The 253,114-nt window shown below is 45.3% G+C and overlaps 1 protein-coding gene across 1 annotated transcript; it reads right to left on the bottom strand.

Annotated features, from left to right (window-relative positions):
• Positions 1-532: 532 nt before the first annotated feature.
• INSR (insulin receptor) lies at positions 533-156,117 on the bottom strand. Its single transcript, XM_040417483.1, has 21 exons — positions 155,303-156,117; positions 105,042-105,593; positions 76,826-77,147; positions 75,466-75,614; positions 74,130-74,274; positions 71,306-71,520; positions 59,633-59,759; positions 39,966-40,219; positions 39,349-39,516; positions 37,088-37,289; positions 35,957-36,234; positions 27,152-27,291; positions 26,908-27,067; positions 23,778-23,874; positions 14,292-14,359; positions 10,333-10,562; positions 9,803-9,913; positions 3,847-4,006; positions 2,868-2,997; positions 2,472-2,606; positions 533-2,024 (listed from the first exon to the last, which is right to left on the bottom strand). The coding sequence occupies exons 1-21, from the start codon at positions 155,427-155,429 to the stop codon at positions 1,697-1,699; spliced, it is 4,098 nt and encodes a 1,365-aa protein (XP_040273417.1). The 5' UTR covers positions 155,430-156,117; the 3' UTR covers positions 533-1,696.
• Between the last annotated feature and the right edge of the window lie 96,997 nt (positions 156,118-253,114).

Genomic DNA, 253,114 nt, shown 5'->3' on the forward strand with positions numbered 1-253,114 from the left:
GCTAGACAGGCACAATGTGAACTATATTGTTAATACTGGTTATTTTACAGTCCCATTATTTCATGTAGAGTGGAATCGGGATAGTTATAAAAATTTGATGGAAAGTTATTTAAAACAATTGTCCTTTTGTCTCGCAGTAGTACATTGAGCGTAATGAAAAATGTGTCTTATTGTAATTATGCGCAATTTTGTATGGTAAATAACAGATTCCCAAAATGCCTAAAAAAACAACCAGCAACTGTGTATGAAAAAAAACGTAAAAAAAAAAAAAAAAAAAAAAAAAAATATTATATATATATATATATATATATATATATATATATATATATATATATATATATATATACATACACACATACACACACACACACTGTGTTCTGTTCAGAATTTTAGATTCTGAAATAATTCCAACCAATAATTCCAACTAATGAGGAATTTTTACCTTCAGGGATATTATTTATATATATATATATATATATATATATATATATATATATATATATATATTACATGAAAAGAAGCAACTGCTGTACATTATTTGTAGTTCACACCAGGCAAAATCAGATTTTAGAGGCCTTTACACAAACCAAAGAAGCTGACAGCAACCAGTTACCTTTCTTACTGGTATAGATAAAACCATTGCAAGTTTATGGCTACAGAATAAAACAGATTCTACTGTAATTTGCAGGATAACTCAATTGGTTGTATACAGTTTTTAAGCAATTATGGTTTTGATGTAGAGGAAAAGGGATGTTAAGTGATTCCTCCCTTTTTGGTCTGATTAAGAACACATCCGACATACAAATATCAACCATCCTGAAGGTTTCTTTAAGGTATACGAGGGGGGGGGGGATAAAAAAAATTATCACCCCATCAGCACCTTCCAGATTCCTAACTACAAGGTGAACAACATTAAACTATACACATTTGTAGCAGAAGGAACATGGGTACAGGTGCACAGCTTATGCACCACAAGTACAAGCTCAACAAGTGATATGTTTTCTGTTGTAAAATTTCAGCAGGTCAGGAAAAAGAAGCTGGGGTAACATGTAAGGTACGTGAACTTCACCATGTCAGATGTTCCATGTGAGGTAAAACTGGCTGGACTTTAGCCACAATTATCTTCACTTCTTTCTGTAAGTTATTTCCCATTGAAGCTATGGGAAAGCTAAATCAGAAACTCCCAATTTGCTGGACCTGGTTTCAGATGGCTCCACTGAGGTGAAAATATTCTTAATTCATAACAAGTAAAGAGAGAGCTTTAAATGTTGCCTTCCTTTAGAGCTTCAGTTTTATTATGTCTGGTGTGTGCTTTAAAGTCATCCAAGTGCATTTATTTCTCTTCCACTTGTAAGCATAGCACACATTTACTTTTCTAGTATGAGAAGCCACTGGAAATAAATAGGCAATAAAGTGTAGCTGAAAAGAATGGAGTTTCCTCCTGTTATGTCTGTTCACAGTTTCGATTTCGCCCAATAGTCAGCCTGTCAAGTGAATAGAATAAAAAAAAAAAGCAAAAAAAAAAAAAAAAAAAAAAAAAAAGCACACAAGACCATTCAGTCAAGAACCCTATGGGACGATGAAACATTCAAAACCTGAAGAGGGCGTTGGTGTTTTGATGTTCTAGCCATGGGTAGAGTTCTGTCCTGAGATTTGACGGAGGGTAGTTAACTTTCAGAGGGCAGAGCTCTGTGTGTTAGGATGGGCTGGAACGAGGGAGGGAGAGAATGCGTCCATTTTTCCTACTCCCGTTCATGTGAGTGTAGGGTATGTGCTCCTCATAGAGGTTTCCTCGCTGTCCCTCATCTCGTAGTGAACAAGAAGATGGGTCCAGAGGGGTGCTTTCCATGTTTTCAAAATCAATCTCAAGGTCATCGGTCTCAGGTGGTTTGTTTTCTTCACTGTAGTAGAAGGACAGCTCTCGGTAACTATCATGGAGGTCATCCTTTAGCATATCAATGATCTCCAAGAACGTGGGCCGCATCTTGGGATTATACTGCCAGCACATCTGCATTAGACTGTGACTGAAAGACAGGAGTGAAATGTAAAATGAAAAACTAGCACATCATAATCTTGTCCAAAGAGATACACTGATTATTTAAAAAAAAAAAGACATAGCTGAGAAATTGATAAATAATTCTTCTGTTTGTCCGAGAAGATCAGCCTCCTCCTCCTCCTCCTCCTCGCTGTCCTGTATCTGGCTGTAAGACAACTAGCAGTAGGAGACTCCCCCCCCACCCCCACCCTCCTCCTCATTGACTGCAGGGCAAAATGCAGGCCAAGCACCAGACTCCCCTGGTTAAGACCCCCCCCCCCCCAAACACACACAGTCTACCATATTTGGAACAGATCAGAATATTGTGTTCTCTGTGAGATTTCTATGACATTGTTTTGTGTGGGGAAATATCAGCTTTTTAATTTTATCACTGCTAGTTTTAGTTTCCCTTTAACAGCTCGTCTTCATAACTTACAGTCTAGGGTGACAGTTTTCTGGCTGTTCTAGAGAACCTCCATCCATGACAAACTTGAGCACTTGCTCATTGGATAACCCCTGGTATGGCTGTTCAGCCAAACTTGTTATTTCCCAGAGCACTACACCAAAGGACCTAAAAGAAAGGAAAACAGTCATGATTCACCATCATGTCTATATGCAGTTAAGTATTAAGAAAACAAGAAATTAATGGATGATGGAGAATGCCATCTTCTTCTCATACTAAAGGAGCTTGATAATCACAAGATATTCTGCCACTATCCTCAAAAATTAGGTTTTGTTTTAAAATAAATAAATAAATATTGTAATGTTATGGCTATTTTTTCTACAAAAACACGTTATTTTGTCATGCTTTTACAACACTAGAAGTTCATACCAGACGTCTGAAAATGTAGTGAATACTCCATCTTTGAGAGATTCAGGGGACATCCACCTTACAGGTAGCAGCCCCTTTCCTCCTTTACGGTAATAATCAGTTTCATAGATATCACGAGTCATCCCAAAATCTGAGAAGAAAAATCAATGATTGGATACAGCGAGTCAGAAAAATTAGAGAACAAAATTACAATACCAACATGCAGGCAGGGGAAAAAGATGCAATTGATTCAATGAGTAGGCTACCTTGATAAGTTGGTGTCAAATGTATAACAGTCAAAGGACTGACATTTTTATAGTTTGGGCATAAAGGAATGCGGAAATACCAATTAGGTTTATTTTTTTTATTTATAAGAAATGGGAAAGTTTTTTAATTTTTTTTTTCATTTTATTATTTTTTTAAAACCTTAATTTTTGTTTTGTTTGATAACTTTTACTATTTACTGTAATATTTCTGCCAACAGCAGGAAGATGGCAGGCCTGGGGGCTTTCAGAAGGCCCCTAGATGCCATGACAACCACTCAGCACCCTGCGATTGCATTTCTGGGGTGTCGATAGGTGGACAGAGGTAACCTCCTCCCTTTGTCCAACTGCTCGGATGCCATGGTTACTACTGCCAATGGCATCTGAGGGGTAGAGATGAGCAAAGTGAGTTTCGGATGTTACATTTGAAGAAGTCGCTTTGTTCAAAACTTTGGATTAATACTGTACGGAGATCTCTCTCTGTACAGTATTAAAATGAATGGGCTCCGATGAGCCAAAGTCAGTTACTCGCGAAGTCACGTTTGACTTTGTTGAATAACTTCAGTAATAGATATAAAACTTGAAACCGAACTCGGCTTCGGGGTACCATTTACTTGGCATATATTAATTAAATCAACAAGTGGCATAAATCCTGTGATCATAATAATGCATCCTTCTTTTCTCAATTCACTCACAGACAGGAAACAATATAGAACAGAATGTGACAGATAATATACCTCCAATTTTGACTGTAAAATCTTCAGCAACCATGCAATTGCGAGCAGCTAAATCACGGTGTACAAATTTCTTGGCATTGAGGTAAGCCATTCCATCAGAGATCTCAGCTGACATCTGAATCATTTCCTGAAGTGTAGGGGCTGGTCGACCAGGATTATTCTAGAAAGAATAAAAACGTGGAACATTCGGTCATATAGTACAGACGTCTATAAGAATCGGTAAAGCTTGTGGATTTAAAAAAAATAATAATTTTATATATATATAGTTCAATGGAGTAGAAGGTAGTTGTCTGTTTTGGAGTTTCAGTAGAAGGCTACTGTTTTTTTAAACTTGTTTTATTGAAGTATAACAATTTAGGTATGGCACACAGACATTCATCCAAAAGCATATAATGATCAAGTGACTTGTTAAATATCAAAGTAAAAGTACAGTTGTTGTACATATTGGCTTATATATTTATGTCTGACATTTATATACATATACTGTTAGCAAGAAAGACATGGCTTCGGGTTGTGAGTGTATCTCGATGAGTATATTGTATCATATTACACGATCGTCCTAATGGAATGCATATGGTTATCTGACAACGTCAATGAAGATGAACACCATTCTCCCCACACCTTCTTAAATTCTGAACACCATTCTCAGCACACCTTCTGAAATTTTTGTGGGCACCCCGTATTTTTAAAAACTATAGTTTCCAAACGAGTAATTTGATTCACTAGGGACTTCCATTGTCCCATAGTAGGTGGTCTGTCCGCCATCCATCTGATTGCTATCGCTTTCCTAGCGACAGAGACTCTCCCAGAAATATTCTATTGTGATGTGACCATAGCTCCTCGTCCATTATCCCAAAAATACATACAGTATCTTAGGACACATTGGTACAGGAGTTGGGACCATAGTTGAAAGGACCGTTGGGACCTGCCTCCAAAAGTGGTTAACCTGCAGTTACCTGTGAGCTCCTGTGAAATCTGTTATGTGGAATTCTACCCATTTTATATAATCTGGTAGGAGTGAGGTAGCTTCTATGTAGTATAAAGAGTTGTATTAACCTATTATTTATTGAGGGTGAGACTCTCGTGGGAGTCTCCAATGCCTCTTCCCATTCTTCTGCTGTCATTTGTGGTATAGAATTCCTCCACTTACTTTCAATGATCAGCGGGTTAAGAGTCATTCTATTACAATAGAGATGCGTGTATAGAGCCGAGATAATGCCCTTGAAGCCCTGAGTGTTCATTAATAGGTATGTCGAAATAGCACCTTTAGTGTTCTAAAACTCTGCACGGAGGGCATGTCTCACTTACAGGTACCTGAAAAAGAGGGTACGTGGGATTCCGAAATTCTCTTGCAGTTAAGTGAATGAGCACAAAACACCTCCAACATACAAATCCCTCAAAGTAATTATTCTGTGTTCCCTCCATGTGTCTGCCCCTTCATGTGACATTAGATGTGAGAACATGGGGTTATCCCATAATGGCATACTATCCGGTACATCTTTATAATTTTGAAGCTTTGTTGCTGTCCACACCTGGTGTGCCAGCTTGTGTAATTGGAGGGTGCGTCTGGCAAATAAATGTATACTTTCCAACCCTGGCCACAGAGTAGTTAAGTGCAAGTAATCCTTTAAATAGTATTCTGCATTGGGTAGTTCTGACTGTGAAACCCAGGTTTCTAAATAGATCTCAATTGACCTGCTAAAAAATACAAAAAGAAGTCAGGCAAAGCCGTGCCTCCCTGCTGTCTCGTTCTCTGTAGTGTGCTCATAGCAAGTTTACGTCTTGCCTTTCCCCACACAAAGGACGTCATCATGGCGTGAAGGCGGTCAAAAAAACTATGCGGAACAAGTGTACTGGCATGTTCGAATACGTATAAGCCCTTAGGTGGTAGAATCATTTTAATGAGATTCAGTCACCTCATGATTGACAGAGGAAGGGTTTTCCACGTTTTAAATTTGTCAACAAAAAATGGACTCCAGAGGAGAAATATTTTTAGTGAATGACAGCAGTGGGTCTCTGGTGAGGACTATGCCCAAATCTTTGAAGTGATCTACTACAGGAAGGTTATGGTATGTCAAAGGCCAATCATTTTCCCAGAGAGGAAGGAGTGCAGATTTAGTCCAATTTATATGTAGCCCTGAAAAATAGTCGAAATGTTCTATGAGCTCTATTGCTCTTGGGAGTGTGGTATCTGCATTATCTATGAATAGGATCAAGTCATCAGCATATAGACCTATTCTGTCCTCTTTTCCTCCCAATGCTATTCCCCTAAACACAGAATCCTGGCGTACTCTGAGGACAAGATGTTCTATGGCCACTGCGAATAAGAGAGGTGAGAGGGGACACCCCTGCCTCGTGCCTCTACCCAAATGAAATGGTTCTGACTGGGCTCCATTTACTAATATATTTGCTTTAGGATTCCTATATATTATCTGAATCCAATTAATGAACTTCGGGCCGAATTCAAAGCTTTTTAGTGCCCCTAATACATATGGCCATTCCACTGAATCGAAGGCTTTGGCTGTGTCCAGCGATGCCTGAGCCCATTGTTTATTCTCAGTTACCCCTATCTGCGCTAAAACTTCTGCTCTTCTAATGTTATTAGACGTCGACCTTCCCGGAATGAAACCGGTCTGATCTTCATGCACTATAGTTGTAATGACTTTATTTAATCTGTTAGCCAAGATCTTGGTAAGTAATTTATAATCTATATTTAATAAAGATATCGGCCTGTATGAGCCGCACTCCAATGGGTTTTTGTCAGGTTTCAACATTACCACTATGGTGGCATCATACAATGACTCTGGCAGATGGTCTTGTCGATGGGAAGCTTTGTACATTTTGTGTAGTTGTGGGCCTAACATATCTATGTATTTATAATATATCTCCATCGGAATGCCATCTGGGCCAGGTGCCTTCCCAGGGGTCAGTCCCTTTATGGCCAGTTGGATTTCCTCTAATCTTCCTCCATTAGCTCTCTATTCTGAATACTTAACTGTGGGCATATCACTTCCTGAAGGTATTGCTCTAGGTCATTATCGGTATAATGTGCCTCAGAGTTATATAGGTCTTGGTAAAAGCCTCTAAATCTTGAGACTATTTCTTCTAGCGACTCCACTACTGTTCCTTCCCTGTTTTTTATACGTAGGAAGAGTGAAGCCGTGGTATTACCACGTACCACATGGGCCAGTAATTTGTCTGCCTGGTTACACATTTCAAATGTTTGTTGTTTGAGGAAAAACAGTTTGCGCTCGCTTTTTTCCCTAAGGTGTACCATGTACTGTCTCCCTCTTTGCATCAACTCTTTCCTATTATCCTCAGTAGGGTTAGATATATATTTACTCTCTGCCTCTTAACATCTGCTACTCAACTCTTCCTCCTTGCGCTGTGTATCCTTCTTAATATATGATATGGAAGACCTAAGGCTACCTGGCAAATATGCTTTCAAAGTTTCCCATATTAGTAGCTCATCCATCATCCCATCATGTATCTCAAAAAACATTTTTAGTTGATCCGTAATGATAAAATAGCAGAACATGAGAGTTAGTTAGAATGGATGTATGCGCATCTTATTTCCATGTTTTTTAGTAGTATCAGGCAATAGGAATCTAGCTATCACAGTTGCACGATCTGAGGTTCCCTGCGGGCCATACCATATATCCTTGCATCTCAATATATACATTGGCATTACTCAATATATAATCTATTCTTGATAATGCACCTCTAGATGGGGTAAAACATGAGTATGTCTCTTGTAGAGGATGTCTTTCCCGCCACAAATCCACCCATCCCATCTCGGCAGTCAATGTGGAAAGTACTGTAGTAGTGGATTGAGGGTTTGCTCTATGTGTTTCAGTTTGAAACCTTCCCAGGCTGTTATTCATCACCATATTGAAGTCTCCCATGCATATCATTCTGACATTGGGATATTGCGCCACAAATCCAGTCATTGCATGCAGTACAGAAGTAGTAGCAGGAGGAGGATTATATACAGTTATCACTATATAAGGAATACAATTAATGTATGCATAAATAAAAATGTATTTCCCATCCGGATCTATCACTGTTTTCTGCTCTTCCCATCTAATGCATCGGTATACCATCAGAGCTACCTCTCTAGAATATCAGTTTCCATATGCATTCTCAGACCATTGGACCCAGGGTTTCCTAATTCGTCCTCCGGTATCTGCCGTTAGGTGTGTCTCCTGCAATCCTATAATATGTAGGCTAGGTTTACGGATATGGGCGAACACCACTATCCTCTTTCTGGGGCCGCCCAAACCTCTTCTATTCCAGGACATCACATTTAAGGTGGCCATGTTTGTAGCTGTGCATCTTCCTCAGAATTGCCCTTCTTTGTTAAGACTAAATAGATCCCCCCTCAGCTCTCTCCATAAAACCATCTGCGTCTTCCACCGCTTTAGTCTAGAAGTGTAGTACCATACCTTTTCAAAAGAAAACAACATAACATAACATAGGTAAACAAACCCAAATGTGCTGAATACAAGGTACGCCATCTTGCTTCGTGGTCGAGGACCTGCATGGTGTAACAAATTGCAGTACTCATGAAGGTAGCCGCCCGGTCTCCCATTGCTTTCATATGTGGCAATCAACAATTACAATAGACATAATAATAGGTATTAATAACCTACTGAAGGGGTTATGATACCAGACTGACATAATCGGAAACAAGATACGATATCAGAGGTCCTGAATGTGGACCTTAAGGATTAGCCGACTAGTCCCGTTTCAAATGTATTCCCCGTGGAGATGTCATAAACAGAAGAAACATCAGAGTCCCAAAGATCTTCATTTAGGCGGTGCATGACCCGGTCTCCTGGACACCCACTCTTCTGCTTCTTTTGGGTCTGTGAAAAAGATTGATTTCCCGCCATCAACCACCCGCAGGCACGCAGTGTATGCCACTGAGTATTGCAAAGTCATTTCTCTTAAGCGCCTATTTACAGATGTGAAGGTAGCACGTTTCTTTTAAATCTCTGCTGAGAAATCAGGAAACAGACATATATTCGCAATTTCATATGTGATAACTTGTTTGTTTCTTGCCTGGCTAAGTATAAGATATCTGTCCCTCCAGTTCAGCATTCACGCCAATGGAGGTCTGGGTGGAGCACCCAGTGGTGCAGGCCGGGCAGGTACTCTGTGTGCTCTCTCCACAGCATAAGCCGCCGAAAAAGCCGCATCAGGGAATGTGGATTTAATCCAGTGCTCAATAAATGAAGCTGGGTCCAAGCCTTCTGCCCTCTCAGGCATGCCCAGAATTCTGACGTTATTCCTTCTGGTTTTGTTCTCCAAATCATCACACTTCTGTTTCCATAGATTAAGAGAGCTCTCCATATCTTGTACCCTTACTGTCAGGGGCCGTGTGAGGTCTTCCAGGGCAGAGACTCTGTCCTCAGTATGGCGTACACGCTCCCTCAATTGCTGCACATCGTGCCTCAGCAAGCCCAGGTCCACTTTCACCTTGTCTATCTTGCTGGTAAGAGAGGTTTGACATGATGAAATAGCGGACATTAGCTGATCATGGGCACCCTTTAAAGTGAATTCAGGCTCTTCTGAGCTCTCAGCCTCAGTAAGTTGTGTTGTATGGCCGGGAGTAGCCGGAGCTCGTGTCGATGCCGTGGCGCCACGTTGGGCCTCCTGCTTTGCATACTCTTTGAGCCGCTCTGCGGTCGCCTGTGCTTTACTTGAGCTTATGTCGTGCCTCCTCGGCTTCCTCCGTCTCTTGTACACCGTCCACTCTATGATGTCAGCTGATTATGTGCCAGGATGATAAAGGATTCTAATCTGGAGCCGAAGCAGCTCTCAAACGCGTGCGTTCAAGTGGTTAGTCACCCCCCCAGAAGGCTACTGTTTACTTTTTCTAGAAGAGATTTAACCTTTTTTTTTTCTTTACAGTAATTTCACAAGCAAAGTAGAGAAATAAAACAAATCTAACCTCTGCATCAGGTCGCAGGGAGCGTAAGTAGCTCTTAAGGTCGCCATGTCCCATCAGCTCCATAACAACCAATGTAGGCTGCCCCTTGGAGACAACACCAATCAAACGAACCTGCAACAGTCAACAATAGATTTTTAATAAAAAATTTAAAAAAAAACAGGGTAAATAAAAAAAATTAATACATTTGATCCAAAAACTGCACACAAATGCTTAAAAGGAAATATTTTTGCAAAATAAATATATGAAGTGGGGGATAATTAGGAAATGATCAATGTCTGCACAGTAAAACACCATGTAAAATGTATGCCATGTGAGTGTCAATTGTGACAGCTTTACCTCACGAGAGGCTTCACCAGGAATGATTGTATATTGGCAAGTTACAGTTTTTCTAATTACTAGCTTATATCTCTAACATAAATCTTGTGACATCCCTTCAAAATTTGTCTTTGTTGTTCTTTAAAATTGTAATCCTGTTGAATATTAAAATCTAGCAATCGGGAACATTTTGGTGTCTGAATTGAAATTCCTACCACATGGTGGCAGCTGAATCCCTTCATGACAGAAGCCTCGTTCAGGAACTCTATCCTTTCTCGCAGACTTGCTGACTCGTTGACAGTTTTCACAGCCACTCGGACCTCTGCCTCTCCTTTTATGATGTCCTTGGCAATTCCTTCATAAACCATTCCAAAGGAACCCTGCCCCAGCTCTCGGAGTAAGTTGATCTTATCTCTTGGTACTTCCCACTCATCTGGAATGTACACTATATCATGAAAAACAAAGAAACCATGAGTATCAAGTCCTTAGAGTAACTGTACTTTCACACAAGTTCATTTAATAGACAATGATGTAATTAGCAAATTTCTAAATCCGTTAATTTCAAAAATAATGCCTTCATCCACCTGAAAAAAGTTGATAAGTCTTAACCCCCTAGTGGTCTCACTTCCACCTAACTTGCAGTCCACTGCTTGTTATCAGGCAAGATCTGTCCCTGGTAACAGAGACTCAGAAGAAGGCTGAAAGGACAAGGGGGTGTGTCTGAGCTAGCTTCGATCCTGAGCCTGATAAAAGAACTGCTTCTACACAGCTTCTGAACATCACAGGAGCATCCTGCATTTCTCTAAGTGTGATCTCTCGCTCCATATCTGTTCTGTGAGCTCCGGACCTGCAAACAAACATAGTGGGAAGTAAAGGAAAGGATGTCACAGCAATACTGTGCTGGCAGATTCCACCAAAGGGAGACACCCCTTGCTTCCGAGAGAAATGCATCTAGCTGTGCAGCTGAAACTGGGAATAATATGGCTGAAAGACACTTTAGGGAAGCCCAAAAAAACACCGGCTCCTTCACAGTTAGGACTCTACAAATTAGTACAGCCATTATGCAAACTTTTGTTTTTGTTATTTTTCAGGACCACTTAAGGTTTGTATAGGCCTTGATGTGCCAGAACATAAACACTCCCCAAAAGACGCCACTTTGGAAACCTCTCAACAAATTCATCTAGATGGTAAGTGAAGATTTTCACCCCACAAGAGTTTTAAAGAATTTATTAGAACTGGGGTGTGAAACGTTTCCAATAAAATGTAGTTTTAGACCGAAATTTTTCATTTTCACACATGTAACAGGAGAAAAGGCACCCTACGAATTGTTACATAATTTCTTGTGAGCATGGCAATACCCCACATGTGTTTCCAAACTGCTGTTCGGGAATGTAGCAGAGCTCAGAGAGGAAGGAACACCATTTCACCTTTAAAGCAAAGATTTTGGTGGAGTGGGTTTGGGCACCATGCCACATTTGTAACAACTTTGAGGTACCAGTACAGTGAAAACACCCCAAGAAATTCAGCTAGGGGAGTAGTGATGGTTTTCACCCTACAGCTGTTTAAATACTGGCCTGTGAAAATGAAAAACTCAATATTTTTAAATATTATGTTGCTTTAGATCCAAACAGCAGGGCTCAGAAGGAGGAGGGGGGGGGGGGAGCACCATTTGGAACACCGATTTAGCTAAAAAGAGCAATAAAAGAGCTATTTTTTTTTAGCTGTGTGGGGGCTCATTTATTGAGAAACAAGTTTGAAATTATATTGGTAGCATATCATTTTTTGGGAATTATATGGGGTTCACGGAGTTACAAATGACATGATAACTTTCTTCTGTGGGTTAAAATAATTATGGTGACTCCAAATTTATATAGTACAACATTTTTTTCCATTACCAGCTATGTGAAGTTTTTTTTGGACTTTTTAATGGTAAAATTATGTAGTACATATGACTTTTTGCTTCATGTTTTGAGATGCAAGGTGACTAAATAATGGCAATTCTGTCAGTTTTTTATTGGGCGCACCATGTGGGTAAATAAAAACTTTTTTTCTGCTAATTTAGGAGTATGACAATACCAACTTTATACACTGTGTATGTTTTAATACTTTTACACCATTAAAAAATAGAGTAAAGTAAATTTTTTAATTTTTTTTAACAACTGTATGGTTCTTGTTTCTATCAGGATGATTTGCAGTTTCCATTGATACCATTTTGGGGTACAAATGTCAGCAAGCTGACCAAATAATAGCAATTTTATTTACCATATGGGTAAACTACATGATAGCTTTATTCTGTGGTTGATACGATTACAATACCAAATTTATATTGCTTTTTTTTATGTTTTATTACTTTTGCATAATGTCAATTAATTCGCATCGCCATATTCTAAGTGTTATATTTTTTTTCTCCATTGAGGCAGCTGTGAGAGGGCTTGTTTTTGTATGTCAAGCTGTAGTGTTGGTTTTATCGGTACCATTTTGGGTTACATATGAGTTTTATGATTTATTTTTTTTTACATCATTTTTGAGAGGTGAAGTGACCAAGACAACAATTCCATCATTTCATCTATTAGATCATGCCTCTGACAAGGTCTAATCTACTTCTGTACATGACAACCCATGACCTCCAATTCGCATGGCTACCACTGGGACCTTGCAATCGTGTTGCAGAAGGCCTGATGATGTTAATTAAATGCTGTTATTGTTGAGTTGGGAAGTGCTTGCTTACAATATGGTTCACAAACAGTTAAAGGGGTGGTCCCACTAAAAACCTTCTATGTTTTTCAAACCAGCACCTGCATCTTAATACTTTTGTAATTGCATGTCATTAAAAAATTTTCTGTATAGCGCCACCTGCTGTTTGGTCTTTTTCTAATTTCTCTGTCCTGCTCACCGATATGGAAGCACATGCTCAGTTCCATCCTTCAACTGCCACCAGCTGCAGGACACACTCCTGAGAAGGTTCACACCCCTAAGGCTAGGTCTACACGACGACATGTGTCGCACGACATTTTGTCGCACCAATGTCGTGCGACAATATTTATAATGGTAGTCTGTGGTGTTGCATGGCGACATGCCACATGCTACGACTGTGAGGCGACAGTCACAGAAAAATCCATCTTGAATGGGTTTTTTGCGACTGTTGTGTGGCAATCGCAGCATGTCACAGTGTGACACGATAGACTACCATTGTAAAAATTGTCGCACAACATTTGTGCGACGAATGTCCTTCTGTAGACCTAGCCTTAAGCTGCAAGCTTGAAATAAATCTAGCAGAGCAATTGAAGCAATGAATGCAGAGATTTCTGCACCCATGTGAGGTACAGGGCTTGTTTTAAGTTTGTTAGAAAAAGATTGTAATGTTCTATAGGATATCGGATCATCATTTTTTACATTAAAGGGAATCTGTCACCAATTTTCTGCTGCCCTCAATTTTAAAACCTAGCAGCTCCAGTACATGCCAATGAGTCCCCCATATTCATGAGCTCCCGGCTCTCTCCGCCCACCTGCCTCTGACTGACAGTTTTTTTTCCAACTGAATCAGCAGCAGGTGGGCGGAGAAAGCCAGGAGCTCAAGAATATTCGGGACTCGTCATTATGCACCGGAGCTGTTCAATACAAGATTTTGGCAAAACGGTTGGGTCAATTAAAGAAAGTGACCCAGGGGTTCTGTCACTAGTTTATGTTTCCCTTAGTTAGTACACCATAAAACAGCTGACAGATTCCCTTTAATCATACAATAATGCCTTTAAACGGAACCTGTCACTTGGATTTTGTGTATAGAGCTGAGAACATGGGTTGCTAGATTGCCACTAGCACATCCGAAATATCCAATCCCCATAGCTCTGTGTGCTTTTATTGTGTAAAAAAAACCGATTTGATACATATGCAAATGAACCTGAGATGAGTCCTGTTCCTGGCTCATCTTACGTACAGGACTCATCTCAGGTTAATTTGCATATGTATCAAATCGTTTTTTTTTACACAATAAAAGCACACAGAGCTATGGGGACTGGGTATTGCGGATGTGCTAGTGGCCATCTAGCAACCCATGTCCTCAGTTCTATACACAAAATCCCAGTGACAGGTTCCCTTGAATGAAAATTTCTGCAACTTTTCTTACCATGCAAACTGTGCTCCTTATAGGCAAAAGAATGTAATTAGCACAACTCACCTTCACTAGCACTTAGATATTCAGGATTTGAGGAGGCATACAATGGTCCTGTTGGGCCTTCTGCGGCTCTGTGTAACAATAACAATTCATTAATTATATAGTATTTTAGACCGTTATTGCTAGTAATTTTACTATACCTTGCCAGGATATATGATAGGTAAAGGGAATATAAGAGGAATTATATCATAACAATAGTCTGCCTGATATCACAGCTCACTCATATCTATTCCATTTTGAAAGGTAACAAATGTTCTGCCCACAGCTCTTCAAGGTGTATGGGCACTATTTCCTAGCTATGTAATGGACACTCCTCCAGCTGACAGCTGTTCCTCCCAAACCCCCTATAAATATGTACGCCTAGCAATAGGCGTGGTGTAGATCATACACTTTGTAAGGACGGCTGGTGCAATCAAACTCTGCATATTGGGGTCATGGCTAGTCTACTAGCAGTATCACCTGGTATGGTCGCACATCATCTCCATACTGTTAGCATCTTTCAGTGAACGAAATAGCTAAGCATTTTGGAGACAATCATTACTACCCACAGCTTTAAACCACTTGCCATCTGGGCCATTTGCACACTTCCTGACCAGGCCTAATTTTGCAAATCTGACATATCTCACTTTATGTGGTAATAACTTTGGAACACTTTTACTTATCCAAGCCCTTTAATTGTTTTCTCGTGACACATTTTACTTCATGATAGTCATAAATTTGAGTCAATATGATTCACCTTTATTTATGAAAAAATCCCAAATTTACCAAAAATTTAGAAAAATTCGCAATTTTCTAAATTTCTATTTCTCTGCTTTTAAAACAAAAAGTGATATCTCATAAAATATTTATTACTTAACATTCCCCATATGTCTACTTTATGGTGGCATCATTTTGGAAATGTCATTTTATTTTTTTAGGACATTAGAAGGCTTAGAAGTTTAGAAGCAATTCTTCAAATTTTTAAGAAAATTGCCAAAACCCACTTTTTAAGGACCAGTTCAGGTCTGAAGTCACTTTGTGGGGCCTGCATAGTGGATACCCCCATAAATGACCCCATTGTAGAAACTACACCCCTCAAGTTACTTAAAACCGATTTTACAAACTTTGTTAACCCTTTAGGCGTTCCAAATGAATTAAAGGAAAATGGAGATCAAATTTTTAAATTTCACTTTTTGGCAGATTTTCCATTTTAATCCAATTTTTTCTTTAACACATCGATGGTTAACAGCCAAACAAAACTCAATATTTATTACCCAGATTCTGCGGTTTACAAAAACACCCCACATGTGGTCATAAACTGCTGTATGGGCACACGGCAATGCGCAGAAGAAAAGGAGCGCCACATGGTTTTTAGATGCCATGTCCCATTTGAAGCCCCCCTGATGCACCCTTACATTAGAAACTCCCAAGAAGTAACCCCATTTTGGAAACTAGGGGATAAGGTGCCAGTTTTATTGGTACTATTTTTGGGCACATATGATTTTTTGATCATTCATTATAACACTTTATGGGCCAAGGTGAATTGGTTGTTTTAGCACAGTTTTTATTTATTTTTACAGTGTTCACCTTAGGGGTTTGGTCAAGTGACATTTTTATAGAGCAGATCGTTACGGATGTGGCGATATCTAATACACTCACCTAAAGAATTATTAGGAACACCATACTAATACGGTGTTGGACCCCCTTTTGCCTTCAGAACTGCCTTAATTCTACGTGGCATTGATTCAACAAGGTGCTGATAGCATTCTTTAGAAATGTTGGCCCATATTGATAGGATAGCATCTTGCAGTTGATGGAGATTTGAGGGATGCACATCCAGGGCACGAAGCTCCCGTTCCACCACATAAGATGCTCTATTGGGTTGAGATCTGGTGACTGTGGGGTCCATCTTAGTACAGTGAACTCATTGTCATGTTCAAGAAACCAATTTGAAATGATTTGAGCTTTGTGACATGGTGCATTATCCTGCTGGAAGTAGCCATCAGAGGATGGCTACATGTTCTCATTCTGTTTACGCCAAATTCGGACTCTACCATTTGAATGTCTCAACAGAAATCGAGACTCATCAGACCAGGCAACATTTTTCCAGTCTTCAACAGTCCAATTTTGGTGAGCTTGTGCAAATTGTAGCCTCTTTTTCCTATTTGTAGTGGAGATGAGTGGTACCCGGTGGGGTCTTCTGCTGTTGTAGCCCATCCGCCTCAAGGTTGTGCGTGTTGTGGCTTCACAAATTCTTTGCTGCATACCTCGGTTGTAACGAGTGGTTATTTCAGTCAACATTGCTCTTCTATCAGCTTGAATCAGTCGGCCCATTCTCCTCTGACCTCTTGCATCCACAAGGCATTTTCGCCCAGAGGTCTGCCGCATACTGGATGTTTTTCCCTTTTCACACCATTCTTTGTAAACCCCAGAAATGGTTGTGCGTGAAAATCCCATTAACTGAGCAGATTGTGAAATACTCAGACCGGCCCGTCTGGCACCAACAACCATGCCACGCTCAAAATTGCTTAAATCACCTTTCTTTCCCATTCTGACATTCAGTTTGGGATTCAGGAGATTGTCTTGACCAGGACAACACCCCTAAATGCATTGAAGCAACTGCCATGTGATTGGTTGACTAGATAATTGCATTAATGAGAAATAGAACAGGTGTTCCTAATAATTCTTTAGGTGAATGTATGCAACTCTTATTGTGGAATCTAAATCCATGAGTCTGTGTGAATACTGAAAGCAATTGGTCTTATTCTAACTGCAGACGACTGCTCCATACACCTAGGGGCGTCTGTGTATTATATTCCATTTTGGATTTTATTTTAAAGATGAGGCAGCCAGCCTACATTTTTATTCATTCTATTTATTTTATTGCTTACATATTTTATGTATTTTGGAAGCCACATGCCTTGATAGGGATATTTTATTATCATGTGTTTTTGCCTTTAAATAAAATTCTAGTGACATACTTTAGCTTTACTTGACTCCATTTATCAGAGTGCCCACTCACTGCAAATTTCAAGGTGACAAAAATGCCTTTTTTGACACAGTTCTTTTATTTAAATTTTTTTTATGGTGTTTATCGGACTGGGTCGATCATGTGATATATATAGAGCCGGCCGTCATGGGCGCGGCAATACCAAATAGGTCTATTTTATTCATTTTTTTTCAATTTAAAAAAAATTATTATTTATTCCTTACTTGGGGATTTTTTAACACTTTATTTTTTATTTTACACTTTTCGTCCCCCATAAGGTCATATAAGACCTCTGGGGGACATTTTTTTTTTCCACTGTTGATTTCTCCTGTAACTGGGGCTGACATAGTAGCAAGAGAAATACACCTCCCAGAGAGGCTGTACAGCCTCAGAGCAGGGCTGATCGAGGTCTCTGAAAGACCTCACAGTTCCTGCACTTACCCGACACCGGCGGTCACATGACCGCCGGGCCGGAACAGGAAGCGCATAGTGCTTCCTGCTCTGTATACACAGCGCTGTGTATACAGCGATCTAGAAGGCAGGGACACCTGGGCACTGTCCCTGCGTGCTCTAAGGGTTGCCTCGATCTGCAGCTGCACGATTAGCGTGCAGCTGCAGTGTCTGAATGGACATTCAGGAACGTCCATTCAGAAATATAGAACCACCTCTCGGACATTTATAGTCTATGGGCGGAAGGGAGGTGGTTAAAGGAGAACACTCTACCGCTAAATACATACACATGTAGAATGTATAAGAATATTGTTTTATACAGATTATATATATAATAACCTATACAGGATGGAGTCCTCCTATTGACATGTTATCGTGCTTTAAAGAAGCACTCCCACCAGGGCTCCAGATGGCGACCAAAATGGTCGCCAATTCGACTTAGAATTTACAAATGGCGACAAGACTTTAGTCTTGTCGCCATTTGCGACTAGACCCGCCGCCGCAGCTCTGCAGCTGAATACAGCGGCGGGCACAGGAGATGATAGTTCTCTGCCCCGCCGCTGATGTTCTCAGCAGCGCAGTGGATAAGGAGTCTCTCCCTCCCCCTGTGCTGCTGCCGCAAATAAGAAGAGAGACAGGAGGAGGAGGGGAGGGGCTGTGGCCACTGCGCCACCAATGAAAGATAACTAACCTGTTAATACAAATACCGGAGGCGGCAAATAGCCGGCACCCGACCTCTATGACAGGGAGCTGCGGTACCTGAGGGGTTAGCTGCAGCGGATCGCCCCCCCCCCCAACACCCCAGTATAATAAACATTGGTGGTGCAGTGCGCCCCCCCCAGTATAATAAACATTGGTGGCGCCGTGCGCTCCCCCCCAACGCCCCAGTATAATAAACATTGGTGGCGCAGTGCCAATGAGGGTTAAAAAAAATAAATACAATTAACTCACCACCTCCAATTGATCGCGTAGCTGCCGGTCTCCTGTTCTTTCTTCAGGACCTGTCAAAGGACCTGTGGTGACGTTACTGAGCTCATCACATGGTCCATTAATATGGTGATGGATCATGTGATGTACCATATGACGAGCACAGTGATGTCACCACAGGTCCTTTGACAGGTCCTGAAGAAAGAACAGGAGACCGGCAGGTACGCGATCAATTGGAGGAGGCGAGTTAATTTTTTACTTTATTTTTAACCCTCAATTGACCTTCTACTAAGCATTCTGTATTAGGCCCCTTTCACACGAGCGAGTTTTCCACGCGGATGCGTTGCGGGAGGTGAACGCACAGCATCCGCACGGAATCCTGATCCATTCATTTCTATGGGGCTGTTCACATGAGCGGTGAGTTTCACGCATCACTTGTGCGTTGCGTGAAAATCACAGCATGCTCCTCTTTGTGCGTTTTTCACGTAACGCAAGCCCCATAGAAATGAATGGGGTTGCGTGAAAATCGCAAGCATCTGCAAGCAAGTGCGAATGCGGCGCGATTTTCACGCATGGTTGCTAGGAGACGATCGGGATGGAGACCCGATCATTATTATTTTCCCTTATAACATGGTTATAAGGGAAAATAATAGCATTCTGAATACAGTAAAAGTAAAACAGCGCTGGAGGGGTTAAAAAAAAAAAAAAAATCATATAACTTACCTTAGTCCACTTGTTCGCGATGCCGGCATCTCCTTCTGTCCCCTTTACTGAATAGGACCTGTGGTGAGCATTAAGTACAGTTACAGGACCTTTGATGACATCACTCCGGTCATCACATGGTACGTCACATGATCTTTTACCATGGTGATCATGTGATGACCGGAGTGACGTCATCAAAGGTCCTGGAATGAATGCTCACCACAGGTCCTGTTCAGCACAGAAGGAGACAGACGAGATGCCGGCAGCGCCAGCAAGTGGATTAAGGTGAGTTAAAAAAAATTTAACCCCTCCAGCGCTAGTTTACTATGCATTCTGTATTCAGAATGCTATTATTTTCCCTTATAACCATGTTATAAGGGAAAATAATTCAATCTACAGAACACCGATCCCAAGCCCGAACTTCTGTGAAGAAGTTCGGGTTTGGGTACCAAACACACGCGATTTTTCTCACGCGAGTGCAAAACGCATTACAATGTTTTGCACTCGTACGGAAAAATCGCGGGTGTTCCCGCAACGCACCCGCACATTTACCCGCAATGCCCGTCTGAAAGAGGCCTTACAGAATGCTATTATTTTCCCTTATAACCATGTTATAAGGGAAAAGAACACAGTGAATAGACTTTCATCCTACCAACCATGTGTGAAAATCGCACCGCATCCGCACTTGCTTGCGGATGCTTTCGATTTTCACACAGCCCCATTAACTTCTATGGGGCCTGCGTTGCGTGAAAAACGCACAACATAGAGCATGCTGCGATTTTCACGCAACGCACAAGTGATGCGTGAAAATCACTGCTCATGTGCACAGCCCCATAGAAGTGAATGGGTCCGGATTCAGTGCGGGTGCAATGCGTTCACCTCACGCATTGCACCCGTGCAGAAATCTCGCCCATGTGAAAGGGGCCTAAGGGTGAATAGGACATGGGTTCCAGCCCCTAAGGGGGCTAATAGTAAGTAAAAAAAAACAAAAACAAAAACACTAAGGCTACTTTCACACTTGTCGGAACTGCCTGCCGGATCTGCCGATCTGGATGTGACTGACAGCATTTGTGAGACGCATCCGGATGCGGATCCATCTCACAAATGCATTGCAAGAACGAATCCATCTCTCCGCTTGTCATGCGGACAGACGGATCCGTCTTGTATCTTTTTACACATTTTTACCGGAAGGACGGATCTGGCATTCCGGTATTTTGAATCCCGGATCTGCCACTAATACATTCCTATGGGGAAAAATGCCGGATCCGGCATTCAGGCAAGTCTTCCGTTTTTTTTTTCCGCCAGAGATAAAACCGTAGCATGCTACGGTTTTATCTTTTGCCTGATCAGTCAAAATGACTGAACTGAAGACATCCTGATGCAAACTGAACGGATTACTCTCCATTCAGAATGCATGGGGATATGCCTGATCCGGTATAGAGCCCCTGTGACGGAACTCTATGCCGGAAATGAAAAACGCTAGTGTGAAAGTACCCTAAAATATTAAGTTTAAATGCCCCCTTTCCCAATTTTACATATAAAATATATAAACAATAAATAAATAAACATATTACATAGCGCTGCGTCCGAAAAGTTCAAACTATTAAAATATATCTCCTATGCGGTGAGCACCGTAACAGAAATAAATAAATAAAAACCATGCGATTCTGCATTTTTTAGTCACCTTGTCACCCCACAAAATAGGATAGGACTGTTCTATTATAAAATGCGAAATGCACGTGGCTTTTTTTGGTGTTTTTTTTTTTTTGTGTGGTATTGAGTATCGCAATACTTTTTTATGGTGACGAAAGAGAATCAAAATTTTGGTATCGAAACAACCTTATGCCGATCTGATCGGCGTAGCGTTGTCACGATACCAAAATTTTGATTTGCTTTTGATTTGGCGACTAAAAATTTTATTTGGTTCCTAAATTTTTCCAGTTCAGGAGCCAATGGCTACTAGGTATTTTTTTTTAGTCTGGAGCACTGACTCACACAAAAAATGTATTTAATTTATTTATTCTCTGACCTGTTAGAAAGGTACATGACGTAATCTGTAGTCTTACCAGAGACTGCATGTTGTGAGTTATCTCCTCCCTTCTGGTCCTGAGCTGTGTCATGTGACCAGCACTCAGACTTTCCAAAATAACACAGTATCTTATGTGTGGACAGGAAATCAGTTTCTCTATGTATTCCTATGGGAGCCTCAATGTCAGTCTGATAGGAATGAAAAGAGAAGTAACTGACTTTCTGTCCTGTGTCAGTTGGAGATCAGAGTGCTGGTCCCATGACACAGCAGAGGATCAGAAGCGAGGGGATAATTCTGAAATACAGTCACTGGTGAGAAGATTACATTCACTACAGATTACATCATGCACCTTTCTAACAGGTCAGAGAATAACAGCATGACAGCACTTTTTCCAGATGGTTCTGAGTGGTCAGTAATGCACATACAAGGTGGTCCTTCTGTATTTAGAATGTGGATAGTAACAGGGAAGTATTAGGCAAACTAAAATTTTGTACTAATTGCCATACAAAGATTGTGAGATATACCGTAAATAAAAAACATGTTTTTTTTGTGAGAGCGTTAATAATTCCTAAGTGAGAGCCCTTCTTTAGGAAGTGCGCATCATAAAGGTGATGGCTTTCCACAGGAAAGTAGCTGCGGCAGCTTCGGATCCTTCAGGGGAACCCTGGCTGCCGCAGGGAATGAAGTCTCCCCCGATCGCCACTGGAGGGAGCTGTTCCAGGTTTTGAACTCTCACATGCCATGATCACATTTGATGCTGCACATCAAATGCCGCACATCAGATTTTTGGCTCTCAGATGCTACACCCACAAAGCGTACACATAAAGCATTAAAAGGTTGTTCAGAGGAGGAGGTTGGTCAAAATAATAGGACATCTGTCACCTTTGGTTTCCCCACTGAAGGTTAATGATAATGCTGCCCTGTGCGGCACAGCACAGAAAACACCAAGGAAGATACTATCTCTCTTATCAGCCTAACATTTATTAAATCATTCCCCACAAGCTGACAAAACATTTATGTGGTCATTTATCCAACTGGTGTAAAGTAGAACTGGCTTAGTTACCCATGGCAACTAATCAGATTCCGATGAAGGGTATGGTGTCTCACTCCGTTTATAGCTGTGGATGGGTGCTGCCAAGCTTTATGACTCACCCAGTCATAAGAAAATTGAAAGTATAGGAAATGGAAAGGCTGAGCACTCTCCACCTGGACCAGACAGAGATACAGGCACAATAGATAGTGGTGACAATATTTATTACACCAAATGCAGATTCAACAATAAAATACTAAAACAATGACGACTAACAGATAATAGAACAATAAATAGCACTCTAATTGGGAACAATTTGGAATAAGAACAGCAAACTAAGTATATAAACATGCAATAAAATTACATAAGGTAATGTGAAGAATAAGATCTCTATTCGAATAAATACTGAACACTTGATTGGCGAATATCCATCGAACCTTCAGAATATCGAATTTTAATCGATTTTATCTATTTTAAAGGTTGCATATGCCACAGCACCTTCATTCATATTTTTTTATTCTTCACATTAATAATAAATATTGTCACCACTATCCATTGTGCCTGTATCTCTGTCTGGTCCAGGTGGAGAGTGCTCAGCCTTTCCATTTCCTAACTAATCAGATTCCACCTTTAATTTTCTAAAGCAGCTGTCAAAAATGAAAGGTGGAATCTGATTGGTTGCTATGGGCAACTAAGCCAGTTCTTCTTTACATCAGTCGGATAAATGACCCCATTAGTGGCACACTATATGAGCACTGCTTGAAGGGGCTGTCTCTTCAGCAAATAGCATTTATCATGTAGAGAAAATTAATACAAGCCACTTACTAATGTATTGTTATTATCCAAATTGCTTCCTCCCCTGGATGGATTCATTTTTCCATCACATTATACACTGTTCATTTCCATGGTTACGACCACCCTGCAATCCATCAGCGGTGGTCATGCTGGAACACTAGAAAAAAAGCACCAGCCTAAGTGAGCTCCTACGGTCCCAGCCACCAGAGAGGCCATCACTTTTTCCTATAGTGTACAATCATGACCACCACTGACGGATTGCAGTGGAAACCAGAATTGCATAATGTGATGGAAAACTGAATCCAGCCAGAAAAGTAAGCAATATGGATAATAACAACACATTAGTAAGTGGCTTGTATTACCTTCCTCTACACAATAAATTCTATTTTCTGAAGTGAGAAAACCCCTTTAATAACAGTACAGAACCCATTTCGTCAGCGTAAAGTGAAAATCAGTTGCTGTTATTCCACTTGTGCCTATCATGAGACTTGCTCTTTTTACATTGCAAACTTTTAAATTGTTTGTATAACTTTCAGCTGCTTTAACTATTAGCTGTACTTAGACATACAAAGTGCAAGAATCACTCACTTCTTTTTCTGGACCATGCAGACTATCAAAGTGATAAGGGAAAGAAACAGTAAGAGGACTGGACCGATCACAATCTTCAAGACGTGATTTGGGTACTCTGAGAAAACAGATGAAAATAAATGCACATGTGGTTAAAAAGCAGAAAAGTGTAAAGTGCAACATGAAATGTAAACTATATGGGCAAAAATATATGGACATCTTAACACAGTCAGGGCTCATGCACACAAACATATTTTGTGCTGACCGCATCTGTATGTCAGTTCTGCGGCCCGGCAAAAAAGATAGAACATATAAAACGGACAAGAATAGGACAGATCTATAGAGGGCAGGACATTTTGTTCCGCAAAATGCGGAACACACATGGCCGGTATCCGTATTCCTCAGGGCTCATGCACATGGCTGTTGCTCATCTGCAAAACGCACACGCGGATACCGGCTGCGTGTTCCGCATTTTGCAGAATAGAACGCACTACCCTATCCTTGTCCATAAAACAGACAAGAATAGGACATGTTGTATTCTTTTGTGGGGCCGCGGAATGGACATACTGATGCAGACAGCACACTGTGTGCTGTCTGCATCCTTTGCAGCCCCACTAAAGTGAACGGGACCCGTAAAAAATGCAGAGCGGATGCGGACCAAAAATACATTTGTGTGCATGAGCCCTCAGTATGTGGTCAGTATTGTTCATCAGTGTTTGTAAGCCAAAACCCAGAAAGGGTCCCAAACTCCAAGGGGGAAAATCGTTCCATTATACTCTTCTCTGTAGGTTCCACTTCTGGTTTTGGCTCATCCATTGTAACAATGCCTATTCCTGTCTGCAAAACAGACAAACGGATGAGGACAGCACATGGTCTGCTGTCCTCATTTTTTGCTGCTCCATTCATATAAACACAGTCGTGTGAATGTTAGGGTCAGTCTGTAACTGCAAACATAATGTGTGAACTACACAATGTATACAGTATGTCATACAGCAGTGTGTGGAAGGCATTTCCAAGTTTACACTTAGAGCCATTTAAAACACATATTTGAGCTTTACAAGATCCATGTACCATGTTGTGCAATACCTATTCTTCTAGAAGTCTTTCCTCTCATATTCTGCTTTTAAATTACCTCTAGTTTAGAGACCTGAGATGCTAAAGGACAGCATTTGGGCAGCCAAGCTCGATATCATCAAGGTGCCTCCTAGTTAGGCCAGCAGGGTTGACATCAATACATGAAATTATATATTGCATTAAAAAAACACAAATAGCTGACAGAATTACACAGAATTAACCCCCTCCAGACATTCTCTTTGCAGTGTTAGTGATTGGAGACAACTCAGATTACGGACACTTAACCCCTCAGATGTAGTGGTCAATTGCAACCACAGCATCTAAGGGGTCATTTGCCGGAAGCGTACTGATTCTCATCCTCAAAAGGCTCACCTGCTATACGTGGGGGCCTTTTAGTTGGTATGGCAGCCGTGAGCCTCAAGGATTTGCCATAGTAATGTTCCTACTGATCCCTGGCTCAGAAAGTGCTCAATAAGGAAGGACCTAGCAATTTTCCCATAAACTGCGATGGTTTATCATCTGATGATCGCATGTTCAAATTCCAAAGGGTGATTTAAAGTTAAAAAAATATAAAAATATATACATTTAAAAAAGTAAAGCGCTCGGCTATCTCTGGAACTCCCACAGAAATTAACGGAGTGTCCGCGCGCATGTACAACAGACCACTCCGGTCATTTCAGGGGAGCAGCAAGGGGCCTGCATTGTATACGGGGCCCCCATTCTCGTGATCAGTGGGGGTCCCAGTGGTAGGACCCCCATCAATCTGATAGTTATCCCCTATCCTGTGAATAGGGAAAAACTTGTACCTACCATAATACCCCTTTAAAAAAATCAGATCACCCCCTTTCACCATTGTGTAAATAAAAAGAAACTAAAGAAGAAATAAAATATCATTGGTATTGCCATGTCTGAAAACTATTAAAATATTAAAGCATTTGTCCCATATGATGAACACTTAGGCTACTTTCACACTAGCGTTGTTTGAATCCGGCGTTCAATTCCGTCACCGGAACTGCCCGCCGGATTCGGAAAAACGTGTGAAAACTGATTACATTTGAATCCTGATCAGGATTTTAATCACAATGAAAAAATGCATTGGAAAAAACGGATCCGCCATTTATGGACTTTAACATTTTTTTCAAATTTTTGGGGTTTAACATGCAAAAGCTGGATCCGGTTTGACGGAACACACGGCGCTGGATCCTGCGTTAATGCAAGTCAATGGGAAAAAGGCCGGATCCGGCATTCAGTCAAAGTGTTCCAGATTTTTGGCCGGAGGTAAAAATACAACATGCTACGGTTTTCTGAAAAGCCTGATCAGTCAAAAAGACTGAACTGAAGACATCCTGATGCATCCTGAACGGATTGCTCATCATTCAGAATGCATGGGGATAAAACTGATCAGTTATTTTCTGGATTTAAGCCCCTAGGACAGAACTCAGCGCCGGAAAAGAAACGCTAGTGTGAAAGTAGCCCAATAAAAAAAATTGAATTTTTTAGCCTAAGCCTCCCAAATTTTTTTTATAAAAAGCAATCAATAAGCTGTACATACTCCCAAAATATCAAGTTCTAATAAAAACTACGGCTCGACCAATAAAAAAAAGAACTTACACAGCTCCATAAATGGAAATATAAAAAGTTATGGGTGTCAAAAGATGGTGATAAAAATAAATAATTTTTTTAACTTCTTATTTTTTAGACGTATTATAACATAATTATTTAAATTTGGAATCACTGAAATTGTAGTGACACAGAATAAAATTAAATGTGTCATGTTTTTTATCACCCATTTAACACCATAAATATGAAATCGATAAAACAATACCACAAATGCCTTTTTTTTGCAATTCCATCCCATTTATAATTTTTTCCAGCTTTCCAATGCATTTCCTGGAACAAATTATTAGGGGGGAAAAAAACAAAAAAATAACTTTGGAGTTTTGGGTTTTCGATGGCAGGGAGTAGAAAATGAAAAAACAAACAAAAAAAAACATTATTTGCGATGGGAAGGTGTTAAACATGCTGTTGTGCAACTACTGCAGAGTCTCTTTTTACCTAAACATAAAAAAGCACCCACCATTATCTGGTACATAAAAATAAGTAGTCTGAGTCCAAGAGCCATTTCCAGCCAAAGACGTGGCCCGAACTCTCACACTGTAGTTTCCTGGATGAAGTGAACGCAGCCTAACTCCCTTATCCTGGAGATACTGTTTCTGGGAAACACAGAGATTTTCTTCCTGCAAAGTGATGATAATAATATAATCCATACAAGATATAATATGACATCAGGAAATGAATATAAACATGCAGCAAACAATTACCCGAGTGTCTCCAAGCCGGGAGTATTGTACCTCGTACAGAACGGTCAAGCCATTGGGTGCTTTTGGCTGCTTCCAAAAGAGGTGGAGGTACGGGACGTTATATTCGTAAGTCACTGGTTCTTCAATGTTATCTGCTTTAGCTGTGAATAGTCAATTATTGTAAATTTAGCAGTTGGGTCTACAGATACGGATTAAAGACTTTTTGTGTTAGAACGTGGAAAAAGAGGCCAGTTAATATTAAGACATGTGACCACACAGCATAGAAGAAAGCAATGTGCAGATATCCTAAATAGCTTTTCCGACACTATCCATCTGCTAGATGTCCAATAAAAGGAGATTTTTGTATAACTTACCAGTAAAATCTTTCTCACTCTTCATTGGGGGACACAGGAACCGTGGGTATAGCTATGTCCTCTAGGAAGTGTTAACACAAGTAAAAGCTGATAGCTCCTCCCCTGGCAGCTATACCCCCTCCAGCCTGGAGAGAGAGCTTCAGTTTCTGTACAAGCAGTAGGAGAAGCAAGCCAACCAAGAAAAAATATGGAACACCAACCATGCCAAAAAGCCAACGGGGTTCTAACCAGAACAGCCACAATCGTGGTTGAACAACAATACTGGGTGGGTGCTGTGTCCCCCAATGAAGAGCGAGAAAGAGATTTTACTGGTAAGTTATACAAAAATCTCCTTTTCTCGCCCATATTCATTGGGGGACACAGGAACCGCGGGACGTCCACAAGCAGTCCACTGGAGGGAAAAACCACAACCCCATGGAAACATCGTCCCTGCAGGCATATAGGAAACTGACGCCTACAAGACCAAGCGGCCCAAGACAGCGTCCGCCGATGCATAAGTATGCACCTGGTAAAATTTTGTGAAGGTATGTAAGGAGGACCAAGTAGCCGCCTTACACAACTGCGCAGCCGAAGCGCGATTCCTCCCAGCCCAAGATGCGCCCACCGCTCTGGTGGAGTGAGCCGTGACACCTAAGGGCAGAACCCTGTCTCGGGCGCGGTAAGCTTCCGCAATTGCAGCCCGAATCCAGCATGCGATTGTCACCTAGGACCCTCCGGAATGACAAAGAATCCGTACGGCGGAAGGGAGCGGAGGATGCTAAATAGATCCGTAGAGCTCTGACAACATCCAAGTGGTTTAAATCCCTTTCTTTAGGGTGCGAGGGAGAGGGAAACAGAGAGGGAAGGACATTTTCCTCGTTGATATGGAAGTCGGAGACCACCTTCGGAAGAAAGGAAGGAACAGGCCGGAGAACCGCCTTATCCTTATGAAGAATCGGGAAGGGTTCCCTACAAGAAAGGGCCACCAACTCAGACACCCGTCTGATGGAAGTGATAGACACAAGGAAAACCACCTTCCAGGACAGGAGTCGGAGAGAGATCTCCCGTAGGGGATCAAAGGGGGGAGCCTGGAGCGCTAGGAGGACCAAATTTAGATCCCAAGGCGGCAACGGAGGACGGTATGTGCCACTCCCTGAAGAAAGGTCCTTACAGGCCCGAGGGGGGCCAGAAGGCGCTGGAAAAAAAATAGAAAGCGCCGAGACCTGACCCTTCAAAGAGCTAAGGCTCAAACCAAGGTCCACCCCTGATTGAAGAAAGGACAGGATCGTCGGGAGAGAAAAACGAAGAGGAGGAATACTTTGGTTGTCACAGAAACCCAGGAAGGAAGTCCAGGTCCTGCAATAGATCCTGGAAGAAGCTTTCTAGCCTGAGTCATAGTGCGGATAACATCCACCGAAAAACCTCTCCACTTTAGAATGGCAGTTTCAATGGCCACGCTGTCAAACGAAGAGACCTTAAATGCTGATGGAAGACAGGTCCCTGCGAAAGCAGGTCGTCTTTGAGTGACAGTGACCAAGGGACGTCTCCTAGAAGGAGAACGAGGTCGGCGTACCATGCGCGACGGGGCCAATCTAGGGCAATGAGGATCGTCGAAACGCCCTCCATCCTGATTTTCCGTAGAACCCTGGGCAGGAGGGGAAAGGGGGGAAACACAGAGGAGAGAGAACCCCTGCCAAGAGGAGATCAGAGCGTCCGCGCCGTAAGCTTCCGGATCCCGTGCTCTAGAAAAGTTGGAAGTTTCCGATTGAGTCTTGAGGCCATCAAGTCCACGTCGGGGCGACCCCAAAGGAGACAGATCGCCTCGAATACTTCCGGGTGGAGGGACCACTCGCCTGGATCTATGGTAGTCCTGCTGAGGAAATCCGCCGTCCAGTTCTCTACCCCCGGAATGAAGATCGCTGAGATTGCCGATACATGGGCCTCCGCCCATCGTAAGATTTCCCCCTGGTGGTTGATGTACGCCACAGCCGCGGCGTTGTCCGACTGGACTCTTACTGGGCGACCCTTCAAGAGGTAGGTCCAGTGCCGGAGGGACAGAAGAATCGCCCTGAGCTCCAGGACATTGATCGGGAGCTTGGACTCCGACCGTGCCAATGTGCCTTGGACTGTCCAGGGAGGGAACACTCCTCCCCAACCCAGAAGACTGGCATCGGTGGTAACAACTGTCCAGGAGATCGGAAGGAAGGACCTTCCCAGGACTGGAACAGACAGCCACCAAGAAAGGGACGACCTCACCCGAGGAGAGAGGCGGATGGGGTAGTCCAGGCTCTCGGAAGACTTGTCCCAGGAAGACAGGATCGCTCTCTGGAACGTGCGAGAGTGGAACTGGGCAAAGGGAATCGCCTCGAAACAGGCGACCATCTTCCCTAACGTCCTCATGCAGAGTCGAATGGACGGAAGTTTGGAGTCGAGGAGTCTCCTCACGGAACTGTGCAAGGCCAGTCGCTTGTCTGGGGGAAGGCAAACCCGTGCAGTGTCCGTGTCCAGAAGCATACCCAGGAAGACCAATTGTCTGGAGGGCGTCAGAGATAACTTCTGTAGGTTGACCAACCACCCGAAACGCGCCAGTGCCTCCAGCGTGATCTGTACGCTGTTGGATGCCTGAGCAAAGGAAGGGGCTTTGATAAGAATGTCGTCCAGATAAGGCATAAGGAAGATGCCTCTGGAACGGAGCAGGGCGAGAAGAGTGGCCAGAATCTTTGTGAATACCCGAGGCGCAGTTGCCAGCCCGAACGGGAGGGCGACGAACTGGTAATGACAGTCTCCTATCGCGAACCTCAGGAAGCGCTGGTGACTCCATGCGATGGGAATGTGGAGGTATGCATCTTGAATATCTATGGCCGAAAGGAATTCCCCCTGCTCCGGAGAAGCAATCACGGAACGAAGGGATTCCATCCGAAACCGCTGAAGATGAAGGAACTTGTTTAGTAGTTTGAGGTCCAGGATGGGGCGCACCGAGCCCTCCTTTTTGGGGACCACAAAAAGGTTAGAATAGAACCCCTTGAACCTTTCTGCTGGGGAAACGGGAGAGATGACTCCCCGGTCCAGGAGGGACTGAATGGCCTGGGAGAAGGCGGCTGCCCGCTCGGGATCCCATGGAAGACGGGATTGAAAAAAACCTGTCTGGGGGAAGGGACAGGAACTCGATCAGGTATCCCGAGGAAACAATCTCGAGGGCCCAAGCGTCGGACACATGGGCCCGCGAGACGTCCTGGAAGAGGAGGAGGCGGCCCCCCACTCTGTTGGGCGGGGGCGCACCTTCAGGCTGAGGCTTGCTTAGGGCCTAAGGTCTGGGACGCCAGGAGGGCTGTGCCCGAAAGGACGGCTTCTTGCGTCGATCCTGGGAAGGAAAAACGCCTCCGCCAGAGGAGGAACTCGCTGCGGGGCCGGAACTAGCAAATCTACGAAAGGGTCTGCCACGTGAGGAACCTGACCTAACGTGAGAGGTCCGTTTGGCCCTAGGCTGTGGAAGATGGGTGCTCTTGCCACCCGTGGCCTCATAAATAATTTCATCCAGCCGAGAACCAAAGAGACGGGTACCAGCAAAAGGGAGACCGATCAAAGAACGCTTGGAAGTCGCGTCCGCTGCCCACACCTTTAGCCAAAGTTCACGCCGCAAGTTGAATGCAAGCGCCGAAGAGCGCGTGATGAGGGGGCTAGCGTCCAGGGACGCCTCGCAGAGGAATTTCCCTGCCTGAATGATTAGCTGCGCCAAGGATCGGAGGTCCTGAGCAGGGACCTCGGATACTAAGTCCTGGTCCAACTGGCTGCCCCACTCGGAAATGGACTTTGCTACCCATGCAGAGGCGAACACAGGCCTGAGGGCTGACCCCGTGGCCGCAAAGAGGGACTTAGTCAAGGATTCCATCCGACGATCTTCAGCGGACTGAAGGGAGGATCCATCGGCTATCGGAATAGCCGTATTTTTGGCTAGCTGTGCTACAGGTGGGTCCACCTTAGGAGGGGATGTCCACATGGAAATGCAGTCCGCTGGAAAAGGATATAGGACGTTCAGTTTTTTGGGGGTTAAAAAACGCATGTCTGGGTGATCCCAGGCCTGGGAAACCACTGCCGAAAAATCTTTATGGCGAGGAAATACCTTCAAGGCCTGTTTTGGGCGGAAGAAGGACACCCCCTGCTGGTCAGTGGGGATCGTCAAGCACCCGGAAGGTGTCGCGGATGGCAGCAATGAGGCTATCCACGGTGGAGGCCAACTTAGAAGACTGCTCTGCATCAAAATCCATATCCGAATACTCGACCTCACCGTCGGTCGGCACGTCTCCAGGAGAAGAAAGACCTGAGTGAGAACGTACACGTGGTGAAGAGGGGGATGCGTCAGAGGAAGAAACATGGTGTACTCTAGGACGCTTTTGTGAATGGCGTGCGCTGACGGAATCACTGGGAAGAGACCTGGGGGGGGTCGCCCGAGCCCGTTGGCGGATTCTCAACCAAGCGACCCACTATAGATAGGGTGGATTGGGAGATTTGAGCAAGGTTTTCCACCGCCTGAGAGAGCGTTTGGGCCCAGTCAGGTAACTCAGATGCCAGAGGGGGAGCAGCAGTATGGGCTGAAGGGGGGGGCCCCTGCCTGAGCATCTGACAAGCAGTGCAGACAGATTCCTGTTGCCCGCAAGAGAATTTAACCTGACAAAGAGCAGGCATAGTGAATAGCCACAGACCCCGGAAGAACCACAGGTGGATCAGACATGGCGAAACCGCGAGATATCAGATATCTGAGGCAGGAGGGATACAGTGACCTGAGAAGAGGAGTAACAGCTCTTACCAGGACCAGGAGATGCTGACAAAGAGACCGGAAGAACTGGCCGAGCGCTGAGGAGGGAAGAATAGGCCCCGCCCCCTCAGGTCCTGCATCCCTCCAGAGAACTGCTGCTATGTGCGCGTGTCCATTAACCCCAGCATTGCTGAATCGCTCCCTGTAGCGATCCCCTTGTCCCCTCCCCCTGCTTTGATAAGGCAGCGCCATTAACAGGCGTCCGCCCGATCCATTATAAACGGCATCGCTGCCAGCCTTAGCTGTTCAGCTTGTAAGCGCTCCTGCGCTTGGCTCCGCCCACCGATTGCCTGCACCCGGAGATGCGGCCCATGTCTGTGCCCCAGCGCTACTCCACTTAGGCGGCTGCCCGTTCAGGGAGGCACATGAGGAGTAAAAAACAAATTGTCAGAGGCCCAGTGTGTGGCCCAGAGTGGAACACATGCAGCAGCTGTCCCTTGCAAGAGGCTGGCTGGCTGGCGGGTGGGGGACGACGACGAAGGCCTGAAGCAGGCTCTATTTATCTGTCCAGCCGCCATCTTCACCCTTCCTCTGGTCCAGCAGAGTCACCCCTTCAGCCACTGGCACCGTAGTGGAAGGAAGCTGGAATTAAGGGACTTGGACGGGTGACCCCTTGGCTGGCAGGATGCAGGGAGCGAGGCTGCCCTGGTCCACCTTGTCTTCTTGTGGGGGGGAGGAGGCAGCGTGGTGAACCAACGCTGGCGTGCTCCCCCCGGGGGAACAGGGAAGCGAGGCGTCCACCGTTTCCCACCTGAAAGAAGAGAAAAAAATAAACTAAAATAAAAAATCTTCAGGAGATCCCTGCAAAGAAGGAAGGTCTTGCCTCCTATTGACACTAGAAAAAACTGAAGCTCTCTCTCCAGGCTGGAGGGGGTATAGCTGCCAGGGGAGGAGCTAACAGCTTTTACTAGTGTCAACACCTCCTAGAGGACATAGCTATACCCACGGTTCCTGTGTCCCCCAATGAATATGGGCGAGAAAAGTTGGATTTGTGCAGGTGGGATACATATCGATCCCAAGAAGGGCAGTCGCTCAGTTGTTTACACCCCTGCCACAGAGTCGGAGAGAAACCACGTATGTGTGCCCAGTTCTCTTCCTTTCTTTTCACATGCTAACACCAGCACTATTTATCTATATTTATATGGCCCCTCTCTTTGCACACATCAGTCCCAACAGTGCTCCCTAATACTCTTTTAGGCCTCATGCGCACGACCGTGCCGTTTTTTGCGGTCCGCAAAAAACGGAATCCGACCGCGTGCCTTTCCGCAAGTGCTGTCGGCATGTTTTGCGGCCCCATTGAAGTGAATGAGTCCGCATCCGAGCCGCAAAAACTGCGGCTCGGATGCGGACCATAACTACGGTCGTGTGCATGAGGCCTTACTCCCCTTTTCTTCTTGTTTTTCTCCCTCTTCTCCTCCCATTTCTAATTTCTGTTGATCCTCACACGCCTTTAGTATCTGCTTTAGTTTTCAATAGCAGGCCGTTTATTATTTCCTTTCCTTTATTTGTATTTATATATTTTTTTTCTTATTTGATCCTAGTACTTTCACACATAGCCCCAGGCTTACATGACATATCGGGACAACACAACATTTCGCCCTCAAGTGTGCCACCATCTTCTCAGTGGCTAGCTCTCTGCACCCACTCCCATTCCACCTTAACCACCTAACTGTTTCGCCGGAGTCCAGCTCCAGCCTTGGGAAAAGTAGCTAACTGGAGAGGGGAGGGCTGCTTTAGATGCTGCTATCTCCTGAATGGTAGAAACATGCAAATGGTCTTGTTTGAAAGCGGACATTCCACGCTTTAAGACAATACCAGAATGACAGCAATATGTTCAGGACAGGGGAAGATATCACGGATAGAAATCTGGATGCTGTGAATGCAGCTGAAAGTGAAAGTAAAAGCAGGTTTTTACCTGCAATTATTCCCATCTCGATTTCTAACAGTGATTTCTCCTATGTTACTTGGACTTTAGCTGACATTCTAGTCTGGGTGGAATGTCAGCTTTCAAACAAGACCAGTTGCATGTTTCTAGCTGCTACCAATTAGGAGATAGCAGCATCTAAAACATCCCTCCCCCTCCAGTTAGCTACTTTGCCTACTGCCCGAGCTGGACTTGGACAAATCAGTTCGGTGGTTAAAGGGCATGGCCACTTTTTGGCTACTGTTGACCAATCTGTCTGTAAGATGATTATATGACACTTACTAATTATAGCTTACTTTATTTCATAAGTTGTGTCCCCTTGTTGGGCAACTCTTCTGTGCTGTCCACACAGGAGATCTGTCCATAAGATGGTGGCTGATGGAGGGTCATGTGACTGGGCAAAAATAACTTCAGACACATCCCTCAGCCTTTTCCACTTCAATACACCACATCTGCCCTCTGCACTTGAGAATTGGATAGTTTAGTGCAGGTGTAGTGTATTTTAATGGAGGAGACTGAGTGATTTGCCTGGTCATATAACCCTCCATCAGTGGTCATTTTATGGACAGGACTACTGTGTGGACAGCACAAAGGACTTGGCCAAGAAGAGAGAATAATGGTGCAGAATATAAACAAAGGCTATATTAGTAAGTGCCATATAGTCATCTTACAAACACATTCATCAACAGTAGCCAGAAAGTGGCCAACTTCTTTAATACATCAGGGCGCACATACTATGTCAGTCATGCACTGACACCATGGCCCGATGCCGCCAGGCTTAGTGGAACTTCCAGTACTTTGTTCTACACTGGATGTGGATAATTTCCCCCTACTAAGCAACTCCCTATAACACTCTTGAATGCAGCCCTTTTCCACTACAATTCTTTTTCTAGAACAGAGACCAGGCAACACATTCTCCAAACCAAACCGCCCCAAAATCAGACTGTTATGACAAGTCAAGTAGCTATTCCATAAACATAATTCCTCAGAAAACCCATTTAAAAGGAAATGTGTCACCAGAAATGTTATCTGCCAGTTAAAATCAGATAAAAGCAAACATCCATTTTTCTAATCTGTTTTTATTTTTTTAATGTAAATTTTTTTTATTCTATTTCCTGAACATGATTATGGTGACGGCCATCTTGCCTGAGCTATTCTTAACAGCATTTAGAAAGCATTAACAAAATTGCTTTATGGCAGCTCCATGGGCTATAGACACAATAGAGAGGAGGGGACCTCATTGACTTCTATAGGAGAGTTTTCTAGGCATGCTCTGTGACCTTTGCATAGGTCATTGTACAAGAAAAGAATAGATAAGCTGTAATATCGCCTATAGTGAATGGTGGATCCTGTCTTATCTACACACAGAGGTGATATCATTACAGGCAGGATCAGAATGACAGATAAGCAGATAACTGCAGTAAAGTGATCTGTACAGACCAAGAAGTGGTGCCGATTATTAGTGGCCAGTGCAAAAACTGCAGCATTTTTGGTTCTAGTTTAAATATAAAAAGTGACATGGGAAATTAAAAATAACATCATCAAAAATATTTAAAAATCTGTTATTAAACAGCAGTTAATTTTCTGATGACACATTCCCTTTAACACGGTTGAAAGACTGGTACATAGTACAATGCAGATGGCCTACGTAATCTATGATATAAAAATAGTAATAGTAAAATTTCAGATTTATTACAGTCTGACAAACAGCAACTTAATCCTGCATGGGTGCTCACCTTCTGGCATGGTTCTGGCACTGACATAAGCAGCTACACTACAGCCAAAAAGTGAAACGTCATGGTTGCAGGCGTGGATTTCAATTCGATATGCAGTAAAATGCTTCAGGCCAGAAATGGCAAAAGACTCCTTGAACCAGACCTTCTGAGAATACTTCTTGGGCTCGAGGTCATCAGGTGCTCCAGTTGAGGTCGCATTAAATAAAGGGTTGGGTGTCACTTGATCTGACACTGTACCATTGGCAACACCAAACGTGTCTCTGCGTTTTCTAGAAGGTCTGTAGAATGAAGTAAAACAGAGGTTCTTAAAATTAATTTTACTCCTCAATCTTGCAGCCTCCAGACCTTTTTATTTGTCTTTCCCACAAAACTGCATTTACCATGTATCCACAGGGTACCTGATGAATATATAATCGTTAGGGCTCCACTGATCACTTTAACTGGGTTCCTGGTTCCCCCAATTCCTCCTCAATGGACAACTACAGTGAGGAGGAGTTTAGCTGAAATACCTGAAAAAATGCTGTCAGGCTCCCAAAAGTTGCTGTGCGTTAGCTCAATTTTTTTGAGAGTGTATTCACGTGGTCAGCTAGTGTGCCAGGTGGGCAAAAACATGCAGCAAAAATAGCATGTGGTTTACCACAGAGCCAAAAAACTGCAACGTAAAATGTGCTGATTTGCAGCATGGTTTATGACCACATAGCACACTACCTGCCCATGTGAATAAACCCTTAAAAACCCTGCGAGCGCTCGTTCCCGATAATCTGGCCATCTAAATGTGCCGCTGATCACTCGATGAATGAGTGAAAGGCTCGTTCATTGGGTGATCCGGTCTTTCATGCAGGCACCACCAATCACTGATTCTGGGCGACAGATCGTGCTGTCTAAACCGCGATCTGCTGTCCAGAAACAATGATTCTGTATGGGCACGAGGGATCGCAATAGTGTACTGTGAAGATGATCACTGCATGTAAATGCAGCAGTCTCCTTCACTGAGCGAGCAGCCAAGCTTCCTTCCCGACAATCGGCTGTTCCATGGCCTGAGTAAACCCGCCTTAAGATTTGTCCATGTCTGGTCATTCACTGTTCTGTAAGGACAATAAACTGGTCCAGAGTTCTTACCGTCAACCTTACCTTGGAATAAAGACCACATTGTGCAAATAATTCTCAAAGGTATTCCGGAAAGCCTGCTCAATCTGCTCATTCATAATCTGAGCTTCACTTTTTGGGCAGGAACAGCAAGCCTCATTTGAATCCTCAGTGTTTGTTCCATTGGGTTTAGCAACATCTTCTGTGTCTTGAGGAGGTGACCATGTTCTGGAGGGCAACTTTATCCCTGTGAATGTATGTACTAGTTTAGGAGCAGTCACGTAACAATGAATGGCAGGCCGAACATAAACGGACACTCAATTTATTCTCTACGAGACTGCCAGATAGCAGCGTGCTTCATACAGCTATCTCTGGCAGTCAAGGAAAAAACGGAGTGACAGTGTGCATGCTTGACCTGGCATTCCATTCAGATGTGGGAATAGGACCTCTGGTCTCCTGACTGGTGAGCCAGAAGTCAAATCCCCAGCAGTCAGTCACCTGAATGGGAGGTGAGCTACAGTAAGCCGGCAAGGCAGTGGACAGATCATACGGCTTCCGGAAGCTTAGACACCCACTGATCTGATATTGATTCAGTATGTAAAAACCATATAAAGTATGCCTAACATTATATATTTGCATGGAATAGTTCCCTGCACAGTGCCACCCTAGCCAACTGGTTGAGTAGACCACTGCAGTCACCTCCATTCACTTGCACGTGTTGTGTTGCAGCTCTGAATCAGCATTGTGGCCCCATCATTCTCAGGATCATGGAGGTCTCAGTTTTTGAGCCACCGCCATATAATGAGATACAGTGGCATAATGTTGGTGACCTATCCTCAAGACAGGTCATCAGTATCAGATCGAAGGGGTTCAGATTTCTGGCATCTCTGCCAATCAGCAGTTTGAAGGGGTTGAAAGCACTGCTTCCTCTTCAAAGTTTACCTGCACGCCATGTCCTTCTTAGCGGTGGTTCACTTGAATGGGACAAGCAGTTGCAATTACACTGCACTGCCACTACAAGGAAGAGTCCTGCCTAGTAAATAGTGAAGAGGAAGCAGGGCTTGCAAAAGCGCCACAACCCCTTCAAACAGCTCATTGGCAGGGTTTTATTCAGACTATATAACAGAGATGTGACTTGACATTTAGATTACAGTGGTCCCTCAAGATACAATGGCCTCAGGTTACAATATTATAAACATACAGTGGTCTTTTCTGACCCATCGTAAATTGTAACTAGACTCATCATACAATGTCTCAGACTGAGATCCAACCAATCAAGGCCATTTCTCTGGTAAAATAGCTGGCTTAGGCTACTTTCACACTGGCGTTTGGTGCGGATCAGTCATAGATCTGCACAGACGGATCCATTCAGATAAGACAACCGCATGCATCCGTTGGAGGACGGATCCGTTTTCTATTGTGCCAGATTGTGTCATATAAAACAGATCCGTCCCCATTGACTTACATTGTGTGTCAGGACGGATGCGTTTTCTATTGTGCCACATTGTGTCAGTGAAAACGGATCAGTCCCCATTGGCTTACATTGTGTGTCAGGACGGATCCGTTTGGCTTAGTTTCGTCAAGTACCTGTGCATGGGTCCTCCCCTGCATAACGGAAACAGGACGGATCCGTTTTGCAGCCCATATACTTCAATTATGACGGAGTGAACAGAATGCCTCTAAAGGCATTTAGTCATAGAATTGTGTTATGGTCCGTGGTTACGGAATCCATAACGCAATTCACCTTTTACCACTAAACGAAGTGTGAACGAATTTCATAAGCGGAAATTCGCTCATATCTAATTGCGTTGGTATTTTTGCTCATTGATGTCTGCAGTATGGGGTCTGTAAATAATATTTTAGTTCTGGTGGTCAAAAATCATTGTGGGGACTCAATCAATTTTGGAGTCTGGACTCCAGCATCAAGTTTGGGAAATTAAGGAGTGCATAGTCTAGAAAAAGGTTAAAGGAGAACGTTCATAAAATGTTTGGGTCTTCATGGTTTTTGGGTCAATGCTGATGTGCCATCCAAAATGATTTCACATTATCATGACACAGTGGCTAAATGTGGTCTGTAGAAGTGATGTCAACATGGATGACAAGACTGACATGGTCTGGTGACAAGCTGTATGAATAATGGGTTGGGGTTTCAGACTGGAGATTTTTCTAGCTGGTATGGGGTTCCCTGTCCTGAAGACATTTGGTGAACATCTCATCTTGAGAATAATAACCACTGCAATGACTAACTGAAATAGGACCCAAACAAAATGATGATGAATCATTGTAAGCATAAAGAAAACACTTACCCTTCATACAGTAATCTAGTTCAAGTAGCTCACTATCCTCAGGTTGTTCCTGCCAGTACACCAAGTAGTGAGTGACATTCCCATTCCGTTCAGATGGTGGTTTCCATTTCAGTATTATCTGAGATGATGTGTTGGATATTGAAAATGGGTCGAGTGGAACAGAGGGTGCTGAAATTAAACAAAGCACATGATATGCTTATATCCACACAGAGGGGGTGCTCTCACACACGGGTTTTTGTTGGTGTTTTTCTGCACTTTTGCGTTTTTTGTGTTAATGCCAGCTCCAGATATTCTCTGAAGGCCTTTGGGTCATATGAAACATAGAATAAACAAGTGGTTTCTTTTAGTTTTTTTTGCTACTGGCGTTTTTTGTAATTAGGTGGCGTGATTTGTCTTTCTAGCTTCTTTTAAAAACACATGAATAAAACACAGGTGTGCAAAGATGTTGTTTGCAAAAACGCCTTAAATATTCTGCAAAAAACTGCAAAAAAAAAAACAGCCCAAAAAACACCAACGGAAATCTGTCTGTATAAGGACCCATAAACTGATAACGGCTATGTTTGAAAACATCTCCAAGACAATGTAAGAGAATCCACATCCCATGCACAGGTACTTACTAGTTTCGTTTGTCCTTACGTAGATGATCTCACTCTTTGCTCCATAGGGTTTTTCTTTATCATCTGAAGACGACACTAGAGTCTTGACAAACACTGCATACTGTGTCCAAGGCTTTAGATTAAGTAAAAGATGTCCTGGAGGGTTAGGTGTCTTGCCATCTGAAGTACGTTGTGGAGGATCTACATCAACCACTGTCCAACTATTGGATCCACATGCATCCTGGCCATCAAACTCTGTAACATTCTGATAGGGTCTGGAAAATGGAAGAAGCAAAAAGTACAGATTGATATGCAAGCAATTAATGCTGGTGCTGATTAACATATACAATAGTGGATGATCTGGTGGTACCAATTTAGACTGGGTTTACATGCTCTGGCCACAGAATGTGGACGAAACTCTGACCTCCAACAGCACCCAATGGCCAGATGATTTTGTAGGCAAGACTTCAGCTTTACCAGAACATTTCTGCAGTTAAAAGCCGCCGTGGGCAGGCGGATTTTTGTCTGTATGCGGCAGCCACAGCATGTAAACCCAGCCTAAGTCACAAGAGTGTGCCGGCTGTTCCGTGTATTGCGGAACGCAATTTGCAATCCCCAATGCATGGGCACCAGCAGATGGATCCAGACCCATTGAACTTGAATGGGTCCGTGTTCCGTCCACATTGCAAAAAAATAGAACATGTTCTATTTTTTTTGCAGTGTGGAGGCACAGACAGAAACACCACGTGCCGCCATTACGCAATGCTCGTTCTAGATTGCGGATCCATTCAAGTGCGGGCCGCAATACGGGCACAGCCAGGCAGTGTATGAGGCCACAAGAAAACTAACCTAAATAAAATTCACACATTTACAAGGAATTCTTTATTTCTGCTGCCGGTAAAAGGCATTAGGGAGTATAAAAACCTATTCTTTTGGCTATGAAACTTACCGTATATCTAATAGTATACAAATGGCAATTTACCAAAAGCAAACATAAAGCAAGCAAAACCTGGGACACCATTAGAAAAATATACTATACCGATACCCCAGACAAGTACACCTCTCTCTCGTATAACTAATTACATCCAGGAAACTTTACTGGAAATGCACAACGGCAGATCTGCTGCAGACATTGATGATTGTCTCATTCAATGAGGGCTTGCAGAAATCCACTCTGCTTGCTAAAGAAACAACCCCAAGGCATTTTAAGTTGTTCACCAGAAAAAATAAAAATAAACTTTTGTACAAAAATTTTCAGGGAAAACAACGGCTTAGTCCCAACAAAACATCAATGCACGGCTAAAGTGAACATGACACTCCCCTTTTAAAGCTTTATATAGCTACATTGACCTTGATAAATGCCTCAAGTTATGGACTATATGGTTGAAGCACCATCCTAGATCCTAAATATACAGTACTTCAATCCTCAGACCACTCCAGATGCAAATGTGAGATCTACCCAATGCAAATCTTTTAACCATCAAAGGAGGTTTACAAACGGATCCCCCCCAAACAGGTGGCAGATAGAAAAAGGCCAGTGTGTGCAATGCTGGCTCATCATTACTGACATTTACTTAAAGGAAACCTGTCACCTGCACCCCTCAAGAACGCAACCTAGCTTGGTACTTGAAGGGGCTTTCCAGGATTATTATGGTTTTAAACACATATGCTCATGTAGTTGCTTACGTCATATACTGCTTTCCTATGCTTTTTCTTTACAATTTGGACTCCTGACCCTTTTTCACTCTGGTTTGTTTCTATCCTGTATGTAGTACTTCCTGTTGCTGTATCCAACCAAACCCATGATGCATTTTTCCTTTCTCTGCCACTGATCCTGCCAAGCCCCTACCACCACCCAGATAGTTACATAGACACTCCCTATCACTGCCCCTAACACTCAGCTGGTTTATAGCTCCTTCCACCCATCTAGTTACATAGACACTCCCTATCACTCAGCTAGTTTATAGCTCTTCCCACCAGCTAGTTACATAGACACTCCCCTATCACTGCCCCTAACACTCAGCTAGTTTATAGCTCCTCCCACCAGCTAGTTACATAGACACTCCCCTATCACTGCCCCTAACACTCAGCTAGTTTATAGCTCCTCCCACCAGCTAGTTACATAGACACTCCCCTATCACTCAGCTAGTTTATAGCTCCTCCCACCAGCTAGTTACATAGACACTCCCCTATCACTGCCCCTAACACCCAGCTAGTTTTATAGCTCCTCCCACCCAGCTAGTTACATAGACACTCCCCTATCACTGCCCCTAACACCCAGCTAGTTTTATAGCTCCTCCCACCCAGCTAGTTACATAGACACTCCCCTATCACTGCCCCTAACACCCAGCTAGTTTATAGCTCTTCCCACCAGCTAGTTACATAGACACTCCCCTATCACTGCCCCTAACACTCAGCTAGTTTATAGCTCCTCCCACCAGCTAGTTACATAGACACTCCCCTATCACTGCCCCTAACACTCAGCTAGTTTATAGCTCCTCCCACCAGCTAGTTACATAGACACTCCCCTATCACTCAGCTAGTTTATAGCTCCTCCCACCAGCTAGTTACATAGACACTCCCCTATCACTGCCCCTAACACCCAGCTAGTTTTATAGCTCCTCCCACCCAGCTAGTTACATAGACACTCCCCTATCACTGCCCCTAACACCCAGCTAGTTTTATAGCTCCTCCCACCCAGCTAGTTACATAGACACTCCCCTATCACTGCCCCTAACACCCAGCTAGTTTATAGCTCCTCCCATCCAGCTAGTTACATAGACACTCCCCTATCACTGCCCCTAACACCCAGCTAGTTTATAGCTCCTCCCACCCAGCTAGTTACATAGACACTCCCCTATCACTGCCCCTAACACTCAGCTAGTTTATAGCTCCTCCCACCAGCTAGTTACATAGACACTCCCCTATCACTGCCCCTAACACCCAGCTAGTTTATAGCTCCTCCCATCCAGCTAGTTACATAGACACTCCCCTATCACTGCCCCTAACACCCAGCTAGTTTTATAGCTCCTCCCATCCAGCTAGTTACATAGACACTCCCCTATCACTGCCCCTAACACCCAGCTAGTTTTATAGCTCCTCCCACCCAGCTAGTTACATAGACACTCCCCTATCACTGCCCCTGTTCCTTCTTTGACAGGACCATGAAGATAACATCACAGGAAATAAGAAAGACGCATGGACAGGGTCAGGACCACAACCAGCAATAAAAGGTAAAATAAATATATTACTAAATTACAGCTACCTCCCTAAATGATTATTTTAAAGCATGTTGTTACAAACACTTTAGATACATTAGATACCAAATTTATATAGTTTATATAATTTTTACAACTTTTACATAATGAAAAAGCTTTTTTTTTTTTTTTTTTTTTAAATAGCTTTGAGTCATATTCTGACTTTTTTTTACATTTTGCAGCCAACAAAGCTGTGTGAAGGCTCATTTTTGTGAGCTCTACAGGTGTAGACTTTATTGATTCTGGGATACATGCAAACTTTCAATAATTTTTCACTCAATTTTTTTAGACATATGGTTTTACAGCGTTCACCAAGCGATTAATAACGTAATATTTACGAATGCATGATACAAATTATGTTTAGTTTTCAAAATTATTTTTTAAACAGTATGTGAGAAATAGTCTTTTTATTTTTAGATATTTTATTATTTTTTAAAACTTTGTTCAACTTTTTTTTTTACACCTGCGATTGTGCGAAAATTATTTTTTAAACAGTATGTGAGAAATAGTCTTTTTTTATTTTTAGATATTTAATTATTTTTTAAAACTTTGTTCAACTTTTTTTTTTACACCTGCGATCGTTTGATCAGTGTATATGGATTTTTTACCAGCACTCTATTACATGCTGTCAGAGCTAAGGTGTAATGGGGGCAGTAGCATAACAACTGCTCATGGGGTGCCAATAGGAGGACAGAGGGCGACCATCACTGTCAAACTGCTCAGTTGCCGCAGTCGCTATTAACCTCAGCAACCGCGGGCTTAAACAGTTTTTTGTTTTTTTTTTAAAGATGGCAGCGCATGTGTGTAATAAGGTAGTAATGTTTTTAGGGCCGGATGCCAATTAGCAGGTCCACCTCACCATCCATGGAATCCCATTCTCATGTAGTTCTGGCCTCTCAGGGCTTCCGTCAAATTGCCTCACAGCACTGAAGCATTGATGAAAGCCTGGGGCATGTGCAGTAATACTTGGAGGCCAAGGCAGAGTGAAGGAAATTATATTGTGCCTGCGCTACATAATGTCAATGTTCATGTGCAGGATTTCATTTGGCCTTGGGGAATGAGGAAGCCTGTCAATTTAATTTGAGGGCATTGGACTGGCAGGCTGGATATGAATAGGCTGCACTCATCTCCGCTGAAGTGCGTGCATCAGACTCCTCTCCCCTCATTAGCACATGGCTCCCGAAACCTTTGCAGAATTATTCTCCAAGGTAAGAGGGGTCGCTGGCAAAACTTACAGGCATTGGATGAACACGATTTGGAAGGCAGTGTTGGATGATATATTTGGTTAGGGGGTGAATTTATGGAGGGCAGGTTCCCTTTTAAGCTATGTAAAGAGCAAGCACATAGCAATGTCTTTCAGATTTCTTTCCTTTTGTCTTTATTAGAATTTCTAGTAGGAAACCATCAGGATAAGGCACATCATAATGTGCCTTAGGGTCCACTTACACGTCCGCAACTTGGGTCCAGATCCGTTCCGCAATTTTGCGGAACGGGTGCGGACCCATTCATTTTCAATGGGGCCGGAACGGATGCGGAGAGTACATTATGTGCTGTCTGGATCCGCAATTCCGTTCCCGAAAAAAATAGAACATGTCCTATTCTTAATGATAAAAAGTATACTGGGCACACTCACTTATGCTGAATCATACACTTTATTTATACATATATAAAATACAATCAATTGGTCTAAGAACGCATATAAGGAGCCAAGCGGAGCATGTGAGCGGCAGCACATCGGCCGAGCTCCTCTGCACCGAGTGTAAAAACATCCTGAAAACCCCCAAAAAAGCTTTAAAAACAGTGTGGGAAGGCTCCGGATCGGCTCCTGAGCACTGTGCTGACTTCAGAATCGTGACAGCGGCTGAGGTTCGGGCGCAATGAAACTTAAAAAGGACGGGAAAGTGGAGGTGAGAGAGGCACAAGATGGCGCCGGCGCGGCAACTCCAGGCCGACAGGGCCGGGTGACGGAGACACAGCGAGACGCTGCGGCCAGGCTGGAAAGATTTGCTAGGTCCTCGGCAGGAGCGGTGAACAAAGGGCCCCAAAGGAGGCAAGCTGCTGGAAGGGGGGATGCGCAAATGGACTCCGATCCTGAACTAGAGGAGTCATCTGCAGACTGCATGGACCGGAATAACAGGTTCTCTCCCCTATGCCCTGACAAAGAAGCAAGTACTATGGGGGCTACAGAATCTGAAGTGGATGAACCCACTCTGAAAGATGTGATGGCGGCCATAACTAGCTGCAGCAAGTCGCTGGCTACTCTTACTGAAAAGGTGGGAGCCATAAAAGAGGACGTTACCATAGTTCGCCATGACATGAGAAAGCTGGCAGAGCGCACCACGGCCCTGGAAGATAGAATGGGCGCAGTGGAGGACATTTTGCCCCCCTTGAGAAGGGATCTGAGAGAGCACGCTAGAAGAGTGGATATAATTGCTGCCAAACAAGATGACCTGGAAAACCGGGCTCGCCGGAATAACGTTAGATTGGTTGGCGTCCCTGAGAAAGCTGAGGGGAATCATCCGGCAGATTTTTTTGAAACATGGTTCAAGAACCAGTTTGGTGAGGAGGTGCTGACAAAAATTTTTGCTATAGAAAGAGCCCATAGAGTTCCCACCAGACCACTGCCACCGGGGGCGCCCCCGAGACCCATGCTGGTGAAGTTGTTACATTACAGGGACCGGGACATTATCCTGAGGAAGGCCAGAGAGATGGAAAACCTTATGATCGACGGAAACAAGGTGTCCTTTAGGGGTGCACCGAAATTCCGGCAGCCGAAAATATCGGCCGAAAATGCACCTAATCCACTTCGGCCGATATTGTTACATATCGGCCGAAAATATGGGGTGTGGGATTTGTCACCCAACATCTGCGGGCGGGCGGTTTACTTTGTCACTGCATCTTAATTTTACCTTACAATCGTGAGGCTCCAGTAACTAACAACTCTGCAGGCAGAGCGGAGGGCGGCGTAACGTCACTTACTCACGTGACGCGCCTGCTCCGCCTCCTTCATTCATAAAGTGGGCGGAGCAGGTGCGTCACGTGAGTAAGTGACGTTACGCCGCCCTCCGCTCTGCCTGCAGAGTTGTTAGTTACTGGGGCCTCACGATTGTAAGGTAAAATTAAGATGCTGTGAGTGATTAGTCTGCTGTGAGCAGCAGGGCCGGGGCTGTTATGGGTAGGGGGATCGGTCTATGGCACTGCTATGGGGAGGGGGGATCTGTGCACTGTTATGGGGAAAGGGATCTGTGCACTGTTATGGGGAAAGGGATCTGTGCACTGTTATGCCCATAACAGTGCACATATCCCCTTTCCATAACAGCGCCACCCACAGATCCCCCTCTCCATAACAGCGCCACCCACAGATCCCCCTCTCCATAACAGCGCCACCCACAGATCCCCCTCTCCATAACAGCGCCACCCACAGATCCCCCTCTCCATTACAGCGCCACCCACAGATCCCCCTCTCCATAACAGCGCCACCCACAGATCCCCCTCTCCATAACAGCGCCACCCACAGATCCCCCTCTCCATAACAGCGCCACCCACAGATCCCCCTCTCCATAACAGCGCCACCCACAGATCCCCCTCTCCATAACAGCGCCACCCACAGATCCCCCTCTCCATAACAGCGCCACCCACAGATCCCCCTCTCCATAACAGCGCCACCCACAGATCCCCCTCTCCATAACAGCGCCACCCACAGATCCCCCTCTCCATAACAGCGCCACCCACAGATCCCCCTCTCCATAACAGCGCCACCCACAGATCCCCCTCTCCATAACAGCGCCACCCACAGATCCCCCTCTCCATAGCGCCACCCACAGATCCCCCTCTCCATAACAGCGCCACCCACAGATCCCCCTCTCCATAACAGCGCCACCCACAGATCCCCCTCTCCATAACAGCGCCACCCACAGATGAATTTCATTCATGAAAAAGAATTATTAATAAAATCATTAAAAAAAAAAGTATTTTAAAAGTATTTGGGCAAAAAGGCCGTTTCGGTTTCGGTTTTCGGTCAAGGGCATCCTGAATTTTCGGTTTCGGACCAGAATTTTCATTTCGGTGCACCCCTAGTGTCCTTATATCCGGACTTTTCCCAAGAGGTGCAAAGACGGAGAGCAAAGTTCCTGGAGATCAAGAAGCGACTGCGATCCTTGAAGATTGCGCACTCCATGATGTACCCGGCCAAACTGCGAATTGTGGCACTGGGGTCTACAATTTTCCACGACAATCCGGAAGAGGCGAGGAAGTGGCTGGACCGGCATGAGGGGCAACTTGCGGCAGAAGGGAATTGAGGATCAGAAGAGGCGGTGATAAATGACATAGTCATTGATAAGAATGTGTGATGTGATAGATGGTATGGGTGATAGTGTGGATGGTAAAACTGTCATTATAGCTAGGGGGTCAAATGTGTAAAATGCAATGCCTCTTGTCTAGAAATTGGGTAATGAGGAAGAAAATATATTATATGGGGTTTAATACCTACTGTTGTGTGAGGTGCGGAGGATAAAGGTATATGTCATACATTTGCTAAGTTTAACGTGTACTTTAAAGAAAGGAGGGGGGAGGGAGTTTTTTATTTAATTGATGCTGCTGTTTTTTTTTTTGTTTTCCTATAGAGATAGGTGTTGCTAACTCTAACCTATTACTGGGGGTGTAAGCCTACTAGAGGTTGGAGGCTACGACGACGAGTGCTTTCTGTATCCCACGTGCCTGGTAATACAGGTGTTTTTAGTGGGGCTCCGTTGTGGTGGCTAAGTGCTCTTTCCGATTTATAGGGAAGGATATAGTTTAATTCTTTGTTTAGGAAGGGAAGGGAAGGGGGGGGGATACTATTGCTGATAGTTAGAGTCTGGAAGGGATGACCATGTTTTTTCAAAGTATTGCAGATAGAGTCCTAAAATATGAGGAGGAAAATTTATTGGGTCCTTTTATAATAGATTCCTCAGGCTGCATCCGTTATACTGATCTGATGATTATAAATAGTATTATGGCAGGAATAGTCCGTTTTCTTAGCTGGAATACTAGAGGAGTGAAGGAGAGTATTAAACGAAGGGCTATTTTAGATAATGTTAAGCAACATGGCTCTGTGATATGCTGCATCCAGGAAACACACTTATTAGAGGACCAAACGAAACTGCTCAGTCCACATTGGGCTGGACATTGTTACCACGCTACATACTCTACATATGCGAGGGGTGTAAGTATCCTAGTACACAAATCCATAGCATTTAAATGCATTTCAAGCAAGATAGACAAAGAAGGTAGGTTTATATGCTTGCACTGCACGCTGTATAATGTCTCGTGTGTGGTGGTGGGAGTCTACATCCCTCCGCCTTACTCACCGCAAGTGCTTAAGGCTATTTTGTGCTATTTGGCGGAAGTACCGGATGTCCCGGTCATAGTTATGGGAGACTTTAATAATATTGTCAATCCTGCGTTAGATAAAATGGGAGGGGGATCACATCCTTCTGGGTGTGGCCTCTCGCCGTTTGGAAGGCTTCTACAGGAATCCCTCTTGTTAGATTTCTGTCGATTGAAGAATCCCTTGATAAAACAATATTCATGTGTCTCCTCTACCTATGATTCCCTATCAAGAATAGACCTTATATTGGGAAATGAAAACATGGGGCATTACATACGGGAGGTCAAATACCTACCTCGTAACTTATCGGACCACTCTCCGGTCCTGGCGGTCGCTGACTTTCGGCCCAGTAGGGTACGGGAAAATATGATATGGAAACTGAACCCGCACTGGCTATCTGTGTTACCAGATATGGGAGGAATAGGGGATAAACTTAAGGAATACTTTGTCATTAATCTTCCATCGGCATCAAAATTAGTAGTATGGGACGCCATGAAGGCTTATCTCAGAGGACTACTAATAGGGGATATTAATGCTAAAAAGACCGAAACTAAACTAACAGTACAAAAACTGACTACCGCGGTAGGGCTCTTGGAGGCAGCACATGTTGCTGCTCCAACAGCGGACACTGAGGCGCAGTGGAAAGAGGCTCAGGAAAAACTGAATGAGAAACTAATGCAAAACGCAAAAAATAAGAGATTCTTTCAGAAGCAGTCCTACTATGAAGAGGGCGAAAAGGCGGGAAGATTGCTGGCCTTAATCTCTAAAGCCCAACAGCAGACATCCTATATAGCGACACTTAGGGATTCAGAGGGAATACTAAGGGACGACCCTGATATGATAATTCATATTATGAAATCCTTTTATTCCTCATTATATGAATCTAAAATAACTGCCTCGGATACAGAAATTTGTGAATTTCTACAACAGTTGCCTCTACGTACTTTGTCGGGAGATCATAGAAATATGTTAGATGCCCCAATAACCGTTAGGGAATTAGAGGAGGCTTTGGGGTCCATGTCTAATAATAAAGCGCCAGGGAGAGATGGGTTACCACCTGAACTATATAAACGGTTCTCGGACATACTTTTGCCGCAGTTGTTGGAGGTCTGTAAGGAGGCGAAGGAAATAGGGCGCCTACCTGCCTCAATGAATGAGGCTGTCATTGTGCTCATTCCAAAACCCGGTAAAGATGATAAAGAAGCGGACTCCTACAGACCTATCTCGCTCCTGCAGACTGACGTGAAACTGTTGGCAAAAGTGATGGCGAATAGATTAAATAAGGTTATCACAATGCTTATTCATTCAGATCAAGCGGGCTTCATGCCAAATGCCTCCACTGCTGTTAATGTCAGAAGACTTTTCATGAATATCCAGGCGAGCCAGGTCCACACCTCGTGTGCGGCGGTCGCATCACTTGATGCGGCCAAGGCATTCGACAGTGTGGAATGGCGATACCTATGGCTAGTACTAGAGAGGATGGGCTTTGGGCGCCAATACATTGAATGGGTACAACTCTTGTATGCCACCCCAAAGGCTGTGCTACGAATCAATGGGGCCTTGTCAGATCCCTTTGAATTATATAGAGGAACGAGACAGGGGTGTCCCCTGTCCCCGCTATTGTTTGCGGTGGCAGTGGAACCCTTGGCGGAGGCTTTAAGGCAGGAGAGTTTGGTAAGGGGCTTTCAGTATGGGGAATTGACTGAAAAAGTCGCTCTTTATGCTGATGACCTATTACTATTCTTGGAGGATTGGAGAAATTCCCTTAAGGAAGCCATGAAGGTTATTAATGATTATGGAGCGTTGTCTGGTCTTCGTATTAATTGGACGAAGTCTGTGATAATGCCATTAACTAAAGGAGATGTCCCAAACCCGGAGGATACCATGGGCTTAACGATCGTAACTTCATTTAAGTATTTAGGTATCCAAATAACCCCTGATACTAGGAACTACGAAAGCCTAAACCTGACGCCGTTACTAAACAGATTTAAAGATAAAGTGAACACGTGGATCAAGCTGCCACTTTCCATGGTAGGAAGAACCAACCTTATAAAAATGATCTTGATGCCCCAGTTGTTGTACCTCCTACATAATGCTCCCTGCTGGGTTCCGATTCGTTTTTTCTATAAAGTAAATGCCCTGTTTAGGGAATTAATTTGGAAAAAAGGGATTCCCCGTATTAAACTAGACACTTTACGGCGACCAAAGACAAATGGGGGCCTAGCCCTACCTGACCCGTGGTTATATTATTTGGCGAGTGAGTTACAACATGTTAGGGGATGGGGAGATATAGAGAAAGTAAATACGGTAGGGAAGGTGGTGAGATTTCTTGTAGGGCGTACATGTCTGATGTCTGCACTAGAGGATGGTACCTTTCGTATTAAAGGGGAACGATTTGGAGTACTGAGCACCATTCATAAAGTGTGGTGGAAAGCCAGGGAGGTTACAAAGGTCGCTGGGTATACGGCATATACCCCAATCTGGCCTAACTATATGTATAAAGAGCTAGACAAACTTGCGGAACTACGGGGGTGGAATCCATATAATCTGAATAGAATGACCCAGTTGTATTCGGAAGGTATTTTGAAAGAATTCACACAGTTACAACAGGAATTTAATATCCCTAAGAAGTTCTTTTATTTATACCTACAGCTCCGACATGCCATTAAAACGCAAGATAAGTCTGAAAAGGTTGCCCCTGCTCAAAGGCACAGTATTATAGACCTCACAGCGACTAGTGGTACCACTAATGGTGTTATCTCACTTCACTACAGTGCATTTATTGATATGCAAATTAAAAATACACCTTTACAATTATTTGCCAAATGGAAGTCGGACATATCGGACCTCACTGAGGAACAGTGGGAAAAAGTGTTAGAGGATTGCCCATTGCTAGCTGTTAGTGAAGCACAAAGAGTCTCCCAATTGTACTTACTACATAGGGTTTATAGAACGCCAGTGGTCTTGAAAAAGATGGGATATAGGGACAATGACCGTTGCCCAAGATGTGACATATCCAATGCAGATTTAATCCACCTTATGTGGAATTGTCCAAGACTGAGGCGGTATTGGACAGGGGTCATTGAAACAATAAACACTGTGTTTGAGGTACACCTTGACGTTACACCCTTGATATGTGTATTGGGGTACTTTGAGATATTACCAGGTATGGCAAAAAAGAAGCTGGCTATTGGACGGGTTCTATATCAAGCTAGAAAAAGCATAGCTTTTCACTGGATAGATATACTGCCACCAACTGTGAGGGAACTGGCTGATTATTCAGTTGTGTCCCTGGTTCTGGATCTGAAGCTATCTGATGTCATTTGTTTCAAAGATAAAGTTATCAACCTACCACTGAGGAAGGGGCAAGTACCCCGAAACGCGTTTGGTGAAGAGACCCCCAGAGTAATCTCAAAGAAGGATATGCTGGAGTTATAAAAAGCTGTGCGGTAATTCAAACCCACTGAGGATTCCGTGTCTTACCAAACCCTGACACGCCGGCGGCTACAAGCGCAACACACGAGGATACACAGGAGTGTGTCGCAGATCAGCCGACGTGGGGAAAGCAACTTTGAGTCCCAGTGCTGGCCGGCTCTTTGCTACTACGGAGCGGTAGCCAGAGGACTGTAAAGACACGGGAAGAAAGTCACAGCACTATCCAGCCACTACAGGAGCACCTGAGAGCGTTCCTGGTCTCCAAGTTTACCAGCATAAAGAACCGCACTGCACAGTGAGTATAAGCGGGACGCCGCGAATACACTCACCTAAGTGAATTGCTCTAACCACAGTATTTTTACTCTCCTCCAACGAGTCAGGACTGTAAATCTTATATGACATTGCGAGGCTAGTTACCAAACTAGCATAAGCCACCAGTCGGGATCTCCCGATTTTTCGCTTTGCATGGACTGATCACCCTCCATCTTCAGTCTCATTACGGCTAGTTATATTTATTGTATTTATTGTCGAAAATCTAGTGACTCTAGGGTGTTATATACTATAATATATATTTTATTCCATTTTATCCATTTATGGTTTTATTGTGTTAATGCGTTCATAGACCAATTAATTGTATTTTATATGCGTTCTTAGACCAATTGATTGTATTTTATATATGTATAAATAAAGTGTATGATTCTGCATAAGTGAGTGTGCCCAGTATACTTTTTATCATTATTTATACACTTTTAGAGGAAGGGCGGATCCTCTTTACTGGCAGCACCTCCTCCTGACTTTTCCTCAGTCCTGTGCGTCTCACAAATCTTCTTTCATGTCCTATTCTTGTCCGCAACTGCGGACAAGAAAAGTCCATTTTATTATAGTGCCGGCGATATGCGGAACGCACATTGCTGGTATCCGTGTTTTGCGGATCCGCAATTTGTGGACCGCAAAACACCTACGGACGTCTGAATGGACCCTTCCAGATGTGTGCATGGATAAAAATTATTCTGGTTTTAAAAACATACAGAGAGGTGTTGGAGGCAGTTTTAATCTCATGCAGATTATGCATTAAACTCCTTAATGACCAAATTTAGTTTTCTTTTCTCGCCCATATTCCTTGGGGGACACAGGAAACCATGGGTATAGCTCTGCTCCCTAGGAGGCGTGACACTAAGTGAAAGCTGTAAGCCCCTCCTCCATCAGCTATACCCTTCAGCCTGGAGAAGAGACTGCCAGTTTTTGCTTAGTGTCCAAGGAGGCAAGACACCCCCTGCTTATGCAGGGTTGTTTTCCTATGATTTTTTATTTTTGCGTTATTTGTTGTTTTTAATTCGGTTTTTTTCTACTTACAGGGACAACAGAGGCGCATTAGACCCCTCTGTTTCTCCCGGGGTTGAGTTGCGACAGTGCCGGTAATTCCGCACTGCCGCCTCCCCCACAGAAGACAAGGTGGACCAGGGCAGCCTCGCTCCCCTGCGTCCCGCCAGCTCAGGGTCGCCCGCACGCCAAGTCCCTCCCCCGGCTTCCTGCCACTGCGGTGCCAGGAGCTGAAGGGGCGACCCCGCTGGATGGATTGAGGGTGAAGACAGCGTATGGTGAGACAGGCTGCTCCAGCCTCCCCTTCCTCCCTCCCACCGCTGCTACAGGCCTCCTGGGCTCCCATGGCCACTGCTACTACATGGCCACTGCTACATCGTGCGCCACCCCCCCCCCCCCCCCCCCCCCCGGGCATATATCGGGACCGTTACCGGGCAGGGGAGTTTATCTGGGCAGGTCCTTGGCAGGGACGCTACCTTCAGGGGACGGCTGCAGAAAAAAAAAAAGCAAGCCGTCTGCCACATCCAGGCGCGGAGGGGGCCGCTTTCTTGGCGTGAACGGCGCCATTTCAGGCCGGCACTTCATGATCCTTGGGGGTTAAAATCATTTTGCCGCGCGCGCGCGGCTCTGCTTCAGAGCGGCAGAGAGGGGGCGGAGCTTCCTACATGCGCTCCGCTACTTCCGGGTTCATCGCACAGTGCTGCGTGGAATCCTCTCTGCAGTGCGATCCGAAGCCGGTGCTGCTGCCTCTCCTCCACAGCCTCCTCGGTCTGTTCCCCTTACCGCTGCCGCTTGCATCATCCGGGTCTGGTAGGACTTTTTAACCCCCTCCGTGCCACAGTACTGTCGCTTGGGTGTTATCCCCGTTTCTTTCCTTGGGGTCTCCCACTTTAAGTGCAACATCTTTGTTCCACCATGTCAGACCCTTCTGCAGCCGCCAAGCCTTGGTACCATGCCTGTACTGCTTGTAGGGAGCCCTTTCCCCGGGGGCAGTCTGATCCGCACTGTACTGCATGCCGGGCTCCACCGCAGCCTCAGTCGCCCGCTGTGTCGCTCCCTGCTGCCTCTGACCCGCCTGACTGGGCTAGATCCCTGTCCCAGGCCGTGGAAAGCCTCACTCATGTCGTGGGCCGCCTAATAGACAGGCCGCCTACCCCGCAGGACGCCACTCTTACTGTCGCGCCCTCCGGGTCCACCGCTTCTGCCGCTGCAGCGGGTTCACTCTCTTTTAGTGACCCCTCCCGAGCTAGGCACTCTCAGAAGCGTATTAGAGTAGAGCGAGCCTCCTCCTCGGATGCCTCCCTCTCCCCGCCACGCGTGCGCACCCAGACGAGCCTCTCCTCTCCAAAGGATTCGCTCTCTGAAGGTGAATTGGCGGTTTCAGATTTGGAAATGGACTCGGCCCTGCCGTCCAAGCTAGCCTCAGCGATGGGTCAACTCATCTCTGATATTCGTGACACCTTTAAGGTGCAGGATGATCCCCCTAGCTCGGACGCAGCTAGCGTCTCATTTATCAGACCCAGGCAGGTTTCAAAAGTCTTTCCAATCCACTCTGATTTCTCCTCTGTGGTTTCTAAGGCTTGGGCTCGCCCGGACGCCCGTTTTGTCAACCCCAAGAAGCTGGACATTTGCTATCCTTTTCCAGCAGATGTCGTGGCCACATGGTCTTCCCCACCCAAGGTGGACCCCCCTGTGGCCCGGCTGTCAAAGAACACGGCCATCCCTGTTCCCGACGGGTCCTCTCTTCAGTCAGCGGAGGACCGTCGCATGGAGACCCTTTCTAAGGGCATTTTTGCTGCCTCCGGTTCTGCTCTCAGACCGGTTTTTGCCTCTGCTTGGGCAGGGAAAGCAATTTCTGCTTGGGGTGCGCAGCTGGAACAGGAGTTGGACTCGGACGTCCCTATCCAGGACCTGCGTTCCTTGGCCCAGCTTATTGTTCGGGCCGGGAATTTTGTTTGTGAGGCCTCCCTTGATGCGGGAGCCCTTATTGCACGCTCCTCCGCCCTGGCAGTTTCCGTCAGGAGGGAGCTCTGGCTGAAGGTTTGGAAAGCGGACGCTGCCTCCAAACGTTCCTTGGCGGGGCTACCGTTTGCGGGTTCCCGCCTTTTCGGGGTCCGCCTAGACGAACTTATTTCGGAGGCCACGGGTGGTAAAAGCACCCATCTTCCTCAACCCCAAGCCAGGGGCGCCCCCCGCGGACGCCCTGGTGCGTCTCGTTTTCGGTCCTCCCGCAGGGCCTCTGGGGCTCCCACCACAGCTGCCGCTTCGGCTCCTCCCCAGGACAAACATAGGAAGCCGTTTTTTCGGGCGCAGCCCTCCTGGCGCAAGCCGCAGGCTGCCCGCACACCCGCAGCAAAGCAATCCTCTGCCTGAAGGCGCGCCCCCACCCACCCGGGTGGGGGGCCGGCTCCTCCTTTTCAGGGACGTCTGGTTGGCTCACGTCTCCGACGCCTGGGCCCTCGAAATTGTGTGCTCCGGATACAAAATCGAATTTGCATCCTTCCCTCCAGATCGGTTCTTTCGCTCCCGCCCGCCACGGGACCCGAAGCGCGCGGTTGCGTTCTCCGCGGCCGTTCAAGCCTTACTGGACAGGGGGGTGATTCCCTCGGAAAAACGTCTGATCCTCCGTGGGGCGGTTCGGGGTCTCCTTCTCCACCGTCGACCGTCCTTCCGCTTCTGCATGCGGGTCTTGGGGCAGATGGTTGCCTGCTTCGAGGCGATCCCGTTTGCGCAGTTTCACTCCCGCCCTCTCCAACGGGCGATCCTCTCCTCCTGGGACAAATCGCCGCAGTCTCTGGATCATCCCTTCCATCTATCGCCTCCGGTGAGGTCATCTCTCCGCTGGTGGTTACAGTCCCCTCTTCTGGGCAGGTCTTTTCTGCCACTCAACTGGTTGGTGGTTACAACCGATGCCAGTCTCTTGGGCTGGGGAGGCGTGTTTCCTCCCCGATCCGTCCAGGGCATTTGGTCTCCATTGGAGTCCAAACTCTCGATCAATGTCCTGGAGCTGAGAGCGGCCCTTTTGTCTCTTCGACACTGGACTCATCTGTTGAAGGGTCATCCAGTTCGTGTACAATCGGACAACGCCACGGCTGTGGCGTACATAAACCACCAGGGGGGCACTCGCAGCGCTGCTGCAATGAGGGAGGTCTCCAGCATTCTCCGTTGGGCGGAAGCCCACGTCCCGGCCCTATCGGCAATTTTTATTCCAGGGGTGGACAATTGGGCGGCGGACTTCCTCAGTCGCACCACTGTCGACCCCGGCGAGTGGTCTCTTCACCCGGAGGTATTCGAGGCCATTTGCCTTCGTTGGGGCATACCGGACGTGGACCTCATGGCCTCCAAGTTCAATCACAAGGTCCCCGCCTATCTGTCCAGGGCCAGGGATCCGGGAGCTTGCGGAGCCGACGCCCTCGTTCTTCCTTGGCGAGGCTTCGCGCGTCCATACATATTCCCTCCCATCCCACTCCTGCCCAAGGTCCTTCGGAAGATCGCGGCGGAAGGCGTCTCGGTAATTCTGGTCGCTCCGGACTGGCCCCGCCGGTCTTGGTATGCCGACCTCATGCTGCTCCTGGCAGACGCGCCCTGGCCGCTGCCCGCCAGGGAAGATCTTCTCTCTCAGGGACCGATCTTCCACCCGCGTTTAAGGTCCCTACGTTTGACGGCGTGGTTGTTGAGACCACCGTCCTGACACGTAGGGGTTTTTCTGCGGACGTCGTCCGCACCATGATCCGCGCCCGTAAGCCGTCCTCTTCTAGGACCTGGAGGACCTATTTGGGGTTCTGTGCCGATCTGGGGATTCCTCCGCTCCGCTTTTCTCTCCCCACCGTTTTGTCCTTCCTGCAGAGCGGACTTGCCCAAGGTCTGGGTCTTAGTTCGTTGAAGGGTCAGGTGTCTGCGCTGTCCATTTTGTTTCAGCGCCCACTGGCCCCCCTTGGTCCTGTCAAGACTTTCCTTCAGGGCGTGGCTCACGCGGTTCCCCCGTACCGGCCTCCGGTACCGCCCTGGGACCTGAACCTGGTTCTCTCAGCGCTCCAGGCTTCTCCTTTCGAGCCTCTGCGGACGGTTTCCTTGCGACTTCTGTCCTGCAAGGTTATTTTCCTTGTAGCCGTCACCTCTCTTCGGAGGGTGTCCGAATTGGCTGCACTCTCCTGTCTGGAACCTTTCCTAGTGTTCCACCAGGACAAGGTGGTTCTTCGTCCGGTCCCTTCCTTCCTTCCTAAGGTGGTCTCCGCCTTTCATCTGAACGAGGACATCGTTCTCCCCTCTTTGTGTCCTTCCCCTTCCCACCCTAGGGAGAGGGAACTTCATCGCCTGGACGTTGTCAGGGCGCTCAAGGTTTACCTGGAGGTAACCAGCTCTTTCAGGCGTACTGACTCGCTCTTTGTGGTTCCGGAGGGGTCGCGCAGAGGGTTGGCGGCATCCAAAGTTGCTATCGCCCGTTTTGTCAAGATGGCTGTTACTGAGGCTTATCTCGCCAAGGGCAAGGTTCCGCCCCTCGGTGTTACCGCTCATTCCACTAGAGCGGTCGGGGCTTCCTGGGCTCAGAGAAATCGGGCTTCTACGGAGCAGATTTGCAGGGCGGCCACTTGGTCCTCCTTGCACACCTTCACCAAGTTCTACAGGGTGCATACTCATGCGTCGGCTGACGCTGCTTTAGGCCGTCTGGTGTTGCAGGCGGCAGTTGATTGATGCCTCCGGTGTTGGTCTAGTTTGTTCTGGTCCCTCCCTTCTGGGACTGCTCTGGAACGTCCCATGGTTTCCTGTGTCCCCCAAGGAATATGGGCGAGAAAAGGAGACTTTTGTATTACTTACCAGTAAAGTCTCTTTCTCGCTCTTCCTTGGGGGACACAGCACCCGCCCTTCATTTGGGTTTACAGTTGTGGTTCCGGCTTGGTTGCCCCCGTTGGGGCTTGACGGTTCCTTTTTCCGGTTGGTGGTTATCTTTCACTACTTGGACACGCAACTGGCAGTCTCTTCTCCAGGCTGAAGGGTATAGCTGATGGAGGAGGGGCTTACAGCTTTCACTTAGTGTCACGCCTCCTAGGGAGCAGAGCTATACCCATGGTTTCCTGTGTCCCCCAAGGAAGAGCGAGAAAGAGACTTTACTGGTAAGTAATACAAAAGTCTCCTTTTTCCGTTTTTGCCTCTCCATGTTTAAGCATTTGGAACTTTTTATTTTTTCATTGACATGGCTGTATAACGGCAAGCTTTATGTCGGATAAATTGCATTTTTGTATTCCTGTCAGAGTACATAAAAATGTTTTATATAAATTTTTAAACTTTTTTTTTAGCGTTTTAAATCTAGAAAGAGCATTTTTGACATTGCCTTTTTTACTTCGATTACACCGCATAACCGGTTAAATGAGTTGCTCAGGTTATTCTGTATACTACTAGCGTGGATACCTTAGTGTAGTTTTTTTTTTTGCCTTTACGTAATATATGCACAATAATATTTTATGCAAAATAATCACCTATTTTTTTTATTAAAATTAGTACATTATTTAAAAATTACATTAAAGGGAATGTGTCACCTCTACTATGCTGCTCTCACTGAGAGCAGCATATTATAGTGACAGACCCATAATTTTAGTGGGCTGTCATTTCTGGGCTAGTATGCAGTACTTTTACAGTATTGACCGGTCAAACCTGCTGAGGGAGACGAGTCTGCTGAGACTCATGGGCTCTGACCTCCCCATGACTGTCAGGTTTCTTCCCTGTTACGCATAAGAACTGCCATTAATGGTTAAGAGATGGGTCAAAAGTCTCATTTCACTCAGAGCGTCTGTCACTATATTATGCTGCCCTCGGTGATGGCAGCATAGTAGGGGTGACAGGTTACCTTTAAGGAATTACTGTCTAACAAAATTATTTTACACTTATAATGCATTAGAATACTTATGTATACTAATACAGGCTGTAGTTAGGGCAACACTAGAGTACCCTTACAGCAGAATTACTGAGCTTACAGTCCTGGGGTCCTTTCTAGGTCCCCAGTGCTGACTGCAGATGGCTTACCCAGCCTTTATCAGATCACTGGGACCCAATCAGAGGGGGAAATATCCTTCGATCATGCTGTGGTCACAGACTGCAGCCATCAAAGGGTTAACAGCTGGGATCGGAGAGGAAAAGACTGTTCTAAGAACCAGTTTGTCTGCAGTGCAAGAGTGCTCACAGAAGCCCTCTGCTCCCTCTACAACAGTGATGATAAAAGACAGTGGGTGGCCTTTAAGGGGTTAAGATTTTAGAAATATAACAATGTACTCCTGTAATATCAGAAGAGCCAAGGACTAGTAGTTAAGACTTACGCTTCCTTATAATGAAAAATGAATCCCAACAAATCTCTGTAGTCTGGCGGCCAGTAGGGGTCCCATCTTAACAGCACCTTATTGTAGGTTGATTTTATGTAGTTGAAGCGCAGAACATCAGTCTCACCTGTAAAGCATAAGCAATGATGAACCATTATTAGTGGTATCTGACAAATTTAGGATGGGTTTACACTACGACACTTGTATGTAAAATGGAGATCAAAAATGGAATGTGAACATAGGCTTACACATACACGCTCAAGACAATGGGGAAGATTTATCAAACTGGTGTAAAGTAGAACTGGCTTAGTTGCCCATAGCAACCAATCAGATTCCACCTTTCATTTTGAGCAGCTCCTTTGGTAAATGAAAGGTGGAATCTGATTGGTTGCTATGGGCCACTAAGCCAGTTCTACTTTACACCAGTTTGATAAATGATCCCCAAGGTGTGATTGGCCTGCAAAATCGCTCAACACCTCACGGGGGATACCAAGCCACTGATGCTAATCTTGTCTGCTGGTCTCACACCCACTCAAAATGCACACGGCCTTAAAAAGGGTTGCCCAGGATATTTATTTTTTTAAATGTGCACTGGTATATATAAACTGAATATGGACTGACACAACCTCTATTTTACCTGACTCCAAAATATCTGACATTCACCATGGTGGTGCCATGAACATATTTTACAGCCACGTGTAATGAACTATGTTGTGATGTAGGTAGGGTTGTTGCAGATTTTTCGATACAGGGCTGCGCTTCTGTGCTCATGTTCAGAAATACTAGACTGCGCAAAAGCGCAGCCCAGTAGCTCTGAACATGAGCACGCTGGTTCCCTCAGCAGCACAGGGAGAAGGAAGCAGTCTCTCCCTCCCCCTGAGCTGCTGCTGCCACCAATGAACGGACAGAGGGGCGGAGGGCGCACTGCGCCACCAATGATAGGACTTTTCCTACACAGAGCGGCGCCCAGGGATGTCCCAGCACTTACTATTATTCCTGGGCGCCGCTCCATTCGCCTGCTGTGCGCCTGTGCCCTATTACAGTCTCCTGCAGTCCTGCTCCATATGCTAATTACTATCGGAGCAATGGGGAGGAGACAGCAGCGTTCCTTCTCCCTGGCTGTAGTGCTGTCCAATCGCAGCGCAGGGAAAAGAAACGCCCACTAGAGAAGCTGATGTTTCCTCCCCATTGTTCCGATAGTAATTAGCATATGGAGCAGGACTGCAGGAGACTGTAATGGGGCACAGGCGCACAGCGGGCAAACGGAGTGGCGCCCAGGAATAATAGTAAGTGCTGGGACATCCCTGGGCGCCGCTCTATGTAGCCTGCTGCTTAAAGGGCTTCTGTCACCCCACTAAACTCTTTTTTTTTTTTTGTGTACTTATAAACCCTATCCTGCGATATTGCTATACATTATGTTATTAATAATTTTCGTTCAGTAGATTTGGCAAAAAAATTACTTTTATGATATGCTAATTACCTGTCTACCAGCAAGTAGGGCGTCTACTTGCTGGTAGCAGCCGCAGAAAACCGCCCCCTCCTCTTGTTGATTGACAGGGCCAGCAGCGATCTCCTCCTCCGGCCGGCCCAGTCAGCATCTCAAAAATTGCGCGCCTGTGTTGATTCGGCGCAGGCGCTCTGAGATAAGGAGGCTCGCCTCCTCAGCACTCCCTCGGTGCGCCTGCGCCGATGACATCTTCTCCTTCTGTGACGTCATCGGCGCAGGCGCGCGATTTTTGAAATGCTGACTGGGCCGGCCGGAGGAGGAGATCGCTGCTGGCCCTGTCAATCAACAAGAGGAGGGGGCGGTTTTCTGCGGCTGCTACCAGCAAGTAGACACCCTACTTGCTGGTAGACAGGTAATTAGCATATCATAAAAGTAAGTTTTTTGCCAAATCTACTGTACGAAAATTATTAATAACATAATGTATAGCAATATCGCAGGATAGGGATTATAAGTACACAAAAAAAAAAAAAAAATTTGTTTAGTGGGGTGACAGAAGCCCTTTAACAAAGTCCGAAACCATATAAGGTCGTCTTTAACTTTTAATACAGGAGGCAGGTGCCAGCAGCAGAATCGCATAGCAGACATCCTGCCTCTGACAGGGAGCTGTGATCAGCGGCAGTTAACCCCTCAGGTGCGGCACCTGAGGAGTTAACTGCCGCTGATCTGCTGCTAGTACCCGCCTCCTGTATTAAGGGTTAATTATCATTGGTGGCGCAGTGCGCCGCCCCCCCTCAACCCCCCCAGTATTATAATCATTGGTGGCAGTGGCCACAGGGTCCCCTCCCTCCTCCTCATTGGTGGCAGTGGCAGCTTCTGATCGGAGCCCCAGCTGTGTAATCCTGGGGCTCTGATCGGTTACCATGGCAGCCAGGACGCTACTGAAGCCCTGGCTGCAATAGTCAGCTCCCTGTTGCCCTGTGCACAGAGCACAGAGCAGCAGGGACAGTGTGAAGTCCTATTCACCCTAATAGAGATCTATCAGGGTGAATAGGACAAGGGATGAAAAGATCCTAGGATAGTTATTAAATAAACAGTAAAAAAAATAAAAAAGTTTAAAAAAACACACCAAAATATAAAGTAGAAATCACCCCCTTTTCCAATTTTACATATAAAATATATAAAACAATAAATAAATAAACATTGCCATGTCTGAAAAGTCCAAACTATTAAAATATAAAAAAATCTGTGCGATTCGCCATTTTTTGTTGCGTGGTATCGAATGGTATTGAGTATCTCAATACTTTTTTATCGTGTCGAAACCGAATCAAAATTTTGTTATCGCAACAACTCTAGATGTAGGCTTTAAATTTTAGCTTTTGGAGAGGCTAGGTCTATATTTTACAAACCAGTTACAAGCTGTCAAATAGATGGAAAATTAACACTGACAAATCTGTGGGGCACATTTATCAAGAAGCGTGACATAACGTGCACTAGGAAATGTGCGCCATATTTATGAGAGACTTTTCCAATCTTGTTCTGCAAAGTTCATTGCTGACCAGCTCTGTTTTAGTGCAAAATACATGTACACATATGACAGGAGGTGAAGCAAATATTTGGAATGTTTCCACTATGATAAATTACTTCAAATGTCTCCATTGTAATCTGCCTTTCTGATGCTGGGTTCACATCACGTTTTTTTTCATATGTTTAACGTACACAAAAAAAAACTGTATACGTTAATAGATGCCTCAGACCGATGCCATACTGTGGCATCTGTCACCATAGAGTTCCATTGTAAAAATAAATATATACATTAACATTAGGGAAGAGTGGTACCTTGGAAAATTGGGGAAATTGTATTTTACTGTATAAATCAATTTCTGAAGTTATTATGTGAAGTCTTGTGAGACTCCGCGAAGTAATAACTTCGGCTCATCGGAGCCAATACATTCTAGTACTGTATGGAGCTCCTGCTCCGTACAGTATTGAAACAAAGTATTATGCAAATCAACTTCGGATGTTTCATCCGAAGTCGATTCGCTCATCCCTAGTTAACATATACAGGACAGAAAAGCATGGTGTACCACACTTTTTCATGCTGCAAAGTCCAGCAAGAGACGTGTACGTTTATGTACTGTATAATTTTTTTTTTTACAATTGAACTCTATAGTGACGGATGCCATAGTATGGCATCTGTCTGAGGCATCCATTTAACATATGCTCATTTTTTTATTTATTTTTTGCATACGTTAAAAGTATGACAAAAACATGTGAACCCAGCCTTGCAACGGTAATGAAAAATAATCCTCCCGACCATGCAGATTTACATACAGTGATGGTAAGAGCAAGAACTGTGGAACACATTTTGGCTTTTGCGCTGGAGGCAGGTATTCTTTCCCATCAGTTACTTGCCACTTCCTGACTTTGACCCCGTTTGATACAACCATAAGCTTGCACCTGGAGTAGTATGTGCGCTTGGCATTCAGGTGCTGGTTACTACTATAAAGACCTTGAATATTGTATGTATTTAAAGTTATTTTGCATTTTTGTTGCTTTCCCAGTTTTGACATACTGTATCTGAAATCAAAACTATACAGTAAATAGACAAAAAATTATATTATAACAATTATTAACACATACATATACACACACACACTGTACAGTAATCAATAGAGCAGTTATTCATATTCCTCCTCATTGTGGTTATGCAGTGAGGAGGAATGGAGAGCTTGTGACACAGTTCTAGTGATCAGTGAGGGTCTGAGCGATTTGACCCCCAGTGATTATACTTTTTTTACTCATTGTGTGGATACGTGATAAATAAAAACCCCACTTTAAAGGGATTGTCCACTTTACTTATTATGATGACCTATCCTCAGGGGGTCCGACAGCTGATCAGAGGCTCATACAAGCGATGTCTTCTCTTCATTGTTTACCTGCTCGCCACAGCAACTGCAGCGGTGAGCCGGTGTAATTACCACGACGTCATCCCCATTTACCTCAATGGGATGGCTCCTTGGTAGTCAAGTGAATACTACAAAGCCGTACCAAATAAGTGAATGGGACGGCCTAGTTCTAATTACACCGGATGATGGCTGCGGTAGTGACGGTGTGCAGGTAAACCGTGAGGAAAAGGCAGAGCTTGTACAAGCACTGTTTTCTCTTCAAAGAGCAGATCGGCGGGAGTGTCAGGAGTTGGCCCCCCGCCAATCTGATATTGATGAGCTATACTCATATAAGCATAGGTCATCAATATAAATAAACCAGACAACACTTAAGGGTCTGTCCACATTAAGTTTTTGCTGTCTGTTAGGCTACATGCACACGAACGTATTTTCTTTCTGTGTCCGTTCCGTTTTGTTTGTGGATAGGATGCGGACCCAATTTATTTCAATGGGTCTGCAAAAAATGCGGACAGCACACCGTGTGCTATCCACATCAGTATGTCTGTTCCGTAGCCCCGCCAAAAAAATAGTGCATGTCCTATTTTTTTTCTAGTTTGTGGACAAGGATAGGCATTATTACAATGGATTCGCAAAAACAACGGATGCCATACGGAACGTCATCTGCTTTTTTTGCGGATCCGCAATTTGCAGACCGCAAAACACATACGGTCGTGTGCATGTAGCCTTAAGTGTATATGTTTAAATACAGTAAAATCGTATTGAAAAGTGCTTATTTTTCTACCTATAAGATGCAAAGTGGGGAGAAAATGTCAAGGCGTCTTATGGAGCGAATACCAAATCAGCGCTTCCGTTATGGCTTAGTGACCGTGCTACAGACCACAAATAGCAGTCTATGCACAGGCACCAACCATGTGCACTCCGTATTGCGGTGCTGACCCACTGACTTGAATGGGTCGCGATCCACAAGATAGAACATGTTCTATCTTTGGCCCTATCTTTTGCGGTGCGGAGGCACGGACCCGAAAGCCCACGGAAGCGCTTCGTAGTGCTTCCGATCCGTGCCTTTGCTCCGCAAAAGATAGGCAAAGTCCTATCTTTGGTCGTATCTTGCAGATTGCGCACTTATTCAAGTCAATGGGTCCGCATCCGCACCACAGAGTGCACACAGCCAATGCCCGTAAATTACGGACCGGCCGGTTATGGTCCGCAATACAGCCACTGAGCCCTTACATTCGTGTGCATGAGCCCTTATCCTGAGGACAGGTCATCCATATCAGGAGCCTGAAAGAAAATGAAATTTTTGTAAAACTTACCAGTAAAATCTCTTTCTCGCTCTTCATTGGGGGACACAGGAACCGTGGGTATAGCTATGTCCTCTAGGAGGCGTTGACACTAGGTAGAAGCTGTTAGCCCCTCCCCTGGCAGCTATACCCCCTCCAGCCTGGAGAGAGAGCTTCAGTTTGTGCACAAGCAGTAGGAGAAGCAAGCCAACCAACGAAAAAAACATGGAACACCAACCATGCCAAGGCCCCAACAGGGTTCTAACCAGCAAAAGCCCCAACTGTGGCCGAACTACAATACTGGGTGGGTGCTGTGTCCCCCAATGAAGAGCGAGAAAGAGATTTTACTGGTAAGTTTTACAAAAATCTCATTTTCTCACCCATATTCATTGGTGGACAAAGGAACCGTCGGACGCCCAAAAGCAGTCCACAGGGAGGGAAAAAACCACAGACCCATGGAAGCAAGCGTCCCTGCAGGCATCTAAGAAACTGCCGCCTGCAAGACCATGTGGCCCAAGGCAGCGTCCGCCGATGCATAATTGTGCACCTGGTAACATTTTATGAATGTGTGTAAGGAGGACCAAGTAGCCGCCTTACACAACTGTGCAGCCGAAGCGCGATTCCTCCGAGCCCAAGATGCGCCCACCACTCTGGTGGAGTGAGCAGTGACACCTAAGGGCGGAACCCTGCCCCGGGAGCGGTATGCCTCCGCAATTGCAGCCCAAACCCAATGTGCGATTGCCACCTTGGAGGCCGCCAATCCCTTGCGAGGACCCTCCGGAATGACAAAAAGGGAGTCCGTACGCCGGAAGGGACCGGAGGCTGCTAAATAAATCCTCAGAGCCCTGACAACATCCAAATGGTGTAACTCCCTTTCCTTGGGGTGTGCAGGAGAGGGACACAGTGAGAGAAGGACAATTTCCTCATTGAGATGGAAGTCAGTGACCACCTTCAGGAGAAAGGAAGGAACGGGCCGGAGAACCACTTTATCCTTATGAAGAACCAGGAAGGGTTCTCTGCAAGAGAGCGCCGCCAACTCAGACACCCGTTTGATGGATGTGATGGCTACAAGGAAAACTTCCTTCCAGGACAGGAGTCTGAGTGAAATCTCCCGCAAGGGTTCAAAGGGGAAAGCCTGGAGTGCTGAGAGGAATAAATTCAGATCCCAAGGCGGTAAAGGAGGACGGTACGGAGGGACTGTATGTGCCACTCCCTGAAGGAAGGTTCTCTCAGGCCGACCCCTGACCCTTCAAAGAACTAAAGGCCAGACCAAGGTCCAATCCCGATTGTAGAAAGGACAGGACCATGGGGAGAGAAAAACGAGGTGGGGGAATGTTCTGGCTTTCACAGAAACCCAGGAAGGACCTCCACAACCTGTAATAGATCCTGGACGATGCAGGCTTCCTGGCCCGAATCATTGTGCGGATGACATCCGCCGAAAACCCTCTTCGTGTCAGAATGGCGGTTTCAATAGCCACGCCGTCAAACGAAGAGACCTTAAATGCTGATGGAAGACCGGTCCCTGCGAAAGAATTACGTCCCTGAGTGACAGTGACCAAGGGACGTCTCCTAGAAGGAGAAAGAGGTCGGCGTACCACGCTAGACGGGGCCAATCTGGGCAACTAGGATCGTCGGAATGCTCTCCATCCTGATTTTTTCCGTAGAACCCTGGGTAGGAGGGGGAAGGGGGAAAACACGTAAAGGAGGGAGAACCCCTGCCAAAGGAGAGATCAGGGCGTCCACGCCGCAAGCTTCCGGATCTCTTGCTCGGGAGAGGAAGGTGGGAAGTTTCCGATTGAGTCTTGGGGCCATCAAGTCCACGTCCGGGCGACCCCAACGTAGACAGATCGCCTCGAACACCTCCGGGTGGAGGGACCACTCGCCCGGATCTATTGTCGTCCTGCTGAGGAAGTCCGCAGTCCAGTTCTCCACACCCAGGATGTAGATTGCTGAAATTGCCGGTACGTGGGCCTCCGCCCACCGCATCACCGCAAAGTTGCGTGTTCCCCCCTGGTGGTTGATGTAAAACCACCGTCGTGGCGTTGTCCGACTGGACTCTGCCGGGCGACCCCTCAGGAGGTGGGTCCAGTGCCGGAGGGATAAAAGAATCGCCCTGAGCTCCAGGACATTGATCTGAAGCTTGGATTCCGACCAAAACCATGTGCCTTGGACTTGCGTTGGTGGTAACAACTGTCCAGGATATTGGAAGGAAGGACCTTTCCAGAACTGGAACCGACAGCCACCAACAGAGGAACGACCTTACTTGAGGAGAGAGGCGGATGGGATAGTCCAGACTCTCGGATGATTTGTCCCAGGAGGACCAGTTGTCTGGAGGGAATCAGAGATGACTTCTAAAGATTGACCAGCCACCCGAAACGTGCAAGGCTTCCAGCGTGATCTTTACGCTGCTTGACGCCTGAGCGAAAGAGGGAGCCTTGATGAGGGGAGATCAGGGCGTCCACGCATGAGCCAGATAAGGTATAAGAAAGATGCCTCTGGAACAGAGCAGGGCGAGAAGAGGGGCCAGAATTTTTGTGAAGACCCGAGGAGCAGTCGCCAGCCCGAACGGGAGGGCGACAAACTGGTAATGATAGTCTCCAATTGCAAACCTCAGGAAGCGCTGATGACTCCGCGGGATGGGGACGTGAATGTATACGTCCTGGATATCTACGGCCGAAAGGAATTCCCCCCGTTCTAGAGAAGCAATTACGGAACGAAGGGATTCCATCCGAAACCGCTGGAGACAGAGGAACCTGTTCAGCAGTTTGAGGTCCAGGATTGGGCGCACAGAACCCTCCTTTTTGGGGACCACAAAAAGGTTAGAGTCGAACCCCTTGAACCTCTCTGCTGTGGGAACAGGAGAGATGACTCCTCAGTCCAGGAGGGACTGAATGGCCTGGGAGAAGGCGGCCGCCCGCTCGGGGTCCCGTGGAGGCCGAGATTGAAAAAACCTGTCTGGGGGAGGGACGAGAACTCGATCGCGTATCCTGAGGTTACAATCTCGGGTCTGCCAGACGTCCTGGAAGAGGAGGAGGCGGCCCCCCACCCTGTTGGGTAGGGGCGCAACTTCAGGCTGCGGATTGCTTAGCCGCAGAAGGTCGAGCGGCCTGAGTCCTGGGACTCCAGGATGGCTGTGCTGGAAAGGAAGTTTTTTTGCGTCGATCCTAGGAAGTAAACTTGCCCCCCTCCTGCGGAAGAGCTCGCCGCGGGACGGGAACTAGCAAATCGATGAAAGTGCCTACCACGTGAGGAACCTGACATAGCGCGAGAGGCACGCTTCGCTCTATGTTGTGGGAGATAGGTGCTCTTGCCTCCCGTGGCCTCGGAAATAATTTCATCCAGCCGGGTACCAAAGAGCGTCCGTTGCCCACACCTTCAGCCAGAGCTTGCGGCGTAAGGTGACTGCAAGCGGTGAAGAGCACGCAATGAGGGCGCCTGCGTCCAAGGACGCTTCGCAGAGGAACTTCCCCGCCTGGGTGGTCAGCTGTGCCAAGGATCGGAGATCCTGAGCAGGGACCTCAGATACCAAATCCTGGTCCAGCTGGCTGCCCCACTCAGAGATTGCCTTTGCCACCCACGTGGAGGCGAACACAGGCCAAATGGCTGACCCTGTAGCTGCAAAGAGGGACTTCGTCAAGGATTCCATCAGACGGTCTTCAGGGGTCTGAAGGGAGGATTTATCGGCTACAGGAATAGCCGTATTTTTGGCTAGTCGTGCCACTGGTGGGTCGACCTTAGGAGGGGATGCCCACATGGACACACAATCCGCTGGGAATGGATATAGAACATCCAGCTTTTTGGGGGTGGAAAACCGCTGAAAAATCATTATGGCGATGAAACACCTTCGAGGCCTGTTTTGGACGGAAAAAGGATACCCCCTGTTGGTCAGTGGGGGGGGTCAACCTGCACCTGGAAGGTGTCACAGATGGCAGCAATGAGGCTATCTACAGTGGTCTGGAGGGAGTCAGAGATGACTTCTGAAGATTGACCAGCCACCCGAAACGTGCAAGGGCTTCCAGCGTGATCTTTACGCTGCTCGACGTCTGAGCGAAAGAGGGAGCCTTGATGAGGGGAGATCAGGGCGTCCACGCAGATAAGGCATGAGAAAGATGCCTCTGGAACGGAGCAGGGCGAGAAGAGGGGCTAGAATTTTTGTGAGGACCTGAGCCGCAGTCGCCAGCCCGAACAGGAGGGCGACAAACTGGTAATGATAGTCTCCAATTGCAAACCTCAGGAAGCGCTGATCCTCCGTGCGATGGGGACGCACGCCGAAAAATCATTATGGCGATGAAACACCTTTGAGGCCTGTTTTGTACGGAAAAAGGATACCCCCTGTTGGCCAGTGGGGGGGGGGGGGGGGGCATCCTGCACCTGGAAGGTGTCACGGATGGCAGCAATGAGGCTATCTAAAGTGAAGGCCAACTTGGAAGGCTGCTCCGTATCCATGTCCAAATCAGAATTCTCTACCTCTCCTTCAGACGGCACATCCCCAGGATAAGAAAAACCTGAGTGAGATCTTACACGGGGTGGAGAGGGAGATGCGTCTGAGGAAGAAACGTGTTCTAATCTGGTAGGCTTTTGTGATTGCCGTGTGCTGACGGATTCACCAGAGGGAAGTGACCTAGGGGGGTCACCCGAGCAAGAAGCTCTGGAGGGTGCATCCGAGGGAGGTGCAGCCTGCGCTGGTGGCGGATTCTCAACCAAGCGACCCACTATAGATAGGGTGGATTGGAAGATTTTAGAGAGGTTTTCTACAGAGGGTTCTGGCCCAATCCGGCAACTCAAATGCCAGAGTTGAAGGCAGCAGTACGGGCTGATGGGGGGGCCCCTGACAAGCAGTGCAGACCGAATCTGGTTAACCGCAAAAGAATTTTGCCTGACACATGGAGCAGGCATAATGGACAGCTATGGGTAGCTTAGGATGAGCACCCGTGGTATCAGACATGATGGTTACCCAGGAAAGGAGGGTAAAGTGACCTGAGGAGAGGAGACAACAGTTCCCACCAGAGCCAGGAGCGAGCGCCGCCGTAGGAGGAGGAGTCCCCTGAGAAGAGCTTCCTGAGCGCTGTGGCAGGAAGAGAAGGTCCCGCCCCCTGAGGTCCTGCGATCTCCCGCTCCACCTCTGCCGCGACAGTGCGCGCACGCCGATCATTAACCCCCGCAGCGCCGTCCGTACTGTAACCCCCGCTGCGCCTGGACAGCCGATGCGGAGAAGTCCGCAGTCCAGTACACCTCCGGGTGGAGCCCGCCTGTCCAGGAAGCGGGAGAGGTATGAGTCTTGTGGCGGATCCTCACCAAGACCGGAGCGCCCGAGACAGGGTAGACCCCCCCCCCCCCCCCCACCAGAATCACTCCGCCTATTCACTGTAGTGAAAGGCTCAAGGATCTCTAATATAAATCACCCCCCACCGGCCGAGTCACGCAGGAGACCGTAAAGTGCCGCTTCTGGTGGGGAAGGGAGGAGGGGTGGAGGTGGCGAAGGCCGGGAGCAGGCATTACTTATCTGTCCTGCCGCCATCTTCACCCTTCCTCTTCTCCAGCAGGGTCACCCCTTCAGTTACTGGCACCGTAGTGGCAGGACACTGCAAGAGGGACTTGGATGGGTGACCCTTCTGCTGGCGGGATGCATGGGAGCGAGGCTGCCCTGGTCCACCTAGTCTTCTTGTGGGGGAGGAGGCAGTGTGGCGGGCTAACGCTGGCATGCTCCCCCGGGAGAGCAGGGAGGCTAGGCGACCACTGTTTCCCACCTGAAAAAGAAGGGAAAAAAAAATAAAATAAAAAATCTTCAAGGAGCTAACCTGCAGAGCAGGGAGGTCTTGCCTCCTATTGACATTAGAAGAAAATGAAGCTCTCGCTCCAGGCTGTAGGGGGTATAGTTGCCAGGGGAGGGGCTAACAGCTTCTACCTAGTGTCAACGCCTCCTAGAGGACATCGCTATACCCACGGTTCCTGTGTCCCCCAATGAATATGGGCGAGAAAAACAAAACAAAAAACCTTTAAAAGACCTGACAACATAAAAATTATATATAAAAACACTTACAAGATGCCTGGTCCCCATTAGTCTTGGTTGCAACATCATTTTTGTCCTGGCGCTTCTTTGCTCCCACTATCTTCACCATGTCATCAATTTCTTTCAAGCAGAGCCGGGGGTTGTAATGAAAAAAAAGCCTTCCTTTCGGGATTGTTAAGTTGTGCTTTTGCCAGTCCCACAGTTGACGCAAATTGGCATTATCCAAAGCATAGAAGGCATAGTCACTGTAAATAAAAATATTATTTAGCCAACATTCCCAAATTCCAATTGACTAAGTGAAGAAGAAGAATATCAAAAAGGCAATAAAACAAAGATGTGAGAGTCCATCGTAGACGTCTTAGGAGAGAAATGAAGGCAACAAAACCAGAATCACTGACATGGACACAGTAGTTGTAATAGAATAATTCACACTGGGAATACACAGTCCCAACACCACCAGTAATCAAAAGGTAGGGTCTGTTCACATCACGGTTTTGTCCCACATTTAACCCCTTGCTGATGGAATGATTATACACTGCTCAAAAAAATAAAGGGAACACTTAAACAACACAATGTAACTCCAAGTCAATCACATTTCTGTGAAATCAAACTGTCCACTTAGGAAGCAACACTGAGTGACAATCAATTTCACATGCTGTTGTGCAAATGGGATAGACAACAGGTGGAAATTATAGGCAATTAGCAAGACACCCCAATAAAGGAGTGGTTCTGCAGGTGGTGATCACAGACCACTTCTCAGTTCCTATGCTTCCTGGCTGATGTTTTGGTCACTTTTGAATGCTGGCGGTGCTTTCACTCTAGTGGTAGCATGAGACAGAGTCTACAACCCACACAAGTGGCTCAGGTAGTGCAGCTTATCCAGGATGGCACATCAATGCGAGCTGGGGCAAGAAGGTTTGCTGTGTCTGTCAGCGTAGTGTCCAGAGCATGGAGGCGCTACCAGGAGACAGGCCAGTACATCAGGAGACGTGGAGGAGGCCGTAGGAGGGCAACAACCCAGCAGCAGGACCGCTACCTCCGCCTTTGTGCAAGGAGGAACAGGAGGAGCACTGCCAGAGCCCTGCAAAATGACCTCCAGCAGGCCACAAATGTGCATGTGTCTGCTCAAACGGTCAGAAACAGACTCCATGAGGGTGATATGAGGGCCCGACGTCCACAGGTGGGGGTTGTGCTTACAGCCCAACACCGTGCAGGACGTTTGGCATTTGCCAGAGAACACCAAGATTGGCAAATTCGCCACTGGCGCACTGTGCTCTTCACAGATGAAAGCAGGTTCACACTGAGCACATGTGACAGACGTGACAGAGTCTGGAGACGCCGTGGAGAACGTTCTGCTGCCTGCAACATCCTCCAGAATGACCGGTTTGGCATTGGGTCAGTAATGGTGTGGGGTGGCATTTCTTTGGAGGGCCGCACAGCCCTCCATGTGCTCGCCAGAGGTAGCCTGACTGCCATTAGGTACCGAGATGAGATCCTCAGACCCCTTGTGAGACCATATGCTGGTGCAGTTGGCCCTGGGTTCCTCCTAATGCAAGACAATGCTAGACCTCATGTGGCTGGAGTGTGTCAGCAGTTCCTGCAAGACGAAGACATTGATGCTATGGACTGGCACGCCTGTTCCCCAGACCTGAATCCAATTGAGCACATCTGGGACATCATGTCTCGCTCTATCCACCAACGTCATACCACAGACTGTCCAGGAGTTGGCAGATGCTTTAGTCCAGGTCTGGGAGGAGATCCCTCAGGAGACCGTCCGCCACCTCATCAGGAGCATGCACAGGCGTTGTAGGGAAGTCATACAGACTTGTACTCCTTGAGCCATAATTTTTTTTTTCCATGCGCCGTATGAGGGGTTGTTTTTTGTGCGCGCGGGGGGGGGTTGAGAAGGTTATTCCACCAGAGTTTTATAGGTTTTGTTTTTTCCAGTGTTCCCTATGTGGTAAAAGCGACATGTTACCTGTATTTTTTCTTTGCATCAACATATTCTGAGTCCCCTAAACTTTTTCATAAGGAGCTGTGTGGCGGCTTATTTTTCGCAGGGTGAACTGTGATTTTTTTTTTTATTGGTACCTTTTTGGAGTGCGTATGAATTTTTGATCGGTTTTTATTCAATTTTTTGGGGAGGTGAAGTGACAAAAAAACTGAAATTTTTTTTTCCCCGTTAAAGCGTTCAGAGGACTTGAACATGATATCCTCTAAGCACTTCTTCTACAGACTGCAATAATTTAACATTGCAGCGAGAATAGCTCTCAGATGCTGTGGTTGCAATTGACCACAGCATCTGAGGGGTAAAAGTCTGCAATCTGCGTTATCGCCAATCACAGGTGTCCGCTATATAAAACAGCATGCACTCGGCGACTGTGGCCCTTGGTAAGTTTCTGAGTAGGCACCATCTTTAAAGTCCTGACATCCACTGTATAGCAGCACGTATGGCGAATGTTGGGAAGGGGTTAAATACTTCGGAGGAAAAAGGAAGCAAAACGTGTAGTGCACTATAATTATCCATCCATAATTATCCATCCTACAACAACAAAAAAAAAAAAAAAAAATGGAAAAAAAGGATCCGTTAACGGATATTTTCATTTTTTTATTACACTGGAACCCTATGACGACAGATGCCCCTGTATGGCACCTGTCGAAGGCATTCATTTAAAGCTATATGTCTACGGTATGTTAAACGTGGGACAAAATCATGATCTGAACACTTAAAGTCATCATTAGCACAAGGAGAAGTATAGTGCAATTGACATGTGGCAATGAAAATGACCACTAGCGCTTGGCACAAGAGTCAATTTACATTACCCATTACTGACACTGCTGAGGGCATTCTCACCTTGCTTCGAGGGCCTCTCCACGAATTAAACGTAGCTTCCGGAAAAATGACAGGGACACTAAAGCATAAGATCGCCTGATCTTAAGATATCCGGTAATCTCTTCTATGAGACCAAGGTTTGCTTCTAGCTCAGCAGCAATATTATCTGTAAGAAGAAAACAAACAATAGGTGGTACCCACTACTAGAGGGCATGTGTAGAAAGTAAATGCCTCCACAAACATAAAGTAGCTCAGAAGAACCTTGTAGAACCTGACATGTTTAGGGTATGGGGCAGCTGCCCAGAAACAGTACAGCGGTATACTGTGGAGGAGATCACTACATGTAAATGCAGCCGTCTCCTTCACTGAACGAGCAGCCGACTGTCGGGAAGGAATGCTTCCTTCCTGACAATCGGCAGTTAGATCGGAGCGTGTAAACCCGCCTTGGGCTACTTTTACATTTGTGCTTTGGTTTCCGGTTTTAACATCTGGCAGAGGATCTCAAAAACCGGGCAAAAACGGTTCAGCTTGATTTAACACATCAGGATGCATCCATTCTGTTAGGATGCGGTTGTGTTAAATTGAGATGGAACAAACCGGATCTGTCAGAAAAAACAATGTAAGTCAATAGGTGACAGATCAGTTTTTTTTTTAGGATCCCCCAAAAAATCTGGATCCGCCACCATTGACTTACATTGTTTTAGTGACTGGTCGGGTTTGTTCTGTTTACCGGACACAAAACCACAGCTTGCAGCGGTTTTGTGTCCAGTCACAAAACGGAATGCTACCGGAACAGAGCATACCCCATTCACAAAACATTTGCCCGGTTTTGAGATCCTCTGCCGGGTCTTAAAACCGGAAGGCCGAAACGCTGATGGGAAAGTAGCCTTAAGAGTGAGCTTGTATTTCTTTTTGTCTCTGGATACCATTGTTTCCCCTCCTGCAGATAAAGATTCAGAACCACACGTGGTGTTGCCCAGTAGAAGCTATGGTGTACTAACTAGCAGAGCAGGCACACCAGGCTTGCTGGGTGTGCAGATTTTCTGGAAGTCACTATCATATAAAATACTGTAGAGATGGGATTGCTAATGGGAACATGGTCTTCAAATTTTTCAACTGTAATGAATTTTTCCAACTTTTCGAAACAAGAATCTATGATAGTGGATAAAACAGGTGGTAAATTATAAGCATGGCTTAAAAAGCCATTCCACAATATTTCATCGGCTACAAAGATGGTGTGAAAAAAATAAAAATAAATAAAGTTTATAGACAACCACCGCCAGTAGTCCGCCGATTCCTATAACTCATGCGGCTATCTTCAGCCATATCTGATATAACATAATACATAAATACTCACTGCCTCCCCGGATATTGATGGCTAAACTCCCACTGATCACTGTGCATCCTCGCAGATCTTGAGCAGAAGTGACAGAATCTATAACTTTCTCTTTTTCTTTCACTACACAAACCTTTGGACAAAGGCCTTCACATGGTTCACAAGTCAGCCTGCAAGAAGAACAAGAAAGAAAAACGGATTCAGACTGACTAAGGCTACATGCACACGATCGTATGTGTTTTGCCATCTGCAAATTGCGGATCCGCAAAAAAAAAAAAAGGATGACATCCTTATGCCATCCGTTTTTTTTGCAGATCTATTGTAACAATGCCTAAAACGGACAAGAATAGGACATGTTTTTTTTTTGCGGGGCTACGGAACAAACATACTGATGCGAACAGCACACGGTTGCTGTCCACATTGTTTGCGGACCCATTGAAATGAATCGGTCCGCATCCTATCCGCAAAAGAAAAAATGGACACGGAAACAAACAACGTTCCTGTGCATGTAGTCTAAGGCTACTTTCACACTAGCATTTTAGTTTTCCGGTATTGAAATCAGTCATAGGGGCTCAATACTGGAAAAAAACGCTTCAGTTTTGTCCCCATTCATGGTCAATGACGACAAAACTGAACTGAACTGAGTGCTCCAAAATGCATTCCGTTCCGTTTAGTTGCGTTCCCAGACCGGAGAGCAAACCGCAACATGTTGTAGTTTGCTTTCCATCCTGGGATGCTGAGCATGACAGATCCAGCATGACCCCCAATGCAAGTCAATGGGGACGGATCAGTTTTCTCTGCCACAATAGAAAACTGATTTGTCCTCTATTGACTTTCAGTGGAGTTCTTGACGGATCCGTCATTGCTATGTTAAAGATAATACAACCGGATCCGTTCATAACGGATGCAGATGGTTGTATTATCAGTAACAGATGCGTTTTTTGCTGAACCCTGCCGGTTAAGGTAAATACGCTAGTGTGACAGTAGCCTTAAAGGGGTATTCCGGTTATTTCGACAGGATAGGGGATAATTATTACATCAGTGGACATCCACCAATAATGAGAATGGGGGCCCGAAACCCCACCGGTCGGACCCCCAATGATCTAATAGTTATCCCCTTTCCTGTTGATTGGGGATAAGTTGATATAACCAGACTACCCCTGTAAGTGTAATCGTAAGAAAAGGCTTGTAGAAGTGTCACTCATATGGTTTCAAATGTAATAACAGCCATATGGACTAGAATTTGAACTCAAGTTCTGCTACACTTTGATCGGCAGGGGCAGTTTAGTGCGTTTACCATTACTTGTGCCCTTCAGGTGGCATTCTGGTCTCATGCACTAAGCATTTATACATGCAGATATACAGATAAGTAGATACTTACATGGTGCTGTTGGTGGTATATCCAGACGGGCACTCCCGTATGCACTCACCCTTGTGAATGACATATCGTGGACATGAGTTGTCCGTGGAGTTCTGACACTTATTGTGAAGCGTCCGACATTCATCGAAGCTGATGCAACGCCATCCTAGCAGGCTGTACGAGCCCGGTGGGCAAGACTCAACACATCTGTCCTCGTAAAGGAAATTGCGACATGCCACACACTTTGTTGGGTCGTTGGGCTCCAGGCAGTTCCCCAGGCACTCACTGTGACAACATCGGTCATCGGATGTGCAGCCATGGTACTTACATGAAGATGGACAAACTGTGAATAAGAAACAAACAGGATTAGTTCATTAGTCCTGTCTACACACACAGCAGCACACAAAACACCTTACACCGGCACTACAACTCCAAGCATGCTCCTTTCACTTCTATGGGAGAGTCAATCCAGCGTGCATGCTGGCAGCTGTAGTTTCACAAGGCTGCTGGCCCCTGCCCAAGATGCCCGCGAGAAGTACCTTCATTAACTTTTCATAAGGCAGAGGTACGACAAATTCTGCGCCATAAAAATGTTACTGTCTGCAGGTCAATTATAGGTCGTTATATAATTATTGCTTGTTCACCCGATTTAGGACTCATCTGCATATTTTCGGCCCTCCGGTCTCTTTTATAGGGCTCACGCGCACTAATGGATTTTTTGTCCACATCAGATCTGCATTTCTTGCAGGTCGGATGAGGACCCATTCACTTCAATCGAGCCTCAAAAGATACGGACAGAACACGGTGTGCTCTCCGCATCCGTTTGTGATTTCCATGGCATCCACAAAAAATAGAACATGTCTGCACTACAAACAAAGACAGGACTGTTCTTTTATGGGCAGGACGATCCGTAAAATGCAGAATGCACACGGCTGGGATCTGTGTTTTGCGAATCCGCAATTCGCACACTGAAGCCCTTAGTTTACCTTGCATATAGCTTTCCTCCTGGTTAGTTATGAACGCATATTAGCCGCTGCTTACAGTATGTGTTTTTTCCCCTATTGCAAACTTCTGTACTGTCCCTAATAACCGTCCTAACATGTGAGTCACAATCAGGACTGTTTGCCAACCAGATGCAAAGAGGTGCCCTGTGCCCTCGCCATGCTGACTGCCGCAAGGCTGCTTTCATCATCAGCCCAACAGTGAAATAACCTACAAACGTATAGAGGATATCAGACTGACTGAAGCAAAGCAAGCCTACAGACGCAGGCATGGAGAAGGTATAGATCTTTACTACACGACCCTGGAGAACGCCTCCTCACACAGGACAGTGCTGACACCGCACATCTGAACAAGAACATAAGCAGATAAGGTCACACTGAGCACAGCACTAAGTCCATCAGCTCCGGCTCCAGCCTCGCTCCACTCCAGGACTCCACAGCTACCAAAGTGCCGCCCTTACACTTCACCAATCACGAGCCTGCTGGAAACAGCCTAGCCTGGGATCTGCCCTCCTAGTTTTTGGAAACACCCCCCTCGCTTCCAAAGCTTTCCCCCTACCCACTAAACCCTTGATGTGCTTGGGTGAAAAGGAACTGCACTACGTGAATAACCCTTTCAATGCTAGGTGTGGCTAATAAGTGAATGGGGAAGTACACAGCACAAATGTTTGTGCACGTAGCTGCGGGGCGATTAAGCAGCAAAGCCACAGCGTGGATTAGGAAGGGCGGCGGAGAAGAAAAGGAGCTGCAGCTCAGTGTAATGTTTATCACAGCTAAACCAACATGGCACGGGCAGCCAGGCTACCCAATGACCTGCCGTCCACAGGGTCACATTAGTGTAGTACAGAGGAGGAAAAACTGGGGCACATTCATCATGAGTGGTCGGATCATACGTAAAGCAACGTACGCCTCGGCTTACACAACAGGGGAGATCTGTGCCATTACACAACACACAGATTTATACAGGTGTCCTACCAAGCCTGCACGCTGGAGGCAGGGGGACGACACCAACCAATCCATGGCACGCTTCACTCTACAGTGCTACAATCTATACAGAAACACATATATATACATATACACACATACATACACATACACACACGTCAACATTGAAATTCCATCCCCAAGAAGGAAAAGTCATGGAATTATGAAAATAACAGGGTAAATAGACAAGTTAATGATATGCAAATTATAAAAAAAACGGGAAAAAAAACACACACACACACACACATCTTGATTTATTCAGTATCAAGTATGAGCTCCACATGTAGAAATACATGCACATGTTATCAATGAAGTTATTAAAGGGGTTCTCCAAGAAAGATTTTCTAATGGTGCCAGCAATCTGTCCTACTGTAGAATGTGAGCAGGACTGGTTGAATCCACTTGTGGAGTTGCCTAGGGGGTGACACTGGCACTTGCATATACTACATATTGCTGAGTTTTGCCATCAGGCTCCTCAGCCATGATGGCATATCATAGGCAGGATGGCATCATTAGTAGAGACGAGGAAAGAAACATGGGGATAACTAGCTGCACTCGGAGTGGGGGCAATCTGGAAGGATCGTAGAAGGTATACTATTGAAGAGATGGTGGACACTGCGCTGGGGTTGGCTGCTTTTGTATATTATGTACAGTCTGCATGAGAGATGAGGAAAGAGCTTCAGACCCTAGATCTGAAGTCGTTCACTCCAAACTTCGTTTTAATGCTGTATGTTGATTATTAAACTTGAAACCCGTTTTAAAACAGGCATCCGAAGTCGGCTTTTGTACCGACTGGTACCTCGTTTACCAGATTTAAAATGGTTTCCAAGTATAAAAAAACTAATCTCCAGGTTATTCACCGTAGTCCTGCGATTTACCAATGTTACATTCCCTTGTGAAGGCCTCTTCATGGCGTTCCCCACATGGTCTCCAAACCAATCTCTGGGTATCATTGCAAAGAGTTGTAAACTGCATGTTTGTGACTTTTGAAATGGCAATGACAATATTTTGCGCAAGTGTTGTTGCTCTGCTCATTTTGCCACTTTCCCCAAGAGAGGTCGAGACGAGGATTATATTTTATGTCAGTTTTCGGCCGTGAAATAACACTGAAATCTAAGCCAGCCAATATCAGTACAGGAGCACAGAACGGACACATTTATACATTTGGTGAAATTAGGGTTTATTCACACACTGCAGTCATATCACCAAAGTGCTGTAACACAGTGACATTATATTGCACAAGTGAGTACATAGCTGAAGCCTGCCTGACGACAAAGATAAGGTGTTATGCACACGACTATGTTTGGTCCATGTCCGATCCGCTCAATTAACGGGTCCGAAAAAAACCAAAAAAACAACTGATATCATCCTATCATCCGTGTGCTGTCCACAAATTATGCAAATGGTCCACATCGGTATTTTGAGAATCCGGGATTTTCAGACTGCAAGATGGAAACAGTCATGTGTAGGAGGCCTAAATGTAACCGCACCCACTTACAGCTGTAGGGTACACTGACACGACAGTGGGCATTATTGGACATTATTATGGCAACTACGAGGACATATATACAGGGGCACTATGGGGATGGATATACACACACACAGGGGGCACTATGGAGCTGTTATAGATACTGGGGGCACTAAGGGGGCCATTATATGTCTAGGGGACACTACAGAGGTGCATTACGTATACAAAGCCTATGAAATCCAGCTGATTTTAATGGCTGTTTAAAAAAAACATGGATGCACACGCTGATGCAAAATGACAATGAAAAACCGTCAGTGTAATCCGGTTTCACCGTCATGTGAATGTAGCCTTAATCTGCTCTGCCTTGGTACAAAAGGAAAAAGAAGAGAGAAACCCTCTTTTCTCCAGTAATCTGATCCGGGGCCTCTGACAAGGCCGGTAATTCCAGCCATACTGCATACCAAAGACATGGGTGTCTGACAGTCAACTACAAAATGGAATCCACGCTGAAAAACAAAGACGACAAGCCCGAATAAATACAAATGCCGTTTTAGCGGCTTTAGGCGTTTCCCAAGTCACATTTCCGTTTTCTACTCTTGTCCTACAGCAGAATACAGGCCGACATTATACAATATATACTTCAGGTAGAAATGATCTCTTAGGCTACTAGCACACAATGCGGTTTACGTGCTGTTTTTTTCAGCGCCGATTCCCATGTGGAAAAACCGCAGCATAATACAGTACAAGCAAAGTGTATGAGATCCGACAAATCTCATGTGCACTTTGCTTTGCAGATGCTAAAATCCGTACTATTTCACCCTTTTCAATGCATAGGCGAGATCTGCAGCAAAAACACGCCAAAAAAAAAAAAAAGGGGGGAAAGAGTGGAAAAGCACAGACCTGAAATGACTGCATTATACTGATTGCAGATCTATTGTCCTGTACTGACATGATGCAGTTAGTTCAGGTCAGGGAAGCCGCAGTCGGCCTGGAAGATGTAGGCGACACGGACCGTGTTTCCCTGGCCGACTACTGGCACATGAATTACTTCGGCTCCATCCATGTCTTGTGTTTCACAAGTCGGCATTATTCACTGAGGGTATTCCCAAATACATGCATCGATACCAGGCACCCATCACACACCCAAAAAACTGTAGGCTACTGGTATACCACCCCCAACCTATGTACCTCCCTTCCACCAGGTCCCCAGCCTCATACATGCCACCATCAGCTGATCATATGGTGCATCTGAATGCCGACGTTCACCAGCAGCCAGCAGGTATAGTAACACAGTGCCGTAAAAAAAATAAAAATGTCCTACAATTTTGCAAAAATAAAAGAAAATCTTATGCACTGCCATAAGATTTGTCTATTTATGATAAGGTGTGCGCATAGTCATAAATTAGGTGCATCGATGGCAGTCCTTGTGCCTGGCGAAAAAACTATTAGAAACCCCAAAATTTGCCAGGGTCAGATTCCCGGTCCCGCTACACACAACATGGTGTGAAACCAGCCATGTGACTAAGTACTGTTGCATTGATGGTTATAAAAGGGACTTGTGACGACTTTTTTTTTTTTTACTAAAATAGTCGCAAGTCCTTTAATAAATGACCCCCACAGAGCAACACCGGACTCACTGCAGTTCTCAGGCTGCACTGCCCTGTGACCATGGTAGAGGCCACGGACAGTGTCCGGATAAAACCACATGAGGCAGAAAGGCTGAGCTATTTTGGATGGCTCCCTGACCTTGTCAGAGGTAATGGGCTCCTTCATATCCATCAGTCAACAGATTTTACGCTCGTTATTTTTGTTGTTCTGATACTACAACGGAGCAGAACAATGGAAATATTAGCAAAGGTGTGAACGGGGCCTTATACAGTAGCGGTAGCATAGTGTAAAGCAGAAGTGATAACACCCACCTAATCTCCATTTGCTGTACATTTGAATGCATTCCATTATTTGCTTTTATTAGCCGGCTTACTGTAGTAGACGTAGAGGATCTGTCACCATCTATTCTTATGACCCAATTTGGCGCCATCCCTCTATTATTCCTACTAGAAGTTCTGGATGAATTGCCAGCAGTCTGCAATAAAGGTCCATTTGTGTGTTACCAGTTTGGGGGGTGACACCAGCAGCACTGAGACTGGGCATGAACTCACCCTATGTGGATCTTTATTACAGACTGCTGGCAATTCATTCATAGATTTCCAGTAGGAATTCTAGCAAAGTCACACAACAATGATAAAGAATACATGCTCCAGAATTATTACTACAAACAGGCATTGTAAGGAGAGGAGACAGGTACTCTTTAAAATGGAAGTAGCGTCAGAAGTCTTTAACCTCCACGATTGTCACTACTTTTTCTGCAGTCCAGAGAAACTCCATAAACTCTGGAATCATTTGCTCAATGGAGCAAGGAAATTCCTTTTAGTCAATGACCATTCCCTGCCCGCTCTCTACATGGTTCCTCATGAATCACCGTAAGACATCACGCACAAGGCCACTGGTGTTTTTGCGGATCTGCAAAACAAAGATACCAGTCATCTGCGTTCCGCATTTTGCGGAATGGTACGTCCTGCCTGCCCTCTGTAAGAGCTGCCTGACATGTTCCATTTTAGTGCGGTGCTGCGGAATGGACGTGCGGATGCGGACAGCACACGGTGTGCTGCACGCATTTTTTGCAACCCCATTGAAGTAAATGCAGATCGGATGTGGACTAAAACTACGGTCATGTGCATGAGCCACCTTTAAGGCCTCATGCACACGACCGCTGTGTGCATCCGCGGCCGTTGTTCAGTTTTTTTTTTTGCGGACCCATTGACTTTCAATGGGTCCGTGGAGAAATCGGAAAATGCACTGTTTTGCAGCCGCATCCGTGTTTCCTGTCCGTGAAAAAAATATGACCTGTCCTATTTTTTGGACGGACAACGGTTCACGGACCCATTCAAGTCAATGGGTCCGTGAAAAAACACGGATGCACACAAGATTGCCATCCGCGTCCGTCATCCTTGTCCGTAGGCTACTTTCACACAGACGGATCCGCTGATCGGTCTGCATAAAAGCTTTTTAGATCTGATTTTTCACTTCGTGAAAACTCAGATCCGACAGTATATTCTAACACAGAGGCGTTCCCATGGTGATGGGGACGCTTCAGGTTAGAATATACTAAAAGAACTGTGTACATGACTGCCCCCTGCTGCCTGGCAGGTGCTGCCAGGCAGCAGGGGGCAGTCATGTACACAGTTGTTAGTATATTCTAACTTGAAGCGTCCCCATCACTATGGGAACGCCTCTGTGTTAGAATATACTGTCGGATCTGAGTTTTGACGATCTAACTCAAATCCGATGGTATATTCTAACATAGAGGCATTCCCATGGTGACGCTTCAAGTTAAAATATACCATCGGATTGGAGAAAACTCTGATCCTATGGTATATTAACTCCTGACTTTACATTGGAAGTCAATGGGGGACGGATCCGTTTGCAATTGCACCATATTGTGTCAACGTCAAACGGATGCATCCCCATTGACTTGCATTTTAAGTCAGGACAGATCCGTTTGGTTCCACACGGCCAGGCGGACACCAAAACGACTTTCTTCATGTCCGTGGATCCTCCAAAAATCAAGGAAGATCCACGGAAGAAAAAACGGACACGGATCACAGACCTACGGACCCCGTTTTTGCGGACCTTAAAAAAACCGGTCGTGTGCATGAGGCCTAAGGCGGATTTACACTGTCCAATTGTCGGGCAGATTATCCGGAACGAACGTTCCTACGAATGCTTACTCCAGACAAGCTGCCCCTCTAAATGTGCCGATTAGCAGATAAACAAGCGAAACGCTCATTCATCGAGTGATCCTGTCGTTCGTGCAGGCACCACCAATCATTGTTTCTGGGTAGCAGACCGCATGAAACAATGATTCTGTATGGAGACGAGCAATCGCAATAGCGATCCCTCGTCCTCATACTGCGGAGGAGATTGCTGCATGTAAATACAACAATCTATTTACGGGAAGGAACGCTTCCTTCCTGACAATCGGCTGTACGTCGCAGTGTGTAAACCCGCCTTAAGAGGCAGGCAGCAGGTGAGCTGTGGGAAAATGTTGAACAAGACAGAGTGTACCTTACAAGTATGAGTCATGTTTGCGTTCCTGCTCCCTTAACCCCTTCAAGTACCAGCACAACGGAGAAACTATATATGGGAATATCACAAGATTCGCCATTTGCATTGAAATAAAACCTGCCAGTGTGACTATGCCTTGAAGCCATTCAATCTGATGATTTTATTGCAATCTGTGTACACAAAGGTTTATCACATATGTATGCTAGTCAATGCACACAAGCCTTAGGGCTCGTACACACAAACGTGTGATGCCCGTTGCCGTATTGCGGACCGCATTTGCAGATCCGCAATACACGGGCACCGTTCCGTGGCCATTCCCCATCACGGATGCGGACCCATTCATTTTATTGGGTCCGCAAATCCGGAGATGTGGAACGGAAGAACAGAACGGAACATTACGGAAGCACTCCGTAGTGTTCCGTTTCGTGCGTCCGCACCGCAAAAAGATAAAACTTGCTCTATCTTTTTGCGGACCGGAAGAATCGCGGACTCAATCAAGTGAATGGGTCTGCGATCCCCATGCGCCTGCCCTACGGACAGTGCCCTTGCATTGCAGACCGCAATTTGCAGTCCACAGCACGGGCTTCACACGTTCATCTGAACGAGCGCTTAGAGAAAAGCGGAGAAAACCATTTTGTAGACTTCTGTAGTCAGACACTATTGTTCCTAAAAGTTTTCTGCGAACAGAAATGACATCTTTTTTAAAATCACACTACAAAAGAAAATCAATGTGAAATTACTGTCCACAGGGAATGCACCGAGTAGATTCCAAATCGCGAGATTAGCTGCAGCAAATTCATTAGGCAGCGATTTCACAGAGATTTTTACGTAAAGGTCCTTTTACACGGACCGATAATCTGTGGCGAGTGCTTGTTGAAATGCTCGGCCTGAGTAAAAGATTCCAGCACTTAAAGGGGTTCTATACCTTTTTGTTAATGATCATCTATGGACAGGTCATCAGCATCTGATTGGCAGGGGTGCGCCTTACCATAAATTAAGCGAATCCTCTGGCAGGGCAGGGGATATAAAGACTGCCAGAAATCTATGCCCCCATGGTTTCTGTGCAGCAGATCGTGCTGTATAAACAGGGGTCTGCTGCCCAGGAACAATGGTTCTATATGGGGACAATCAATTGCTGTATTAATCCCGCTTGTCCCCATACAGCGGAGGTGATTGGCGCATGTAAATGCAGTCCTCATCTCCACTGATGATCAGCAATTATTGTGAACATTTGGTTCACTCCTTATAAGGCTATCAGTGTTAGGTCCGTGACAAAAAGGGTACCTGTTTCATCCGTGAAGATATCCATGAAGGAGCCGTTGTTGGCCCGTGTCTCTGATTTTACCATCCGTGTGTAGGGTTGGGCGATATCAAAAATATTCAGACGATAACTATATTAAGAAATTTATCGCGATAACGATATATAATCGCGATAAATACCCGTTTAAAAGAAAACACAAGGAGACGTTCTACTGTATGGGGCCAGCCACAAGGAGACGTTCTACTGTATGGGGCCAGCCACAAGGAGACGTTCTACTGTATGGGGCCAGCCACAAGGAGACGTTCTACTGTATGGGGCCAGCCACAAGGAGACGTTATACTGTATGGGGGCAGCCACAAGGAGACGTTATACTGTATGGGGACAGCGAGGCAGCCACAAGGAGACGTTATACTGTATGGGGCCAGCCACAAGGAGACGTTCTACTGTATGGGGCCAGCCACAAGGAGACGTTATACTGTATGGGGCCAGCCACAAGGAGACGTTATACTGTATGGGGCCAGCCACAAGGAGACGTTCTACTGTATGGGGCCAGCCACAAGGAGACGTTCTACTGTATGGGGCCAGCCACAAGGAGACGTTATACTGTATGGGGCCAGCCACAAGGAGACGTTATACTGTATGGGGCCAGCCACAAGGAGACGTTATACTGTATGGGGCAGCCAGCAGGAGACATTATATTGTATGGGTGGCCACAAGGAGAAGTTATACTGTATGGGGGCCACAAGGAGACATATGAGGGCAGCCACAAGGAGACATTATACTTTATGGGGCAGCCAGCAGGAGACATTATATTGTATGGGTGGCCACAAGGAGAAGTTATACTGTATGGGGGCCACAAGGAGACATATGAGGGCAGCCACAAGGAGACATTATACTTTATGGGGATAATGGGGGCCACAAGGAGACATTGGCTTGGGGCAGCGGCCAGGCAGCCACAACTTGGGAGACATTAATTGTCACACTGTATGGCAGTGTTCGCCGGGGCAGCAGCCACAAGGAGACATTACAGTGGGGGCAGCAGCCACAAAAGGAGACATTACAGTATCAGGGGCAGCAGCCACAAGGAGACATTACAGTATGGGGGCAGCAGCCACAAAAGGAGACATTACAGTGGGGGCAGCAGCCACAAGGTGCTGCCCCCCCTTCCCCATGTCTTATGGCCACCTGTGTGACCTGCCTGCCACCACCATACAGTAATTCCTTCTTGTTGTTCATGGGGGAGGGAGGGACTCGTGATGGCTCATTCCCTGCCTGCCTGCTGGCTGCTATTTCAATGTGCAATGCGGAGCATGCAGGCAGTTGCATTGCAGGCAGGCAGGCATGAAGGCCTGACGACTGAGTAGGCCAAGGTCGGACAGAAGACATATAATTGGGGCAGAGACATTACACCTTTAATAGCTGCCCGTTCGGCAGCTGTGATAAAGTTCAACTTCTGACTGACTTTCCCGCCACTCGCTCACCGCTACTGCGCTGCTCAGCCTGGGAGTCATCTGATTCCGACGTTAGACGTCGGTGGGCGGAGACTGCACAATGGGAGCCAGCGAGGAGGATCCTGGTCGGCCGCTGCGGGAAGCAATTGGTGTGTAATGATACAGGGGCGGGCGGCCGCGGACGCAGTTTTTGAAGCAATGACGTCACCAAATACCGCAGTAATTATAAAACAGCGATATCGCCATATCGCCGTTTTTTTTTATATCGCGGTATATCACCCAACCCTATCCGTGTGTCATCCGTAATTCACCAACGTTGCTCAGCTGAAAACTAATTTCCAAAGAATCTCCTATCAGTCTTCAGTGAAAAACGGATGCACTACAGATGCCATCCATGGTGTATCTGGGATTTTCACAGACCCATAGACTTCAATAGGCGTGCTTGGTCCGCATCACGGATCAAAGTAGTGCATGTCTCCGTGATTTTTTTACTGACCCACTGTCAGTAAAAAAAAAAATACTGAAATGTGAACCGGCACATTTAAATCAATAGGTACGTGTGCGTGGACATTGCGGACAGCACAAGTCAGTGAAAAACGAAAATGTGAATGAGGCCCAATTGTCCGAAACTGTTGAGGAAAAAGGAAAATCACTGAAAACCTGAAACCCCAAAATGTAGAAATTAAAAAAGTTAGCTACTCAAGTCTTCAATGATTTCACAGCGACTAAATTGATCCTGCAATACTCACTTAGACGCAGCAACTCTGCAGAGGTTTTCAAATTCCTCTATACATTCCCTATGGACAGCGATTGTTTTGTCGTGTGACCAAAAAGTTAAGGTGCAGTCTCAGCCTAAGGGCTCATTCATGCATCCACGTCATAGAAACATAGAATGTGTCGGCAGATAAGAACCATTTGGCCCATCTAGTCTGCCCAATATACTAAATAGTGTTGAAGAAGAAGAAAAAATAAGGAGAAAAAAAAAGGAGAAGGGGGATTAACCGCAGTAGAAGGGGAAGGAGGGAAAGTATTCTCTGGAGCGCCAAGAGGACTATTTAGAAGTGACAAAATATTAGGAATGGGATGTAGGTGGTTAGGTGGGTATTCACCGAGGCAGCACCCTAAAGCAGTGTACGTCAGTGCACTGCGAGATAATATGATATGAAGATAAAATATAAAAAAGTGTGCTGTGGGGCTTGCCCAAGGATAGTGGGCAGTTGCACAGGGGCGCCAAGGTGAAGTGAAGAAAAAAATAAAAATAAAAAATAAAAATAAAAAAAAATAAAAAAAGTCAGGGCGGTGTAGTCTATGGAGGGTTGATACTTTGCTAGTTGGATTAGTGCTTCTACTACACAGTATCGATATATTGCGGGGGCATATATATCACTGTGTCTGTATAGTTAGCGGTTCTATTACGCAGTCTCAGTGTATGGTAGGCCTATATATCACTGTGTCTCTTTATATTTTGTTATAATGGTTCTATTTCACAGTATCGATATATGGCGACACATGTATCACTGTACGGGTATTTAAAAGATAATAAATAATATGAATAGTAATAAATAATGTTAAAAGATTTATATGAGAAAGAAACGGAAGGCGACTTACTTCACCAGGGAGGGAGATATAGGATAAGCAAAATACACCTATACCTGCTCCTCCCCCGCCGAGATCGCTTGTCAGGTAGTATAAACTTTCCTCCACGTCCCAAATGATGGTAGTCAGGGTTCCAAATGGAGAGTTTTTTATTGCATAAATAGATAGAAGCTCAACGCGTTTCGGGGTGTCTTCCCCTTTCTCAAGAGCAGTGTTGGTTAAAAACACATAACATAAAGTGCATGTAGCCAGGAATATATATAGGTCTCTAAATTAAACAATCAAAAAACAATTTACCAAGAGTTTTGGCGGGGACCGGAGGTAGGCGGAGCGTCACCTCCGGTCCTCTCATCCCCCCCAGTCATCCAAAATACATCGTCCGATTAAGTATAGTGCTTTAATGCATTTCAGAGTATCTTAAGAAGGAAGTTATGAAGTGCCTAGCAGGGTTCTCGTAGCCTGAGAACCTCTAACATGCTTAGATCGCTCCTGGTGCGTTCCACTGTGGAACGCAAACACCCTGGTGAGGAGGCTAAATACTATGGATAGCCCCATGCCCTATCTTATATGAAGGATGGCCTTATGCCTATCCCATGCATGCTTAAACTCCTCCACTGTATTTGCAGCTACCACTTCTGCAGGAAGGCTATTCCATGCATCCACTACTCTCTCAGTAAAGTAATACTTCCTGATATTACTTTTAAACCTTTGTCCCTCTAATCTAAAACGATGTCCTCTTGTAGCAGTTTTTCTTCTTTTAAATATTCTCTCCTCTTTTACCTTGTTGATTCCCTTTATGTATTTAAAAGTTTCTACCATATCCCCTCTGTCTCTTCTTTCTTCCAAGCTATACATGTTAAGGTCCTTTAATATTTCCTGGTAAGTTTTATCCTGCAATCCATGTACTAGTTTAGTAGCTCTTCTCTGAACTCTCTCCAAAGTATCAATATCCTTCTGGAGATATGGTCTCCAGTACTGAGCACAATACTCCAAATGAGGTCTCACTAGTGCTCTGTAGAGCGGCATGAGCACCTCCCTCTTTCTACTGGTAATTCCTCTCCCTATACATCCAAGCATTCTGCTAGCATTTCCTGCTGCTCTATGACATTGTCTGCCTACCTTTAAGTCTTCTGAAATAATGACCCCTAAATCCCTTTCCTCAGATACTGAGGTTAGGACTGTATCACTGATTTTATATTCTGCTCTTGGGTTTTTACGCCCCAGGTGCATTATCTTGCACTTATCAACATTAAATTTTACTTGCCAGATTTTTGACCATTCCTCTAGTTTTCCTAAATCCTTTTCCATTTGGTGTATCCCTCCAGGAACATCAACCCTGTTACAAATCTTTGTGTCATCAGCAAAAAGACACACCCTACCATCGAGGCATTCTGCAATTTCGCTGATAAAGATATTAAACAATATGGGTCCCAGAACAGATCCCTGAGGTACCCCACTGGTAACAAGACCATGGTCTAAATATACTCCGTTGACTACAACCCTCTGTTGCCTGTCCCTCAGCCACTGCCTAATCCATTCAACAATATGGGAGTCCAAGCACAAAGACTGCAATTTATTGATAAGCCTTCTATGTGGGACAGTATCAAAAGCCTTACTAAAGTCTAGATAAGCGATGTCTACTGCACCTCCGCCATCTATTATTTTAGTCACCCAATCAAAAAAATCAATAAGATTAGTTTGACATGATCTCCCTGAAGTAAACCCATGCTGTTTTTCATCTTTCAATCCATGGGATTTTAGATGTTCACAATCCTCTCCTTAGGTATGGTTTCCATTAATTTCCCCACTATTGATGTCAGGCTTACTGGCCTATAGTTGCCCGATTCCTCCCTACTACCTTTCTTGTGAATGGGCACAACATTTGCTAATTTCCAATCTTCTGGGACGACTCCTGTTGCCAGTGATTGGTTAAATAAATCTGTTAATGGTTTTGCTAGTTCACCGCTGAGCTCTTTTAATAGCTTTGGGTGTATCCTATCAGGCCCCTGTGACTTATTTGTATTAATTTTAGACAGCTGACTTAGAACCTCTTCCTCTGTAAAGAGACATGCATTAAAAGATTCATTAGTCTTGCTTCCTAACTGAGGTCCTTTTCCTTCATTTTCCTTTGTAAAAACTGAACAGAAGTATTCATTGAGGCATGTTGTTTTGCCTGATAAAAGTGTTGCTAACACTACTATGGAGCACTCACTACCATACAGACTAGGACCTTAAGCGAGTTACAGCAAAACAATTACTTTATTTACGATTAATGATAATAGAATTATGGTTGACAATAAGAGTTATCATAAAATGATAAAACTACAGTTATCTTGACTATCATGAGTAAGTAAGAGTAAAGCATAAATACATCACCAGACATTGTAGCATCACACGTTGCCTACAGATTGGGGGATTCCAACAATCAGCACGGGGAAGAATCAGGGAACAGCGCAAGGCACGTCTGCTGCGTCTTCAACGGATCCCAAATTCCCTGTGGAAACCCCCCTAATTTTATAAGCAAATATGATTTCATAATCTTGTGATTGGGCATGTAAGCGTGTGATCATATTTACGTGATCATGCGCAGTGAGTAAAACATTATTATGAACACTTCATGTGTTCATGCACAATAACTTGTTTTCCTGACTTGTGACAATGCCCGAGAATCTTCTTTGTTTTCCTGAACTCCAGTACCCTCAGTACTTTTCCACTTATATATGGCTATGCTAACTAAGGTTTCATGACTACTCGAGTGTCAATCACCATTATTCCACTCAGTCTTATACATTAGTATCACATTTGTATCACACGTCTATTCAGGGACAAAAATAGGGCAAGTCTCTTTGGTACATATACCAAAGATGACGGTAAAAAGCTGCTCCACATTGGGTCGGCTTTCATACAGAAGATGCTACTACGCCCCCTGTCTGCAGGGTTCATCCAGTTGCTCCTCTACTGAACCCATTCTCTGCTATCAGCCATGTTAAACTATGGAGAGGGTACAGGTGGTGTTCTTTAAAGGCGTTAGACGCGGAGGAAAAATGTTATCCTGAACGATCGCAAATTCATCCACAGCTCTGAGAGCCCCAGCAACCTTCATATGGGGTATGTGCAAATGTTTGTCGTCTATGGCATATCCGGCATGTATTTACAAGAGGATCCGCAGCAAAAATCAGAGCCCGACATTTGGATTTCTGCCATTGATGTGCAGCAAATCAGTGGATTCGTCGCATTAACAGTACATTCTTCTTGCAGATTGTAGGATTTCTTTAAGGGTAGCTTCGCACAGAGGAGGATCTGAGGCAGGTTTTTGTGGATCCAGCAAGAACAAGTAGAAGTTCTCTTCTTTATATCTCCGATTCCTTTTGAATCCACTTCTGACTCTGGCAGGAAAATCTGCCTCTTCCAAACAACTCAGTGTGCGCCTACCCTTACAGCAGACAAAGATTTCCAGAGAATGTGAATAGGGTACAAAATCCTTCATTCACTTAACACTGGATGAGGATTGTTAGTGGATGGGATGCAGATGTCCGAATCTGTGCCGACAATCCGCATCAAATCCGAAATGTCAGCAAGGGCCCTAAAAGTGCCCCACTCACGTGCACGTGTGTTACATGAATTTTTCTACTCCGCAGATACAGATGAGAGGCTGACATATATGTTGCCGCAGATTTTTCTGGGGAGGTAAAAATTGATTGTATTTCTAGTGGGATTAATGGTGATTTTCAGTGCAGATTCATATATGGGGGGGGGGGGGGGGCAATTTTTGAGATTACCTGGAAAATCTGACTAGACCTAGGGCTTATGCCCACGAACGTAAGGGCTCCATGCCCGTACTGCAGACCACAAATGGTGGGTCTGCAAGATACGGCCAAAGATAGGACATGTATTTTTTGCGGAGCAAAGGCAGGGATCAGAAGCCTACGGAAACACTCGGAAGGGCTTTCAGGTCTGTTCTATCTTTGGCCGTATCTTGTGGACCCCTTCAGGTCAATGGGTCCGCATCTACAGCATGGAGTAGATTTGCGGTCTGGCGCATGGAGCCCTTACACTCACCTCCTCCAATTGATCGCGTAGCTGCCAGTCTCCTGTTCTTTCTTCAGGACCTGTCAAAGGACCTGTGGTGACGTCACTGAGCTCATCACATGGTCCATCACCACGGTGATGGACCATGTGATGTGACACCACCACAGGTCCTTTAGCAGGCAGCTCATGATTAAAGAAGTAAGAAGAGATCGGCAACTACGCGATCAAGAGGAGGAGGAGAGTTAATTTTTTTATTTTTTTTTAACCCTCAATTGACCTTCTACTAAGCATTCTGTATTAAAGAATGCTACTATTTTCCCTTATAACCATGTTACAAGGGAAAATAATACAGTGAATAGACTGTCATCTTAGCAATCATGCGTGAAAATCGCACCGCATCCGCACTTGCTTGCGGATGCTTGCGATTTTCACGCAGCCCCATTCACTTATATGGGGCCTGCGTTGCGTGATAAACGCACAATAAAGAGCATGCTGCGATTTTCACGCAACGCACAAGTGATGCATGAAAATCACCGCTCATGTGCACATACCCATAGAAATGAATGGGTCCGGATTCAGTGCGGGTGCAATGCGTTCTCCTCACGCATTGCACCCGCGCATCTCGCCTGTGTGAAAGGGGCTTAATTCTCTGCCTGCAAAAAAAAAAACACAAAAAAAAAACAACCACTCTCTTTTTTTGGTATTTCAGAAGTGTAGAGCCGCTGTATATTATTTTTTATCATTTATCATATTAGTGGTGTGAAAAAGGCCTTCAGGTACAGCCAAACGTAGCGTAAATGCTGTGGATTTTCCCCAGAACTGCATGAGGAAAAACTGCAGCATTTACAGCAGGAGCGAAGTCTATGAGAATTTTCCAAATCTCATCCACATGCGGCAGATTTGGTCACCAGCATTTAGAGAGCAGCCACATGGGCCATAGACACAATGGACAGGAGCGGACCCCACTGACTTCTATGGGAGAGTTATCAAGGTGACCTGTGCAGGAGGTCAGGAGGGAGGATATAGGCTGTCACCTGTCACCTATTGTGAATGGTGGATCCTGTGTTATCTGTCATTCTAATCCTGCCTGTAATGAGGAGATGATTCTTGAATATATGGGAAAATAAAAATAAAAAATTAAAATATGTTTAAACATAGAACGTGGATCATGCACGCTGCTGCAGACTTTCACTTACTGCCCCAAATGGCACATCACATCAATTTTTTAGTTTTTCTGTTAAGTCACAGAAGCAGAAAAAATAAAAAAAAAACAGGGGGTTTGCAAGTGGTACTGGATGCCTTATGTCCTGAATATCGGCGGTGTCTGGCAGACCCCAATGACTTACAATGCAGTCTGTTTAAATCCGCAGCATGTCCTCAAATTAGACTGGATTTTTTCAGCAGTGTGTAATTTTTTTTATTATTTTTTTTACAACCCTATTCACTGGCAATTATACTTTACTGCAGATTGTCAGTGCAGTTCCTGTTGAACTTTGATTATGGCTTTTTTGTGTAATATCTCCCCCCAACCCCTAACAAAAAAAAAAAAAAAAAGGTAAAATATGAAAGCATTAAGACATTTTGTTCCCAAAGGTGTAGTGCTTAAATAGGAAGTCATTAATAGGATATCACAAAACCCAAACAGGAAGCGGAGACGACACCCACTACACAGCTGAACTTTACTATATTTAAAGGCTCCGGTTTCCTGCAGAGTGGCGTAGATATGAAGAAGTTCATCTGTCCTAAAGGAACAATATCCGCCACAGGGCTATCATTCCTGTGGGATACAAACTAAATCCCACACCCCATTCATTCACACGTCCGTGGAATGGGTCCACATCTGTTCCGCAATATCTGGAACGGGTGCGGACCCATTCATTCTCAATGGGGCAGGAATTGATGCGGGGAGCACACTATGTGCTCTCGCATTTCCGGTGCGCAGCTTCGGAAAAAAACAGAACATGTTCTATTCTTGTCCGCGGACAAGAATAGGCAGTTCTATGGGGGTGCCGGCCGGGTGTATTGCAGATCCACAATACACTACCGACGTGTGAATAGACCCTAACCTAGGGGCTAGTTCGCACGCCACGGTGGCATCCAGGTTTAAACGGGGTTTTCAGGGAGTTTTAGGTCTCTGACACGACCGTGTGCTGGCTGGGCCCGAGCTGCGGACTACAAATTGCAGTTCGCAATGCACGGACATCGACCGCGGGGCAGCCACATGTGGATTGCGGACCCATTCACTTGAATGGAGTCCGCGATCCATCCATTCTGCAAAAAGATAGAACAAGTTCTATTATTTTTATATATTTTGCAATCCGTCCATTCCGCAAAAAGATAGAACACGTTCTATATTTTTGCAGAACGGAACACCACGGAAGCTTCCGTTCCGCACCGCATCTCCGGATTTGCGGACCCATTCAAGTGAATAAATCCGAATCCATGATGCGGAATGCATACAGCTGGGGATCAGTGTATTGCGGACCCGCCGTATGCGGCCCGCAATACGGCCACGGAACAAATACGTTAGTGTGAAAGAGGCCTTATACTGATGACCTATCCTCTGGATAGTTCATCAGTATCTGATTGGTGGGGGTCCGACACCCAGGACCCCCGCCGATCAGCTGTTTGAGAAGGCAGTGGCGCTTGTGGGAGCGATGCGCCCTACCTGCAGCTTTACTTAGGCCAGGGAAGACACATTCATCAGTCACGAGACCCAGACGCAGCTCAGCCCCATAGAAGCAAAAGGGGCTGACTAGCGATACCAAGCACAGCCGCTATACAATGTACAGCGCTGTGCTTGGTAAGCAGAGAGAAGACCGCGACGCTCACAGAAGCACTGGTGTCTTCTCAAACAGCTGATCAGCAGGGGGTCCCTGGTGTCAGACCCCACTGATCAGATACTGATGACATATCCTGAAGATAGTTCATCAGTATTAAAATACTTGGAAGGACAGCAGACAGATCCACATCTGCGTGTCCATTCCACATATTACAGAACAGGTCTCCTGCGGACAAAAATAGGCATTTCTAGTAATGGGAGTGAGAAAAATGCGGATGGTCTATTTTTTTCAAATCCATGGTTTATGGACCGTAATATGGACATGGGCATGTGAAAGAGACCTTGAACACACATTAGAGGACCTGTCACCTCTCCTGACATGTAAACCCCATTTAATAACAATTCTGGAGCTTCTGTTCCTACAAATCTATGCAGTGCCATTCCTTTACTATTCCTGCGAGAAGTTAGTAGCAGTTTGTAATGAAGGTCCAGATGGGCGTTACCATCTGGGGGGGGGGTGGTGTCCCTGCACAGTCTGACACCAGCAGCACTGATTGGACACAGTGAGACACACCCGCTACTGGTAACACCCAGCAATACCTTTACACCGGGTTCACACCTGAGCGTTCTGAAAGGAGCGCTCTGTATGCGCGATTGTACGGGCGTTTACAAGCGCGCATACAGAGACAAGCGAACACACAGTGCCGCGCGTTCCCGAAAGTCTATGTACGGGAACGCGCGACAAACGCCCCAAAAAACCGCTCAAGTACTTGTTTGAGCGTCAGGCTTTTTACAGCGCGATCGTACGCACTGTAAAACGCCCAGGTGAGAACCATTCCCATAGGGAAGCATTGGTTTCTCCTTGTTGTGCGTTTTACAGCGCCCAGGAACACGCTGTAAAACGCTCAGGTCTGAACTGAGTGTTACTGCAGACTGCTGGCAATTAATTGGTAAACTTCTAGCAGGAATAATACAGAAATGGAACAAGATAGCGTGGTAACAATTCTTATTATATAGGGGAATGCAAGTAGTTTGTCAGGAGAGATGACAGGTCCTCTTTAAGTCCTGATTCACACAATAGACTATCATATAGAAACTGAATGTATCATAATTCACTACGATGAGGTCATTTCTGGCCAGGGGATGCAACCAACACACAGGCCGTGTTTATCGGAATCAGGCCTGATTGGGGTCATTTATCAAACTGGTGTAAAGTAGAACTGGCTTAGTTGCCCATAGCAACCTATCAGATTCCACCTTTCATTTTTGACAGCTCCTTTGGAAAATGAAAGGTGGAATCTGATTGGTTGCTATGGGCAACTAAACCAGTTCTACTTTACAACAGTTTGATAAATCTCCCCCTAAGTGTTTATGTCGGTGTAAGGCCTCTTGCACACAACCGTATGGCTTTTTCAGTATTTTATTGCGGTCCCTTTTTAAACGGATCCGTTGTTTGTTTCGTTTCAATTCCACAAAAAAAACTCCATATGGTTTCCATATGCGATCCGTTGTTTGTGGATCGCAAACAGACACAAAGTATACACATGGGCAAAGTGGGCATGAATCCGCAAAAAAACGGATGACATACGGATGTGTTCCGTATGCATTCTGTATTTTTTGCGGACCCATTGACTTAAATTGAGCCACTGAGGTTATTTGCAGGCAATAATAGGACAAGTTCTATCTTTCAGCGGAACGGACATACGGAAGCGGAATGCATACGGAGTACATTCCTTTTTTTTTTTTTGCGAAACCATTGAAATGAATGGTTCCGCATACGGATCGCACCTTTGTGTGCAAGAGGCCTAAGACATGGACCTGCTGACCATCAGAGACAATTGTCTCCAGTGGTGTCCAGGTCTGCCTTCCAGGAGACACAGGCCACTACTGGGCATACCCTAAATTTCTGTGGTGTGAATAGTACCACTTACTTCTATTGGTCTATAGTGTAAATTATATTCTTCTAAACAAGCCCTTAGGGGTTTTAGAAGCAGAACAGTTAGATTGCTTAGACAGGGTTCAGATCTGCGGCAAGCTGGTCCGGCAAAAATACTGTCTGTCAGCCGGACCAAAAATCATACCGTGTTTTTTATCTGGGCGAAAACCTGGCACGGTTGTAGTCTTATTCCGGCCGACTCTCTGCATGTTTGGGTACTGCCGCCGGAACTCCGGCCCGCCCCCATTATAGTCAATGGGGCAAGAGCACACCTCCGGCGGCACGCGTGCACTAGCGGCAGCACAGATCCGGCAGGCTGTTCACCCACCAGAACAGCCTGCCTGAGCAGGTTGGTGCTAGTGTGAAACTAGCCTTAGTGATAAATCTGGGTCAACATGATTTATAAAATAAAACAAAAATTGAATTTCTCTGCTTTTAAGACAAATAGTGATACCTCACAAAATGGTTATTAACACGTCTAATTTATGATGGCATAATTTTGTAAATTTAATTACATTTTTTTAAGACGTTAGAACTTTAAAAAAAAATTCAGTTCTAAAATGACTTTGTGGGGCTTGCATAATAACAACCACCCAAAAAATGACCCCATTTTAGAAACTACACCCATCTAACTCTACAGGTTTTCCAGAAACCCCTCAAATTTGGTTGTAAACTGCTGTATGGGCACACCGCAAGGTTCAGAAGGTTTAGCAGGAATGTTTTTTCCGGCGCCATGTCTCATTTGAAGAGACCCTGAAGTACCCCTACAGTGGAAACCCCCAAAAAGTGACAGCATTTTGGAAACTATAACCACCAAGGAATTCTTTAAAGGCAGGGATCAGCAACCTTCGGCACTCCAGCTGCACTCCCAGCATGCACACTTACTTAGCTATTCTTGTAAATCCCCTAGACGTCAAAGGAGGATTCTGGGTGTTGTAGTTTCAGAACATCTGGAGTGCCGGAGGTTGCTGATCCCTACTTTAAGGGGTGTAGTAAGCATTTTGACGCAGCAGGTGTTTCATAGAATTTAGAAACACCTGGCACTGAAAATGAAAATTGACATTTTTTTCAGTAAAATGTTGCTGTAGGCTATTTTCACACTAGCGTCGGGGCTCCGCTTGTGAGCTCCGTTTGAAGGGGCTCACAAGCGGCCCCGAACGCATCCGTCCAGCCCTAATGCATTCTGAGTGGACACGGATCCGCTCAGAATGCATCAGTCTGGCAGCGTTCAGCCTCCGCTCAGCAAGCTGCTTGCAGCGTTCGGGTGTCCGCCTGGCCGTGCGGAGGCAAACGGATCCGTCCAGACTTACAATGTAAGTCAATGGGGACGGATCCGTTTGAAGTTGACACAATATGGCTCAATTTTCAAATGGATCCGTCCCCCATTGACTTTCAATGTAAAGTCTGGACGGATCCGTCTGAAGCTACTTTCACACTTAGAATTTTTTCTACAATATAATGCCGACGGATCCGTTCTGAACGGATCCCAAGTCTGCATTATATGAGCGGATCCGTCTGGGCAGACATCAGACGGACCCGCTCTGAACGGTAGAGTGAAAGTAGCCTTAGCCCCAGCTTTTTCATTTTCACAAGGGGTAACAGGAGAAAAAGAGCACCTCAATTTGTTACACATTTTCTTCTGAATACGTCAACACCCCATATGTGGTCATAAACTGTTCTATGGGCACACCGCAGAAGGTAAGGAGCGCCCATATGGCTTTTGGAGAGCAGATTTTTCTGGAATGGTTTTAGAGTGCCGTGTCGCATTTGAAGACACCCTGAGTTTTCACTAGATTTTAAACCCCCCAAAAGTGACCCCATTTCAGAAACTAAACTTCTCAAAGAATTTATTGAGGGGTGTAGCAAGTGCTTTGATCCCCAAAGGCATTTTATAGAATTGAAAAACACTTAGCTGTGAAAATGAAGAATTACATTTATTCTAATAAAATGTTGCTCTAGATTTTGCATTTTCACAAGAGGTAACAGAAGACAAATGTGCCCCACAATTTGTTACTCATTTTATCCTGAATACAGCAACACCCCATATGTGCTTGTATACTGCTGTGTGGGCACACTGCAAGGTTCAGAAGAGAAAGAGCAGGATATGCATTTGAGGCAGGGTGGATAAAAATCAATGATTTTTTTTAAAAAATCGAAAAAAATCTGATTTTTTTCATATAAAATGCTTTTTGAGGAAAATATATTACCATCCAAAGGTTATTTCATTATGAAATAAAGATTACTTTTTTTAATTATGTAGAATAAGGCTGTATATGTTTAATTTTTTGTTAAATTCCATTAACCCATTCACAATGTCATGCTCTTCCAGAGGTTTTTGTAAGATTACTGGACAGTTTCTCTGCCTACAAGATATTATCACAGATGCTTGGTTTAATTTTGGAGTTCTCAAAACTGAATTTATAACATGAAAAGAGTTGAGAATATTATATATATAATATTGTCAATATCCAGTATCAGGGTCAAAACTTAAGTGCTGAGGAAGAGGAGTTAGCTATGACATGGGTATCCAGCAATCATCCATCTGTAATGCCAACTATAATGAATTTCAAAGCCAAGGGGGAACCATTCAAGAAATATATGTTTGCTGAAGATATTTTAAAGAAAGTCACACCAGTGAACTGGTGGAAGTCACTTAAGCACTTGGATTTAGAGACTGTTCAAGTAATGATTTCACTTTTAACAGCAGTAGCTTCTTCTGCGGGCGTTGAAAGAATATTCTCTTCCTTTGGACTCGTTCATTCTAAATTGAGAAATCGTTTGGGTCCTGATAAAGCAGGAAAGCTTGTTTTTCTTTTCCAGATTATGAACAAAGAAGAAGATGAAGATGACGAGTGAGCTACAGAGGACATTATTAAGGCTACTTTCACACTTGCGTTCAGAGCGGATCCATCTGCTGTCTGCACAGACGGATCCGCTCCTATAATGCAGACGTTTGGATCCGTTCAGAACGGACCCGTCTGCATTACAGTTTAGAAAAAATTCTAAGTCTGAAAGTTGTTCAGACGGATCGTCCAGACTTTACATTGAAAGTCAATGGGGGACGGATCCATTTGAAAATTGAGCCATATTGTGTCAACTTCAAACGGATCCGTCCCCATTGACTTACATTGTAAGTCTGGACGGATCCGTTTGCCTCCGCACGGCCAGGCGGACACCCGAACGCTGCAAGCAGGAGGCTGAACGCTGCCAGACTGATGCATTCTGAGCGGATCCGCATCCACTCAGAATGCATTAGGGCTGGACGGATCCGTTCGGGGCCGCTTGTGAGCCCTTTCAAACGGAGCTCACAAGCAGAGCCCTGACGCTAGTGTGAAAGTAGCCTAAGCTTTTCTTGTGTAGGCTGGGCTGACAGTCTAAGTTTCTTAAAATATATATATTTTCTTTAGCCAAATTAGTTAACAAACATGGATTTTTAAGCAAATAACATGATGTAATGATATTGTTTTCCTATTTAAATTGTTATTATTAAGGTAATGATTATTTTTCTCCTTCCTAAGTACAACAGAAAAATTGTCCAAATATGAATCTTTAAAAAACTATGATTTAAATCAAGACTTACTGACTAGTGATTTAAATCGTGATTTAAAATCGGTTTGATTTAAATCAAATCCACCCTGATTTGAGGCCTCATTTGGTGATTTACACAGCAGTGGCTAGCAACTGTACAGACCCCAAGAAGTGAACCATTTTAGAAATCACACCCCTCAAAGAATTTATCAATGGGTGTAGGTAGCATTTTGACCCCACAGATGTTTTGCAAATATTCACAGCAGACTGTGCAAAGTGAATATTGCAATTTTTCTACAGATATGGCATTTCAGTCCTCAATATATTGTGCCCAGCTTGTGCAATCTGAGACACACCATGCCTTTAGAAAATGTTAGGCGGGTTCTACTGGGCACTGAAATGTCAGAAATGTGGACATAAACTGCTGCTTGGTGTACTGCAGAGTTCAGAAGGGAAAGATCACCCTTTGGCTCTTGCAGTGCATATTTTGATGGATTGGTTTACAGGCGTCATGATGCTATTGAACAGTCCCTGGCACCAGTGCTTTTTTTTTTTTTTTAACACTTTTTTAAAACTTATTTTATTTTTTAACACTTTACTTTTGTCCCGCTTGGAGACTTCAAATTTTGGGTATTTGCTCCCTTTTATAATGCATTACAATACATGGGGGAGATGTAAAGAAAAACTGGCTTAGTTGCCCAAAGCATTCAGATTCCACCTTTCATTTTCAAATGGAGCTGTGAGAAATGAAAGGCGGAATCTGATTGGTTGCTATGGGCAACTAAGCCAGTTCAACTTTACACCAGTTTAAATGTCCTCCATAGAGTATTATAATGCATTGTGACTGTTACCATTACATCTGGGGGCTGGGCCTCATAGGCCGTAGTCGCTGGCGGGAGTGGAGTAGATTTTTACTCCAGGTGCACTTACTGACATAGGATGCGCCTAATTTATGACAAGACTCAAAAGGGCTAATGAGCCCAAAATATTCTCTCTATTGAGCCCAAATAGATAAGTTTGAAACTTTGACGTCAAGGAGATGGTCCCATCAGTGATTGACAGCTATCTCTGTATGCACAGTCATGGGGGCTGTCAATGACTAACAGGACCACCTACATGGCTTCAAAGCCCAGAATGAAAAGGAATTTAAAGAGGACCTTTCACCAGAATAAAACATCTAAACTAACTATACAGACATGTAAAGCGGCGCCCAGGGATCTCCCTGCACTTACTGTTATCCCTGGGCACTGCTCCGTTCGCCCGGTATCTTTATAGTTAGGCTCCACCCAGGGGAACCTGACGGCGTCTCATTCTCCCATGCTGTAGCGCTGGCCAATCACAGCGCTCAGCTCATAGCCTGAGAGAAAAAAAAAACTCTCAGGCTATGAGCTGAGCGCTGTGATTGGCCAGCACTTCAGCATAGGAGAAAGAGACGCCGTCAGGTTCCCCTGGGTGGAGCCTAACTATGAAGATACCGGAGGCTATAACGGGAGAACGGAGCGGCGCCCAGGTATAACAGTAAGTGCAGGGGGATCCCTGGGCGCCGCTCTACATGTCTGTATAGTTAGTTTAGAGGTTTTATTCTGGTGAAAGGTCCTCTTTAAAGGGAACCTGTCATCAACTATATGTTGACCTGACTTGGGGCTCTTTCACACTTGCGTTATTGTCTTCCGGCATAGAGTTCCGTCGTCGGGACTCTATGCCGGAAGAATACTGATCAGGATTATCCTAATGCATTCTGAATGGAGAGTAATCCGTTCAGGATGCATCAGGATGTCTTCAGTTCCGGTACGGAACGTTTTTTGGCCGGAGAAAATACCGCAGCATGCTGCGCTTTTTGCTCCGGCCAAAAATCCTGAAGACTTGCCGCAAGGCCGGATCCGGGATCAATGCCCATTGAAAGGCATTGATCCGGATCCGGCCTTAAGCTAAACGTCGTTTCGGCGCATTGCCGGACCCGACGTTTAGCTTTTTCTGAATAGTTACCATGGCTGCCGGGACGCTAAAGTCCTGACAGCCATGGTAAGTGTAGCGGGGAGCAGGGGAGCAGCATACTTACCGTCCGTGCGGCTCCCCGGGCGCTCCAGAGTGACGTCAGGGCGCCCCAAGCGCATGGATCACGTGATCACATGGATCACGTCATCCATGCGCATGGGGCGCTCTGACGTCATTCTGGAGCGCCCGGGGAGCCGCACGGACTATAAGTATACCGCTCCCCCGCTCCCCGCTCCTACTATGGCAACCAGGACTTTAATAGCGTCCTGGGTGCCATAGTAACACTGAAAGCATTTGGAAGACGGTTCCGTCTTCAAATGCTTTCAGTACACTTGCGTTGTTACGGATCCGGCAGGCACCTCCGGCAACGGAAGTGCATGCCGGATCCCAACAACGCAAGTGTGAAAGAGGCCTAAGGGCAGTATAAAGTAGTCACAGAAATGCTGATTTCAGCGGTGTGTCACTCATGAGCTAAAGGTAAGTAGTTGCTGAGGACCAGCATCATAATTACTGCAGCCCAGGCCTTGAAAAGAGTCAAATCTACCTGAGAAGAGTCATGGTTATACATAATCTCCTGCTCTCTCACCCATCTGCTGATGATTGGCAGTTCTCTCCTAGAGAGAAAGGGAGAAAACTAGGTAGAAAACGGTCAGTCATCAGTAGGTGGGCGGGAAGAGCAGGAGATTATGAATAACCATGACTCTTCTCAGGTAGATTTGACTCTTTTCAAGGCCTGGGCTGCAATGATTACGATGCTGGTTCTCAGTAACTACTTACCTTTAGCTCATGAGTGACACACTGCTGAAATCAGCATTTCTGTCACTACTTTATACTGCCCTCAGTGAGGTCAGCAGAAAGTTGATGACAGGTTCCCTTTAAATGTACAAAAAAGTTTTACTGAATATTTCCTCATAAAACTATATATCAGCCTGCTCAGCTCCTCCTGCTCTATAACATGCTGCCTGCAGCTCAGACACTATGTTCAACGTGGCAGGCTCCCTTTAAACAAGACACTGGTTACAAAAATTTTTATGATTTTCAGCTGATGCAAATCTGCTCTACTGGTCGGAATACTTATGGCTCATGTTAGGGGTGTTATGATATATTTTACTACTGTCCAAAGGGGGAATGCAAATGTACACTCAAATCATACAATTTTCTAATATACATGTATTTCTACATACATACATACATACCTTTCTTATATCAGGTAGATGACCCCTACATGCAGAAGAATGGTACAGCCTATGTATAAGTACTATGTAATGCATCCATTGTCAAACTGAAATGACATTAGTCATGTGACACTTTACACCCTGACATACATGTGCTAGGTCAACACACAGAACACACTCATGTGATAAGTAAATAGGACTAGTGGTGGAATCATTACTTTTATTGTAGTTATTGCACTAACTACATTATTGTGTGCCTATCTGTAGCAATTTTTAAACTGGCTGCCTGTCTCTAAGTGATGTTATCATGTTGTTAATAAAGTCTGGTATACAAAACAGCACACACAGAGATCTGCCTCTACACTGACAGACATGAGGTGCTGCTTCAGGTAGTAGTACTGTATATAGTGTATATGTTCTGCTCCTCAATACACTACTAATCACCTGTTAGATACCTGGGCAGTTAACTGTAAGCCAGGTCAAATGATACTTGTGAGGGCACAGGATGACTCACATGACTGACACCATGTTTTGTCCTATCTAGCTCTCCTACAGATGCATTTTACAGGACTAAATGGATATAATAAAAGGTCTGCAAGCAACATTTTAAATAGATGCAAGTTAGAAAATTGTTCGACAACCTATTGTCTAAAGAAAAAAAATGCACCGTAATCCTTAAAACCGAAATACCCCCTTTAACGATAACTGGTAAAATTCTTTATGCATTGAGAAATATATCTGTAGGTATCCGTTTCTCGATTAGCATTTCTATTACTAAGCAAACTGGAATGCTCACCATGCTGTGGGCCAACTAGCCATAAGGACCGGCCTACACAGCTAAACAAGGAGCAGAAAAGCAACATCAGCGCACCTACAGTCCTGCTAAGAAAGGAAGTAAGATCTTACTTTTCTGACAGTGATCCTGCGTCCAGCACCGCGCACCAAAGACTGAATTTATGACTGTAGACGGGCAGCTGTTTTTTCCCTTTAAAACACCTGGACAGGAATCCCCACATTCCTCCTTGTTATCTTTATTAAGATGGATGTAGTTGTCCTCAACAGAGTCCAGAATCTTCGACCAGTCAATGGTGGAGAGGTAACAGAGTTCATTGTTCTTTTCAATCCTGACAGAGCCCCTGCTTATATGCATGAGGCTGGGCAGCCCAATTTCCTTCAGATGAACCATCTCAAAAATAACAAGGGCATAGTTGAAAAAGAGTCGCGTACCACGGATGACAGTGAGATTTGGAAAAAGGTCTTTGAGGCTTTCCAGGCCGTAAACACGAAAAAGAAGGAGGTAGTCCGTTATCATGGTAAGTTTGGGAAAACTCAACCCTTTAAAGTTTTCGCGTTGGCTGGTGAACATGAGCAAAATTTGCAGATGACCTTCAATTACAGTGCAGTCCTCCAGCTCATCAAATCTCGTCAGGTTATTCCGGATATCCATACTGGGACAAACTGGGGAGCAGGAGACAAGGGAACAAGTTAAAAAACGTACACATGCAAATGACGCAAAATACAAAAATCAGAGAAATACCTAAAAATACAACACATTTTTTGGGGGCATTTAAGCATCTGCATACACCTCCTGCCAATCAGCTGTCGGCAGAGCTGGGGCTGCTCGGGCGGCTGCGGCTTTCGCTTCAAAATTACCTCCTTTGCAGCGGCGGTGCAGTGTATGGTAATTACAACTGCTCGCCCCATTCACTTGAATGAGATGATCAGTTGGAATTACACTGCGCCGACTTGAGGACAAAGCGCATGTAATCTTGAAGAAATACCCGGCAGAAATGTTACTGGGGAAAAAAATAAATAAAAGAAATCACCTAAACAAGCTATGTCAAGTGACCTACTAATACTTCCTTATCACATTTACGGCCTCCATTTAACATATATGCCAGGACGTATTAATTAAACCTGCGGCAGATACCATAGAGTGGCACCCGTCACCCATAGGGTCCCACTGTATGATGAAAACATACACTTTTTCCCCCATATCCCAGTGTATGAAATAGCATAGCCTACACTTTTCCATACAGTTTTTCTTTTTCTTTTAAGCTATAATGCTGTAGAAAGGCCAGATGGTTATTAAAGGGACACACTTTTGGCCTCCGTCAGGCTAATGGAAATCTATGGACACGTTCTGCGTGTACATTGGGAGCTTTCCCAGCATATAAATATACATCACCGACGTGCTGTGAACATTGCCCATTGCCGGTCATGCTCGCACAGGACACTTAGTGCGAGAAGCCTTATTCAGATTACTCAGGCAGCAAGCATTGAGGCCTTTTGCACTTTTCTCCTATAATGCATGCAATTAATGTGAAGCATATGAAAACTGGGAGTGTCGGGGTTAACCTAAGAAGTTCAGGAACAAGAGTCTCGTTCCAAGAATAAAGGAACAAACCAAACAGAGTCTTGGGTTTCGTTCCCACAAATGAGGGGGGCAGAGGGTGTCTGTTATTCATAGATTTGCCACGTATTCTCATCAGCCTTTTGTTTTCTTACCACATTGTCCACAAACCTGTGTCACACTAGGAGAAACACCGCCCTCCATGTTAACGTTTATCGCAGTCGTCACTCTTGTCATGGAATTTCCCTTGCTAGATGCAGATCTATACAGATTCTGCTGCATGTGTCCTATCTGTAGGAAAGCCCAACCTCCTTCAGGGATGCACATAGGGTCCCATTCCTTTCTGGAGGGACAAATACAATGGGGACACTAGAGTAGTCATATGGGATTCGTTTGAAAGTAAAAGGGAGCAGAAAGTAAACGATGTAAAAGTTGGAGAGACTGATTTTTCAAGTTGAATTATTTATTTTATGCACTTATATTGCGCAGCGCTTTACAGACATTAGCATCACTCTGTCCCCAATGGGGCTCACTATCTAAGGCCTCATGCACACGGCCGTGGTCGTATTGCGTCTCGCATACAGTGGGTCCGCAATACACGGGGACCGGCCACATGCACCCCGCACCACAAATGTGGACCCATTCACTTGAATAGGTCCATAATCCGGAGCTGCGGTGTGGAACGGAGGCAAGGAACCCTACGGAAGCACTACAGTGTGCTTCCGTGGTGTTTCTGTCTGTGCCTCCACACCGCAAAAAAATAAAATAAATCTAGAACAATTTTTTTTTACTGTAAGGACAGATCACAGACCCATTCAAGTTTAATGGGTGTGGACCCGTCGCGGCTGCCGCACAAATTGCGGTCCCAAATGCACGGAATGGCCGCACAACGGCAGTGTGCATGAGGCCCAAGTCGTTATCCCCTATCCCAGCAATGACCCCACTGAGAACAGGGGTCCTGTACCCCCTGCAGCCCCCCTGAAATAAACGGCGCAGCCCGTTGGACATGCGTGTGGCTGCTCTGTCCATTTCTATGGGATCTCCAGAGGTAGCGGAGCGCTATACTCCGCTATCTCCAGGACTCCCATAGAAATTAATGGAGCAGCCACTCGCATGTGCAAACAGCCTCTCTGTTCTTTTCAGGAGGCTGCAGGGGGTATGGGAAAAATCGGCCATCATTTATTATACATATGTCTCCCCAACTTTGACAATGTTCAGAAGACTTTGTTACTACATTTTGCACATAGTGGATGGAGAAGGACAAGAAAGGGCTTCCACATCCATGCAGCCGCTCCACAGAAAATAGGACATGTCTTCTACGTCGAAGCAACATGGGTTAACCTACGTAGTCAACGGAGCAGCACCATTCTGAGCTGTGCACGCAGCTGGTATCTGCGGTTTGCAGACTGCAAAACACTTATGGTCGTGTGAATGTCCCCTGTCTGCTTCCACATAATGGTTGCCATTTCTGACGGATTAGAGATCATTTGGATATGTTTTCAATGCCTCTATTGGTACCATTGTGATTTTCCTTCAGGGTTACTGGGCGATACAGGCGCACGGTTTTCAGACTGGTCTTTTCTGTATGGAATGGGGTCCCAGTGACTGACCACCACTGATCAAACCTTCATTACACAGTCAATGTCTTGGATTTTTGTACTAGTAAAACCCTCTGAGCTGGCTGTATAATGTGCCCATCTTCCACACTGCAGTGAGAAGAAGTTGAGACCTGCTGACATTACAGAGGACCTGTCCCATCTCTTTAATAACTACTTGCACCCCCATGTAATAACAGTTCTGGAGCATCTCTTCTTATGCCTCTATGTTGTGCGACTCCTCTATGCTTCCTAGTAAAAGTTTATAAATAAAGGTCCAGCTGGGCGTTACCAGTTGGGGTGTGTCCCTGGCCACAATGACTGGACAGTATCACGCAGTGCAGGGACACACGCCCTTTCCCCCTGTAACACCCAGCTGGACCTTTAGGCCTCTTTCACACTAGCGTGACGGATTAGGTACGGACGCGTCCAGGGTGCGTTCAGTGAAACTCGCACCATTTTGCAAGCAAGTTCAGTCAGTTTTGTCTGTGATTGCATTCAGTTGTTCCGTTTTTTCCGCGCGGGTGCAATGCGTTTTGATGCGTTTTTCACGCGCATGATAAAAAACTGAAGGTTTACAAACAACATCTCTTAGCAACCATCAGTGAAAAACGCATCGCACCCGCACTTGCTTGCGGATGCAATGCGTTTTTCACGCAGCCCCATTCACTTCTATGGGGCCAGGGTTGCGTGAAAAACGCAGAATATAGAACATGCTGCAATTTTCACGCAACGCAGAACTGATGCGTGAAAAACAACGCTCATGTACACAGACCTATTGAAATGAATGGGTCAGGATTCAGTGCGGGTGCTATGCGTTCACGTCACGCATTGCACCCGCTCGTGTGAAAGGGACCTTACTCAAACTTCTAGTAGGAATAATTGAGAAATGACACAGCATCTAAGAATAAACGCTTGTCCTTTCATGTGGCATATGTGAAAGGAGTGGCGACAGGTCCTCTTTGACAAAAATAAGCCTACAAAAAGCAAATATCTAGGTTCCCAGCACATACATGATCATAGAAGTTAAACTGAAGGAACAAAACCACATCTCCCCCAACGGTTTTGTATTTCCATCACACCTGCAGAGCACGGTTACACAGCTACCGCAACAAGTACACGAGCGGCCTTAACCTTCCACTGGAAGAAACCTCTTACCGTACAGTAACATTACTGGAGGACAATACCATAGACTGTATTTGTGGAAAATGCCATCCAATGAATTGTACTGGTTTGTGGTGTGCAGAATCCCATCCACAAATCCAAGCCAATTCCTCCACATATCACCATGCCCATGTATACACTAATAAAACATAACAATAGTAATAAATGAAATTATCAATAAACAAAAAGGTGTCCAAAAAAACTATTCCTTTCATCTCCATCTGTGTACAATTGGGGTAGGGGGGGCGCCGACTATGTGCAGACTATGGGTTCTCCGGGACTGAAGTAATGATGGCCTATCCATGCTAATCCTAGCCAAAACAGTGCCCGTTTCTGGTGCGAACAGCTGATCGGAATTGGTGCCAGACGTCACACTCTCACCAATGTGATATTGATGACCTATAGATAAGTCATCAGTACTTTAGTCCTGCAGAACCCTTGTAAAATAAGGGAGGCCTCTTACAACGCCTCTGTGTCTCTCTAGTATTATACAGGGGCGCAGCGCCCCCCCTCAAGAGTTCCAGGAGGAGTAAATATTAATAATAAAAAGTTGTGGCACACCCCACTGTATGCCTTTTTGAGGAACAGCTTTTATCCCACCATATACTGGCCCATGGCACCCTACAGGTCTGTAATACATGAGCCCTATAAACATGAACCCAGCAATCACTGTAAAGGGAAAAGTGAAGTCGTTTCAGAAGCCGAGACGAGCGTCCTTTAGATGTGGCTGGCACTACATGCGGAGCTTCTGTGTACATTACTACTGGTTTGTTTATTCTAAGAAGGGAAAAATGCACAAGTACACAGCGTTCCACCAAAACCAGACACCGCAGCACAGAAGCACAATGCCAGTACCAATGGTGAAAATGTAATAAACCGTGCTTTATCGTCTTGATATGGACGTTGTGGAATAATACATGAATGAAAGAACTGGAATAGACACAGATGGAGTGTTTAGGGTTGATTCACAGCGGCCTTCTTCTCGTAAAAAGAAAGGAGCGCTAATGTGTCCGTATGTCGGACCGCAAAATGGCACAGCCTGCCGTAGACAGGGTACCGTTCTAACCATTTGCCTTACAGCCAGAACTAAGGAGGAGGACGGATGTTGCCGAGACTCCAGAATAGGGCCAAGGTAAAGTAGGAGATGAAGGGAGGAAATTAGAATTTTTTTTGTGCATTTTCTGTCTTTACGTGCTGATATCAGAATGCCTAAAAATCTAAATGGACCACTTTTTTTAGGAGGTCTTCTGTAAGTCATGTGCAGGAACTAAACGGAAACAGAAGAAAAATATTTTCATGTGCATGAGCCCTAATACCTCATTTACACAGTCAGTATTTGGTCAGTTAAGCCTTAGGCCTCATTCACACGATCGTATGTGTTTTGTGGTCCGCAAATTGCAGATCCGTTTTTTTTGTGGATGACGTCCGTATGGCATTCATTTTTTTCTTTTTTGCGGATCCATTGTAACCATGCCTATCCTCGTCCACAAAAAATGGACAAGAACAGGACACATTCTATTTTTTTGCAGGACTACGGAACGGACATACGGATTCGGCTAGCACACGGTGGGCTGTCCGCATGTTTTGCAGACCCTTTAAAATGAATGGGTCTGCATCCTATCCGCAAAAAAAACAAAAAACGGAACAGACATGGAAACAAAATACGTTTTTGTGAATGTAGCCTCAGGCCTCATGCACATGGGCGTTGTTTGGGTCTGCATTGAGCCGCCGTTTTGGCGGCTCGGATGCGGACCTATTCACTTCAATGGGGCCGCAAAAGATACGGACAGCACTCTGTGTGCTGTCCGCATCGGTTGCTCTGTTCCGCGGCCCCGCAAAAAAAATATAACATGTCCTATTCTTGTCCGTTTTGCAGTTATATCAATGGCCGCCCATTCCGTTCATTGCGGAAGGCACACGGACGGCTTCCGTTTTTTTGCGGATCCACGGTTTGCAGACAGCAAAAAACGGCACGGTCGTGTGCATGTAGCCTTATTCAGAGGGCAGTGTTTTGGGCAGTGATTTCCATCAGTGACTGTGAGCCAAAACCAGGATTGGAGCCTCCACAGAGATGAGGTAGAAGGGAAAGATCTGCTCCTGTTCTGTGTTTAGAGCCGCCCCTGGTTTTGGCTCAAAATCACTGATCAGTCACAAGAACCAAAAAATTGAAGAAGAAAAAACCAGCTCCGTTATTTTGAGCATCAGTTTTTGGGTCACTTCCGTCATAGATCAGTTATTTTTGACGGGACAAAAAGTATTGCATGCAGGACTTTCTGCCGTCAAAAATAGCTTATCCCTGACAGAGCTGACACAAATTGATGCTCAAAATAATAGATCAGTTTTTTTTTTTTCCTGTTCTTCTGACCGATTAGAAGAATGTAAAGCTTAAGGCCACTTTCACACTCGCGTTTGGTGCGGTCCGATCCGCACCGATAATGCAAACGCTTGTATCCGTTAACGGATCCATTTGCATTATTCTTTAAAAAAAAAGTCTAAGTCAAAACGGATCAGTCGTGACTTACATTGAAAGTCAATGGGGACGGATCAGTTTTTAATTGCACCATATTGTGTCAGCTGCGTTTTAGTGACCGTCTAAAAAACGCAACGGAGACCAAACGCAGCCAAATTGATGCATTCTGAACGGATCCTTATCTATTTAGAATGCATTGGGGCTGAACTGATCCGTTTTGGGCCGTTTGTGAGAGCCCTGAAACGGATCTCACAAGCGGACCCAGAAACGCCAGTGTGAAAGTAGCCTGACTGTGATATGAACTCTGCCTCAGTCCACATTTCCATGTCATTTTCAAGTCCGTATAAAAAAAGCATCCTTGTTTCATCCGTGAAGATATCCGTGAAGGACAGTGTTTAGTCCGTGTGTCCGTTTTTAGTCTGTGTGTCATCCAGAATTCACTGATGTTGCTGAAAAATAATCTCAGTCTACAGTGAAAAATGGACACAGCATGGATGCCATCCACGTTGTGTCTGTGATTTTAAGGGACCCATAGACTTCAATGGGTGTGTTTGGTCGTCATCATGGACCAAAGTAGTGCAAGTCTCCGTGATTTTTTTTTTTGGTCTGCTTTACGGTCAGTAAAAAAAATACTGATGTGTGAACACACATTCAAATGAATGGGTACGTGTGCGGTCTGTAGAAAAATGGAAGAAGTGGACAAGGCCTAACACCCCTTTTCATCCTCTATGTAAGAGAACGTCAAGTGGTCAGTAATTCCACATCCACAGACGGCCACTTTTAATGTCAAGCAATCTGTTGTGTTCCTAACTGTAGAAAACCTACAACTCTCATATCAGCTAAATCCAGACAAAGCCCCGCATTTCCAAATCGTGTGACTGCATCCTTATTTCAACCTAGCAAATGGGGCCAGAGGCGGACTAGGATAGTCTATTCTGGAAAAATACTAATCCAGGAACTTTAATATCAATCAGATCATCTTGGCATGTTGGTTTCTCCTACTGCAGGTGGCGGCATCTGCAGCACCAGAACTGTGCTGTCTCACTGCATCCTCAACAGCCTGGGTGCCAAACTGGAAATCTGTCAGAGTTCTCCCCTGCAGATTGTCTCCATATGACATGAGGCTAATGGCAAGAAACAGTAACCATTAGAATGCTGCCGATGTATTATGTGTTGGGCCCGCTGATAGAAATTCTGTAAAGCGTCCCAACCAGTTGACCAAAACGGAATTCTCTATGTGGATAACCACCGGTAGATGTTCACCATTAGACTACCTGCACATGGGTGCGTGTGGACGTCTGGGTGTTTCTGCACCAAAAACGCATGTTTCACTTGCATTTCTTGGTGCAGATTTGATGCAGTTTTGCTGCAGGTCTTAAGCTTCCATTGAAAAGGGTGAAATCCGCACAAAAGAACAGCACAAACAATTGACATGCTGGGGATTTCAAAATGCACACACGGCAGGCCAATTCCCTCTCATACAGAAAACACAAAAAGTGGACATGAGATTTGTCTAACCACTTGCCCAATTTAAACTAGTATTTTATTTGTACATTGTGCTATTGAAAAAAAAAAAAAAGTGTTTTGTTTTTTTTATATATATCTCCCCCAGCCCCGGAGTATAAAATAAAAACAAAAAAAATGCTAAAGTAGAAATGACGTAAAAACAAAGTTATGGCTTCCCAAATACAAATTTAAAAAAAACATATCTGCATGTAAACATGTCAAATAATGTATATATATTTATATACATGTGGTATAAATGTGATGGGAGCAAAAGGATGCAACTAGATAAAAGGAACATGAACTGTACGTAAATAGGGAGGGAGTGGATGTGTGGGTGGATGGCAGGAGTTGTTGGGGGGATGGGACTGGAGAAGCACACAACAACATGTTTGCTACACAGAATGATAAAGCAAAATTTAACCCCATTTCCTTCTGGAAGAGGTGGGTGAAGTTCTGCAAGGCTAACCGTTGACCTAGCTAGGCAGTCATTTATTTGGAAAAGAAGCCTGAAAATTAGAAAAATATATCCATACGTCATTTCTATTCATCTATTTTATTTTCACATTCCAGAAGCAGGAGAAAATTGTTCCATGCTTCACTCACTAGCAGGAGCCAATGGGCTACAACAATACTTTCAGACGCAGTTTTCGGTATCATATGATCACCATGTTCCCATCAGATCAGCTCCCACGGCTGTTTATAATATAAATGGGACTACAATACATAGCCCTAGTCTTAACCCAAATCCTACGTTGTATCAAAATAACAGTAATCCTGGAGTGTATGCTTAAACCCATCTCCATGCAGCAGAGCATATGAACATTGTGAATGAATGGATGAGAACATACATACCATGTATCTGTACGCTACTAAGTGAATGTGTGTAGATAGACAGAACTAACGTATCCCATGTCTAAGATGCAGGAGGCAGGGAGAGCAGTGTGAAGCTACACGTTCTAGAAATACACTGGAGAGTCAGCACACACAGATAGTACAGGCAGGAAGTGCGAGTCAGGAGGTTTATATAACTGCAGCTAATAAATCACTATATACATTGACCTATTATATACCTACACTCCTGGCCCTTTAGATAGGGGAAACATTAAATCTTCAGCAGAATTCTATGCCCACAGGCATATACTGACGAAAAAGGAGGAGGAGCCCAAGAGCTGCCAGGAGGCATTTGACAGGTGATGATGTCATCTTTTAGTTCACACAGAGAGGCTACTGGGAGAGTAATCTCTATCGTCTACACTGGAAAATAAGCTCTGGGCTTGTAGTAAAACTTAAAACCACACTCCCACACTGAAAAGATTCAAAATGTATGGATGCAACCGAGCTGGGATAAAAAAGTGCTCTGCTAGAATATTGGTGGCGAGTTAACATTACATGCAACAAAAAAGTCTATTACTAGCTACCCAAGTGCTGGGAACAGAAGCTAGTAATTAAATCCTCTTCAGGTGCCTAACTGATCAGTTAAATGATAAAAAAAAAAAAAAAAACATAAATATAAAATTAATTGCAGATCTTTTAGACTTTTTTTTAAGGGGTTGTCATCCGGGTTCAGAGCTGAACCTGGACATATCCTCGTTTTCACGCAGGCAGCCCCTCTGAGTGTAGCATTTCATGCTCCGATGCTCTCCCTTGCCCTGCTCTGTATTGCGCAGGGCAAGGGCTGTTTGTTTATATTTTTAAGTAATCAAAAGGTCTCCGCCTAGCAGTGTTCCCGTTTACGTCACCGGCACTAACGGGCAGGCATTAGCACTGTCCCATTATTGCCGGTGACATCACCTGGCTCACTGCTAGGCAGAACCCATGGAGAGCCCGGTATGTCACCGGATCTCCAGAAAAAGCCCTTAACATGCTCTGATGTTCATATCAGAGGGCCTGACTGGGTGAAAACGGGGATATGTCCAGGTTCAGAGCCCTTTAAAGTGTTCGCAAGGTTAGTTACCATTTACATCCTTCTCTCTGTAATTGGCCATGTATCAGAAGTCAAACATCTAAAGGGACATTTACATTGGAAAGTAACATATCCTCAACATCAGGGCTGTGGAGTCGGTAGATAAATGGTCCGACTCCTCAGTTTTTGGTAACTCCGACTCCTCTGTATTTAATATGCAAATGTATTTTAGTCCGACTCCTCAGTTTTTGGTAACTCCGACTCCTCTGTATTTAATATGCAAATGTATTTTATAGTATAAAATACATTTGCATATTAAATACAGAGGAGTCGGAGTTACCAAAAACTGAGGAGTCGGACCATTTATCTACCGACTCCTCAGCCCTGCTCAACATTTATAAAAATTACACTTTTTTTTTACTTTTTTTTTTTTTTTCATTTTGGCAATACTATGCCACTAAAAATTAAATACATAATACTGCTACAAAGAGATGTTATCTCAAGGGTAATCCTCATTATATTAGTAGGTGTAGATTTCAGGTACGTACGTATATGAGCTCTACTCTTGAAAGGCCGTAATAAAAATTACCACAAAAGAGCACTGGTTTGATTTGTGAAATGTGGGATGCTCCAATTGTCACCACACTCTCTGGTCAGAGTGATGGTCCGATAAGGTTCTCCCCTGCATACAAATATTTTTTTTTACAGAATTCTAAGACAGAATAATCACTTATAGGTTGTTAATACACGCTTAAATTTTTTTTTTGATGGAAGTATCCCTTTAACTGTAATATCCCACAAGTGTTCCAGATTAGTTCAGTAACTGCAGTTGCATATTAAAAATCTGTCTGGCTCCTGAGTGCGACATATTTTATGCAATAATAACACTTCAGTGCCAGTTAGGAAAGCTTCAGTCCAGGTTACCCTGTCTGCTGGCAAGTATGAAGTTTGAGGGAAAAGAGCTATTCCAAAAATACAGCTTTTGCAGAACGGTACGCTATGAATACAGAGAAGCTCTGTACCTCAGTATATATCCTATGTAACGCTGACTATATGCAGTGTGCGTGGAACTTTCCAGCAGGATGAGCGCAAGCCTCAGAGGCCTCACTAGTGAGAAGCCATCCTGATATCAAGGCTATACAGAAAAAGACATTGTAGGAATCTGTACATTTCTAATTAATTTGGTATAAGTAGGGTCAATTAATATTTACATAGACATAGCCATGAATGAAATATATATATATATATATATATATATATATATATATATAAAGAAAAAAGGGCAGCACTCCGCTGGATTAAAATAAAATAAACTTTATTTACCCAAAGGCTGCTTGAGGAAGGCTCCTGTGTAAGAGCCGAAACGTCGCTACAGCCTTTGGGTAAATAAAGTTTATTTTATTTTAATCCTGTGGAGTGCTGCCCTTTTTTCTTTTTTTATATTTGTTGGATTGGCTTATATCCACATTTGGGCCTGTGCACCCTTCTCTTCCAAGTTCTATTGTGACGGTGCTGCCATTCCCCTTTTTTCATATCTATCTGTCTATCTATCTATCTATCTATCTATTCCCAGAATGACATATGCTAGCTGTGATAGCAGGAAGGGTCCTTAATTGTTTTCTATGACACTGTTTTCACTCCGAATTGAGGATCCGCAAAACACAGATGCCGCCAGTGTGCATTCCGCAATTAACGGAACGAACAGTATAGAAATGCCTATTCTTGTCCGCAAAATGGACAAGGATAGGACATGTTCTATTTTTTTTGTGGGGCTTACCTCAATTGTTTTTTAGAATTTACACTAGGGTTGTTGCGATACCAAAATTTAGATTCGGTTTCGATACCATAAACAAGTATTGCAATACTCAATACCATGCGAAAATAATAAAATACCAAAAAAAGCCATGTGCATCCCGCATTTTATGGAACGTCTGGCCCATAATCGAACAGTCCTATCCTATTTTGGGGGAGGGGGGGGCGACGACAAGGTGACTAAAAAAAATAATGGGGAATCACGCAGTTTTTATTTATTTATTTTCTGTTACGCTTTTCACTGCATAGCAGATTTTTATTTTTTATTTTAGTAGTTTGGACTATTCGGACATGGCGATATGTGATATGTTTATACATATGTAAAATTGGGAGTGATTTATACTTAATATTTATTTTTATCTTTTTTATTATTATTTTTTTCACTTTTTATTTAATAACTATTTCCCCCCTTAGAGGCTAAAACCTGGGATCTTTTAATCCCTTGTGCTATTCACCCTGATAGATCTCTATTAGGGTGAATAGGACTTTACACTCTCTCTGCGGCCCTGTGCATAGGACACACAGCAGCAAGGAGATTACCATGGCAGCCAGGGCTTCAGTAGCATCCTGGCTGCCATGGTAACTGATCGGAGCCCCGCAATTACACTGTTGGGGCTCTGATCACAACTGCCACTAATGAGGAGGAGGGGACCCTATGGCCACTGCCACCAATTACTCTAATATTGGGGGGGGGGGGGGGGGGGGTTGAGCGCGCACTGCACCACCAATGATAATTAACATCTAATACAGATACAGGAGGCAGAATCACATAGCCTGCACCCGACCTCTATGACAGGGTGCTGCGATCCGCGGCAGTTAACACCTCAGGTGCGGCACCCAGCTCCCTGTCACAGAGGTCAGGGGCAGGCTATGTGATTCTGCTGCCGCACCCGCCTCCTATATCTGTATTAGGCTGCGTTCACACGGGCGAGATTTCCGCGCGGGTGCAATGCGGTAGGTGAACGCATTGCACCCGCACTGAATCTGGACCCATTCATTTCAATGGGGCTGTTCAGATGAGCGATGATTTTCACGCATCACTTATGCGTTGCGTGAAAATCGCAGCATGCTCTATATTCTGCGTTTTTCACGCAACGCAGGCCCCATAGAAGTGAATGGGGTTGCGTGAAAATCGCATGCATCCGCAAGCAAGTGCGGATGCGGTGCGATTTTCACGCACGGTTGCTAGGTGACTGTCTATACACTGTATTATTTTCCCTTATAACATGGTTATAAGGGAAAATAATAGCATTCTGAATACAGAATGCTTAGTAGGTGATCAATTGAGGGTTAAAACAAAATAAAAAAATTAACTCACCTTCTCCTATGGTTCGCGTAGTTCTCCCGGTCTTTAGTTCTTTAAAAAGATGAACTATGGGCTAAAGGACCTTTGGTGACGTCAGATCACATGCTCCAATCACAGGGTCCATCACCGCGGTGATGTACCATGTGATTGGAGCATGTGATCTGACGTCACCAAAGGTCCTTTAGCCCATAGTTCATCTTTTTAAAGAACTAAAGACCGGGAGAACTACGCGAACAAGAGGACAAGGTGAGTTAATTTTTTTTTTTTTTAAACCCTCAATTGATCACCTACTAAGCATTCTGTATTCAGAATGCTATTATTTTCCCTTATAACCATGTTATAAGGGAAAATAATAACATCTACACAACACCGAACTCAAACCTGAACTTCTGTGAAGAAGTTCGGGTCTGGGTACCACAGTCGTTTTTTTATCACGCGCGTGCAAAACACATTGCACCCGCGCGATAAAAACTGAACATCGGAACGCAATCGCAGTCAAAACTGACTGCAATTGCATTCCTACTCGCGCAGGTTTGCCGCAACACACCGGGACACATCCGGAACTAATCCGGACACGCTCGTGTGAACGCAGCCTTAGACGTTCATTTTCATTGGTGGCGCAGTAGCGCAGCCTTGTATCAATAAAAGGCAAATCCTGGTACCAAACTGATACCGGGAGAAAAGTATAGATTGGGTATCGATATTTCGATACCCGCAACAACCCTAATTTACAATATTTGCAGTTTTCCCTTATCCCTTCATGCTTGAATCCTACTTCCTGGTTTGTCAAGCCACTGAAATTAATAGGCCTGCATCCAATCCGCTAAAAATGTAGATCGGTCGTGTGAATGGGGTCTTATATAGAATTCAACAAAGTTTGTACTGATGTCCTGTTCTCAGGCTAGGTCATCAATATCAGATCAGTGCAGATCCGACTCCTGACACCCTTGCTAATCAGCTGTTTGAAGGGGCCAGCCTATAGCATTAATGGACATCCATGCTGCACTTCTTGCGGTTTGAAGCTGTGACCGCGTCAAGAAGAAAGGACATGTTCTACCTTTGTGTGGTGTCCACTTACAATTTAGCTCCATTCAATCAGACTAAACTGTGAGCAGATCTGCAACATTTATATATTAAAAAAAAAGGGGGGGGGTCAGAAACTGCCCTGATGGGGGGGGGGGGGGGGGTGTTTTTTGCCAGTTGAGTCCTTGTTACCAGGTGTTTTCATCCGCGCATAGGGAGAAGTAGCGGAGCAGCGAGCCAGGTAAGTAGAATCAGTGTGGTATGGGGGGGGGCCATTTCCAGCCTTGGATAATCCCTTTAATGCCTTTTTCTGAGGGGATGAACAAAACAGCAATTCTGGCTTTTTTTTTTTATGGTGTAATGCACTATTTATATATTTTTGGGATTTATTTTTTTATAAAAACTTTTAATTAAACGAGAAAATTTTTTTTTTTAATTTTGCATATATTTTCTATTTTTCTGTACACTATTTTTTCTCATGTGGCCTCTGAGATCCTTGGATTGCTTCTATAATCCAGTGCATGTTGCTCACCTGCCCCAGATCCAGTGCGGAGCGCTGCATCGCTCCTCTCCTCCAGTCAGTCCAATCTCTTCTACAAGTTGCAAACTGGCATGTACCTATGAGGTCACTCTGCAGAGCTAAGTAAATCTTGCTCAGGAAACTTGGGGCCACCCAAGTATACATGTCAGTGTCTGACGTGCCCACTACAGCATCCAGTTACCCTGTTATGTCATTTAGCTATTCTGGTCACCAGTCCACAGCCACAACTGTACTACATCACTCAGCGATTCCAGTCATCAGGACACTGCTGCATTATTCTGCTCTTCACCGAACAATGCAATATCAACTCTTCCACATTAGGGTACAACCACAAGGCACGGTCATATCGTGGTTGCAATGCGGCCACAGCGTAATTAAAAACAGTTTAATCGGTCTGTATTTTTAATGATCACATGGTATTGCAGGTACCGATTGGCCATTGATAGTGCAGACTGACTAAGGCTTCATTCACACGTCTATATGAGGGTATTACTGTACTGCAGCGGCGGCGCAAAGCGCACGGCGACATAGCAACCAATGACGCCGTCCGCTCCTGCACTAAGCAGGATGCTAGTCCGGTATCTCATGGACAGTGTTCCACGGACGTGTGAATGAAGCCTGAACAATGTGGTCTTAATTAGTGTAATTAGAAGCAGCTACAACTGTGTGTTAATGCTCCGTGTCTCTGCTGTCCGGAACAGGGCTTGGCTGTCTTTCACGCAGCAGATGACCCGCACGGCATCTGCTCGTGTGAAACAGCCCTCAGGGAGAGATTTATTAAGACTGGTGTAAGAAAAACTGGCTTAGTTCCCCAAATTAGCTCTGAAAAATGAAAGGGGGAACCTGACTGGTTGCCATGGGCAAATAAGTTAGTTCTCCTTTACACCAGTTTTATTAAATCTCTCCCTTAGGCTACATGCACACGACCGTTGTGTGTTTTGCGATCTGCAAAACACGGAGGGCGTCCGTGTGCGTTCCGCAATTTGCAGAACGGCATGACAGCCTTTGATATAACTGCCTAATCTTGTTCGCCAAACAGACAATAGGACAGGTTATATTTTTTTTGCGGACCACGGAGCGGAGTAACGGATGCGGACAGCACACGGAGTGCTGTCCGCATCTTTTGTGGCCCCATTGAAGTGAATAGGTCTGCATCCGAGCCACAAAAACTGCGGCTTGGATGCGGACCAAAACAACAGCCGAGTGCATGAGGCCTTAGTCTTTTAATAAACTGTGCTTCATCTGCTCTCCAACTCTGCTGCCCAAGTCTACAGCTGCTCTACACTAGCTCTTCCTCACAAGTCTTCCTGCTGTACCGCTCCAGCATCGACTATCCATGTGGCTCAAGATCTGATCTTCCAGATAGTCGGGAGGGAAGCAGAGGAGAGCACTGCATATACATGCAGTGGTCTCCTCCACAGTATGGGGAGGAACAATCCTTAGGCCATCGCTCATCTTCATACTGAATCATTGTTTGCCGGCAGCAGATTGTGTTTACTGCTGCTTGCTGCCAGCAAACGATAAATTGTGTGCACACAAACGATCGAGCATTTCGTTCATTGGATAATCGGCGTTCCAACTTTTGAACAGGCCTGAACACAGAAGTGAAGCACTATAGGATGAACAATTGCGGTAGCGATCATTCATCCCCATTGAGATGTATGATTTCTGCACTTGAATGCAGCTGAACTCCATCACGTTAATGGGGGCCTAAGCATATGTTCTCCATAAATGCTGGACGCTTTTGCTGCCATATATGATACACGTGGTGCTCAGGGGAATGTGCACTGTCATTCCTTTATATAATAACCCTAAAACACTGTGCATTTTAAGACTGTGTTGACTGTAATCTCTTCTCATTAGCGACTTTCAGCTCTAGTGTGATCGCTAGACCTGACTTAAAAAAATAATCTGAGGTTATTAAATAGCTGGATAAACTCTGCAGCCCCTGTTCATGGGAGTTCTAGTTGCTGGCTACTGAAAAAGCTAAATCAATGCAGTGCACTCTGTTAACCACACCACACTATGCACGCAAGTGCTCCGCATGTAGTCACTTTTCTACTTTTCACATATACACTGTAGCCTTATACGGCTCTCAGGAAAGGTCCTCATATTAATCTGGCCACTGAATACTGGATTCCACGTCGCAGTAAGTCATGACCTCATTGCACAAGTCCCACAAGCATCAAACACGAGATGCCTGCACACGTAACTGCACATGTATCGTCTTACTGGTCCCCATGCTTGAGAGGGGGAAGCAGAAGGAAAGTTCAGCTATCCTATTCCCACTTGTCCCTGGAGAAAGAAAAGTGTGTGATCAATAAAGGGGTTTTCTGAGATGACCATTTATTACATAGTAAAAGTTAGTGTGATATGCTCTTCTGAAAGCGGCTAGTACTGCCCGCAGGTCCTTCGACACCACCAGCAAAGTTCCTGTCCTCTTCTGCCGAGTCCTATCCGTTGTCACATCATCCCTTCTCGGAGAATCGGTGTCTGGATGTTCAGAACATCATCATTGAAGTTGTGTATGCTGGGCCACGGATTTCCGTGCAGACTCTCCTCACAAATTCTGAGCATGAGCATTTACCCAATCGCTTCTCCCCACAAATAATCATTATTTCCTAGGCAGCAGATCTGCTGTACAGAAACAATTTTAGGTGTCGACTGAATTCACCCACTGAGCCAGCCCATTGTCCTGTGTAATTAAGTACCTGCCAACAATGAAACTCTTGGGGAAGAACAATTGCAGTAGTCAGTGGGTTGCCAGCGCCTGGGGCAAGCAAAGTATTGCGTCCCCCTAACCTGTGACATGTCATTGCCGAGGTATGATTTAAATCTTGTACCTCGCATATCAGTACACTGCTGTATACGCTGCATCTATTATACCTCACATATCAGTACACTGCTATATATATACACTATATCTGTACACACTGCATCTATTATACCTCACATATCAGTACACTGCTGTATATATTATATATCTGTACACACTGCATCTATTATACCTCGCATATCAGTACACTGCTGTATACACTGCATCTATTATACCTCACATATCAGTACACTGCTATATATACACACTATATCTGTACACACTGCATCTATTATACCTCACATATCAGTACACTGCTGTATATACTATATATCTGTACACACTGCATCTATTATACCTTTACATATCAGTACACTGCATCTATTATACCTCACATATCAGTACACTGCTGTACACACTGCATCTATTATACCTCACATATCAGTACACTGCTGTATATACTATATATCTGTACACACTGCATCTATTATACATTTACATATCAGTACACTGCTGTATACACTGCATCTATTATACCTCACATATCAGTACACTGCTATATATACACTATATCTGTACACACTGCATCTATTATACCTCACATATCAGTACACTGCTGTATATACTATATATCTGTACACACTGCATCTATTATACCTTTACATATCAGTACACTGCTGTATACACTGCATCTATTATACCTCACATATCAGTACACTGCTGTATATATTATATATCTGTACACACTGCATCTATTATACCTCACATATCAGTACACTGCTGTATATACTATATATCTGTACACACTGCATCTATTATACATTTACATATCAGTACACTGCTGTATACACTGCATCTATTATACCTCACATATCAGTACACTGCTATATATACACTATATCTGTACACACTCATCTATTATAACTCACATATCAGTACACTGCTGTATATACTATATATCTGTACACACTGCATCTATTATACCTTTACATATCAGTACACTGCTGTATACACTGCATCTATTATACCTCACATATCAGTACACTGCTGTATATACTATATATCTGTACACACTGCATCTATTATACATTTACATATCAGTACACTGCTGTATACACTGCATCTATTATACCTCACATATCAGTACACTGCTATATATACACTATATCTGTACACACTCATCTATTATACCTCACATATCAGTACACTGCTGTATATACTATATATCTGTACACACTGCATCTATTATACCTTTACATATCAGTACACTGCTGTATACACTGCATCTATTATACCTCACATATCAGTACACTGCTGTATATACTATATATCTGTACACACTGCATCTATTATACATTTACATATCAGTACACTGCTGTATACACTGCATCTATTATACCTCACATATCAGTACACTGCTATATATACACTATATCTGTACACACTGCATCTATTATACCTCACATATCAGTACACTGCTGTATATACTATATATCTGTACACACTGCATCTATTATACCTCACATATCAGTACACTGCTGTATATACACTATATCTGTACACACTGCATCTATTATACCTCACATATCAGTACACTGCTGTATATATTATATATCTGTACACACTGCATCTATTATACCTCACATATCAGTACACTGCTGTATACACTGCATCTATTATACCTCACATATCAGTACACTGCTATATATATACACTATATCTGTACACACTGCATCTATTATACCTCACATATCAGTACACTGCTGTATATATTATATATCTGTACACACTGCATCTATTATACCTCACATATCAGTACACTGCTGTATACACTGCATCTATTATACCTCACATATCAGTACACTGCTATATATATACACTATATCTGTACACACTGCATCTATTATACCTCACATATCAGTACACTGCTGTATATATTATATATCTGTACACACTGCATCTATTATACCTCACATATCAGTACACTGCTGTATATACACTATATCTGTACACACTGCATCTATTATACCTCACATATCAGTACACTGCTGTATATACTGCATCTATACCTCACATATCTGTACACTGCTGTATACACTGCATCTATTATACCTCACATATCAGTACACTGCTGTATATACTGCATCTATACCTCACATATCTGTACACTGCATCTATTATACCTCACATATCAGTACACTACTGTATATATTATATATCTGTACACACTGCATCTATTATACCTCACATATCTGTACACTGCATCTATTATACCTCACATTGTATGCATATTTTGCTGGGGTTAGTCGATTACTGCGGTCCACATGCGGTTGGGCTGCTCCCCCAATGAATGACACACCACAGTGTCAGGGGCTGAGCAGCTCCTCCAGAATTGCCACTTCATTTCTGTGTTTCTGTCTTGTTAGATTTGAGTGTGTTCAAACACTCTGTTGCACCTGGTAACCTCCATCACATGGTCTGGTGTAGGTGTGGCTCACAGCCTGGCCTCATTCACATTGTACTACCACAGTATTCATGCTGGGCTTTTGTGTGGAAGCTTTGGCTGTGAGCTGAATTATATCACCCCCAGACCGTGTTCACACCATAGTTAGAGCAGCGGCTAGGACCCTCTGCCATGCTGAGTGACCGTGACGTGGTGCATGATGGGCTCCGATATTTTCCTGACTGGAATATATTGGCGAAAGTCTCAGCTTTTAATACCTGCATTTATGACTTCCCAGTATAGTCAGTAGCATTTTTGGTTGGTGCATTTTCTCTCTGTGTTTCATATGATTATTTGCTACATTCTGTGTAGTTTGCTTCTTGTGGTGCATGTGGACCGCGTCGACATCCTCCATTGTATGCATATTTTGCTGGGGTTAGTCGATTACTGCGGTCCACATGCGGTTGGGCTGCGCCCCCAATGAATGACACGCCACAGTGTCAGGGGCTGAGCAGCTCCTCCAGAATTGCTACTTCATTTCTGTGTATATGCCTCACATAAGTAAACTGCTGTATACACTGCATCTATTATACCTCACATCAGTACACTGCTGTATATACTATATATCTGTGCACACTGCATCTATTATACCTTGTACCTCACATATCAGTACACCGCTGTATATACTGTATACTTGTACCCACTGCATGTATTATATCTCATACCTCACATATCAGTACACTGCTTAATATACTATATATCTTTACACACTGCATCTATTATACAATATAGTTGATGCAGTGTGTAAAGATATCAGTACACTGCTGTATATACTATATATCTTTACACACTGCATCAACTATATTGTATAATAGATGCAGTGTGTAAAGATTATATATAGTATATTCAGCAGTGTACTGATATGTGAGGTACGAGATATAATACATGCAGTGGGTACAGGTATACAGTATATACACAGCAGTGCACTGATATGTCAGGTACAAGGTGTAATAGACGCAGTGTGCACAGATATATAGTATATACAGCAGTGTACTGATATGTGAGGTACAAGGTGTAATAGACGCAGTGTGCACAGATATATAGTATATACAGCAGTGTACTGATATGTGAGGTACAAGGTATAATAGATACAGTGTGTACAGGTATACAGTATATACAGCAGTGCACTGATATGTCAGGTACGAGGTGTAATAGATGCACTGTGCACAGATATATGTGGCCAGTTATACATTAAGGTCAGTTTATGAGGTATGTGAGGTACTGGGGGTTGTACTTAGAGTTAGGTGTTATTCACACATCAGTGTTTGATCAGCGATTGGATCCGAGTTTTAGACCGTCTCCTGGTTTTAACTTACAATCACTGATCTAAGACGGAGTGTGTGAATAAGGACTTAGGGTTAGGATTACTATTAGCGTTTAGGCACATTTAGAGGGGGGAGACGGGGACGTCCTATTAACCACTCTATTTACTGATTCCACAGGGAGAATCTCCTTTTACCCACTCCATTCTAGTCTTCGCCCAGTAGTTCTTCCATACTCAGGGGGTGAAGGACCTTTGATGATGTCAAAGGTCCTGCAGTTGCACCCTCTGAACCTTAGAGCTACACTACTCAGGGTATTTCCTTTACTTGTATATAGGGTAGCTTTCTAGGGCTCCAAACTGCATTAATGATGCAGGGTTTGCATAATCAGTGCAATTAATGTAAAGTGACATCAGGCAGCTGAGTGCCCACTGGCAGTTTGGCGCCTGGGGCAACACCCCCCTGAAGAAAGGGTGTGCAAGATGCACCTTGATCGTCCACCTGAGCTCTATTTCTGGAAGTCCCGTAGCAGTAAATGGAGAGCACAGTGCCCTGTTCTGGAGATAGGTGTGTGTCCCACAACTATGACATTTATCACCTATCCTAGCAATATGCCATACATTTCACAGATGGGACAACTCCTTAAAAATAAATTATGGCATCCTCATAAAGTCCATGTCACCTAACATTATATTTGGATACCTGCAGATTTCATGCCGCTGTGATCTGTGAGGATCTATTACAAAAGGAATCTGTCATGGTTTCCATTTCTGCAACCTGCAAAAACAGACCCTAACCCACTTATGTTCCAGCAAATGTCAGTGCACCAGCAGGAAATATTTATTAAAGGCACACAATTCACAAAAGATTAAAAAAAAGCGAAAGGCTTCTGGGCTAATGCCCGTTTTCATGTCTTTAATCTTCTGTGAATTGTATGTGACTTTAATAAGGATTATCTATATTTTTGATACATCCCCCTGGGGTGCTGACTTTTTGTAGAATACTCGTTTGTTCAGCTGTTGCATAAGCGACCTTTTGTTATATACCCATTACAAAGAGGTTAAAGGGAACCTGTTATGTCTGCTATGCTGCCCTTGCTGACGGCAGTATAGTGACAGACCTGCTGATTTCAGTGGGCTGTCATATCATAACTAGAACTCAGTAGACATGGCGAAGCTAGCATCGCAGGCCAGCGCTCTGAGAGGAGTCCAATGAGACTCGTGACCCCAACCCTCCTGCCCATGACTGGCAAGTTTCTTTCCTATGTACATTGATCAGAGGGGTGTGGGGTATTGGTGGTGCACTGTTTTCGATACCTCCTGGCGTAATAACACGACCTCAAGTGGTTAGAGATGATTCTTTTTATTTGCATAATCAGTACCTCCTTTTAAACTACCCACCAAGAAACTATTACTCTATGAGCGCCTCTCTCGCCACATATGCTATGTACATTCATGGTCAGGAGGCGGGGAGGGCATAGTCACAAGTCTCATCTCTCTCTCTGTGCTGGTACGTGCTGTGAGGCTCGCCATGTCTGTACTGTAAACATACTGCATACTAGCCCAGAAATGACAGCCCACTGAAACCCACTATACTATGCTGGTGACAGTTTCCTTCAAAGTGCATTTTTTTTACATACCTCTGCATTTTATCCGATTTGCCATTTATACTAAAAGTAGCAATAAGTAAAAGTAGAAAACTCTGCCCCTTTAATATGTTGTCACTAGGCCACCTGGATGCCACCACTCTGTCCCATACCTGTCCCTTGTGCAAAATAATAATAATAATCATACATGACCTCTAGAAAGCTGTGCCCCTTGATAGTCATTCTGCCACCTGGATGCCACCAATCTCTCTTATATGCCATTACTGCCCTTTGTGTAAAAAAAAACCTGGCTGCCATCTGTATGACCATTGTGCAACAAAATACAATAGGCATCAGAAAACTCGATAATCTTCTCAGGGCAGGAGACATTTTGCCCCTTCTGTGTGTTGCTTTATACGTAGCCTTTACTTTTTTTTATGGTTTTATATATTTTATTTTTTTTGCTGCCCCATATCTATTATATATTAATGCATTATTTACAAATCAGTGTTATATTAGTGCAACGGCTCAATCGCTGTGTATGCACTTGTATTATACTGCTCTCTCTAGGTAATGTTGTCATGCCCATAGCAACCAGAGCTCAGCATTCCTTTTATTAAGCTACACTAGTAAAATGAGAGACTCGTAGTGATTGGTTGTTATGGTCAACAAAGACAGTTTTTATTCCAGACAGTTTTCAGGCATGCTCAACCTGCGGTCCTCCAGCTGTTGTAAAACTACAACTCCCACCATAACCTTCTGTAGGCTGATGTCATGGTCTCTCCTGTGACAGTGGTCAGAAGATCTAAGAGACTGGCTGCACATGTTATGATCCGACAGCCTCTCTGGTTTCACTCTTCTGTGTTGTTGCTGGGTATGACCACACCTCTGGTCTCAGGTGTAGCTTAAAGAGGACCTTTCATCGGACCAAACATTGTGAACTAAGTATCATGATCTGTACAGTGGCACCCAGGCATCTCACTGCACTTATTATCCCTGGGCGCCGCTCCGTTCTCCCGTGATGTCCTCCGGTATCTTCGGTCACTTGGTTATAGTAGGCGGAGACTGCCCTTGTTCTCCTGGGCGTCTCCTTCTCCCAGGCTGTGAGCTCTGCGCTGCGATTGGCAAGCGCTACAGCCTAGTAGAAGGAGACGCCCATGAGAACAAGGGCAGTCTCCGCCTACTATAACCAAGTGACCGAAGATACCGGAGGGCATAGCAGAAGAACGGAGCCGCGCCCAGGGATAATAGTAAGTGCAGTGAGATCCCTGGGCGCCGCTGTACAGATCATGATACTTAGTTCACAATGTTTGGACCGATGAAAGGTCCTCTTTAAGTGGTCATTCCTACTCCTCTATTTAGTCTGGCCTTACCCATCATGCTATGCTGTTGATAATGCCACGGCACGGTGTGGGTAGAACTTCCACACCGACCACAAGGAGGAAGGGAAAAGGTACTAGGCCTGGAAACTAGGAAAAGGTCACCACCTAATGATCCCTAACTACTATAAGTATGAACAGACCTTGATGGTAGGAATTTTCATATGCTGGAACCTAGGACCCTATCTGACCCTAAAAGGGCCCTGGAAATAGTGTCAGGACAAGAGATGACCTGTTCCTTCCCAGTGTGAAGGAACAGGAGACTCCCTCAGGTCTAATACCAAAAGGTAGGGGAAAACCAAGAACAAGAAATAGGGAAAAGACACTTAACTCCGAAGTATGCAGACGAGCAGGAACTCATAGGAGAACCAAACACCAGATCTTCACAACCAAAAGGAGCTATCAACCGCATAGCATGATGGGTGAGGCCAGACTAAACAGAGGAGTAGGAATGACCACTTAAGCTACACCTGAGACCAGAGGTTGCTGGGTATGACCACACAACACAGAAGAGTGAAACCAGAGAGGCTGTCAGATCACATCACGTGCAGCAGTCTCTTAGATCTTCTGACCCCTGTCACAGGAGAGACCGTGAAAGCTGATAGCTGTAGGCTGGACAGGAATGAAGGAAGTTGTAGTTTTGCAACAGCTGGAGGGCCGCAGGTTGAGCATGCCTGGTTTAGATTAATCTGCTCCAATAAATACAGTTTACAGAGCAGATACTTGAGCGGTATAATGTACCCACTGTTATCCTAGACCTGGGATGGCCAACCTGCGGCTCTCCAGTTATTGCAAAACTACAACTCCCAGGAGGCCCAGACTGACTACAGCTAACAGCAGGGTATGGTGGGAACTGTAGTTTCACAACAGCTGGAGATTCGCAGGTTGGCCATCCCTGTTCCAGACTATACATAAATATACCTATCCCGAGTACAAATGAGCAAATTTGCAGATTTGTACAAACCGATTCATTCAAACAAACTAACTTCTTGAGCAGAGATGGGGCTGGCTCTGCTGCTCAAGTGGCTTCCCATTGATGGACAGGGTTGGACATCTCGTGCCTGTGTCGTTACTCGGAGTAGGGGTACAAGCGCACAGGCTCTGCGCTTCTGGGTTACGGGTAGTGTAGGAGCACATGCACAGACGGCATCTGTACTGCTCTAGCAGCAGCAGAGCTTCTGCAGTTGTACCGCACCCCCAGAGCAACAGCACCGACACGACAGATGTCCGACCTAGTCAATCAAGGGGGAGGGGTGAGCCTCTTTAGCAGCGGGACCAGTCTCTTGCTGCTTAAGAAGTCTGTTTGATGAATAAATTGATTTGCTGAGCTCTACACTTGAGGATAGGTCATCAATACCAAAAAACTGGAATACTAATTTAAAAAGAGCCATTACAAAAATGAGAATGGATTCAAAACTTTAAAAAAACATGGATAGTTTTCTACCAAACCCCCCAGAAAATGACATCTAGGTTGGTAATATGTGATCTGTCGTGTGAACTTAAGACTTAAAGGGGTTGAGCACCTGGCAGACCTGCGGTCTTCCAGGTGCCTGCTCTAGGCCCCTCCACTTCCCGGCTTCAGCTTCTCTGCGTGGCCTGTAGGATGTAAACCTGCGTCTTGACGTGGCTGCAGCCAATCGCTGGCAGCAGCATCAAAATGGAAGTTTACATCCTTGGAGCCGAGAAGCCAAGGCTGGGAAGAAAAGGAGCTAGCGCCAGGAAGCAAGTAAATATGCTCCCCTTCTCAGTTTTGCCAAAGGGAAGGGGGGGTACACAACCCCTTTAAGTGTGCGGCCACATGTTCTGGTGTTATGATGCAGTTTTGGATGCCAAAACCAGAAGTGAATAAAAATAAAAAAATAAAATAAATAAAAAAAAAACTTGTATCTCTCCTTTATACTTTTTCTCTTTTTACGATTCACTCCTGATTTTGGCTTCCAGCAGGACTGTGTGGCCATATTTGTAGAGCTTTTTTTAAATCCTCTACATAAACATTGATATCACTGAAGGATTATACAAATCTCCAATTCATGAAGTTGGGAGGTCATGAAGGCAGCACGTGAGCCATTACAGAGCAATTCCAGGCTCATCTGGGATGTTATTGTAGTCATCCAGTGGGTTACAAAAATCATATGATTCTCATCAAGTTCAAGTCAGCTGTCTCGAAATAGACTGCTCGAGGCATTGTTCACATTTCCGGGTCCATTTGACAACCTGTTTGTTTTTCATCTGTGATGTCCATGAAGAATCTGTGTTTGGTCCATGCTGCAGAAATCTCTGCGATTGAAAATCAGCTCCATTCATTTGAATGAGGTTTTGGCAGCAAGCACATGGATTTCTGTGCAAATTATTTTCGGTTGCAGAAATTTCTACAACAAAATCTACTGCATAAGAAAGCGTCGTAATGCAGTCATTCATCTTCTCATTAGTTTAGTCACTGGACAACATGGCTGGGAAAATCCCAGAAGCCAATATTGCTACTCTAGTCTATGGGACATAATATTATTGCTTTTCGCATTCTAGAAAAATGCTTCTGAAAACCTGAATACGGGTCACCTAATTTTTTGTAATAAAAATGCCACCAAATTTCGACTGTGGAAAAAAAAAAATAATAATAAATCACCAGAGGAGCCAAGCGCACAAAAAGGGGCCACAAACTCCAATGAAGGATGCTTACAGGGGTATTCCCATCACAGACAATAGGGGCATATGCGCAGCCACCCTCGATTCATTTCTATGGGGCTGCCAAAAATAGCTGAGCACTATTTCCATCGGCCCCATAGTAGATGAATTGGAGCTGTGGCTGCACAAGCGTGTTCTGCTCCTATTTACTTGTATGGGGAAAGCATTTGGCGGTGGCTGGACCCCGAAAAACCCTGCGTCGTCCAGCCACCACTCTCTCCGCTCTGTTCTCGGTGTAGGTGCGGGTCCTAGCGATATTCCCCCATTATCTGTGATGGGAATATCCCCTTAATGAACTAACGGCAGTGATTGGCTGGAGAAACAGGTTTCATTTATCAGCCACATCTCCCGGGCCGACCGCAGCTGCCCTGACCTGTATCATAGTAACTTATGATAGTCAGTTTGTAACTGATCATAGGGCTATTGCAGTGTACTCACATGATGATGTGAGCACAGTACAGTGGAGCTGCCATCAGATAGACTGGCTATATCATAAATTACTATGATACAGTCAGTTAAGGTCAGGTGAGCCATGGTCGGCTTGGGAGATGTGGCCGATATAGACAACGCGTTTCCCGGGCCAATCACTTGTGCATGAATCCAAAGGGCTGTTTCACATGAGCGAGTCCATTGCAGGAATCGCGCTCAGTGTGTGAGTGTGATCCTCCGCTCTTGACTTTCAGGAGCGCACGGCATTATCATGATTTTATTACACGACACGGAGGCTCCTATTGCTATCTCTTTCTTTACTCAAAACTTATAGCAGCAAAGAAAAAAGCATCAATCAAACTGATAACCATGGCAACCAACTCCTCCCCACTGTGCCAGTATAATAGTCTCTGACTCTGCTAATTCCTCCTCTTTCTTTGCTGCTCCCTCACAGATAAGTACTTCAACCTTATGTCTGTGGGTAGTCGTATATGATTTTATGCCTTAGTATATATTTAGGGTATTAATCACTGTTTATTGGGGTATTTTCTCTTAGTTTTTCTAAGATTTGTCCTCTGGTTTGTTTTATTCAGTGTTTTATTTGAGCATTGCCCTCCTTTATCCATTTCTTCCATTCCGGTTTTCCCTCCTTCTATTACTTATACCCCTAATAGTTTATTTTACCCTGTACCTTCCCTCAGTTCTCTGTCCGGTCATTCGATTCGGTCTGCGGCATTTTTCCTGGCTGGCCGTTTCCTCACTGCGCTTCATCTTGCGGCCGAGATCTCGCGAGATCTCGGCCGCCGTCTTCTTCCCCTCTGCAGCTGGTTTTCGCGCTCCCCGCTGTGTTATCGCGGGAGCGCGCGAGACTTCCGCGTTTGTCTCTGCCGGCTACGTCCAGATTACTGCATTGCAGCTCCGGTCAGGTCACCTCGTTTTAGTACAGATTTGTCCCATTTATCCCCATATTTTTCTGCCTCCAGGGGGATTGCCTTCTACCCAGAGTTGTTGCCTCTTAGGTCTGCCACCTTGGCATTTACTGCTATTTTAAAGTCAGTTTATAGCACTATCTGGCATTATACAGGCACATCATGTCCAGGGTGCCTTTACATGTATCTAGCCCTGTCCCTGAGGGCATGGATTCTATGCCTCTCATACAGGATTTAAACACTGTTTCTCCGGACACACAGTCCTTAGCATTGCAGCGCTCTGTGACTGCTGCTATACAGGCAGCCATGGGCTCCATGTCTTCGGCCATTTCGACTTCTATTGCTGAGGCCCTTATGGCCGGCCCTTCCTCCTCTGCACCGGTGGGGCCCTCACCACCTGCAATACCGTTACTTGCCTCCAGAAACAATTTGACTGGTGGAAATGTAGCCACCCTTGATGGCGCGCATCGTTCGCGCAAAAGAGCCTACGCCCGCCAGGCAGAAAAGGCGAGGCAATGGAAATGCGCCAGAGCGCAGCATGATACCGAATCGGTTTCTGATCCCGATTCAGATGAGGAGGCTCAGTACCAGTCTTTAGACTTAGTGGAAATAGAGGAGGAAGATCCCTTGGATTCGGACCTGCCAGGTCCGTCATCGGGGTCAGTAGCGCCCAATGAGGTTCCTTTTGACGCCTCAGCAATTTTGGATCCCGCTGGGGAACCACTGTTTGACCCGGATGCTCTCCACCATCCGAGGTCGGCGGAATGGCTTCCGTCCTCACATATTGCCAAATATTTGGAGGCCCGTATACGCCAACCTCTTTCTAAAGAGGCGCGTAATAAACTAAAGGCTGAATGTCCCAGACCTATTGTACCTAACAAAGTCTGCGAAACGCCCGTAGTTGACCCAAAAATGTGTCAATTTTTGGCTAAATCGGGCTGGAACCCCAGGAAGGGTCTTGAATCAGCCCTAAAGTCCTGTCAGGACAAATTGTTGGACCTTTTAGGCCCATTAACAAAAATCTTTGAATTGGCTGAGTCAGCCAGAACCCAGAACACTCTGGTAGACCCGGAAGAACTCCGGGGATGGGTACAACGTGCCGTGTGCCTCACGGGCAATGTTAATGCTTCGCTCTCGATTGAGCGTCGTAAAGCAATCCTATTTAAAATAGAACCTAAATTATCCAATTTAGCCCTGACGGAGACAGGCAAAGAGGCTCAAGGATTGCTCTTTGGGGATTCCTTCATTAAGGATCTCTCCCGATTTGTGGGAGCCTTCACGGCCCTCGATAAGGCTCAAACGTCCATGAAGAGAGTATTCCATGGACGGGTCTCTAACAGGGCCGGCAGCTCCAGGGGCCGCCTGTCCGGCCGTTCATCATACCAGACCCGCGGGTCCGGCAGAGGCTCCTTCTCTTATCGACCCTCCAACCAGGAGTTCCGTCAACCGCCTGCTTTCTTCCCCTCCCGAGGTTCGTCTTGGCGTTCACGTGGAGCCAGAGGTCCATCTTCCAGACGTCCTTTCGGTAAGTCTAATGTCACCGTCTTCTTTGACTCCTTGTGTAGGGGGCAGGCTCCGTCTTTTTTCCCATGTGTGGGAATCCATCACAACAGACCCTTGGGTCCTTTCGACCGTCCGGGGGTTTCACATAGAGTTAGTTTACCCCCACATCCAGATTCCACACCCGTATCCTACGGTTCTCCCAACCTCATCACAACTGCTTTTACATCAGGAACTGTCAGCCCTGTGTCAGAAGGGCGCCATAGAGCGGGCCCCTCCTTCCTCGGAAGGCGTTATCAGCAGTGTGTTTCTGGTGGCCAAAAAAGGAGGCCAGATGAGACCCGTGATCAATCTCAGGGCACTAAACGATTTTGTAAAATATCGGCACTTCAAAATGGAGGGTATCCATCTTCTCAAGGATTTGCTCCTCCAAGGGGATTGGATGGTCAAGTTAGACTTGAAGGACGCCTACCTAACGGTTCCGGTGGCCGAAACATCCAGGGATCTCCTTCGTTTTCTCTGGGATTCGGAGATTTGGAGATTCACCTGTCTTCCCTTCGGTCTCTCGTCCGCCCCTTGGTGTTTCACCAAGCTCCTTCGCCCGGTAATTTCCTGCCTCCGCAGTCAAGGAATTCGTCTGATTATTTATCTGGACGATATCCTTATATTGGCTCAGGATCCTTCTGTTCTTCTGACCCATCTCCAGTGGTCCATGGACCTGTTATCCCGGCTAGGATTCCTCCTGAATTTGGAGAAGTCGTCACTTACCCCGTCCCAGTCCATAGAATTCTTGGGATTCACCATCGATTCTTCCACAATGTCTCTCAGCCTTCCGTCTGCCAAGGTTCGTTCCATTCGCAAGGAACTTCTTCATACTTTGTCTCTCCAACAGGTTCCCTTACGTCATCTTGCCCGAGTCATAGGTCTCCTCTCCTCGTCCATTCAGGCTGTGTTTCCGGCCCCCTTACACTACCGCGGCATGCAGCGTCTCAAGATTGCTCACCTCCATGCGGGAGCATCTTACGCGGATTTAGTCACCCTGGACGAGGACACCAGAGAAGAAATGATGTGGTGGATCCACAACTTGGAGACCTGGAATGGGAAGGCCATAATTGGTCCACTCCCGGATTTTACGATAGACTCAGATGCCAGCCTTCTCGGCTGGGGTGCTTACTGCGACGGTGTGATGACAGGAGGTCCCTGGTCTCCGGTGGAATCCAGGCTCCACATCAACGCCTTGGAACTTCTGGCGGGTTCCTTTGCAGTTCGCAGTTTTGCGAGTGGCTTGTCCAAAATTTGCATCAGACTACGGATGGACAACATTTCCGCAGTTCGGTATGTCAATGCCATGGGAGGCACACATTCAGCGATTTTAACCAGTTTGGCTCGGGATTTCTGGACTTTCTGCCTGGACAGGGAAATCACCGTTTCGGCGGAATACTTGCCGGGACTCCACAATACTCACGCAGACTGGAGCTCACGTTTCCTTTCAGACTCGGGAGATTGGAAATTAGATCGCACAGTGTTCTCCTCCATATCGTCCCTTTGGGGTCCGTTCTCTTTAGACCTCTTTGCGTCCCGTTTGAACGCCCAACTTCCACGTTTTTACAGCTGGCGTCCGGATCCGGACGCGGAAGCAGTCGATGCGTTCCTTCAGGATTGGTCCGACCACCTCGCGTACGCTTTTCCCCCGTTTGTGATGGTGTCTCGAGTATTATCTCAGATCCGCCGCCAGGGTGCGGATCTTGTTCTCATAGTCCCGTTTTGGCCCACGCAGTCTTGGTTTCCTCAACTTCTGGAATGCCTAGTTCAGTGCCCACTACTTCTTCCGGTTTTTCCGAGCCTCTTGTTGGATCCAGCGGGTCTACATCACCCTCTCATCCTCGACGGCTCCCTTCATCTCCTGGCTTGCAGAATTTCAGGGAACCCTGGGACATCGCTGGGATTTCGGAAACGGCTCGACGTCTTCTGGACGAAGCTTGGGCGCCGGGGACCAGACGAGCTTATCGGTCGGCCTGGAGGTCCTGGGCTGATTGGTGCCTGGCTAGGCACCTGGATCCCATATCATGTCCTGTGACCGAAGTTCTTCAGTTTCTCGCTTCACTTTTTGAGGACGGTAAGGCTTACCGCACCATCAATTTGTACCGTTCTGCCATTTCCGCGTTTCATCAGGGGTTTAGCGGCTGTCCTGCCGGTCAACACCCTCTTGTTTGCAGGCTTCTCAAGGGTTCCCGCCTATCCCGTCCTCCAAGGCCTCGTTTCTCTTCAACTTGGGATGTCTCTTTGGTGCTGGCCTTGTTCTCCTCATGGCCATCTAATGCGGACCTTTCCCTTCGACATCTTGCAGCCAAGCTGGTTTCCTTATTCTGCTTGATATCGTGCAAAAGGGTGTCGGACGTTCGCGCCTTGGATCATGACGCTCGTTCGTTTACTCCTGAGGGAGTCACGTTCAACATCTCGCGTCGCACCAAAACCAATATTCGGTCGGTGTCGTACCCCAGTTTCCCAGATTCGCCGGCTCTTTGCCCGGTGTTGTGTCTTCAGGAATATGAGGCTCGTGTGGCCTCTCATCGCTCCAATTCTTCTCCGGAACTTTTTCTATCATATAGACGTCCTTTCCGTCCGGTCTCCACTGTCACATTGGCCCGTTGGGTGAAATGGGTTATGACTTTGGCAGGTGTGGATACTGCGATTTTCACTGCTCATTCCACTAGAGGAGCCTCTGCGACCTCTATGGCGTTGGCTGGAGCGCGTCTAGAAGATATTATGAAGATGGCAGATTGGTCTCGTGTATCTACATTCCGTGAGTTTTATTTCAGGCCTACTGTTCACGTGTTTTCCTCCATTGTAGGTCAGCTTTAAACTCGCAATAGGAGCCTCCGTGTCGTGTAATAAAATTACATGATTTTCCTATTGTATGACGTAAAGTCATGATTTTATTAAAGACACGGAGGCGAGTATTGCCCCTCCCATTTTGTAGACCCCCCCTAAGAGTTTGTCTCTGTTATGCATTATTTATTTGCCATGATACTTTGATTTTATCATTTGAATAGGCTGTATGTTCATTACTATGCATTCATGACGATGAGATATTGGGACGTTTTTTCTACCTTTATTTTGTTTCTTTCATAGGATGAATATGCTGTCTTCTGGGTGCAGATTGTATTTGACTTTCCAGCTTCTGTCTTCCGTTGAAGAATCGAGCTGTTACCGTTGGATGTCAGTTTCCGTGTTTGGAGAGTTTGGTTCTAATCTTCAGAGTTCTGGACTTCGGTCGTCACCAAAGAAAGAGGAGGAATTAGCAGAGTCAGAGACTATTATACTGGCACAGTGGGGAGGAGTTGGTTGCCATGGTTATCAGTTTGATTGATGCTTTTTTCTTTGCTGCTATAAGTTTTGAGTAAAGAAAGAGATAGCAATACTCGCCTCCGTGTCTTTAATAAAATCATGACTTTACGTCATACAATAGGAAAATCATGTAATTTATAATGCTATGTGTCTCTGCTTGACCTTATTTCTACAGAATCATACTGACAGCTTTATGTCACTATGATTCTGTGGAAAAAAGGCCATGCAGAGGCACACAGCATTATAAATCATGATAATGCCGTGCGCTCCTGAAAGTCCAGAGCGGAGGATCACACTCGCACACTGAGCGCCAGGGTGGATAAAAATCAATGATTTAAAAAAATAAAAAATAAAAGTTTTCATTTAAATCTGATTTTTTTTTAATATAAAATGCTTTTTGAGGAAAATATATTACTATTCAAAGGTTATTCCATCATGAAATAAAGATTAGTTTTTTTTAATTATGTAGAATAAGGCTGTATATGTTTAATTTTTTTCGGAAATAAATTCCATTAATCCATTCACAATGTCATGCTCTTCCAGAGGTTTTTGTAAGATTATTGGGCAGTTCCTCTGCCTACAAGATATTATCACAGATGCTTGGTTTACTTTTGCAGTTCTCAAAACTGAATTTGACTCAGCAGAGATCACATGCCTCTTCTTCACAGCAAAAATGTTATAACGTGAACAGAGTGGAGAAAAATACCTTAATCCTACAAACCTATGAATACAGAATCAACCTAAATCAAACTAATATGAAAAGTTGTTTGGCTACTTTGCCACCTGCGTTAGGTGCGGATCCGTCTTGTATCTGCACAGACGGATCCGCACCGATAATGCAAACGCTTGTATCTGTTTTTTTTTTATTCAGGATAATGCAAACGGATCCATTTTGACTAACAGTGAAAGTCAATGGGAGGCGGATCAGTTTTCAATTGCACCATATTGTGTCAGTGAAGACGGATCCGTCCCCATTGACTTACATTGTAAGTCAGGACGGATCCGTTTGGCTCCGCATCGACAGGCGGACATCAATACGCTGCAAGCAGCGTTTTGGTGTCTGCCTCAGAGCAGAATGGAGGCAAACTGATGCACTGTGAATGGATCCTTATCCATTCAGAATGCATTGGGGCTAAACTGATTTTTTTGGGCCGCTTGTAAGCCTTGAAACGGATCTCACAAGCGGACCCAGAAACGCCAGTGTGAAAGTAGCCTTATTCTAAAAATCTTCATCTACTTGCATATTATACCAGCAACAATTAGTCTTTATGTAGAAAACTATGATTTAAATCAAAACCACCTTGCTGAGCGCGATTCCCGCAATGGACTCGCTCGTGTGAAACAGCCCTAAATGTGCCAGAATTCTGTCAAAATTTATAGCAAAAACTGGTATACTTGCCCCAAATGTATGAGTTTTAAGTACTTTTTGTGCCTTGCTTGACAAAGAGGAAGGTTTAGCAGAAATGGTCATGGCTTAAAATGTTGGTGCTAAGTAAATTAACCAATAGGTGATGTAAAGTCAGACAAAAATGTATAGCAAGTCTTAAAGGGAATGTCAAGACAGCATTATTTCAGTATAATTCAGAAGAAGTAGGCCTCATGCACACGAACGTTGTTTTGGTCCACATCCGAGCCGCATTTTTTGCGGCTCAGATGCAGATGCATTCACTTCAATGGGGCCACAAAAGATGCGGACAGCACTGTGTGCTGTCCGCATCAGTTGGCCCGCCAAAAAAAAAAAACGAACATGTCCTATTCTTGGACAATAATAGGCGTTTTTATTATAGGCGCCCGTTCTGTTGCACAAATTGCGTAACGCACATGGGCGGCATCCATGTTTTGAGGATCCGCAATTTGCAGACCGCAAACCACGTCACAGTTTTGTGCATGAGGCTGTAAGGTAAGGCAGAGACACACAGTATTTTAAATCATTATAATGCAGTGCACTCCTGTGAAACGGGTAGTATCCGTAATGGGAAATCTAACACACACAGAGCGCGATTTCTGCACAGGACACGCTCGTCTAAAAGAGGCCTAAGTCTACATTCACACATCTGTAATGGTTTTGCAATCTGCAAACCGCATATTAATAATATATGGATGCGGTCTGTGTGCCTCATGCACTTTTCGCAGGCCCCACTGTAAAAATACCTATTCTTCGCAAAAAGGACAAGAATAAGAAATATTTTATCATTTGCAGCAAGGTCACAGACAGCACACGGATAACATCCTGCAGCTCTATCCAATTTACATGTATAGGATGGAGCAGGCGTAACCAGGCATGACCACTACAGCGTATGGAGCCGTGCCTGGTTCCTTTTACTAACTAGTCATTGATTGAAAGTTACTAATCATGCTGGTCCAACAACAAATAGCAATGCTCTACCTACAGTAAAGGTGGCCTACATATTAGTGCAAAGCTGATCAGAACTGATGAAGTTTAAGAGAAGATGTTGCTTTAGCCGACAGATGACAGACCATTAGATTTTGAAAATAAGCCATGTTTAAGGTTTACATCTGGAGGAAAGCTCTTTCTTTAACCCTAAGGCTGGGTTCAGACCTGAGCGTCTTTGATATGCGCGTTTAACGCGCGTTTTTGACGCGCGTTTTTTGCAATAGTAAACGCGCGTTTGAGTGATTGACTGCAATGTCCTATGGCCACAAACGCGCGTCAAAACGCCCCAAAGAAGCTCAAGTACTTGTTTGAGCGTAGGGCGTTTTACAGCGCGTTTTTCAGCGCTGTAAAACGCTCAAGTGAGAACCAGGGCCATAGGGAAGCATTGGTTTTCATGTGTTGAGCGTTTTACAGCGCGTTTGAACGCGCTGTAAAACGCTCAAGTGTGAACCCAGCCTAAGTTCACACCTGAGCGTTTTACAGCGCGTTCCTACGCGCTGTAAAACGCCCGACGCTCAAACAAGTACTTGAGCTTCTTTGGGGCGTTTTGTCGCGCGTTCCCGTACATAGACTTTCGGGAACGCGCGACAATGGGCGTTCGCTTGTCTCTGTATGCACGCTTGTAAGCGCCCGTACAATCGCGCATACAGAGCGCTCCTTTCAGAACGCTCAGGTGTGAACCCAGGGTAAAAGAACATTCCTAGAAAGCTCTTGCCCGTCCATCGCCCGGTTTCACTGAATGTGTAAGGCCAATGTGGACTAAGATGTGAATGGTTGTGTCTGTGAAAGGAACGTTGTTCAAGCAGCAAGCCACTTCTATCTAATGCCTATGGCCACCTTTAGGGTCCATTCACATGTCCGCTCCGCAATTTTGCAAAACGGGTGCAGACCCATTCATTTTCAATGGGGCCGGAATGTGCTGTCCGCATCTGCGGATCCGCACTTCCGCATCCGTGCTTCGGTTTCCGCCCAAAAAATAGAACATGTCCTATTCTTGTCCGCAATTGCGGAATGCACATTGCCGGTGTCCGTGTTTTGCGGATCCGCAAAACACTTACGGACGTGTGAATGGACCCTTAGACTGGTTATTGCTGACAATCCTGCGCGGACTGAAATATCAGTAAGTCATTGATCCTATAACCAAAGCATACTGACGGCAAAAATGTGAGAAAGCTTATCACTATACAAGTCACTCCAGAGGCTTTTCTGCTGCGTTCCTCCAGGGGGAAGTTGACACACACACACAAACTCCTTTGCAGGAGTCCAATTTTCGGACAACTCAAACTAAAACATTAAACCACATGGGGTCATAAATCAAAGGGAATTAATTGATACTTTGCCTTAATCTGTTAATGCAAAAACAGCATGACCCCAAATGCAGATATGAAGTTAATCTTTTTTCTTTTTTTAATATTTTACCAAGTTTTTTTCCCCCTCCCTCTTAACAGCACAGTGAATGTGCATTTTCCTGCTGTTTGTTGACAGCAGGGAGCAGAAGAACTTTGGACTTCAAACGGTGTTGAACTTTACTTGTTTTTGGGTATGTTCCTCTTGTTAAATGAACCCTTCCCTGACCAGAGGATTTTCGTTTTTCACTCCTTGCCTTCCTGGGGCCATCACATTTTAAGACTTCTGTTCACATAGCTGTAAGAGGGCTCTTTCTAATGGGACCATGTACAGTGTTTCCTATGCAGTAAATATATATATAAAAAACTTTTTTTTTTTTTATATCCCATGAAATTACCATTGCAGCCTATAAAAGTTTCATTATGTTCTTTGGAACTGTTGTCATGGAACCCCTGGATCCTTCAGAGGAATCGAGGCTACTACAGTTAATTAACAGCTCCCCAGATCGCTGCTCGGGGGAGCCGTTCAGGCATAGCCTAGATCCGCTCCCATTTACTTGAATGGGAAGCTGAGCTGCAGTACCCTGGCAATGCTCTGTCAACCGTATATTATCTGGTGGCTGCCCGAAACAGCTAATCAGTAGGAGTGCTGTTTGTCAGACCTTCACCAAACTGATAGGTCATCAATAGGGATGAGCGAATCAACTTTGGATGGTACATCTGAAGTTGTTTCGCAAAAAACTTAATTATACTGTACGGAGTTCCCGCTCCATAGAGTATTAGAATGTATTGACTCCAATGAGCCGAAGTTATTACTTCACGAAGTCGCGTGAGACTTCGTGTAATAACTTTGTGAATTAATTATTACTGCAAAAAACCTTGGTACCGAACTAGGGTTCAGTTCCTAGTGGTACCTTGGAACCAAACCAGAGTTCGGTTCCAAGTTTTTTTTACAGTAATAATTAATTCACAAAGTTATTACACAAAGTCTTGCGTGACTACGCCAAGTAATAACTTCGGCTCATCGGTGCCAATAGATTCTAAGGGTCCATTCACACGTCTGCAAAATGGTGCCGCAAAAGATGCGGACAGCATCCGCACTTCCGTTCTGCAAAAAAATAGAACATGTCCTATTCTTGTCCGCAGACACGGACAAGAAAAGGCATTTCTATTTAAAGTTCCGGCCATGTGCGGTGCGCAAAACACTTGCGAACGTGTGAATGGACCCTTAGGCCTCTTGCACACAAATGTATTTTCTTTTGGTGTCCGTTCCGGGGTTTTTTTTGCGGACTGTATGCGGAACTATTCATTTCAATGGTTCCACAAAAAAAACGGAAGTTACTCTGTGTGCGTTCAGTTTCCGTATGTCCATTCCGCATTACGGACAAGTATAGGACTGGTCTATTAGGGGCCAGATACAGAATGCACACTCATGTCATCCATATTTTTTGCAGACCGCATATTACATACGGTCGTGTGCAAGACGCCTAAGGCTACTTTCACACTGCCATTTCTGGATCCGCCTGTGAGATCCGTTTAGGCTCTCACAAACGGCCCAAAACAGATCAGTTCAGCCCCAATGCATTCTGAACGGATAACGATCCGTTCAGAATGCATCAGTTTGCCTCCGTTCAGCCTCCATTCCGCTCTGGAGGCGGACACCAAAACGCTGCTTGCAGCATTTTGAGGTCCGTCTGACGAAACTGAGCCAAATGGATCCGTCCTGACTTACAATGTAAGGCCAAGTTCACACGAACGTATGGCTTTTATAGTTTTTTGCGGTCCGTTTTTCACGGATCCGTTGTTCCGTTTTTGAGTTCCGTTGTGTTTCCGTTTCCTTTCCGTTTTTCCGTATGGCATATACAGTATACAGTAATTACATAGAAAAAATTGGGCTGGGCATAACATTTTCAATAGATGGTTCAGAAAAAACAGAACGGATACGGAAGACATACGGATGCATTTCCGTATGTGTTCCGTTTTTTTTGCGGACCCATTGACTTTAATGGAGCCACGGATCGTGATTTGCGGCCAAATATAGGACATGTTCTATCTTTCAACGGAACGGAAAAACGGAAATACGGAAACGGAATGCATACGGAACACATTCCGTTTTTTTTGCGGAACCATTGAAATGAATGGTTCCGTATACGGAACACAAAAAAAACGGCCCGTACACCCGCAAAAAAAATGTTCGTGTGAACTAGGCCTAAGTCAATGGGGACGGATCCATTTTTACTGACACAATATGGTGCAATTGAAAACGGATCCGCCTCCCATTGACTTTCAATGCAAGTCAAAACGGATCCGTTTGCATTATCATGAACAATGGTAATGCAAACGGATCCGTTCTGAACGGATACAAGCATTTGCATTATAGGTGCTGATACCAGACGGATCCACACCTAAACGCAGGTGTGAAAGTAGCCTAATACTGTACGGAGTGGGAACTCCGTACAGTATTACAATGAAGTTTTCTGCGAATCGACTTCAGATGTACCCCAGAGATAGGTACATACATACACACACACACAAGTATTAGGCTACTTTCACACTAGCGTTGCTTGAATCCGGCGTTCAATTCCGACACTGGAACTGCCCGCCGAATCCAGAAAAACAATGAAAAAATGCATTGGAAAAAACGGATCTGCCATTTATGGACTTTTACTTATTTTTCTAATTTTTCGGGTTTAACATGCAAAAGCCGGATCCGGTTTGACAGAACACACGGCGTTAATGCAAGTCAATGGGAAAAAGGCCGGATCCGGCGTTCAGTCAAAGTGTTCTGGATTTTTGGCCGGAGGTAAAAATACAACATGCTACGGTTTTCTGAAAAGCCTGATCAGTCAAAAAGACTGAACTGAAGACATCCTGAACGGATTAGGCTACTTTCACACTTGCGGCAGAGAGATCCGGCAAGCAGTTCCGTCGCCGGAACTGCCTGCCGGATCAGGCAAAATGTATGCTAACTGATGGCATTAGTAAGACTGATCAGGATCCTGATCAGTCTTAAAAATGCCTGATCAGTCGAAAAAATGCATTGAAATGCTGGATCCGTCTTTCCGGTGTCATCTGGCAAAAACGGATCCGGCATTTATTTTTTCACCTTTTTTTCAGTCTGCGCATGCGCATACCGGAAGGACGGATCCGGCATTCCGGTATTCTGAATGCCGGATCCGGCACTAATACATTCCTATGGGAAAAAATGCCTGATCCGGCATTCAGGCAAGTCTTCAGTTTTTTTAGCCGGAGATAAAACCGTAGCATGCTACGGTTTTCTCTTTTGCCTGATCAGTCAAAACGACTGAACTGAAGACGTCCTGATGCAAACTGAACGGATTACTCTCCATTCAGAATGCATGGGGACATACCTGATCAGTTCTTTTCCGGTATAGAGCCCCTGTGACGGAACTCTATGCCGGAAAAGAACAACGCAAGTGTGAAAGTAGCCTAAGGGCTCTTTCACACCTGCGTTATTGTCTTCCGGCATAGAGTTCCGTCGTCGGGGCTCTATGCCGGAAGAATCCTGATCAGGATTATCCTAATGCATTCTGAATGGAGAGTAATCCGTTCAGGATGCATCAGGATGTCTTCAGTTCCGGTACGGAACGTTTGTTGGCCGGAGAAAATACCGCAGCATGCTGCGCTTTTTGCTCCGGCCAAAAATCCGGAACACTTGCCGCAAGGCCGGATCCGGAATTAATGCCCATTGAAAGGCATTGATCCGGATCCGGCCTTAAGCTAAACGTCGTTTCGGCGCATTGCCGGAGCCGACATTTAGCTTTTTCAGAGTGGTTACCATGGCTGCCGGGACGCTAAAGTCCTGACAGCCATGGTAAGTGTAGCGGGGAGCGGGGGAGCAGTGTACTTACCGTCCGTGCGGCTCCCGGGGCGCTCCAGAGTGACGTCAGGGCGCCCCAAGCGCATGGATCACGTGATCGCATGGATCACGTCATCCATGCGCATGGGGCGCTCTGACGTCATTCTGGAGCGCCCCGGAAGCCGCACGGACTGTAAGTATACCGCTCCCCCGCTCCCCGCTCCTACTATGGCAACCAGGACTTTAATAGCGTCCTGGGTGCCATAGTAACACTGAAAGCATTTGGAAGACGGTTCCGTCTTCAAATGCTTTCAGTACACTTGCGTTTTTCCAGATCCGGCAGGCACCTCCGGCAACGGAAGTGCATGCCGGATCCCAACAACGCAAGTGTGAAAGAGGCCTTACTCTCCATTCAGAATGCATTGGGATAAAACTGATCAGTTCTTTTCCGGATTTGAGCCCCTAGGACAGAACTCAGCGCCGGAAAAGAAAAACGCTAGTGTGAAAGTACCCTTAATTATGAATGGAGCAAGAGGATCCAGGGATGAGTGGGCCATGGGGAGGTTTGTAATGAAACAAGGTGCCTTCTAATCTATTTCAAATCATCTACTGAGTGGCCACTGTGGCACTACTAAATGGCTTCAGCACATCAGCCCAGTGCAAACAGGAGTCATTGCTTACTGGCTCATTCTACCAGACTGATATGACATGAAGCTAAACAAAGAGGTCTGAAAAACAAGTTTATTTTTTTGTCCTTAGCCACCACCATTTCCCATACCAAAAAAAATAAAAAATTAAATAAAAAGAGCATAGCAGTACATAGGGGCTACATTCACATCTCCATTGTGAAGTCCAGCAGAGGAACAGTTTGCCAGAGTTCACCATATCTGGCATAGATGGATAGGGACGTACACCGCCGAATCCCCATCGACTAAAATAAAAGAATCAGGATGCTTTCTGGCAGAGATACTGGCTTTCGGCCAGACAAAAAAAAATCCTGAATGCAGGACTTATTTTGGGCTTAAATAATTTTTCCAATTAGTCTTTATAAAACATTTTCAACAGTTTTTCTACAGCTTTCAGTTTCAGTGCATTTGCAGACTCTCTGCTTCACACCAAAGCCGCTCCGTCGGCTGGATCTGTAGCACTCTTCTCTGAACTCCTGGCAGCTCAAACACTCATTTAAAGGGAATATGCCAGCGGAGCAGAATGATACATAGTTTTATGTGAAAAGATTCAGTAAAACTTTTAATTTCCTTCTTTAAATTCCTGCCCTTTCTGGGCTTTGATAGGAACGCCTCCTTGACTGACAGCCTTCCTTCTATGACTGTGTATACAGAGATAGCAGTCAGTCACCGATAGGACCGCCTCCTTGATGTCAGACTGATTTTTTTTTTCGGTTACAAAAGGTTTCAAGATCATTAACGTACGTATGTACTGTGAAAATGGACACTATTTGTATAATTTATCTACATGGTAGGCCCGCCGCAAGACTTCAAAACGACTGGAGCGCATTTTGGCGGACAATTTTTTTTTTTATTGCTGGGTCTAGGGCACTGTTAAAACATTATAAGCTCCTTTAAAATGACGTTTTTATGTTGTCCCCCTAAAATATTAGTCTTGGGGAATTTTGGACATTTTAAGCGGTTGGCTTTTTTTGATTAGAACCTTCTTTTTTTTTTAAAGAAATAAAAAGAAAAAACTGCATTTGTATATTTTAGACAAATAAAACAAATAAGATTTTTACATTTCAAGAAAGCAAAAAGGGGAAAAAAAAGTGTACGTTTATATATTGTATACACACATTCCACTATACTATTACTTAAACTAAAATATTTTTTTTTTATGAACAAAAAAAAGGGGGGGGGGTAATATGTGTGTGTACATAGTCTGCTATACTATTGCTAATACTAGTAACTATTGCTATAACTTTATAATTTTTGTATGGTCTGTTTCACTTATGATTTTTCTTATTTATTTTAAAAAGTGACTTAACCCCTTCTATCACAGTCAGGGTAGGAAGGAGTTGATTCACAGCCTGCAGGCTCACAGTTAATTTTACAGTCAGCTAGAAGAGCACTCCCTGTCAGCTTTTAGGCCTAGTTCACACAAACGTGTGTGATACGTGGCCGTATTGCGGGTCGCAATACATGGCCACAGTCCCGTGTGCATTCCGCATCACGGATGCGGACCCATTCACTTCAATGGATCCGCAATTACGGAATTGCGGAACGGCCGCACGGAACGGGACCCCTCGGAAGCACTACGGAGTGCTTACGCAGGGTTGCGTCCCGTACTTCCGTTCCACAAAAAGATAGAACAGGTCCCATCTTTTTGCGGAACGGGCGGATCGCGGACCCATTAAAGTGAATGGGTCCGCGATCCGATGTGGCTGACCCACGGCCGGCGATCGTGCATTGCGGCCCGCAATTTGCGGGCCGCAGCACGGGCACGGGTCACACACGTTTGTGTGAACTCGGCCTTACATTGTACACGGAGATGGATCTTAGTAGCAAAGTGCTACAAGGATGCCATGCAGCCAGACCGTTTCTGCTGGTCTAATGACAGCGTGATCACATCGATCTGCAGGTCCACGGGGCGCCAGCAGCTCACGATGTAAGCCGGCGCTTTTATAGGTTGGGTTACAGATAAGAGCCTACCGTCACGACATATAACGTCGCGCAGCAATAGGCAAGAGGTTAAGCTAAATTCTTAGCAAAGGCTTTAGCTACAGGTGTTTAGAAGCTGTTGGGAAAGCACAGAAAAGGGTGCTACAGATTGAGCTTCCAGCTAGTCTGTGAATACAATGGAACTGAAAGCTGCAGAAGAACTGGTGACAATTTTTATAAAAACCAACTGAAATAAAATGATTGTGAGCTAAAAACTACCCCCAAGGTGTCCAAAACCTTTTTTTTTTTTTTCACATAATTCAACTAGATGCATTTTGTTATCCTCAGAATTGGTTATGGGTTGTGTATCATTTTCAATTAAATGCTTGTCTGGTTCCATCAGGAAATAACAGTATCTATGACAGCATATATGCTTACGATGTACTTCCCATAGATATTCCGTATTCGCTGTAGTCCGCTTTGTGTTCCATTGACTCTGTACATATAAATCATTCTTCTTAGTGGTGCATTTAACCCTACACATGGCATCACACCAGCAATGTCGGCGGCTCCCATTACTTACTGGGGTCCTATTCAAAGTTCTGCTCAGTGCTATGGCAAAGGCTGTCATGTAGCCCAGTGATAGGTCACCACAGCAGTTGACAGTGACAATATGTCAGGTGACAGCAATGTTTCAAATATCACATGTAGCGGCCCTACCCTTATATTAGGAACTGAGCTAGTAACAACTGAATGTGCTCCTGGTATGTCGATCTAGAAGAAACATCACGCATGCATTTACAGATAAGAAAAGCCTAAGATTGATGACCTATCCTCAGGATAGTCATCAATATCAGATCAGTGGGGGTCCGACACCTGGCACCACCGCCGATCAGGCGATTTAAAAAAAGGCCGCGCTCTGACAGGTCCCCGCTGATCTAATATTGATAACTAGCCTGAGGAGAGGTCATCAATATTAGAATCCCAGAAAACCCCTTTAAGAGCTGCTGCACATGAGCGAGTCCTTTGCGGGAACCATGCTCCATGTGTGAGCGTGATCCTCCGTTTTGGACACGGCTTGTCTTGCAGAATATAATGATTTAGAAGGCTGTGTGCCTCTGCTTGACCTTATTGCTACAGAGTCATACTGACAGCTTTATGACAGTATGATCCTGTAGAAGCAAGGTCATGCAGAGACACATAGCCTTATAAATCATTAGATCCTGCAAGACAAGCATGTCCAAAACGGAGGATCACGCTCACACTGGTGATCCTATAGAAATAATTGGGGTAGCAGCAAGAGTCAACTGCCCCCCCTGAATTGCTAAAAATCCAGCAGATGTGTTTTTTTGTGATTCAGGGGTTGCAGATGCGCTGTGATGCCATTCATTTCTATGTAACAAGCGATGCACTGTGATGCCCCTGCGATCCTGGCCTCGACCAGTGTCCTCATGAAGCACTACCCTAAAGTCTGCAGCGCTACAGACTACATCTATTGTCACAAATGGCAGGCCCAATAACATTTCTCAGGTTACCTCCCTTAAAAAAAAAATCACTGGGGGGCATTTATCAATAATGGCTTAGGCTACTTTCCCACTTGTGGCAGAGTGATCCGGCAAGCAGTTCCGTTCCGGCAATCTGCATGCAAACGGACAGCATTTGTAGACTGATGCGGAACAGTCTTACAAATGCATTGCAAGAACGGATCCGTCTCTGCGGAGAAACGGATCCGGTATATAATTTTTTCATGCGCAGACCAGAAGGATGGATCCGGCATTACGGTATTTTTAATGCTGGATCCGGCACTAATACATTGCAATATAAATTAATGCCGTATACGGCATTCCGGCAACTTATCCGGAATTTTGGACGGACATAATACCACAGCATGCTGCGGTATCTCCTCCATCCAAAACGCCATTCAGTGACTGAACTGAAGACATCCTGAACGGATTGCTCTCCATTCAGAATGCATTAGGATAAAACTGATCAGTTATTTTCCGGTATAGAGCCTCTAGGACGGAACTCAGCGCCGGAAAAGAAGAACGCTAGTGTGAAAGTACACTTAACTTGTGCCAAAAAACACTAACATTACAAATCAAAAGTGGTGATTTGTTTCACTTCATATCAAAAGGCGCTCGCCACTTTTAAAATGTGACTTTTTAAAATATAAACTTGATTATCTGCCTATTTCTCTCAATTTGCAACATTTTAAACACCAATAGCACTAAAAATGCGACTTTTTAAAACTGCCAGACCACCCTTGCGACTTTTGAAAGATAGATGCGACCTTTGAAGCATATTTGCGACATTTCCTGTGGTAAATTGCAACTTTTGTCTCAGACTCGGGACGTTTTTTGTTTCTGTTGAATGTAAATTTCCGGACAAAACCCAGTTGTTTAGCTCATTTATATCGTCCTGTTTTATTACTTGCCTATCACTTGTTCCCATGATAAGTTTATTTTTTTTATAAATACGACTTTATGACAAAAAAGTCACATCTTTCTGCCATAACTGCCTTTTACACAAAACACCACCACATAAGCTGGTTAATTGTCCGCAAAAATTTGAACAATTTCTGCCATTAAGAGGACGATAAATGAGGCGTAATGTGCGCCAATTTGATAGCCACGCCCACTTTCACATTTATAACTCACTTCTGGCGTGATGCATTCTTTATGGTGAAAATTGTGGAGAAAACAGTTGATAGATTTGGTGCACATCAAAACACCATTCTTTTTGGCACATTTTATGCCATAATTCTAATGCAATATGCTTACTAAAATGTCTTTTTTTCCCTTAGGGCTCATGCACACGACCGTATGTATGTTGCGGTCTGCAAAAAAATATGGATGACGTCCATGTGCATTCCGTATTTTGCGGAACGGAACAGTTGGCCCTTAAAGGGGTTGTCTCATCATAGACAATGGGGGCATATAGCTAGGATATGCCTCCATTGTCTTATTGGAGCGGGTCCCACTGCTGGGACCCGCACCTATATCGAGAATGGAGCCTCGCAAGGTGGTGGCTGGAGGACTCCGGTCTGGCCACCACCAAGCCGGCTCCCCATATAAGTGAATAGGACGCACCGTGAATGACTGGACACCGCTCCCATTCACTTCTATGGGCCCGACGGAAATAGCCGAGCCAGGGCTCGGCTATTTTCGATGGCCCCATAGAAAATGAATGGAAAGCGGCTGCGCATGCGCAGTGCGCCCTCCTTCACTTTCAGTGCTCCGTTTTCTATATAGGTGTGGGTCCCAGCAGTGGGACCCACATCTATAAAACAATAGGGGGGGGGGGGGGGGGGGGATTATCCTAGCGATATGCCCCCATTGTCTGTGATAAGACAACCCCTTTAATAGAACGGTCCTATCTTTGTCCACAATGTCCATTTTGCAGAATGGACATGCAGAAACTGAACATTTTTTTTGTGTGGACCCATTGAAGTGAAGTGAAAAAAAAAAAAACACGGAACGGACACTGAAAAAAATGTTTGTGTGCATGAGGCCTTAGGTGCAGGAATTAAGCTGCTGTGAGAATTTTAGAATCCGCTGCGTCAATTGTTGTTGCATTTCACCCTTTTCAATGGAAAAGTGAGATCTGCAGAAAATTAGCATCAAATCCGCACAGAAAAAAAAATAAAATGTAAATATAAAAATAGTAAATAGTAATAAATAGTGTGAATTTATGTGTGGATTTTCTGCACACAAAACTGCATCGTAAGCAGGCACCCTTAAGAGGAGTGCTAGCCTAAACCAAGACTGCCCGACACTCTCTTGATGTTGGGAGAGGGGGCAGAGGATCAGGCATGTTAGATGTTAACACAAACCCCCTCCAGAGGTGCCTGGCAGCTGCCCACTCCCCTTTCCCCACTGTGAGCACGTGCATGCCCAGCTGAGCCAAACATGCATGTGTACTGGGACGGGGTCATGTGCACGGCCGGCTTCAGCCTGTCCCCTTGGCACACCGCAGCCTCCGTTTTTACTAGCTACACCACGGTTTAAGGCAATGAAGAAACGATTGCCTCAGTAACACGGGTCTCATATGACAATGTGGTGAAATAACTTATCGCCACGTTGGGAAATCATCTGCACAGATATCTGCCGTCTTTATGTTGGCGCTGTTTGCGGGGCAGGAATACCAGTCACTACAGTGGGATTTTCTGAAGTCCGGGGGGCATCAGTTTTAAAAATTGTCACACACAAGGAGGGGGTAATTCCTGTGGTGAAATTACGTGGTTAACGCACCTTTTCTCACATTTCTTCATGATAAACACACAGACAGATTACCGACCCCTTGCTGAGTAACACGATGACAATTTTTATAATGGCAGTCTATGGTGTCGGACTGCAACATGCGACATTCTGTGACGAGACAGTCGCAGAAAAATCCATCTGGAATGTTGCAGTGCGGCACCATAGAGTACCATTATAAAAATGGTCACGTGTCATTGGTGCGACAAATGTCGTTGTGTAGACCTAGCATCAGACAGAATCTGCGCCGGGCCTCATGCACACAACAGTCTCCATTTTTAGGTCCACAAGACACTGATGCAGTTGGTTTGAGGACCTATTGTCTTCAACGGATCCATGGTCTGCATTTTGCGGACCTTTTCCATCTTCTTGAGCAACTGATTTATTGATGCGGAAAGCACACGGATGATCGGCGTTCTTTCGGCAAAAGGATAGAACATGTTCTATGCATAGCCACAAAACGCGGACCACCGACATGTTGAAGTCAATGGGTCCACAAAACCTGCAGAGGCAATGTGGAAGGTATCCATCCGTATTTTGTAGATTGCAAAAGAATATGTACGGTCTTGTGCATGAGGCTTTGCGGCGCTGTGGACTAACCCCGTTCAGTAGGCCTAACACATGCAGCAGCCTCAACAAGAAGGGGCATGTCGCCTCCACTTCACCTTGCGCGCAGAAAAATCGGCAACATATAAAATTACAATGTGGATTTCTCATTCGAAAAAAAACTGAAAAAAACAAAACCAGACAAAGCGGAGAGCCGCAGGTTGGCCATCCCTGCCCTATAGGGTTCATGCACGTGGCAAACATCTGTATTACTGAGGCTACTTTCACACTAGCGTTCGGGTGTCCGCTCGTGCGCACCGTTTGAAGGGGCTCACGAGCGGCCCCGAACGCATCCGTCTGGCCCCAATGCATTTTCAGTGGAGGCGGATCCACTGAGAATGCATCCGCCTGCCAGCGCTCAGCCTCCGCTCCGCTCCGCTCAGTGAGCGGACACCTGAACGCTGCTTGCAGCGTTCGGGTGTCCGCCTGGCCGTGCGGAGGCGAGCGGATCCGTCCAGACTTATAATGTAAGTCAATGGGGACGGATCCGCTTGAAGATGACACTATATGGCTCAATCTTCAAGCGGATCCGTTCCCCATTGACTTTCAATGTAAAGTCTGAACGGATCCGCTCAGACAACTTTCACACTTAGAAAATTTTCTACGTTTTAATGCAGACGCATCCGTTCTGAACGGATACGAACGTCTGCATTATCGGAGCGGATCCGTCTGATGAAACATCAGACGGATCCGCTCCGAACGCTAGTGTGAAAGTAGCCTAAGTAATAATGCAGACGGATCCGTTCTGAACGGATGCAAACGTCTGCATTATCGGAGCGGATCCGTCTGATGAAACATCAGACGGATCCGCTCCGAACGCTAGTGTGAAAGTAGCCTGAGCCGCACACCCTCTGAATGCAGAGCTCTATAGCGTATGTCCTATGGGGCACGAGCGCTAAAAAGTGGTCGCCATTAGTGCAAGGTTCACGCACGAGCGTAGACCAGTGGTCGACATTAGTGCAAGGTTCACGTACAAGCGCGCCATTAGCGTAAGGTTCACGCATTAGAGTAAACCAGTGGTCGCCATAAGCATAAGGTTCACGTACAAGCGCGCCATTAGCGTAAGGTTCACGTACAAGCGCGCCATTAGCGTAAGGTTCACGTACAAGCGCGCCATTAGCGCAAGGTTCACGTACAAGCGAGCCATTAGCGCAAGGTTCACGTACAAGCGAGCCATTAGCGTAAGGTTCACGTACAAGCGAGCCATTAGCGTAAGGTTCACGTACAAGCGAGCCATTAGCGTAAGGTTCACGTACAAGCGAGCCATTAGCGTAAGGTTCACGTACAAGCGAGCCATTAGCGTAAGGTTCACGTACAAGCGAGCCATTAGCGTAAGGTTCACGTACAAGCGTGCCATTAGTGTAAGGTTCACGTACAAGCGCGCCATTAGTGTAAGGTTTACGTACAAGCGAGCCATTAGTGCAAGGTTCACGTACAAGCGAGCCATTAGTGTAAGGTTTACGTACAAGCGAGCCATTAGTGCAAGGTTCACGTACAAGCGAGCCATTAGTGCAAGGTTCACGTACAAGCGAGCCATTAGTGCAAGGTTCACGTACAAGCGTAAAGGCTTGGGCAGCCTCCGGTTTACACTCCATGCCCCACATGGCAGCTCCTTCACTCCCCTGAACGCTTTGACATCTTCCACAGACGCCCTCTCATTGACAGCCACCCCCTCCATTACTGCCACCTAATCATTAACGCGGCCTGCAGAGTAAACATGCGGATGCGTCTGCGTTTCTTCTAGTAAACCGCCTGTCGGGTAGAAGGAGGCGGCGTCCCCCGCAGCAGGCCCCGACCCCTCCCCCGCTGTTTACCAGCAGCGCGGCCTACCCCTGGGCGCCACTAAGCAGCCTCGAGTTTGGCCACGCCGCCTGCTGTCGCCTATACTACGGCCAAGCGTCGTATGCGAGGCGGCAGTCTGCGGTTACCCGCTAGGCCTGGACGTAAATCCACATAGTGAACGTGTGATAAAGCGAGCGGCCATTACATCCACTCCGCCATGACCTCGCTCCCCTCCACACCGTACTCACTTTTTCCATGGCTCTGTCCGAAGAGAATCACCAGGATGGCGAGCAACGCCAAGAGAGCGGAGCAGCTGGATCTGCGTGCGGGGTTATTATTGGGGTGCCCCACACCCCCCATCACATCCTGTCCCATGCCAAGCCTTCTCTCCGCGTCCTGCAGATTCTGGTCCTCTTGTCCGATGATAGACCCCCGAAGAAACGGATCCGTAATCTGCCCTACTTTATAATGTGACAGCTCACATGTTGTGGCAGCATGATGGACCGAGTGATAGGGAAATACCGTCTCCGGTGACAGCGGATCCCGGAACGGTACCGCAGGCGTCTTCCGCTCTATAGTGTTCCTATGGAGCCCCCGATCGGCTTATAAAGGACTTTGTTTTTTCTTATTTCCTTCCCGGATAATAGATTGTTTCTCCCCCAAAAAAAATCTACAGATCCAGAACACGTCGGAAAAATAATAACTTCCTGGAGCAGGAAACAAATGAAGCGTTTTATGACGTATTCGTCTTCTTTAGCTGAGGGTGTGAGAAAAGTCACCGGGGCTCCCCAGAACGTCAACAATCCGCTGCAAAATGCATGTGTGAATGGGGAGCTGCGGCCTAAAAGGTCTCCAGCCCAGAGGAGACGGCGACAAATGCCTATTCCCGGGCGGCTGGCAGCGTGGATAGACTGCCCTCCTCGCCCCGGCCAGAACCGGGCAAAAACAGGAGAAAAAGGCGCTGGAGCCGAGCAAATTGTCTCAGAAGCCAGACATGTATTACTAGTTCTTGCGAAGTCTCTCGCCCCCCCTCCTTTCCAACCAGTAAACAAGAGCTGTTAGTCAGCTGAGGAGCCGGCCGAACATGTGGCGTGGAGCACTGGAATGGCTTCAGCTTCCCCACAGCGCTCTTCTGCGAGGAGACGTTTCTTCAGAAGAGCAAAGCAGCTAATGATTATCCCGGGCGGATAATGTGGCGAGATGCCATGACATGAGGGAAAAAAAACATGACAGAGAGCGGGTATGGTGCCCCCCTCAGTACCCTTAGCTCGAATTCATTTTTTAATAAAAAACAAAACCAAAAAAACACAGGGTCTTTTATCAAACTGGTGTAAAGTAGACCTGACTCAGTCGCCCATAGCAACCAATCAGATTCCACCTTTCATTTTGGACAGCTCCTTTGGAAAATGAAATGAGGAATCTGATTGGTTGCTATGGGCAACTAAACCAGTTCTACTTTACACCAGTTTGATAAATGTGACTTAAAACCTGTTTTTGTCTCATGTTGAACCCTTTCCTGACGCAGCGATTTAGCGTTTTTTTCGCTCCCTGCCTGCCTTCCCGGAGCCATAACTTTTTTTTCCGTTCACACAGCCGTGCGAGGGTTTGTTTTTCGCGGTACAAGTTATACTTTCTAATGCCACCATTTAATATGGCCTAGGATATAGTGGGAATCAAGAAAAAACATTCCAAATGGGGAGGAATTTGGAAAAAAAAAAACTTTTTACTCAGGTTACGGTGTTCACTATGCGGTAAAACTGACTTGTGCTCTTCATTCTCCAGGTCAGTACAATGATGGCGATATATATATATATATATTCAAATCACTTCCCTTTCCTCAAAATAATAACTCCAGTACTATTAAAATATAAAAAAAAAAAAATCTTCCATACGGTGAATGACGTAATGGAATAAAAAAATATATATATAGACGATTTGACGTAAAAAATCATACACACCGCAAAATTGAATCGTCAAAAACTACTGATTGTCCTGCAAATAATTATATAACTATAAATAAAAGCTTTGGGGGTCAGAATATGGTGATGAAAAGAAAAAAAATTTGTATTTTTTTCCAGTATTAAAACGCAAGAAAAACTAAATATATATCTAAATATATATATATATATATATATATATATTATATATATAGTGCTGCCCATAAGTATTCATACCCCTGGCAAATTTTGACTTAACCCCTTAACCACTACAGGACCGCCGTACGCAGGATTGCGTCTTTGCGGCGGCCCTGTTATTCTGCGTGGACGCGCCGGAGCGTCCTCTCGCGAGACACGAGATTTCCTGTTAACGGGCGCACACAGGAGCGCGCGTTCACAGGAACCGGAGGTAAACTAGCTGATCTACAGCCCTCCAGCGGCGATCGTTCGCTGGCAGGCTGTAGATGCGATTTTTTTAACCCCTAAAAGATATATTAGACACTGTTTTGATAACAGTGTCTAATATACCTGCTACCTGGTCCTCTGGTGGTCCCTTTTGCTTGGATCAACCACCAGAGGACACAGGCAGCTCAGTAATAAGTAGCACCAAACACCACTACACTACACCCCCCCCCTGTCACTTATTAACCCCTGATCACCCCCCTGTCACTTATTAACCCCCGATCACACCATATTAGACTCCCTGATCACCCCCCTGTCATTGATCACCCCCCTGTAAGGCTCCATTCAGACGTCCGTATGTGTTTTGCGGATCCGATCTGTCATTGATCACCCCCTTGTAAGGCTGGCTCCATTCAGAGGTCCGTATGTGTTTTGCGGATCCATGGATCGGATCCGCAAAACACATACGGACGTCTGAATGGAGCCTTACAGGGGGGTGATCACCCCATATAGACTCCCTAATAACCCCCCTGTCAGGCTCCATTCAGACGTCTGTATGTGTTTTACGGATCCGAGCCGTGGATCCGCAAAACACATACGGACCTCTGAATGGAGCCTTACAGGGGGGTGATCACCCCATATAGACTCCCTGATCTCCCCCCTGTCAGGCTCCATTCATAGGTCCATATGTGTTTTGCGGATCCACGGATCGGATCCGCAAAACACATACGGACGTCTGAATGGAGCATGACAGGGGGGTGATCACCCCATATAGACTCCCTGATCACCCCCCTGTCATTGATCACCCCCCCCTGTAAGGCTCCATTCAGACGTCCGTATGTGGTTTGCGGATCCGATCCATGGATCCGCAAAACACATACGGACCTCTGAATGGAGCCTTACAGGGGGTGATCAATGACAGGGGGGTGATCACCCCATATAGACTCCCTGATCACCCCCCTGTCATTGATCACCCCACTGTAAGGCTCCATTCAGACTTTTTTTGGCACAAGTTAGCGGAAATTGATATTTTTTTATTTCTTTTTTCTTACAAAGTCTCATATTCCACTAACTTATGTAAAAAAATAAAATCTCACATGAACTCACCATACCCCTCACGGAATCCAAATGCGTAAAATTTTTTAGACATTTATATTCCAGACTTCTTCTCACGCTTTAGGGCCCCTAGAATGCCAGGGCAGTATAAATACCCCACATGTGACCCCATTTCGGAAAGAAGACACCCCAAGGTATTCGCTGAGGGGCATATTGAGTCCATGAAAGATTAAAATTTTTGTCCCAAGTTAGCGGAAAGGGAGACTTTGTGAGAACAAAATCGAAAAAATCAATTTCCGCTAACCAGTGGCAAAATTTTTTTTTTTCTATGAACTCGCCATGCCCCTCATTGAATACCTTGGGGTGTCTTCTTTCCAAAATGGGGTCACATGTGGGGTATTTGTACTGCCCTGGCATTTTAGGGGCCCCAAAGCGTGAGAAGAAGTCTGGTATCCAAATGTCTAAAAATGCCCTCCTAAAAGGAATTTGGGCACCTTTGCCCACCTAGGCTGCAAAAAAGTGTCACACATGTGGTATCTCCGTATTCAGGAGAAGTTGGGGAATATGTTTTGGGGTGTCATTTTACATATACCCATGCTGGGTGAGATAAATATCTTGGTCAAATGCCAACTTTGTATAAAAAAAATGGGAAAAGTTGTCTTTTGCCAAGATATTTCTCTCACCCAGCATGGGTATATGTAAAATGACACTACAAAACACATTCCCCAACTTCTCCTGAATACGGCGATACCACATGTGTGACACTTTTTTGCAGCCTAGGTGGGCAAAGGGGCCCACATTCCAAAGAGCACCTTTCGGATTTCACAGGTCATTTACCTACTTACCACACATTAGGGCCCCTGGAAAATGCCAGGGCAGTATAACTACCCCACAAGTGACCCCATTTTGGAAAGAAGACACCCCAAGGTATTCCGTGAGGGGCATGGCAAGTTCCTAGAATTTTTTATTTTTTGTCACAAGTTAGTGGAAAATGATGATTTTTTTTTTTTTTTTCATACAAAGTCTCATATTCCACTAACTTGTGACAAAAAATAAAAACTTCCATGAACTCACTATGCCCATCAGCGAATACCTTTGGGTCTCTTCTTTCCAAAATGGGGTCACTTGTGGGGTAGTTATACTGCCCTGGCATTCTAGGGGCCCAAATGTGTGGTAAGGAGTTTGAAATCAAATTCTGTAAAAACTGACCAGTGAAATCCGAAAGGTGCTCTTTGGAATATGGGCCCCTTTGCCCACCTAGGATGCAAAAAAGTGTCACACATCTGGTATCTCCGTACTCAGGAGAAGTTGGGCAATGTGTTTTGGAGTGTCATTTTACATATACCCATGCTGGGTGAGAGAAATATCTTGGCAAAAGACAACTTTTCCCATTTTTTTATACAAAGTTGGCATTTGACCAAGATATTTATCTCACCCAGCATGGGTATATGTAAAAAGACACCCCAAAACACATTCCTCAACTTCTCCTGAATACAAAGATACCACATGTGTGACACTTTTTTGCAGCCTAGGTGGGCAAAGGGGCCCATATTCCAAAGAGCACCTTTCGGATTTCACTGGTCAGTTTTTACAGAATTTGATTTCAAACTCCTTACCACACATTTGGGCCCCTAGAATGCCAGGGCAGTATAACTACCCCACAAGTGACCCCATTTTGGAAAGAAGAGACCCCAAGGTATTCGCTGATGTGCATAGTGAGTTCATGGAAGTTTTTATTTTTTGTCACAAGTTAGTGGAATATGAGACTTTGTAAGAAAAAAAAAAAAAAAAATCATCATTTTCCGCTAACTTGTGACAAAAAATAAAAAGTTCTATGAACTCACTATGCCCATCAGCGAATACCTTAGGGTGTGTACTTTCCGAAATGGGGTCATTTGTGGGGTGTTTGTACTGTCTGGCCATTGTAGAACCTCAGGAAACATGACAGGTGCTCAGAAAGTCAGAGCTGCTGCAAAAAGCGGAAATTCACATTTTTGTACCATAGTTTGTAAACGCTATAACTTTTACCCAAACCATTTTTTTTTTTTACCCAAACATTTTTTTTTTATCAAAGACATGTAGAACAATAAATTTAGAGCAAAATTTATATATGGATGTCGTTTTTTTTTGCAAAATTTTACAACTGAAAGTGAAAAATGTCATTTTTTTGCAAAAAAATCGTTAAATTTCGATTAATAACAAAAAAAGTAAAAATGTCAGCAGCAATGAAATACCACCAAATGAAAGCTCTATTAGTGAGAAGAAAAGGAGGTAAAATTCATTTGGGTGGTAAGTTGCATGACCGAGCAATAAACGGTGAAAGTAGTGTAGGTCAGAAGTGTAAAAAGTGGCCTGGTCTTTCAGGGTGTTTAAGCACTGGGGGCTGAGGTGGTTAATGGATAGAAATGTAATGTCTCATGTTTTCGTCCATGTCTCATTGAGTGCAATAAAAATAGAAATATATACGTTTCTGTACTTTTTTTTTTTTTTGCAGGACTGAAAAGTGTGGTAGATTTGTCCAATTATAGTCTATGGGCACATCAGGCAATATGTTTCACTATGATTTTATGGTTTTCAAATGTATACACTTGACATATAGCAAAATCCAGATGTGAACAGACCCTTAGGCTACATGCACATGCCATTTTTTTCACTGATTCCTTTCTGAGAAACGGATGTTAAAAAGGGGCCCATTCAATTGTATGGGAGCTGTCTGTCAGTGAAAACGGACAAGATAGAACATGTTCTGTTTTTTTATGTCCGTTTTTCACTGATCGTCAAAAAAAAATGCCATGTGAATAACCCCATAGACTAACATTGGTCTTAAAACGGATGTGTGATGGCCGTTAAAAAAATGTTGTGTGCATGTAGCCTTAGAAGGGTGTCACCTGTCATACAGTGGCACCTGTCATCCAGGATAAAAAAGTATCCGATAACATATACCGTATTTTTCGCCCTTTAAGACGCACCGGCCCATAAGACGCACCTAGGTTTTTGAGGAGGAAAATAAGAAAAAAATATTTTTAACCAAAAAATGTGCTTTTGGTGGGCTTTGAACTAATAGTAGTGTTCTGGTTCTGGCCAAGCTGCCAGTTCGGTTGGTGTACTGCTCCAAATTAATTAATGTTAAAGTATACGTATACTGAGAGATCAATACTGAGACAACACACAGCTGGATTATAACAGGATCTCTGGTTTATTGCGGAACAGTAGACAGTATATAGGACGGAAAGGAGTGGGGGTGTAAGGTGGCGTGTATCTTTTCTATTGGCTATAAACTCTGTATTTTCTGTCACATCGATGACTAGAGGAAGCCCCCCTCCCCCCTTGCTGGTGGGTGAAGCCGTTACTTCTTCTTTCTTTGAAGCTGCTTGCTTGAGCTGAACGGAAACCGTCTTGTGACACATGATAAAGCAAAGAGCAAGATTCTTGTTATAGGCATTGGCTGGGTACCTGGCCGCCATTTTAACTACAGTATAGTTCTCGACAAGCAAGTGTCCATTTTGTATCAATAGTCCATAACAGTAGCCTGTGAATGACACTATTATGGGGGATCTGTGGATGACGCACTGTTATGGGGGTCTGTGGATGGCACTGTTATGAGCGTCTGTGGATGGCACTGTTATGAGCGTCTGTGGATGGCACTGTTATGGGAGTCTGTGGATGGCACTGTTATGGGGGTCTGTGGATGGCACTGTTATGGGGGCGTCTGTGGATGACACTGCAATGGGGGGGGAATCTGTGGGTGACAGATAAATAGCATCTTATGCTATTTGTCATCCACAGATCCTCATAACAGTGTCAGCCACTGTGAATGACCCCCAATACAGGGGGTGGGGGCTGGCATCTACACTAGTTTTTTTATTGCAGCGGGGGCCCAGTGTAGTCATTGTATTCTATTGCACCGGGCCCCGCTCATTGTAGTAATCGTATCTACGGTAACTGCAGGCAATGTTTAACTATAAAATATGTTCGATCCAGCAGCCTGTACTTACGACCATAGCAGGCAGGAGGCTGGGCAGGCGGGCACTGGCAGCGTAACTCACTACGTCACGTGCCCGCGCCGCCGGCTTCATTGATAAAGTGGGCGGAGCAGGCACGTGACGTAGGCAAGTTACGCTGCCAGTGCCCGCCCAGCCTCCTGCGGTCTTAAGTACAGGCTGCTGGATCAAACATATTCTATAGTTAAACATTGCCTGCAGTTACCGTAGATACGATTACTACAGTGAGCGGGGCCCGGTGCAATAGAATACAGTGACTGCACCGGGCTCCGCTGCCATTACAAAACTAGATGCCGGCCCCCAGCCCCTCCTCGCTGATACACACGCCGGCCACGCTGTGCAGCATGCGGTCGGCGGTGTATCAGTGTAAACGGCAGCATTCGCCCCATACGACGCACTGCCATTTTCCTTTTGGGGGGGGGGGGGGGGGAGTGTGTCTTATAGGGCGAAAAATACGGTAAGTTTTTCGGCAGGACTCTGCAGGATTGGAAAACTGTACTATGCTTTTGCATTCCCCTCCCCCCACTTTCCCTTTTTTTCTCTTGCATTTTTGAGGGATTTAGCGATTTTTGGTGCATTTCTCTCTAGTGATTTTCGCAGCGTTTTGTTAGGCTGCATCGAAGCTTATGGGAAATATTAAAACACTGCAAGTTTGCTCTGCTCTTTTTTTGGAGAGGGTCTGTTAAAATAAAAAACACATTTTGCCACCTGCTTTTTCACAAACAGTAGCCCAGTTACTAACGTGTCTGTGCTAAAATCTGTCTAAAAAGTGGTGTGAATAGGCACAACTAGGGTTTTTACACTTTTTTTTTTTTTACCATGCTGAACAAAGGGTGAGACTTAGGCTACTTTCACACTAGCATTTTATTGGCGGATCCGTCATGGATCTGCAAAAACGCTTCTGTTACAATAATACAACTGCATGCATCCGTCATAAACTGATCCGGTTGTACACTGCTCAAAAAAATAAAGGAAACACAAAAATAACACATCCTAGATCTGAATTAAATATTCTTCTGAAATACTTTGTTCTTTACATAGTTGAATGTGCTGACAACAAAATCACACAAAAAAAAAATATGGAAATCAAATTTTTTAACCCATGGAGGTCTGGATTTGGAGTCACCCTCAAAATTAAAGTGGAAAAACACACTACAGGCTGATCCAACTTTGATGTAATGTCCTTAAAACAAGTCAAAATGAGGCTCAGTATTGTGTGTGGCCTCCACGTGCCTGTATGACCTCCCTCTAATGCCTGTGCATGCTCCTGATGAGGTGGCAGACGGTCTCCTGAGGGATCTCCTCCCAGACCTGGACTAAAGCATCTGCCAACTCCTGGACAGTCTGTGGTGCAACGTGACGTTGGTGGATAGAGCGAGACGTGATGTCCCAGATGTGCTCAATTGGATTCAGATCTGGGGAACGGGCGGGCCAGTCCATAGCATCAATGCCTTCGTCTTGCAGGAACTGCTGACACACTCCAGCCACATGAGGTCTAGCATTGTCTTGCATTAGGAGGAACCCAGGGCCAACTGCACCAGCATATGGTCTCACAAGGGGTCTGAGGATCTCATCTCGGTACCTAATGGCAGTCAGGCTACCTCTGGCGAGCACATGGAGGGCTGTGCGGCCCTCCAAAGAAATGCCACCCCACACCATTACTGACCCAATGCCAAACCGGTCATTCTGGAGGATGTTGCAGGCAGCAGAACGTTCTCCACGGCGTCTCCAGACTCACATGTGCTCAGTGTGAACCTGCTTTCATCTGTGAAGAGCACAGGGCGCCAGTGGCGAATTTGCCAATCTTGCTGTTTTCTGGCAAATGCCAAACATCCTGCACGGTGTTGGGCTGTAAGCACAACCCCCACCTGTGGACGTCGGGCCCTCATATCACCCTCATGGAGTCTGTTTCTGACCGTTTGAGCAGACACATGCACATTTGTGGCCTGCTGGAGGTCATTTTGCAGGGCTCTGGCAGTGCGGTCCTGCTGCTGGGTTGTTGCCCTCCTACGGCCTCCTCCACGTCTCCTGATGTACTGGCCTGTCTCCTGGTAGCGCCTCCATGCTCGGGACACTACGCTGACAGACACAGCAAACCTTCTTGCCACAGCTCGCATTGATGTGCCATCCTGGATAAGCTGCACTACCTGAGCCACTTGTGTGGGTTGTAGACTCTGTCTCATGCTACCACTAGAGTGAAAGCACCGGCAGCATTCAAAAGTGACCAAAACATCAGCCAGGAAGCATAGGAACTGAGAAGTGGTCTGTGGTCACCACCTGCAGAACCACTCCTTTATTGGGGGTGTCTTTCTAATTGCCTATAATTTCCACCTGTTGTCTATCCCATTTGCACAACAGCATGTGAAATTGATTGTCACTCAGTGTTGCTTCCTAAGTGGACAGTTTGATTTCACAGAAGTGTGATTGACTTGGAGTTACATTGTGTTGTTTAAGTGTTCCCTTTATTTTTTTGAGCAGTGTATTATGTCTTATATAGCCAGGACGGATCCGTCATGAACACCATTTAAAGTTAATGGGGGACGGATCAGTTTTCTATTGTGTCAGGGAAAATGGATCCGTCCCCATCGACTTACATTGTGTGTCAGGACGGATCCGTCTTGCTCCGCACCACATAGCGGACAGAAAAACGCTGCTTGCAGCATTATTCTGTCTGCGATGAGAGTGCAACCAAATAGAACAGAATGCATTTTGGAGCATTTCATTTCGTTCAGTTCAGTTTTGTACCCATTGACAATGAATGGGGACAAAACTGAAGCGTTTTTTTCCGGTATTGAGCCCCTATGACGGAACTCAATAGCGAAATTGAAAACGCTAATTTGATAGTAGCCTTAGTGGAAATAGGCAGGACTTCACATGAAAGGGGACTGTGATGAACTATATTGCGCCACAATTCTGCTGTAAAAATGTGTCTGAAAAGGAGTCAGATAATGGCTAGTGTAAAGTCAGAGAGAAGCGTCTATCCCTGCACCAGGTAAATCATCCAGCCTGACCCCTGTGATAAATCTGGTGCGGGTCTAGACAGCCGGTCTGTAGGATTAGTGTATGTGGTCCAATGTGTTTGCCCGCTAGCATTTTATTCAAGAAGGTGATGTAAAAACGCCAAGGACTGCAGCATTCTGCGTTTTTTTTTAATGCAGCATATTAAACAATGTTTTTTTTTTTTAAGTGTTTGTCCATCTCCCTCTAGGGAAAAAAATAAAAACATCCACACGTTTGTTTTGAAGAAAAAAAAAAACACCACAAATAAGCAAATGTGGTTTGGTTTCCATGGTGTTTTTTTTTAGCATTCAAAACTCCACTGTAAGGCCTCATGCACACGACCGTTCCGTTTTTTGCAGTCCGCAATCCGGATCCGCAAAAAACAAAAGCCGCCCCGTGTGCTTTCCGCAATTTGCGGAACGGGCTGCCCATTGTAGAAATGCCTATTCTTGTCTGCAAAACGGACAAGAATAGGACATGCTATATTTTTTTTGCAGGGCCACGGAACGGAGCGCTGTCCGGATCTTTTGCGGCCCCATTGAAGTGATGCGCACCACAACTACGGCCGTTGGCATGAGGCCTAAGGCCTCTTGCACACGACCATATGTCTTTTTTAGTATTTTTGCGGTCCGCAAAAAATACGGATGACGTCCGTGTGCATTCCGTTTTTTGCAGAACGGAACAGCTGGCCCCTGATAGAACAGTACTATCCTTGTCCGTTATGCGGACAATAATAGGACATGTTCGTCTTCTTTCACACTGGCGTTTTGGCTTTCCGTTCGCGAGATCCGTTCAGGGCTCTCACAAGCGGTCCAAACGGATCAGTTTTGCCCTAATGCATTCTAAATGGAAAAGGATCCGCTCAGAATGCCTCAGTTCTGTCTCCATTACGCTTTGGAGGCGGACAGCGAAGCGCTGCTTGCAGCGTTTTGGTGTCCGTCTGACGAAACTGAGCCAAACGGATCCATTTCTATGACACAATCTGGCACAATAAAAAACGTATCCATCCTCCATTGACTTTCAATGGTGTTCAAGACAGATCCGTCTTGGCTATGTTAAAGATAATACAAACGGATCCGTTCTGAACGGATGCAGACAGTTGTATTATCTGAACTGATCCGTCTGTGCAGATCCTTGATGGATCCGCACCAAACGCGAGTGTGAAAGTAGCCTTCTATCTTTAAACGGAACAGAAATACGGAAATGGAAGGTATACGGAGTACCTTCCTTTTTTTTTTACGGATATAATGAAATGAATGGTTCCGTATACGGAAAGCAAAAAACGGAACGTAAATGGGAAAAAAAAATGTTAGTGTGCAAGAGGCCTAAATTTGTGTGTCTAATGGGTATATTTGTTGCATATATTTCCGTGATTCAAAAATCCATTCTGTTCATCTGAATGGGGCAGAAAGCATGTGAAAATCTGCACTTCCCAGTCACATGGATACGACATTCAAACAAATTTCTTCCACAAATCATGTGATTATTGCTTTAGGGCTCATGCACTCGGTCGTAGCCATTTTTTGCGAACCGCAAAACATGGATACCAGCTGCGTGCGTTCCACATTTTAAAGAACGGAATGTCCAGGCCATAATACAACTGTCCTATCCTAGTCCGTAATGCACACAAAAATAGGACATGTAGTATATTTTTTCAGGAATGCACAACGGACATATAGATGCGGACAGCACACGGAGTGCTGTCCACATTTTTTGCGGTCCCATTGAAGTGAATGGGTCCGCATCCGACCCACAAAAAATGTAGATCGGATGCAGACCAAAAATATATTCGCGTGCATGAGCCCTTAGGCCCCTTTCACACGAGCGAGAATTCCACGCGGGTGCAATGCGTGAGGTGAACGCATTTCACCCGCACTGAATCCGGACCCATTCACTTCAATGGGGCTGTACACATGAGCAGTGATTTTCACGCATCACTTGTGAGTTGCGTGAAAATCGCAGCAAGCTCTATATTGTGTGTTTTTCACGCAATGCAGGCCCCATAGAAGTTAATGGGGCTGCGGATCTCCTCTTCTTTCTACTTTCTCCAGGACCTGGCTAAAGGACCTTTGATGACGTCACTGCGCTCATCACATGGTCTATCATGGTGATGGACCATGTGATGAGCGATTTGACGTCATCAAAGGCCCTTTAGCCAGGTCCTGGAGAAAGTAGAAAGAAGAGGAGATCCGTTACGCGAGCAAGTGGGTGGGGTGAGTTAAATTTGTTTATTATTTTTAACCCCTCAATGGACATTTTACTAAGCATTCTGTATTAAGAATGCTATTATTTTCCCTTATAACCATGTTATAAGGGAAAATAATAAAATCTACACAACACCGATCCCAAACACGAACTTCTGTGAAGAAGTTAGGGTCTGGGTACCAAACAAATCGCGAATTTTCTCGCAACGCACCCACATCTTATCCGGCCCTCACACGAGACGCCCATGTGAAAGAGGCTTTAGGCTGGATTCACACTCGGCTTTTGGTTTTACATAAAAAATGCTTCGGACAGATTATGTACGGCTGACTTTTCATGCAAAGGTCTCAGAGCAGCAGTGTGTCCAAAACCAGGAGTGGAGGCTACACTGAGATAAGGTATAACGGGGAGATTTGTACCTATTCTGTGGTCAGCAGTAAGGAACAATTCCATATTTTTTTCTTTTTGACATAGAGCTAGATATTATCTGTTATTTCTATAACATAAACTTGAAGGCCCGCAAATAATGAGGCCTAAACTATAAAGGAAAGCTTGATAGAGAAAAATGAGGAGAGAAAAAAGAAAAGGGGGGAAGGAGGAGGGTGGGGGGGGGGGTGTATTCTCTCACATACCTAAGGTGGCACTATTTCTCTTTCAGGGATGTACTTTGTAAATCGGTAAGTCTTGGCACAATTCAGACACATGCAGTTAATGCAGATTGGATAACTTGCTCCCGATAACGGAGCCAGGGAGCCCAGACTTTATGGTATTTATCTTTGAGTCTATTATTTAGACTAGTTATCTCTTCAAATTGGCGGATTTGATTGACCTTGTTCACCCATTCACTAAATGTGGGTGGTTCCTTGCTCAACCAATGCAGGGGAATAAGGTATTTCGCAGCTGCTATAAGATGAGTGATTCAGCTGTGTTTGGAGGGTTGGAAAGAAGGGCTGGGTCTTGCTATGACAATATGTTCTATTTGAAGAGAGAAGAAAGGAGAGCATGTTGTCTTGATAGTCTGTTCTACCTGGCTCCAGAAAGCGGCAACTCTTGGGCAATGAAACCAGATGTGGGAGAGAGAGCCAACCTGTGTCTCACAACGCCAACAGTTTTTGTGTTGGGACAGGTTGTGTATGTACAGAAATTCTGGAGTTCTGTACCAGCGTGTTAGCAGATTATAGTGATTTTCTTGGAGACGCACACATGGAGAAAAACCATGGGATGATTTTAGAATTGCTTTCACTTTCTCATCTCGGAGGTTAATATTTAGCTCTTTTTCCCAAGAGGTGATTAAGGCAGGTCTGGAAGGGGTGGAGGGGGATGTAAGAAGGGCATATACCGGGAGTCTTCCCACTTTCCTTTGGGCCGGGGTAATAGTCGATACCAGAGTCTCAAAGGCAGTAAGTGGTCTGCTGTGAGTAAACGCTTGGGTGAATCTCTCCGCCACTCTCCGAAAATGTGCAAGATGTAAGGTGTTCATGGCAGTCATAAGTAGCACGTCCGGGAATTTTTTTGAGGTGGTATCTGGTTTGAAGGGAAGAGGTTCAGCTATTGTAATGTTTTTGAGTTTCTCCCAAAGCTCAAGGTATGGTGAATCTAGACCAGTAACTGCTCTAGGAATGAGGCTTGCGGGTAACAGAGAAGGAGGGAAAAGGTGCTAGAGAGTTTTTAAGTGACAACCAGACCTTGCATGTGCCTTTTAGAAGTGGGTCAAAGTCTGCCCGTCTCAGCTCACCCTCTATCGGCCACCAGAGTGTTTTGATTATCGAAGAGCCTAATAAGTATTGAGCTATGTCATCTAGTGCTAATTGTTTGTTAGGTTTTAGTAGTTCTAGCCATCTGTTGAGGTGGACTGCCTTATAATATGTTGCTATGTCCGGTAGACCCATTCCTCCATGTTCTCTTCTTTTCATTAGGAGAGTATATGGCAACCTAGGTCTACGCCCCTTTCACAAGTATTTGGAGAAGAGGGCTCTGATAGAGCTAAAGAAACTTGTCGGTAAGTACATTGGGATCATTGCAAGGGTGTATAATATTTTGGGTACTATATATGTTTTGAGCAGGTCTTTGCGGCCTACCCAGGAGATAAAGGGGAAATCGTATTCCTGCAGGAGTTGTTTAACTTCTAGTAGCATAGGGGAGTATATAAATCTGATAACTTGCTTGGGATTTGTATGCCTAGGTATTTCAGCGAAGTGGAAATCCATGGGAAGTGGGATGAGGATTTTGCAAGGTGAATTTCCCTAGAGGGGACGGTAATGTTAAGGATCTCAGATTTAGATATATTCACTTTGAAATTGGATAAGAGCCCATAATCATGCAATATTTTGGTGAGGATCGGGAGGTCAGTAATTGGGTTTGTGAGGAAGAATAATAGGTCGTCTGCAAAGGCTAAGCATTTGAGCTGGATATGGCCCATGGTGTATCCCTTAAAAGAATGATTCTGCCTTATGCTCTGTAAGAGTGTTTCTACTACTAAGATAAAAAGGGACGGGGACAGGGGGCACCCCTGTCTTGTCCCGTTTGTGATCGCAAAGGAGGGGGATAATGTACCGTTTATTTTTATTCGCGCTGAAGGTTTTGTGTAGAGTGAGAGGATGGCTGTTATGAAGATAGGGGGAAAATAAAGGCCCAATTTACTCGGTCAAAGACCTTCTCTGCGTCGACCCCTAATAATGCTAATGGCAGGTTGCGCTTATGTGGTATATGTATGGCATGAAACAATTTACATGAGTTATCTCTTACTTCCCTTCCCTGGATAAAACCCGCCTGCTCTCTACCTATCAGTTTCGGGAGTAGGGGAGCAATACGTCTAGCTATCAATTTAGCCCAGATCTTTAATTCTAAATTTAGAAGCAAAATAGGACGGTAATTCCCACATGACTCGGGGTCTTTTCCAGTTTTATGGATCAATGTGATGTGGGCCTCTAGTGTTTGGGGGTACAGCTTGCCTCCCTGGAACAAAGAGTTGCACAGAGAAACAAGTTGGTGTGACAACACATCTCCAAATTTTTTATAATAAAGAAGTGGGAGTCCATCTGGGCCAGGATGTCACGAGGGTGTCAAGAGCCACGCCTGACTCCGTTATACCCGGGGTCAGGAAGTCGCAGCGGTTGGCTGCACGCTCTATGTAAGATAGGGCTGTTTCCTTATGGTAGCTTTCTGGGTTTGCTTTGCAAACCCTTTTGGCTCACTCAGGGATCCGTAGCTCCTTCTCCTCGGCTGTTCCTTGTCCAGCACTCCCAAACCTCCTTATATTCCCCTCTCACACTTCTCTGGTTGCCAGATATAGAGCTTCCTGCCTGGACATCTATTCTGACCCTCTGGAGCTGTGTTGCTGCGTTCTCTGGTAGTTGGTCCAGAACGCTACCCTCCGGATCCCTGTTGGACCTTTGTGGTCGCCCACCTGGGATTATATGTTTGTCTGTTTTGTCTGTCCTCTCCCTGGTGTTTCCCTCTTAGTGACAATGGTGCGGACTAGCGATCCCACCGGCCCGTTCACTATCTAGGGCTCATTTTAGGGAAAGCCAGGGTTTAGGCACGTGATCGCCGCACGGGTGAGGAACCCGTCTAGGGACGTCAGGGCAGTCAGGTGCCAGCCGCAAGGTGAGTTAGGGGTCACCACCTTTCCCTCTCCCTTGGGCAGGGCTTTCCCTTTTTCCTCCCTGTGCGTGACGCCGGTCATAACACAGGACTTTTCCCTGGTGGGAAGCTGTTAATGATCGTTTGTATTTCTGATAAAGTAACCGGCGCGGATAGACTATCCGCTTCAGATTCAGAGATTGAGGGTAAATTTAGGGTGTCTAAGAAGGTCTTGATCGATGTTTGTGTTGATGGGGAGGGGTTAGACTGGAGATTTTAAAGTCCTGTGTAAAATGAGTGAAAAGCTCTAGCTATGTTGTCTGTCTGCGTGTATTGTTGTCCCTGGTTCCCCTTAATCTTTTTAATGAACGTTTTTTCCCTTGATTTTTTTAATGAGGGAGGACATTCATTTTCCTCCTTTATCTCCATGGGTATACAACTTGTGTTTAAAAAAAAGAGATGTTGTTTGGCATGCCGCAGGTCTAGTATATGTTTAAGTTGCTGTCTAAGCGTCGCTAAATTAGCTTGTTTTTCCTGAGAATAAGAAAGCTTGATAGAACTTTCTACCTTGGCTATTTGATCCAGTAAATCATCTATTATCTTCTGTCTCTCTTTCTTGTTCCGAGAGCCCAATCTGATTAGAACACCCCTAATGTAGGCTTTATGTGATTCCCATAGTAATGCTGGGGGAGTCTGTTCAGACGCGTTGTCCTTAAAGAACCTTTGAAGGTGCTTTCTAACATGTGCTTGATTTTTCTCTAAGCCTAGTAGCGTTTCATTTAGCCTCCAAATCCACTCTCCTCGTGGGACTTGTGACAAGAGGTATGTGACCGAGCAGGGCACATGGTCCGATATCGTAATATTGCCTATTTGGGCTGCTGAGACAAGGGGAGGGCTGTTCTGGAGGTAAAAATATAGTTTAGGCGCTGGAAGGAGTTATGCGGTATTGAGTGGAAAGAGTAATCTCTCATCGATGGATTACATAATCTCCAAGTGTCTACTAGTTGTAGATCATGAAGTTTTGGGGGGAATGTGGGATTTGGATGTGGAGGAGTCCACTAACGGATCTAGTGTGACATTGAGATCTGTGCCTAGGATAACCGTGCCCTCTGCGAAGAGATGAAGTGTCTAGCACTTTAAGTAGCCAGGTGATTTGCCCGGAGTTGGGCGCATATAAGTTAGCCAAGGTATATATCTGCAAGCCTGTTTCCCCTTTCACTATAAGCAGACGACCCTCTGAGTCAGTGTGTTTTTTTATAATTGTGAAAGGAATCGAGTTGTGAATGGCTATTGCTACTCCTCTGGTGGCCGAGGAGGTGCTGCAGCTATGAAACCATTGTGAAAATGGGGATTTAGGCATTTTCGGGATGCGTTTTGCTTTAAAGTGCGTTTCTTGCAGGAAGATAATGTGGAATTTCAGTTTCTTGAGTAGTGAGATTATGTGGCCCCTTTTGTTAGGGGAGTTTAGGCCTTACGTTAAATGTGCTGAAAATGCACTCCATTTATATCAGAGAGTGGCGGAGAGAAAGGTACCAATTGCCTAAATGTACGAGAGAAAGGATGGGTGTAGTCGAGGGAAGGATGGGGTAAGGTTCAGAGGGAGGAGGGGGGAATGGGTCTAGAAAGTTGTGTTGTTAGGAGTAGCTATGAATTGGATAGCTACTTTAGAATGCGTGTCATTATAAACCAACACAGAGAGTAGTAGAATAAAATGAAATAAGCAGGGGTTATAGAAGAGCAAAGACAACAAACTGTCCTGACTAACAGTATGCAAGTAACATCAATTAACATTACAGACAAGCAATACAACTAAAAGAAAACTTCTTTTTTTTTATCAATTCTTTATTATTTTATCAACAAGACAGACAATACATCCAGAGTGTACATCTCTGAACACAAAACAGCACTACAAGTGCAATGAGCAATTTAATAACATACATAGGGGCATTATGTAGTTATAAATGCAATATAATCAGTACAAGCAATCAAAATATGATGACATAATTAAGCCATTCTCCCATAGAATTAAGACAGACTAGCAGATCGGAGCAACAGACGACCCAAGGTCCCCTTCAGTTGACCCACAAGGTACCATTCCGTTAGTGTGAACAGTCTCACAATTAATTGTATCTCCTCGTCAGACATACAATGAACAATAAACGGTTTCCATTTCTGAAACAACCCCTTAGCTTGTCGTTCTTTTACAGTGAGAGAATTTAATCTCTCCAAATGAAATACATTCTTTAGTTGTTCTATTATAAATTGTAACCCCGGAGCATCAGCTTGCAGCCATTTTTGCAGAATACTATGCTTAACTACCATACATACCGTATGAAACAAACGAGGTAGCCCCCCTTGACCCACCTCTCCTTCCTCATAATGAAATATAGTTGGGGGGACAATGGAAACTCCCTTCCCGAGATCCTCTTGACCAAATTCCACTTCCTCCCACAATCTCTTACTCTGTGGGCACTTCCAGATCCCATGAAATAAGTAAGAGAAACCCACTCCACACTTCGGGCAACTGGTTATCCTATCTGGTTTCGCTGGATGAGGGGGGATATTAAAGCCATAGATAGCACGATACATAAGTCGAAACTGCGTATCCCTCCATGACTCGTTAACAACATGCCTCCTGACCACTTCCCAACCTTTCACCATCTTTTGTTCAATATCCCCATCATCCAGCTGCTCGGCCCATTTTCCAAATCTGGTACGCCTATCCCCAGTCCCATCTTCCTTCCTCATGTCAGTGTAGATTGTGGAAATCGAGACCTTCCCACCTCCTAAATCCAAGATCCTATCCATAATATTCCTGCGAATCTCTTTCTGCACCAACCCCAGTTGATTTATCACAGCCTCCTTCACCTGAGACCATTGAATAATTTGGAAGGACGACAGAGAGAACTTTGCAATCAATTCTTCACTCGACAGCCATCTAGGTTCAGTGTCATGTAATAAATGTTTCACATATAAAATCCCCTTCCGCCTCCATTCCTCAAACAATTTATTCTTATTACCCTGTACAAATTCAGGATTATTCCATAAAGGAAGATGCTTAGAGATCCTGTAAGACAACCAGTACTTTTTCAGAAGAATCCTCCACGCAGCTATTGTATCTTTAAACAACAAAGATTGTTTAATCCACACCGGAATCACCCGCAACCTTAAATGTAGCAACGCCACTGGAGACCAGGGAGCACAGAATTCCCTTTCTAATGACAGGGCTGAGTAGAAACTAGATCCATTTATCCAGTCGCAGACATGCCTTGCCATGCAAGCCAAATTATTACTCCTGATATGAGGAAAAGCAATCCCTCCCTGTTCAATCCCTTTTATTAGGGAACGCATTTGTATCCTAGGCCTCTTGCCATGCCACAAAAAGTTCTTGAATGATTTAACAATTTTAGAGATGTCTTTATGTTTTAACAGAATGGGGATAGTCTGCATGGGATAAAGCAATTTAGAGACTGATATCATCTTAATTAGATGATTATGCCCTAGCAACGACAGCGGGAGATCATGCCATCTATGTAGTTCCTTAACTATTTTATTTATCAACGGGTCATAATTAAGTCTATATATGGACTCAGGAGTGGCCCCCACTCTAATACCCAGGTAAGTTATGTGAGAACGTGCAATTGGTATACCCCTCAGGTCACTCCCCGTCCCCCGCTGCCCCCCACCCTTCAAGAATAGGAACTCACTCTTTGATCTATTGATTTTTAGCCCAGATAGAGAACCGAATTCCTCCAATGCCTCAGTAATCCTCCCAATATCCCTAACAGGGTTAGACATGAAAAGTAAAATGTCATCAGCAAATAAAGCCGAACGCATCTGCTTTTTACCTACCCACAAACCCTCAAACAAATCCTCTGAGTCCAGCCATCTTGACAATGGCTCTATCGCCAGGTCAAACAAAAGAGGAGATAGAGGACAACCTTGCCTGGTTCCTCTCTGCAACAGGAAAGAATCAGACAGACAACCTCCTGTACATACCCTTGCCCTCGGACCTAAATACAGCCCATCTAGGAGCGTACGAAACATCCCATTAATACCTACCGAATCTAGGGCAAGACCCAGCCACTTCCAGTTAATACTATCAAAAGCCTTTTCTGCATCTAAAGTGAGAATGGCTGGGTCTTGCCCCCGGTATTCCGCCTTCCCTGCTACTGAAAGAGCAAGCAGTACCTTCCTTAAATTGGTGACAGCCGCCCTACCTTTAATGAAACCTACTTGCGCAGGAGAAATCAAAGTGGGGAGAACACCTGCCAACCTATTAGCAAGCAACTTCGATAGGATTTTAAGATCATGATTTATTTGGGATATTGGCCTACAAGATGCCAGGCTTTCCGGATCTTTTCCAGCCTTATGAAGCAATGTTATGTGGGCCGTATTCATTTGTTCAGGCAACCCCCCCCCCCCCCCCTCGACCAAAGAGGAATAAAGCGACATCAAATACGGAACTACCTGAGTATCCATAACTTTGTAAAAGTCAGACGTATACCCATCCGGGCCTGGGGCTTTTCCAGAGGGGAAGGATTTTATAGTTGCCTGCACCTCCGCTGCCGTTAATGGGGCGTTCAGAGCGCCTAGCTGCTCTGCTGTCAGAGTTGGTAAGGAGATTCGCTCCAAGAAAGGCTTCCCCTCTTCCACCCTATCTCCAGCATTTTGATAAAATGCTTCCATATAGTGTCCGAACAACTTATTGATCTGTTGAGGCCTGTGCTCCCTGGTCCCATCACTTTTCCTCACCACCTGAATATGATTCAATGGACGCCTACCCTTGGCCAATGAGGCCAACAACTTTCCAGATTTGTTGCCAAATCTATGCAAACTAGCATCTAGCTGAGACTTTTTTGAAATCTCAAGTTTCTCTGCCCACGCTTCAAAGTCTCTCTTAGCCGAAACCCAGCGTTCTTTGGCAATCTGGGTCTGGGCTAAGAGAAAGTTGCTGTAAACATCCCTTAAACATGCACTCGCTTTTTCATACTGCATCCTAGCAACCTTCTTGATAGAAGAGACATAAGCCAGCAGCCTACCTCTCAAAACAGCTTTAGCCGTTTCCCAAAACAATACCGGATCGTTCACATGCTCCCTGTTGTCATCAACAAATTCCATCCACCATCCCTTCATTAGTTTCACGAACTCGTCATCCTTTACCAGATAATTGGGGAACCTCCAAATGAAATCACTCCCCCCAGTATACATTTCCCTAATATCTATAAGAAGAGGAGAGTGATCTGAAATTACCATATCACCTATGGCAATGTCCGCCACTCTATGCAAAATCGTTGAGGACAAGAACAAATAATCGATTCTGGACCAGCTCTTGTGCGCATGTGAATAGTGGGTGAATTCCCTCCCCTGAGGTTTAGAGTACCTCCAAACATCTCTGAGAGACAACGACTCAGCAAAGTCCCCCAGAGAATATTGATGACTATGGCCACCAGCTGACCTCCTATCCTCATTCTGATTCATCACGGCATTGAAGTTCCCTCCCACTACTTTTGCACTATGCGTGTCCTGCAAGATTCTAGAACCCAGAGAGTCAAAGAAGGCTTTTTGGCCCTGATTCGGTGCATAAATATTATATAAACTAAAGTCACCAAAAGGACCCGAGATGTGAAGATGTAACACCCTCCCCGCGTCATCTGCTTCTTCAGAATGAACTATATGCGACAAATGACGACCTATCAGAACCAAAACTCCTGCTTTCCTATCTACAGCCGCAGAACCATACACCTCTCCCACCCATAGCTTCTTCATCCTATGGAAGTCCGCTGTCGACAGGTGGGTCTCCTGCAACAAAGCAATATCTACCTTCATCCTACGCAATTGTCTCAAAACCTTAATGCGCTTGTTAGGAGACTTCAGTCCTTTCACATTCCACGAGATTATTCTCATAAATTTGTCATTAACACAAGACCCACCTGTCGACAGGAAACCCCTCCCCACCTCTCCGTCATAGCTTGAAAAGTATCTATCGAAGCACTGCCTCCCAGCCCGACAGCACTCCATGTATCATTACACATTGATTGCTCATATATTGCCCCAGAACAGAAAAAGAAAAAAAAAGAACCCCAGCCACATTATAATCATGGCTAAGAGAAGCGAACAACTCTAACAAAAGTAAAAAACAGTTATTAAACACCACAATTAGCTTAAGAACTCCCTTTTTTCAGGCATTAGACACGGCACACCACCGCCGACTAGTTGTTATAGCTGAAAGTCCCCAGAAATTATAAAATGTCCCTGTAAACATTCCTGGAACACTAGAAAGGGGGGGGGGAAAGGATAATAACACAAGATTAGCAGAATAGGTCCAATTGACCATGACTGAACCTGACGATGGAATCACAGTCCTCCCGTCTTTCTCGTGAATTTTGTTCCCGAAGATTTCTGAAACTTAGACATCCTCTGTGGAAGAGATGAAGAAATCTGAGACACCCGATGCCATCCATTGCCTCCATCCCGCACGCTGGTGTCTCGACGATCTTCCTCCGTGTCAGCAAATCCCTGTCTGCTATCCGCTTGAATTCGTATAAACTCCTCCGCCTCCATAGGATCTGTAAAATGCTTGGAGCCTCCATCAGGTAGCTGTATCCTCAATATAGCAGGGTATGCTAGTTGAAATCTGGTCCCGGCCTTATAGAGGTTAGTGCAAACTGCCGCAAAGGCCCTCCGCTTTCGCGCCACTTCCGCCGAATAATTGGCAAACAGCAGAACCTTAGTACCATTTAGAATCAATGGCTCCCTTCTCGCACGGTAAGCCCGCAGAATGTCCTCCTTATCGGAGTAGTCCAGGTACTTACAGATTGCCTGTCTTGGCCTCTGATCCGCTCTACCATTGGCAGATGACTTTTGATCCCTCCAGGGTCCCACTCTATGAGCCCTCTCCACCTTCCTTCTTCCTCCCTGGAGACCCAGAGCCTGTGGTAAGGCAACTTCAAAAACATGGCGCAGTTCCGCTATTGGCACAGATTCAGGTATACCGACCAAGCGTAAGTTGCTGCGTCTGGACCGGTTTTCAAGGTCCTCAACACGGTCATTTAGCTTCTCAGCCAGTTGAAATAAGTCGCGCATCTTCTGCGCAGTGTCAGTAGCCTCCTCCTCAATACAAGAGACCCGCTGCTCCACCTCAGATACCCTGTGGTCTTGCAATTCCACCTCCTCTTGTAATTTGTTAAGCGCCGCATGCAGGGTAGTAGATAACGAGGCAATAATATCAGGTGCTAACTGTTTCGCTACTTCAATGGCTAGCAACTTGACATCCACCGCTTTGCCAGACGTTTCAAATAGATCCAGCTGTGTGTTAGTAGCTGGGGCGTCCTGATCGTCTGCCGACGCGTGTCTTGGCAAGGAGGGAGGAAACGGCGCCATCTTAGGACAGGTCCCGTCTGTACTCACAGTGTAAGTTGCTGCCTGGGTCGTAGATTTCTGCCCACTTCTCAGCAGATATCGCTCCATGCAGACACCAAAGCCTCACTTTATCAGCGATGGCGCTCCGGCTGCGCTCAGAGAAGCAGGACTAGCATGTATTTTCGGCGGTGGAGCGGAGCATCAGTCTCCAGCGTCTCTACATGCCCGCGCCAGAACCGGAAGTACCGAAAACTTCTTTTTACCTATCCTGTAGTCATAAAGGCATATGCCTCAGCATAAGTATTTGGGGGTATATGATAGGGCAATTTTTGTTAGCGAACTATCATATGTTTGTAAAGGTATCGTCCTGTTCTAATCTGGGGGAATCCCAATGGGGGGGGGGGGGGGAAGGGTCACCCAAGGCCCCCATTCCACCACTCCAAACCAAGCGGTCTAGATAGGCGGCAAGAGGGAGATGGTTTTGCAATAGGCATGAGGAGGTTATAGGTTTGGATTGAGACCAACATTAATAGGACTATCCGATATCTAGGACTCAGACTAACAAAATGCAGATAGAACGAAAAAGAAACCTTCTCTTTATCCCTCTTGTAGTTATTGAGGCATATGTCTCAGAAATCTGACAGTCTTATTGATATCCTGTACTAAGACTAGAGAATGTTATGCATATCTGATTACTGAGAAAAACATTGATAAACAATAAAGACAAGAGGAGCCTTCCTCTTAAGGAACTAGTGGCCGTTTAGGTATATGCCGCAGCCTTAGCATAGGAGGATGGGGTACATAATGAGGCTCTATCTGCTATAGAGCTGCCATACGTTTGAAAGGGAACTGACACTTTCTTATAAGTGGGAGCCTTTATGGTGATGTAAGGGAAGGTGGGTCACCTGAGGCCCCTGACCCTACTAGATAAAACCGGGACGGGGGACAATGGAGAGAGGGTGGGGGCGTGTAGGGGGAGGGAGACGATTTTGTGGTAGTACAGAAGAAGTTATAGTTTTGGGTCAAGATCGGTATGCATGAATCGGTCAGATATCTGAGACTCAGATCCGGGGGGGGGTGTATGCTAGTCTAATAGGCTTATAAATCTGTACCTTAAACCAGCATTTAAGAAAACAACAAGCAAAATACATAGTGAGCTGATTGAGTTCTCACTTAGTAGTGTGTGAAACAGGAGACCTAAGCCTCAACGTTCAGATGGAAATCTGTATTAGGAGTGAATATAACTTTACTTCACTGGGCCGCCAAAATGACCTTAATGGGACGAGGTATCTCCGGGAAGTCCAAGTCTTCTCTCAGGTTGGGTCCCTGGTGCTTCGGGCTGTACGCTGATCTGGACGCTGCCTCTTGTTCTTCGGTACTGGCTGCCAAGGTAATTAAGTCGGTAGTATAGGCAATTGCGTATCTTCGGACACAGGCATCCATGATGGGATCTTAATCGCTTCCAGGCCTAGCAGCGACCACGATTTATCCAGGTCATCCGGTGTGTGTATGCGGATTCTTCGACCATTGCGCAGGATGTTTAGGCCAAATGGGTAGAGCCACGAATAAACAATGTTCTTTTGGCGGAGCTGTTTCAGGAGAGGTCTCAGGATTCTCCGTTTTACCAATATGGATGGTGCGACATCTTGGTATAAGGCTAATTCAACACCTGAGTATATCACTGGTGCTTTTTCTCTCGCTTCCTTGAATATGGATGCTGTATCCACATATGATAAAAGTCCACATATTACATCTCTAGGTGGATCTGAGGAAGGCGGCTTGGGTCTGAGGGATCTATGAATTCTCTCTATGACGATCTTTTGGGCCTCAGTTTCACCAACTAAGCCGCTGAAGATTTCAATGGCGACTTTGCCTAGTGCATCTGCTGACCAAGATTCTGGCAGACCTTTAAGGCCGAATGCACACGGCCGTGTTCCGCGGCGAGAGCGGTCCGTGGTATGCCGGGCTGGATTCCTGTTCAGAGCAGGAGCGCACGGCGTCATTGGTTGCTATGACGCCGTGTGCTTCATGCCGCCGCTGCTGTACAGTAATACACTATATTAACATTTAAAACACTTGCAGTATTTCGGGGTAGATACACCTTTTGCTGCATTTATCATCGTGAAGAAAATAATAAACGTTAGTTGGTGGCAGTATGTATATGTTCTAAATTCTGGCATGACGAGCTGTCAAAGTGTGGTTTGCCTGTGTTTTACAAATATATACATTGGAAACAAATTGTACACATACCGCATCTCAAAAAGTGAGTACATCCCTCCCATTTTTGTAAATATCTTTATTATATCTTTTTATGGGACGGAAGATATGATACTTTGATACAATGTAAAGTAGTCAGTGTACAGCTTGTATGACAGTGTGAATTTGGTGTGCCCTCAAAACAACTCAACACTCAGCCATTATTGTCTTAACCGCTGGCAACAAAAGTGAGTACACCCTTAAGTGAAAATGGCCAAATTGTGCCCAATTAGTCATTTTCCCTCCCCGTGTCATGTGACCCATTAGGCCGAATGCACACGGCCGTGTTCCGCGGCCGAGAGCGGTCCGTGGTATGCCGGGCTAGATTCCTGCTGACAGCAGGAGAGCACGGCGTCATTGGTTGCTATGACGCCGTGCGCTTCATGCCACCGCTGCTGTACAGTAATACACTCGTATAGATCATACCAGTGTATTACTGTACAGCAGCGGCGGCATGAAGCGCATGGCGTCATAGCAACCAATGACGCCGTGCGCTCCTGCTCTGAACAGGAATCCAGCCCGGCATACCACGGACCGCTCTCGGCCGCGGAACACGGCCGTGTTCAATCGGCCTAATGCGAATGTTGCGTCTTCTGTTCCTATTCTCCTGGTCTTCAATTAAAGTGAGTGCTCTGTTAATGTGCCCCAGGTGATCCGTTGTTCGCGCCTCCATTGCTGTGGAGTGGTCAACTATGGCTGCACATGAGGTTTCCAGAGTCTCTACCCTCGCACCCACCTGTTTGATCTCTGACTTGATCTCCGAGAGTTCGGTAAAGTACTGGGCGCAGGGCTTGTGTGATGGTATGTTTGAAGAATTTTTTAGAAGTGGCTGCCATGCCAGATTCATCGTACTCTCTTTCCTCGCCGCTGCGCAGCTACGCGTCTTCTTCACTGTCAGCCGCTGCCAGATCTTTTGGCGCCATTTTGGCCGGTTGCGGCTGCTGGCTAGCGGTCTTCTGTTGGAGGAATTTGTGCATGTCTGGATTGGTCTTTAGGGTGGAATGAACGCTCGTGGTGTCTGCCTTGCGTTCTCTACTGTATTTGACCATGCCTGTCTTTCCAGAAACGTGTTCTATGAGGTTTGCAGGGACTGTTACGTAGGAGCTCCACACTCACACTTCTTCCTCCATGAGCAGTCAGGCTCTGCCCCCCCCCCCCCCCCCCCCCCATTCTGTGTTTTTTGACCTGCAACTGGTTTTGGTTTAAAATCACTGATCAGACACTCGCCAAACACCAAATGTGTGAAAGAGGCCTAAGAAGACAAAATAACGTGACACACAAGTATACTGTACCTGTATAGCAATGCTGAAAAGAAACTGTAGAAGTTAACAAATCTACACAAGACGGGGGAGAGAGGAAAAATAATAACTGAATCTTCAGAGCATACAAACGTTCCTTGTGTGTGGAGGAGGGAGAGGGAGGCTCTGAATTCATATTCTTTTCATTTAATCAATAAATAGGCTAATATTCATGAAATATGCCTTTACAGGTTAATATTCATCAATAATTATTATTTAGAGTACATTTGTACCTGCATAATTTTGTCCAGTTAGTGAGAGTGCCACCTTTTATATATTCTCTTAGTGCTAGTCTATCTTTTCTGAGTGTCCAGTCAGCTTGTGCACCCACATCCCAGTACTGGTGAGCTGCTTATATATATTTTTCGATTTTATTCTGTTTTCTGAACCTCAGTATATAATTACCCTGCAGTTTACAGAAACACCCCATATGTGCACACAGCAGGGCTCAGAAGGAAAGGAGCGTCATATGGTTTATGGTGGACAAATTTTGCTGGAATGGTTTTTGGCCACTATGTTACATTTGAAGAGATTTTGAGGCACCCCCTTACAGTGGAAACTCCCAAGAAGTGTCCGCATTTTGGAAACTATACCAGTCAAGGAATTTGTCGATGGGTGTACTGAGTGCTTTCCACAGATGTTTCATAGAATTTAGTAACACTTGGCTATGAAAAAGAAAATTTTACATTTTTTTACAATAAAATGTTGCTTTAGCCCCAGATTTTTCATTTTTCCAACGGGTAACAGAAGAAAAAGCACCCCACAATTTGTTACCCATTTTCTTCTAAATATGGCAACACCCCATATATGGTCATAAATGTCTGTTTGAGCACACAACTGCAGAGGCTCTGCGGTGAAATGAGATAAGAACCCCCACAAGAAGTGACTCCATTTTAGAGACCACACCCCTTACAGTATTTTGCAAAAATGAATTCACAGTAGATTGTACAAAGTGAAAATTGGAATTTTTACACAGATATACCATTTCAGTGCCCAATATATTGTGTCCAGTGTGTGCCAGTGTGAAAAGCAAGCCCTATTATTAGCCCTCATGTACACAGCTATAGCTTCGGTCCACATCTGTTCCTCTTTTTTAGCTGATCGAATGCGGACACATTAATCTCACTGGGGCCACAAAAGATGCGGACCGCACACCCGTGTGCTGTCGACATCCGTAAGTCCATTTAACGGCTGTCCATCTGTATTATGAAACGCCGACCAATCAGTTTGGCTGGATTTGAGCACACAGTTGGTCTCTGAAAACCCCAGAATTCATCCGGCTGCTTCTGTCCTGTGTCACATCATCAATAAACACTAGGGACCCAGTGCCACAGGCAGCCATGCATGCCCAAGCCATCATGCTGCCTCCTCCATGTTTTACAGGTGATGTGGTATGCTTTGGATCAGGAGCTGTACCATGCCTTCACCATACTTTTTTCTTTCCATCATTCTGGTAGAGGTTGATCTTAGTTTCATCTGTCCAAAGAATGTTCTTCCAGAAGTGTGCAGTTTTTTTTTTAGCAAAGTCTAATCTAGTCTTCTTATTCTTGAGGCTTATGAGTGGCTTGCACCGTGTAGTGAACCCTCTGTATTTACTTTCATGCAGTCTTCTCTTTACTGTAGATTCGGATATTGATATGCCTATATCCTGGAGAGTGTTAACTTGGTTGTGAAGGGGTTTCTCTTCACCATGGTAATTATTCCGCGATCATCCACCACTGTTGTCTTCCGTGGGTGTCCAGGTCTTTTTGCACTGTTGAGGTCACCAGTGCTTTATTTCTCAGGATGTACCAAACTGTAGATTTTGCCACTCCTAATAGTGTAGCAATTTCTCGGATTGGGTTTTTTCTGTTTTCGCAGATGAAGGATGGCTTGTTTCACCTGCATGGAGAGCTCCTTTGACCGCATGTTTACTTCTCAGCAAAATCTTCAAAATGCAAGCACCACATCTAAATTAACTCCAGGCCTTTTATGTGCTTAATTGAGAATGAAATAATGAAGGAGTTGCCCACACCTGCCCATGAAACAGCCTTGGAGTCAAATTACTTGTGGTCCCTTTAAAAACAGGGTGCCACATGTAAAGATGCTGAAACTCCTAAACCCTTCATCCAATTTTAATGTGGATGCCTTCAAATGAAAGCTAAAAGTCTGGACTTTATGTCCATGTCCATTATATAACTATAACTTGAATATGTTTTAGTAAACAGGTAAAAAACAAAAACAAAATGTGTGTCGGTGTCCAAATATATATGGACCTAACTGTATTTTTCTTTCTGGTGATGGTCTTGTGTGAGGGCTAATTTTTTGCAGGATGAGGTAACATTTTCATTGGTACCACTTTATGATACATGAAAATTTTTGCTCACTTGATAAGTTTTTTGGGTGGCAGGGTGACCAAAAAATAACGTTGGCGTCGGTTTTTTATGGCATTCACCTGACGGGGTAGATCGTAGGATATTTTTATAGGGCACGTTATTACAGATGCAGCAATACCAAATTTGTCTTTTATTTTTCAGTTTGACACATTAAAAGCAACTTTGAAAAACGTTTTTGTGTTGCCATTTTTTGAGAGCCATATTTTTTATTTTTCTGGCAATGCTCTTGTGTGAGGGTTCATTTTTTATAGGATGAGGTCACGTTTCCATTGGTACCATTTTAGGGTAGTGTACATACATCTTTTTGATATTATGTATGTTTTTTGGGAGGCAAGGTGACTAAACAATGGCTTTTGGCATAGGTTTTTTAATGGCGTTCACCTGACGGGGAAGATCATGCGATATTTTTATGCAGCCGGTCATTACAGATGATGCAATACAAAATATGTATATTTTTACCATAATAAATGGAATGATGAGGGGAAGGAGCTTTTTTGTTTACACTAGTTAGGCGCTGTGTATAGAGCGGTAGGGAAGGCAGGGATGGTGAAAACCCATCCCTGCCCTATGGGGAGCCCTGCTGTCACTGACAGTGGGCCCCCTGCTCAGTAGCTACACGGTTAGGCCTCTTTCACACGAGAGTGACGGATTAGGTCCGGATGCGTTCAGGGTGCGTTCAGTGAAACTCACACCATTTTGCAAGCAAGTTCAGTCAGTTTTGTTTGCGATTGCGTTCAGTTTTTTCCACACGGGGGCATTGCATTTTGATGCGTTTTTTGACGCGCGTGATAAAAAACTGAAGGTTTACAAACAACGTCTCTTAGCAACCGTCAGTGAAAAAACGGAATATGTTTTTCACTGAAGCCCCATTCACTTCTATGGGGCCAGAGCTGCGTGAAAAACGCAGAATATAGAACATGATGCGTTTTTCACACAATGCAGAACTGATGCGTGAAAAAAAACGCTCCTGTACATAGACCAATTGAAATGAATGGGTCAGGAATCAGACTTGCTCGTGTGAAAGAGGCCTGAGGTTTGTTAGAGAACATTAGTGATCAAATAGCATCATGAAAACCAAGGAACACACCAGACAAGTCAGGGATAAAGTTGTGGAGAGGTGTAAGGCCTCTTTCGCACAAGCAAGTTTTCAGCGCGCGTGCAATGCGTGACGTGAATGGGGCAAGTTTGGATGCAATGTGTTTTTCACTGATGGTTGCTAAGAGATGTAGTTTGTAAAACTTTAGTTTTTTTATCACAGGAGTGAAAAACGCATCAAAACACATTGCACCCACGTGGAAAAAAATTAACAACTGAACACAATCGCAGACAAAACTGACTGAACTTGCTTCCAAAATGGTGCGAGTTTCACTGAACGCATCCGGGGCCAATCCGTATAATTAGTGTGAAAGAGGCCAAAAGCAGGGTTAGGTTATAAAAAAATATCCCAAGCTCTGAACATTTCATGGAGCACTGTTCAATCCATCATCCAAAAATGGAATGAGTATGGCACAACTAAAATCCTCTTACATCACAAGAGGAATTGGAATAATTACATTAAAACGCAGCTTTTATGACCCTTAAATTAAAATAAGTAAAGGTAAATAATGGTTAAATATGCTAAAAAAAAAGGTGAGAAAATAAAGCAAAATAATAAAAAAAAATATAAGAAAAATTGTATAAATATACCAGAAAGATACAAACGTCTAGATGGCAAATTGAAACGTTCTTACCAAATCAGACGTATAGGAGATGCCATGTATCTTCTGGACCATTGTCCTTCTTGATAACATCTTAATGGTGGAGCGGGAACTCCTTGAATGTGCAGGTATTCTTCAGGACAAAAACTAAATGACCCTAAATAAGTAGGAGATGGGGGCTAGTAGTCCCTGTCTATCAAATACGGAGCACCTGCTTTGATAGGGGCGACCCCGTCAGGAACCTGTCCTTGGAGGGGGCCGTAGCCCTAAACGTATCCCTCACTACTGTCCCAACATGACCTGTTTCGCCTTAGAACAGACTCCTCAGGGGATTCTATGGCCTCTTTCAGACGGGCGTTGCGGGAAAATGTGCGGGTGCGTTACCGGAACACCTGCGATTTTTCCGCGCGAGTGCAAAACATTGTAATGCGTTTTGCACTCACGTGAGAAAAATCGCGCATGTTTGATACCTAAACCCGAACTTCTTCACAGAAGTTCGGGCTTGGGATCGGTGTTCTGTAGATTGAATTATTTTCCCTTATAACATGGTTATAAGGGAAAATAATAGCATTCTGAATACATCATGTGATGACCAGAGTGACGTCACCACAGGTCCTATTGCTGCACAGAGATCAGATGAAGACAGCGCTACGAATTTGACCGCGCAGCCGCAGTGGAAAAGGAGAGAGGAGGAGAGTAAACGGGCGGGCAGAGGCACACGGAGGGCGGGGTTATGAGCCGTTGAGGAGGTGCTGCCTGGGGCTCGGACGATTGAGACGCCGCCCTGGGCACTTGAGAGGGCGCATTTACAGAATCTTAAAAGTTCATTTTTGGCTGAAAGAAAACTCCATTAGATACAACAAAGGTACAGTTTTTAAGTTCTGGGTGGCACATATAACGCTATTTGATCAGTCTAATATGCTCAAATGTGGTGACAGACTCCCTTTAATGCTGCTTCCTCACTAACAAGATTGAGGAACACCTCTATACAGGTGGTGTCACCACTGGGTGGTGTTTTTGTGCTTTGGTTCTTAAGAGATGTGAAGGGACCCTCACCTTCTCTTGATCCACCCTGTGATGACAATCCCTGCAATAGTTAATGGGTCAGTTTTACCTCACAACGCCATAAAACCAAAACCCATCAAGCTGTGGCAAAATTGTTTTCCAATTCCACCCGAGTTGGAATTTTTTCCAGATTCCCACTATATTGTATGAAATATTAAATGGTGCCATTAGAAAGAACAATTTGTCCCGCAAAAAACAAACCTTCATATGGCTATGTAAATGTCACAGATGGTGTACAGGAAACAAGACAATACCATATAAACAACGTCTCTCTGGATCCACAACTAAGGAACAAAGGGAGACACCTGCAATAGACCTGCCGCTCTCCCTCACTGCTCAGTCTATGCGAACACCCCAAAGGTGGATGGCCGCATATCCACGTTCCTCGGCTATCTATTACCTGAAGACCCTACAATAGTGAAGGGACACGACCACAAGCTCCCTACACTGACATGGAGGGAGTCAGGGTCACCTGGATCCAGAAAAGACAAAATCATAAATACATAAACAGCACTTATCTTGCAGACGACTGAGGACTGGGAACTGGGAACAGCATGCACACACACTCCAGGAAGTTGTATCAGCCGCACACTACTGCATTATGGGGAGGAACTTAAAGGGTAGCAATCAGTCCAATTGCATGACAGCTGAGATAGACTAACGAGATGAGAAACTAAACCAAAACAAAGAAATTCAAGGAGGAGGATCTGAGAAGCTCCTGTGAGCGCTTCTCAGCTGTCTGGCTGTGACAGTACCCCTCCCTCTAGGAGTGGACTCCGGACACTCAGGGCCCACCTTCTCAGGATGGGACCTATGGAAAGCCCTGATGAGACGAGAGGCCTTAATGTCCGTCACTGGGACCCACATCCTCTCCTCAGGACCATAACCCTCCCAATGAACGAGGTACTGGAGGGAACCGCGGACAAGACGAGAATCCACAATCCTAGAGACCTGAAATTCAAGATTTCCATCAACCATAATCGGAGGAGGAGGCAAAGGCGAGGGTACAATAGGTTGAACATAAGGTTTCAATAAGGACTTATAAAAAACATTATGGATCTTCCAAGTCTGAGGAAGATCAAGACGGTAGGCAACAGGATTGATGACAGACAGGATCTTGTAAGGCCCAATAAACCTAGGACCCAACTTCCAGGAGGGAACCTTCAATTTGATATTCTTGGTAGACAACCACACCAGATCACCATCATTCAGGTCCGGACCAGGCACACGTCTCTTATCCGCCACTCGCTTATATCTCTCACTCATGCTCTTTAGATTATCCTGAATCTTTTGCCAAATAGATGACAAAGACGAGGAGAATCTGTCCTCATCAGATAAACCAGAAGAGCCCTCTCCCGAGAAAGTCCCAAACTGCGGATGGAACCCATATGCACCAAAAAATGGTGACTTATCAGAGGACTCCTGACGACGGTTATTTAAAGCAAACTCAGCAAGGGACAAAAAAGAACACCAATCCTCCTGATTCTCCGCCACAAAACAGCGCAGATATGTCTCCAGATTCTGATTGACGCGCTCTGTCTGGCCATTCGACTGCGGATGGAAAGCAGAAGAGAATGACAACCGAACCCCCAAGCGAGAACAGAAAGCCTTCCAGAATCTGGAAACAAACTGCGTGCCCCTATCCGAGACTATGTCTGAAGGAATCCCATGTAATTTGACAATGTGGTCAATAAATGCCTGCGCCAGCGTCTTAGCATTGGGCAAACCAGGAAAAGGGATAAAATGCACCATTTTGATAAAACGGTCCACCACCACCAGAATCACAGACTTCCCCGAGGAACGAGGCAAGTCCGTTATGAAGTCCATGGACAGATGTGTCCAAGGACGGGAAGGAATGGGCAAAGGAAGGAGAGGACCTGATGGCCGTGAATGAGGGACCTTGGCACGAGCGCAAGTCTCGCAAGCTGCCACAAAACCCTCAACCGACTTACGAAGCGCAGGCCACCAGAATCTCCGAGCGATGAGATCCAGTGTGGCTCTTGCCCCCGGGTGCCCAGCAAGGACCGTGTCGTGGTGTTCTTTAAAAATCTTGTGTCTCAAAGCGAGAGGCACAAACAACCTCCCAGGAGGACAAAGATCAGGAGCTTCTGACTGGGCTGCCTGCACCTCTGCCTCCAATTCAGGAAAAAGAGCAGAGACCACCACACCTTCAGCCAAAATGGGACCTTCAGCCAAAATTCCCACCTCCCGGAAAACAACGTGACAGGGCATCTGCCTTCACATTCTTAACCCCAGAGCGGAACGTAACAACAAAATTAAACCTTGAAAAGAACAAAGACCATCTGGCCTGTCTCGGGTTCAGACGCTTGGCTGACTCCAAGTAGGCCAGATTTTTATGGTCAGTAAACACGGTAATAGGGTGTCTGGCTCCCTCTAGCAAATGGCGCCATTCCTCAAAAGCCAACTTGATGGCCAACAATTCCCTATCTCCCACATCATAATTTCTCTCTGCGGAGGAGAGTTTCTTTAAGAAAAAGGCACACGGTTGCCATTTGGCAGGAGAGGAACCCTGAGACAAGACCGCACCCACCCCTACCTCAGAAGCATCAACCTCAACTATGAAGGGTAACGAAATATCAGGTTGTACTAGGATGGGAGCGGAAGGAAAACTCTCCTTAATATTAGAAAAGGCCTTACGCGCCTCTACCGACCAGGAAGAAAAATCTACCCCCTTTCTGGTCATATCAGTGAGTGGTTTAACAACAGAGGAATAATTCAAAATAAATTTCCTGTAATAATTGGCAATGCCCAAAAAACGCATCAGCGCCTTCTGATTCTCAGGAAGCTCCCACTCAAGCACAGCGCGGACCTTCTCGGGGTCCATGCGAAAACCAGAAGCGGAGACAAGAAACCCCAGAAATTGGATTTCTGGAACCGCAAACACACATTTTTCCAGTTTCGCGTATAATTTATTCTCCCGCAGGATGAGCAAGACCTGACGTAAGTGTTCCTTATGAGTCTTGAAATCAGGAGAAAAAAATCAAAATGTCATCCAAATACACTAATACAAATTTTCCCATTAAATGATAAAAAATGCTGTTGACGAAATGCTGAAAAACGGCTGGGGCATTCATCAAACCAAAAGGCATAACCAAATTCTCAAAATGGCCCTCAGGGGTATTGAAAGCCGTCTTCCATTCGTCTCCTTCTCTGACCCTAACCAGGTTGTATGCCCCTCTTAGGTCTAATTTGGAAAAGATTTTAGCCCCAACAACCTGGTTAAACAGGTCCGGGATCAGAGGAAGCGGATAAGGATCACGAATAGTGATACTGTTCAGCTCCCTGAAATCCAGACAAGGTCTTAAAGAACCATTTTTTTTCTTAACAAAGAAAAAACCAGCGGCAACAGGTGACTTCGAGGGTCGTATGTGTCCTTTTCTCAGACTCTCAGAGATATAAGCCCGCATAGCGACCCTCTCAGGTTGGGAGAGATTGTATAAACGAGATTTAGGTAGCTTGGCGCCTGGGATGAGATTAATAGGGCAATCATACTCCCTGTGCGGAGGTAAACCCTGAACTCCACTCTCAGAGAAGACATCCAAAAATTCAGAGAGGAAAGGTGGTACAGTCTTAGTAGAAACCTCAGAAACAGATGTTATGAGGCAATTCTCTCTGCAAAAGTTACTCCAACCATTTATTTGCCTCGCTTGCCAATCAATGGTGGGGTTATGTTTAGTGAGCCAGGGTAGCCCCAACACTAGAGCAGTAGGCAAACCGCTAAGGACGAAACATGACACATCCTCAACATAAGCATCACTCACAATTAAACGGATATTGTGAACTATGCCCTTTAATGATTTCTGAGAAAGTGGAGCTGAATCAATAGCAAAAACAGGAATATCCTTTCCCAAAGTGCATACCTGGAAACCATGAGTTATTGCAAATTGATTATCAATGAGGTTGACAGCTGCTCCACTATCCACAAAAATCTCACAAAAATGCTCTTGCTCTCTAGCGCCACCCTAGCAGCCAGGACAAAACGGGAACTACAAGCAAACGGAAAACCTTCAATTTCCGCCTCAACCCTGCCAATAGTAACAGACGGAACATTTTTAAAAGATTTTTTCCTTTTTGTCTCTTTATTACTCCCAGAAAACTGCTTGAATCTCCTAGAGGGACAAACATTTGCCAGATGATTTATACCTCCACAACAAAAACAAACCCTCCCCTGCGGGCTGAATCTTCTATTAATAAAATTAATTATACCACCGCTATTGGTGTATGTGCAGTGGTATGTGATTACACCCAAATATAGCTGATAAATTTTGTAAACTGGGACTAATTAAAACGTAACCTTTACTAGGTCATTTAAAATATTGTTTCACACTTAGTGGGAGACGACAGTAACAGTAAATTACCTCCACTATATCACATTATATATGGTCATAGAAAAAATGCAAAAAGGGTAGATCTCACCTCGTCCGAGCTGGATCCACATCCGTGGAGGTAGGTCCTGGCAGTTAGTGGTGCCTATGACCGGTGTGACCAGGGTGCTTGTGTTGTATTGGCATTACATCCACTCCTACGCCACCCTATAATGGCTTTTCTGCCTGTCTAGGGGTAGGGGGCTGTAAAATGGACCTGCCTACCACACATGGAGCACCCGCCCCGACAGGGGCGACCCCACACCGAACCTTTCCCTGGGGTATGGGTCTAGTGTTCTATAAAGCCCTAATTACAATGCCCTACATGCCATGTTTCTGTCTTTCTTGACATCATCAGGGGCTTCACATATGTATTCAAGGACAAACTACAAAAAAAGTTACAGACATACACTCAATATAGGTCACAAATGGTACAGAGTACCGCAAACGCAAAAACTTGTAAGCAGACTCAATGTACATACTAGAGATCAAGGTGGTTTTAGCCTCGTATCATCACACGGGATAGTGGGTAATTCTTATCCTCTCTGTATCATGGGAAGTGTCCCATGTCAGTCTGTGTCTCACCACAAATAACAATGATTTGGGTGAGCACTGGATACTTGTCAGCCGCCTCCTCATATACCTCTCCTCCCGATGAGTGTACGCCCCCCTTAGTTACTTGCCTCACCTGTCCGGATCCATCCGAATGCATGTTACTCCATGTGGAACGCACGCCGCTCGCGTGCGTTCCACCGGACCGGAAGTTCAAGTCACATGGTGCGGGCTAACCGGAAGTGAGGTCATGGCTTGCGTCGGAGCGTTGCCAGTTGCATAGCAACCTCCAAGCTCATGACGCACGGCCAGATCACAAAGCAAATGATGGCTTGCCTCCTCTTTGAATATGCACAATCGCATTACGGATTTAAAATTGACAGGACAACCAAGCACCTGCCGTAACACTAAAGGTGCCAGTTGATAGGAGAACCAAAGGCACAAGTATATGTATGCTTGAGTGTGATAGCATGGTACATTCAATACACTTGCCTCCATTAGCATTATACTTCCATCAAAAGGTCCCACGGGCATCAGCACATGAGATCCGAGGGGGCCTAAATTATGTTGTATTGAATACAATCACCCCCATATGACATTTAACCAGAGTCCACCGTCGGGTCACATACGCTCACATTTGAGACGGGAGCACGTGAGACACAAGGGAGGGACTCCAGCAGTCACCGTCCTTTTATTGCACCTGAGATCATATAATGCAGCAATTGTTTTCTATGTCACAATACATGAGATTCAAGGTGACCTTACCAACCTCATATTGGCTAACGACGCCCCCGTCTCTAGACTGGTCAGAGTCCACCATCAGATCCCATATGCTCACATTAAAAAACGGGAGCACATGAGATCCAAGGGAAAGAAACCCCCAGACACCCTCCTAACATTACAGCTTAAATCAAATAAAGCAGCAATAGTTTTGTTGTTCATTTAAACCAGATGGGTGGACCGTTCTAAGATAAAAGATCCATTTCGCCTCGCATTGAAGGATCCTCTTATCAAAGTCGCCCCGTCTAGTTCCTGGCTTGATTTGTTCAATTCCCATAAAGGAAAGGCAGTTCATTCTGCCGTCATGTTCGGTGTTCACATGCCGAGCCACCGGTGTGTCTCTCCCATTTCTTATATCACTCAGATGCTCTCCTATTCTTCTCCTCAATTCTCTACTTGTCTTCCCGATGTATTCCTTTCCGCATTCACATGTGATTTTGTAGACTAATCCGACACTCCTACAGTTAATGAAGTCCTTCACTGTGTAGGTTTTGCCGGTATTGTTGCTCCTGAATGACCCCGCTTTGGTCATAAAGGGGCACGCCACACATCGACCGCATTTGAAATTACCACTGATGCCTCTCTCTAGCCATGTCTTTTTCTGGGGTGTTGGTGTATAGTGGCTATGTACCATCATATCACGGATGCTTCTGCCCCGTCTGTATGTAATACTGGGGCGCCCCTTTATGACCCTACAGATGTCAGGGTCCATCAGGAGCACATGCCAATGTGTAGATATGATGTCTCTGATAGCAGAGGAACATCCGTTGTATGTACTGATAAGGCGAATCTCCCTATTCTCACTAGAGCCACTCTGCCTAGGGGTATCCACCTGTGGGGTCAATAGAGACACTCTATCTTTATTCAAGGCCATTTGGTATGCTGGTGTGAGTACACCTGATGGGTATCCACGTTCCAGAAATCGAGTTTTCAATTCCCTCGCTTGTTTGATGAACTCTGATCGCCTGGAGCAATTCCTCCTCAGTCGCAAGTATTGACCTCTCGGTATTCATTCCCTTCCTGAGTGGGTACGGATGGCTACTTTCCCATCTCAGGAGGGAATTTGTCGAGGTGGGCTTGCGATATATGGATGTCTCCAAACGACCTGTGTGGTTTATGTTCACTCTGATGTCAAGGAAGGGAAGTTTAGATGGATCACATTCGGATGTGAAATGGAGACCTATCTCGTTTTGGTTTAGTTGTTGAACCCAACCCGAGAAGGACTCCGTACTTCCCTTCCAAATGACGAAAACATCGTCGATAAAGCGCGCCCATTTTTGGACGCACTGTAGCTCGATTGTGGACTCATCCTTGAATACTAGAGTATTTTCCCACCAGCCCAGGAACAGATTTGCATACGATGGGGCGCAGGGGCTCCCCATCGCAGTGCCCCTGAGCTGGTGGAAAAAACGCCCATTGAATAGGAAATAGTTTCTCTTCAATGAAAATTCCAGCAGTTCCAGAACGAACGCACTATGTGCCTGGAAGTGTCTCCCTCTTGAGGACAGGAAGTATGACACTGCATATAGACCCCATTTATGTGGGATAGATGAGTATAGTGCTTCGACATCTACACTCCCAAGTATGCAGTCTTGATCTAACTGGATACCCTCTAACTGTCTAAGGAGGTCCCCGGTGTTTTTCACATGGGATGATAAGGAAAGGACAAATGGTGCCAGGATCTTGTCTATGTATATTCCTAAGTTTTGGCTCAGGCTATCGATGCCCGAAACAATCGGGCGCCCTTTCAAGGGCTCGTAGCCCTTGTGTACTTTTGGAAGGCTATAAAAGGTGGCAATCTGAGGATGTTCTGGGTACATGAAATCAAATTCTTCCTGACTAATGAGCTTGGCAAGTTTTGCCCTATCTAATATTTTTTTAAGCTCTTTTTTATAGACGGAGGTCGGATCGCTCTGTAGGATTTCGTAGCAATCTCGTGGGGCTAGCAAGTTCTCACATATCTCTTCATAGTGCTTTGTATTTAGGATGACTGTATTCCCGCCTTTGTCCGAAGGCTTAATAACAATACTTTTATTTTTGGACAAGTTGTCCAATGCATTCAGTTCATCCTGAGTACAATTTTGCGGTGCTGCATACAGGTGTGTGGTCTCCAGATCTTTACTGACCAGTTTAAGAAATACGTCCACGCAATTTGTTTCGCCTATTGGGGGTGCCCTCCTACTCTTATTTTTAAAAGGAGTGAAGGGTCCTTCACCCAAGATGGGTTCGTTAGCTGCTGTTAAGCTTTCTAGCAGTTTTACATCAGATATCATTTCTCTAGGGATACCCATTTCTGCACTTTGTTTTTTCTCGATGTTGCAGAAGTGCTTGTACCAGCGCAGTTTGCGCGCAAAGAGATTCCGGTCTACCACAGTTTTGAATGGATTGTATTTGGGTGTTGGGACAAAGGAGAGACCCTTCTCAAGGACCTTAGTTTCTGTACTCGACAGGGGATAATCTGACAAATTAATTATTTTGGGGCCGGCACTATTGCTGCTCCCTGATGCTGTTGTGGTGCTCGATTTCGTAAGGGGTATGTCGGGCCCTGATCTAAAAAACTTTGTCCGGCCTTATTATAGTATCCCCCTCGGTTGTTTTTCTTACCACGCCCTCTACCTTTAGTTAGGTTTTTCCGGCTACCTATATATTGTTCTTTCTCTGATCCTGACAAGTCAGTCTCAGTTGATGAGATATCCGTATCTCTTTCAGTTAATCTCCTTCTTTCAATTATCTGTACATATACTTTATTTTCCTTAAAGTCTGCTAGGTCCCGAGTAAACTGTTTGTGTTTACGCTCCTTGAGGTGGTATTGAAATTTATCTAGGGAGGTCTGAAGTTGTTTCTCCTTTTTCCCAAAATCCGTTTCCTGTGCGAAAGACTGTGTGATTGCTATCTGGTCTCGTAGCTTAATCTCAAGGCCTGCTAAAGTCAGTCGTTCCTGTTCAATTAATAGTTTCATAAACCTTAATGAGCTACTAGTGGCCTCAGACTTCCATTTGCTCATCAGAGAGGTGTTTCTACAGCGAATCGCAGGAGTGAGATTGATGCGTAGGCCGCGTGGAACAATATTATGTTCTAAATAATGTTCAAGACTTTGAACTTCCCACCAGGAAACTATCTGTTCCTTGTACACTTTTTCCAATTCCTTGAATGCAGCACCATAAGAAGGAATATATTTTTTCTGACAGAATGCCCTATCAGAAAAAACTTCCTTGGCCTCGGTCAACCAGCTATCAGAGTCAAAGCCTGTGCTCAGAAATCCTGCCATATCCGATATATGTAACACTTGAAATAATAAAATTAATTATACCACCGCTATTGGTGTATGTGCAGTGGTATGTGATTACACCCAAATATAGCTGATAAATTTTGTAAACTGGGACTAATTAAAACGTAACCTTTACTAGGTCATTTAAAATATTGTTTCACACTTAGTGGGAGACGACAGTAACAGTAAATTACCTCCACTATATCACATTATATATGGTCATAGAAAAAATGCAAAAAGGGTAGATCTCACCTCGTCCGAGCTGGATCCACATCTGTGGAGGTAGGTCCTGGCAGTTAGTGGTGCCTATGACCGGTGTGACCAGGGTGCTTGTGTTGTATTGGCATTACATCCACTCTCACGCCACCCTATAATGGCTTTCCTGCCTGTCTAGGGGTAGGGGGCTGTAAAATGGACCTGCCTACCACACATGGAGCACCCGCCCCGACAGGGGCGACCCCACACCGAACCTTTCCCTGGGGTATGGGTCTAGTGTTCTATAAAGCCCTAATTACAATGCCCTACATGCCATGTTTCTGTCTTTCTTGACATCATCAGGGGCTTCACATATGTATTCAAGGACAAACTACAAAAAAAGTTACAGACATACACTCAATATAGGTCACAAATGGTACAGAGTACCGCAAACGCAAAAACTTGTAAGCAGACTCAATGTACTTACTAGAGATCAAGGTGGTTTTAGCCTCGTATCATCACACGGGATAGTGGGTAATTCTTATCCTCTCTGTATCATGGGAAGTGTCCCATGTCAGTCTGTGTCTCACCACAAATAACAATGATTTGGGTGAGCACTGGATACTTGTCAGCCGCCTCCTCATATACCTCTCCTCCCGATGAGTGTACGCCCCCCTTAGTTACTTGCCTCACCTGTCCGGATCCATCCGAATGCATGTTACTCCATGTGGAACGCACGCCGCTCGCGTGCGTTCCACCGGACCGGAAGTTCAAGTCACATGGTGCGGGCTAACCGGAAGTGAGGTCATGGCTTGCGTCGGAGCGTTGCCAGTTGCATAGCAACCTCCAAGCTCATGACGCACGGCCAGATCACAAAGCAAATGATGGCTTGCCTCCTCTTTGAATATGCACAATCGCATTACGGATTTAAAATTGACAGGACAACCAAGCACCTGCCGTAACACTAAAGGTGCCAGTTGATAGGAGAACCAAAGGCACAAGTATATGTATGCTTGAGTGTGATAGCATGGTACATTCAATACACTTGCCTCCATTAGCATTATACTTCCATCAAAAGGTCCCACGGGCATCAGCACATGAGATCCGAGGGGGCCTAAATTATGTTGTATTGAATACAATCACCCCCATATGACATTTAACCAGAGTCCACCGTCGGGTCACATACGCTCACATTTGAGACGGGAGCACGTGAGACACAAGGGAGGGACTCCAGCAGTCACCGTCCTTTTATTGCACCTGAGATCATATAATGCAGCAATTGTTTTCTATGTCACAATACATGAGATTCAAGGTGACCTTACCAACCTCATATTGGCTAACGACGCCCCCGTCTCTAGACTGGTCAGAGTCCACCATCAGATCCCATATGCTCACATTAAAAAACGGGAGCACATGAGATCCAAGGGAAAGAAACCCCCAGACACCCTCCTAACATTACAGCTTAAATCAAATAAAGCAGCAATAGTTTTGTTGTTCATTTAAACCAGATGGGTGGACCGTTCTAAGATAAAAGATCCATTTCGCCTCGCATTGAAGGATCCTCTTATCAAAGTCGCCCCGTCTAGTTCCTGGCTTGATTTGTTCAATTCCCATAAAGGAAAGGCAGTTCATTCTGCCGTCATGTTCGGTGTTCACATGCCGAGCCACCGGTGTGTCTCTCCCATTTCTTATATCACTCAGATGCTCTCCTATTCTTCTCCTCAATTCTCTACTTGTCTTCCCGATGTATTCCTTTCCGCATTCACATGTGATTTTGTAGACTAATCCGACACTCCTACAGTTAATGAAGTCCTTCACTGTGTAGGTTTTGCCGGTATTGTTGCTCCTGAATGACCCCGCTTTGGTCATAAAGGGGCACGCCACACATCGACCGCATTTGAAATTACCACTGATGCCTCTCTCTAGCCATGTCTTTTTCTGAGGTGTTGGTGTATAGTGGCTATGCACCATCATATCACGGATGCTTCTGCCCCATCTGTATGTAATACTGGGGCGCCCCTTTATGACCCTACAGATGTCAGGGTCCATCAGGAGCACATGCCAATGTGTAGATATGATGTCTCTGATAGCAGAGGAACATCCGTTGTATGTACTGATAAGGCGAATCTCCTTATTCTCACTAGAGCCACTCTGCCTAGGGGTATCCACCTGTGGGGTCAATAGAGACACTCTATCTTTATTCAAGGCCATTTGGTATGCTGGTGTGAGTACACCTGATGGGTATCCACGTTCCAGAAATCGAGTTTTCAATTCCCTCGCTTGTTTGATGAACTCTGATCGCCTGGAGCAATTCCTCCTCAGTCGCAAGTATTGACCTCTCGGTATTCCCTTCCTGAGTGGGTACGGATGGCTACTTTCCCATCTCAGGAGGGAATTTGTCGAGGTGGGCTTGCGATATATGGATGTCTCCAAACGACCTGTGTGGTTTATGTTCACTCTGATGTCAAGGAAGGGAAGTTTAGATGGATCACATTCGGATGTGAAATGGAGACCTATCTCGTTTTGGTTTAGTTGTTGAACCCAACCCGAGAAGGACTCCGTACTTCCCTTCCAAATGACGAAAACATCGTCGATAAAGCGCGCCCATTTTTGGACGCACTGTAGCTCGATTGTGGACTCATCCAGAGTGGCTCTAGTGAGAATAGGGAGATTCGCCTTATCAGTACATACAACGGATGTTCCTCTGCTATCAGAGACATCATATCTACACATTGGCATGTGCTCCTGATGGACCCTGACATCTGTAGGGTCATAAAGGGGCGCCCCAGTATTACATACAGACGGGGCAGAAGCATCCGTGATATGATGGTACATAGCCACTATACACCAACACCCCAGAAAAAGACATGGCTAGAGAGAGGCATCAGTGGTAATTTCAAATGCGGTCGATGTGTGGCGTGCCCCTTTATGACCAAAGCGGGGTCATTCAGGAGCAACAATACCGGCAAAACCTACACAGTGAAGGACTTCATTAACTGTAGGAGTGTCGGATTAGTGTCACGGAACCATGAACCAGACGTACAACAAGAGATAAGTGAAAATAAGAAGGCTTTATTGAAAATAAAGCTGTAAAGCAAAAGTCCAAACGGATGGTGAAACCGAGCAGAGTCTTTGCGAAGCCAGAGGTCAGGAACCAGAAGGGTAGACAGACGAAGCCAGGATCAGGAACCAGCAGGGTAGTCAGACGAAGCCAGGATCAGGAACCAGCAGGGTAGTCAGACGAAGCCAGGATCAGGAACCAGAAGCAGCAGCAGTCTTAGAAGCATGTGAACACAAGAGGACCAAGCAAGGAACTGAAGCCACAGACCTCCTATATATATGAGCTAGGCATCCAGCTCCTCCCAGGGGAAGGAGGAGCCGCAGGGTGGAAGGCTACAAGAAACCCAGAAACCAAGATGGCCGCCAGCACATGTCAAACGAAGGAGAGCAGCAAGCAGGTAAGACCATGACAGTACCTCCCCCTCAAGGGCCCCTCCTCCGCGGAGCACAAAACGGTTTCTGAGGGAAGCGTGCGTGGAAGGCTCGGAGCAAGGCAGGAGCATGGACATCTGCGGAGGGAACCCAGGAACGCTCCTCTGGACCATAACCACGCCAATGGACCAAAAACTGCAACCGACCGCGGACCAGGCGTGAGTCCAGGATATTGCTCACCTCATATTCCTCACGATTGCCCACTTGGACCGGACGAGGCCGAGGAACCGAGGAAGTGAAACGATTACACACCAGTGGCTTCAACAGGGAGACATGAAACACGTTGGAGATCCGCATACCAGGAGGAAGCGCAAGGGCATAGGCTACCGGGTTTACCCTGCGAAGCACTCGGAAGGGACCAACAAAGCGAGGCGCCAGCTTGGGAGTGGGCACTCGAAGGTTGAGGTTGCGGGTGGACAACCATACACGGTCTCCGACCTGGTAGGAAGGAGCAGGCGCTCGTCTGCGATCAGCCTGGAGTCTCTGGCGCTGCGCAGAGACCTCAAGGGACTTCTGGATCTGTACCCAAGAAGCACGTAGGACGGAAAGGTGATCCTCCACAGCCGGAATATCCTGGGGAGAGAATACCTCCGGTAACACGGCAGGTTGGAACCCATAATTGGCCATGAAGGGAGACGTCCCAGAGGAAGAGTTCACCGCCGTGTTCCTGGCAAACTCAGCCCAAGGCAGGAGGTCAACCCAATTGTCTTGGTGATCGGAGACATAGCAACGAAGGAATTGCTCCAAGGCCTGATTGGATCGTTCTGCGGCCCCATTGGACTGAGGGTGGTAGGCCGAGGAGAAGGAGAGATGAATCCCCAACTGGGAGCAAAAGGCGCGCCAGAACCTGGACACAAACTGACTCCCCCGATCCGACACAATCTCCTTAGGCAAACCGTGCAACCGGAAGACCTCCCTGGCAAAAATCGTGGCCAACTCTTGTGCAGAGGGTAACTTCTTGAGAGGAACACAGTGGCACATTTTGGAAAACCGATCCACAATCATGAGAATGACCGTATGGCCTCGGGATGCAGGGAGGTCCACAATGAAATCCATCCCCAGGTGTGACCATGGGCGCTCCCCGGTGGCTATGGGTTGCAGAAGGCCCAACGGAAGGTGCCGAGGGGACTTACTCTGGGCACAAACGGAGCATGCCGCTACATATGCGGCGATGTCGGAACGTAGGGAAGGCCACCAGAACAGACGTGAAACAGCCCAGGACAGCTGATTCTTTCCAGGATGCCCCGCGGTCTTGGAGTTATGGTAGGTTCGCAACAACCGAGTGCGCAACTCCTCAGGCACAAAACATCTGCCGTTGGGTCTCCCAGAGGGAGCACCAGATTGAGCCGCCAAAATCTGCTCACCCAGGGGAGAGGTCAGGCTGGTGCGAATGGCGGCCAGGATCTGATTCGGAGGTATGACCGAAGTCGGAATCGACTCCTCCCTGGACAGCTCGGAGTACTGCCGTGATAAGGCATCCGCCCTGATGTTCTTGGAACCGGGTAGGTAGGAGACCACGTAATTAAAACGTGACAAGAACAGAGCCCATCTGGCCTGACGTGGTGTCAATCTCTTGGCCTCAGAAAGGTAGGTCAGATTCTTGTGGTCCGTCAGGATGAGAACCGGAACCATCGAACCCTCGAGCAAGTGCCTCCATTCTTTAAGGGCCTGCACGATGGCCAATAACTCCCTGTCACCAATCTGATAGTTGCACTCCGCGGAAGACAGTTTCCGGGAGTAAAACCCACAAGGAAGCAGAGGACCCTCTGGTGTTCTACGCTGAGACAGAAGGGCGCCTACTCCCGTCTCAGACGCGTCCACCTCGAGGACAAAGGGCAACCCAGGGTTGGGATGCGACAGAATCGGAGCCGACACAAAGGCGGACTTTAGGGCCTCAAAAGCTCGGATGGCCTCGAGCGGCCAGACCTGGGAATTACTGCCCTTCCTGGTCAGATCCGTGAGAAGCTTGGCCAGCATGGAAAAGTCCCTGATGAACTTCCGATAATAATTGGCGAAGCCCAAAAAGCGCTGCAGGGAACGAAGACCACTGGGCTGGGGCCACTGTAAGACAGCCGAAACCTTCTCAGGATCCATGGAGAACCCCTCAGCGGAAATGATGTAACCTAAGAAGGTTACCTGGGATCGGTGAAATTCGCATTTCTCAAGCTTACCGAACAGCTTGTTCTCTCGTAACCGTTGCAACACTCGTCTGACATCCAGAATGTGGGCCTCCATGGATTCAGAATATACCAAGATGTCATCCAAATAGACTACCACACACTGCTGCAACAGGTCACGGAAAACATCGTTGATGAATTCCTGAAAGACTGCGGGCGCATTGCACAACCCAAAGGGCATAACCAAGGATTCGTAATGACCGGTCCTGGTGTTAAACGCGGTCTTCCACTCATCGCCCGCCTTGATCCTTACCAGGTTATATGCCGCCCTCAGGTCGAGTTTGGTAAAGACCGTGGCCCCTTTAAGGCGATCGAACAGCTCGGAAATCAAGGGTATCGGGTAAGCGTTCTTGATCGTGATGCGATTGAGACCCCTGTAATCGATGCAAGGCCTCAACTCACCGCCCTTCTTTTTCACAAAGAAAAATCCAGCCCCTGCCGGGGACGAAGATTTGCGAATGTGTCCGCGTGAAAGCGCCTCCCTCACGTACTCCTCCATGGCCTCATTCTCCGCTACTGACAGTGGATAGACTTTGCCACGAGGAGGAACGGCACCAGATTGTAACTCTATGGCACAATCGTATGGGCGGTGCGGAGGTAGGGCAACCGCGCGCACCTTATCGAATACATCCCGGTACTCCTCGTATTCAGGAGGCAACAGAGAGTCTGAGGAAGTACACAGCAACTTGACAGACCCATGGATGCAACTAGCCCCACACTGCGGTGACCACGAGAGGATCTCGACCGATCTCCAATCGAAAGTCGGATTATGCTTCTGGAGCCAGGGGTACCCCAAGACCACCGAGTAGTGTGGAGACGAAATAACCTGGAGGCAGACCGACTCTCTGTGAACGGCACCAATGGCTATCCCCACTGGAAGGGTCTCATGAGTCACGTGTGGCGGCAGAAGGGGTCTGCCGTCTATCGCCTCAAGAGCCAGTGGGGAACCTCGAGCCTGCAGAGGAATGGAATTGGCGGCAGCGAACACACTATCAATGAACAAACCACGAGCACCAGAGTCCACCAACGCCTGGGTCGTCACCGAGCCCCCGACCCAGGAGAGGACAACAGTGATCAGTGGTTTGTCAACACCGGAAACCGGGGACGAGGAGACTCCACCCAAGATCTGCCCCCGACAGGATCTCAGGGTACGAGCGTTTCCCGGACGGTTCGGACATGCCAACCGAAAATGCCCACCGAGACCACAGTACATGCATCGGCCCTCGCGTCTCCGGAGTGCCCTCTCCCCCTCGGACAGGCGAGCAAACCCCAGCTGCATGGGTTCACCCCCAGACAAGTCATCCCCAGGAGGCGTGGGAGGAGAGGGAGGCACGGGTGGGACAGCAAAAGTAGGCACCAATCTGTTAGAAGACCTCCGCAGGTTCTCCTTAAAGGAAGGTCTCTCCCTGAGTCTGGTGTCAATCAAAATCAGGAAAGAAATAAGAGACTCGAGCTCAACTGGTAGGTCCTTAGCTGCAACCTCATCCTTCAAGGCATCCGAGAGACCATGAGAGAAAGCAGCGACCAGAGCCTCATTATTCCAGCCCACCTCTGCTGCCAGGGTACGAAACTCAATGGCGTATTCAGCTACGGATCGTGAACCCTGTCTGATGGACATAAGGAGCTTCGCAGCAGAGGCAGCACGAGCCGGCACATCGAATACCTTCCGAAGAGAAGCACCAAAACCGGAAAACTCGGCAACCACCGGATTGTTGTTCTCCCATAAAGGGCTGGCCCAGGCCAAGGCCTTGTCCGAGAGCAGCGAGATCAAGAAGCCCACCTTTGATCTCTCAGTAGGAAAGGCATGTGGCAGCAACTCGAAATAAATGCCCACCTGGTTAAGGAAACCTCGGCACTGAGTTGGCTCTCCCCCAAAGCGCTGTGGAAGAGGGGCAGAACCGGTCATACCCCGAAACACCGCAGGCGGAACAACAGGTGTCGGGGTAGACTCTGGCGCAACAACCGGAGCGGCAGTAGGAGCGAGCCCAGGAGCGACAACCGACCCATCGGCAACGGGAGCGAAATGAGCCGTGCGTTCAAGCAGGGTTTGCAACGCCACAGCGAACCGACCCAACAGGTGATCCTGCTGATCAAGTCTGGCAACCAGCGTGGGTAGCGAGGATGGCCCTGGACAGCTCGGAGTACTGCCGTGATAAGGCATCCGCCCTGATGTTCTTGGAACCGGGTAGGTAGGAGACCACGTAATTAAAACGTGACAAGAACAGAGCCCATCTGGCCTGACGTGGTGTCAATCTCTTGGCCTCAGAAAGGTAGGTCAGATTCTTGTGGTCCGTCAGGATGAGAACCGGAACCATCGAACCCTCGAGCAAGTGCCTCCATTCTTTAAGGGCCTGCACGATGGCCAATAACTCCCTGTCACCAATCTGATAGTTGCACTCCGCGGAAGACAGTTTCCGGGAGTAAAACCCACAAGGAAGCAGAGGACCCTCTGGTGTTCTACGCTGAGACAGAAGGGCGCCTACTCCCGTCTCAGACGCGTCCACCTCGAGGACAAAGGGCAACCCAGGGTTGGGATGCGACAGAATCGGAGCCGACACAAAGGCGGACTTTAGGGCCTCAAAAGCTCGGATGGCCTCGAGCGGCCAGACCTGGGAATTACTGCCCTTCCTGGTCAGATCCGTGAGAAGCTTGGCCAGCATGGAAAAGTCCCTGATGAACTTCCGATAATAATTGGCGAAGCCCAAAAAGCGCTGCAGGGAACGAAGACCACTGGGCTGGGGCCACTGTAAGACAGCCGAAACCTTCTCAGGATCCATGGAGAACCCCTCAGCGGAAATGATGTAACCTAAGAAGGTTACCTGGGATCGGTGAAATTCGCATTTCTCAAGCTTACCGAACAGCTTGTTCTCTCGTAACCGTTGCAACACTCGTCTGACATCCAGAATGTGGGCCTCCATGGATTCAGAATATACCAAGATGTCATCCAAATAGACTACCACACACTGCTGCAACAGGTCACGGAAAACATCGTTGATGAATTCCTGAAAGACTGCGGGCGCATTGCACAACCCAAAGGGCATAACCAAGGATTCGTAATGACCGGTCCTGGTGTTAAACGCGGTCTTCCACTCATCGCCCGCCTTGATCCTTACCAGGTTATATGCCGCCCTCAGGTCGAGTTTGGTAAAGACCGTGGCCCCTTTAAGGCGATCGAACAGCTCGGAAATCAAGGGTATCGGGTAAGCGTTCTTGATCGTGATGCGATTGAGACCCCTGTAATCGATGCGAGGCCTCAACTCACCGCCCTTCTTTTTCACAAAGAAAAATCCAGCCCCTGCCGGGGACGAAGATTTGCGAATGTGTCCGCGTGAAAGCGCCTCCCTCACGTACTCCTCCATGGCCTCATTCTCCGCTACTGACAGTGGATAGACTTTGCCACGAGGAGGAACGGCACCAGATTGTAACTCTATGGCACAATCGTATGGGCGGTGCGGAGGTAGGGCAACCGCGCGCACCTTATCGAATACATCCCGGTACTCCTCGTATTCAGGAGGCAACAGAGAGTCTGAGGAAGTACACAGCAACTTGACAGACCCATGGATGCAACTAGCCCCACACTGCGGTGACCACGAGAGGATCTCGACCGATCTCCAATCGAAAGTCGGATTATGCTTCTGGAGCCAGGGGTACCCCAAGACCACCGAGTAGTGTGGAGACGAAATAACCTGGAGGCAGACCGACTCTCTGTGAACGGCACCAATGGCTATCCCCACTGGAAGGGTCTCATGAGTCACGTGTGGCGGCAGAAGGGGTCTGCCGTCTATCGCCTCAAGAGCCAGTGGGGAACCTCGAGCCTGCAGAGGAATGGAATTGGCGGCAGCGAACACACTATCAATGAACAAACCACGAGCACCAGAGTCCACCAACGCCTGGGTCGTCACCGAGCCCCCGACCCAGGAGAGGACAACAGTGATCAGTGGTTTGTCAACACCGGAAACCGGGGACGAGGAGACTCCACCCAAGATCTGCCCCCGACAGGATCTCAGGGTACGAGCGTTTCCCGGACGGTTCGGACATGCCAACCGAAAATGCCCACCGAGACCACAGTACATGCATCGGCCCTCGCGTCTCCGGAGTGCCCTCTCCCCCTCGGACAGGCGAGCAAACCCCAGCTGCATGGGTTCACCCCCAGACAAGTCATCCCCAGGAGGCGTGGGAGGAGAGGGAGGCACGGGTGGGACAGCAAAAGTAGGCACTAATCTGTTAGAAGACCTCCGCAGGTTCTCCTTAAAGGAAGGTCTCTCCCTGAGTCTGGTGTCAATCAAAATCAGGAAAGAAATAAGAGACTCGAGCTCAACTGGTAGGTCCTTAGCTGCAACCTCATCCTTCAAGGCATCCGAGAGACCATGAGAGAAAGCAGCGACCAGAGCCTCATTATTCCAGCCCACCTCTGCTGCCAGGGTACGAAACTCAATGGCGTATTCAGCTACGGATCGTGAACCCTGTCTGATGGACATAAGGAGCTTCGCAGCAGAGGCAGCACGAGCCGGCACATCGAATACCTTCCGAAGAGAAGCAACAAAACCGGAAAACTCGGCAACCACCGGATTGTTGTTCTCCCATAAAGGGCTGGCCCAGGCCAAGGCCTTGTCCGAGAGCAGCGAGATCAAGAAGCCCACCTTTGATCTCTCAGTAGGAAAGGCATGTGGCAGCAACTCGAAATAAATGCCCACCTGGTTAAGGAAACCTCGGCACTGAGTTGGCTCTCCCCCAAAGCGCTGTGGAAGAGGGGCAGAACCGGTCATACCCCGAAACACCGCAGGCGGAACAACAGGTGTCGGGGTAGACTCTGGCGCAACAACCGGAGCGGCAGTAGGAGCGAGCCCAGGAGCGACAACCGACCCATCGGCAACGGGAGCGAAATGAGCCGTGCGTTCAAGCAGGGTTTGCAACGCCACAGCGAACCGACCCAACAGGTGATCCTGCTGATCAAGTCTGGCAACCAGCGTGGGTAGCGAGGATGGCCCTGTACCGTCAGAATTCATGGCTTGGTCCTAATGTCACGGAACCATGAACCAGACGTACAACAAGAGATAAGTGAAAATAAGAAGGCTTTATTGAAAATAAAGCTGTAAAGCAAAAGTCCAAACGGATGGTGAAACCGAGCAGAGTCTTTGCAAAGCCAGAGGTCAGGAACCAGAAGGGTAGACAGACGAAGCCAGGATCAGGAACCAGCAGGGTAGTCAGACGAAGCCAGGATCAGGAACCAGCAGGGTAGTCAGACGAAGCCAGGATCAGGAACCAGAAGCAGCAGCAGTCTTAGAAGCATGTGAACACAAGAGGACCAAGCAAGGAACTGAAGCCACAGACCTCCTATATATATGAGCTAGGCATCCAGCTCCTCCCAGGGGAAGGAGGAGCCGCAGGGTGGAAGGCTACAAGAAACCCAGAAACCAAGATGGCCGCCAGCACATGTCAAACGAAGGAGAGCAGCAAGCAGGTAAGACCATGACAATTAGTCTACAAAATCACATGTGAATGCGGAAAGGAATACATCGGGAAGACAAGTAGAGAATTGAGGAGAAGAATAGGAGAGCATCTGAGTGATATAAGAAATGGGAGAGACACACCGGTGGCTCGGCATGTGAACACCGAACATGACGGCAGAATGAACTGCCTTTCCTTTATGGGAATTGACCAAATCAAGCCAGGAACTAGACGGGGCGACTTTGATAAGAGGATCCTTCAATGCGAGGCGAAATGGATCTTTTATCTTAGAACGGTCCACCCATCTGGTTTAAATGAACAACAAAACTATTGCTGCTTTATTTGATTTAAGCTGTAATGTTAGGAGGGTGTCTGGGGGTTTCTTTCCCTTGGATCTCATGTGCTCCCGTTTTTTAATGTGAGCATATGGGATCTGATGGTGGACTCTGACCAGTCTAGAGACGGGGGCGTCGTTAGCCAATATGAGGTTGGTAAGGTCACCTTGAATCTCATGTATTGTGACATAGAAAACAATTGCTGCATTATATGATCTCAGGTGCAATAAAAGGACGGTGACTGCTGGAGTCCCTCCCTTGTGTCTCACGTGCTCCCGTCTCAAATGTGAGCGTATGTGACCCGACGGTGGACTCTGGTTAAATGTCATATGGGGGTGATTGTATTCAATACAACATAATTTAGGCCCCCTCGGATCTCTGTGCTGATGCCCGTGGGACCTTTTGATGGAAGTATAATGCTAATGGAGGCAAGTGTATTGAATGTACCATGCTATCACACTCAAGCATACATATACTTGTGCCTTTGGTTCTCCTATCAACTGGCACCTTTAGTGTTACGGCAGGTGCTTGGTTGTCCTGTCAATTTTAAATCTGTAATGCGATTGTGCATATTCAAAGAGGAGGCAAGCCATCATTTGCTTTGTGATCTGGCCGTGCGTCATGAGCTTGGAGGTTGCTATGCAACTGGCAACGCTCCGACGCAAGCCATGACCTCACTTCCGGTTAGCCCGCACCATGTGACTTGAACTTCCGGTCCGGTGGAACGCACGCGAGCGGCGTGCGTTCCACATGGAGTAACATGCATTCGGATGGATCCGGACAGGTGAGGCAAGTAACTAAGGGGGGCGTACACTCATCGGGAGGAGAGGTATATGAGGAGGCGGCTGACAAGTATCCAGTGCTCACCCAAATCATTGTTATTTGTGGTGAGACACAGACTGACATGGGACACTTCCCATGATACAGAGAGGATAAGAATTACCCACTATCCCGTGTGATGATACGAGGCTAAAACCACCTTGATCTCTAGTAAGTACATTGAGTCTGCTTACAAGTTTTTGCGTTTGCGGTACTCTGTACCATTTGTGACCTATATTGAGTGTATGTCTGTAACTTTTTTTGTAGTTTGTCCTTGAATACATATGTGAAGCCCCTGATGATGTCAAGAAAGACAGAAACATGGCATGTAGGGCATTGTAATTAGGGCTTTATAGAACACTAGACCCATACTCCAGGGAAAGGTTCGGTGTGGGGTCGCCCCTGTCGGGGCGGGTGCTCCATGTGTGGTAGGCAGGTCCATTTTACAGCCCCCTACCCCTAGACAGGCAGGAAAGCCATTATAGGGTGGCGTGAGAGTGGATGTAATGCCAATACAACACAAGCACCCTGGTCACACCGGTCATAGGCACCACTAACTGCCAGGACCTACCTCCACGGATGTGGATCCAGCTCGGACGAGGTGAGATCTACCCTTTTTGCATTTTTTCTATGACCATATATAATGTGATATAGTGGAGGTAATTTACTGTTACTGTCGTCTCCCACTAAGTGTGAAACAATATTTTAAATGACCTAGTAAAGGTTACGTTTTAATTAGTCCCAGTTTACAAAATTTATCAGCTGAATCTTCTATTGTCAGAGGCAATCAACCCCAGCTGCATGGACTCCTGCTCAGAAGGGGCTGACAGCGACTGAGACCCCTGTGCACAGAATGAGACCGCTGCACTGTCCCGGGACTGAGTATGACAGGAAGGAGAGATCTCTCCTCTCTCTCTAAGACGCCTGTCAATACGAACAGCCTGAGACATAGCAGAATCCAAGGAGGTAGGTCTTTCATGAAAGGCAAATGCATCTTTCAATCCCTCTGAAAGACCATAGCAAAATTGACTTCGGAGTGCAGCATCATTCCAACCCGTATCTGCTGCCCATCTCCGAAATTCTGAACAGTATATCTCTGCGGATTGTTTACCCTGGCATAACAGACGTAGTCTAGACTCAGCCAGAGCAATACGATCCGGATCATCATATATCTGACCCAGGGCTAAAAAGAATTCATCCACTAAACGAAGGGGCCGTGCCCCCTCCGGCAGCGAAAAGGCCTAGGACTGAGCGTTACCCCTGAGCAGCGATATAATGATCCCCACCCTCCGTTCTTCATCACCAGAAGAATGGGGAAGAAGGCGAAAATGGAGTTTGCAAGACTCTCTAAAACGCACAAAATTCTCACTACCCCCGGAGAACGTATCCGGGAGCGAGATCTTAGGCTCAGCACAAACTCCATGAACGCAAGCTGAACCGGTCACTTGAAACTGAGAAAAAGTCTTACGGAGATCAGCTACCTCCAAAGAAAGACCCTGAAAGCGTTCAGCCAAAAGTGAAACCGGATCCATGCTTGAGACGGTTTTGGCGGCTGATAATGTCATGGATGGTGTACAGGAAACAAGACAATACCATATAAACAATGTCTCTCTGGATCCACAACTAAGGAACAAAGGGAGACCCCTGCAATAGACCTGCCGCTCTGCCTCACTGCTCAGCCTATGCGAACACCCCAAAGGTGGATGGCCGCATATCCACGTTCCTCGGCTATCTATTACCTGAAGACCCTACAATAGTGAAGGGACACGACCACCGGCTCCCTACACTGACACAGAGGGAGTCAGGGTCACCTGGATCCAGAAAAGACAAAATCATAAATACATAAACAGCACTTATCTTGCAGACGACTGAGGACTGGGAACTGGGAACAGCATGCACACACACTCCAGGAAGTTGTATCAGCCGCACACTACTGCATTATGGGGAGGAACTTAAAGGGTAGCAATCAGTCCAATTGCATGACAGCTGAGATAGACTAACGAGATGAGAAACTAAACCAAAACAAAGAAATTCAAGGAGGAGGATCTGAGAAGCTCCTGTGAGCGCTTCTCAGCTGTCTGGCTGTGACAGTAAATGGCAAACTAAAAAACAAATTATGGCCCCAGGAAAGCCAGGAGTGTAAAAAAAACTAAAATTGCACAGTAAGGGTCCATTCACACGCCCGTAAGTGTTTTGCGGATCCGATGCGGACCACACATCGCCGGCACTATAATAGAAAATGCCTAATCTTGTCCGTAATTGCGGACAAGAATAGGACATGTTCTATTTTTTTGCGGAAATGGAAGCACGGATGCGGAAGTGTGGATCCGCGGATGCGGACAGCACATTCCGGCCCCATTGAAAATAAATGGGTCTGCACCCGTTCCGCAAAATTGCGGACCCATTTTGCGGACGTTTGAATGGACCCTAAGGAAGTGATTAAAAAAGTTTTCTTATCCAGTATGGGATCATACAAGGCTGATAAGTGTATGAATAGTGAAAATTGTCATATTTTGTAGGCAGACATCACTCAGATGATCAAGACCAACCAAACACATATACACTGAAAACACTTAGCCCTATGCTACATGTATTGTACAGGGTGGGCCATTTATATGGATATACCTTAATAAAATGGGAATGGTTGGTGATATTAACTTCCTGTTTGTGGCACATTAGTATATGTGAGGGGGGAAACTTTTCAAGATGGGTGGTGACCATGGCGGCCATTTTGAAGTCGGCCATTTTGAATCCAACTTTTGTTTTTTCAATAGGAAGAGGGTCATGTGACACATCATTCTTATTGTGAATTTCATAAGAAAAACAATGGTATGCTTGGTTTTAACGTAACTTTATTCTTTCATGAGTTATTTACACGTTTCTGACCACTTATAAAATGTGTTCAATGTGCTGCCCATTGTGTTGGATTGTCAATTCAACCCTCTTCTCCCACTCTTCACACACGATAGCAACACCGCAGGAGAAATGCTAGCACAGGCTTCCAGTATCCGTAGTTTCAGGTGCTGCACATCTCGTATCTTCACAGCATAGACTATTGCCTTCAGATGATACGAGATGTGCAGCACCTGAAACTACGGATACTGGAAGCCTGTGCTAGCATTTCTCCTGCGGTGTTGCTATCAGTGTGTGAAGAGGGGGAGAAAAGGGTTGCATTGACAATCCAACACAATGGGCAGCACATTGAACACATTTTGTAAGTGGTCAGAAACTTGTAAATAACTCATGAAAGAATAAAGTTACGTTAAAACCAAGCACACCATTGTTTTTCTTGTGAAATTCCCAATAAGTTCAAATGACCCTCTTCCTATTAAAAAAAAAAAGTTGGATTCAAAATGGTCGACTTCAAAATGGCCGCCATGGTCACCACCCATCTTGAAAAGTTTCCCCCCTCACATATACTAATGTGCCACAAGCAGCAAGTTAATATCACCAACCATTCCCATTTTATTAAGGTGTATCCATATAAATGGCTCACCCTGTATTTATTGTTGTAGCAATGCTCGGGATGACCCCACTTGTTTCTGCACATCTATATTAAAGCCGGTCCTGACATGCAGCAGACATGTACGCCGCAGCCGAAAGTGACATCCCACAATCCGCCGTACATGCATGACTCAATAATTAGGTGGGCACAGAAGCTGTATTCACTCTATCAGTACAGGGTCCTGGTTGTTACCGACAGCCAGGCCCCTCTGAAAACGCCATTGACAGCAGATTAACCCCCTATATGCCATGGTCAATGCTAACCACGGAATCTAAGAGGTATAAAGAGTGAGGGAGCTCCCTCTCGAACTCCATCAGCTCCCTGCGATCTTACAAAGGCCTCTGGGCCTGCTATGTACAGAAGCCTATGAGGCCCAGACCCAGACTGAGTCTCATGGGCAACTATCAGTAAAAAGCCTCTTGCACACGACCGTATGGCTTTTTCTGTATTTTTCGGTCCCCAAAAAACGGATCCGCAAAAAATACAGATGATGTCTGTGTGCATTCCGTTTTTTGCGGAACGGAACAGCTGGCCCCTGATAGAACAGTACTATCCTTGTCCGTTATGCGGACAATAATAGGACATGTTCTATCTTTGAACGGAAATACGGAAACGGAAGGCATATGGAGTACCTTCCGGTTTTTTTGCGGATCCACTGAAATGAATGGTTCCGTATACGGAACACAAAAAACAGAACGTAAACGGAAAAAAAAAGGCCTACGGTCTCTTGCACACAAACGTTTCTTTTTTTTCAGTCTACGTTCTGTTTTTTGCATTCCGTATACGGAATCATTCATTTCAATGGATCCGCAAAAAAAAAACTGAAGGTACTTCAGTTTCCATATTTCCGTTTTTTCCATTCAAAGGTAGAACATGTCCTATTATTGTCCGCATAACGGACAAGGATAGTACTGTTCTATCAGGGGCCAACTGTTCCGTTCCGCAAAAAACGGAATGCACACGTACATCATCCGTATTTTTTGCGAACCGCAAAATACTGAAAAAGCCATACGGTCGTGTGCAAGAGGCCTAATACTGAGAATTTCAATGCAGTTCAATGCAGCATATATTATACTGCATTAAAACAACAATCTGACCCTTAAAAGGTGAAGCCTCATAGTGGGACTAAAATACATAGTATAAAAAAAAAAACGTGTTATAAAATTAAAGTTTCAAGTGCCCCCTTCTCCTCAGCAAGCCATATATGAATGTAAAAACATATATAGACATAGATATCCTGTAAGGTGAACACCATAAAAATAAGTAAAAACAATGCCATAAAAGCTATTTTTTGGTCACCTCACAAAAAGCGTAAAGCCTCATTCACACGTCTTTGTCTGTGCTCAAATCCCTGAGCAGGTGGTCAGTGATGCATCCGTGAACCTGTCCGTGAAGGATCCGTGTGTCCGTTTTTTGCTGTCAGTGTTGCATCTGTGTTTCAATGACACTGAACAGCTGAAAATAAATTGTCAAAGAACCTCTTCTTAATGATCCATGAAACACGGATGGCATCTGTGGTTTTTCACGGACCCATAGACTATAATGGGCGTGATGGATCCGTGAACACGGACAAAATAGAGCATGCATCCGTGCTAAAAACACTGACCCACGGACCGTGCTAAAACACTGATGTCTGAATACACACATTAAAATGAATGGGGACGCGTGCTGTCCGTAGAGAACACGTACAGCACACGTCCGTGAAACACTGACGTGTGAATGAGGCTTAATATTGAGAAATGAAAAAGTACTGTGTACTGTGGCTTTCTCACTTCAATATAGAGATGGCACTTGTCTTAAGACAGACCTATTAGAGAGTGGTTTTATCCATAGATGCTGAAAAAGCATTTGATAGGGTCCACTGCGGGTACCTGGAGGCTGTCCTGCAGAAATGTTGCTTTCATGGTTGTATTGTCTATATTATACACTTACCGCCTTGGTTTTACCTTCAGGCTTCATGTCTAAACTGTTTTCTATAACCAATGGTATGGGCAGGGATGCCCACTATCCCCCCTCATTTTCGCATTAGTGATGGAGCCTTTGGCTGAAAAATGTAGATGTTCGGAAGCGGTTAGGTGGGTGGTGGTGGGTGGCTGGTCACATAATCATTGGGTTATATGCGGATGATGTCATCCTCTTTCTCACATCTCCTGAAGACTCATCTGCTACTATAGCCATTTTACAAGATTTTTCCTGGGTGTCTTATTACAAACTGAATGTATCTTAGGCTACTTTCACACTTGCGTTTTGGCTTTCCGTTCGCGAGATCCGTCATGGGCTCTCACAAGCGGTCCAAAACGGATCAGTTTTGTCCTAATGCATTCTGAATGGAAAAGGATCCGCTCAGAATGCATCAGTTTGCCTCCGATCATTCCGCTCTAGAGGCGAACACCAAAACGCTGCCTGCAACGCTTTACTGTCCCCCCTGACCAAGCAGGGCCAAACAGATCCGTCCTGGCACACAATGTAAGCCAATGGGGACGGATCCGTTTTCTCTGACACAATCTGGCACAATAGAAAACGGATCCGTTCTCCATTGACTTTCAATGGAGTTCATGACGGATCCGTCTTGGCAATGTTACAGATAATACAAAAGGATCCGTTCATTACGGATGCAGACGGTTGTATTATTGTAACGGATTCGCCCAAAACGCGAGTGTGAAAGTAGCCTAAGTCACATTTTCTTCCAGTTCATGAAGACCACATTACAATCAGAGTATGATTTTGTTTGGTCAGATACACCTATTTAGGTATTTTACTTACCGTACCTATCTCTGATAATAAGGCTGCCTATGCTAGTTATGCATCCTTTACCTTGCCCTGGATTGCAAGATTTTATCTTTTTAAAATGAATATCCTGCCTAAGATCTTGTATGTTCTTCCATGTATGCCACTTACAGTTCCTACTCTCTAACTAAGTCAACTGCAGTCTGATTTCTCTGCATTTATATGGGGAAATTCCAGAGTACAGGTGAAACTCGAAAATTTTTTATATCGTGCAAAAGTTCATTTATTTCAGTAATGAAACTTAAGAGGTGAAACTAACATATGAGATAGACTCATTACATGCAAAGCGAGATATTTCAAGCCTTTATTTGTTATAATTTGGATGATTATGGCTTACAGCTTATGAAACCCCAAAGTCACAATTTTGAGGTGCCCTTTGCTCAGGGGGTATGGATTAATTAGCTGACTAGAGTGTGACACTTTGAGCCTAGAATATTGAACCTTTGCACAAAATTCTAATTTTAAGCTGCATTAATGCAATTCCTTTAATTTGCATTACTGAAATAAATGGACTATTGCACGATATTCTAATTTTTCGAGTTTCACCTGTATATCTAGCGCTGCTCTGTTTCCTTCTCTTCAAGAGGGAGGTTTGGGAGTGACTAATTTGACTCATTATTTTCATGCTAGCCTTATAGACCAACTTGGAGATTGGTGGAGGGAACTGCATACCAAGTAATCGCTCCAAACTGAAAGCTCTTTTGTGCAAAGTCTTAGCAGCACAGTTTCTCAAACCATAGGTTCAACTGGATTCCATGCAGATAGCGATAGATATTTGGAAAAGAATTGTATTGCGCAAAATGTTGCTAGACTTGTCCCTTCAGGATATTCCTCTTTTGGCATTACTATATTATATCCCTAACTCCAGGCTTAAAGGGGTTATCTCATCTCGCATTGTATGATAGGTGCGGAACCCTCACCTGTATCAAGATCGGAGCCTCTATGGGGGCGCTGAAAATAGCCGGACGCTAGCTCAGCTATTTCCGTCAGGCCCATAGAAATAAATGGGAGTGGTGGGCGGTCATGCGTGGAGCGCTCCCATTCACTTTTATGGGTAGAGCACTTGGTGGTGGCTGGACCGGAGTCCTTCAGCCACCACTTAGCAGGGCTACATTCCCGATATAGGTGTGGGACCCGTACCTATAAGAAAGTGGGGGCATATCCTAGCGATATGCCCCCATTGTCTGAGATGAGACAACCCCTTTAATGTTTGGATAAATGGAGGGGCTGAATCTATAGGACATCTTTATTCAAACTATGACCTACTGCCCTGAAGATTTGAGATCTAGATTCTCCCTACTAAACTCCTTATTTTACCTTTGCTTACAAATGAGACATTTCCTACCTAGTTTATAAGTTCCTCAGAATGCAACATCTCAGTTGCTCCTTACCAGATTTTTCTTGTCTTCTAGTAGTTGTAGAAAAGGACTATCTATCACGTATAGGACTTTACTCACTCCTTTGCCCTCGTAAAATCTGACTTTATGGTTAAGTGGGAAAAAGAGTTGAATGCTACTTTTTCGTTAGAAGAATTGCAGTTTGCTTTATATTGGACAATTATAATTTCTGACTGTATTTACCACACTGAATGGTGTAGGAAAGTACAACTTAGATGGTATTTAACACCTCATAGGATTACGCATATGAGCCCTGGCTATAGTAACCTATGTTGGAGAAACAGCGTGTTCAGAGGTACCGCCTCTCACATGGGGTGTTATTGCCCAATAGTTCTCCCTTTTTTGGACATTGTATTTAGACTACTATCCCAGCTTTAGGATTCGAGGACTCAACCGTCTCCTGGTGCTTTTGGGTTTAGGGATAGCTGATCTCCCGGGGTCTCATAGATGGGTATATGCCCATGTTTTCACTGCAGCTAGGACTTTGATAGCAAGGCACTGGAAGCTAGCCCGTACATCAACACTCTCGGACCCTGTGGCCTTGGTAAATGACGACATGCAACATGAGGTTATTTATGCTGATTACTTGCAATCCAGGGCAAAAATATGTGCTCATTGGGCTATGTGGACTGGAAGTAAATTTGCTAGCTCAATATCTGATCTGATTTAAAGGTTGATACACATTTGCCCCCTTTTGTAGAGCTGTTCAGCTGTTTGCCCTCATTTTATGATCCACTATTTCCAATGTTGCTGTCTAGTTATTTTTGTCCCTTCATGTATTGTCCCTTGTCTGTTTCCTCCCGCTTCTTTTTCATCATTCCCCCTGTACCTGTCAGGAATACAGGGGAGGGGAAGGACACAGAACTAGGCCTTAAAGCTAGGGAAAGGGAAAAGGTCACCTCCTAGGAAGCCCCTAAACCTGGCCCTGACTCCTGTCAGTATGTATATAAAATACATACGCCGGAACCTAGACCCTAGGAGCCCTGAAATGCCCTAAGTAGTGGCAGGGAATGAGACTAATGGTTCCTTCCCAGGTGAACAAACCAGCGTCTCCCTGAGGCCTAGTAACAACAAGCACAGGGGAACAACTAAATACAATGAGCAGTACAACTTATCTTACAGAAAATGGATGAGCAGGAACACAGGTAAGGTCCACACATTAACTCTTCCAAATTCAAGCAGAGAATAGCAACCGCATGGTATGAAGTGTGAGACCAAACTAAGTAGGGAATGCACTAATGACCACGGGCTGCACCTGACAAGAGGTGTGGTCTTTACCAAGCAACAACACTGAGAATCAAGAGACTGTCAGTTAACCTCACATGCAGTCAGTCTCTCCGATCTTCTAACCTCTGTTACAGAAGGTACCGTGACAGTACCTCTTTCCCATTGGGTCCATTATTCAGGTCTGCCATATGTCACCTGCAGTGTCACACATGGCATTTTTTAACTACAAAAAAAGCAAAATAAAAAGTGATCAAAACATATTTACCCTAAGATAGAAACTATGATAATGCCAACTAATCCTGCAAAAAAATAAGCCCTTACACAGCTCCATCAAGAGAATTTTTTTTATTTTTTTACAGTTGTCAGAAAATGGATGAACTGGTCCCCCAGAGGCTGTTCAAAAGCAACATGGTGCCCATATACACCAATCCATCAAAGTCTGCACTGCAAAAGACAAAAAATGGTCTTTCCTTTTTGAACCCTGCAGCATACCCAAGCAGCAGTTTACGTCCACATTAATGGCATTTCAGTTGAAATGCCTAACAACTTAAAGGGTGTAATGTGTCTTAGATGGCACAAGCTGGGCACAGCATATTGGGCACTGAAATGCCATATCTATGGAAAATTAGCAAATCACTATGCTTATTAATTTCTACAATATACCTGTGGTTTGAAAATGCTCACTGTGCCCCTTATAAATAATTTGTGGGGTGTAGTTTCCAAAATGGGGTCACTTATTGGTGTTTCCACTGAAAAAGGGTCTCTGCAAATGTGATGTTGCACCCAAATAAACATTCCAGCAAAATCTGTGCTCCAAAAGCCAAATGGCTCTCCTTCCCTTCTGAGCCTTGCCATGTGTGCATACAGCAGCTCACTTTATGACATTGCCACACCCAGCAGAACCCCCCTATCAAATAGTATAGTGTGAGTCCCAGATGGCACAAACTGGTCACAATATATTGGGCATTAAAATACCATATATGTGAAAAACTTGCATACATTTTTGCAAAATACCTATGGCATTAAAATGCTCACTGAACGCCTTAATAACTTGAGTGGTGGAGTTTCCGAAATGGGATCACTTGCTTTAATTCCCGTGGAACACCTAAAAGGTTAACAAAGTTTCTAAAATTAGTTTTGAATAACTTGAGGGGTCTAGTTTATAAAATGGGGTTATTTATGGGTGATTTTTATATTTTTTATTATGTAAGCCCTCCAAAAGGCACTTCAAAACTGAATTGGCCCTTAAAAAAGTCCGTTTTGGAAACTTTCTTGAAAATTAGAAAAATTGCTTCTAAAATGCTTAGCAGCGTAATACAGTACCAGCCCCATAGAAATGAATGGGAGCGGGGGACCACGCATGCGCAGTACGCTCCCATTCACTTCTATAGGGAGCCAGCTTGGTAGTGGCCGGACCGGAGTCCACCAGCCACCACCACCTTGCGGGGCTCCGTTCTCGATATAGGTGTGGGTCCCAGCGGTTGGACCCGCACCTATAAGACAATGGGGGCATATCCTAACAATATGCCCCCATTGTCTATTATGAGACAACCCCTTTAACCCCTTAAGGACTCAGCCCTATTTCACCCTAAGGACTTGGCCATTTTTTGCAAATCTGACCAGTGTCACTTTAAGTGCTGATAACTTTAAAACGCTTTTACTTACCCAGGCCGTTCTGAGATTGTTTTTTCGTCACATATTGTACTTCATGACACTGCTAAAATTGGGTCAAAAAAGTTAATTTTTTTGCATAAAAAATACCAAATTTACCAAAAAATTTGAAAAATTAGCAAATTTCAAAAAGTTTCAGTTTCTCTACTTCTGTAATACCCCAAAAAATTGTGATGACTTTACATTCCCCATATGTCTACTTCATGTTTGTATCATTTTGGGAATGTTACATAGCTTTGAAGTTTAGAAGCAAATTTTGAAATTTTTTCCAAATCCCACTTTCTATGGACCAGTTCAGGTTTTAAGTCACTTTGTGAGGCTTACGTAATAGAAACTGTGGCGAAACCAACCTCGCCACTGGGTTTTGGAGGGGCCTGGCTACCAGCCTCTTGCCCCAGGATTATGGGCCCTCTCATCAGCCCATGCAAAACTTAAACCCCATGGCGATTTGACTGTGTTTGTGGCATCTGAGCGCTCAGATCCAAGCCATATGGGGACATGTGGGGTTTTGAGATGTGTGACAGAACCATCTGTCTGTGTAATTGTATTGTATGTTATGTGAGGGTACCCAGTTAGCTCATTTTATTGTATTCATGTTGTCTGAGTGCCATTCACCTAATAATATGCACTCAGACTTGAGCTGTCTGGGAATGTGTTAAATGTCTATGTGTATTGTAAAGGGTGGGACATTGTATGTTTGAGTAAGTGATGTCTGTTCCATTGTCCCCACGTGTGTATTGGCCATTCCCCTTTGTCCTGAGAGATAATTGAATTGCTCCTCGGGTGTCTCCAGGGCAGAGGATATTGTGTATTCGTCTGCCTGTGATGATTGCATCAACCCAGTGTGAGTTAATTCTATCACGGACAGAGGGGAGGATTTTGTGTGGGAGTGTCTGAGTGTATTGTACGTGGTTATTGGCTGTTTTTACAAAACCCTGGGGTGGTAACTTTGTTGGAAGATGTGTATAAAATGCTTGTGTGTTAAAATAAAGAGAGTTCCTGTTTTACCCTTTATCATGTTGAGGCTGATGTTTGGGTAACTGATCGACACTGGGGATTGCTATACGCTGGGAGATTTGCTATACTCCCCTGGCTATAACTACTAGCTCTTTTAAGGGCTGTTCCTGCTCTCTGGTTTTAGTAGAGGTCCACCCACTGGAGCCTGGAGCCTTGTCGTAGGTCCAGGGTGGGTAGGAGACGGTGAGACCTCAACCAAGCTTCGGCGGTTCGTGGGGTCTGCAGTGCGTACGGTGTCAGGTGGAGTGCTTGGAGTCCTCGGAAAGCACTAGGAGCATCCATTAAACAGAGGTACCCGGTCGGGGTGCTAGGCGTTCCGTTACAGAAACCATCCAAAAATGACACCATTCTAGAAACTACACCCCTCAAGGTATTCAAAACTGTTTTTACAAACTTTGTTAACCCTTTAGGTCTTCCACAAGACTTCATGGCAAATGGACATAAAATTTAAGAATTTTGATTTTTTTGAAAACTTTCCAATATAATACATTTTTTCCAGGAAAAAAACAAGGGTTAACTGCCAAACAAAACTCAATATGGGTTGACCTGATTCTGTAGTTTGCAGAAACACCCCATATGTGGTCGTAAACTACTGTTTGGCCAAACGGGAGGACATAGAAGGAGGGGAACGCCATATGGTTTTTGCAAGGCAGATTTTGCAGGACTGGTTTTGTTTATACCATGTCCCATTTGAAGCACCCCGTTGCACCCCTAGAATAGAAATTTCAAAAAAGTGACTCCATCTAAGAAAGTACACCCCTCAAGGTATTCAAAACTGGGTTTACAAACTTTGTTAACCCTTTAGGTGTTCCACAAGTGTTAATGGCAGATGGAGAAATAATTTAGAAATTTCAATTTTTGGGAAAATTTTCCATTTTAACCCATTTTTTCCAGTAATAAAGTAAGTGTTAACTGCCAAACAAAACTCAATATGGGTTTCCCTGATTCTGTAGTTTGCAAAAACACCCCATATGTGGTCCTAAACTACTGTTTGGCCAAACGGGAGGACATAGAAGGAGGGGAACGCCGTATGGGTTTTTGAAGGCAGATTTTGCAGGACTGGTTTTGTTTATACCATGTCCCATTTCAAGCCCCCCGTTGCACCCCTAGAATAGAAATTCCAAAAAAGTGACTCCATCTAAGAAAGTACACCCCTCAAGGTATTCAAAACTGGGTTTACAAACTTTGTTAACCCTTTAGGTGTTCCACAAAAGTTAATGGCAGATGGAGAAACAATTTTAGAATTTAAATTTTCTGGAAAATTTTCCATTTTAACCCTTACTTTATTACTGGAAAAAATGGGTTAACAGCCAAACAAAACTCAATATGGGTTGCCCTGATTCTGTAGTTTGCAGAAACACCCCATATGTGGTCGTAAACTACTATTTGGCTAAACGGCAGGACATAGAAGAAGGGGAACACCATATGGTTTTTGGAAGGCAGATTTTGCTGGACTGGTTTATTGACACCATGTACCCTTTCAAGCCCCCTGATGCACCCCTAGAGTAGAAACTCCATAAAAGTGACCCCATCTAGGAAACTACGGGATACGGTGGTTGTTGTTTTGGGACTATTTTAGGGTAAACATGATTTTTGGTTGCTCTATATTACACTTTTTGAGGCAAGGTAACAAAAAATGTTAATTCTAAAATTGTTTCTACATTCGCTATTTAGTTTTGTGGAACACCTAAAGGGTTAACAAAGTTTGTAAAGTAACTTTTGAATACCTTGAGGGGTGTAGTTTCTTAGATGGGGTCACTTTTTTTGAGTTTCTAGTCTAGGCTACATCAGGGGGGCTTCTAATGGGACATGGTGTAAATAAACCAGTCCATCAAAATCTGCCTTCCAGAAACCATATGGAGTTCCCTTCGTTCTATGCCCTGCCGTGTGGCTAGAATCAGGGCAATAAATATTTAGTTTTGTTTGGCTGTTAACCCTTGCTTTATTACCGGAAAAAAAGGATTCAAATGGAAATTTTGCCCAAAAATTTGTGTTTTGGCACAGTTTTTATTTTATATTTTTAACGCTGTTCATCCGAGGGGTTTGGTCAAATGTTATTTTTATAGGGCAGATTCTTACGGACGCGGCAATACCTAATATGTCTACATTTTAAAATGTATTTAGATTTTACACTATATTATCATTTTAGGAACCCAAAAAATTATTTTTGTATCTCTATAGCCTGGGAGCTACAGTTTTTTGTTTTTTTTGGGCGACTATCTAATGTAGGGGCTCATTTTTTGCGGGATGAGATGGCGGTTTTATTGGCACTAATTGGGGGTGCATATGACATTTTGATCGCTCACTATTACACTTTTTGTGATGTTAGGTGACAAACAATTTCTTTTTTTACACTTTTTTTATTTTTTTTTAACGCTGTTCATCCGGGGGGGTTGGGTTACATGTTATTATTATAGAGAAGATTTTTACGGACGCAGCAAAGCCCAATATGTATGGCTCTCAGACTTTGGAGACACTAAGCAGGCATCCTCAAATTGCGGCCCTCCAGATGTTGTAAAACTACAATTCCCACCATGCCCTGCTGATGGCTGTAGGTTGTCTAGGCATGCTGGGAGTTATATTTTTACAACATCTGGAGGGCCGCAGTTTGAGGATGCCTGCACTAAAACTAATATTTTTTTGGGGAAAAAAAATTGTTTCCGTGTCTCCAAAGTCTGAGAGCCATAGTTTTTTATGTTCTCTAGGGGACTGTTGGGGATTATAAAAATTTAGTACTCCATGGAAGTGTGATACTCCCTGAAGCAATCGATAACGCAGAGGCCCGGATGATCGGGGCACGTGTCGCACTGAGTGGTGGTGTCCTTCCGTATCCCCTCCTGCGACACACTCTTCACTTTTTTTGGGTTCGTCTCTTCTTTCCAGTATGGGGGACTACACCTGGAAAATGTTGGCCTGGGACGATCCGGGCGCCTCCAATTCCCAAGGTACTCCGGCCTGCTCTTTCCCGGTACGAAAAGATCAGGTCCTTGAGGACTGCCTCATAGAATTGGAGGAATGTTCCTGTGCTGCCAGCGCTTCGGGATAGTACAAAAGAGTTGTACATGGCAACCTGCACCAAGTAGACCGCAACTTTTTTGTACCATGCCCGGGTTTTGCGCATGGCATTATATGGCTTGAGGACTTGATCAGAGAGATCAACTCCTCCCATATACCGATTGTAGTCGACAGTACAATCGGGCTTGAGGACCGTTGCCGCGGTACCTCGCACAGAGACGGGGGTGGTGCTGTTACTGTGGATTGTGGACAGTATAAGGACATCCCTCTTGTCCTTATACCTGACCAGCAACAGGTTTCCACTGGTAAGGGCACGGGTCTCACCCCTTGGGATAGGTACCTGAAGGGGGTAGGCAGGGAGGCCGCGTTGATTTTTCTGCACGGTCCCACAAGCTAACGTGGATATGGCAGCAAGGGACCTGAACAAGGGAATGCTAGTATAAAAGTTATCCACGTACAAGTGGTAACCCTTATCTAGCAGTGGGTACATAAGGTCCCACACGAGTTTCCCGCTAACACCCAGAGTGGGGGGACATTCTGGGGGTTCAATACAGGAATCTCGCCCCTCGTACACACGAAATTTGTAAGTGTATCATGAGGCACTCTCACAAATTTTGTACATTTTCACGCCATACCTCGCCCGCTTGGTGGGAATGTATTGGCGGAAACTGAGTCTCCCCTTGAACGCAATGAGAGACTCATCAACCACGACCTCCCTTCCAGGTACGTAGGCCTGTACAAATTAGGCCCCGAAGTGATCGATGACCGGCCGTATCTTATACAGACGGTCATGGGCAGGATCACCTCGGGGGGTGGGGAAACATGCTGCATTATCTGAATAATGCAGACATTTCCGGATGGCCTCAAACCGGGGACGTGTCATGGCCATACTGTAGAGTGGGGTCTGGTAAAGGACGTCCCCACTCCAGTATTGCCTGACACTGGGTTTTTGCACTAGACCCATGTGCAGCACGAGGTGGGGGGGGGGGGGGGGGGGGGGGGGGGGGCAAGTGGCAGGGGGGGTCTAGGGTCTGAAACAATTATTTTTTTTAGATAAAAGTGATTTATTTATTTTTTTTCCTAGCTTTGCCCTTCTATCCCTGCCTAACGGTGCCTCCCCCACACTGACCCTAACCTACCTGGAGGGCGATGGGTGCAGGAGAGTGATGGGTGCCGATTAGGGGGGATCTCAGGAGCCTGGTGAGGACGGTGCTGCAGGGTGCTGGTGCAGAACAGGAAGAGAGAGGAGCGCAGGAAGTTTGAATCTCGCACCTCTCTCCCTGCACCAATCAGCACCCTGGACAGCAGGCATCAGCACCATGGCCAGCACCGCCTCTCCAAATCTTCGTACTGCGATTGGTGGTGTGTAATCACGCCACCGATCACAGTCTTTTTCCGGTTCATCGGGTCACCGGAGACCCGAATGGACTGAAAACGCAGCAAACCGCAGGTCTGAATTGACCTGCGGTTTTCTGCGATCGCCGATATGGGGGGGGGGGGGGGGGGTCACACACCCCCCCCTGGCGTTGTGACAGGATGCCGGCTGAATGATTTCAGCCGGCATCCTGTTGGATTAACCCCCGCGGTGCCGCAATCGCGATTTAAACTTAGGACTTACCGGTACGCCCTGAGTCCTTAAAGAGGACCTTTCACCGATTCTTACCCTATGAACTAAGTATACAGACATGTGGAGCGGCGCCCGGGGATCTCTCTGCACTTACTATTATCCCCGGGCGCTGCTCCGTTCTCCTGCTATGCCCTCCGGTATCTCCGTTCCCTAAGTTATGGTAGGCGGAGTCTGCCCTAGTGCTGGCCAATCGCATTGCAGAGCTCACAGCCTGGGAGAAAATAACCTCCCAGGCTGTGAGCTCTGCGCTGCGATTGGCCAGCGCTAGGGCAGACTCCGCCTACCATAACTTAGTGACTGGTATCTCCGCCTACTATAACTTAGTGAGCGGAGATACCGGAGGGCATAACGGGAGAACGGAGCGGCGCCCGGGGATAATAGTAAGTGCAGGGAGATCCCCGGGCGCCGCTCTACATATCTGTATAGTTAGTTCATAGGGTAAGAATCGGTGAAAGGTCCTCTTTAAGGATTCGGGAAATAGGGCATACCGGTAGGCCCTAAGTCCTTAAGGGGTTAAATTCTATAGTACTTTTTCCACAAGCGCTTTTTTGTGCATTTACGTGCCAAAAAACACGCGTATGTGCACATCTCAAGTGGTGCTTTTTTTCTGCTTCCCATTACTGACCCTAAGGGGTGCAATAAATGATAAAGATGTATGGGGTCATTTATCAAACTGGTGTAAAGTAGAACTGGCTTAGTGCCCACTGCAACCAATTAGATTCCACCTTTCATTTTCCAAAAGAGCTGTCAAAAATGAAAGGTGGAATCTGATTGGTTGCTATGGGCAACTAAGTCAGTTCTACTTTATGCCAGTTGATGACCCAAAAATGACCCAAAAAGTGTTTACTAAAATAAGAAAACAGTGATAGGGCATTAGAAGAATTATAGAGAAAAATTAATTTGTGTAAAAGACAAAGGCAGCAAAAATTTAAGTAAAAATAATCCAAAATATTATTCAATTACATAAATAATAAGAAATTGAATCTGACAGTTTAGGCCCCCTTAGAGATAATTTGGGTGTAATGGATGATAAAAAAATTTATTCACCATTACACGTGACCTGCTAAACCCAGTAAAATATTTAAAGGGCTTCTGCCACCAGATTTATAGCAGTAAGGCAATGATGGTGAACCTTTTAGAGGTTAAACTGCAACCCAAAACGGCACTTTACTCTGAATACTTCTATGTACTTTATCATTTAGCTATAATAGCCTGCATATATTCAGTGCGCTGCCAGTGCCGTTCAGGCATATTGGTACACCATAGACTTTTTCCAGGGCGTGGGTGCCCACACAGAGGGATCTAAGTGCCGCCTCTGGCACCCATGCTATAGGTTCGCCACCCCTGCAGTAAGGCCTCATGCCCATGGATTTGGCCCGCATCCGATCCGCATTATTTGCAAATCATATATGCACCTATTCATCTCAATGGACCACATTCGTAAGTCCGTTCCGCAGCCCCGCAAAAAAAAAATAATATGTCCTATTCTTGTCCTTTTTTCAGACAAGAATAGGACATTTCTGAAGGAGTAAAAAAAATTTCACTATTTAATATTGCATAAAATGTAGTGGGAAGCTGAAAAAAAAAAAATTCCAAATGTGGTGGAATTGGAAAAAATTATAATTCTGCCACCGTTTTATGGGTTTAGTTTTTATGGCGTTCACTGACCTGTTCCCTTCATTCTCTGGGTCAGTGCGATTACGGTGATGCCACACTTGTATAATTTTTCTTGTGGTTAAATATTGAATAAAAATAAAACTTTGGAAATAAATGTTTTCTTTTCTTTTTATCGCCATATTCTGACCCCCTTATCGTTTTTTGTAGTTACGTCTACCGAGCTGTGTGAGGGCTCATTTATTGTGGGACAATCTGTGGTTTTTATAAATACCATTTTGATCAGAATTTTTTTTTTCCGTTCCATTCACTGCATGGGATAAAAGTTTTTTTATTTTAATAGTAGGGGTGTTTTTGGAAGCAGCACTGTCTATGAAGTTTATTTTGTTGATTATATTAATTTTGGGAAAAGGGGGGTTATTTGAATTTATTATTTTTTTTTTTTTTACTTTTTTAGGCCCCTAAAGTGGACCCCAACATGCAATCATGAGATTGCAATTTGTATAAAGTAATGGAATTTTATCCATTGCCATATACAAAGATCAGTATATTACATTGCTGCCACCTGCAGGCCTGAACTGTAATGCACAAGTAATAGGTCTAGAAGCCTAGCACAGGCTCTGGCTTATTACTGCAATGGAACGCCTTCCCTGCTGCTCTGTGCACTAGGCAGTGTAAAAATCAGTTTCACCCGTAGGCTCCATTCACACGTCCGCAACGTGTTTTGCGGATCCACGGAGAAGCAAAACACGGAAAGCGGCAATGTGCGTTCCGCATTTGGCGGACCGCACATTACCGTCACTAAAAGAATATGCCTGTTCTTGTCCGCAATTGCAGACAAGAATAGGACATGTTATATTTTTTTGCAAAATGGAAGTGTGGACCCGGAAGTGTGGATCCGCAATTCCGTGTCCGGGCAGCACATCGGGCTGCCCCATAGGAATAAATGGGTCCGCAATTCCGTTCCGCAAAATGAATTGTTTTCCTGTTTTCTAATACGAGACATGGATGGCAGCATAAAAAAATGCATCTTGTCCCGTAAAAAAATAAGCCCTCATATGGCCTTGTGAACAGAAAAATGTATGGCTATTGGAACGTGGGGAGGAAAAATAAAAAATGAAGAGGCCCAGTTGTTAAGGGGTTAAGGACTGGACCCATTTTCATTTTTTGTATTTTTAATTTTAATTCCCCACATTCCAAGAGCCTTAACTTTTTCATTTTCTGTTCACATAGCCATATGAAGGCTTATCTGTGTCAGTCATTGCACTGGTTGCCCAAACAGTATAGAATCCAATTTAACTCCTTTTACCCCGGGCCAGTTTTCGCCCTCCTGCCCAGGCCATTTTTTGCAAATCTGACCTGTTTTCTTTATGTGGTAATAACTTTGGAACACTTACTTATCCAAGCCATCGTGACACATTATACTTCATGATATTCATTGATTTGAGTCAATATACTTCACCTTTATTTAGGAAAAAATCCCAAATTTACCAAAAACTTAGAAAAATTCGCAATTTTCAAAATTTCAATTTCTCTGCTTTTAAAACAGAAAGTGATACCTCATAAAATATTTATTACTTAACATTCCCCCATATGTCTACTTTATGTTGGCATCATTTTGTAAATGTCATTAAATTTTTTTAGGAGGTTAGTAGGCTTAGAATTTTAGAAGCAGTTCTTATAATTTTTGAGAAAATATCCAAAACCCACTTTTTAAGGACCAGTTCAGGTCTGAAGTCACTTTGTGGGGCTTACATAGTGGAAACCCCCCGTAAATGACCCCATTGTAGAAAATACACCCCTCAAGTTACTCAAAACTGATTTTACAAACTTTGTTAACCCTTTAGGCGTTCCACAAGAATTAAAGAAAAATGGAGAATTTTCAAAATTTCACTTTTTTGGCAGATTTTCCATTTTAATCCAATTTTTTTTTTAACACATTGAACAGCCAAACAAATCTCAATATTTATTACCCTGATTCTGCGGTTTACATAAACACCCCACATGTGGTTGTAAACTGATGTAAGGGCACACGTCAGGGCGCAAAAAAAAGGAACGCCATATGGTTTTTGCTGAACTGGTTCTTAGATGCCATGTCCCATTAGAAGCCTCCCTGATGCATCCTTACAGTACAAACTCCCAAAAAGTGACCCCATTTTAGAAACTAGGGGATAAGGTGCCAGTTTTATTGGTACTATTTTGGGGTACTTATGATTTTTTATTGCTCTATAATAAGTTTTTTTGTGAGGTGAGGTAACAAAAAAATGGCTGTTTTGGCAGAGTTTTCATTTTTTACAACATTCATCTGACAGGGTAGATCATGTGCTATTTTTATAGAGCAGGTTGTTACGGATGCAAGGATATGAAATATGTCTACTACTTTGTTTGTTTCAGTTTTACATAATAAAGCATTTTTGAGAAAAAAAATAATGTTTTTGTGTCTCCATTTTCTGAACACCATATTCTTTTTAGTTTTATGCCAATCGTCTTGTGCAGGGGCTCGTTTTTTGCAGGAAGAGTTGACGTTTTTATTGGTCCCATTTTTGAGAACATATAATTTTTAGATTATTCATTATTACACTTTATGGGGCAAGGTGACAAAAAAAATTGTTGTTTTGGCACAGTTTTAACTTATTTTTACAGCGTTCACCTGAGGGGTTAGGTCATGTGACATTTTTATAGAGTAGATAGTTACGGACGTGGCAATACCTAATATGTATACTTTTTCTTATTGTTTTAAGTTTTATACAATACCGGTAATAGCATTTTTGAAACAAGAAAAATGATGTTTTAGTGTCTCCATAGTCTGAGAGACATATCTTTTTTATTTTTTAACCGATTGTCTTAGGTAGGATCTCATTTTTTGTGGGATGAGGTAACGGTTTGATTAGTACTATTTTGGGGGGCATACGCCTTTTTGATCTCTTGGTGTTGCACTTTATGTGATGTTAGGTGACAAAAGATGATGATTACTCTTACCGGTAATTGGATTTTCCGTATAGCCTCCACAACGGCACTAAGCAGGAGGATACCCCGCCTCCCAGGGACAGAAAACAACGTAGAGAACAAAGTTTAAAAGCCTCCTCCCCTTTACCTTCTCCCGTAAATACCTAAGAGCTCAGGATGATGCTGAATAAACAAGATTTTATTTTGGGAGAGAGGTAATGTTTCATTCAATAGCACATAACATAATCGAAAAGTATCAGGGTGGGAAAAAACCCAGTGCCGTTGTGGAAAATCCAATTACCAGTAAGAGTAATCATCATCTTTTCCGTATTGCCTCCCCAACAGCACTGAGCAGGAGGATTAACAAAGAAATCAGGCTAGGGAGGGACTACTGCAGACAAAACTTTTAGTCCGAAGGACAAGTCCCTGTTGGACTGTACATCCAGCCTATAGTGATTGAAAAATGTTGATGACTAGACTAGGTTGCTGCCTGGCAGATTTGAGACAAAGATACCGAGGCATTTTCTGCCCAAGAGGTCGACACTGCTCTTGTAGAATGACCTTTCAATTCAGCGGGTGGAGAGAGACCTCTTTCTTTATATGCCATGCTGATAGTCATTTTAATCCAGCGAGCGATGGTAGCTTTTGAAGCTGACTGCCCCTTATTTTGTCCTGCGTACTGGACCAGCAAACAGTCGGTTTTCCTTAGTTCTTTCGCAGAATCCAGATAAGACAGGACACATCTACGCACATCCAAATGAAACTTCAATTCCTTAGATGATTTTGCTTGGGTGCAGAATGTAGGCAACGAGATTTACTGCTGACAGTGAAATTTCGAGAACACTTTTGGTAAGAAAGAAGGCTCATGTCTTAGCACAATTCTGTCTTCCAAAATATTAAGATACAGAGGCCTACAGGACAAGGCTTGAATTTCTCAGATTCTCCTAGCCGAGGTGATGGCTATAAGAAAGGCCGTTTTTAGGTATACAAGCTATAGTAACACTGAACGCATTTTTGAAGACTGATCCGTCTTCAAATGCTTCCAGTTCTCCGGATCCGGCGTGTAATTCCGGCAAATGGAGTACACGCCGGATCCGGACAACGCAAGTGTGAAAGGGCCCTAACTCTGCAAAAAAAAGGACTTTGCGATTATTGCATCGAATTTATTTCGAAAGTGGTGAGTTCGATACCAGCTCCGCAAGAGGAGGTAGTGAATCAACACGAGTTGAAAGCGGTATATTCACCATCTGGAAGCATTGTTTGAGTGCGAAGTTTTTCTCATCGGGGATCGCAAAGAGGACATTTCTTTGAACCATCCAGGTTCCAACTACTGGTAAAACAGTATACAACTATACGATTATTTAAAAGTCGAATTTTCGAGTGTTATAATCGTACGATTTTTGCAGACAGACGCCAATATTGAAAGCAAAGAGGTCTCATTCATTTGGAGTACTCCAGCTATATAGATGTATGCGTGAGCTCCGCATTGTATGTATCTATATATATTTATGCTGATATGTTGACATGAAACTAGGTTATGTTTAATATTTTAACATTTTATTGGGATAATAAATTTTATGCATGCAAAAATACTGTGAGCCAGCCTGATTGATTTATTCTTGATTTATTTGTTTTTGTTCAGCTGGTAACTGACAGGCTGGGCTCCAGTAGTTTGCTGGTGGAGCTTCTCTAAATATCCATTGTTAGCTTGTATACCTAAAAACGTATCTATATATACAGTCAGGTCCATAAATATTGGGACATCGACACAATTCTAACATTTTTGGCTCTATACACCACCACAATGGATTTGAAATGAAACGAACATGGTGTTTTAACTGCAGACTGTCAGATTTAATTTGAGGGTATTTACATCCAAATCAGGTGAACAGTGTAGGAATTACAACAGTTTGCATATGTGCCTCCCACTTGATAAGGAACCAAAAGTAATGGGACAGAATAATAATTGTAACGGATCACCTGGCACCCCTAGACTGAGTACCTCCGTTGACGGGTGCTCCTAGTGTTTCCTGAGGTTTCCAAGCACTCTGGCAGACACCACAATCACTGAACCGAAGAAGCATATAAATCCTCTTCAAGCATATGAATGCTGTAGACAGTTGAATAGGAAACCATACGAATAGGTTTACACTCCTAGCAGTCAAACTGGGACAGCATGCAATAAATCCTCCCCCAAGAATGAGACGACACTTCACCTTGAGGGTTAAAACAGGAACTGACTTTATTTAGACACAGCACAACTACTTTAAACCCCCCCCAACAGCCTCATTTACATACAATAGGGTGCCTAGGACTATGGTACAAGGAAGGGTGGGGCCAGACAATAGCAAGGGCTGATGGGAGATTGAGAAGGGACAGAGCAGCTGGTTTAAACTGGTGTCCCTGCGACAACACCCTGCCGGGGAAACAATGGGACAGGAAAAAGGGGGAGGAGAAGAGGCACAGAACAACAATGCCTGTAACATAGCAAACTTTACAGTCAGGGCAAGATATATACAGTCCACAACACACAGCAATACAAAATACCACATGCCCAAATTGCATTCCACGTACCAATTCACCAGGGGCCATAGTCAGTAGGTAGGAGGCGGGTAGCCAGGCCTCTCCAATGCCCAGTGGCGAGGTGGGTTCTGCCACAATAATCATAAATCAAACTTTCACTTTTTAATACTTGGTTGCAAATCCTTTGCAGTCAATTACAGCCTGAAGTCTGGAATGCAAAGACATCACCAGACACTGGGTTTCATCCCTGGTGATGCTCTGCCAGGCCTCTACTGCAACTGTCTTCAGTTCCTGCTTGTTCTTGGGGCATTTTCTTCAGTTTTGTCTTCAGCAAGTGAAATGCATGCTCAATCGGATTCAGGTCAGGTGATTGACTTGGCCATTGCATAACATTCCACTTCTTTCCCTTAAAAAACTCTTTGGTTGCTTTTGCAGTATGCTTTGGGTCATTGTCCATCTGCACTGTGAAGCGCCGTCCAATGAGTTCTGAAGCATTTGGCTGAATATGAGCAGATAATATTGCCCGAAACACTTCAGAATTTATTCTGCTGCTTTTGTCAGCAGTCATATCATCAATAAATACAAGAGAACCAGTTCCATTGGTAGCCATACATGCCCACGCCATGACACTACCACCACCATGCTTCACTGATGAGGGGGTATGCTTAGGATCATGAGCAGTTCCTTTCCTTCTCCATACTCTTCTCTTCCCATCACTCTGGTACAAGTTGATCTTGGTCTCATCTGTCCATAGGTTGTTGTTCCAGAACTGTCAAGGCTTTTTTAGATGTCGTTTGGCTCTATTCTGGCCTTCCTGTTTTTGAGGCTCACCAATGGTTTACATCTTGTGGTGAACCCTTTGTATTCACTCTGGTGAAGTCTTCTCTTGATTGTTGACTTTGACACACAAACACCTACCTCCTGGAGAGTGTTCTTGATCTGGCCAACTGTTGTGAAGGGTGTTTTCTTTACCAGTGAAAGAATTCTTTGGTCATCCACCACAGTTGTTTTCCGTGGTCTTTTGGTGTTGCTGAGCTCACCAGTGCGTTCCTTCTTTTTAAGAATGTTCCAAACAGTTGTTTTGGCCAGGCCTAATGTTTTTGCTATCTCTCTGATGGGTTTGTTTTGTTTTTTCAGCCTAATGATGGCTTGCTTCACTGAAAGTGACAGTTCTTTGGATCTCATCTTGAGAGTTGACAGCAACAGATTCCAAATGCAAATAGCACACTTGAAATAAACTCTGGACTTTTTATCTGCTCATTGTAATTGGGATAATAAAGGGAATATCACACCTGGCCATGGAACAGCTGAGAAGCCAATTGTCCCATTACTTTTGGTCCCTTAACAAGTGGGAGGCACATATGCAAACTTAAATTACAAGTATATCGTGGCTCACCCGTGTCGGTTAGCGTGGTCAAGGTGCTCTGTTTCAAGGATGTTTCACCTGATCATCCAATAGACAATATATTACAATTGCGTAAATAAGGGTAGGGAATAAAAACAGGCACTCACCAACTGGTATGTCTATAGTAGAATATTTATATAATAGAATGTAACATCACATAAAATTTATAAAACATATAAAATGTATCATAAAATAAATACACTGAGATTGGTCTATCTGTATTGACAATGAGGTGCTTGCAACAATATAATAAGTGAATAAATTAGGTTGTGATAATAGTGTATAAATTCATAAAGTGAATGGAGTGAAACATATAACATATATTGACTGTGTCCATATAAAATTGTTGTAGCAACTTGATGATTTCCCTACATATAGTTCAGTCCAGTACCTAGTAACGCTATTGTAGCAAAGTGACAAATATGTAGCAGCACACAGAGTCCGCATACCAGGTTCAATAATATGGGTAGTAGCCATTGAGGAAGAGGGAGACCCCTCGAAACGCGTCTGGCTGGTCCTGCGAGTGACACACTACCCACCTGAACCCGACGAAAGAGATCCACAAATTATTGGCAAACTATCGGCTAATACAAGTCTCTGGATACCAGCAAAAGAGAAGCTGATTTGAATTATCGCGAGAACATGCGATCCCTGCATGCTGCTTCCTGGAAGGTGACACGCACTGACATCACGTGGAACGCCGAGACTGGAGAGCAACAATCGGGAAATTTAAAATCCTAAACAGCAGATCTCATATCGAGTGGTACAAAGGACTCAACTATTATCGGCAGCAGTAATTACACAGTGACAAGCACTTTGAAAGGCAAGGTAAGAGGGTTTACAGTGAGGGGGACGCCCCATTCTTATAACCCGATTACTACCCATATTATTGAACCTGGAGTGCGGACTCTGTGTGCTGCTACATATTTGTCACTTTGCTACAATAGCGTTACTAGGTACTGGACTGAACTATATGTAGGGAAATCATCAAGTTGCTACAACAATTTTATATGGACACAGTCAATATATGTTATATGTTTCACTCCATTCACTTTATGAATTTTCACTTTATGAATTTACACACTATTATCACAACCTAATTTATTCACTTATTATATTGTTGCAAGCACCTCATTGTCAATACAGATAGACCAATCTCAGTGTATTTATTTTATGATACATTTTATATGTTTTATAAATTTTATGTGATGTTACATTCTATTATATAAATATTCTACTATAGACATACCAGTTGGTGAGTGCCTGTTTTTATTCCCTACACATATGCAAACTGTTGTAATTCCAACACCGTTCACCTGATTTAGATGTAAATACCCTCAAATTGAAGCTGACAGTCTGCAGTTAAAGCACATTGTGTTCGTTTCATTTCAAATCCATTGTGGTGGTGTATAGAGCCAAAAATGTTAGAATTGTGTCGATGTCCCAATATTTATGGACCTGACTGTATTTATGCTGATATGTTGACATGAAACTAGGTTATGTTTAATATTTTAACATTTTATTGGGATAATAAATTTTATGCATGCAAAAATACTGTGAGCCAGCCTGATTGATTTATTATTGATTTATTCGTTTTTAGGGATAGCAGTCAGAGAGAGATTCAGTTAAGAGGCTCAAAGGGATGATCCATTAAAGGGTTTCTACCACCAGAAATACTGCTATGTAGCTGACTGACATTAGCGATGCGCAAATGTCAGCACTACATAACAGTATGTTTCTAACATTAGTCCCTGCAGCCGTTTTTGTTAATAAAACACTTTTATTATATGCTAATGAGCCTCTAGGTGCTATGTGGGCGTAAAATCAGCACCTAGAGGCTCTGTCCACTCACGCTTTATCCCGCCCAGGTCCAGTGTTCTGCCCGCCCAGCTCCTCTTGATTGATGCCACTGTTCCCTGCATCGTTGGCGAAATCCCGCGCCTGCGCCGTTCACTTCTGTCTTTGGCGCAGGCGCAGTGAGTGAAGGCCGCTCTCCTGATGCCGGCTTCCTCACTGTGACGTAGTCGGCGCAGGTGCAGTGAGGAATCCGGCACCAGGATCGCATCATTCACTCACTGCGCCTGCGCCGAAGACAGAAGTGAACGGCGCAGGCGCGGGATTTCGCCAACGGTGCAGGGAACAGTGGCATCAATCAAGAGGAGCTGGGCGGGCAGAACACTGGACCTGGGCGGGATAAAGCGTGAGTGGACGGAGCCTCTAGGTGCTGATTTTACGCCCACATAGCACCTAGAGGCTCATTAGCATATAATAAAAGTGCTTTTTTTTAACAAAAACGGCTGCAGGGACAAATGTTAGAAACATACTGTTATGTAGTGCTGACATAGCAGTATTTCTGGTGGTAGAAACCCTTTAAGCAGAAAGGTCCAGGTTAAGATCCCAGGGAGAAATTGTGGACATATGAAGAGGATGCAATCTACTTGCCCCTTTAATGAACCTCTTGATCAAATTCAACTCAGCCAACCTGACTTCCATAAAGGCACTAAGAGCAGCTATCTGGACCTTAATGGTGCTAACTCAGAGTCCTTTGTCAAGACCTTTTTGCAAAAAGTCTAAAATGACCTTAGTATCTGGTGGTAAAGCAGGATTCCAGGAGTCCCTGGAAAATCGGAGAAAGGTCTTCCAAGTCCTAAGATAGATGTGACTGGTTTTCTGCTGGAAAGAAGAGTGTTGATGATGGCATCTGCTAACTCTTTTGACTTCAGGATGGACCATTAAAATTCCAGGCAGTGAGTTTTAACTGGTTGATTGTTGGGTGCCAGGCTGGACCTTGAAGCAGAAGGTCTGGGATCTGAGGAAGAATCCAGTACCTCTTTCTGGAAAGACTAAGAAGCAGGGGAAACCATGCCCTTTTTGGCCAATATGGAGCAATCAGGATTACGTTAGAGCATTCTTCTGTAATCTTCGTTAGGACCTTTTGGGATTAACTGGATTGGTGGGAAGGCATATAGAAGACCTGGCGGCCAAGGACCTGAAAAAACATCCACGCTCGTTGGGTTGTCCCTGAATGAGAGGGAATAAAATAGATCTGTTTGTTTCTCTGAGAAGCGAAAAGGTCCACCTTCAGATGTCCCCATTTACTGCAAATTTTCAAAAAGACTGATCTCTTGAGGCTCCACTGTCCTGGAAATAATCTCCTCCTGCTCAGGAAGTCTGCCAGAATGTTCTCTTCTCCTCTTAGATGGACTGAGGAGATTGACTCTATGTGCGTCTCGGCCCAGGAAAAAAGTCCTGCTTCTTGTGCCCCCCCTGCTTGTTTAGATATACAACAGTAGTGCTGTTGTCTGAGAGGATCTTGACAGTCTGGAAGCGAATGTCTGGTAAAAGGGCCTTTAGAGCCAAAAATACTGCCAGTAGCTCTTTTGCGTTTGAGGATAAGGGGAGAAAGTCTGGGTCCCATGTTCCTTGTACTAGTTGTTCCTTGCAGTGGGCCCCCCAACCTGACCCACTTGCATCCGTTGTTATGACCACTTGGTTTGTGGTCCGCCAAGGAACTCCTTGGTTCAAGTTCGACATGTTCAGCCACCAACTTTTGTTCCAATGTTTTAGGAGAAATTCCTGCAAGGGTCTTCCATGGAACTGAGCCCACTTGACCGCTGGAATTGTTGAAGTCATAAGCCCCAGAATTCTCATGATCCTCCTGAAGGAAACCTTTTTGAGCTGCTAAAATGCTGAAATCTTTGAAATAAGGTCTTTCTTCTTTGATTCTGGAAGAAAGGAGGTCATTTGATGGGAATCCATCTGAATCCCCAAAAAGACCTTTACCCTGTTGGGTGTTAGATCTGATTTTTCCAAATTCAGCTTCCAGCCTAGGGACTTGAGAACATCTAGAACAGTCCTCAAATGATCTTGTAGAAGTATCTGTGAGGATGCTGAAATGAGGAAATCGTCTAGGTATGGGATAAAAATTATCTCCTTCTAGTGAAAAAAACTTGATATTTCCGCTACCATTTTTGTAAACACCTTGGTAGCTGATGCTAGGCCGAATGGTAGAACCTGAAACTGTAGATGTATTTGGTGGTATTTCAAGATGCCTGTGAATCGTAGATATTTCTGATGCTTTTGATAAATTAGTACATGGTAGTAGGCGTCTGCCAAGTCGAGCGTTACCATGTAGCAATCCCGTGTTAACAAATTGATTGTTGACTTCACAGTCTCCATCTTGAACTTATTGTATTGGACGAACCTGTTGAGGTATTTTACGTTGATATTAGCTCTGAAGGAGCCGTTCGTTTTTTTCACTAGGAATATTGGGGAGTAGAAGCCTCTGCCTATCTGGTCTTCTGGGACTGAGATAACCGCTTCCTTTTCTAATAAGAGGAGAATCTGAGACTCTAAGGGTCCATTCACACGTCCGTTTTTTCTTTCCTGATCTGTTCCGTTTTATGCGGAACAGATCTGGACCAGTTCTGTACCCATTCATTTTCAATGGGTCCTGGAAAAAATCGGACAGCACAATGTGTGCTGTCCGTTTCCGTTGTTTCGTTCCGCATGTCCGAAAAAATATAAAACTTGTCCTATTCTTTTCCGCAAAAATCGGATCCTGGACCAATACAAAGTCAATGGATCCGCAAAAAACGGAAGACATTCGTATGTTATTACGTATGTCATCCATTTTATGCGGATTCCGTTCCTGGAAATTAAATGGCACCTGAGGTAACACATAACTAGACTTTTATTCACTTTTTTTTTTTTCAATTTTTTTTCAAATAAATCCAAACAACTTTATTTGCTTATTGAAATTTATACATGTTTCCGTTTTTTGCGGATCCGCAAAAAACGGATGACATACGGAAACATTTTCAGGAACAACGGATCCGCAAAAAACGGACCGAAAATCGGGATATAGAAAAATACTGACTTGTGAATGTAGCCTAAGAGATGGTGATCTACTTTTAGTTTTTTGTTTATTACGAACCTCTCTGGAGGGGAAGAAGAAAATTCTAGCTTGTATCCTTGATGGATTATGTCCAGAATCCAAGGGGAGTTTGAGATTGCTTCCCATGCCGTGGGGAATCTTTTTAGTCTTCCCCCCACAGTATCTCTGGCGTCATAAACTTGACTGCTTAGAAGATTTGTCCTGGTTAAAGAGGAATCCCCTAGCTCTTTTGAGGGCTGCCATGAACCTGAGTTATCGTTTTTCCTCTGTTCTTGCCTGACCCTTTTTTGGTTTCGAAATGATCGCCGCTGCTGGAAGAACTTGGTCTTAGTCGGGAATCTTTTCTTCTTTTTCCAAAATATCATCCAAAACCGAACCAAAAAGTCTGTCTTCCTTCACAAGGGATACCACAAAGTCTATTTTTGGAAGCGGTATCCCTCGCCCAGGATCTTAACCAAACAGACCTCCTTGCCGTATTTGAAAGAGCTGCAGATCTAGCGGACAACTTAACAAGGTCGCAGAGGCGTCAGCTAAAAATTTTTAAGCTTGTTTCAAAACCGGCAGAGAAGATAAAAAGTCTTCTCTAGGGGTGCCTGAGACCAATGCTTGGTCTTAACATAGCGGTATTCTATTCCCAGGATCTTTTTAGCACTGATTCACACTTCTATCCATAGCGTCTTTCAAGAGCCCAACGTCTTCAAACGGTAGGGATGCTTTTTTGGAAATTCTGGCTATTGGCGCATCTACCCTGGGAGTCTTATCCCAGTGGACTGAGTCATCTTCATTGAAGGGGTATTTCCTTTTAAATACTTTAGAAGTACCAGCTCTTTTTTCAGGATCCTTCCACTCTTCAGAAATAAGTTTTTTAATGCTGTCATGGACCGGGAATACTCTTTTCTTCCTATCCCCTTAAACATTTGATCCTGAACAGTCTGGGTTCCTTTTGACTCTTCAATGTTCAAGGTGGATCTAATAGCTTTTAGAAGAGAGTCTGTTTCTTCTATAGAACACAGGGGTCTACCTGCTCCATCTTCAGAGGAAGAGTCTGACTCAGAAGAATCCATATCTTCCGCTACCTCCAGATCCCAATCCAACTGGGGTTCTATATTAGATCTGGAAGTGGAGGGTTTCTGGAGTAAGGAGGCTATTTCTGGCAGATAGGTCTCTTACTATGACCTGCCAGCTGCTTTTTACAAATTGCACATTTTTTTTTTGCGCAGTTTCCTCACTCTTCCCAGCATCCCTGCTCTGAAAGCACCAAAAACAACTCCTAACTAAGGAGTAGGATATGAGTGGGGAACCTCCACCAGTGAATAAAGATGTGGCACCTATGTGTAGGAAAAAGAAGATTTTCTCCCAAGAGGAGGCTTAACGGGATGAGGGCCTTAGGGGTGTCGGAAGGCTTCTCCGCAGGGAGCGACATGATACTGTGCCTAATCCAGGGTGCCAAACACTCTGCACGGCGTTCGGATCTCCATACCTGCATTCTTAACTACTTCCTGGTCACATAGTATGGCCAGGAAGTCTCGTGGCATTTGCCGTGATCATGTGACTCGATCTCGCAAGACTTTGGCCCAGCAGCGTCTCGCGTCGTCGGCGTGCCTTCCGTCCCCTGTGTAAGCTCAGATATGAGCCGTTGCTGCCCAGGGCTGCCTTGAAGAGCAGGACTTATGCCAAAAGCAGGCGGCGGGAACAGTCTCTCGTCCCGGAACTCTGCTGTTCTGCTACAGCCCTCCTGGATGCCAGGGACTACTTACCAAAGGCTGAGCTAAATGAATTTAGCAGGAGTGAACCTGCCTATTCTCTACCTTATCCCAGAGGGACAGGAAACAACCTTATTTTTTTCACTTTAACACAATAATAGCAGTTTTGAAGCAAAAAAAAGGAGATTTTTGTGAAACTCACCTGTAAAATCTTTTTCTCGTCTTTTCCATTAGGGGACACAGACCATGGGGTATAGCTTAGAGATATTAGTAGGAGGGACACTATGCAAATGAAAGAGCTCCTCCTCCTCGGGCTATACCCCCCGACTCCACCAGGAGGAACTCAGGCGTTGCACAAGCAGTAGGAGAAGGAGCAAGAAAAAATTATGGAAACCATCGGACCCAGCCATAAGGTCCAACCATAAACAGAAACTGAACTGAAGACCCCTCCTGCAACAGGCAGAATGGGTGGGAGCTGTGTCCCCCAATGGAAAAGACGAGAAAAAGATTTTACAGGTGAGTTTCACAAAAATCTCCTTTTCTCATACTTTTTTCCATTGGGGGACACAGACCATGGGACGTCCTAAGGCAGTCCATGGGGTGGGAAAAAACAAAAACAAAACTCAGCACCGCCAGGAGGAACGTCCAACGGTCAAACAGGAACCACAGCCTGCAAAACCCTGCGGCCAAAGACCGCATCAGCCGAAGCCAGTGATGCAACTGATAAACTTCGTAAAGGTATGTAAGGACGACCAGGTGGCCGCCTTACACAGCTGAGACGCAGAGGCACGATTGCGTCTTGCCCAGGAAGCCCCCCACCGCCCTAGTGGAGTGAGCGGTAATCCTAGCCGGGGGAACTCTACCACAAGCGCGATAACCCGCGGAAATAGCCGAGCAGATCCAGAGCGTCATGAACGGCGGACGGAAGCAGTAGCCGCGAGATACACCTTCAGGGCCCGTACGACATCCAGGGAATGCAGTTCCTTGGGTTAGCCGGAGAAGGGCAAAAGGAAGGCAGGACAAGATCCTCATTAAGGTGCAAGGGAGAGACCACCTTGGGAAAAAAGGAGGGGACCAGACGGAGCACAACCTTATCCTGGTGGAAAACCAGAAAAGGCTCCTGACAGGAAAAAGCGGCCAGCTCCGACACCAGTCTGATTTAAAAGCTTGTGATGGGATTTGAACTCACAGCTTCTGCATAATAGCCCAGAACTTTAATCACTACGCTATGTAGCTGTATTAGAAGTTATGGCCACAAAAAAGACCACTTTCCAGGTGAGAACAGTCAGAGAGACCCCCCTCAAAGGCTCGAAGGGGGCCGACTGCAGAGCGCGCAGGACCAAATTGAGATCCCAAGGAGACAAAGGGGGAACATACGGGGAAACCGAATGTGCCACCCCCTGAAGAAAGGTCTTCACAGGACCCATAAGAGCAAGGGACCTCTGCAAAAAAAGACGGCCAGCGCCAAAACCTGACCTTACAGGGAATGAAGCGACAGTCCCTGCTCAAGCCCAGACTGAAGAAAAGACAGTACCATCGGGATGGAAAAGCGAAGGGGAGCGAACCCCGAACTCTCACAAAAGGACAGGAAGGCCTTCCAGGTACCATAGTAAATCCGGGAGGAAGAAGACTTCCTCGCTCTGATCGTGGTCCTAATCACTGAATCCGAGAACCCCCTCTTCTTCAGGATGGCGGTTTCAACAGCCACGCCGTTAAACGAAGAGACCGTAAATTCTGGTGGAAGAGCGGGCACTGAGACAGTAGGTCCTGTCTGTCGGGTAGAGGCCATGGGGCGTCCGCCAGCATCCGAGCCACGTCCGAAAAACCACGCGCGGCGAGGCCACCCTGGGGCGATGAGAACGGTCGGGATCACTTCCGCCTCGATCTTGCGTAGAACCTTTGGTAGGAGAGGAAAAAATAGGGGAGGCTGAAGTCCTGCCACGGAGACACCTGCACGTCCATCCGTACGCCTTCGCCTTAAGTCCACATCCGGACGGCCCCATCTGTGGCAGATTTCTTCGAACACTTCTGGATGCAGAGACCACTCGCCTGGATCCACCTTGTTGCGGCTTAGAAAGTCCGCTGTCCAGTTGTCCACTCCTGGAATGTAAACTGCTGACAACACTGGAACGTGCGTCTCCGCCCACGTCAGAATTCTCGTCACCTCCTGCATCACCATCCGGCCGTGGCATTGTCGGATTGAATCCTCACTGGGAGGCCCGCAAGGAGAGGGGTCCAATGGGAGAGAGAGAGAGAGAGAGCGGAAAATCACCCTCAGTTCCAGAATGTTGATTGGAAGGCGAGACTCTGCCGCCGACCAAATCCCTTGAACCGTGCGAGACTGGACAACGCCGCCCCAACCCAGGAGGCCGGCATCGGTGGCGACGACCATCCAGGAGAAAAGGAGAAAGGATCTCCCCGACCTCAGGTTCAATGGGGATAGCCACCAACGGAGAGCTGCCCGAACCCGCTGAGACAAGCGGATGCGATCGTCTAGACCCCTAGAGGTTTTTGTCCCAGAGGGAAAGGATCTCCTGTTGTAACAAGCGAGTGTGAAACTGGGCATATGGAACGGCTTCGAAAGAGGCCACCATAAGACCCAGGACCCGCATGCATTCCCGTATGGAGAGGAACTGGGATCGCAGTAGATTCGACACTGCCCCCTGGATCTGGGAGGACTTGGAGGGTGGCAGGAACACTCTGGCGGACAAGGTGTCCAAAAACCATTCCCAGGAAGGGGAGCTTCTGGGATGGGAGCAGAGAGGACTTTGGAAAATTGATTATCCAGCCGAACTGTTCCAGAGTCTGAACAGTGATCCGGACGCTGTCCTCGGCCTGCGGAAGCGAGGGGGCTTTTATCAGGATATCGTCCAGATAGGGCAGCAAAGGAATGCCCCTGGTACGAAGAAGCGCCATGATCGGTGCCAGGATCTTGGTAAAGACCCGAGGGGCGGTTGCCAACCCGAAAGGAAGGGCGACAAACTGAGAGTGACGAGCCCCAATGGCGAAGCGCAGGAATCGTTGGTGAGATTCTGCGATCGGAACATGCAGATAAGCGCCATGGATGTCCACGGACGCGAGGAACTCCCCTGGAAGAAAATAAATAACGGAGCGGAGGGAGAAAAAACGCTCCGGTAGTCTGGACGCGAACTCTATCTTGTAACCAGACGTTACAATCTCTAGAGCCCATGCGTCCTGAACATGAGTCCAAATCTGCTGATAAGAAAGCAGGCGGCCCCCCACCACGAGGGGTGGGGGCGCCACTTCATGCAGAAGATTGCTTGGGAGCGGAAGGGCGGGTCGACTGTGTCCTCGGGCGCCAGGTAGGCTGGGGTTTGAAAGAGGGCTGCTTGCGGGAGTCCTGTGACCCTCCTGCAGAGGAAGCAGGCGATGACTTGTTCGCAGAGAAGCGGCGAAAGGACTGGTACCGAGAGCCGGAAGTCCTCGCCCGAAAGGGTGCTTAGCCCTAGCCTGGGGAAGGTGAGTGCTTTTGCCCCTAGTAGCGGCAGAGATGAACTCATCCCGTTGAGCCCCAAAAAGTCTGGAACCCTCAAAGGGGAGGTACGCAAGGGAACGCTTGGAGGAAGCGTCAGCATCCCATACCTTCAACCAGACCTCCCTGCGTTGAATGACCGAAAGGGCCGAAACGCGGGCAAAAAAGGGACCAATGTCCATGGAAGCCTCACAGAGGAATTTGGAGGCCTGAAACATCTGGAGAATCAAATCCAGTGTGTCCGCCGATGCACCTTGGTCCGCCAGGTCCTGGTGATGGCGCTGCAGCCACATTGAGAGAGCTCTGGCCACCCATGCCGAGGCAAAGGCAGGTCGCAGGGACGTGCCCGCCAGTGAGAATATGGATTTTGCCAGAGAATCTAGGCGCCTGTCCACAGCGTCCTGCAGAGAGGAGCCGTCCAAGACAGGGAGGGCCGTGTTTTTGGCCAACCTGGCTACCGGGGGGTCCACCCTAGGGGGAGAAGACCACTTCTCCACGCTGTCCGCCAGGAAAGGATAGAGAGTATCCATGCGTTTTGTGGCGGAAAACTTCTGATTAGGACGGGTCCATGCCCTGGCTATGACAGCGGAAAATTCCTCATGGACCGGAAAGACAGCAGCCTCCGGTTTTTTGGGAGGAAAAAGGGCAAACTCCCTCCTAGTGGAAGGAGGAGAATCCCCTTGGAGATTAAAGGTGTCACGGACAGCCGCTACTAGATCAGCCACCATGGTGGAGAGCTTTGGCGGAAGGTCCCGCTCCGTGACCTCGTCCAAGCCGGACAATTCCCTTTCAGACCTGCGCTCCCTAAGGGGGGGGAGAGAGGAGTCTGAGCAAGCTTCTAGCCGAGGGTGAGAAGCGGAGTCATCCGAGGAGGGATGCTGTCGCTCACGCTGCCTCTTAGTAGTCAGGCGTCCTCTGCAGGAACCACTGTGAGGGGACGGAGTGGTTGGCGCCGCAGGATTGGAAACGGACATACGTTCTATGAAAGACATGGCTGCCTTGGCGAACAGGGCCAAATCAGCGGCCGCGCTGGACATGGCAGATGCCCAAGCGGGGGCCGCAGGCTCCGCAGTGACCGGGGGGGGGGGGTTGGACTGGGCAAGAGAAGGGGGAGAAAGGTGATTCTGTCCAGAGGCAGGGCAGGAGGCACAGGGACCGAAAGTGGGAGCAGACACTCCAACAGGACCCCATTGGGGTCTGAGAAGAGGTCTTACCGGACTTAGTCTTAGGCATGATGGTCTCTTCACAAAAGTGACTGGAATCAGTACAGAGAGAAAAAATCCTACCGCTCAGGCATCCAGAGAGGAGCGAGGGAGCAGCCGTTCAGTGTGAGAAGCTTCTCAGCAGCAGCAGGAAGGAGCCGGAGTTGCGATTAGGCTCCGCCCCCGGCCGCGATTAGGCTCCGCCCCCGATCGCATCATAGGCGCGGGAAAAGAGCTCACTGTGTAAAGAAGGGGAAGAAAATGGCCCCCGGCGCCGCTCAGCGTGAAAAAAACTAAAGTAAGGCGTCCCCAGCAAGGGGGATGGCAAGCCCAGAGAAGCGGAGACCGGAGGGGGAAGTGCTCAGAGACATGATATGCCGCCAGAGAAGGAGCAGGGACATCCAGAGACGCCTGCCCAGTTAAGTGCCTCCATGACCCTTGTGCCCCAGACAGAACAACAATGCCACCTAGATCCCCATTCACCCAGGAGGCCCATAGGTCTCAGAGCAGAGAGGTAGGGAGAGAGGTAGGGAGGGAGGGAGGGAGGGAGGGAGGGGGGAGACACAGAGGACATGGCTGCCTTGCAGCTTCATACTTATCTGCTCCTGCAGATCTTCTCCCTCGACTCCAGGACCAGCAGGGATGCACCTCTTCAGACATCTGACTCCTTGCTCAGGAGTGCAGTGCTCTGGAGGAGGGTGGCAGCAGGTGACCCAGGAGCTGGTGGGATGCCGGAGCTGACAGGTCGAGCCCGGATCCACTTGCCTTCTTGGGGGGATAATGGAGGCAGCCTGGCAACGTCCAACAAACGGCGACGGGCACTCCATGGGGGACCAGGAAGGCGCAATGCCGACCTGCGTCCCCAGCTGGAAGAAAAATAACAAAAGGGAGACGAATGAAAGTGTCAACCTCCTTCACCAGACACTAAGCAAAGACTGAGTTCCTCCTGGTGGAGTCGGGGGGTATAGCCCGAGGAGGAGGAGCTCTTTCATTTGCATAGTGTCCCTCCTACTAATATCTCTAAGCTATACCCCATGGTCTGTGTCCCCCAATGGAAAAAAGTACGAGAAAAATATTTTAATGTCTCCATGTTATGAGCTATATTTTTTTTTTTTTAGCAATTTTCTTATGTAGGGGCTCATTTTTTGCGAGATGAGGTGACGGTTTTATTGGTACCATTTTGTGTGACGCCTTTTTGATCACTTAGGTGTTACACTTTTTGTGATGTAAGGTGACAAAAATGGCTTTTTTTTTTTACAGTTTTTTTTTATGGTGTTTATCGGACGGGGTGGATCATGTGATATTTTTATAGAGTCGGTCGTTACGGACACGGTAAATCCTAATATATGTGTTTTTTTTCCTTTTCTTAATTATAAAATCAGGGGAAAGGGGCTTTTTTCGCCGGCACTGGCTTTTACAGCGATGCTGGCAGATACAGCAGGGGCCCAGCTATCAGGGACTTACGGGCCCCTACAGTGATCGGACGCGCACTGCTCCAGTGCCCGCCTGATCACCATGATGTAATATAATAGTACGTCAAAATGCAGCAAGTCACTTGCCGCCATAACGTGCTATTACGTCATATGTCGGGAAGGGGTTAACTGCTTGTCCTCAACCACAAACCTCACCACAGTGCTGCACCTCCCTTACATCTGTTCCCTCATCTTTGTCTACCACTCTACCCGTGCTCTCTGTTCGGCCAATGACTTACAACTGACTTCCACCATAAGGCCGAATGCACACGGCCGTGTTCCGCGGCAGAGAGCGGTCCGTGGTATGCCGGGCTGGATTCCTGTTCAGAGCAGGAGCGCACGGCGTCATTGGTTGCTATGACGCCGTGCACTTCATGCCGCCGCTGCACTACAATAATACACTCGTATAGTGTATTACTGTAGTGCAGCGGCGACATGAAGCGCATGGCATCATAGCAACCAATAACGCCGTGCGCTCCTGCTCTGAACAGGAATCCAGCCCGGCATACCACGGACCACTCTCGGCCGTGTGCATTCGGCCTAATCCGAACCTCTCACTCCTGGCTCCAAGACTTCTCCCGAGCTGCACTAGTTCTCTGCAATGCCCTACCCCAAGAAATCAGGTTAAATCTCAACATACATAGTTTTAAGCGCTCCCTAAAAACACATCTTTTTAGGGTGGCCTGTCACATCCCTGATCTAACTCCTCTCCATATAGCCAATTTATCATTTCCTGACCCTGATCCTCCACAAAACTCTCCACTGCACCCATAAGCACTTCATATATTGGCTGGTGACGACTCATGCAGCTTTATATCTGCTCCCCTATTCTCCCAACATGGCTGGACCATTGTACAAAACAAGCACTGGTACCTTTTGTGTCACCCCTATCTCCTCATAGATTGTAAGCTCTTGAGAGCAGAGTCCTCAATTCCTCTTGTAATTATTGACTTTTCTGTTGCCATGTTATCTATGAACCCCTGAACTGTAAAGCGCCGCTGAAAATGTTGGTTCAATATAAATAAAGATTATTATTATTTTTTGCAGGGCAAGTTTATTTTTTTCATGGTACCATTTAATTTACCATATCTTGTACTGAAAAAAAAATTCTTTAAAAAAATTAAAAACCTTTGAAAATATATACATTTTCTTTGCATCACCATTTTCTGACACCCATAACTTATTTTATATTTTCAGCTACAGAGCTGTTTGTATGCTTGTTTTTTTTTTTTTTGCAGGGCAAACTGTAGTTTTATTGACACCTTTTTTTGAGTACATGCAACTTTTTTTTTGATAATTTTGTATTCAACTTTTTTTTTGGGGGGGGGGGGGGACAAGGTGACCAAATAAATGGCGAATTGTGTATTTTTATTATTTCCATTTACGGCATTCACTGTGCAGGAAAAATATTTTTATATTTTAATTGGGCATTTTGGGATGCAGCAATACCTATTATGTTAAATTTTTTATTGTCTATTTTTATATGTAAAATTGGGTAAAATGTCCTCCGATATTACACATTAAAGATGCAAATGGTGTTATTGTGGAGAAGCCGAGTGGAATATTAGTTAGATTCAGAGAGTTTTACTGAGACTTGTATGACTCCAGGATCCAATATACTGCATCTGACCTGGCGGCATACCTTCATGAAGTGTCTCACCCACAGCTGTCTTCCCTAGACAGGGGGCTTCTTGATGAGGAAATCACACTTCAAGAGATAAAGGTCGCAATTAAGGGGCTTAATGTAGGGAAATCCCCAGGCCCTAACGGTATACCGCTGGAGGTTTATTCTAAGTACTTAGAGATTTTGGGACCACAATTGCACAATGTGTATTCTGCATCCCTAGAACAGGGATTCCTCCCTGAATCACTATATGAAGCTTCCATAGTAATTCTGTTGAAACCTGACAAAAAACCCTCTAGATTGTGGATCTTATCGGCCAATAGCTTTGTTAAACTTAGACTACAAAATATTAACTAAGATATTGGCGAACAGATTAAATAAAGCAATAACCTCCATAATACATGAGGACCAGACAGGTTTCATTCCGGGTAGGTCCACCTCCAGTAATATAAGAAGAGCTCAAGTCATCTCGCAATTAGGCTGTGCAGCAAATAAACAGTGGGCCTTGGCTGCTTTAGATACAGCCAAGGCGTTTGATTCCGTAGAATGGCCCTTTTTTCTGCAACTTTTAAAAAGTTTCTGTTTTGGCCCAGTTTTCATCAACTGGATCCAAATATTGTACAAAAAACCTACGGCTAACATACTAATTAATGGCTTCTTGTCACCCACCTTCTAATTACACCGGGGAACTAGACAGGCATGCCCTCTATCACCCCTTTTATTTGCGGTGGCTATAGAACACCTCGCCATTAGAATCCGTCAAGATTCAATATTCAAGGGAATCTCCATGGGTAATAGAGAAGACAGGCTGGGACTGTATGCGGATGACTAAATATTATATATGATTGAGGTAGAGATATAATTGCCGAGAGCGATGGATCTCATAGATCTATTTGGCTATTAGTCCAATTGATACGCAGACCCGAATAAGTCTGCCCTCATGCCCTTATGGTCCCCAGACTGGCCTTCCATAGAACACAATCTAACGGTTGTAGATCAATTTAAGTACTTAGGAATCATTATTACAAAGGATCCTCCTCTATCCTACAAGTTGAATATAGCTCCCATAGAAGCATATGTCTTGGACAAATTCAGGTCCTGGAGAACCCTCCCTTTATCCATTATGAGAAGATTAAACCTGATTAAAATGATCCTATTACCCAAAGCATTATACCTACTAGAACATGCCTGTACCCCAATAGTTTTTTTGATCGTTTACATGCTATCATGACCACCTTTGTGTGGGTTAAAGAAAGGAGGAAGTTAGCATTGACTACTTTGCAGAGAAGCTGGCAAAAAGGAGGGGCGGCCTTGCCTGACTTATATCTATATTTCCTAGTAGGTCAATTGAGGTTCTTGATTTCATGGGTCTCAAGCTCCACCCTTCCGAACTCTGAATATTATTTACAACATTACTTGCAGCTTTACACCCTATGGCCTGTTTTAGAAAACTTTCCATTAGTTTCAGGACAAGCCTTACCAGTTCATAGACTGGCACATCAGGTTTGGAAGGCTGCAAAGCTTCAACAATATCACGACCTACCTGATGCCATCACACTATGAGATAATCCGATGTTCCCACATTTGATACAATGTGAGGGGAAGAATACCGTATATGCCGGCGTATAAGACGACTGGGCGTATAAGACGACCCCCAACTTTTACACTGAAAATATAGAGTTTGGGATATACTCGCCGTATAAGACTACCCCTTTTTCAACACACAGCAGTACATTACTGCATCCCACCACCATCCCTGGGTACCTCTGCCATCCCTGAATCCCACCACCATCCCTGCATCCCACCACCATCCCTAGATACCACTGCCATCCCTGCATCCCACCACCATCCCTAGGTACCACCGCCATCCCATGGTATCACCACCATCCCTGCATCCCACCACCTTCCTTGTCCTCCCTCCCAGACCCTAAACATGTGCCACCTATACCCTGAACATGTTTTTGTTATGTTATTCTTCATATTCACATTCACATATGCACATCTGCGCCGCACTTAGATACGCCGCACGGAGATCTCGCACATGCGCAGGAGCGAGATGCGAGCGGCCGTGAGGATCCCGTGTATCCACGCTCGCCGCATGAAATTTCGCACATGCGTAGGAGCGAGATGCGAGCGGCCGGGAGGATGGCGGTACAAGGAGCATACAAGGTACAGAGCAGGGGGGAGGCATACAAGGTACAGAGCAGGGGGCAGTATACAAGGTACAGCGCGGGGGGGGGGGGGCATATGCCGTGGGTTACATCGCAGCTCTCAGCTGCTGGGGATACAAGGCAATAGCCCGGGCTCTCTCTGTTGATAATTCGTGCGTCCTGGCACTGCAGCGCCCGCCATACCCGGCGTATAAGACGACCCCTGACTTTTGAGAAGATTTTCATGTGTTAAAAAGTAGTCTTATACGCAGGAATATACAGTATTTGGAAAGAATATGGTATATTTACTTTACGAGATCTATATGATAATGGAATCTTATTCTCATTCACTCAGTTACAAGAAAAGATAAGGGTCATACGATCTCACTTTTTCTGATATTTACAGTTCCGACATGCTCTTCACATGCAATTTCAAAACAATAAAAGCGCTATTTCCAATTACCCGTTGATTGGCATACTTAAGACACAAGGTCCGAAAGGTATGATCTCAACTTTATCAACTTTATATCACCTCTTAGACATTAAAATGCTTTCCAAACCTCTGCCAGCGGAAAATAGATGGAAAGAATGTGTACCTCATCTCACCACTGAAGAGTGGACCGAGGGGTTGAGTGCTCCTGTGTTTCACCTTCTCTTAGTAACAGACTAATACAACTATTTATACTTCACAGGAGTTACTTGACCCCGACCAGATTGTATAAAATGGGTAGGATTAGTCACACCAGATGCCACAGATGCGCTCAATTAAACACGGGTTTTTGGCATCTGATGTGGGATTGTAGATATATCCAATCCTTCTTGAGGGCAGTAGTGGATGCTCTGTCTAACCTGATTCCTTATACCGTGTCATTATGCCCCAAGGTTCGTCACTTAGGTATCGTTGAAGATGATACCCGTACACATTACTTATGTACCTTTTTAAACGAAACTTTATTCCTAGCCAGGAAAGCATGCGCTCTATTGTGGATGGCGGATAGACCACCCACGTTGGGCCAATGGAAAGCCTTGGTGAATCAAATCATACCTTTGGAAAAAATAATGTTTAGTCCTCAAAAATTTGAAAAAATTTGGTGTTCATCTCCGCTAACAGTGATGTCATCTCACATGCATACTACTACATGATCCCGTCTGTATATTGATGAAGACAAAGTGTCACTTTATATTGTAAGCATAGATCAGTTTATTGCTTAAGGTCTGTCGTTATAACTAATATCATGCCAGGACAATTGCATTTAAATGATGACTTGACGGGGGGCGTGGCTTGCCGCGGACAGGAAGAGACGTGTGGTGAGGGAGCTCTGTCCACTCGATCCTACATCTACCACCATCCTGTTAGAAAACCGCCTCATACAGCCACAAATCCCTCATTTTGGAGAGCTGTAACCCGCCAGCTACAACTTGACCCTATCTGGAGCTCTCTGGGTGCCGGTGAACCGGAGATGTGATTGGGGCCTAGCTAACAGGCGGCACCCGGATCCACTACACATGCCGGGATATTGATTTTACAAGCCTCCCAGCGAATTACTACAGGGAGAGGTGTAGACCGGAGCTTCCCTGGATGAGATCCCGCTGCGAATAAGGAACCTGTGCAGTTTGGAGTGAGAGTCCCGCTGCGCCGGCCGTTAGCATCGCGTGGCAGAACCGCCTGAAGCAAGGCGCCATCTTGGGAGGGAGCATCTCCGGTGGAGGATTAAAGATCTACTCTGAACTAATCGGAGCTGAGGCTCTCTGAGGTGAAAGGAGAACTGCCGTTCAATGCTTCTCGGGCTCTGCATATTGAAGGTACCGTGACTTTGCAACTTATTCTAGAGGAACCAGCGCCATTGTTAAGGGCTTGCCTCTCACGGCTCCACTCTCCATTTAAAAGAGAAGTGCCACTAGCACACAAAGCATCTGATCTCCCCAGTTATCTCTGGATTGATTTATTGTGAGGACTGAGTCCTAATGTTTTGAACGTCCCTCCTTTTACCTTTTGAGAGGGGGTCTCTCTATTCCACATATTAGAGCCACAGGCTCAATGTTTTCAGATTATTAATTATGATCTATCTTGTCTGGACACCTTTATAGCATATGTGAGGATATGCAGCACGCAAAGGCATAGCACCCATAAGTGATATCTTCAACATCTAAGGGACTTAATCCACCTATTTTGCAATGGTTAAATACGGCCAACCTATCCCTAGAGATCCTAACATGCCTCAGAAAACTCCTCATGGCAAAGGCAATATAGAGAAATTTATTACAAAAACGTCTGCAAGTGCTGAAACCTCTGCTCATGTGAATCTACCCTTATCTTTAAGTGATACACTGCAGGATGAACCACAAGCTGCAGCACAGACGGATCTCCCTCTATCAAGGGACTTTTTTCAGCAAACACTCACCAATGCTCTGTCGCCTCTAGCACAGAATTTGCAAGAAATTAAACAAGATCTACGCCATATTGGCCACCGTGTGGATAGTTTGGAGGACACCACAGCAGAACTCTGCAATCATTCTAGAGAAGTTGCTACTCATTTTCAAACATGTCAAGATCACTTGAACCAGATATACACCCAAATGGAGGACCAAGATAATCGCAATAGACGCAATAATCTAAGAATCCATGGCCTTCCTGAAACGTATACTGCAGAATCTCGACTTTCAACGGTGAAACAGATTGCCATTGCTTTATTGGGAGATCATTATCCCCTCTCCATTGAAATTGAGAGAGCACACAGAGCATTAAGACCAAGACCCAACCCTAATGATCCCCCCAGGGATATTATTTGCAGATTTCTGGACTTCAGAGTTAAGGAAGATATGTTGGGGAAGGCCAGGGTATGCCCCTCTTGGTCCTTTGAAGATCACCAGCTTGTTCTATACCAAGACCTAGCCCCTATAACTCTGCACAAAAGGAAGCAACTGAAGCCTCTTACAGATTTGCTGCGAAATAGGAAAATATTATACCGCTGGATGTTCCCGTTTGGACTTTCCACTACGGTGGCGGGGAAAAGATTTTCTATTCGTCGATATGAGGACCTTACGGAACTTTTATCAGCACTGGGAGACCCCATGATCTCCATTGAAGATTGGTGCAGTGT

The sequence above is a fragment of the Bufo bufo genome, chromosome 2 (assembly GCF_905171765.1).
Source record: "Bufo bufo chromosome 2, aBufBuf1.1, whole genome shotgun sequence".
NCBI lineage: Eukaryota > Metazoa > Chordata > Amphibia > Anura > Bufonidae > Bufo > Bufo bufo.

What these genes read in the sequence shown, in the direction of transcription:
- INSR (XM_040417483.1), bottom strand. Translation starts at nt 155,429, where the DNA reads ATGGGACAGGATGTGATGGGGGGTGTGGGGCACCCCAATAATAACCCC. An exon ending in ATTTTTCATTATAAGGAAGC is followed by an intron (nt 40,220 to 59,632) that starts GTAAGTCTTAAC and finishes TCCATTTTCCAG; the next exon opens with ACCCTATCAGAATGTTACAG. An exon ending in CCCGGCTTGGAGACACTCGG is followed by an intron (nt 27,068 to 27,151) that starts GTAATTGTTTGC and finishes ATCACTTTGCAG; the next exon opens with GAAGAAAATCTCTGTGTTTC.